This window comes from Erinaceus europaeus, chromosome 18 (genome assembly GCF_950295315.1).
Source record: "Erinaceus europaeus chromosome 18, mEriEur2.1, whole genome shotgun sequence".
Taxonomy (NCBI): Eukaryota; Metazoa; Chordata; class Mammalia; order Eulipotyphla; family Erinaceidae; genus Erinaceus; species Erinaceus europaeus.
In genome coordinates, this window is record NC_080179.1 from 19,775,022 (window position 1) to 20,063,379 (window position 288,358).

The following is a 288,358-nucleotide window of genomic DNA, read 5'->3' on the forward strand; positions in this document are numbered from 1 at the left end:
GTTAGTCCAGAGCCTAGACTGAGGTTTCCATACACCTCTGAATCTTAATTCACTACCCAGAGCCTTAAACCCCAAGCATCTTTCTAAGCCCCACCCCCACCCCCAAAGGGGAAAAAAGGTCAGGAAGAACTGAGGAAGGGCTAACCCTAAATTTTTTCCTGTCTCTAAACCCAAAACTGTTCACACTCTAGGTTAATCTTCAAAACAATACATGTCCCTGACCAAGACACCATTGTTAAAATGAAAGGGGTATCTTACCAGATGATTTCATCCACAGATGTGTTCTAAGAAACAAAGGGCAATGGAAGGTGAATCCTCGATGGACTCTTATCTATCACAGCAGATCTGGAGACTAAGAAGGGGGAAGGGAGAAACACTAAAGGGAGATCAGAGACTTAAGTCCCTGTTGTGGAATGAGATGGTTTGGGTGAGGGTGAAGTACACCTATTTGGGGAAAATCTGGAAATGTACACTTGTGACAACAGAAATCTTTTAAATCGACATTTACTAAAAAAAAAAGTGATAGTGGAATTGTGAAAGAAGAACAATTTATCCCAAGGGTATTAAGATAGGTTATTGGCAGTACAGAGTGCTCCTGGTCTATTTCCAGAAAAAGGCAAGCCCTTTCCCTTCGGCTATTTGGGTAATCTGCCTTGGAAGAGAGAGCCAGAAGATGAGCTGGGACAACTCCAGCAGTTGAGTCTTATCCAGGAGTGGGTCAAAGCAAGTGCAAATCAGTATAGACAGGAAAGCAGCATAGTAGAGGGGTAGTATGTCTTGGTTCCACCAATCGTGAGCTGCAGATCATGGCACAGATTACTAACCTTGCCAAGATTCTCTTCTTTTATCTATACAATGGAGATAATGCTAGTACCTATCTTCCAAAGGTTGTCTGGGGATTAAATGGGTCAAAATTTATAAAGAGCTTAAAATAAAACATGGCACTTACTAGTGTCTGGTACATAAATAGTGTCATGTAAGTACTTTTAGAAATAAAAACGGAAACGTAGGCGGAATGCACTCTTTGAGGTTGTAAAGTAAATTATGCCTCTTCAGAATTCAAGCAGATTCTCGTTCTAACTAGGTTGGGAAGTCATGGGACTAAGTCAAGTTTTAGAAACTATAGGTCTGACCAGAGAAATCTCTCTTCAGTTACCTATTGGTCCAGTCACTGTTTCAAAAAACTCTAGTGTAAACCCTGACATGTTGGGTCGATCTGAGTCCCGACTGAGTGGAGGACAGGTACGTTTTCTTTTGTTCCGCCATACTGTAGTCATGATATCTGGTTAGCACAAACTTTGTCGCAGATATTCATGATCCAATTCTTTTTTTTAATTTATTTTTTATTTTTTAATATTTACTTATTCCCTTTTGTTGCCCTTGTTGTTGTTATTATTGTTGTTGTCGTGGTTGTTGGATAGGACAGAGAGAAATTGAGAGAGGAGGGGAAGACAGGCGGAAAGAGAAAGACACCTGCAGACCTGCTTCACCGCCTGTGAAGCGACTCCCCTGCAGGTGGGGAACCGGGGGCTCGAACCGGGATCTTTAAGCCGGTCCTTGTGCTTTGCGCCACCTGCGCTTAACCCTCTGCGCTACCGCCGGACTCCCTCATGATCCAATTCTAAGGCTTTAGAATTGTTTCCACCTAGTTCTGATACCATTAGATTCTCAGTATTAGTAGGAAATGAACACATGACAAGGGGCCAGGGTTGCTGCTACTTTATCAAATTCAACTGACAGACACAGTTTGATCCTCTGTTCTGTGGAAGGCACCCTGTTAAATGCCTTGGTCCTGAAAAAGAGAGTGGCTCGATTTATATTGGCTGTTACTTACGTTGATCATCTCCTTTCTAATTCAGATTATTTGATAAGACTTGACCATTACAAACTCTACAAGAAATTCTAATAATTAGAATATTGATTATAATTAGAATATTGATTCTATGGAGTTCAATAATCTAATGGCTAAACTATAAAGCTAGTTTTTTGTTTGTTTGTTTGTTTGTTTAGTGAAGGTATACTGCTACATATCTACATTTTACATGGTAGATCTTTGTCCAGCATCATCAAGCATGAAGTTTCTTTTCCTTGCTGTTGCTTCACTGTTTAATTCTGAATCTGATTTGTCCACATTGCCAGAGTTCATTGCCATGGAGCCTTCCACTCCCTCTGAAGTGCCTCGATTTGGCTGAAGAAGGGCACAGTTTGGTTCTTTAGGACGTTTCCACTGGGGTCTGGTAACTATCCAAAAAATGAGGGCTCCGAACACCAGAACCAGCAGACCCAGGGTATTGACAAAAACACCTTCTGGTGGAAATGAAGAGTATGAAGAATTTTTCCTACAAAGAGAGAGAAACCATGTCCAATTACAAATAGGTTGACCCAGCCTATCAAACAATCTTTCATTTATCTGCTTAGATGTGCACTGATATAGCTACAATGTGAATCCCCTTAACTTGTGACATTAAGGAGAAATTTAAATTATGCTATAATTCACTCAAAGAAATTTGCATAAAATTGCTTAAAAATTATGAGCATGAAAGTAATGCAGCATTTGGGAGATGTATGAATCCCTTAAAATTGAAAAGAATGACAAAAAATGTATGTACACTAAAATTATGTTTAATAAAAGAAAACAGACACAGCAAAAAGAGTGAAAGGAAATGAATGACTTCATCAGTTGCTTTGTAATAATGGTACAATTTATTTTATTTTTTTAGTCATGAATTTTCTTCTTTTTTTTTTTTAAACAGAGCACTGCTCAGCTTTGGCTTATGGTGGTAACCTGGGACTCCTGAGACTTGATGGAATCTCAGGCATGAGAGTCTGTTTTCATAACCATTATGCTATCTACCCCCGTTATTTTAATTTTTTTTAAAAAAGCTACTTTTCTCACGGTGATCATGCATTTCTTTATTTAAATTTTTTTATTATTTATTTTCTCTTTTGTTGCCCTTGTTGTTTTAGTTATTATTGTTGTAGAATAGTACAATTTATTAGACTTTTAGGTCTTTCTCACTTTTAGTAATGTTATATTTGTGCATAAATTAATTTTTTAAAATAAATATATCTACTTTTTATTTTTAACATAAAGTTGAGTGCAAACTGGACATTTACATTATATTTTCCAGTGAACAAATATTAGACATACTGGAGTTTGAGTGTTACCGCTGGGAAAACTATGCAACTTACATAAAAAGTAGCTTCTCAGTCACTCCCATAAGGACTGTTGCAATCACTGTTCCAAAGATGAGAAGTCCAGAGTATACATGTATGGGCATAAGAAGTGCTCGGAGAGAAAGTGGAGCCCAAGGAAGTAGAAATATGAAAAAACCTAGAAAAAGCTAGACATGAAAAAGGTGTCAACGTTATTCTGTTTTATGTTTTAAATAAATTTAAAGTCATTACTATAAAGGTAAAATGTGCAAAGCAAGAAACCTTTTGCAAAAAAAGAAAATCTTTTGTACAAAATCAAAGGCATAAAATAAAAAGTTACCACTCCAGTTTCACTACTCAAAGGTATACGTTACTACCACTTTGTCAAGCATCTTTCCAAAAAATTCCCACTTAAGCCTATAAAGCACATGTGTTGTGTATTTGTAGATATATGTGTACATATACTATACATTATATGTGTACATATATTATTATATCTGTAGTTAGAGGAATGGAGCTTTAAAAATGCGTATGGGGTCTTACTATTCATATTTCTTCGGCATTTTGCTTTTATCCCTTAATTGTCTATCTTGGAAAATTTTTCATATCAAACGCTCATCAAGTTCATTCTTTTTCATGTCATATGTATTTTTTTAAATAAATTTATTGTTTTTTCTCTTTTTTAAAAGATTTTATTTATTAATGAGAAAGATAGGAGAAGAGAGAGAAAGAACCAGACATCACTCTGGTACATGTGCTGCCGGGGACTGAACTCAGGACCTCATGCTTGAGAGTCCAGTGCCTTATCCACTGCGCCACCTCCCAGACCACTCCATGTCTTATATTTTAAGGAAGTAAAATTAGTTTGTTTACTCAGTTCTCTGTGCATATTTCTGCTTCCAGCCTTTTGTTACCATTAACATTATCATACTTGCTTGTATTTATAATTTTTTCATGGTTGCTAAGTAGGAAATGAAGTAACTTGCAGTCACTAAAGCACATTTTTTAAGTGATCAAGACCAAATACAATAGCACATGGTTAGTCAATTCAGCCTCTAAAAACTATGTGAGAAAAAGTCAACAATTTTTGTGTGAAAGAAGTTCTGCAGAGAAGTTATCTCCACTTCTTTATAATTGCGTCTCCAGTGGCTACTTCTCCATAGAGAAGACAGCTTTCATGGTGTTGTTTTGTTGCCATAAACCACCATTGAGTATTCTCTCCATTTCAACAGAATAAAGCTAACATAGTATTTTCTGAATTGAATTTTTAAAAAATTATTTATTTATTTATTTATTTATTTATTTATTAATGAGAAAGATAGGAGGAGAGAGAGCAAGAACCAGACATCACTCTGGTACACGTGCTGCGGGGGACCAAACTCAGGACCTCATGCTTAAGACTCCAGTACTTTATCCACTGCGCCACCTCCTGGACCACTAAGTGTTTTTTTTTTGTTGTTGTTTTTTTTATGACTAAATGAGAATACACTCATGCCATTAGTTTTTTATTTATTTATTTATTTATTTTTTATTTAATTTTTTTCACCTCCCCAGTGTTTTTATTTTATTCCCTTTTGTTGCCCTTGTTGTTTTATTGTTGTCGTTATCATTGCTGTCGTTGTTGGATAGGACAGAGAGAAATGGAGAGAGGAGGGGAAGACGGAGAGGGGAAGAGAAAGATAGACACCTGCAGACCTGCTTCATTGCTTGTGAAGCGACTCCCCTGCAGGTGGGGAGTCGGGGCTCGGACCGGGATCCTTATGACGGTGCTTGTGCTTTGCGCCACCTGCACTTAACCTGTGCTACAGCCCGACTCCCTTTTTTTTTTTTTTTTTTAACCAGAGTACTATTCAGGTCTGGTTTATGGTGGTATAGGGGTTTGAACCTGGGGACTTTGGTGTCACAGGCATGAGAGTCTCTTTGCACAGCAATTATACTATCTTCCCTGCCCTGAATTAAACTTAAATTTAAAGGTACCTATTTTTAGATTCTAAGGTTCTTCCACCGCAACAACAATCATGAGGGGGGAAAAACACTAAAACTGTTGTTCATTTTGTTGACTGAGATCAAAGGATTGATGGGGAAAAATAGAGGCAGAAGGGGTCTGAGGCCCTAAAACACATTCAGAATCAGCTTAAAAACAATTACAGTAAGTGGAAAATAATCAACAAAGCATTTGTTAGGCTATTTAGCATATGTTTTTGTTCACTTAATATGACAAATGCCTGCATATGTTAGATATGGAGATTGGGTGGTGGGAATTGTGTGGAGTTGTACCCCTCCTACCCTATGGATTTGTTAATTTATCCTTTCTTAAATAAAAAAATAAATTAAAAAAAAAAAGAAATGTTAGAGGGTCCCATTTGGTGGCTCAGACTGTTCCTGAATGTCCTTGAATGAGAATCTTCCCCTCCCCTCTCAATTCCTCTCTGTTCTATCTGAAAAAATGGCCACTGGAGCAGTGGCTCTGCAGTGCAGGCACCGAGCCCCTGGGATAACCCTGAAGGCTATATATATATATATATATATATATATATATATATATAATCAGACTGAGAATCAGTGATTCTGTTAACATCAAAGGATAAACTTCCTGATGTTGAGGTTGTTTTCAGATCTGTGTATATGTTCATATGTTTTCAGATCTGTGTATATGTTCATAGCTGCACAATTTGTAATAGCCTAACCTTGGAAGCAACCTAAGTGTCCAACAACATGAGTGGCTAAGAAAGTTGTGATATATATACACAATGGAATACTACTCAGCTATAAAGAATGATGAATTCAGCAATCAGGGGATTAGGAAGGTGTGAGGGAGGGACCCTCCAAGACTTAAGAAGCTCAGGGACTTTCTTGGAGGCCTGGAGTAAGAGCTGTTTCAGATTATGCTTCTGATAAACTAGGGAGAAAAAAAAATGACCTGAAAACTCAACAAAATACAACCAGGATCTCTCCAGAAATTCACTAAGCCACAGCCACCAAGTTTCGAGTGCTACTACAATTTCATCCTGAACTCCCTGGGCAGATGGCCTCACCAGTGTGTCCAAGAACCTCACCTCCCCAGAGCCCTAGCTCATTAAGGAAAGACAGAAACAGGCTGGGGGTATGAATTGACCTGATAACATCCATGTCCAGAAGAGAAGCAATTACAGAAGCCACAACTCCCACCTTCTGCATCTCATAAAGAATTTTGACCCACGGCAAGTCCTTGCACTTGGCACTATGTGCACTTAACCCAGTGAGTGCAAAGTTCCTGGTTCCAGCCCCTGGATCCCCATCTACAGGGGGGTGACCTCATAAGCGGTAAAGCAGGTCTGCAGATCTCTCTCCCTCTCTCTCTCACTCTCTCTCTCTCTCTACCCCCCCCCCTCCTCCCTTCTCAATTTCTCTCTGTTCTATTAGTAAAAGTGGCCACAGGAGCAGTGGATCTGCAGTGCAGGCACCGAGCCCCAGGGATAACCCTGAAGCAAAAGAAAAAAAAAATCTGATCCATATTCCCAGAGGGAGAGAAATGTTAGGGGAAGATGACCAGAGGGCTCTGAACTCCAGTTCCATCAGGACCTGGAGAGAGATGGAGAAAAAAAAAAAAAGACGGGGGAGGGAAGGACACTCAAAAGTAGTAAGTGTGACTTAGAAAGGAAGAGAAGGTAGGACCATAGGGAAAAAATGGGCAAATATATATAAATAAAGACAGAGAAGCAACAGTCAAACCATATTTGTGATCTTGGGAGAATTACTGTAGCTTTGGGGGGGGGGGAGATACAGAACTCTGGTGATGGGAACAGTGTGGAATTATACCTTGTTATTTTATAATCTTGTAAATCAATATTAAATAACTAATAAAAAAGAAAGATTTTTCTCTAAAATGGAATTCTTGGTAAAGCTAAAGAATTAAAATCTCATAGAAACAATATTATTTAGATATGAAAGTAAACATATTCTGTTGTCTTAACTTTGTTTAATAATTAAATGAGTAGTTACTTATTAACTTATTTGTCATTATAAATGTAAATAAAATTATATGTATTTATTGCCAATAATAAAAGCTTAAAGGAAATGAATCAAAATATAATAATAGAGTAACTCTATAATATGAAATTTTCAGGGAGTTTTTTTTTCTTCATATTTTTCTGTACTTGGTAAATGCTTTAATGCTTTATATTACTTTTCATGTTACTCAAATTACTATTGACTTGGGGGTCGGGTGGTAGCACAGCACGTTAAGCACACGTGGCGCAAAGTGCAAGGACTGGGTAAGGATCCAGGTTCAAGCCCCTGGCTCCCCACCTGTAGGGGAGTCGCTTCACGGGCAGTGAAGAAGGTCTACTGGTATCTATCTTTCTCTCTCCTTCTGTCTTCCCCTCCTCTCGATTTCTCTCTGTCCTAGCCAACAATGACATCAACAACAACAACTACAACAACAATAAAACAGCAAGAACAACAAAATGTGAAAAAAAAAAAACTACTATTGACTTTATTCAATTCATAAATCAAACAACACTCAACTAGCAGATAGAAAAGCTCTCTTTATTAGCTTTTTTTTTTTGCGGTGTCAGGGCCTAACACATGCAGCAGCTTTTTCATTCAGAGAGAGACAGACCAGGAAAGATACCACAGTACCATAGCTTCCCCAGTGCTATGGCACCTCCCATGCAGTCCTGGGGACTGAACATGAACCTGAACCTGAACCATGCACATGGCAAGACACATCCTACCTACTCAGTGTGTTATCTCTCCAGCGCCCTCTACTACTTTTAGACTCAGAAATAAGCAATGAAAATTTACTTTTAAAGTTCCTGTCCTAAATACCTTCCCCTCCTTCCCCCACCAGTTCATCACTGTGCTTTAAAGATACAAATGTGTGAAAGGCAGGGCTAAGACAGTCAAGTAGGGAGAACCTGTGTTTACCCTCCCCATAACCTGCACTACCGCCCAGGCCCACTGAATATATATATATATTTTTTAAATTTTTTTAAAAAATTTATATTTATTTATTTCCCCTTTTGTTGCCCTTGTTGTTTTATTGTTGTAGTTATTATTGTTGTTGTTGTTGATGTCCTCGTTGTTAGATAGGACAGAGAGAAATCGAGAAAGGAGGGGAAGACAGAGAGGGGGAGAGAAATAGAGACACCTGCAGACCTGCTTCACCGCTTGTGAAGCGACTCCCCTGCAGGTGGGGAGTCAGGGGCTCTAACCGTGATCCTTACACCGGTCCTTGTGCTTCGCGCCACGTGCGCTTAACCTGCTGCGCTACCGCCTGACTCCCCTGAATTTATATTTTTATCCATTAGAATAAGCCTAGAAAATTTAAGTGACAAATGATGTGAAAAGAAATGTATAACTCTGGGGGGTCAGGAGGCGGTGCACCGGGTTAAGCGCACATAGTACGAACGAAATTCAAGGACCCGCACAAGAATCCGGGTTCGAGGCCAAGGCTCCCCTTCTGAAGGGAGGAGGCTTCATAAGCCGTGAAGCAGGTCTGCAGGTGTCTTTCTGTCTCTCTCTCTATCTCCCCATCCTCTCTCAATTTCTGTCTATCCAATAAAACAGAAAAAAAAAAAAAAAAGGTCTCCAGGATCAGTGGATTGGTAATGCAGGCACCAAGCCCCAGTGATAACCCTGGAGGCAAAAGAAAGAAAAAAAAAAAAGAATAAGAAAAAAGAAAGAAATAAAAGAAGGAAGGAAGGAAGAAAGGAAAGAAAGAAGGAAGAAAGGAATGTACAGCTCTTAGTGTGGAAGACAGCTCACCTGTAGAGCACTTGCCTTAGCAAGCACCCAATGCCTGGGGTTTAAAACCTGCCACTATCTGGGAGCACCATGTAGGACACCAAGAAAGCCATGGATGATGGAGCCATGCTGTGGTGCCTCTACAGCCCCTTTTTGTCCCTCTTCTTCTCTCTTGCTATATAGAAAAGAGTAAAAAAAAAAAAATGACCCTAACAGGCTTCACACTAATAGTATGCCTATGTGAGGCTCTTGATTCATTTCACAATGTCTAAAAATGAGAAAAAAGTAAAGGGGGCCAGAAGATAGTTAGTGATGGCTAAGAGCCTACACTTTCCCATGTGCAAGGATCTGGGTGGGAGCTCCATGCACTGGCAAAGCATCATGAGCACTGAAGCAGTGCTATAATCTCTCTTCTCTTGGTCTCTTTCTCTTCTATTTTGACCTGTGTTTGAAAGGAAAAATAGTCTACTGGGAGCAGTGGAACTTCTCAGGCACAAAGTGCAGTGAGGTCCAGCAAGCAAATAAATAAAAACAAACACAGTTGATACGATACAAGATAGTAGCTTTCCTACATAAAAGTTCTTATTTAAAATCTCCCACTCAAGCTTGCAGACTAAATTCTGCAGTCCCTCTAAGTAAGAAAATATTTGCACTGGTAATGAAGTGCAACAAGGACCAATGGTAATGAAATGGTGATATCCAAGAAAACCAACAGAAAACAGACTTATTGAGTATCTGAATAGTTTTACGTTCCGTATTTTGTTTACAAAAACAATGAGAGACTGACCTGTAGTATGTAGAGGATGACAACTGTCAGTCCAACCCAGCTGTGCAGACTGTACATGTTGGCGATATTCTTGGCATTGTGGAAATCAAAAACAGCCACCAGAGAAATAATTACAAGAATAGCAGCCACGGTGTTTAGCCCTGCATGGATGGACTTCATCAGGAGCTTGCTACATTTCCAGGTCCATGGTAGTCTGTACACGATGATCGCTAGGGAGAGATGAAAGAGGACAGAATATGTGTTTGCTTTTTTAATTAGCACAAGCTGATTAAAAGAACTGTTTAACACAGTGAGCACTCCTTTCTATGAAAGCCTCTCTCGTGGCTTTTGCATTTTCCCTCTTTGCTTCTCAGCAAGTCCATTTTCAGCTCTTTTGCTAGTTATCTTCTTTACACTCAACTTGTGAGTGAACTTTGATTCTCCACAGGCTGATCCTAGGATGTTCTCCCCAATGCACTTAGTGAATGATCTCATTCAGTCTTTTTCTAAAATACTATCTACAAAGCATAACCCCCAAATTTGTATTTCTAACTCAGAACTTTCTTTCCGACCTCAGGCTCATGTAATCTAATACTTTTTTGACGTCTGCATTTAGATCTCTTAAAAATATCTTGTTCCAGAGTACAAATGACCCCATCCAAAAATGGGGAAAGGACATGGACAGAATATTCACCACAGAAGAGATCCAAAAGGCCCAGAAACACATGAAAAAATGCTCCAAGTCTTTGATTGTCAGAGAAATGCAAATAAAGACAATAATGAGATACCACGTCATTCCTGTGAGAATGTCATACATCAGAAAAGGTAACAACAGCAAATGCAGGAGAGGTTGTGGAGTCAAAGGAACCCTCCTGCACTGCTGGTGGGAATGTCAATTGGTCCAACCTCTGTGGAGAGCAGTTTGGAGAACTCTCAGAAGGCTAGATATGGACCCACCCTATGATCCTGCAATTCCTCTCTTGGGGATAGATCCTAAGGAACCCAACACACCCCTCCAAAAAGATCTGTGTATACCTATGTTCATAGCAGCACAGTATGTAATAGCCAAAAGCTGGAAGCAACCTAGGTGTCCAACAACAGATGAGTGGCTGAGCAAGTTGTGGGACTACTCAGCTATTAAAAATGGTGACTTCACTGTTTTCAGCCAATCTTCGATGGAGCTTGAAGAAATCATGTTAAGTGGAATAAATCAGAAACAGAGGATGAATGTGGGATGATCTCACTCTCAGGCGGAAGTTGAAAAACAAGATCAGAAGAGAAAACACAAGTAGAACCTGGAGTTGGTGTATTGCACCAAAGTAAAAGACTCTGGGGTGGGTGGGTTGGGGGGAGAATACAGGTCCAAGAAGGATGACAGAGGACCTAGTGGGGATTGTATTGTTATATGGAAAACTGAGAAATGTTATGCATGTACAAACTATTGTATTTATTGTTGAATGTAAAACATTAACCCCACAATAAAGAAATTAAAAAAAAAGGGACTTCACTGTTTTCAGCCCATGTTGGATGGAGCTTGAAGAAATCATGTTAAGTGGAGTAAGTCAGAAACAGAAGGATGAATATGGAATGATCTCACTCTCAGGCAGAAGTAGAAAAACAAGATCAGAGGAGAAAACACAAGTAGAACCTGAACTGGGTTGGTGTATTGCAGCAAAGTAAAAGACTCTGGGGTGGGGGGGAGAGTACAGGTCCAAAAAGTATGACAGAGGACCTAGTGGGGGTTGAATTGTTATGTGGAAAACTGAGAAATGTTATGCATGTGCCAACTATTGTATTTACTGTCAAATGTAAAACATTAATCCCACAATAAAGAAATTAAAAAATATAACTTGTTCCATAAATTAGGGCAAAATATAGACCTGAAAGCAAAAGTGCACAATAGTCTGCAGTGAGTCAGTATATGCAGCAAGCAAGTAGAAAGACCTAAAAAGACACCATAAAGTTCCTAATGAAATAGTGTCTACTTAGATTTAGATACCCTCCTCACCTACTTCTTATTACACTTCCCTCAGTCACTCCAAAGCTAACCTTATCAAAGTAAGGACTACAAAATCTGAATAAGGGCAAGAGACTGGCATACTTTAATAATGACTCTTTAGTCACTATCAGGCCACCCCAGCAGCTGGGGCCCTAGGTGGGGAGTCCTGAGATTCCCAAAAAGACATGATGGGCCTAGACCTCGAATACATCCCTCTCTCCATTGTTACCAGTCATTCCTAACAGGAACAACACAATAGACCCCTTTGTGGGCCCCCATAGGACCTTGCCCTCAACTTGGATCAACAACAGTAGAGAATGTTCCATCCTCTGAAGGGAGGCAGGACAACATACTCTATATTTCACCTGAGGAAGATGGGTTCTGAAATTGGGGCAGCTTGGGACATTCCTACTCATGACCACAGAATGTGAGCTCAGATCTACAGGGATGCAGAGGTCACATAGGCTCTTAAGCTGAATATGGGCCCCAGATCAGATCAAATCGATGGGGTTTACAGTTAACAATACTTATACATCTTTCCCATATTTGGGAGCTACTTTCTTCCCTGATCCAAATTTCTGGTTCTTTTTCCAGTCATGACACCATCTCCCCAGACGATAACTTGGATCCACCTACATATCAGGTATCAGGCTCAGGAAAAAAAAAAAAAACACTAGTATAGTCATGGGCCCTTTGGAATATAACTAAATATAACTACTAACTACCTACAAAACAAAAAACCCCAAATCTTCATCTGCACTATTCCAGCCTTTGGGTTCATGATTAGTCAACAATTTGTTTGGCTTTATATGTTAACTCTTCTTTCAGCCGCTAGGCTGCAGATGCTACCATGATGCCAACTGGACATCCCTGGGCAGATGACCCCACCAATGTGTCCTGGAGCTCCGCTTCCCCAGAGCCCTGCCTCACTAGGGAACGAGAGAGAGAGAGAGAGAGAGAGAGAGAGAGAGAGGCTGGGAGTATGGATAGACCTGCCAATGCCCATGTTCAGTGGGGAAGCAATTCTAGAAGCCAGACCTTTTGCACCCCACAATGTCCCTTGGTCCATACTCCCAGAGAGATAAAGAATAGGAAAGCTATCAAGGGAGGGGATTGGATATGGAGTTCTGGTGGTGGGAATTGTATGGAGTTGTACCCCTCTTATCCTATGGTTTTTGTCAGTGTTTCCGTTTTATAAATAAATTTTTTTTTTTTAATCTTGTTTAAGGGGGCCAGGTGGTGGCACACCTGGTTAATCGTACACATTACTAAGGAAAAGGACCCAGGTTCAAGCTTCACGAGTGATGAAGTAGGGATGCAGATATCTCTGTCTCTTTCCCTTTCTATTTCTCCCTGCCCTCTCAATTTCCCTGTCTCTATCTAATAAATAAAGAATTTAAAATATATATATATAAGCTATCTCATTTAACACACCCCCAAATTCCATTCTCAAATTTATAATGTTCTTTCTTCATATAAGTATCTTAGTTTGATGAGAGAAAAAAAAAACTAAGAAACAGAAAATATGCCACAACATTTGAATAGTTATACAAAGAATAAAGGAAATATATTCAAGTATTTCACACAAAAAATAACCAAGTGACTAAGAAATATAAATTATCAGTTTCACCTGACCACAGAGAAATGAAAATTCAAACCAAATGGAAACCATTCTATCACATATTTAAATGGTTAAATATGAAAAAAAGAGAAAAAGTTTGAGTATGGGTAGCAGTAATCAGAACTTTTTAGTTCCACTAGTGGGAATCAAATTAGAATAAACACTTTGGAAAATGAGCAGTATATAAGGCAGCAATTCTACCCTGGGGGAGAAGCTCATAATATGTATATTATGAAATATGTATATAGGTTATACATAACCTATAAATAGGTAAATACATATTTATGTAACTAGATATTATCAGAATTTGCTTTTAGGGGCTGGGTGGTGGTGTACCTGGTTGCACGCACATGTTACACTGCGCAAGGACCCTCGTTTGAGCCCCCAGTCCCCACCTGCAAGGGGAAATGAAAGCTTTGGAGAGATGAAGCAGAGCTGCAGGTGTCTCTCTCCCTTGCTATCTCCCCCTTCCTCTCAATTTCTGGATATCTCTATCTAATAAGTAAATAAAGATAATAGCAGGTCTGCAGGCGTCTGTCTTTCTCTCCCCCTCACTGTCTTCCCCATCTCTCTCCATTTCTCTCTGTTCTATCCAACAACAATGACAACAATAATAATAACTACAACAATAAAACAACAAGGGCAACAAAAGAGAATAAATAAATATTTTTTAAAAAAATTTAAAAAGTAAAGATAATGGCACAAGGACTGTCATAAGGATCCTGGTTTGAGCCCTGGCTCCCCACCTGCAAAGGGGTCACTTTACAAGCAGTGAAGCAGGTCTGCAGGTGTCTATCTTTCTCTCCCCCTCTGTCTTCCCCCTCCTCTCTCCATTTCTCTCTGTCCTATCCAACAACAACAATAATAACTACAACAATAAAACAACAAGGGCAACAGAAGGGAATAAATAAATTAAATAAATATTTTTTAAAAAACAGTTAAAAAAAAGTACCAGGTAAACTACCTCTCTCTCACCTGGGGCTATTAAAAAATAAAGATAATAATAAAAAAGATTTATAAAGAAAATAATTTGCTTTTAATAGGAGAAAGTACTCCAAAACTCCTTCATCAATGTCCATTGTCAACAAAAGGAATATATTGTGATACATTCACACTGTGGAATAATATGTAGCAAAGAAAATGAAAAATTTTCAATATTGGGGCAACTTGGAATGTACCTACTCGTGACCACAGAATGTGAGCTCAGATCTACAGGGAGGCAGAGGTCACATAGGCTCCTAAGCTGAATATAGGCCCCAGATCACATCAAATTGATGGGGTTTACAGTCAACAATATTTATACCCCTTTCCCATATTAGGGAGATACTCTCTTCCCTGATCCAGCTTTCTGGTTCTTTTCCCAGCCATGACATCATCTCCCCAGATAATAACTTGGATCCACTGGCCTATCAGATTTCAGGCTCAGGGAAAAAAAGAAAAAGAAAGATAAAAAAAACTAGTATAGCCACAAGCCCTTTGGAATACAACTAAAATATACCCACTAGCTATCTACAAAATGGAGGACCCCCCAACTCTTCATCTGCACTATTCAAGCCCATAGGTCCATGATTGGTCAATAATTTGTTTGGCTTAGTATGTTAACTCTCTTTTCAACCACCAGATGCTAGCAGGATGCCAACCACACTTCCCTGGACAGACAACCCCACCAATGTGTCCTGGAGCTCCACTTCCCCAGAACCCCACCCTACTAGGGAAAGAGAGAGACAGGCTGGGAGTATGGATCAACCTGTCAATGCCCATGTTCAGCAGGGAAGCAATTACAGAAGCCAGACCTTCCACCTTCTGCATCCCACAATGATCTTGGGTCCATACTCCCAGAGGGTTAAAGAATAGGAAAGCTATCAGGGGAGGGGATGGGATACAGAGTTCTGGTGGTGGGAATTGTGTGAAGTTGTATCTCTCTTATCCCATGGTTTAGTCAATGTTTCCTTTTTATAAATTAAAAAAAAAGTTTAAAAAAATTAAAAACAACAAAAAAAGAAAAATATGTAATAATAACCTCACCAAAAGTAAAAACTAACCTATATTATTTCAACCCTCAAAAAAATAATAATAATAAAAAACACAGACAGGTAAATATATACATGAATAAATCTGTACAAGCAAAACTTATCTTTGCAACAAGAAAGGTGAGGGCAGTGTTTGCTCTGTGAAGAAGGGGGTGGAGTAGGAGCCAGGTGAGTGCACACCTGTTTAGCACACATTTTACCATACAAGGACCTGGGTTCTAGCCCTCTCTCCCCACCTGCTGGACAAGATGCTTCCAAGTGGTGAAACAGGTCTGCACATGTTTATCTCTTCCTCTGTCTCCCCTTCTCCTCAGTTTCCCTCTGTCCCACCCAATAAAATAGGGGAGAGAAGGAGAGAGAGAGAATTGGTGCCAGGAGTGGTGGATTCAAAGTGCAGGTACCAAGCCCCAGCGACAACCCTGGTGTCAAAAAAAAAAAAAAAAAAAAAAAAGCAAAGAAATGAAAAAGAAAAGAGAGCAGGTGGAGCAACTGGAAGTTAATACTTTAAAGCAGAGGGTTATATGACCACCTTAACCAGTATGCAACTCAATATGATCCTGAAGATAATATCTTGCCCTGTCTATGCCCATTTCCCCTTTTCAGTCCATTTAGTTATCTGGGGAAAAGGAGTACTTCTTGTAAAAGATTAAGGAATACTTCCTTGGAAGATGGATTCTGCCATATCAGCAGAATCTTTTTTTATTACGTCCATAAAAAAAGCTTCTCCCCATTTTTTAATTTGTCAAATATTTTTAAATTATTTAACAGCACATTAAAGGGCATACTTCTTATCTATTTATTTATTTATTTGCCTCCAGGGTTATTGCTGGGCTTTGGTGCCTGCACTATGAAACCACTGCTTCTAGAGGCTATTTTCCCCTTTTGTTGCCCTTGTTGTTTATCGTTGTTATTGTTATTATTATTGCTGTCACTGCTGTCATTGTATAGGACAGAGAGAAATGGAGAGAGGAGGGGAAGACAGAAATGAGAAGAAGTGCAGGTGGGGAGCTGGGGGCTTGAACCGGGATCCCTACTCCCGTCCTTGTGCTTAACCCGCTACCATCCAACCCCCAGGGCATACTTTTAAAAGTTAGTCCAAGACGACTTTTCTTTTTCTTTTTAAAAAGGAAACATTGACAAAACCATAGGATAAAAGGGGTACAACTTTGCACAATTCCTACTGCCAGACCTCTGTATCCCATCCCCTCCCCTGATAGCTTTCCTATTCTTTAACCCTCTGGGAGTATGGACCCAAGGTCATTGTGGATGCAGAAGGTGGAAGGTTTGGCTTCTGTAATTGCTTCCCCATTGAACCTGGGCATTGACAGGTTGATCCATACTCCCAGCCTGTCTCTCTCTTTTCCTAGTGGGGAAGGGCTCTGGGGAAGCAGAGCTCCAACACACATTGGTGGGGTTGTCTGTCCAGGGAAGTCTAGCAAGACCACTTTTCAACCCTTACTTCAGCAGGAATGTGTCTTACTATTTCTTCTTTTTCTTTTTTTCTCTCAGAATCCAAGGCAGCTCTGCACAGTGCTCTGGTCTCTGATTAAAATAAATAAAACAACTTTTAAAAAGGACTGGTCTATAAGTACTTTGTTAGCTCTTATTTTGAGATCATTGCAGATTTACTTACAATTTTTATTTCATTATTTTTTAAATATTTTATTTATTTATTCCTTTAGTTGCCCTAGTTGTCTTATTGTTGTAGTTATTACTGATGTTATCCATCGTTGTTGGATAGGACAGAGAGAAATGGAGAGAGGAGGGGAAGACAGAGGGGGAGAGAAAGACAGACACACCTGCAGACCTGCTTCACTGCCTGTGAAGCGACTCCCCTGCAGGTGGGGAGCTGGGGGCTCGAACTAGGATCCTTATACCGGTCCTTGTGCTTTGTGCCACGCACGATTAACCCGCTGCCTTACCTACTTGCAATTTTTAAATATAAAGAGACTGGGGAAACAATTCAGCTGCTAACCTGCAGGAACCTCACACCTGAGGCTCTCCACTCAATCCAGAGCACTGCGTGTATTTATTGTGGCTTTGGCTTCTCTCTCTGACTCTCACTCTCATGAATTTTTCTAACTCATGTGAAATAAGCATGATAAATAGACCCAAAAAAGTACTTAACTACCTGAGAATATCACACACAAGAAAGTGATTTCAATGTAATCTACTGACCTTATTCAGATTCCACCAGTTTTACTTATTTATGTGTATGGTATGTGTGGCCTTAAGTATTTTTATTTCCTTTTTGTGCCGAAACCCTGAACTAAACTACCAAGTGTGTGTGTGTGTGTGTGTGTGTGTGTGTGTGTGTGTGTAAGACAGGAATCGATAAGAGCAAGCACAGTGTTTCATACATGAAAAATATACTATACCATGGTGCTATACCTCCAACCTCTATTGAGTATTTCTTTTTTTTTGCCTCCAGGGTTTTTGCTGGGTGCCTGCACCATGAATCCACTGCTCCTGGAGGCCACCCCCCCTTTTTGTTGTAGCCTTGTCAATGGTTATTATTGTTGTTGTTGATGTCGTTCGTTGTTAGACAGGACAGAGAGAAAAATGGAGAGAGGAGGGGAAGACAGAGAGGGGGAGAGAAAGACAGACACCTGCAGACCCGCTTCACCGCCTGTGAAGTGACTCCCCTGCAGGTGGGGAGCCAGGGGCTCCAACAGGGATCCTTCCACCCGTCCTTGCACCACGTGCACTTAACCTGCTGCCCTACTGCCTGACCCCTCTATTGAGTATTTCTAAACAAACAAACAAACAAATGTGAAATGTTCTCTGTGTACTGATCAAAGCGTAGAAATCAGATTAATGTCAACTCAAACACTGGTTTTCCTCTTGCTTGTCTTTTCTTCTCTGTTGATTCACAGGTACACTCTCTGACTCAGCAATTTTCAAGGACAGTAAATATCTCTATAGGCAGTGTCTTAGGGACTTTTTATCTACAAAGAGGGCAATATACGGATCAGGTAGTATAAAAATAAAATTATGCAATTTTTTATAGCACCTGACCTGCTCTCCTAGTTTGGCCTCATTTATTACACACACACACACACACACACACACACACACACACACACACGAACCCTGCTCAGTAAAAAGCACTACCTCAGTGAGGAAGGCTTTAATTATTACTATCATCATCAAGAATAGAGAAGGAAACTACAAAACAGAGAAGTAGCTTGCTCAGTCTCAACTAGTGCTTCAAACTTTATATTGTTAGGGCCAGCAAAATAGCTCACTTGGATAGTGTGCTGCTCTGCTATGTGTGTGACTCAGGTTCCTGACCAGCCCCCACTGTACTGAAGCAAGGTTTACTGTTGTGGTCTCTCTGTCTCTGTCTCTCTCCCTTCTCTGTTTCTATCTTTAAAACAGTAATATTGTTGTCACCATAGCCACCTTCATCATCATCACCATCATTATAATATTCAAGCACTTCCCTAAGGGAAGGCAGAAGGTAGACTGGCGAATCCAAACATCTATACATACAAAGAAAACTCGAAGGGAATATTTGCTTATAAGGCAAGTTCAGAGGAAATTATAGTAGCTTTTTCTCTTTAGTATGACTCATATTATATTAAGTTATTTTTCAAAATGAAAACTATCACGTGATCCGGGAGGTGGCATAGTGGATAAAGCATTGGACTCTCAGGGATGAGGTTCCAAGGTCAATCCCCGGCAGCACAGGTATCAGAATAATGTCTGGTACTTTCCTTCTCACTGCCTATCTTTCTCATTAATAAGTAAATAAAGGAGATTTCCGGAGGTGGGGTTACAAAGCAGCAGCAGCTGTGTTTCTCTCCTCTCCTTTCCTCTCCCAGGTCAACTAGGAATATCAAAGGAGACCACCTAGGACCATAACAAGACAGGACTAGAACGACTTTAGGAACCCACCAAATCACCGGTGAGTGCAAACACCTATGGAGTGCAAACACGTGTGGCTCCTGGACAGAGAGAAGCCTAGAAAGAGATTAAGTGGTTGGTAACAGTCCGGCATTTTATCAGTTGAGACACCACCTCCAGTCTGTTTCACCAACAAAAAGACTAAAGTTAGGGCAGAAATAAATAACACTGAAAATAAGAAAACCATACAAAAGATCAAGGAAAGCAAATGTTGGTTCCTAGAAAGAGTGAACAAAATCGACAAACCTTTAGCCAGACTCACAAAACAAAAAAGGGAGAAGACCCAAATAAATCAGATCATAAATGAAAGAGAAGATATCACAGCAGACACCGTAGAAATTCAACATATCATGCGAGGCTTCTATGAACAACTATATGCCACCAAGCTAGAGAACCTGGAAGAAATGGATGATTTCCTAGATACCTACCAACTTCCAAAATTAAGTAAAGAGGAACTAGATAACATGAACAGGCCCATCATAGCTAATGGAACTGAAACAGTTATCAAAAACCTTCCCAAAAATAAAAGTCCTGGACCGGATTGTTTTACAAATGAATTCTACAAAACCTTTAAAGAAGAACTTATACCTCTACTTTTAAAAGTCTTCCAGAAGATTGAAGACACTGAAATACTCCCTTCCAGCTTCTATGAAGTCAACATCACTCTGATACCAAAAGCAGACAGGACACAACCAAAGAAGAAAACTACAGACCAATATTTCTGATGAACATACATGCTAAAATATTGAACAAAATCCTAGCCAACTGGATACAGCAGTATATTAAAAAGATTGCTCATCATGACCAAGTGGGTTTTATCCCAGGGATGCAAGGTTAGTTTAATATACAGAAATCAATCAATGTGATCCACTACATCAACAAAAGCAAGACCAAAAACCACATGGTCATATCAATAGATGCAGAGAAAGCCCTTGACAAAATACAACATCGCTTTATGATCAAAACACTACAAAAAATGGGAATAGATGGAAAATTCCTCAAGGTAGTAGAGTCTATATATAGCAAACCTACAGCCAACATCATACTCAATGTTGAAAAATTGGAAGCATTTCCCCTCATTTCAGGTACTAGACAGGGCTGCCCACTATCATCATTATTATTCAACATAGTGTTGGAAGTTCTTGCCATAGCAATCAGGCAGGATCAAGGAATTCAAGGCATACAGATTGGAAGAGAAGAAGTCAAACTCTCCCTATTTGCAGATGAATGATAGTATACAAAGAAAAACCTAAGGAATACAGCAAGAAGCTTTTGGAAATCATCAGGCAATACAGTGAGGTGTCAGGCTACAAAATTAACATTCAAAAGTCAGTGGCATTCCTCTATGCAAACACTAAGTTAGAAGAAGATGAAATCTAGAAATCAATTTCTTTTACGATAGCAACAAAGACAATCAAATATCTAGGAATAAACCTAACCAAAGAAGTGAAAGACTTGTATACTGAAAATTTTGAAATCACTACTCAAAGAACTTGAAAAAGACACAAAGAAGTGGAAAGATATTCCATGTTCATGGGTTGGAAGAAAATGAATATACAAAATGAATATACTACCCAGAGCCATCTACAAATTTAATGCTATCCCCATCAAGATCCCAACCACATTTTAAGGAGAATTTAAAAAATGCTACAAATGTTTATCTGGAACCAGAAAAGACCTAGAATTGACAAAACAATCTTGAGGAGAAAGAACAGAACTAGAGGCATCACACTTCCAGATCTCAAATTGTATTATAGGGCCATTGTCATCAAAACTGCTTGGTACTGGAACATGAATAGACACACTGACCAGTGGAATAGAACTGAGAGCCCAGAAGTAAGCCCCCACACCTATGGACATCTTATCTTTGACAAAGGTGCCCAGACTATTAAATGGGGAAAGCAGAGTCTCTTCAACAAATGGTGCTGGAAAAAATAGGTTGAAACATGCAGAAGAATGAAACTGAATCACTATATTTCACCAGATACAAAAGTAAATTCCAAGTGGACCAGGACTTGAATGTTAGACCACAAACTATCAGAGACTTAGAGGAAAATATTGGCAGAACTCTCTTCCACATAAATTTTAAAGACATCTTCAATGAAATGGATCCAATTACAAAGAAGACTAAGGCAAGCATAAACCTATGGGACTACATTAAATTAAAAAGCTTCTGCACAGCAAAAGAAATCACTACTCAAACCAAGAGACCCCTCACAGAATGGGGGAAGATCTTTACATGCCATACATCAGACAAGAGACTAATAACCAGAATATGTAAAGAGCTTGCCAAACTCAACAACAAGAAAACAAATGACCCCATTCAAAAATGGGGAGAGGACATGGACAGAATATTCACCACAGAAGAGATCCAAAAGGCCCAGAAACACATGAAAAAGTGCTCCAAGTCTTTGATTGTCAGAGAAATGCAAATGAAGACAACAGTGAGATACCACCTCACTCCTGTGAGAATGTCATACATAAGAAAAATGCTGGAAAGGTTGTGGGGTCAAAGGAACCCTCCTTCACTGCTGTTGGGAATGTAAATTGGTCCAACCTCTGTGGAGAACAGTCTGGAGAACTCTCAGAAGGCTAGAAATGGACCTAACCTATGATCCTGCAATTCCTCTCTTGGGGATATATCCTAAGGAACCCAACACACCCATACAGAAAGATCTGTGTACACACATGTTCTTAGCAGCACAATTTGTAATAGCCAAAACCTGGAAGCAACCCAGGTGTCCAACAACAGATGAGTGGCTTAGCAAGTTGTGGTCTATATACACAATGGACTACTACTCAGCTATAAAAAATGGTGACTTCACCGTTTTCAGCTGATCTTGGATGGACCTTGAAAAAATCATGTCAAGTGAAATAATTCAAAAATAGAAGGATGAATATGGGATGATCTCATTCTCAGGCAGAAGTTGAAAAACAAGATCAGAAGAGAAAACACAAGTAGAACCTGAACTGGAATTGACGTATTGCACCAAAGTAAAAGACTCTGGGGTGGGGGTGGGGGGAGAATACAGGTCCAAAAAGGATGACAGAGGACCTAGTAGGGGTTGTATTGTTATATGGAAAACTGGGAAATGTTATGCATGTACAAATTATTGTATTTACTGTCGAATGTAAAACATTAATTCCCCACCAAAGAAATTAAAAATAAATAAATAAATAAAACCTTAAATATAAAAAACTATTCTCTGATGCTAGATATCAGAAATAATTACAACATCTGAGAAAAGTTATAAGAAATAGCAGAGGGGAGGCTGGGCAGTAGCGTACCAGGTTAAGCGCGCACACATGGCAGTGAGTGCAAGGCACAGTGTAAGCCCCCAGCTCTCCACTTGCAGGGTGGGTCGCTTCACAGACAGTGAAGCAGGTCTGTAGGTGTCTATCTTTCTCTCTTCCTTTCTGTCTTCCCCTCCTCTCTAGATTTCTCTCTGTCCTATCCAACAACAGCTATAACAACAACAAGGGCGATAAGGGCAACAAAATGGGAAAAATGACCTCCAGGAGCAGTGGATTCGTAGTGCAGGCACAGAGCCCTAGTGATAACCCTGGAGGCAAAAAAAAAAAAAAAAAGAAAAGAAAAGAAAAAAGAAAAAGAAAAAAGAAAAAAAGGATTAGCAGAGAGTTCTGTGGAGTAACAGGAGTTCAGGAGCTGAGTACACAAGTGTGTGCCTGTTATGAAAACACATCATTTGACATAAGGCTCTGCATATATTTGATTCTACAATAACAAGTTTGCCTTTAAAATGTTACCAAAATTCAAAGACAGCTTTGTTCCCCATAAAGAAAGTTTACTCGTCTCAATACTACAGACTCTACATGGAAAAGTGTCAGGTTTTTCCATTCAGCTAAAATCTGTTCCCTTTAAATGACAAAACTTGGTTTTGAAACCTTTTCTGCTTACTCAAATGTTTTTCAGACTGGTTGGCCACTAACTTCCCTTCTCTGGAAGTAGCATGCATGCAACACTATGTAACCTTTTGTTGATGATTTGCGGCTATCAGAAAAACACAATGTCCTGTTACCAAGAGTAGATCCTTAGGCACTTTTGAAGCAGGAGCAATGGTTTCCTTGGATCCAAATGGACTCAGATTTAGGATTTTTCTATTTCTTAGTTTCTTGCTCACTTTATGGTTCCTACCTCCAACCTTTTCCCTCCATCATCATCATCATCATCATCTTACTTTATCATCTATTCTAACCAACTCTTAGGTCTAATTTACATTGTTTTATATTGACAAAGATCTTACTTGTGATTTTTTTTTTTTTTTACCAGAGCACTACTCAACTCTGGTTTATGGTGATGCAGGGGATTGAACCTGGGACTTCAGAGCCTCAGGCATGAGAGTCTCTTGGCATAATCATTATGCTAACTACCCCCAGCAAAGATCTTAGATCTGGGAGTCGGTTAGTAGATCACCAGGTTAAGCGCACATGGTGCAAAGTGCAAGGACCAGCATAAGGATCCCGGTTTGAGCCCCTGACTCCCCAGCTGCAGGGGAGTTGCTTCACAAGCTGTGAAGCAGGTCTGCAGGTGTCTCTCTTTCTTTCCCCCCTCTTTCCCTTCTCTCTCCATTCCTCTCTGTCCTGTCTAACAACGATGACATCAATAACAACAACAATAATAACTACAACAACAATTAAAAAACAAGGGCAAGAAAAGGGAAAATAAATAAATATTTCAAAAATATCTTAGATCTATTTATCCTAGATGGTTAGTACATGGGAATCCCAAACATTATTTTCTGTGTGGCTAGAGAACCCATAATAGTTTTTCAGTTAAGAGTATACTTTTATAAGCTTGCAAACCCATTAGCCAATTGGTTTCAACTAACTCTCACCTTATGTAAATCTGAGGGGCTCTCCTATGACTGAGCATGGAGATTTCATCACTGACTCTGATTATATAGAAACTAGTCAGTAGAACGGGATCTGGTTCAGAATGCTTTCCAAATAAAGGAAGGATAACTGCAAAATATTGCATTTGCACTACTGTTTAAATGTTTTTTAAAATGTGTAAATAACCAAAATATGGTGGAACTTAGGAGAAACGGGCAGCATTCACAAATCAAATCACACTTTTTAAACAAGAAGTTATTCTCAAACGTTGTACAAACTGCCCAGAGAGAGGCATTTAAATATTTCTTGCTTCTTTGGCTTGGCATTTACCTAGACACCATTCCTGAGGTTCAGTGAGAAGGGAGGAAAAGGTTTCCTAAATGCATGAGTAGAGGAAATGGCATCAAACAACTACTTGTGACTAAAACAAGAGCTTTCTGTTAGAGATCTTGTTGGCCAAGACCATTTACCCCCAGAAAAGTGAAGGGAAACAGGGGCATGCATATATGAATACATTTTAAATAATCTTTAAAGGAAAATTACTGACAGTAGAGAATGCTATTATAATAAAAATTATTATACCTGTGTATAACTGTTCTGTGTATAGTTTAGACAATGACGAGGAAAATACAGTTACCTGGGTTTGAATTGAATTATTAGGAAGATCAGTTCCTCACTGCATAGTCAACTCAGATATATGTGAAAATACATATTTTCCAATATGTAATCATTTTTCTTTCACAATACAATTATAAAGCTATCTAAATATATAAGCATACTTTTTAACAATGCAAATTTACAATTTTTCTAAGTGTATGTGGGGGAAGGGCATTGAAGGAACATGTTTGGGGATAGTTCCTTTTAAAAAATATTTTATTTATTTTACATTAATGAGAGAGATACAGAGAGAAAGACACAGAAATACCTAAGCACTGCTCAGCTCTGGCTTGAGATTGAACATGAGATGCTTGGGGTTGAACATGAGACCGCAGAGCCTCAGGCATGGAAATCTTGCATAATCATCATGCTGCTCTCCAGTCCTGTTCCTCCAATCCAACAAATCACCAAAGACTGAATCAATCAAAGCAAGAGATATTTATTTATTCGTTCAGTCCTAGTGGCCAGTGATCCAATAATTGAGATTTTGATAGAATTCATTCCTTCTCAAAACTGAGTAAGAACCCATTCCATAATTCTCTAGTTTCAACTGACTGATGACAATTCTTGGTGGTTTTGTGCATATAGACAAGTCACTCCTAGTTTTGCCCGTCTTCACATGACCTTCATTTCATCTCAGCGTATTTCTGTGGCTCAAATCTCTCTTTTTATATAGTCACTAGACTTAGGATTCATCCGAAATCCAGGATGATCTCCTCTTGTGATCTGTATCTTAATTACATTTGCAAAGATGCTTAGGCCATATTTGCAGGTGCATGAAACTAGGATTAAAGCATATTTTATGAGGAGTCACTATTCACTAAACTGATACGATAATCACACTAGATTTTTAGATTACTTAGAAGTCAGAAGACTGAACTTCAGACACTATAATATTAAGAGATTAGAATAAGGGGGTTGAGTGGTGGCACACTCAATTAAGCACACATTATCATGCACAAGAATCCAGGTTCGACCCCAAGTCCCCTACCTGTCTGGAGGATGCTTCATAAGCAGTGAAGCAGGTGTGCAGGTGTCTGTCTTTCCCTCTTCCTCTCTACCTCCCCTCCCCTCTCAATTTTTCTCTGTCCTGTCAAATAAAAACAAACGATAATAAAAACAAAAGAAAAAAATGGGAAAAAATGGCAGCCAGGAACCATGGATTTGTAGTGCCAACACTGAGCCCCAGCAATAACCCTGGTGGAAGTAAAAAGTAAATGAGGTGGGGGGGGGAGAGAGAGAGAGAGAGAAATGAGAACAAACTCAAAATAGGCACAGAGGAGCCAGGTGGTGGTGCACCTGGGTGAGTGCACACATTACAGTGTGCAAGGACCCAGGTTCAAACATTTGGTCCCCACATAAGCAGTGAAGCAGTGTTGCAAGTGTCTTTTTCTTTATCTCCCCCTCCCTCCTTCCCTCTCGATTTCTTGAAGGGAAGAAAGGGAAAAAGAGACACCAAAGCACTGCAACACTATCCATAGAGTTTTGTTGGTGCTATTCTTTGTGCTGGGGAATTCAACCCAGGTACCAGTGCATGGTGAAGCATGTGCGTGACCTGCCGAAATACCTCCTGGCCCCCTAAAACATTTTATTAGTTACATTATAAAGAGATCTGCATCCTCACCAAACTCAGCAACAAGAAAGCAAATGACCCTATACAAAAATGGGGAGAGGATATGAACACAATATTCACCACAGAAGAGATCCAAAAGGCCAACAAACAAATGAAAAAATGCTACGTCACTGATCATCAGAGAAATGCAAACAAAGATACCACTTCACTCCTGTGAGAATGTCATACATCAGAAAAAGTAACAGCAACAAATGCTGGAGAGGGTGTGGGGTCAAAGGAACCCTCCTGCACTGCTAGTAGGAATGCCAGTTGGTTCAACCCTGTGGAGAACAGTCTGGAGAACTCTCAAAAAGCAAGAAGTGAACCTTCCCTATGACCCTGCAATTCCTCTCCTAGGGATATATCCAAAGGAACCAAACACACCCATCCAAAAAGATTTGTGTCTACCTATGTTCATAGCAGCACAATTTGTAATAGCCAAAACCTAGAAGCAACCCAGGTGTCCAACAACAGATGAGTGGCTGAGCAAGTTGTGGTCTATATACACAATGGAATACTACTCAGCTATAAAAAAAAATAGTGATTTCACCTTCTTCACCCCATCTGCGATGGAGCTTGAAGGAATCATGTTAAGTGAGATAAGTCAGGAACAAAAAGATGAATATGGGATGATCTCATTCATAGACAGAAGTTGAAAAAAAGATCTGAAGGGAAAACTGAGGATTGAACCTGAGACCTCAGACACTCAGGCATGAAAATCTTTTGCACTAACCATTATGCTATCTCCCTAGCCCTCAGTTGCTGCTCTAATTTCCTTTTTGTTAGTTTTTCAAATGTTAAAGGTCGTTATATTCTCTCAGAAAACCAAATGAGATCATTACACTATTCAATTTCTCTTTAGTCCATGCAGTAAAGAATGCTGCAGTGGGACAGTTTTAGAATTACAGAGATCTCCTTTCACTAAATTTACATACTTGAATTTTCTACTTTTTACTGAAGGTCACATTCCACCTTGATAAACCTTTTTAAAGGTCAAGCACCACTGAGAGTATTTATTTGCTTCAGTCTTTCTGTGGCTGTCTTTTCAAGGTTTGTTTCTCTGATTTCCTAGCAGTATACCTATTTCATGGGAAACATTCCTCTTAGAAAAGCACAAAGCCTCTTCTAAAGTTTTCTTTGTAACCCTTCCTCATTCCTACTCCCTAACTTCCCAACTAAATTTTATTTCAGTTTTAGATATCTTATAGTTTGTTGTACTTTATTTTGGAATACATATATTTCTTCAATTACACTTGGTGTTTATATAATACATCATATATACACAGAGGCTTTCATTGTGTAATAATTATTACCTTGCTCTCTTCAGAGTCTTCATGGAGTGTTCGTAAAAGTTTCATTTGATCTCACATAGTTTCAAATACTATTTACTGTTGGCATATTGCATTTGCAAACCACTTTATGCTTAGAGTAATAAGTGTACTTTAGCCTTCATTTCCTTGTCTCTAATTATTTCTGTATTACAGATAAATTCAATTATATCATGTTCATTATTAGACCTCTGAAATAGCATAATCTCAAACTTTCCTCCTTGAAGCAATTACACACAAGGTTGGGGGGGGGCTTGTTATGGGCTGGAGAGATGGTACAGAGGTTTACAAAACAAACATTCATGCTTGGGGCTCAGAAGTCCCAGGTTAAATCCCTAGCACAACCTTAAGCCAGAGCTGAGTGCGCTCTGGTGAAAAACAAAACACATGGAACCTTCTTTCCCCTGGATGTAGGGGGTGTAGGTAGGCAAAATTTGTAAGAGCTAGGAAGCACATGTCTATATGTATGAAAAAGCTTAAGTTCATACTAAAGAAATATATGTGATTAAAGTGCTTTGCAAGTTTGGAGTCCAAATAGTAAACAATAAGGGCAAAATTTTCAAGACAAATATTCCAAAACTTAGACAAACACAGCAGTAACTAAGCTTAAAGGAAACACTACTTTCATAAAAGCAGAAGGTGACTATTTCCAAAATATCCATTTACACATTATCCCAAAGTGAGTATAAACAGGTGAAGAAAATCCAGGGGCTCAGTAGTGACACACTACATTGAGTGTACACAATCTAATGTACAAGGAACCGGGTTCAAATCCCTGGTCCCCATCTGCAAGCAGGAAAGCTTCATTAAGAAGTGAAGTGGTACTGCAGATGTTTCTTTCTTTTTCTTTTTTTTTATTCCCTTTTGTTGCCCTTATTCTTTTGTTGTTGTAGCCATTGTTGTTGTTGTTGGATAGGACAGAGAAATGGAGAGAGGAGGGGAAGAGAGAGAGGGGGAGAGAAAGACACCTACAGACCTGCTTCACCGCTTGTGAAGCGACTTCCCTACAGGTGGGGAGCCGGGGGCTCGAACCAGGATGCTTATGCGGGTCCTTGGGCTTTGCGCCGCTTGCGCTTAACCCGCTGCGCTAACGCCCGACTCCCACTGCAGATGTTTCTATATCTCGCTCCCTCTCTATTTCTCCCAGCTCTCTCAGCTTTTCTCTGTCCTGTCCAACAAAATAAAACAATTTAATAAATATCCTCCCATATTAAAAAAAAAAACACACACCGAAGTTCAAGAAAATAAATCCTTTTAAGAAAACTGAAATGCAAGGTCCCGGCATAAGGACCCCGGTTACAGCCCCCGGCTCCCCACTTGCCGGGGAGTCGCTTCACAGGCAGTGAAGCAGGTCTGCAGGTGTGTCTTTCTCTCCCCATCTTCCCCTCCTCTCTCTATTTCTCTCTGTCTTGTCTAGCAACAACTACATCAATAACAACAATAATAACTACAACAACAATAAAAACAACAAGGACAACAAAAGGAAAAATAAATAATATAAATAAATGAATAAAAGAAAACTGAAATGGATTCCAATATGAACGATGAGTTTCAAAGTGCATTTTGGATGGCATTTTTTGCTTTTCTAAAAAAAAAAAAAAAAGTTTACAGAAAGAAAGCATACTGACATGAAAGCAGAGAAAGGAACCTTGAAAATAAGGACACTGAAATCATCTATACGTCCTGGTGGGTATGTTACTGAAATGCTCTGTATCATTTTACTCCAGTATTACTGTGATATAATGTACTTATTAGGCACACAGAAAGACCTTGATAAATATTAACTATCAACATCTAATACTATGTGAGGTATCAATATGTTTTGGTTTGGTTATGTCTTATTATTGTCTCCTTTTTGATAAGTCAGGAAACAAGTAGTTATCACCTGTGTTTCCCTCCCCCTCAGGAGAAGATACTTTAGAACTTCCAGAATGTTTGTAGATATTAGGAGCTACTCTGAAGATCTGGAAGTGGGAGTGGAAGATCTTGTTGCTATCACTCTAGGCAAACGGAAAGTGTTGACAGCTCTGACCAAACATAAGTCTGTACCATAGAAGAAAGAACATGTCTGATGACCGCAGCTTTGGAACTTGACTGCTTTTCTAGTGTTAGTGACAAGTTACATTGTTTACAATACAACATAGCTTAGCCAGTGATACATTCCTTTTCCAATTTCAAAGCACAGGAATGCATAAACAAGGGAAGAACATTAGCAAGGTCTTCAACACCATCCCAGAGGCAGGCAATATGCCTGATCAAGGCAATAATCTTTTCTTCAGCAATGAGGTCCTGGCTTTTTGTTCAGTATATGCATGTAGAGAGTTACATACAGGAGTTGGGTGCTGGTGCACCTGGTTAAGTGCATGTATTACCAGGCACAAAGATCCAGATTCAAGCCCTCAGTCCTCACCTGCAGGGGGGGAAAGCTTCATGAGCAGTGAAGCAGTGTTGCAGGTGTCTCTCTGTTTCTCTCCCTTTCTGTCTTTTTTTTTTAATTTAAAATAATTATCTTTATTTATTTACTGGATAAAGACATCCAGAAATCAAGAGGGAAGGGGGCGATAGAGAGGGAGAGAGAGATAGAGGGACACCTGCAACACTGCTTCACCACTCACAAAGCTTTCTCCCTGCAGGTGGGGACCAGAGGCTCAAAGCTGGGTCCTTGAGCATTGTAACATGTGTGCTCAAGGAGGAGGGGGGTGTGGGGTGGGGGGGTGGCACACCTGGTTGAGTGCACACATTATCGGGCACAAGATCCAGGTTCAAACCCCGGGCCCCTACATACAGGGGGAAAGCTTCACGAGTGAAATGGGGCTGCCTCTCTCCATGCCCATCACCCCTGCTTCCCTCTTCATTTCTCTCTGTCTTTATCCAATAAATAAGTACATAAATAAAATATTAAAAAAACGTTTAAAATAAAAAACTGTTGTAATATGTGTGCTCAACTAGGAATGCCACCACCCGCCCTCCCTCTTTTTCTATCTCACTCTCAATTTCTCTCTATCAAATGAAATAAAGTTTTTTTTTTAAAAGACTCTCAAAAGAATCTTCAGCAGTGTTCCATGTTTCTTAAAAAATTAAGAGAGAGAGATATACACAGTGTGGGGGAAAGAGTCACATATGGGTGGCAGACAGCCATTGCAGAGGTAAGGCTAGAAGTTTCAGCTAGTTGTGGTTCTTTCTAAATCCTTTTCACACTTCTCAGTTATTCTCTGCAACAGAACACCAGCCCAATGTTTTCTGCATTTCTGCTAAATACTTACTCTATTGAGGCCCTAACTTCACGTTTTGGAAAGTGGTGTCAAATAAGTGGCTCTCACACTACTTTATGAGGTTTCTCCTGGGAAACAGCAGGGGGAGAAAGGAAGCTGTCAGAGATGGTAAGTACAGTTAACAGCATTGACTTGGACATCAGAAAGTTGCTCAGACATCTGAGTGGGGGAACTGAACTCTGGACCCCAGAGCTCTACCACTGTGTCACTAAAAATATGTTTAAGAAAAAAAATAATAAACCTGCCAGACTTGGTTTTCCCTCTGGCCAGACTCATTCCAGAATGCAGGCCTGGGTAGGGTTCGTGTGGATTCAGAAGTTGCCAGCACAAGTATTTGTCTGAGCTAGGTGCTTCTGGCCAGCGCCCAACAGGAAGCGCCCCTTATTCCTCACCCCCTTAGCTCACCCCACCCCGCCCCATTCCAGCCTGGAGAATTTCGCAGGTCTGCAGCCACATAAACAAGTTGGACTCGAGACTGTCCAATAACTAGGCAGGGCAGCGGAACACCCTTTGGAGTCCTGGCAGCTTCCTGACTCCACGGAGCTGAAGGTCCTCGGACCAGAGGAGCCAGGATGGATGCTTCACTCGCCCTGACGACTCCTGGCTGCCCAGCCCTTCGCTCAGGGCAGAGAAGAGGCACATTCCTACCCCTTTGGCCCTGCGTTCAGCTTCTGCAGCCTCGAGTTCGGCGAAGGCCTCGCCTAAAGAGCGTCTTTGGGCCCCTGACTGTGCAGGCTCAGTCTTCGGGGCAGTTTTTGGGAGAAGAGGGGTGGGTGGGGTGTAAGGTGCCTGGATCTGTCTACACCGTACTCCTCCGCGCCCCGGTGCCCCTCCGGTTTCCTGGCATAACCAGGATGCCTCCAGGACGTCTAAGTCACTCTGCAAAGAGTTAGCCCAAGTTGGGGCCGGGCTCCCCACCGCGCTCCCACCAGGGAGGGAGTTTGGGCCCGGCCCCGCTCCACTGCCCTGCGGGTACCCAGGACCCCCTTCCGCGGATCCCCGCCACCGCCCCGGAGGTGCCAGTACCGATGCCCTGGATGAAGACGAAGCCAGTAATGAGCAGCACCGGGTGCCAGTTAAACTCCAACTCTGTTCCGTCCCAGCCGAGCCCCTCCCGGTAGTGCAGGACCCAGATAAGGGTGAAGATCACCGACAGGAAGCCGACCAGCAACGCCGACACCAGCAGCCCCAGGAAGCCCTTGTAGCCGGCCATGGCCATGGCACCCCATTCCCCGCAGGCTGGCAGCCTCTAGGTCTCAGCGAGCCCACGGTGGTGGCAGCCTCTGACTAGTGGCCCCGCTTCTGACCCCGGGCGTCTTCTGCAGGGAACTGTCTCCGCCCTGGAGGAGGGACTTTCTTGCCCTCCTGCCAGGGACCTGGGGCCTCCTGGTGGTGGGCAGCTGGCTCTCAGATACTGGCTCCAGATACTGGCTCCACCCTCGGGATCTCAGGGCCCAGGCCCCGTCTGGCATCCAGTCTTGTACAGAACTCAGAGAAGACAGAGTTCTAAGGATTTTATACCTACCATTTTCTGTTAACTCTTGCGTGTTTCTTCTTGATTTGTGGGGAGACCGCGTAAGAGTAAGGCAGTATTGAGTTCATTGTTGGTTAACAGAAAAAAGAAAAAAAAGGAACCCATTGGGTAAGGTGTGTATATGTTTGTGACTTAACTTATGCAGCTTCCTGAGACCCAGTCCTACTGGAATGACTGTACTTGAAGCTGAGGAAAACCTGTGGAATAGTGTGTTTGACCTTGTCTTGTAAGAAAAGCTTGCAGTCAGTTTGAGAAAGAGAGAGAGAGAGAACAGCCGTCATCAATTGGACCCTGGAATTACCTGTATAATGTGCTAAGAATGACTTTTTTTTTTTTGTCTCTAGTACTTCACCACTCCTGTCTTACTTTTTCAGAGAGCTAGAGAAAGAGATGGGAAGAAACCACAGCACTGAAACTTTTTTTCTGCGCAATGGAAAGAAGCTCTCTACATGGCAAAGCAGCACTCTGTGAGCTATTATGCCAGATTTTTGAATGACTTTTAATTTTTTTTCCCTTTTGTTGCCCTTGTTTTTTATTGTTGTTGTAGTTATTGATGTCGTCATTGTTAGGACAGAGATAAATGGAGAGAGGAGGAGAAGACAAAGAGGGGGAGAGAAAGATAGACACCTGCAGACCTGCTTCACCACTTGTGAAGCGACTCCCCCGCAGGTGGGGAACCCGGATCCTTAGGCTGGTCCTTGTGCTTTGCGCCATGTGCGCTTAACCCGCTGTGCTAACGCCAGACTCCCTGAATGACTCTTTTAAAAGATGCCCACCTACTCAAACCTGTTTGGACTAAGTTCCACTTTGATAAAGTGAAAATCACTCCCTCCTTCCAACATTCGTATCATTCTTCTCCACTTGTCAAGGAAAGTGCTGGTGTGATCTATTGCTGTTTCAAACAAACAATAGCTACTCCAGGGACTGGGAGATAACTTGCCCAGCAGGCTGCACACTTTTCTATAACCGTGGACTAGGACTCAAGCTCCTGGCACCACAGAGAGCATCATGCACAGGAGGATGTACCTATATGAGCTGTTAAGTGGTGCTAGGTGTCTCTCCTTCTCTGTCTCTCCCTCTCAAGTTAAAAAAAAAATAAGTCCACTTGGAATTGTGGGACTGCACAGGCAAGTCAAAACCTTGTTTGTACCAGACAACAATGACAAATGCATGCTGCTTGGTAGGACTTCTAGAATGTATTCACCCTCACTGCTTTCCTACACCCCATCTGTAAAAGTTACCTTACCATTTTGTCTTCTGGACATTTGAAAACCCTTAAAGTGTGCTAAAGTAGATGGGAGTGATCTTCCATGGAAAAGGCAGGTTATGAGCCAAGGAAGCGGGAGTGGCAAGCTTTGGTAATGAGGCAAGGTTAAGGGCTATGAATAAGAAGCTGCAGACTTCAGTGTGTCATTATTTTTTCCTTGGCAGAGAAAGAAAAGTAAAAAAAAAAAAAAAAACCCTCTTCTACCATCCTTTTTTTTTTTTTTGTGAGTGTGGTCCTGCTATCAATAACTGTGAACTCTCAAAGCTACTGACCGCTTTCTCGACTCATGTTCTTATCTCTAAATTTACCCATCCCCACCAAGAAATAATTCTTGAGTCTGTTAATGTCTCTCATTATTCTGTTTATTTTTCTATTTATTTAATTTGCCTCCAGGGTTATCTCTGGGGCTCAGTGCCGGCACTGTGAATCCACTCCTGGTGGCCATTTCCCCCCAATTTTACCAGATAAGACACAGAGAAACTGAGAGAGGAGGGGAAGATAGAGAGGGAGAGAGAAAGACAGACACCTGCAGATCTGCTTTACCACTTGTGAAGCGCCCCTCCTGCAGGTGGGGAGCGGGGCCTCAAACCCAGATCCTTGTGTGAGTCCTTGTGCTTAGTACTATGTGTGTTTAACTGGGTGCTTCACCGCCTGGTCCCCTCCTTGATTATTTTATACCTCTACTTGTCTCTCCTTGCAGTGCTGCATATCAAAATATTATGACTCATCTGTTCCTGTGATTGTCTTCACTCCTCAGACTGCCTCCTAATGCCCTAGACAGATATCAACTGTCTGATTTATCACTTCATTCTTCCTTGGCATATAGTTACTCAGTAAATGTATGCTGGAAGATTAGTGGGGTTGGATGTCACTCAGGGCCCTGCCAGGAGACAGATGGCACATTCCAGTTGAGCAATTTAACAATGAACAGGATGTGTGCAAAACTGTGGGCAGGCTGTGGAAAACCACAAGGGTTTTGCAGTGCCTGAGCCTCACAGGGAGAGGGTGGCTGGAATTCAGAGAGAAAGAGAACTGTGTACAGTATACAGTCTGACTGGGGTTAAGTCCTTGAGTTGAGCCTCCAGGAACTCCATAGTGAAAGGGCATAGGAGGAGGGGTACATATTTCAGCTTACTTTGCTTCCCTCCTGTCCCAGCACTTGCCTGTAGTTCCTAGTGACTAAACCTAATCAGAAGCCAGAGGACAGTAGTTCATGTAAGTTAGCCTTGTTGAGCATGGGGGAGTAGAGAATGGTAAGAGTAGATCCATAGAAATAAACGGAAGGGGCCAGAAGGAAGGGGTGGAACCACGCACGCCATTGAGTGCATGTGTTACAATGTGCAAGGACCTAGGTTCAAACACTCAGCCCTCACCTGGGGAAGCTTTGCAAATGGTGAAGTAGCGCTGCAGATGTCTCTCTACCTCTTTCTATATGCCTTCTTTCTGTTTCTATCCTATTAATAAATGTTTAAAAACAATCAACAGAAACCAGGAATGAATTGCCCTGATTTATTTTTCAGAATTTCTTGGTTTCTATGTACTACAAACAGTCCCTGTTTAATTTTATGGTGTTTCTCCTCCTTTGTGACTTTTAGCTTTGTAATTCTTTTTTTTTAAATATTTTTATTTAATAAATGAGAGGGATAGAAGATAGGGAGAAAGAACCAGACATCACTCTGGCACAAGTGCTGCTGGGTATTGAACTCAGGACCTCATGCTTGAGAGGTTTATACTTTATCCACTGCACCCTCCCCCACCACTAGCTTAGTAATTCTGTAACAGCAATGTCACTTTGTTCCTATTCTTTCACCTAAATGTGTATCTAGTTCTTGTCCCCACCTAACTTCACCCTTTTGACTCAGAACTATCATGCTTTAGTGGGGTTTGCTTTAGAATTATTGTAGTTAGGTACAAGGTGAACTGAGATAACTTTACTTTTTAATAAATATTTTAAAAATTTATTTACAAAATAAAAACCAGAAAATATTGACAAAAGCATAGGATACGAGGGGTAAATTCCACACATTTCCCACCACCGGAAGTTGTCCTTTAAGGTTAGGTAGGATTTTTTTTTTTTTTTTTGCCTTCCGGGTTATCACTGGAGCTCAGTGCCTACACTACGAATCCACTGCTCCTTATGGATACATGTGTGCATGTGCTGTATCTCATGGGTCCTAGCCTACAGCTAGGTTCTGTCACTTTGTTAGGAATTGCACTACCCAAAATGGAATTAAGGAATCCTATGAGCTAGGAAAAGTCTCACCAGAGTGATAGAGCTGAAGGGATGACATCCAATGCCTGGCATCTCTGGACACCGTCTGAAGTGAAACAAAGACATAGATTCTTTATGTCCTTGACATAGAATGTAAAAGATATAGGATTTGAAATGAGTGAGGGAAAAGAAAAATCTGAATTATACCCAGGTAGTGGTATGAGGAGAGGCTGCATTTCTTTGGGTTCATATAGAAGTACAGTTTTCTTTCTTTTTTTAAAATTTTATTTATTTATTTTCCCTTTTTGTTGCCTTGTTGTCTTTTTATTGTTGTTGTAGTTATTGTTGTTATTGATGTCATCATTGTTGGATAGAACAGAGAGAAACAGAGAGAGGCGGGGAAGACAGAGAAGGTGAGAGAAAGACACCTGTAGACCTGCTTCACAGCTTGTGAAGCGACTCCCCTGCAGGTGGGGAGCTGGGGGCTCGAACCAGGATCCTTTCGCTGGTCCTTGTGCTTTGTGCCACGTGTGTTTAACCCGCTGCACTACCGCCCGACTCCCAGAAGTACAGTTTTCTTTTTTTTTCTTTTTTTTTAGAAGTACAGTTTTCTGAGTTAAAATATAATAAGTTGTACATTGTGTTTTGATTTGTCAAATAAGCAGAGTTTTTAAAATGCCATCAGGGTGATTTCTGGGGCTAGATGCATGTACAGTTCTACCATTCAGTGTGTCCATTTTTTTGTTTGTTTGTTTGTTTCTACAGAGGGTAAGAGACAGAGAAACAGGGAGAGAGAAAAATAGAGAGACACATGTAGCACTGCTCTGCATACATGAAGTTTCCTACCTGCAGGTGAGTACTGGGCATTTGAACTCAGGTCCTCATACGTGGTAATGTTTGTGCTGTACTGGGTAAGCCACCACCTGGCCCCAGCGTGGACTATTACGCTTTTTCTATTGTGTGTGGTTTCCTGTTTGCCTCTCCATCCTCCACACACCTTTGCCTTATGCCCTGGCAGGCTTCTTGCCTACTGGTTTCCAACTGAATTTGATGAATGAGCAGAGCTTGAAGGAGACTAGAGGGCAGGAAGAAAGAAATGTCGACCTATTTATTCCATAGTGTCCACCTTGGAAGGCCATGGCTTTTATAGTGATTTCATTCCTTTTTACTACAATAACTTTTGACAACTAAAGCTCTCCTGAAATCCAGAAATGTCATCTTTTCTCACTTCTACAGGCTTACATGTTGTACTGGCTGCCTGCTCTTTCCTGTGTCAACACCATTCCTTGTTGGGTTACCCTAACTCTTTTTTGTATCTCTCTGAAAAGTCTATTAATAAAATTTCTTCAGACATATCCTTTGCATAAACCAGCTATTTACGGCAGGATCCTGACAGAGATAAGTGGAAAAAATATTAATAATTCAGTCAACAGAGGCCTACCTAATATGCAGGAAGTCTATATGCATGCACATACCCTACCTGAAGAAGGGGGGATTAGTTCACACACCCATGTCCTCTCAGCTTCTAGAAAAGAGATTTAGGGATCAGAACAGTGTCTCCGTTGAGTAAAATAAAGTGACTCACAGCTTACACTGTGGCTCATGACATAAGCCATGTTCAGACCGTGATGTAAGTCTCCTTAGCAACATACAGTGAAGGTTACGATTCTGAAAAGAACACACTCAAATCATGTTAATGAAAAAAAAAAAAACAATCTTACCATAAGTAAGGCTAGATTGTGTTGTGCTGGGGGGAGAGAGAGGCAGCAGACACAAATGTCTGCTTTGCCGAAGTGTTTCTCCTATGAGAGAAATGGTGAGGAGACTGGCCAAGGAAGTGATTCTACTACCTTCCTAACTCTGGAGGCTCTCAGCGTCCATCTGCCCCAAGAGGGTCTGATTGAAGCAGCAAAAAATAAAAACAAACAAAAGCCCCCCCCCAAAAAAAAAAACACAACAAATAAAATTCATTTGTATCTAACCACAATCCAAGGAAACTCAGTTTGGGAAGAAACAGGAAGTGACTCCTTTACTGAGAAGCTGACTAATGTGCCAGATACAAGAAGAGGAAGAAGTCTGAAGGAGAACATGGGGAATGAGCACAGCACCTGGAAAGTGCTAAAGCAACAGCCTGACTCAGTAGATTCTCTTCCCTAGCTACACAGGGAAGTGGGGCTGGTAAGATGAAGGCATGACTTCCATCCCTTCCACACTATACTCTAAGATCTGCTTGACACTTTCATTTATTGTTATTGTTATTCTTTGCCTTTATTGCTGGGGCTCAGTGCCAGCACTGTAAATCCACTGCTCCTGGAGGCCAATTTTTTTCTCTTTTTGTTTGATAGGACAGAAAGAAATTGAGAGGGGAGAGGAAGATAGATAGAGAGAGAGAGAGAGAGAGAGAAAGAAAAAAGAAAAGAAAGGAAGGAAGAGAAAGGAAGAAAGAAAGAAAGAAAGAAAGAAAGAAAGAAAGAAAGAAAGAAAGAGAAAGAAAGAGATAGTCACCTGCAGACCTGCTTTACCACTTGTGCAGATGGGGAGCCAGGGACTCAGACTTGGCTCGTTTTGCGGGTTTTTGCACTTAGTGCTATGTGTGCTTAACCAGATGTGACACCGCCCACCCCACCCACCTCCTTTCATTTAATTTTAATAATTAAATGTTTTTTTTCTTTTTTTTAATATTTATTTTATTTATTTATTCCCTTTTGTTGCCCTTGTTGTTTTATTGTTGTAGTTATTGTTGTTGTCGTTGTTGGATAGGACAGAGAGAAATGGAGAGAGGAGGGGAAGACAGAGAGGAGAGAAAGACAGACACCTGCAGACCTGCTTCACTGCCTGTGAAGCGACTCCCCTGCAGGTGGGGAGCCGGGGTTCGAACCGGGGTCCTTATGCCGGTCCTTGTGCTTTGCACCACCTGCGCTTAACCCACTGTGCTACAGCCCGACTCCCTAATTAAATGTTTTTAACCAGGATACTACTAAACTCTGGATGTAGTGCTGGTAGTATGATATATATATACTCCTTCAAGGGGAAGATTTGGTCAGTCTTATGTGCTGCTATTCTTCCAGGATGTGTTTTTGGATTTTCTTTGAACAATATGACACAGAGATATGAAAATGATTGCCATTTTTTAAAATCTATTTTTCCTCCCCTCTCCCTTTCTCCCCCATTTTTAAAAAATCTTTATTTGATAGAGACAGTCAAAAATTGAGAGGAAAGAGGAGATTGAGAGGGAGAGAGAGGAGCCAGGTGTTGGTACACCTGGTTAAGCACACACATTATAGTGCACAAGGACCCAGGCTCAAGGCCCTGGTCGCCACCTGCAGGGGGAAAGCTTCATGAGTGGTGAAGCAGGGCTGTAGGTGTCTCTCTCCCTCTCTATCTCCTCCTCCTCTCCCAATCTCTCTCTGTCTCTATCCAATAAAAAAAGAGAGGGAGAGAGACAGAGAAACACCTGCAGCGCTGCTTCACCACTTGTGAAGCCTTCACCCTAGAGGTGGGGGCAGGGGACTTGAACCCAGGTCCCTGCACATTGTAATGTGCACTCAACTGGTTGCACCACCACCCAGTCTCCCAGAAGTTATTACTTTTCCATTTTTCTTCCCCCTCCCCCCCTCCTCCTCTTCTTCTTCTCCTTCCCCTTCCCCTTCCCCTCCTCCTCCTCCTCCTCTTCTTCTTCTCCTTCCCCTTCCCCTTCCCCTCCTCCTCCTCCTCCTCTCCTCTTCCTCCTCCTCCTCCTCCTCCTCCTCCTCCTCTTCTTCTTCTTCTTCTTCTTCTTCTTCTTCTTCTTCTTCTTCTTCTTCTTCTTCTTCTCCTTCTCCTTCCCCTTCCCCTCCTCCTCCTCCTCCTCCTCCTCTTCCTCCTCTTCCTTCTCCTCTCCTCTTCCTCCTCCTCCTCCTCCTTTCTTCTTCTTCCCTTCTCCTTCTCATTTTCCTTCTCCTCCTCCTTCTTCTTTTGTATCCAGGGCTCAGGGCCAGCACTATGAATCCACTGCTCCTAGAGGCCATATCCCTCATTTTATTGAATGGGGCTGAGAGAAATTGAGAGAGAACACCTGCAGACCTGCTTTGCCACTTATGATGCAACATGATACCTTCAAGTTCCTTCCCCAATGCAGCAGTGTATAAATACTCTTAATCTCCTTCTTTTTTTTTAAATTTTTTTATTTAAGAAAGGATTAATTAACAAAACCATAGGGTAGGAGGGGTACAACTCCACACAATTCCCACCGTCAAATCTCCATATCCCACCCCCTCCCCAGTAGCTTTCCCATTCTCTATCCCTCTGGGAGCATGGACCCAGGGTCATTGAGGGTTGCAGAAGGTAGAAGGTCTGGCTTCTGTAATTGCTTCCCCACTGAACATGGGCGTTGACTGGTCGGTCCATACTCCCAGTCTGCCTCTCTCTTTCCCTAGTAGGGTGGGTCTCCTTCTTTTGTCGGAAAGCAGCCTTATATTACTAGCAGTAAGACTACTTTTTATTAATGCATTCCTATTATCTGTTTTATTAATCTTGTATATATAAATTTACATATGCATTAAAATGTTATGTAGCTCAGTGATACATCTGGGTTGCTTCCAGGTTTTGGCTATTACAAATTGCGCTGCTCTAGTTTTTTCTCTCTCTCCTCCCTTTTTCATAAATAAATAAATAAATATTTCTCATTCAAATAATATGTGACTACTATGCTGGAAGATGGGTTATACAGTCATTTGTTTTATGGCTACTTGTTTGAATAATATATTTTCCAGTCTTCATGACTAAAAAAAAAAAGAAATACACAACTACTAAGAGAAATAAATTACACGAGAGTATCAGGTATGAATAAGAATATTTTGAGGGGGAAGTAGAAAATTTCAAATATGCATGGAAATTTATCATCAAATAATGGACTCTAATCAAATTTCAGCAAATTAAAAAATAATAAGATATTGAATATACTGAGTATATTCTCTGAATTCCTTACATCCTAAAAAACTAAAATCTGGGCCTGGGTTCACTCATGCTTGAGATTCTGGGTTTGAGCCCTGCCACAGCACGGGAGCTCCACAACACCAGAAGAAACTACCTCCTCGCCACTCCGTATGGAATAAAAATGAAACGGGAGCTAGAGAATAGTGGAGTCACATATGTGCAAGGCATCTCCACCACAAATAAATAAAGTGTGTAGAGCAGGAACAATTGCTTGATGAGTTGAATAAGCTTAAAGGACACTGACTTATTATTTTTCTACCAGAGCTGAGCTTGATCCCTGGCATTGCATGTGCCAGAGTGATACTCTGATTTTTTTTCCTTTCCTTTCTTTCTCATAAAACAAAAAAGCAACCCCCCCCACACACACACATTAAATTGGGGCTGGGTGGCAGCTCACCCAGCAGAGCACACGTTACCATGTGCAAAGGTTGGGGCCAGACGTTATCACAGCAGGTTAAGCATACATGGTATCCTGTGCAAGGATTCAGGTTCAGCACTTGGTTCTCAGCTGATGAGGGAAAGCAGAGTGCTACAGGTGTCTCTCCTCTCTCTCTCTCATTCTGTCTCTCACTTCCATCAACAAAGAGGGAAAGAAGGGGGGAAAATGACCACCGGGAATGATGATTTGTGTCGGCACTGAGTCTCAGCAATAACCCTAGTGGCAAAATATAAAAAAAATAAAATGCACTAATTGTGCTCCTATGCCTTAAATGACATTGTTTATTAGAGCTGTCAGTGTCTATGCATTTCTGAACTTTATCCACTGCACCACCTCCCGGACCACCCTAATACAGGATTTCTCATTCACCAGAATTTTATATTAACATCTGCAGACAGAAAAAAAAAATCCTGTTTTATGGGGTCAGGGACTAGTGCACCTGGTTGAGAGCACATGTTAGAATGCCAAAGGACGAGGGTTTGAGGATCCCCACCTGCAGGGGAAAAGCTTTGCAAGTGGTGAAGCAGTGCTGCAGGTGTCTTTCTCTCTTCCCCTTAGTTTTTGGGTATCCAATAAATAAATAAATAAAGATAATTAAAAAATTAAAAATCCCATAAAAAATTTCTTTACTGGAGTATTAATGTTTCACATTTGACAGTAAATACAATAGTTTGTACATGCATAACATTTCCCGGTTTCCCATATAACAATACAACCTCCACTAGGTCCTCTGTCATCCTTCTTGGTAAAAATCCCATTTTATTAAAATGTACATATAGTATTCATTGACTGACATAGAGGCTTTATTACTGGCTGCACCTCTTTGCTTGGCATACATTTCTCTTAGCACGTATCAATAATTTAAAATGAATCTTATTTTATTTCTCTGTCATTAAGTATGTAACTAATAATGTTGTTCCTTGTAGATAGAGCACCTAATGAGTTCAATGATCAAACTTATGACCAGCCAGAGGTTACTATGTAAATATAAGTCTCAGTAGTTATTAACAGGCCTATACCTGCAATGACTCAAAGGAATTCTTAGATACTTATCTGCAATCTACCACATTCAAAATGGGTAACAGGCATACATGACATCACATTATTGAAATTATTTTTTTAAATTTCTTTATTGGGGAATTAATGTTTTACATTCGACAGTAAATACATTACTTTATACATGCATAACACTTCCCAGTTTTCCATATAACAATAAAACCCCCACTAGGTCCTCAATCATCCTTTTTGGAATTGTATTCCCCCCACCACCCACCCCAGAGTCTTTTATTTTGGTGCAATATGCCATTTCCAGTTCAGGTTCTACTTGTGTTTTCTCTTCTCATCTTGCTTTTCAACTTCTGCCTGAGAGTGAGATCATCCCATATTCATCCTTCTGTTTCTGACTTATTTCACTTAACATGAATTTTTCAAGGTCTATCCAAGATCAGCTGAGAACGGCAAAGTCACCATTTTAAATAGCTGAGTAGTATTCCATTGTGTATATAGACCACAACTTGCTAAGCCACTCATCTATTGTTGGACACCTGGGTTACTTCCAGGTTTTGGCTATTACAAATTCTGCTGCTATGAACATATGTGTACACAGATCTTTTTGGATGGGTATGTTGGGTTCCTTTGGATATATCCCCAGGAGAGGAATTGCAGGATCATAGGTTAGGTCCATTTCTAGCCTTCTGAGAGTTCTCCAGACTGTTCTCCACAAAGGTTAGACCAATTTACATTCCCAACATCAGTGAAGGAGAATTCCTTTAACCCCACAACCTCTCCAGTATTTTCTGCTGTTATCTTTTCTGATATATGACATTCTCACAGGGGTGAAGTGATACCTCATTGTTGTCTTTATTTGCATTTCTCTGACAATCAAAGACTTGAATCATTCTTTCATGTGTTTCTCAGCCTTTTGGATCTCTTCTGTGGTGAATATTCTGTCCATGTCCTCTCCCCATTTTTGGATTGGGTTGTTGTTGAGTTTGGCAAGCTGTTTATATATTCTGTTTATTAGTCTCTAGTCTGGTGTATGGCATGTAAAGATTTTCCCCCATTCTGTGAGGGGTCTCTTGGTTTGAGTAGTGGTTTCTTTTGCTGTGCAGAAGCTTTTTAATTTAATGTAGTCCCATAGGTTTATGCTTGCCTTAGTCTTCTTTGTAATTGGATTCATTTCATTGAAGATGTCTTTAAAATTTATGTGGAAAAGAGTTCTGCCAATATTTTTCTCTAAGTCTCTGATAGTTTGTGGTCTAACATTCAAGTCCTGGTCCACTTGGAATTTACTTTTGTATCTGGTGAAATATAGTGATTCAGTTTCATTCTTCTGCATGTTTCAACCTATTTTTTCCAACACCATTTGTTGAAGAGACTCTGCTTTCCCCATTTAATAGTCTAGGCACCTTTGTCAAAGATAAGATGTCCATAGGTGTGGGGGCTTACTTTTGGGCTCTCAGTTCTATTCCACTGGTCAGTGTGTCTATTCATGTTCCAGTACCAAGCAGTTTTGATGACAATGGCCCTATAATACAATTTGAGATCTGGAAGTGTGATGCCTCCAGTTCTGTTCTTTCTCCTCAAGATTGTTTTGTCAATTCTAGGTCTTTTCTGGTTCCAGGTAAACATTTGTAGCATTTTTTTATTCTCCTTAAAAATGTGGTTGGGATCTTGATGGGGATAGCATTAAATTTGTAGATGGCTCTGGGTAGTATATTCATTTTGATGATGTTAATTCTTCTAACTCATGAACATGGAATATCTTTCCACTTCTTTGTGTCTTTTTCAATTTCCTTGTAGTGACTCATAATTTTCAGTATACAAGTCTTTCACTTCTTTGGTTAGGTTTATTCCTAGATATTTTATTGTTTTTGTTGCTATAGTAAAAGAAATTGATTTCTAGATTTCATCTTCTTAGTGTTTGCATAGAGGAATGCCACTGACTTTTGAATGTTAATTTTGTAGCCTGACACCTCACTGTATTGCCTGATGATTTCCAAAAGCTTCTTGCTGTATTCCTTAGGTTTTTCTTTGTATACTATCATTCATCTGCAAATAGGGAGAGTTTGACTTCTTCTCTTCCAATCTGTATGCCTTGAATTCCTTGATCCTGCCTGATTGCTATGGCAAGAACTTCCAACACTATGTTGACTAATAATGGTGATAGTGGGCAGCCCTGTCTAGTATCTGATCTGAGGGGAAATGCTTCCAGTTTTTCATCATTGAGTATGATGTTGGCTGTAGGTTTGCTATATATAGACTCTACTACCTTGAGGAATTTTCCATCTATTCCCATTTTTTGTTGTGTTTTGATCATAAAGGGATGTTGTATTTTGTCAAGGGCTTTCTCTGCATCTATTGATATGACCATGTGGTTTTTGGTCTTGCTTTTGTTGATGTGGTGGATCACGCTGATTGATTTAAGTATATTAAACCAACCTTGCATCCCTGGGATAAACTCCACTTGGTCATGATGAACAATCCTTTTAATATACTGCTGTATCCTGTTGGCTAGAATTTTGTTCAATATTTTAGTATGTATGTTCATTAGAGATACTGGTCTGTAGTTTTCTTTTTTGGCTGTGTCCCTGTCTTCTTTTGGTATCAGAGTGATGTTGGCTTCATAGAAGCTGGAAGGGAGTATTTCAGTGTCTTCAATCTTCTGGAAGACTTTTAAAAGTAGAGGTATTAGTTATTCTTTGAAAGTTTTATAGAATTCATTTGTAAAACCATCTGGTCCAGGACTTTTATCCTTGGGAAGGTTTTTGATAACTGTTTCAATTTAATTAGCTGTGATGGGCCTTGTTCATGTTATCCACTTCTTCTTAGTTTTGGAAGTTTGCAGGTATCTAGGAAATCATCCATTTCTTCCAGATTCTCTAGCTTGGTGGCATATAGTTGTTCATAGAAGCCTCGCATGATATGTTGAACTTCTGTGGTGTCTGTTGTGATATCTCCTCTTTCATTTATGATCTGATTTATTTGGGTCTTCTCCCTTTTTTGTTTTGTGAGTCTGGGTAAAGGTTTGTCGATTTTGTTCACTCTTTTGAAGAACCAACATTTACTTTCCTTGATTTTTTTGTATGGTTTTCTTATTTTCAATGTTACTTATTTCTGCCCTAACTGTAGTTATTTCTGTCCTTCTGGTTGCTTTAGGGTTCCTTTGGTCTTCTTCATCTTTGAAATTCTTAAGAGCCTGAGATGAAGTTAATCATGAACCAGAAATTCACCCAAGCTTTTACCATAGGCATCTTGTTGTTGTCTATTAGTCCACATGTATAGAATAACAGTGATTGATTTCACAGGAATGAGTAATATGTATTAATTTGTTATCAGTGCATGTGAAACTCATATCCATGTAAACCTTGGGGATACAGATTTAAGACCTGTGGACTAGGCAACACATCAATGGTTCTGGACTGGGATGCTGAAAGTATCTTTGTACTTCTCCCATACTCTCTCATAGGAATAAATGAAGTTTTATTTCTCCAGCTCTACATGAAGCCACTGGCTGGGGCCTGTTTCCCTCACCCACACCTACAGAGTGGGTTCCCAACAATACCCCTCCTAGCTCCTAGAGTTATCTCTTTTAAAAAAAAAAAAATCTTTATTTTTTAATTTTTATACCAGAGCACTGCTCAGCTCTGGCGTATGGTGGTACGGGACATAAACCTTGGACACCAGAGCCTCAGGCATGAGAGACTCTTTGCATAACCATTATGCTATCTATCCCACCCAGAAAATGAAGGTATTTTTGGGCGGGGGTATTATTATTATTATATACAATCCATTACATATATTATTATTATGTAGAAATGGCCAAAAATTAATAGGAATAGGGAGACAGAGAGGGAGAGAGACAGAAAGACATTTGTAGCACTGCTTCACACTCATACAATTTTCCCTAGGCAGGTGGGGACTAGGGACTTGAACCCAGGTCCTTGTACATTGTAACATGCGCACTCAACCAGGTGCACCATCCCCCAACCCCCAACCCCCTAGAGTCATCTCTTTCAGAGAAGTCCCCAGACTTGCATTTCTTTTTTAAAATTTTTATTTACTTATTCCCTTTTGTTGCCCTTGTTGTTTTATTGTTGTAATTATTGATGTTGTCATTGATGGATAGGACAGAGAGAAATGGAGAGAGGAGGGGAAGACAGAGAGGAGGAGAGAAAGACACCTGCAGACCTGCTTCATGACTTGTGAAGTGACTCCCCTGCAGGTGGAGAGACGGGGCTAGAACCGGGATCCTTACACTGGTCCTTGCGCTTTGCGCCACTGTGCTTAACCCACTGCGCTACCGCCTGACTCCCAAGACTTCCATTTCTGAATAAACTTAGACTCAAACTATAACTTGTTTTTCTGGGTATTCAAAGCTTATAGATTACAATAATAACCTTCAATATAGGAAGGATCTAATAGTCCTTATTTGATATGTATTAATCTTATTTCCACTTTGACAATTAACATTATTATTATCTTTATTTATCTATTGGATAGAGATAGCCAGAAATCAAAAGGGGGTGATAGGGAGAGAGACAGAGATATCTACAATAGTGCTTCACCACTTGCATGTGGGGACCAGGGGCTTGAACCCAGGTCCTTGTGTATTGTAACATGTGTGCTCAACCATTTGCACCACCCCCAAGTCCCCACTTGAAAATTTTAATTTTTTTTATTTATTCCCTTTTGTTGTCCTTGTTTTATTGTTGTTGTTATTGATGTCGTTGTTGTTGGATAGGACAGAAAGAAATGGAGAGAGGAAGGGAAGACAGAGAGGGGGAGAGAAAGATAGACACCTGCAGACCTGCTTCACTGCCTGTGAAGCGACTCCCCTGCAGGTGGGGAGCCGGGGGGCTTCCCCATTTGAAAATTTTTAATGATTAGCTTTAATGTCTTTCTTTTCTTTTCTTTTATTTATTCCCTTTTGTTGCCCTTGTTGTTTTATTGTTGTAGTTATTATTGATGTCGTTGTTGTTGGATAGGACAGAGAGAAATGGAGAAAGGAGGGGAAGACAGAGAGGGGGAGAGAAAGACAGACACCTGCAGACCTGCTTCACTGCCTGTGAAGGGACCTGCCTGCAGGTGGGGAGCCGGGGGCTCGAACCGGGATCCTGACACCGGTCCTTGAGTTTAGCGCCACCTGCGCTTAACCCGCTGCGCTACAGCCCAACTCCCTTTTAATGTCTTTCTAAAGCAGCTAATCATTTTTGAAATGCAAACTACTTCTTAGAATGCTATAGTCACTGGGTCAGTGTAACAAATCCTGTAACACACATAACAAGCAAAAAAGGAGTTTAGAGGCGGAGGGTAGATAGCATAATGGTTAGGCAAACAGACTCTCATGCCTGAGGCTCCAAAGTCCCAGGTTCAATCTGCCGCACCACCATAAGCCAGAGCTGAACTGTGCTCTGGTTAAAAATAAATAAATAAATAAATAAATACAAAAATAAAAGAACAAAAAAATTATTTAAAAAAATGAAAATGAACCTGTTTCCAGGAGGGAAAAAAAAATGAGTTTAGAAATAAACACAACTGAGCTTCAGTAGGTATACCCATGAATATGCTAGAAAGCAGTCATATATGTCTACAGACCAATTTTGTTTATTATTTTACCATCAGAATTAAGTGCCTTTATTTTAAAAAAAATGGAATACTGAACACAAACCAAGATCTCCACTTAAAAGCTGATAACACTAGACAGATCGGGAAGGATCCCAGAAGATAAAGTTTGGACCTGATATGGGACACGGAACACAGGAAATTGACCGTCACTGTATGTAGCCTCAGAGTAAATACTGGACAGTTCTGGGACTGCTCTTTTTTTTTTTTTAGTATTTATTTATTCCCTTTTGTTGCTCATTTTATTGTTGTAGTTACTGTTGTTGTTATTGATGTCATCATTGTTGGATAGGACAGAGAGAAATAGAGAGAGGAGGGGAAGACAGAGAGACACCTGCAGACCTGCTTCAATACTTGTGAAGCGACTCCCCTTCGGGTGGGGAGCCCGGGCTCAAACTGGAATCTTTACGCGGGTCCTTGCTCTTCATGCCACCTGCGCTTAGCCTGCTGTGCTACTGCCGGACTCCTGGGACTGCTCTTATTAGTCGCTCCTGGCTAATAGGATGCATAGTCAAGAGTCTCCAGAATCAGCAAAGTATGAAATTGCCCAGAATAAGGCAAACTCAAGCTTGAACAAAATTCACTTTGCATGAATGGTGTCAATGCTGTGTGGTTCCCCACATCCTGGGGATCATCTCTGCAAACTTTAAAGCAAATGTCCACACAAAGAATGTTCACAGTAGCTTTATTTATTTATTTATTCAATAAATGTGTAAAGTGTGATTATACACAGTCAATTACCACTTATCAATAAAAAGGAAGAAACTACTGGCATATGTAACAGGTCTTAAAATAATCTTACAAGGGGCCGGGTGGTAGTGCACCTAGTTGAGCACACATGTTGCAATGCTCAAGGACCTGGCTTTGAATGGTCCCCCAAAATGTATAAGAATGTTCATAGCCGCCCCTTTGAAATCAGACAGTATGGAGATTCCTTAAACAAATAAAAGTGATTATTACCTTATGATCCAGCAATCTCTTTTCGGCATTTATCCAAAGAACATGTAAACACTAATTTGAAGGGACATATTTGCCCCTATGTTCACAGCTATTATTTACAATAGCCAGAGTAGAAGCAGCCTTGCTCTATCTTTTTACAGCATAAACTTGAGCTATAATATTATAACCTGCCAAGCTTTGTGAGTCCTTCTAGGAAACTTGTCCACTTGAAGATGGTCTTGAGACCCCTGAAACTTTTTTTCTAACTGGAGAGTGTGAACGCAGACCCCCACTACCACACATTATGCAGTTGAGTTTCCCACATTTGGGGAAATCACAGGGGTTAGCACACCTGGAGTGCAATAGCTAAGTCTCACCCTGGGAAAACCACCTTTGCGATCATGGTATATCTTCTGCCAGTAAGTGCCTGAAACAGCTTTTCTTTTTATTTTCCCTTTTGTTGTCCTTGTTTTTTATTGTTGTTGTTATTGATGTCGTTGTTGTTAGATAGGACAGAGAGAAATGGAGAGAGGAGGGGAAGACAGAGAGAAAGATAAGATACCTGCAAACCTGTCTCACTGCCTATGACGCGACTCCCCTGCAGGTGGGGAACTGGGGCTCCAACGGGATCCTTACACGGGTCCTTGCACTTTGCGCCACGTGCGCTTAACCTGCTGCGCTACCCCCCCCTCCCTGAAACAGCTTTTCAAAAGAACCTCAGCTTTTCCAAAACCCCCAAGTTGCAGATGCTATCATGACACCAACCTGACTTCACTGGACAGACGACCTCACCAATGTACCCTGGAACGCCACCTCTCTAGAGCCTTGCCCCATTAGAGAATGATAAAAAAAGGCTGGGAGTATGGATCGACCTGCCAACACCCATGTCCAGTGGATAAACATTTATAGAAGTCAGACCTCCTACCTTCTGCTCCCCATAATGATCCTTGGTCCATGCTCCTAGAGGAATAAAGAACAGGAAAGCTTCCAATGGAGGGGACTGGATACAGAACTCTGGTGGCAGGAATTGCATGGAATTGTACCCCTCTTATCCTATGGTCTTGTTGATCAATATTAAATCAATTAAGAAAAAAGCAGCAGCCTAAATGCTCATCAACAGGTGACTGGCTAAAGGAGTTATGGGCTATATACTCCACAGAATGCCACTCTGATATAAAAAAGACAATATTGTGTCCTTTGGGACAAAATGAATGGAGCTGGAAGTGATTATGCTTAGAGAAATAATAAATGAAAGATAACTACCAGATGTTTTCACTCATGTGGAATCTAGAGAACTGATACACATGAACTTATAAAAACTAACAGCCCCCCCTTCCCCAACAACAAAAAGAAGTCAGAAGCAAACAAAATGTTGATAAGATTTTGTGAAAACTATGGTGATTATCTTTGGGAGGTGGGTGGGCTGGGTACAGCACTTTGGTGGTAGGTGCAATGTGGAACTATTCCCTGTAATCTTACAGTTTTGTAACCCACTATAAATTATAAATAAAAAATTTTAAATGATCACAGCAACACTATTTATAAAAAAGCAGAAACTTTTCTATGTGCCATCAACAAGAAAAGTGAAAACAAAAAAACTTGTGACATACTCATGCAAAAGGATAGTCAACAATAAAAATGAATGAACCAGACACATGGGTACAAATTAATTTAAACATGCTATGTTGAAAGGAGTTATGCTTTAACTGTTTATAAGACTTGTGAGAACTACTGTGGTTATCTTTGGGAAGGTAGGGATTCAGAACTTTGGTGGTGGGTGTGGTGTAGAACTATACATTGTAATCTTACAATCTATACAATTTTTTTTTAATTTTTAAAAAATTATTTTCCTTTTTTGTTGTTCTTGTTTTTTATCATTGTTGTGGTTATTATTATTGTTGTTATTGATGTTGTTATTGCCGGATAGGACAGAGAAATGGAGAAAGGAGGGGAAGACAGAGATGGGGAGAGGATAGACACCTGCAGACCTGCTTCATTGCTTGTGAAGCAACCCCCCGCAGGTGGGGAGCTGGGGGCTCGAACTGGGATCCTTGAGTTTTGCGCCATATGCGCTTAACCCGCTGCACTACAGCCTGAACCCCTATAAATTTTTTTCAAAAAAGTTATGCTTTTCATGATTTCATTTATGTGAAGTTTTCGGCCAGGGAAATTAATTAATTTAAAATTTTTTATTAGTGAGAAAGATAGGAGAGAAAGAACCAGACGTCACTTTGGTAGATGTGCTGCTGGGCTTAATAGTCCAAGAGTTTATCCACTGCGCCACTTTCCAGACAACACCAGGCAAATTTAATCTGTGAGGTAAAATGCAAGTAATATCTGAGGAGTGAGGATTGACTTGGAAGGAACATGAGGAGACTTTCTGGAATAGCTGCAATGTTCTATATTTTCAAAAGGGTTTGGGTTACAGGTGCATGCATTTGCAAAGATTCAGTAAACTTACACCAAGCATTTGCATTTCACTGCATGTAAGTACACATTAAAAAAATTAGAAAAGCTAGACAATATGAAACCTTATTTAGTGATTTGAATGTTAAAGAGGGAAGTATACCAACTCTTGAATTTTATTTGACTTTTTATTTATTTTATTTGCTTCATAAAAGTAACAGATAGGTAAGCAGTCAAACATGCAGAGTAAAATGTAGAATCCACAGTCAGCACTTGGGGATTTGCTATACATTCCCATATGGCTGCTCTATGTTGGAAAATTTCACAGTAAAATGATGAAAGTGCTCAGTTGGTCTCATCTTTTTCACCATTTGCTTCATCTTTCTTACCTGTTGTCAGAAATTCAGTTAGCAACACAGTGAAACAAGATTAGTACCTGAATTTTCCCTAGGATTCTAAAAGGCAGATGGTGTATTTAAAGATGGTAAGAAAGGCTAGAAAACATAAGAACAGTTATTGAAACGGAAGTCAGGTTACATTGAGAATTGTACCTAATACTGTTTTTTTTATTATCATCACAAACAGGATGAAAATACTGTTCTGTATACCTCTTCTAAAATGACTTTTAATCATTGAATGAAAAACTATCTTTTAAATTACATGTGTGAATATGCCCTTGATAGCTCATTCAAACACTATCCAAAATTTGAAAATCTAATCATTAAAAATGTCTACTAGGCATTTTCTATGAATCTAATATTGTAATTGTCAGTATGCTATATATGGAATAAAAATAATACTATCCTTTGCCTTGTGAGAACTGTGGAAAAAATTTGGCATAATTTTGTGTCAATAAAACTGGATTCCCACCTCTGTATTTATCAGTTGTGGGACACTGGGTAAATTAGCTTCCATATTTATAAAATGAAAGACAACAGTGGTAGTTCATACTCTATATTGTTATTTTTCTTTGCTAAATGTGATAGTTAATTTTGCATGAATTACAGTGATCCGTAGGTAGAAAATACTCAATAAATGTTATTTTTTAAAAGTGAAGAGAACATTAATTTGATAGAGAATGTGTAACTTAATTTTACTAGAACAGTATCATCTCACTAGGTAGTTTAAATAGTAATTATGATAGGATGTCTTGTGAGATATGTTTTAGAAAACTAAAGTACAATCTTGTATTGATAGTGAATATAGTTTTAGATCAAGGACTGACATGCAGAAATATCCTCAACAGCTTAACAGCTGAAAGTGCTGAAAGAAGCTGCCCAGCCCCACTCCTTCTTGAGTCAAATCTTCAGGAATGTTACCAGTGTTTTATGCCTTTCATTAGCACCAGTTAGGTAGATGGTACAAAGCTAAAGCTTCTAAGTCAACTAACTACAGATAGGGGGGCGGGGCAATTATGGGAAGGCAGGAGGATATTAACGACAAACCCCTCCTCCCCCAGAGTATGACAGTTCTGTCACCTGCCCTTGGTCAGAATGAGCCGCTGCGCCAGTGTGGGAAGCTGGGCAGCCCATACTTCTCCGGGAAGCGAGCTACATTACTGCCTGCTGTGTGTGCTATCTGTGAATTCGCCATGCTCTCCTGCGGTCTTTTCTATGTTTAGGCATATTTTCTTCCTTCCTCCCTCCTACCTTTCCTTCCCCTTCTCTCACTCTTTTCCTCTCTCTCTCTCTCTCTCTGCAATGATCTCTTAACAACATACCTCACATTTCTTATGTTACAATTTATTGACATGAAGTAGCAGGGGCCTAGTACACCTGGCAGAGAGCACATGTGCCAATGATCAAGGACCCAACTTCACTTCACTGGCTCCCACTTCCATAGGGGAAGCCTTAAGTGATGAAGCAGCGCTGTAGGTGTCTTTCTTTCTCTCCTGTCCTAATTCCCCCTCCCTCTCAGTTTCTCTTTCTCTATCCTAAATAAAGTAAATATTAAAAGAAGAAACGAAGTAGCAGATGCTTGTCCTGTTAACTGTTTGCTACAATGTCCGCAAATCTCTGTGTTTCAAGCTAGTACATATTCTACCTGGCCCATATGACTGACATGCAGATTCTGATTTAGTCTGAAATTTGGCAGTAGTGAAAGATTAAGAGTTTCTTAGTGGTCATCATATTTAAACTAGAAGTATTTCACCTACCTGCCCTAGCACAAATGCAGATAAAGAATCTCAGATGCCTTTCTGAATAGATGAGTTCATTTCTATAATTTCATCAAAAGATGGCAATGACTTAAAGGGAAACAAAGAAACAAAAAAACCTTTGAAAGAAGCTGGTGAGGTCAAGGTCTAACAACATCCTTTTCTGAAAACTCTATTAGAAATAGAGAATAACTTTTCTGCTTTTACATAGCACTACATCTGCCCTGAAGCCTATGTAATACTGACTTCTTCCTTTCCCTAGTATTTTTAATCTATCTCCTCTTACCAAGTTCATTTTCAAGATGCAGATTCATTAGTGTCTATTTGGAGTTTTGGGAAATTTTGTTTAGTAGATCATAAATATTTAAAAGCTTTGTAACCAAAATCGTGCTTCTAAAATGGCCTAAAAATGTAAAGTATTACATATTAAATCTGCATAAAATGAGAACTAGCTTTATTTTTTCAATTAGGAGATATAAAAATACTAGAATCTAATATGTTAAGATTATTTTATCTTGCTCATGAGGTAACCACTTCTACTTTCCCAGCTGGCCATTATACACAGGATCAAAATCAGAAAGATTTGTTTTTAGTTCACAAATATTTTCTTTTTAATTTTTTGGCTTTTTAAAAAAACATTTATTTATTTATTTTCCCTTTTGTTGTCCTTGTTCTTTTTTGTTGTTGTTGTAGTTATTGTTGTTATTGATGTCGTCGCTGTTAGGACAGAGAGAAATGGAGAGAGGAGGGGAAGACAGAGAGGGGGAGAGAAGGACAGATATCTGCAGACCTGCTTCACCACTTGTGAAGCAACTCCCCTGCAGGTGAGGAGCCAGGGGCTTGAACCGGGATCCTTATGCCAGTCCTTGCGCTTTGCACCACCTGCGCTTAGCCCGCTGTGCTACCGCCCGACTCCCATAATTTTTTGGTTTTATCTTTATTTATTGGACAGAGACAGCCAGAAATTGAGAGGAAAGAGGGAGAGAGAGACAGAGAGACAACTGCAGTACTGCTTCACCACTTACAAAGCTTTCCCTCTGCACCTTGGGGTTGGGAACTCAAACCCAGGTCCTTGAACATTGTAACGTGTGCTCAACCAGGTGTGCCACCACCGGCTCCCATATATTTTCCATTAATTGAAAATGTTAGCAATCTCCTTTCAAATTTTGCTCCCTTTACTTCTTTTAAATTTATAGACTCTGCTTCTTATTTAATTTTTTTCTCCTTCTTCTAACTTCGTGACTGTAGAATGACTGTTTTTTTCCTCAGCCCTGTTGAACATAAGTTTGAAATTTATCTGTGAACTTCAAGGGCAGAATTTACATCATTCTTAATATGGAATCAAGTCAAAATGAAAGGCAAAACTCAGTAATTTTAAATCATTTAAGCTAAAAATTTCTAATTTTAATCTTAAATCTGAATCAGCAAAATAAACAAACAAACAAATAAATAAATAAATAACTTGCTTCAGTCCCTTTTTAGTTTAATGTTATTCTTCTCAGGTTATACCACAGAAATGTATTGAACACTTGGATTACAAGCACCTGAATTTCTCAACTAGAAAGCATAAAAAAGCATTTTCTCCCATTTGTTTTTATATCTACTGAAGAGTGACTATCTAGTTTAAGGAATGTTTAGATGGATTTTAACAAAGAAGGAAAAAATACTCATTTTACAACTACGATAGAACCAAAAGCTTTTTCTAGCTTAACAGTCAGTTCCTAAGCTGCTAATAATTCCCAGTTGATCTATTCTTACACAGGAGCAGAGATGGGAGGACGCAAAATGCCTTTACCTTATTCTACAGATATAAAACTAACGCTAAACAGAACTGAAATATTCATTAAATAAATATAGTATTGAAATGAGAACATTTTTATATGTAAAAAATTTTCACTAAAAGTATACTTAGAATCTTTTACATTTATCTATAAAAGAAACACAACTAAATAACAGAAACATTAAGTGGACATCTAAGGGAGAAAAAGATTAATTTCTGAAATACAGCCAGTTTTTGATATTCAACACAAATACAAAGTATCTATGCACACACAAGATTAAAAGACACCTGGATGACATTTTTGGCTCAAAAGTATGCTTTCACATCACAGATACAGCTTTCATCCTTGAACAAAGTTTGGTATAGAGGATACAGAATACGTGAACATACTCTTTCTTTATAGCTTCATTTTATCTTTACCTCTCAGTCTTAGTAACTGAAATTTCAGAGTACCCTTTAAGAAGAATGCTAAACACTTCCCTACCAACTGGAACTGTACTTTCTTCTCTGCTTCCCAATATTTTATGTGTGTATTACCATCTAGGTAAGAGCTCCCAAATACTAGACTTCTTTGGTAGTCATTCTAAAACAACTTTTACATAAAACAGAATCCTCACCACCATTTGTGGCAATAGTTTAAAAAAATAAATCAGAGTCATCTAGTCAACATGAGACCTTTACTGGAAAATGCTGGAGAATATACTATTGCAGAGAATAAAAAAGAAAATTGGACATAACCGATGGGGTGAGTGGCTACAAGTCTCCTAAGCCTCATCTGATTTTTAAAAATTTGCTAAACTTCATTCTTTTTCACAACTTGTACTTGCAGTTTCTTCTCCGTCATCATCTTCTTCCCCAGGGTCGCACACCATCTGGTAAACATAGCAGTTGAAGATTCTGTTCGGTTTCTGTTCTATGTGTAGTACCAAGTCTCTGTCAAAGTAGACTTCATGGCTGTATGTCTATAAGAAAAACACAGGCAAGTGGAGTTTTCTCTTGCCATAGCCAAATTAATTAAAATGTCACACGTTTATGCTAGGGAATGTCACAGTAGTTCCCATAGTCTTGTTTGTCATTAGTTAGTTACTTATGAGAAAAGCATTAAAAAATGTTGAGAACGAAAAGAACACTGGACTTAAGAACTCAGAATCTGTTGCTAGTGTTGCTACCATTTCATTGTGTGGTTGTGGCTGAGTTGCTACGTTTTTCAGATTCTTCATCAATAAAATAAGGATTACATAAAACAAAGCCTACTTCTCTTTATAACTTTTACATTCTTTAGTAATAATTTGTTACAGTAAAAGAGAAAATGAATGCTTCCAAGAGTGTCAGGAAAATCTCTATGCGTATGTATGGTCTCTACTAAAATAACTGGGCACCAAGACAGTACATTATTCTTCAATTTTTTCCAAAATGATAAAATGTGAGAAAAACAAAATAATAATAAAGAAATAAACAATATTTATCAGGAAAAACCAAAAAGCACCATTTTTACAAATGACCACTGGTAAGGGAAACCCTTTAGCTCCTAGAGCAGGAATGCTTAAGAAGTTCTCATTCTTTCCTGAGTTTAGGACCACCGACTAATTTATGTGGTCATGTCACATATAAAGAAAGCTCTTCCATATTTCATAGGTTCTACTCACCACATCCCATGACTCCACTAGTGGAATACTTTTAAGCAGAGTTCCATATTCATTACAGTGAAAATCCAGATGAGCTTTCCCTTCAGTATCTATCTGAGTAACAGCTACCACAGAAAGCAAATCCAGCTCGTCTTCATAGTCCACAATTTTGAAAGTCTCCCGGGACAGATGGATAAGTAGAAGAAAAGGGTAAAATCTAGTTATTCAGTAAGATTATTTCTACATTTGCAATTTGCTGATCCCATTACTTATAAAAATGCATACAAAGTTCTGGAGATGGAACTTTGGTGGTGGGTATGCTATGGACCTATACACTGTATGTAATCTTACAATCTGTAGCAAACCATTAACAACCAATTAAAAATTAAAAAAAATACATAGAAAGAAAAAACAGAATGGGTAGAAATGTGTCTACTTATATGCCTCATAAAAAATCAGCTTCAGAGACCGGGTGGTAGCGCAGTGCATTAATCGCACATGGTGTGAAGCACAAGGACCGGCATAAGGATCCTGGTTCAAGCCCCCAGCTCCCCACCTGTAGGGGAGCTGCTTCACAGGCGGTGAAGCAGATCTGTAGGTGTCTATCTCTCTCTCCCCCGTCTTCCCCTCTTCTCTCTATTTCTCTCTGTCCTACCCAAAAACAACAACAATAATAATAATAACCACAACGGTAAAACAGCAAGAGCAACAAAGGGGAAATAATAGCCTCCAGGAGCAGTGGATTCATAGTGCTGGCAATGAGCCCCAGCAATAACCCTGGAGGCAAAAAAAAAAAAAAAAAAAAACCAGCTTCAACATTTTTACAATTTAAGCACTACCCTACTGATTTAACAAACAGAACCAAATCTATATAAACCTCAGCTAAAGTATACTGCAATTTTCTTTCTTTCTTTCTGAGTTCATTTTTTTTTTTTAGAAAGGTTTATTTATTTTTAATGACTTAACTTTATTTAAGGGGGTGACAGACAGGAAGAGAGAAGCCACTGTTCCACTGAATTCCAACCACAAGTTCCATGCATACAAATCCAGCATTCTACCGACTAAGATGGTTCTCTGGCATTTATTCATTTTTGGTCCTTTTTTTATTGGGGGGGGGGAGGATTAATGGCTTATAGTACATACATGGGTAAAATTTCTCAGTTTTCTGCAAAACACTCTCACTACCATCAAGCACTAGGACCTAAAAGGCCCCCATCCTAATCCCTACCCCTAGAGTCCCTTACTTTGGTGCAGTAAACTAAACACAGTTTAGTGTGTCTTCTTTCTATACTTTTTTTTTTTTTTTTTGCCTCCACAGTTATTGCTGGGGCTCGGTGTCTGCACTAAGAATCCACTACTCCTGGAGGCTATTTTTTTCCCTTTTGTTGCCCTTGTTGTTTACTATTGTTGTTCCTATTATTGTTGTCATTGTTGTTATTGTTGTTGGATAGAAATGTAATTGTTGTTGGACAGAGAGAAATGGAGAGAGGAGGGGAAGACAGAGGGGGGGGAAGAGAAAGATAGACACCTGCAGACCTGCTTCACCATCTGTGAAGTGACTCCCCTGCAGGTGGGGAGCTGGAGACTCGAACCAGTATCCTTACGCCTGTCCTTGCGCTTTGTGCGCTTAACCCACTATGCCACTGCCCAGCCCTTCTGTACTTATTTCTAAGATTTTTCTACTATGACAGAAAATGAGAGTTTCTCCAAACTCAAAAAAATAGTCAACTGCTACTCCTGAGATGACTCCCAGATAGATCAACATACATGAAGTTCAGCTTTAAATCCTGAACACTTCCTAATATGCTCAGGAGGTTCTTAAGCCAAAAAAGAAAGCCATGTCAAGAATATCTGGTAACCTGTGCACATACTATCAGCTTGTTAGAAAAATTATGATGTGTTTTCTCCATGTTTTGCTATGCAAAAATGTGCCAAGACTTTTCTAATGAAACAATATATACAGGAGTATTTGCTATCCTTCTTTTCATTCCTTCTATTTCATACAGAGAAGGGGGGAGATAGGGGAAGGTATCAAAACACTAATATCCATCAATCTTCCCTTTTCTCAATATTTATGATTCAAAAGGAAAAAAGAATTTACATGGAATACCTCAAACGTATTCTCTGGGTATAGGAACAAGACAGGGCCATGAGATAGGTCACCTGGTTGAATACACACCTTACCATGCACAAGGTCCTGGGTTCAAGTTCCAGTACCACATGGGGATGCCATGGGCCTTACCAGAGAAGATCCACTGGTGGTAGAATAGTGCTACGGGGCTTGCCCTCTCTTTGTATCTATATCTCCCCCTCTATTGCCTCTTTTTTCCTCTCCTTAAATAAAGATTGAGAAAACTGGTGATCTAGTGGATAAAGCACTAGACTCTTAAGCATGAGGTCCTGAGTTCAATCATGTACCAGAGTGATGTCTGGTTCTCTCTCTCTCTGTGTCTCCTCCTATCTTTCTCATAAATAAATGGGTCTGAGAGGTTACTCAGCAGTATTGCACATATGTGAGACCCTGAGTTCATTCCCTGGCATAAAAAATAAAATAAAATGCACAAGACAAGTACACAGTAGTTTTTTTTTTTTTTTTTTTTTTTTTTTTTTTTTTAAATCTCTGGCTAATTAAAATTGATACCTCTTGTTCTGGGTCATCATCCAAAAGGTTAAAACTTTTTTTTACTACTCGTCCAGAAGATGTAACAGTGAATAAGTTTTCATTCTATCATATGGAGAGAAATAAAAAATAAGACAATTTCTATCATATTCATTCAGTGGCACAATTGTATTTTAAAAAACTTGATAATATGATCTAACCCTTTGTCAACATTCACATTTTTTTTTCTTCAACTGAGCAAATTCTGAATCAGATTTCCAATCCTTCAACTAGTAAAAATACTTTCTTATAGCAAAGGTCTTTTTTAAACTGGAAAAAATATGAAAATAGACAAGAAAAATAAACACAAAGTTACAGATTTGTTACTTTATTCATCCCTCCAATTCTGCCTTAATATAGTATAACAAATGAAAGTAGGTCTGCATTTGGAAATTCCCTCTGCATGGTTTTCTTCATGTTCTTAATCTGTATACTAAAGGAAAAAGACCATCTGGAGTTACAGCATGGTTCATGTCTTAAAAAAAAAAAAAAAATCTACCCCAACTAGCTCTACATTAACACAATTAATGAAAGCCAAAAGTCAATTGTTCATCAATCAAAATACTAAAACAGACTCCCAGAAAGGAGACAAAGTAAAAGATTAATTCCATAATCAACTCTCTTCAAATATCATTTGTTTATCATATGCACAAGGAACTAAGACCAGTGGGCAATATTGGCAAAATGAACAGGTTTCTATAGGATTATTTATTGTTATTGTTATTTTTCTCAAGTACACTAAGAGGCAAACATATTTATATATTGTATTCTTATACATAAAGACAGTAATACACAAAGAATTTTAAAGTACTCCTGACTTACTTTGTTCTTCTCCCTGTTGGCCAAAATGACAAAATCCTCAGAGATCTGATGCTGGGCACTATTATTTTCTACTTCATTTAGCTTTAAAATTCTGTAAAGGAAAAAGGGATTCTAAGAACTTAAGACCTCAACATGCCATCAGAGCGTCAAAGTGAACTACTGATATGAAAGCCAACAAATGAGAATTATTAGAACAACTCTGAGTTAGTTCTCCTCTCCTCCTGATTAGTCTGTAATATTAACATAAGATTACTCATGTGTCCATACATCCCTTCACATTCAGAGAAGTTGTTCAATAGAAAAACACTGAACTATGATAACAGGTCCAGGCCTAAGCCATCCTCTAAACCTAATAGAAGTTCCTCAGAAGAGCCTCATTTCAGCCATCTTGGATTTTAATGTTTATACAGCATTTTAATAGTATCCTGAAGCTATCATAAGATATTAATGGACACTCAGAGTTAAAAAAAAAAAACTGAATTAGCAATTAAACTACATGTACAGTTTTTATGATATGAGTAATACTGAAAAACTGTAATTGATTTAATGTTTGAAATCCTGGGGTTTTCTGAGTGCAAACTGTCTCATGAATCAAGCTTACCAAGTGAGAGAAAGTAAAATAATTTTCTCACCACCTACACAAATCTGTTCACAGCATTAACAAGCTTCAAAAGCACAATGTTCTCAAAGTTTAAAGTCTCAAATGCAGGCAAAGAGAACAGCACATAGAAGCAGCTACAGAGGCCAGGAAGAGTTATAGAAATTAGAGTTTTCCAGAGGGCTGGGGAAGTAGCATAGTGGTTATACAAAAGATCTGCATGGCCTTGGGCGGTGGGAATTGTGTGGAGTTGTACCCCTCCTACCCTATGGTTTTGTTAATTAATCCTTTCTTAAATAAAAAAAAAAAAAAAAAAAAAAAAAGATCTGCATGGCCGAGGCCCTGTCATTCAAGGTTCAGTCTGCAGCACCGCCATAAGCTAGAGCTGAGCAGTACTCTGGCATATATCTCTGTATCTCTCTTTCACTGAAATACATAAAAGAAAAAAAGTTTGTTAGAGGTAAAAAAAAAAAAAGATTATAATTTAAACTACTATTCAATTATCTAATTTAATTATTGCCAACATTTAAAATTTTAAAAATATTTTACATTTAAAAATAGTATTTTTTCCATAGCTTTAAAGATCATATATATCAAAATTTATGTCCTAGATCAAACCTCTCATCTGAACTCACACACGAAGCTTGACTCAATCTTGACACTTTCTTTTTTTAGGTTATTATCTCTCAGTAGGATACCTATACACAAACACCCATGTACATTCTTGTTCTCTTCCATATACCCCTGCACATGCATGGGCACATCCCCACACATGTGTACACACACACACACACACACACACACCATATATTCTGTCAGTCCAGTTTATTGTGCTACTAAAAATTTCTGAAATCTGAGGGCTGGGTGGTAGCGCAGTGGGTTAAGTGCACATGGTGCAAAGCACAAAGACCTGTGTAAGGATCCTGGTTCGAGCCCCTGGCTCCTTACCTGCGGCAGGGGTCACTTCATAAGGAGTGAAGCAGGTCTGCAGGTGACTATCTCTCCCCCTCTGTCTTCCCCTCCTCTCTCAATTTTTCTGTCTAATCCAACAACAATGATAGCAACAACAATAATAATAGTAACAACAACGATAAACAACAAGGGCAACAAAAGGGAAAAAATAGCCTCCAGGAGCAGTGGATTCGTAGTGCAGGCACTGAGCCCCAGAATAACCCTGGAGGCCAAAAATAAATTAAAAATAAAATAAAATAAAATAAAATAAAAATTCTGAAATCTGCCCATTTTTGCCCTTGGCTCTATCACGATCTTGTTTGGGCCACAGATCGTGATGGAGCCAATGGCAAAAATGAACAGATTTCAGAAATTTTTCTTTGAAGCTATGGGAATAAACACAATCATGCAAGAAGGAAATGAAGAGTGAAACATTAGGTTTAAGTCCTGAGAACACTTAACAACTAAAGTCTGGGTAGAAGGAGACGATGAACACTAAGAAAGATCAGAGAAGGAGGAAAATATTAGGGAGAACTGTGGTCTCAGAAAAACCATATGAAGATTCCTTCAAGGGAGGAATGCTCAACTGTGCTAAGATAGGGAGAACAAAGGAGAAAAAAAAGATTTACTTCATGAAATCTGCAGTTTCAGCTACAGTAAGATAAAATTATCTTCTCATTAGTCCTGGAGAATTACAACCTAGTGAGAACAAGCTGATTTGTAATCATCTATCATTCATAAAGTAACCATCTTAGAAGTTACTGTAACATGATATTTAAAACAGTAAATGGTGAGTCTGGGAGATTAGTCAGGCTTTATTGATGTCAGTCTCTGAGGAAACACCTTTTAACAAGCTAATTATTTCCACATTTGGCTTAATAGTTGGCAAAAATAAAGATGCCAGTAAATGCTACTAAAAGCTACTTTTAACTTTAAAGCAAATAATGAAAATACTCACTTGACCTGATTTGGGCCAACATGTATTATTCTACCAGATGCGTCAGGATGGAAATAGATCCAGTCTGATTCTAGTGAACAACAGTCCATTTCTTGGATTCCATTTTTTGCCTAAAGTTGGAAAAAAATATTGAAAATAAGTATTAAGGGGACATAAAAATTTCAAATCTAACAGCACTGACAAATCAGTAAATCAAAAATATAGGGACAAAAAAATCAATTAGTTGAACTAGGTTATGAATAAGGGCTGAGTTATGACCCTCAGTCTTGAGAGTCAGAACATTAAAATTCAGAAGAAGACCTTTATCCTACAGTGTATGTTAAACCTCACAAATGATAATGGAACACTCCATTGTAGCTCAGGCATTTGCTTTGTGTCAAGCATTACAGTCAATATTTTATAGTTATTATTTCATTTGGTTGTAACACTCCAATCCTTAAATGTTTATCCCCACTTTACTGATGAGGAAACTAATAAAGAGCATACACCATTTGTTCTGTCTTGTAGCTCCTAAATGAAGAAGAAGAATAGCACACCTGACAGCAAAGTCCATGGACTTGCTAGTCTTCTAGCTGTGCCATAATTAAACAAACAATTGACCTCCTGTCCTTATTCTTAACAAACTGGTAATCATCAGAAGAATGGACAGAAAAAAAAGTGAATAGCTCATTAAACCTGAAATCTCAGACTAAGGTCATATAATCTCCTTGGAAAGGTCAACTATTAAAGAGTAATGCTAGGGAAATGTTGTAATACTGATTAAACATTTAAATAAGAACACTTATTTTATGGTAGTAAATTTAGACATTAAAACAAAGAAAAACATATCTATGATATATGAATGCAAATATATCCAAATTTTTTATTTTATGAACTGGAGCACTTAAAACTATCAGAAAGACACACACACACACACACACACACATATATATTTTCAGGATCATATGCATTTCATTAATGACTTAATAATGATTGATAAGATTGTGGTATAAGAGAGGTACAATTCCATACAGTTCCTACCACCAGAGTTCCATATCCACTTCCCTCTACTGAAAGTTTCCCTATTTTTTATCCCTCTGGGAATATGGACCAAAGATCTTTATGGGAGAAAGACATATTTCTTTACAATCTTTTCAAGTCACTTAATTTTTAAAAATTTCTCCAATGTAAGATGAAATGAATATTTTAGAGATTCACATTTTTAAAAATTAATTAATTAATTCTATAAGCACATAATAGCAGGGCACTATATATTTGGTATTTGAGTTCCTGACATGATCTTTGCCATTGTGAAGCTCACAATCAAGTGGGGAGGCAGTAACATATAAAGAAAATAAACCCCTGCAACACCTTAAATTCAGCAGTGCTCTGGTAAAAAAAGGAAAAGAAAGGAAGGAAGGAAGAAAGAAAGAAAGAAAATAATATGGCAATGTAGAAAACAAAGTAATTAAAACCATGCACAGAATATTATCAAGTATTGAACCAAGATAAACAGAATTTCAGAATGGAACAAAGCTTGAAGCAACCCATAAAGGATGAGCATAAAGTGGCCAGAGAGAAACAGCAAAATCAAAAACCAGCGAAGTGTTTATCAATGCAGCATGTATGTGTTATTAGCAACCAAAATTATGAGGAGCACAACATCCAGCATGATGTTGGCAAGGTAGGTAGTGGCTCTCACAAATACATTGTGTGCCATGTTAAAAACTTTGGAATTTAGCAGTGGGGGAAATGGCTCCGTGCACTGACAGCAGGATAGACCAGGTCTGATTTCTAGTATCACATATGCTGAAGTGGTACTCTCTCTCTCAATACATCTTTTTTATAATATAGATGGAATTTAATATACTTTATACACATGCATCAAATCAGTGAATGAGCTTTAATTTTTAAGATTTTCTTTTTTAGTGTCCTGATACATTTTTTTTTCCTTAATTTTTCTTTTTGCTACAAGTTATTGCTAGGGCTTGGTGCCTGAAGATTCCATTGTTACCAGAGGTCAATTTTTCCTTTTTCTTTGCTAGAGGGTGACAGAGAGAGCTAAGGCAGGGGGCCATTTTTCCCTTTTGTTACCCTGGTTGTTTTACCATTGTTGTGGTTATTATTATTGTTGTTATTGATGTCATCATTGTTGGATAGGACAGAGAGAAATGGAGAGAGGAGGGGAAGACAGAGAGGGGGAGAGAAAGATAGACACCTGCAGATCCGCTTCACTGCTTGTGAAGTGACTCCCCTGAAGGTGGGGAACTGGGTGCTCGAACCAGGATCCCTATGCCAGTCCTTGTGCTTTGCGCCATGTGCACTTAACCCACTGCACTACCGCCTGGCCCCATGACTTGTTAAAATATAAATTTATTACTGAAAAAATGTGATCACTCATGATTTACCAAGGAATTGTCTTTTAGGGCACAAATATGAAAAACTCCTTTTTGTTTCTTCTTATTAGGTGTGATGATGTAGTGCCAAGGATGACCTCCAATCTGAAAAGCATTCTCTAGCGAGGACACCTCAAAAAGCAGCGGTGGAGTGTCTGTAAAGATGGGTAAAAGAAAGTTATTAACTTCATTCTGGGAATCTTGGCACATTCATTATCTGTGCATGCATGATCTATGAGTTTCCATTACTGAAAAATTACTTGGAGGTTTAATGCTAAGAAAAGAGATAGCTGGTGGGAAACAAATGGAAGTCTTTTAAGTCAACACTCTTTTATCAATTTTTCAGGGTATATATGACATGCAGCTAAATGGAGAACTACAGATGGTTATAAGGCAAAAAAAAAAAAAAGAATAAAAGTAACTGTCAAGTACTAAGTATCTACTATATAAAAGATTCTGGGTTAGATACCGGTTCCAACTCTTTTTAAGAGTATTTATTTACTTATGAGAGAAAAAGGAAGAGGGGGAGAGAATAAGAGTATTATTCTAGTCTATGTGATGCCAGGGATCAAACTTGGGACCTCATGCTTGAGAGTTCAATGCCTTATCCACTGTGCCAACTCCCAGAATGCCCATTTCCAACTCTTAAAACAATCCTATAGTTAAGCCTCTACTTTTTAAAATATATATAATGATGTTTGATTTGTAAAATAAATTTAAAAATAAGTAAAATTTCATTAAAAAAAGAAAAAGTGGGTTCATAAACTGATGTCTTATTTTTATTTTATTTTTTTATATTGTCACCAGGGTTACTGCTGGAGCTAGGTGCCAGCATGACAAATAAACCACTCCTGGTGACATTTTTTTCCCTTTCTTTTATTTGATAGGACAGATAGAAATTGACAGGGGAGGGTAGGTAGGGAGACAGAACAAGAGAGCCTAGGCAAGGGGAGATAGCACAGTGGTTATGCAGAGACTTTCATGCCTGAGGCTCTAAAGTTCCAGGTTCAATGCTAAAACTCCTCCCCCAAACCATCAGCCAGAGCTGAGCAGTGCTCTGGTAAAAAAAAAAAGGGGGGGGGGAGGGGAAGACAGCTGAAGCTCTGCTTCACCACTCTTTATAAAATAGTCTCCCCCTACAGGTGATGGTTGGGGGCTTGAACCAGGATCTTTAACTTGAACCCAGATTCTTCTGCACTCATGTGTGCTCAGCCAGGTGAGCCACCATCCAGAAATATGTAAATAAATTATAAGTATTTAAAAAAAAATTTTATTTAGAGACAAAATTTGAGAGGGGAAGGGGAGGTAGAAAGGGGAGAGAATCAGAGAGGCACCTGCAGCCCTGCCTCACCACTCGTGAAGCTTTCCCTCTGCCCGTTTGGACCAGAGGCTTGAACCTGGGTCCTTGGGCACTGTAGTGTATGTGCTTAACCAGGTGTGCCACTGCCTGGCCCCTTGAAGTATTTTCTTTCTAAAACCTATTAAGAAAAGGGTAATAATCTTTATAATGAAGTGTTGCATACATAATAGGGACCATATATAAACATTTCAACTTAAAATTGGTAGGGACATCAGTATTTAAATCACGTAATAAATGCAAACATAATATGATAATTCTGTGGATTTCAAATGATGGTGAAAATAAAAATTATAACAAACACTAGGTGGTGTTTATATAACAAACACTAGGTGGTATAACAAACACTAGGTGGTGGCCCACCTGGTTGAGCACACATAAAACCAAGCACAAGGACCTGGGTTCAATCCCTCAGTTCCCATCTGCACAGGGAAACCTCATGAGCAGTGAAGCAGGGCTGCAAGTATCTCTCTTTCTCTCTCCCTATTTCCCCTTTCCCTCTCAATTTCTCTGTCTCTATACAAAATAAAGAAATCATTTAAAATATATATAAAAATAAAAATATAATTAGAGCTTGAATTTTGGGGTTAAGTTTTATATAGCTATATTATAGGGAATATGATATAGGGACTCAAAATTTTAAAATCAGGAAAATGATACATTAAAAAAATCAGTTTCCAGGGCCAGGTGGTGGCACACTTGGTTGAGTGCACATGTTATAATGCACAAGGACCCGGGTTCAAACCCCCAGTCTCCACCTGCAGCGGGAAAGCTTTGCGAGTAATGAAGTAGGTCTGCAGGTGTCTCTGTCTCTCCTTCTCTATCTCCCCTCCTCCTCTCAATTTCTGGCCGTCTCTATCAAATAAATAAATGAATATAATAAAATAAATAAATAAATAAAAAATTACTTTCCTCCCAAAGCTGTTAGGATGACCCCAAGGAAGTAGCCACAACCTGCTTGCTCCAAATCTGATGGGTCCACTGCTAACCCTAAGTCCAAATTTTTATCTGCAATATTATTCTCTACTAAACAAGTGAAGAAGTTCTCAGAGAATATTCTATATCTATAATTTTAGGAGAGGTCTGGACCATCCTGTTATTGCTATAAAGTAAGGTTATTTACAAAGATGCCAATATAGTGTGACAAATATAAGGAAGCCATCAAAAGGAGCATATACTGGCTAGTCTGTGAAAAGAATTATTAAAAAATAGTAAAATAGGATCTTTGCAGATGTAATGATGTTCTGAGTCTGTGACAAGTCAATCAAGAACACTTCAAAGGAGAGTTTAACATAAGGAGTATTGTTACTATGTTGTATATAAAAGAATGGCTATTCATAGGATATAATTTTTATGTAATTTTAAATGTAACAAGTAGCTAAATGTATACATTCCTTCTAATAAATGTTTACGGAAAGTCAGATACCTGTGTTAAGTGAAAACATAACATATAGAATAGACTACACAATACATTTTGTGAATGAAAATATATAATATTTAAGGGATACACATACACAGTTACTCATTTTTACAAAAAGATAATCTAAAAACTTAAAAAAAAAAGTTACTTGGGGACAATATGAGATGGGAAGAGGAAGGTGACAAGAGAAGGTGTAGGCATGGAAATTAAAATTTTCAGAACTGTGGTCCGGGAGGTGGCGCAGTGATAAAGCTTTGGACTCTCAAGCATGAGGTCCTGAGTTTAATCCCCGGCAGCACATGTGCTAGAGTGATGTCTGGTTCTTTGTCTCTCCTTCTATCTTCCTCATAAATAAATGAAATCTTTAAAAAAAAAATTTCAGAACTAAGCTAAATTTCCAAATATAATTAATTACATGGTCTAACAATGATTAAGTTATCTTACTTTTTAAACTAGTGATCTAATAGCGATTTACAAGATTATGCGATAATAGGGGTATGGCTCCAATCCACTCCCACCACGAAAGTTCTGTGCCCCCAACCCCCAATGTTAACCACCATAGCTCTCCCAAAGCCTTAAGAGATCGGCAACTGTTTTTTCTATGTGTTCAGATCTCTCTACATTGCACATATGAGTGAAACCTTATGGTAGCTATCCTTTACTTCCTTACTTACTTCGCTAAGCATAATCACCTCCAGTTCCATCCACTCTGTCCCAAAGGACACAATGTCATTTTTTTTTTTAAATTGTTGAGTAGTACTCCATTGATTATAGGTTCATAACTTCTTCATCCAGTCATCTGTCGATGGACATTTAGGTTGCTTCCACTCTTTGGCTATTGTGAATAATGCAGCTATGAACATGGAGGTGCATATGTCCCTTCAAATTAGTGTTTTCATAAATGACAAGTTATTTTATAGATCATGTTTTCAAGCATTACTAATGTTGAGAAAAATGAGATCTAGCGAGGTTAAGCAACTGGCCCACTGTCACATCAACAACTAGTCACAGAGCTTCATTTCCTTGTAGTGATCAAGCTTTGGATCCAGATTACTCTCTATAGTCAGGGACCCAGCCACAGCACAGTTTTTAGACTATATGTGCTTTGTATTTACCACCCTTTGTTCTTTGTGTTACTCACTTATTCTCTACATTCCAGCAGGACCACTGTTAACCATTTTGGGCAGTTCTTCTTAAACTCATTTTTAGTAAACACTGAAATCTGTACTTTCTTTACAGATTACTGCTAGTGTATTTGTAGTAAATAAAAATATTGTTGGGGCTGCCCAAGCCATTTAATAACTGGAGTGACTTTTCTTTAGTACTTAATCTCTTCAAAAAATATTTTTATTTATTTATTTTAAGAAAGATATAGGGAGAAAGAGAGAGAGGAAGACCTCACTACTCATGGTGGTGCTGGGACACTGTAGCCTCAGACACCAAAGTCTTTTTGTATCACCATTATGCTATCTCCTCAACCTTTAAGTAACTTTTTAAAATATTTATTTTGAAATTCCTGGACAACTTAATTGGCTGTAATTAATTCTGTTTTATAATTTGTCACCTTCTACTAAGACCATTTCTTCTAGTAATTAAGTGTCTTAATTTGATTTTTTTTTATCTGTTTCTAGTTAAATCTCCTGTTTTACTCTGCCTGCTGAACAAAACTTCTGTAGTTTCACATAAAAATATTTTTTATTGGTTGGAATAAAAGGAATTGTCCTCAACATGATAAAAAATGATTTTTTTTTTTCCCCTCCAGGGTTATTGCTGGGCCCGGTGCCTGCACCCCACCGCTCCTGGAGGCCATTTTTTCCCCCTTTTTGTTGCCCTTGTTGTTATAGCCTCATTGTGGTTATTATTATTGCCATTGTTGATGTTGTTCATTGTTGGATAGGACAGAGAGAAATGGAGAGAGGAGGGGAAGACAGAGGGGGAGAGAAAGATAGACACCTGCAGATCTGCTTCACTGCCTGTGAAGCGACTCCCCTGCAGTGGGGGAGCCGCGGGCTCGAACCGGGATCCTTATGCCAGTCCCTGCGCTTTGCGCCACATGCTTTTAACCCACTGCGCCACTGCCCCACCCCCCTAAAAAATGATTCTTATGTAACTAAGAATAAAGATTAAATGACAGCACGATAACACAAATATATGTTCTTTTAAAATTTATGGGTTTCGCAGCGAGTTAAGCGCAGGTGGCGCAAAGCGCAAGGACCGGTGTAATGACCCTGGTTCGAGGCCCCAGCTCCCCACCTGCAGGGGAGTTGCTTCACAGGCGGTGAAGCAGGTCTGCAGGTGTCTGTCTTTCTCTTCTCTCCCCCTCTCTGTCTTCCCCTCCATTTCTCTCTGCCCTATCCAACAACAACAACATCAATAACAACAATAACTACAACAATAAAACAAGGGCAACAAAAGGGAATAAATAAATAATATTTTAAAAAAAGATAAAAATAAAAATAAAATTTATGGGTTTTGTATCTATTTGCAAACATTTAGCCATCCTTGCATTCTGAATGAACCTTCATTAGTGATGGTTTATTTATTTTGATAAATACTGTGAGTTTTGAGTCTTAGTTGATATTTATTAAGTTGCTGAACACATAATTTTATTAAATTTATAGTATTGGCTTTAATTTTTTGTATCTCTACAATATTTTGGTGCGAAGTTCTAAGACTAAGATTTTGTAGGTTTAGACAGCATACATAAGTTTCTTAGAAAACACCTTTCTTTAGTTAGCTAAATTTCACAGAGCTACAAGATGCTAAGTTCTAAGGGAGCTAAGATGGTATCGCTTGCTAGATTAATATATATATAAACCAGAGCACTGATTAGCTCTGGTTTGTGGTGATTCAAGGGACTGAATCTGGGACTTCAGAGCCGCAGGTATGAGAGTCTCTTTGCATAACCATTATGTTATCTACCCCTGCCTATCTTTCAGATAAAGAAAGCATGACTATGGGTCAAAGGATAGCTACCCACACCATGTCACTGGTGTGACCTGGATAAAGCCCTAGCACCAGATGAGTCTGCCACGGGACCAGTGCAAGTCCTGCTGCTATTCTGCTATCCTTCTCTTTCTGCCTCTCTGTACTTGAAGTTAAAAAAGAATTAAAAAAAAAAAAGTCAGCTTGGGAACAGTGAAATCACACATGTGTGAGATCCTGGCACTGAGGGGGGAAAAAAAAAATGAATGAATGAAAAAAATAAAAAATAAATCAAAACCAGAAATATAAAATGATTTGCCAGACAGAAGCCACTGATGTCTGTTAAGCAAGTCCAAGCACTGATAGGTCTTTCATTTAATGACTGACAGATGTTTGTTCATGTCTATTCAATATCAAGAAATATGCTATGCAGAGGTAAACTGAATTGAGTCTACAATTAAATTATGAGAAAGACATTTGTATAACTACAATGGAAAAGTACTTATATAATAACTTATTCTTAAGGTGAAAAAACACTATATAGTAGCCATACCTGTGATTTTAATATTACAAGGAATGCCAAAAGGAGCCTCTCCCACAGTTCCAGTAGTCCCACCCCATCTGCATGCACACCCTAAGTCAAGTTTCTGTTGCATGAACTACAAACAAAACAGAACAAAAATAGTGGCTTTAGCACTTACTATTTACTGTTGGGAGAGCAAAAAAAAATCAAGTTCACATGTACATGACAGAGAAAATGTCTATTAGAGATCTGTTTATCTTCCCACCCCTTTATTAAAGATTACTTTGTCTTTCCACATTTGAACAGTTTTATAGAACCGAAATATACAAAAACCCCTTAATCGGAAAGCATCTCATTAAAATAATAGTAATTAATTTGAGTTTTTCTACCTGTTCAGTGATGATTTGGAAGCTATAGAGTCTGACCAGTCCCGAGCTGTACATCACAATCAGTATTCCGTGAGACAAAGTAGCATCTGTAACATTGCCGAAAATCTGAGGGGAAAGGTAGATATCATAACCTGAGGGAAGACCAGAAGGTCAATCCTCTGAGTGTTCACAATGGTTCATGCATTCTTAATATTCAGATCACACAGCTGAGGTTTTTCTATGTATACTATCATGTCATCTGCAAATAGGGAGAGGTTGACTTCTTCTCTTCCCATCTGTATGCCTTTAATTCCTTGCTCCTGCCTGATTGCTATGGCAAGAACTTCCAACACTATATGTTGAATAGTAATGGTGATAGTGGGCAGCCCTGTCTAGTTAGTACCTGATCTAAGAATGGGAGATCTTTAAATGCCATACATCAGACAAGAGTTTAATAACCAAAATATATAAACTCAACAACAAGAAAACAAATGACTCCATCCAAAAAATGGGGAGAGGACATGGACAGAATATTCACCACAGAAGAGATCCAAAAGGCCCAGAAACACATGAAAAAATGCTCCAAGTCTTTGATTGTCAGAGAAATGCAAATAAAGACAACAATGAGATACCACTTCACTCCTGTGAGAATGTCATACATCAGAAAAGGTAGCAGCAGCAAATGCTGGAGAGGTTGTGGGGCTAAAGGAACCTCCTGCACTGCTGGTGGGAATGTCAATTAGTCCAACCTCTGTGGAGAGCAGTCTGGAGAACTCTCATAAGGCTAGAAATGGACCTACCCTATGATCCTGCAATTCCTCTCCTAGGGATATAGCCTAAGGAACACATGCGTCCAAAAAGATTTGTGTATACCTATGTTCATAGCAGCACAATTTCTAATAGCCAAAAGCTGGAAGCAACCCGGGTGTTGCATCAACCGAGTGGTTGAGTAAGCTGTGCTATATATGCACAGTGGGATCCTACTCAGCTATTTAAAATGGTGATTTCACCATTTTCAGCCGATCTTGGATGGAGCTTGAAGAAATCATGTCAAGTGAAATAAGCCAGAAACAGAAGGATAAATGGGATAATCGCACTTACAAGCAGAAGTTGAAAAGTAAGATCAGAAGAGAAAACACAAGTAGAACCTGAACTGGAATTGGTGTATTGCATCAAAGTAAAGGACTCTGGTGTGTGTGTAGGGGAGAGTACAGGTCCTGGAAAAGGATGACAGAGGATCTACTAGGGGTTGTATTGTTATGTGGAAAACTGAGAAATGTTATGCATCTACAAACTATTGTATTTACTGTCGACTGTAAAACATTAATTCCCCAATAAAGAAATTAAAAAAAAAAAAGAAATGCTTTGTCACTTCTTAGAAGGATAATTATGGTTTACTTTGATAGTGACTAACTCATGACTTTTTACTCAGATTCTCATTTAAAGGAGTGTAATATACACATAGTTCACATAGTTTCAGATAATGAGTGCTATAATAAAACAGCCATTTTTAAGTAATAAAAAACCTGGTTTATACTTTGGAATCAAATTTAGGTTCAAATTCCATGTCCTCCATTTACCAGCTTTAGGATATGCTTAGTTGCTTTACTTCCTAGTTGAATACATTATATAATACAATGTTGCAAAATACTCAATTTGACTTGCACAAAACAACTGACAGATAAACATCTAATAGTATTCTTTAGCTGTTATATAGAGTTTAACAATACTGTGGTTATATAATATTAAAAAAATTAAAACACACTCATTTTGGAAACTCAGGCATGAGAGACTCTTCGCATAACCATTATGCTATCTACCCCTGCCCAAACACACTCAATTAGTTTGCTAATGAATATTAATGAATTCTCAAGATCTGTCCTCTATAGTACTTCAGGCAATTAAGAAAAGGCTATAGAATTATCCAGTCAACAACTATTCACCCAGAATAAATGACAATTTTTCAAAGGAGTTCACAAGACTATTAAGTATTTTACTCAGTGAAATTTGTTCTTTCTTCTCCTATAACTGCCCTACAAATGAAGGAATAATAAATAATAAAATAAAATAATAAATAAGTAATAAATAATAAAATCCAAAACTGAGAAGCTTGACATAATTATAAATTATACTTAAAAAGTTGAGTTGTTGATCTATCCTATAAAACTAGTTTTAGATTATACCTTACAATTAAAATGAGGTATTTTGTTGGCACTACACACCTTTACTTAATGATTACTTTAGTAAGTTTTAGAATACTTTTCTGAAAAAAATGTTACTCATTTTATGAGGTTTGTTGACCACAGGTATTCAACATTATGTATGTGAAAGGGATATATATAAAAGAACACGCAGAAAAGGTGAAGGGATAATTAAGGTCTCTTCCTACATCAAAAGCTCTCATGGCTTTTGATATGAAACAGACCACAACAGCAATTTTTTTTTTTTTAGTCAGCAGAACTCTTCCAATTGAGATATCTAATAAGGAAAAATTAAATGAGGAAATTTTATTTTTTGGTCAAAAGTTAATATTGCAGTTGAATCAGAAGCAAGTTCTTACCTTTTTGTTGATCTCCAAAATCCCTATGAGGGAAAAAGGGAGGACACGGAGCACAGCAAGGTACAGCAAAACAGACTGTTGAATGCCTGCCTAGAGGGAAAAACGAAAATTATAGGCAGCTCTCAAGAGTATTTCAGACATACTGTTTTCATAAATCAGAAACATCTACTTGTCTTGCCATGCAGTTATGCTGATGTTTTATGACAACATGTTTTTACTCTGTGTAGTTAAAATTTACCTAACAAGGCATACATGTTCAAAATATGTCTTCTTAACACTTCTTCAGGGGTGGGAGATAGTTCACCAAGTTGAATGCATACCCTACCACGTGAGATCACCCAGGTTCAAGTCCCAGTACTACATGGGATACCATACAAGGAACTAGAGAAAGCTCCGCAGATGGTGGAATACTGTTATACTGTTTTGGTGTTGTTCTTGGGTGCATTGGATCGACCTTCTCGTGGTGCATCCCGTGAGTACCCATTCATTGGGGAAACTGACGATCCTTCCTAGCCGACTGAATCCACATGGATCCCAGTCACTTTCAAAGCCAGCAACAAGCAGCTCAACCTGACGCTGTTGACTGGCTACGGAAGAAGGGCAAACGCTAGAAGAAGAAGGTGTTGTTCTTTATCTCTAGCTGAATAAAGAGAATGAAAAAGGTGGCGGGGGCGGGGGAGACAGTGGCAGGCGGTGGTGCACCTGGCTGAGTGCACGTTACAGTGCACAAGGACCCGGGTTCAAGACCCTGGACCCCACCTGCAGGGGGAAAGCTTCCTAAGTGATGAAGCAGTGCTGCAGGTGTCTGTCTCCTTCTCTGTCTCCCCCTTCCACTCAATTTCTGGCTGTCTCTATCAAATAAATAAAGATTAAAGAAAAAAAATTTTTTTTAAAAGGTGGCCTCGGAGTTATGGACTCATCCATGTGCAAGGTCTAGTGTCACCCACAAAGAAACCCTTCAGAAATGTATACATTACACAGAAAAAAAAATCTATACAAGTGGGCATTTCTTGGCAACAAAATATATTTTATATACTGTACGAAGATATTTTACACTGTATAACAAAATAATAATATAAATCAATACATTACATTTTAATGTTAACACATTAGTCAGCATTCCAAATTTAAATTCTAAGAGTAAACAACAATACAAAATTCAGTTATCAAGGTCATATCATTCAAAAGGAGTATATATCTTATGAAATAGAGAAAAATATGAACACTAAAAGCTTCTGTGATTTCTCTACTTGAAGTGGACTGCTCCCTTTATCTTTTCTTTTCTTTTCTTTTTTCTTTTTATTTATTTACTTTTTGCCTCCAGGGTTATTGCTGGGGCTCGGTGCCTGCTCCTGGAGGCTATTTTTCCCCCTTTTGTTGCCCTTGTTGTTTTAGCATTGTTGTGGTTATTATTATTGTTGTTGATGTTGTTGTTGGATAGGACAGAGAGAAATGGAGAGAAGAGGGAAGACAGAGGGGGGAGAGAAAGACAGACACCTGCAGACTTGCTTCACCGCTTGTGAAGCAACTCCCTTGCAGGTGAAGAGCCGGGGGCTCGAACCGGGATCCTTATGCTAGTCCTTGCACTCTGCGCCATGTGCGCTCAACCCACTGTGCTACCACCCAACCTCCTTTTCTTTCCTTTTCTTTTCTTAACCAGAGTTTTGCTAAAATATGGCATCTGGTAGTACTGGGGTTTGAACCTGGAATCTTTGGTGGCACAGGAACAAACTGCTATCTCCCATGCTCCCTTACTTTGAAGAAGATGCAGCCAATTTCTTTCCATTATGGAATATAAAATAATCTGTTTTATTTCCTTGGAATAGTTTGGAGGGAATTTATAGCATACATCAGAAAACAAAGATGCTTATTTCTTTCATGGTAAATCTGTAGACAAATTCCTATATAAGTAAATTCATTTTACTGATAAAGATGTCTACCTGCCGGGCCAAAGTTGAGCCTTTGTTCTGAGCTGACTTGACTGCGATGACTTCTTGAGGAGTGTCCCAGCTCAAGTATCTTTTAAAAAGAAAAGAATTTTATTCATTTGGGTATGTTTCTTTATATTAACCAAAAAAAAAAAAAAAACCAAAAAAACCCAAACATTTAAGAGTAAAAGTTTTTATCATTTAAATTAGAAATGCAAAGTAATTTATTTTATGGAACTGGAGTCTTAGCATGCCTGATTTTACTGCTCCAAAATGACTTTTTTTTTTTTTTTCCTCCAGGGTTATTGCTGGGCTCGGTGCCTGCACCATGAATCCACCGCTCCTGGAGGCCATTTTTCCCCCTTTTGGTTGCCCTAGTTGTTGCAGCCTTGGTGCGGTTATTATTGCCATTGTTGACGTTGCTTTTTGTTGGATAGGACAGAGAGAAATGGAGAGAGGAGGGGAAGACAGAGAGAGAGGGGAGAGAAAGATAAGACACCTGCAGACCTGCTTCACCGCCTGTGAAGCGACTCCCCTGCAGGTGGGGAGCCGGGGCCTCGAACCGGGATTCTTATGCTGGTCCCTGTGCTTTGCGCCACGTGCGCTTAACCCACTGCGCCACCGCCCGACTCCCCCCAAATGACTTTTTATTCACAGATACAGAGGGACTGAGAGAGGGAGAGACACCATACACTGGAGTTGCTTCCAGTGCTGTAGTGCTTCCCATGAGGCACTAGGGCTCAAATATGGGCTGCATGCACAGCAAAGAGGGAATTCTACCGCGTGAGCTATTGTTCCAGCCCTAAAGTAATTTATTTTAAAAATAAATATAAAATGTGGTCTGGGAGGTGGCGCAGTAGATAAAGCACTGGACTCTCAAGCATGAGGTCCTGAGTTCAATCCCCAGCAGCACATGTACCAGAGTGATGTCTGGTTCTTTCTCTATCCTATCTTTCTCATGAATAAATAAATAAATTCTTTAAAAAAAAAGTAAAATAAAATAATAAACATGAAATATATATATATACATACATACACACACACAATGACCTTGGGAGAACTATGGTGATTACTACTGGGGGTGGGGGAAGCCACAGAACTTTGGTGGTGGAGCTGGGGTGGAATTACACCCTTATTAATAGGTCACTAAACAAACAAATAAATTGTGTGCCCTAAGTAAAGGGTAAAGTGAAGGGCTTGCATGAATAAGCTCCCATATATGGTGCCCAGGACTGCATATGGTAGAAGCAATGCTCCTGACTCTCTGTCTCATTAAATATACTGTTAAAAGATAAACAGTAGGGAGTCGGGCGGTGGCGCAGTGGGTTAAGTGCACGTAGTGCAAAGCGCAGGGACCAGCATAAGAATCCCGGTTCGAGCCCCCGGCTCCACCTGCAGGGGAGTCGCTTCACAGGCGGTGAAGCAGGTCTGCAGGTGTCTATCTTTCTCTCCCCTCTCTCTCTGTCTTCCCCTCCTCTCTCCATTTCTCTCTGTCCTATCCAACAATAAAGCAACGTCAACAATGGCAATAATAACTGCAACGAGGCTGCAACAACTAGGGCAACAAAAAGGGGAAAAAATGGCCTCCAGGAGCGGTGGATTCATGGTGCAGGCACCGAGCCCAGCAATAACCCTGGAGGGAAAAAAAAAAAAAAAAGATAAACAGTAGAGACCCAATGGTGGCACACCTGGTTGAGCGCACATAATACAATACACAAGGACCTGGGTTCGAGCCCCTAGTCCCCACCTCCAGGGGGAAAGCTTTGTGAGTGGTCAAGCAGTGCTGCAGGTGTCTCTCTACCTCTCTATCACTCCCTTCTTTCTCAATTACAATAAATAAAGATAATAAAAATATTTAAAAAGATAAAGAATAAAAATAGCTAAAAATATTTTTCTAGATTCTCACATGAATATATTCCTCTAAAAACATACTTTAATCCTACTAGAATTTTGATGACTTTGTTTGAGGGGGCCGGGTGGTAGTGCAGTGGGTTAAGCGCACATAGTGCAAAGTGCTAGGCCTGACGCAAGGATCCCGATTTGAGCCCCTAGCTCCCCACTTGCATGGGAGTTACTTCACAAGTGGTTAAGCAGATCTGCAGGTGTCTATCTCTCTCTCCCCTTATACTTCCAATTTCACTCTGTCCTATCCAATAAAAAAATGGCCTGGGGAGTCAGGTGGTAGTGTAGCAGGCTAAGCGCATGTGGCGCAAAGCACAAGGACCAGCGTAAGGATCCCAGTTCGAGCCCTGGGCTCCCCTCCTGCAGGGGAGTCACTTTACAAGGGTGAAGCAGGTCTGCAGGCGTCTGTCTTTCTCTTCCCCTCTCTGTCTTCCCCTCCCCTCTCCATTTCTCTGTCCTATCCAACAACAACAATAACTACAACAATAAAACAAGGGCAACAAAAAAGGAATAAATAAATATTTAAAAAATATATAACATCTTTAAAAAAAAAAAAAGGGTGTCAGGCAATGGCGCAGTGGGTTAAGCGCACGTGGCGCAAAGCTCAAGGACTGGCGTAAGGATCCCGGTTGGAGCCCAGGCTCCCCACCTGCAGGGGAGTCGCTTCACAGGCGGTGAATCAGGTCTGCAGGTGTCTTTCTCTCCCCCTCCTCTCCATTTCTCTCTGTCCTATCCAACAATGAACAACATCAACAATGGTAATAATAATAACCACAAAGAGGCTACAAGAACAAGGGCAACAAAAAAGGGGGAAAAATGGCCTCCAGGAGCGGTGGATTCATGGTGCAGGCACCGAGCCCAGCAATAACCCTGGAGGAAAAAAAACAAAAAAAGGTCTCCAGGTGCAGTGGATTCGTAGAGCCGTCACCAAGCCCCAGAAATAATCCTGGAGGCAAAAAATAACCATTCAAGCTTTAAATAAGTTTAAACAAAATTTGAAAATTACTTTAACATTTTTGTGAGTTCATACTCATGCCAAAAAACTTATTTCCAATTTACAAAGCTGATTGTTAAAAGAACAGTTTTAGATTGTACTATGAAAGTAATTTCACTGAAATCGATATGGTCTCCATGAAAATAAAGCATACTACGTAGATTATTATTTGTAGAAAGGGAAACACAATTTTTTTTTTTAGTTTATCTGCAAACTACTGTAGGTCAGTTACCTATGAGGAATACAAAGAAAATTTGGATCTTTATCCTCAAATCTTCAAATACAGTCATGAAGGGGGAAAAAAGAGAATAGATTGATAAAATTAACATCTTGATATACGATGCAACACTGAAATTTCTTGGACCACAATTTTCTATATTTTATAATAAAATCGTAGAAGAGTCAAACTTATACCTGAATTTGCAATATGAAGCAAGATATATTTTCTCAAGGACTTTTCCCGTAGTTGTTGATATTCGGAGTAACCAATTATTAGCAGTGAGTGCTATGAGTGAGGATTTATAATCTGATGGGTTGGGCAGCATTTCCCCCTAAAAAAATTTAAGTATAAAAATGAAATTCTGCAATCATGAACAGTCTGCAGCAATCAATATCCAAAGGAAATCACTAAATACTCAGTGAAATAAGTAAATCAAACAAGAAATTAAATATACAAGTGTAGAATTAAGACATGAAAGATAAGATTGTTGGTATTTATTTTAATCTTTAAATTATTAAATGAATTTATTCATATAAAGTACTTGAGTAGCACCTGAAATAATTACTTATCATTGGTTACCAGTAAGTATTCAATACATATAATTATTGAAGTATTAATAATAACATAATAGTATTAGAAACATGGATAACTTAAGAGTGAGGAATCATTCTCATCAGATAGCACTTACATTTCTTTATTTATTTACATTTCCAATTTGTTTTCCTCTGAAGTTAAAATGGCAAAAGGAAAAAAATCATCCCATTATTCACTGTTACTACACTCTGACCCTGAATGAAAAGCTGATATTCAGAAAAACACAGACTAAGAACAGAAGCTGGATCCAGTGACCAGTGAATCCTTCCCCTAGAAGGAAGATGGCTGGGTAGACCCGTCACTATGGAGCTCCTGCATGGTAGGAATCTCAGGGGGCAAGAGAGAAAAAAGCAAAGTGTTCTACTTTGATTTGTGGAATAAAAAGGAAATTCAAAGAAGAAAGTTAAGAATAGAGAAGGTGAAATCAATCTAGTAGTTGTCCCTTTCTTTCTCTTCTCTCACTCTGCTTCTTCCTGAAATCAGAGCACAGTTTAGTTCTGGCTTATGGTTGTGCCAGATACGGCATCAGAGATCTTTCAACCTCAGGCATTAAAAGCTGTTGTATGGGAGTCGGGTGGTAGTGCAGTGGGTTAAGTGCAGGTGGCGCAAAGCGCAAGGACTGGTGTAAGGATCCCGGTTTGAGCCCCCAGCTCCTCACCTGCAGGGGAGTCGCTTCACAAGTGGTGAAGCAGATCTTCAGGTGTCTATCTTTCTCTCTCCCTCTGTCTTCCCCTCCTCTCTCCATTTCTCTCTGTCCTATCCAACAACAACGACATCAATAACTACAACAATAAAACAATGGCAACAAAAATAAATACTAAAAAAAAAAAAAAGCTGTTGTGTGCACCACTGCACTCTCTCCAGTCTCTAACCTAGTATTTCCTTAATGATCTCAAAGGAGTGAAGGCATACTTATATATGCTCTTAAAAAGTTGTTTTCTGGGAGTCGGGCTGTAGCGCAGCGGGTTAAGCGCACGTGGCGCAAAGCTCAAGGATGGGCATAAGGATGCCCCCCCCCCCCGGCTCTCCACCTGCAGGGGAGTCGCTTCACAGGTGGTGAAGCAGGTCTGCAGGTGTCTGTTTTTCTCTCCCCCTCTGTCTTCCCCTCCTCTCTCAGGTGTCTCTCTTTCTCTCTCCGTCTTCCCCTCCTGTCTCCATTTCTCTGTCCTATCCAACAATGACGACATCAATAACGATAATAACCACAACAGTGTTAAACAACAAGGGCAACAGAAGGAAAAATAAATATAATAAAAAAAAAAAGTTGTTTTCTTTCTCAAATATTAGGGAGAAACAAGGTAAGTTTTTTCTTTTTTTGGTGTTTTTTTGAGGGGTGGGGGTAAGCAGGAGACACCCTAGTGCTGCTGTACCATCCAAAGTGTCCTAGCACTGGGCATGACCCCCTCACATGGTGTGTTGGGGCTCGACCCCAGGCCACTAAAGACAGTAAGGCAGGTGTGTATTCTACCCAGTGAGTTATCTCCTAGGGCCTCAAATGCGTATTTTTTAAAACTGCTACCAGAGTTATTTTGGGGCTCAGTGCCTGCAGGATGAATCCATAGCTCCCAGGGGCTAGTTTTTCCTCCTCCCTCTCCTCTCCATCCTTTATTTGACAGGACAGAGAAAAATAGGGAGGGAAGGGGGAAACAGGTGGAGAAACAGACACTTGCAACATCGGTTCACCACTTGTGAAGCTTCCACCCTGTAGGTGGGGACTGAGAGTTTGGGCCTGGGTCCTTGTGCACATGTGCTCAATTGGGTGTGCCACCTTCTGGTCCCTTGTATGTGTGTTATTAAGGTTGATAATTGGTAAATTAATACTCAATTCATAAGCAATAGGCAAATAGTTGACTCTATGGGGTCCTGTGTAAATATCATGCTTGAGATTTTCCTATTTAAAAAATTTACTATTTATAATGTGCCTATTAAAAAAAAGTAGCATACTCTCATGCCTGAGGCTCCAAGGTCCCAGGTTCAATCCCCTGCACCACCATCATCAGAGCTGAGCAGTGCTTTGGTAAAAAAAAAAAAGGGGGGGGGGCGGTGACTGGTAGTACATCTGGTTGAGTACACATGGTACAGAGAACAAAGACCTAGGTTCAAGCCCCTAGTCCCCACCTGCAGGGGGAAAGCTTTGCAAGTGGTGAGGCAGTGTTGCAGGTGTCTCTGTCTCTTTCCCTATCATCCCCTTACTTCTCGATTTCTGGCTGTCTCTATCCAATAAATAAATAAAGGTAATAAAAAAAAATGAAAATATTTAGGAAAAGGTAGCTTATGTCTGAGCTATTTTCCTCAACTAAAAATTGTGATTCATACAGGTTTAGAGAAAAAGTGTACTAATTTAAATGCACTTCAGTGGAGGTGATTATAAGTAAGAAGAGACAAAGGATAATTACCAGATGGTTTCACTCATATGTGGAATCTAGAGAAATAACACACATCAAATTGGAAAACACACACACACACACACACACACACACACACACACACACACACACACACACCCAGAAGCAAACTGTTTCTAAGACTTTGAAAGAACTATGGTACCATAGTGGGAGGGTGGGGACACTTTGATGGTGGGTGTGGTGTGAGCTGTGTACTTCAGCATGCTTACAGTATGTCAACGGCAATATGCTCCTTCAGGTTTTTCTTAGTGAAAAATCTTGCTTTACTTCAAATAAGAACAAAATATTTAAAGAGAAATGACAATAGGAATTAGGCTAGGGCGGGGTAGACAGCATAATGGTTATGCAAACAGACTCTCATGCCTGAGGCTCCGAAGTCCCAGGTTCAATCCCCCGCACCACCATAAGCCAGAGCTGAGCAGTGTTTTGGTGTTTCTCTCTGTGTCTTTCTCTCTCTGCATCTCTCTCAAAAATAGAATACATAAAATAATTTTTTTAAAAAAGGAGTTAGGCTATGAGAAACTTTATTTTGGCAGAGTTCCCTAAATTTTTGGTGTTTTGTACTGGTATCTTCAGAACTCTTCTCAATTAACTGTCATTCTCCTGCCCCAACAATGAAAACAGATTAAGGCTTGTAGATGACAAGGTCACAACAATTATTTTCAGCCTTTAATTAGAAACTGGGAAAGAAAACACAGATTTAAAGCCATCTAGCATTAGAGTGCAACATATATATTGAATTAGATATACACCTGAAACCTATACATATTATAAACTAATCTTATCTCAATTAAAAAGGGGAGGGCGGGAGATGATGCACTTGGTTGAGTATACACATTACCATGTGCAAGGATCCTGATTTGAGTCCCCTCTCCCTACCTGCACACTCAAGCGGCGAAGCAGGTCAGCAGGTGTCTAGCTCTCCCTCTATCTCCACTCCCCTCTTAACCTCTCTGTCAAATCTTATAAAATAAAAATCACGTAAATAAAGCAACAAAAAACTGAGAAGTAGAACAAAGAAAAGACTATCAAGAAAAGTGAATTCATCATGCAGGCACTGAGCCCCAGTGATAACCCTGGTGGCAACTAAAAAAAATCAGATAAAAAAAAGCCTTGGCTGGAGGAAATACTATGAAAAACTACTAAAAATAAACCTCAAAAAGGAAGTTCTATGATCAAAAAACTTTTGGAAAAATGATTTGATAATCACCATATGCTTTAGTGTTAACTATAAGTATTTTCACTTTTAAAGGTTGTAAGAAGTAATTCCACAAATAAGTTGTTGAACGTTTTGAGCTCTGAACATCTAAGCTTAATTTTTCTACAAACCAACTCCTTTAATAACTATGAGTTCCTAACCTCTTAAAAATGTAGCATTGTTTTCTGTGAAAAATCTGTGTACTGGGTCAGAGCTAGCAGATGTTATTCCTGACACAATTCATGGAGGAAACCCCTAAGAAGCCATTTTCAAAGGTCCATGTAGCAGCTGAGGAGGTAGTTCAGTAGGTAGTTTCACAGTTTACATGCAAGAGGACTAGGGTTCAAATGACCTACTGAATTCTAGTCTCTATCATTAAAAAAAATTTTTTTTTACTTATCTTTATTTATTGTATAGAGATAACCAGAAATGGAGAAAAAGGTAGAGAGGGAGAGAGAGACAGACACAGGCAGATACCTGCAGCACGGCTTCACCACTTGTGAAGCTTTCCCACTGCAGGTGGGGTCCAGGGGCTTAAACCCAGGTCCTTGTGCATCACCATGTGCACTCAACCAGGTACACCATCACCTGGTCCCTGGTCTCTCTCATTACGATAATGTTGCCCCATATCCATATTTTGTTTCACCATGTTAAGTTGATCTTTTAAAATAGTGAGATTAACTACAAACTGACTTACATCATTTATGAAAATTTTAATCATTTAATACTTTTTCTAACTTTCAAGATTTACATGTGGTATTGAAATTAAAAATTATATGCATAATATACAAACTTTTTTTTTGCCTCCAGGGTTATTGCTGGGGCTCAGTGCCTACACTAAGAATGGCTCCTGGAGGCCATTTTTTCCCATTTTGTTCCCCTTGTTGTTATTTTTGTCACTGCTATTGTTATTGGATATGACAGAGAGAAAGAAAGAGAGGAGGGGAAGACCGGAGGGTCGGGGGGAGAGAAAGATACCTGCAGACCAGCTTAACCACTTGCAAAGTGACGCCCCTGCAGGTGGGGAGCTGGTGCTCGAACTGGGATCCTTAGGCCGGTGCACTTAACCCGCTGCGCTACCACCCAGCCCCTATATACACACTTTTTTAAAAAGACAGAGGTCATTTCATGAGTAAACTCATAATTAAAAAAGACACACCCCCTTCTTGATTCCGTCTAAGATTTAGGAGTCACTACTATATTTAACGTCTATTTTTTTGTATAATATAGTAAAAATAACCAGTTCTTTGAAAAAACAACTCTTACCACTGGACAGTCACATTCTAAAAATCAAATCTTACCACTGGACATTCCCATAATAACGCATCTTCTATTTTTTCTGTTTTGGAACATCTTGGCATTTCATAAAGTTTTCTTGGTTCTGATGCAACACTGGGAAAAAAAATAAATGATTATATCTGACAGTGTTTCTTAAATTTGAGTGGTTTTCTCCTACCTAGAGACTTGGAGTACCAAACATAATTTGCTACTTTTCTTTTAACTTAATGCTAACATTTATGATCATAAATTTCCTAATTCACATTCATAGAAAAAATATGAAAAATAAAGATTATATATTAAAAGTTTCAAAAAAATTATTAACATTTTAGTTTATTTTCTCAATTTCTTCTTTTCTCTTTCAGATTTATTCATTGATCTATTAAAAGAGGAATAATTCTTCATCTGGGGTTTTTGTTTGCTTGTGTTTTTTTAGTCTTGTTTTGTTTTACTTCATCACTGCTAAACTCTGGTTTCTAGTGTGGCCAGAAATTGAACCTGGTACCTCTGTGCCTGAGATATCGAAGGTCTTTCTGAATAATCATTATGCTAATTCCGTACTTTTTTAAAAAATATTTTATTTTATTTATTTATTCCCTTTTGTTGCCCTATTGTAGTTATTATTGTTGTTGTCGTTGTTGGATAGGACAGAGAGAAATGGAGAAAGGAGGGGAAGACAGAGAGGAGGAGAGAAAGATAGACACCTGCAGACCTGCTTCACCGCCTGTGAAGACTCCCCTGCAGGTGGGGAGCCGGGGTTCGAACCGGGATCCTTATGCCGGTCCTTGTGCTTTGCGCCACCTGCGCTTAACCCGCTGCGCTGCAGCCCGACTCCCCAATTCCGTACTTTTTAAGAAAGAGAACCAGAACTGCACCTTAGTGTCTACACAAGTGAATCTAACGCTACTGGTGGCCTTAAAAAAATTTTTTAATAGAAATTATAAATGAACAGAGAAATTAAGAGGGAAATGGGAGAGAGCCTGCAGACCTGCTTCACTGCTTGTGAAGCTTACCCCTTCAGGGAGGAGTGGGGGGGGGCAGCACAGCAGTTTAAGCGCAGGTGGTGCAAAGTTCAAGGTCTGATAGAAGGATCCTAGGGGCTCCAGTGGCACAATCGGTTAGTGTGCGGTACTTATACAGGATCCTGGTTTGAGCCCCCGGCTCCCCACCTGTAGGGGAGTTGCTTCACAAGCAGTGAAGCAGGTCTGCAGGTGTCTATCTTTCTTCCCCCCTCACCCCCCGTCTTCCCCTCCTCTCTCCATTTCTCTCTGTCCTGTCCAACAATAACGACATCGATAATAACTCTAATAATAAAAAACAAGGGCAACAAAAGGGAATAAATAAATAAATAAATAAGTCTTTGAAGCTTACCCCTTCAGGTGGGGACTAGGGGCTTGAACCCTGGTCCTTGTACATGGCAATGTGCATCTTTCACCTGATACACCACCACCCAGCCCCATGAAATATATGCTTTTATAAAAAAAAAAAAAATCTGGAGACCTACTAAGAAGCCAGTTACAAAAGAGCACTCACTATGTGACTGACTTTATACAAAATGTTCAAAATAGGTAACTCTATATACATAAAGACAAAAAGCAGACTAGCGGTGACTTAGGGCTGAAGGTAATGAAGGAATGGGGTGGCTGGCGGGTACAATGCTTCATTCTGAGGTCACGAAAATGTTCTGAAATGAACTGCAGTGACAATCACCTATATAGCTACTGACTGTTCACCAAATTCATGCTCATTGAGCTAAAAAGCATTTAACCTTGCACTTAAAATGTATGAATTGTGTGGTATGTGAATTATACCTTAAGAAAACTGTTAAAAAGAGAAAGAAAGAAAGAAAGAAAGAAAGAAAGCAAGAAGGCATCAGAAGATAGTTCACCAGATGCAGCTCACTTCTTTAACCAATATACTGCAGGCTCCAAGTTCCAGCCCAGCACCACATGGGAGCACCATGGAAGGTACCAGAGGAGCTCTATGGTTTGTGAAGTGGAGCTGATTTCTTTCTTTCTGTATGTCTCTTCACTCTTTTGTATTTCTCTCTCTATGCACGGTCTGACTTCCTCTCTCCTTTCTCTCTCTGTCTCAAAGAAATGAAGAATAAAGAACTTGGTCAGAAAGATGATGGTATCATGTATGCCCAAGGTCCTGGGTTTATTCCCTGGATGACCGCCAGCCCCTTCCCCCAACACACACTCCCAGCCCCACCCAAGAGAAAGAAAAAGACAACATTCACATTTTAAAAACACTGATGTTTGGAATATGTTTTAAATTTTTTTTTTTAGCAAAGGTAAAGGAAGTGAGGGTGTGGGATATAGGATAAAGCAAATGTGGAAAGATCTTGATAACTTTTGACATAAAATTTGAGTATATGAAGGTCACTACTTTATTCTCTAGTAGGACAAGATATTTTTTTTCTTTTAAAAAAGTCCTTCCAAAATAAAACACAGAAATTCTCCTTAAAGGAACATCTGATTATTAGGTACCTGGCTCTGATTACTAGAATACCTTGACTTTGGTATTCTTTAAGTAAAATGAACTTCTACTCAGCATTCTAAGCAATTTTCCTGTACTACAAATTCAATTTAAATTGGAACTCTTTTCTTTTCTTTTAAAATATGAACCAGGTAACTTCGATTAAACAAGGCCTTAAAATCGTTAGCACTGTCTACCTATTCTTACTTTGAAGACTATCCATTTAAAAAAAAAATTGTTTTTCTCTATGTTCTAATATAGGCATGTGGCTATATAAAAACTAGCGTTGAAATTAACAGGTGAATTACAGCAAGAGATTTCACCCAAAAAGATACCTGCTGACACAGCACCGATAATTATCAAAATATATTCTTCCTCTCTCATAGGCTATCGGTGTCTTGGAATGAGTGGTCCAAACGTTCTTGAACTTAGTGCTTTCCTGAAAGACACAAGCAAGTTTAGTTTAGAAAGTTATGCCGTCAGCCTCTCCTGTGCATCTAAGTCGGGCAGGTAAAGGTCTATTTGTCAGGGGGGAGAATCCAGGCACGTATGTGAACACACTGAGTCCAATTCTTGTCCACTCGGCCCTCACGTTCTGGATGTCGAGGGACTTTTTCAACGATTCCCTGCAGGACGACGTAGTAAGAAGCTTAAGGCGAAGGCGGCTGACAGCTCTACAAATGGCTATTTGCTACCCCGCCCCCGGGGTCAGCCTACGGATGGAAACACTGCCCGCCGCGCGTGGGCTCCTGCGCGTGAGACGGGCGCTGCGGGCCCCCAGCCCCCGGGGTCCCGCTCCCGCCGCCGCGAGGTCAGGTCACCTGGCACACCAGCGCCCGCAGGATGCCCAGATTCGTCCTCTGCACCACGCCTGCATCGCGCGAGAAGAAGCCCTGAGTCCGGCGACTCAGCCTGCGGCACACATTGGGCTTCCGGCTCGGGCCCATGGAGGTGCTGGCGGGGTGCCGCGATGGCGGGGTCGCAGGGGGCGCGCCCCTCACTCCCGCGTGGGGGGTAACGGCCGCTACTTTGGACTCCCCAAGCCCCGGATGCCCGAGAGGCACCGAAAAAGCTGATGCGGGGAGACGGGCGCGGGGCACGAGACGGCGGGGTACGGGAAAGCAGAGTCAGCCGCGCTCGAGCGGGAGGGGAGGAAAGGCTCGCCCCCTTCCAGGCCTGCCCCGCAAACCCTCTCTAGGGTCTGGACTCTGCGGCGGCGGACGGTGTGACGCCCCCGTAAGGCGCGGCCTGCAGGAGCCGCTCTCACACCGGGAAATGTAGTCCCCAGTGCGTTTTCAGGGAGGCCGGCTTGTCCCCAGAACTACAGTTCCCATCAGGCAGTGAGCCGTGAACGCGGCTCCCGGCCACGCCCCCCGGCCGCCGTGGCCCCTGCCCCCGCTGGTGCGCAGAGGTTGCGCAGAAGGGCTGGCGCGCCTTTCCGGGGCTGCCCGCGGCCGGGGAGGACGCAGGTGCTCTGGTGCTGCCGCCTTGTGGTTCCCCGTGCGCGCCCCGCATTCAGAGATTGGTCCTTTGCTCTCCTGGCACCCCCATCTCTCTCTGCACCCCCACCCCCAGCTTCTCTCTGGTAGCCTCTGGCCCGCCGCTGAGAGGGGCGCTCTGTCCAGTGCGATTCCCGCCAGAGCGACGTCCTGTGCTAAAGGTACGGCCCCAAGACCTTCCCTTCAGTAGCACGTTGGACGTTCTGCTTGAAGTTCATGATCAGACATTGTGGTCTTCAAACACTCCGCTTTTGTTCGATTCGTTAATGGTGAAAGAGTCTGGCTTGCCTACCAAACAAGGGTTGAGTTACTCTTTCCCAGAAGCACAACTTTATGTGACCTGAGAGGACACAGCCTCCCGCTGCCATTATCGTAGCATTTTTCTTCCTCATGCCGCCCCCACCCGTTCTCCTTATAAGGCTAAAACATGAAATGTTTACATTCTTCGTGGACTGCCTAAGCTATTCTACATTATATCGCTTAAGTGCAAGATAAGTCTGTTATCTAACTCTGCCTGGACACAGTACAGTCTCAGTGATCACGCACCAGGTGTGTGCCATTGCTTTGCTTGGAGGGTGGCATCTTGGCATGGCCCCTGTGGGTTTGGCTCCCTTGGGTTCAGAGGTGCTCATGTCACAGGTAGGGTCACATAGAACTGATTAAAAAAAAAAAAAGCGCAATAGGGGGTGAGTTGCTTTGGGTCACAGCGAAAGTGGTAAAAATGTGTGATGTCTGTTTTGAACCCTGCTGAATTTCCTTCAGGACCTGGGCTTTTTGCTGATTATTCATGACTTATTTTCAGCATACTGTGATGTTTTGCGTATTTTTAGTGAGCACTATAATAGTTAATTTGGTAATTCATGAATGCAGCTGTCACCGGGACCCAGAAAAGATAGCTGGATCTTCTCTTGAGATGAAATTCAAATCATCGCAGAATTTAATTCATCACCCGTCTATTCTCCTTCTTCACTGCATTTGCTTGTCTTCCTGCGGTCTTTGTCTCACCCCCAAGTTGCCCTTGGGACTGTCATCTTAGATGCCCTCTTTTCCCTCACCTGCAACCAAGTCTTTTTGATTCAGACGCTTAATCCAACACTTTCTCACACCCCTTGTGTCATGTCGGGCCTCACCATTTTACCACTTTATTATATTTAGTAGCTTCCATTTTGCCTGGAATACTTTCAATTCAAATCCTTTGCACTGCTGCCAGTGACATCTCTAATGCTCAAAACTGGCATTTCTTTATTAAAAATTTCCAGTGGCTCCCAAACACCCATAGTACAATTTTCAAGACTCTGTTGATATCCGACATCCCCTATTAATATACTCAGTGTATTACAGTGTATTAAACATATGCATTACATGAATTTCTTGTATTATATCAATTATAACACCAAATTTTATATCCTAATTAATCAAACTATCAAATCAGGGGATTTATTGTTGTTACCAATACGACTTTTTATTGGATGTGACATTTTCTAAAATAGGATGTGCACTATCTTTTATAGCTTAATCTACTTATAGAAAGGCTTGTTCATATTGCCTTTGTGTTAAGAGGGTATTCAGTACACTTAATTCATTGCAAAGGTCTTTTAACTTCCTTTGTTGGATTTACTCAGATGTGTAGTTGGTGGTCCAGTTGTGAATAGGACTGTTTTCCTGATTTCTCTTCCCTGCAACTCATCATTTGTGGATAGAATTGTAACAGATGAATATTGATTTCTGCCACTTTAGCGAATATATTAACCGATTCTAGTAGCGTGTGTGTGTGTGTGTGTGTGTGTGTGTGTGTGATCTTAAGGGTTATCTATGTATACTATTACATCATATGCAAGTGAAAATAATTTGACTTCTTTTATAATGTAGGCTCCTCCTATATCTTTTTCTTATTCAATTGCTCTGGCTAGGAGTTCTAGGACTGTGTTGGCCAGTAGTAGTAAGAATGGACATTCTTGTCTTGTTCTGGATCATAGGGAAAAAGGTTTTTTTACTGTTGAATGTACTAGTCATGGGTTTGTCATGTATGGCCTTTATTATGTTGAAATATGTTTCTACTATTTTGAATTTGTTAAAGGTTTTTTAATCATAAGTGGTTGTTGAATAATGTTCAGTGTCTACTGATATGGTTTTTAGCTTTCTTTTTGTTGATGTGGTATATTATATTGATTGATTTGTGTATATATTTCCCATTTGTTGAAGAACAATAGCATGAACAGATAGATATCTCCAACTTAGGATGCAGAAATGACTTTTCTTAGTTTGGGCCATGAATCAAACCATTTGTTGATTTTTTTTTTTCTTTTCATTCTGTGTCTGTGTGATGACTGCAGGATACTTAATTATCTTTGTAATGGTATTTTAAATACAAGGTAGAGAAGTAGGAATTCAGAATTTAATGTTTTTTATCCATATACTTTGATTAAGGAAACATAGTATATCTAAATAATATATAAAACACTCAGGTTAAGCTGGAATATTTGCTTCACAAATAAAGAAGTTTATTCACTTAGTTTATGAGAGAGACCAGAGTGCCACTCAATCACATGCAGTGCTGTGGAATCAAAATGGGAACTCCTAAGTGTGAGGAATGTGTTCTGCCGACTCAGCCACCTCTAAGCTAGAACCAGAGAAATTTGCACCAAGCTTATGAGATCATTCATTTCTATATGTAATAATTTTCATGTACAACAAGCTAGACATTATGTTAACAGAAGGAAGAGCATGAAATAGGGTGAGATTTCTACATAGACTCCAGACCCCTGCCCCACTAGGGAAAGATAGAAACAGGCTGGGGGTATGGATAGACTTGCCAGTGCCCATGTCCAATGGAGAAGCAATTACAGAAGCCAGACCTGCCACTTTCTGCACACCATAATGATCCTGGGTCCGTGCTCCTAGAGGGATAAAGAATAGGAAAGCTTCCAGTGGAGGGGATGGGATATGGAACTCTGGTGGTGGGAATTGTATGGAATTGTACCCCTCTAATCCCACAATTAAAAAAAAAGATTTCTACATAGAGAGTGTGTGTGTGTGTGTGTGTGTGTGTGGGGGGGAAGACAGTAAGATGCATTAGTGCAAGGGAGAAAGCAAAATAGGGTGATATGCTAGATGATGAATTGTTGGGGGGGCGGTAGGTAGTACAGCGGGTTAAGCGCACATGGTGTGAAGTGCAGTGACTGGCGTTAAGGATCCTGGTTTGAGCCCCAGGCTTCACACACACACACACACACACACACCCATGCAGGGGGGTCACCCCACAAGCAGCTGAAGCAGGTCTGCAGGTGTCTATCTTCCTCTCCTCCCGGAGCAGTGTGAGTCCCAGCAATATCCCTGGAGGCAAAAAAAAAAAAAAAAAGAATGGTTAGGAGGGCGGGGATAGATAGCATAATGGTTATGCAAAGAAAATCTCATGCCTGAGGCTCCATAGAAACAATTTTTGAGTTTACTCCAGAATAACGGAAATAAGCTGATAAACATTGACCAAAGGTTAAGACTAACTCAGAACCTCCAAAGCAATAACGATGTTGATTTATTTTAAAATTATCGGGATGTCATGGGACGCTTTAGTGTAATAAGATTGATTGATTTGATAGTAACAGCAGATGCTGGAGAGTTGCATGGGTAAAGGAACTCTCCTGCACTGCTGGTAGGAATGCAGATTGGCACAACAAATGTGGAGAGCAGTCTGGAGAACTCTCAGAAGGCTGGAAATGGACCTAGAAATGGCCCAGCAATTCTCCTGCGGATATATCCTAAGGAATCAGACACACTCACCCCAAAAGATATGTGTATACTTACGTTCATAGTATACTTACTTTTGTAATAACCAAACCTGGAAGCAGCCCAGGTGTCCAGCAGATGAGTGGCTAAGTTGTGTGTAGTATTTCATACACAATGAAATACTACTCAGCTATTAAGAATGATGAATTCACCTTCTTCACTTCATCTTAGATGGAGCTCGAAGGCAACATGTTAAGTGAGGTAAGCTGGAAAGAGAAGGATAAATATGGGATGATCTCACTCATGGACAGAAGTTGAGAAATAAGAACAGAAATGAGAAACACCAAGTAGAACTTGGATTGTGTTTGGTGTGTTGCACCAAAGGACTCTGGGTTATGGGGACAGAGGGCTTTCAGGTCCTGGTGCATGATAGTAGAGGAGGACCTAGGCTGAGGGTGAGAGTGTTTTGTGGAAATTGAGAATTTTTACACAATTACCAACAACTGTATCTACTGTAAGTCATTAATACCTTTCTCTCCCCCAATTAAAAAAAAGATAGATGGATTTGGAGAGATGGTCTGAGACCAAGTCATATTGGGTGCTAGAGTTTTGAATTTTGTTCCTTTATCATGAGAAGCTATAGGAGACTGAAGAATTGGGATGATATAATCTAATTTATGTTATAAGATCAGGTTAACTATAGAATGGAGAAAGTATGAAGTAAGGACAAAAAATGCAAACAAGGAAACAAGTGACTGTGGCAGTCCAGGTAAGAGGTGATGATGTCTGGGGCTGGGGCGGGGCACTTGGTTGAGCGCACGTTACAGTGCACAAGGACCTAGGGTCGACCCCCCACCCCACCCCACCTGCAGGGAGAAAGCTTTGCGAGTGATGAAGCAGGGCAGCAGGTGTCTCTTTGTCTCTCTTCTTCTCCATCTCTCCCTTCCCTCTCGATTTCTGACTATCAATAAATAAACATAATTTTTTTTTAAAAAAAGAAAGAGGTGATAGAGGTTGGGCAAAAGTGGTAGCAGGAGGGATGGAGAGAAGTAAATAGGTTTTGGAAGTAGAATTGACAAGATTTCTGATGTAGTTGATTTTTAAGCATGAAGAAAGGAAAGGGTATATATAAAATGCTAATAGAGTCAAAAATGAATCTCCCCAAAGTCCCCAGAATAGAAAACAGGAAACTACTCCTGATGCGATGTTATGAAGTAATGCCTAGATTTTGTTAAATGTGCATACTAGCGTTAAAGACATTAATATTTGAAAATATTCGAGTTTGTTCTGTGACTGGAGCTTATGAGATGATAAATAAATAAAATCAGGTTCCACTGGTAATTAGGGGTCAGAGCATAGGGAACCATGGTACTGAGATGGGGAAATTACTAGAGTGATACAACAGTCCTCTTAAGAGAGTTTGGCACAGTGTCAGGAACAAGAGTGAAACGGGCCACCTTGTAGGTAGTCACAGTAGTCCAGGTGAGAGTTACTTTTGGAAACTTATTTTGAAACTTGAAGATTTTGACCACAGGTTTGTTTGCTTCTCATCTCTCTCCATTTTAATGATATCTATACATTCATGCATATACACTATCCAGAAAGATTTAAAAGATTGATAGTAAAGTTTGCAAAGTAGTCATCTTATTCTTCAAGTGATTTTATTCAAAAGTACATATGTGAACAACATAGCAAAATAGAGAAGTACTGATCACTAAATGAATACACACATATACCTATTAGCATCTTTCAGAAAACCGAATATTAATATTTTGATATCTCCAATGTGCCTCTCCTGGTTTCTTACCTATTTTCCCTACTATAGATGTGAACTATTGTTAAATTTTGAATATTTTTAAGCATCATATAAGTTGAACCACATTGTACTTCTATGCTCTTCTACAACTTGCCTGTTTTTTTCCTTCAGCATTATACTTGGCAAAGGACCTGTGGCTTCTTTCTTTCTTTTTTGCTACTACATAGTATTGGATTTTATGAATTTACTATGTGTGTTTACTTATTTTCTACTAACTGGACATTTTTATTTAGGGGCTGAAGATTTATTCATTTACTAATTAAGAAGAGAGAAAGAAAGAACCAGAGCAGCATTCTGGTACATGTGATACCAGGATACCATGCCAGAGTCCAGTGCTCTATTGTCACTGCTCTATTGTTTTTTGATTTTTTTTGTAATTCCTAGAAAGTGCTTTTGTAGATTTTTTTTTTCTCAGTTCCATGACTTAGAGGATTTTTTTTTTCACAGGGAAAAATTCCCACATTTTACCCTCAACCAAACTATCTTACTCCACCAAAGGAATTTAGGTTTCCAACCTTCCCATAGTAATCTACCTGTCCTCCTTTGAGTGCTCCAATCTGCTGTGCTAGATTGTAGTCTATTGAGGATTCAGCCTGTCATGTCCTTTGTTTTGTTTCTTAGAGCCCTTCTGAGAGTGTGATAATTGAGTATTCAGCTTATCTCCTGCTAAAGAGTATTTGGTTTTCTATTGCTGTGTAACGAATTACCACAAATATAGCAGCTTAAACCAACATCCATTTATTAGCCCTATTTTTCCTACATGAATAACTACTTCTCCCAGAATCACTTATTGAATAATAACTTATTTTCCCACAGATCTGTGGTGCTAATTTTGTTATATATCAAGCTTACAGTTTTACTCAGGTCTATTTCTACATTTTGCTTTTTGCTTCATTTTTACTTTTTTTTTTTTTTTTTAAAAATCACTGTGCTAATAATACCTGACCACTTTTATTATTATAAGACTTGAGAACTGGTTGGGCAAGTCTTCTACCTTAACCCCCTTTATCAGAAATGCCTTCTTTCTTTCTTTTTTTTTTCTCTCCTTTTGCTGTTGGTACTTTGACATACATTTTAAAATTAGTCCAAATCACACTAAAAAAAAAAAATAAAAAAAAAACTTTCTGGAATTTTAATGACATATTAATTTGAAGAGAACTCATAACTTTATCATATCATATTATCACATCTTTGAAGATTATGTCTGTCCAGGTTAGATCTTCTTTAATGACTTTCAGTGAGATTTTAAAAAATTACATTTGTGCTACTTACTAAGTACATTTATAATTTTGTTCAGTTTTGAGAAATAGTATTTTTTTATTACTGCTATTGTTAATGATTTTTGTTTGCATGTGGAATAGGGCCCTTGTTCATGCATGATTTCATTGCTCTGGGCTACTTTTTCATTCAGAAATGTGTGGGGAGAGAGATCACAGCACCAGAGTTTCCTCTGTTGTTGCCATAGCACCTTCTATGTGCAACTAGGATTTGACTGGCAATGAAAGAATGCTGGGAGTCGGACGGTAGCGCAGCGGGTTAAGCTCACATGGTGCAAAGCACAAGGTCCAGCGTAAGAATCCCGGTTGGAGCCCCCGACTCCCCACCTGCAGGGAAGTCACTTCACAGGCGGTTAAGCAGACCTGCAGGTGTCTTTCTCTCCCCCAGTATGTCGTCCCCTCCTCTCTCCATTTCTCTCTGTCCTATCCAACAACCACGACAATAATAACTACAACAATAACAACAACAACAAAAAACAAGGGCAACAAAATGGAAAAAAATAAATATTAAAAAAAAAAGAATGTTACCTAGTGAGCTATTGCTCCAACCCTAAATGCTATATTTTAAAATCAAGTTTTCCAACTATGCTTTTGCTAGTACTTAAAAATGCAGTTGTCTTTTTGTTTATTGGTATCTTTTCTAGCAAACATTATACTGAATAATAACAATTTTCATCTGTAGAGTTTAGGGAGCTGTTCTGATAGTTAAGGCCTCAGGAAACTGTTAGTTTTGGTACTTTCACCTGAACTCGTTTTCCTTTCATTTATCTTTCTTACTAGATTACTGTGCAAGACTGGACCTTCAATGCAGCATAGACTAGAACTAATTATTGAGGACATCCTCTTCTTGTTCATATTTATAAATTAAATACTTCTGATATTTCATCTTTAAAGGGAAGACATTGTAAAAAATTTTTTTTAAAGATTAAAAAAAAGTTTTTTCAAAGCATTTATTTATTTCCCTTTGTTGTCCTTGTTGTTTTTATTGTTGTAGGATTTTGTCTCTCTGTCTTTCTGAAAAAAGTAATCCCAGAAAGGTGAAGCTCTGGTGATGACAAAACTGGGTTAGATTTGGACAAATTAGTATGTACTAATATGGTTTACCATAGATGGAAATGGAAACATAGCGAAACACTTATAAAGATATATGTACATCCATGGTTCAGTATACACACAGATACTTACTTGCTTGTTAGTTGAGAGTACCCAGAAGCAGGAAAACCTATAAAAATAAACACCCAGAAAGGGTTTCGGGAGCATGGCCATGGAGTTGCAGCTGAAAGACCACTACTGTGATCAACTAGACAAGGCAATGAAAAGACACCCGGGACCTCAGAACATTCCAAGTGTGGCGGGCCAGCATGAGGGTGTTTCTTCCCGGGCACCTGCTCTCTGGGTTGGAGAGAATTTGACTGGAGCCAATCTCAGCCGGGAGAGAGACCAGGAACTCATGGCGGAGCAGGAATGCAATGTGTCTTTATTAATCAGAGACAACGCTTTTTTTTTTTTTTAATATTTATTTATTCCCTTTTGTTGCCCTTGTTTTATTGTTGTATTTATTATTGTTAGCTATTGATGTCGTCGTCGTGGTTGGATAGGACAGAGAGAAATGGAGAGAGGAGAGGTAGACAGAGGGGGAGAGAAAGACAGACACCTGCAGACCTGCTTCACCGCCTATGAAGCGACTCCCCTGCAGGTGGGGAGCCGGGGGCTCGAACCGGGATCCTTACGCAGGTCCTGGCGATTTGCGCCACGTGTGCTTAACCCACTGAGCCACCGCCCGACTCCCAGAGACAACGCTTTTATCTATTAGAACTGGAAGCGGGAAGCGACAAGTTGGAAGAGGAAATGGCTAGGAAGGGGTGGAGAAAAGAAAAGAGCAGACTAAGGTAGAAACTCCCGTAGCAACTGTTGTGAAGGTTTTAATGGTGGGATTAATTAATACCCTGCAGGCAGGGCGGGTCTCGAGGTAGAAAGAAGATAGATCAAAGGTGGGGATCTTTCAGGCAAAGCAATGATTATGTAATTAGTATCAGCAATGGAGCAGAGGGAGGAGGAGGAGCTGGCTTAAGGCCCAACACAAGTGGAACATTTGAAGAAATTTACTGACTTATAGGTGTTTATAGGTACATGGGGAAAGGGATAAAGGAGAAACTCTCAAGACAAAAACAGATTGAACCAGATGCTGGCAGCTGGCAGCCAGCACCAATTTGGTAGCTACACAGCAAAACACAAGTGTGTCTTCCAAAAGGCAGGGAACCTATCAGAGAAAAACCTAGTTAAAAAACTAAAACTGTGTAGCCTGCACAGGCTGAGGTAGCAGGCTTCAGAGACCAGTGTACAGATTGAAACATAACAGCAAGAACCTATTTTTGTCATCATAGGCAATACATCTGCCTAAGGTCATAGGGAAGACTTTTACCCCCACCCCCGCTCCCCCCGACATACCATATATAAACAACATAACCATGATGCTACCTGCTGGCTGAATAGCAGGCCCATGCTTAACCAAAACATGGGGGGAAATATACAAGTAGTTCAAACACCTAAAGACTGGAGAAAATATCAGAGTTTGAATTAAATAAAAATTCATTATGAAGGCAATTCAAGAATCTAACATACAAAAGACAGTGGCATTCCTCTATGTAAACACTAAGTTAGCAGAAGTTCAGAAATCAAACTCTTTTACTATAACAACAAAAACAATAAAATATCTAGGAGTAAACCTAACAAAAGAAGTGAAAGACTTATATACTGAAAATTATGAGTCACTATTTAAGGAAATAGAAAAAGACACAAAGAAGTGGAAAGATATTCCATGTTCATGGAATTAGCATAATCAAAATGAATATACTACCCAGAGCCATATACAAACTTAATGCAACCCTTATCAAGATCCTATGAAGTTTTTTTTTAGAAGAATAAAACAAAAGCTACAAATGTTTATCTGGAACCAGAAAAGACCTAGAATTGCCAAAACAATCTTGAGAAGAAAGAACAGAACTGGAGGCATCACACTCCCAGATCTCAAATTGTATTATAGGGCAATCAAAACTGTTTGGTATGGAACATAAATAGACACATTGACCAGTGGAATAGAATTGACGGCCCAGAAATAAGCCCCCACACCTATGGACATCTAATCTTTGACAAGGTTGCCCAGACTATTAAAGGGGAAAGGAGAGTCTTTTCAACAAATGATGTTGGAAAAATTGGGTTGAAACATGCAGAAGAATGAAACTGAACCACAATATTTCACCAAACACAAAAGTAAATTCCAAGTGGATCAAGGACTTGGATGTTAGACCAGAAACTCAAATACTTACAGGAAAATACTGGCAGAACTCTTTTCCATCTAAATTTTAAAGGCATCTTCAATGATACAAATCCAATTAAAGAAGACTTAAGACAAAAATCAGTGGAACTATATCAAATTAAAAAGCTTCTTCACAGCAGAAGAAACCACCACCCAAAGAGACCCCTTACAGAATGAGAGAAGATATTTATATGCCATACATCAGACAAGAAGCTAATAACCAAAATATATAAAGAGCTCGTCAAACTTAGCAAAAAATAAAATAAAATAAAATAAAATAAAAATGACCCCATCCAAAAATGAGGAGAGGCTGTATGAACAGAATATTCACCATAGAAGAGATTCAAAAGGCCAACAAACATGAAAAAAAATGCTTCAAGTCATTGATTGTCAGAGAAATGCAAATAAAGACAACAATTAGATACCACTTCATTCCTGTGAGAATGTCATACATCAGAAAAGGCAGATGACATCACCAATGTGTCCTGGGACCCCACTAGAGAAAGGTATGGATTGACCTGTCAACACCCATGTTCAGCGAAGAAGCAATTACAGAAGCCAGACCTCTGACCTTCTGCATCCCATAAAAATCTTTGGTCCATACTCCCAGAGGGATAAAGAATGGGGAGCTTCCGGTAGAGAGGATGAGATACGACTCGGTGGTGGTGGGAGTTGTGCGAATTGTGCCCCTCTTATCTCACAATCTTGTTGATCAGTATTAAATCACTAATAAAAATAATAAGAAGAAAACAGAAAGCAGAACTTGATTGGGCTAGGAGTATTGCACAAAAGTAAAAGACTGGGGTGAGGGCGAGGGTTTAGGTCCTGGAACATGATGGCAGAGGAGGACCTAAAGGGGGTTGAATTGTTATGTGGAAAACTGAGAAAAGTTACAAACATACAAACTACTGTATTTTACCAATTACTATAAACCATTAATCCCCCAATAAAGAAAAAAATTAAATTATGTTTGGTGAACTAGAAATATCAATGAACAATAAACAAGAGAAAATGCAAGGTAAAAAAAAATACAATAATGAGAATTTTTCAAAAGGATATTGATACCAACTAAAAGAGCTTTTAATAGCCAAAGCAGGAATAGTTTAAGTGACAAAATAAATAAAATTGGGTTATAACCCAAAGGTTAAATATCTCTGAATGTGTATGTGTGTATATTTATATCTCAGTCTACTTATCTGTTATGTGTGTTCTTGGGTAGACAAAATGATTTAGTACATGTAAAATACTTAGAATATTGCCTGGCACATGAAACTGTTATTATTTAGTTGTATTTATCATTATTATTTTGCTCTTTAGTTTGGAGGCTGTCTGTGATGATAGCTGCATTGCCCTGAATCTCTCTTACCTTATTGATTTTCAGCATGGCACTCCAACACAACAGTATTCATAAGATATTGTTTAGAAAGAGAAATTATTGAAAGATTCTGGAGAAAGCAGGCACAAAACTTGACTCCCTGCCTGTTTCATGCAGTACTGTTGTTAATTTGTCATTATTATCTGAACAGAGATAGAGAAACATTGAGAGGGAAGAAGGTGATAGAGAGGGAGAGAAAAAGAGCGACACCTGAAACACTGCTTCTCAGCAGGTGAAGCTTTTCCCCCTGCAGGTGGGAACTACTGGCTTGAACCCAGATACTTTGGCACTGTAACACGTGTGCTCCACCACTGCATCACTTCCCAGTCCGATGTTGTTGTCATCAGTGGGGCCTAACAGCTGTAGAGAGACAAGGAGCCAGAGAGTGTGAAAGAGACCATAGCACTGAAGCTTCTTTCATTGTGGTGGGTCCCAGACTTGAACCTATGTCACACACATGGCAAAACAACACATTATGCAAGTGAGCTATTTTGGCAGCTCAGGATCTTTTTTTTTTTTTTTCCATCAGGGTTATTGCTAGGGCTTGGTGCCTGCGCTATGAATCCACTGCTTCTGGACGCTATTTTTCCTCTTGTTGTTTATCCTTGTCGTTGTTGTTGCTGTCATTGTTGTTGGATAGGACAGAGAGAAATCGAGCGAGGAGGGGAAGACAGAGAAGGGGAGAGACCTACTTGTGAAGCAACAAGCCCCTTGAAGGTGGGAAGCCAGGGGCTGGAACCAGGATCCTTACTTCGGTCCTTGTGCTTCGCGCCATGTAGACTTAACCCACTGCACTACCACCCGACCTCCAGGAGCTATTTTTTTATGGGCATGGACATGCCACACATAGAAGTTCTGAAGTTAATGCTAATGTAGTTTTCAATAGAGACCTTCTAAAACCTCTCCATTTCCCTTGCTAAATTTTGTCATTTAGGACAAAAACACTTCCTACATTGCACACCCCTCAGGTTCAGGGCTCAACACCTACATTTTTGGTGAGATTTGAAAGTGGAATAAATTTTTTGAAGCATTTGTTTTAGTCTTTCTGCCTCAATTATATACTGAGTCTTCAGAAAACTTATAGATGAGCAGCTCAGGTAGAATAATGTACTGAGTAGATGCACAATTCGGAGCATGTGCTCTTGCAACTATGTGCTCGAGACAACTCCCGTCGCTGGGAACCTCAGCTGCTATATTTGTAACTATCTATTAACAGAAATGCTTTCTGCTTTCCGTCCTCACTTACAGGATTGTTGTAAGGATTAGGTGTGAAAATGAATATGAGAGCATCTTGTGGGTTGTAAGAATCTTTACAAATATTAGTTTGTTACGGTGACTTACAGGTTTTCAACCAGAGCAAAAGTGTGATAGAGCTTTATAGTCATCATAAGTATTGTAATCATATGCAGGCCTCATTTACTATGCAATAAGGTGAAATTATTTCAATTGACAATACTTTTGCTGGTTTATTTTCTCACAGGACTGTAGTTTTTATGTTTCTCTTAAATGGAACAAAAGGAAGGTGTTGCTTTAATCTGGAATTATATCTCAGGTGGCAGGAGATTGTTTCCAAACTCTTAACTGACGTCAGGTGATAAAGAACCTGAAAGTGTTTCCATATAATTTGAGTCGTCTGTCTCCCTGGGACACAGAACCTCTGGTCCTGGTGTGGAGCTGACCAGCAGAGGGTGCACAAGCTTTCCTTGGAACTCGGCTGGGCAGACCTGATTGGTGGCCTCTGTTTGCTGCCTGATAATGAACAAATATTATAGACGGGAAGGAGCTGGTTCTTCACAAATGCAGTTACCAATGGAAAGAGAAAGCAGCTAGAGTGTTAGCCAGCCGTGTAGTATATTCTCTGCCGTAGGAGATGAGCGAATGTCTATATATAGCTGGAATTTGAGACACACAGTGAGCTGTTTGTTTAAACAACCACCTCCTTGGTTGCTTTCTCTTTTCCAATAATTTCTTTCAGAGTTCTCCGCCTCCACTTTGTGAAATTGGAGTCTTTTGAGAGTAAGCTTTTTGTGAACTTCTTTGGTTCTGTGCTATTTGAGTGCTAAATACATATAGCACTCTGTCTGGGTTCCATTAACCAGGTTCTCACAGATTCTAGTTTCTTTTCTTTTTCTTTTAGTTTTTTTTTTTTTTAAGATTTTATTTATTTATTTACTAATGAGAAAGATAGGAGGAGAGAGAGAGAAAGAACCAGACATCACTCTGGTACATGTGCTGCCGGGGATTGAACTCAGGACCTCATGCTTGAGAGTTTAGTTCCTTAGCCACTGTGCCACCTACCAGACCACTCTAGTTTCTTTTCTACCCTGTAAGTAGGTAATAATAAAAAAAAAATGTTGGGTTAAGCGCACGTGGCGCAAATCGCCAGGACCTGCGTAAGGATCCCAGTTCGAGCCCCCGGCTCCCCACCTTCAGGGGAGTCGCTTCACAAGCGGTGAAGCAGGTCTGTAGGTGTCTGTCTTTCTCTCCTCCTCTCTGTCTTCCCCTCCTCTCTCCATTTCTCTCTGTCCTATCCAACAACAACAACATTAATAACCACAACAATGTTAAACAACAAGGGCAACAAAAAGGAAAATAAATAAATAAAAACTTAATTTATTAAAAAAAAATGTTGGAACCTGTCTTGTGTTGCTGTTATAGATTCCCCTTCCAATTTTCCAAGTGTGACTCTTCTACTAATGACAACTATATAGAATTTATACAACTAAAAATAATATCTTGCTTTCTTTGTTAATTAATTTTTTATTGCCACCAGGACTATTGTTGGGGCTTGGTGTCTGCACGACAAATCCATGGCTCCTAGTGGCCATTGCTTTTTTTTTTTTTTTTTTTTGCCTTTTTTATTTTCTTCTTTACTTGAGAGGACAGAGAGCATGTGAGAGGAGAGTGGAAAATAGACAGGGAGAGAGACAGAGACTTACAGTACTTGCTTCAGAGCTCGTGAAACTTCCCCCTTACAGATGGGGAGTGGGGACTTGAACCTGGTTCCTTGTGCATGGTAATATGTGTGCTTATCCAGGTGCACCACCACTCAGCCCCCCATATATTTATTTTCATTATTACTGTTTACCAGAGCACTGCTCAGCTCTAGCTTATGGTGGTGCTGAGGAATGAACCTGGGACCTTTGGTGCCTCAGGCATAAAATTCTTTTTTCATAACCATATGCTGTCTCCCTAGGTTTTAATTTATGTATTTTGTGATTCTAAAATATTTCTAATGTATTAAGATTATAAAGGTGACTTGAGTTTACTTAAAAAGAAGGGCATTATGAAACACGTAAGGATCTACTTAAGCTTTTTTTTTCTTGCTGTGCAGACTTTTATTATGTTTATTTCTTTTTTGGCACTTAGAACAACACAAAAGTTAAAATGGATCAAAGACTAGAGTATTAGAGTCAAAACCCACAAAACCTAGGTTATACACTTCTGGACCTTGACTACTGTCTGACAAGGAATTAATATATAAAATATATCTCAACGAGAACAACAAGACCAAGAACCCACTATAACACTGGGCAAAACATCTCAATACAACACTTCTCCAAAGAATAATACGGATGATTCACAGACACGTGAAAAATGCTCCTCATCACTTATTAGAGAAATGCAAATTCAAACTCAGCGAGATACCACCTTGCGCAGGTGAGAATGGCCTACATTAAATTAAATTGGAAACTGCAAGTGCTGACAAGGATATGCAGAAAAAGGAATCTCTGATATACCGCTGGTGGGAATACAAACTGCGACAGTCTCAGTAGAAAATGGGATGAAGAGTCCTTACAAGAGAAAATGGAGATCTCTGTGATCCTGGAATGCTACTCCTAGGCATATCTCCAATGGACATGAAAACACTAAGTTGAAAGGATATGTACACCCCTATATTCTTAGCAGCACTACTAGTAGTAACCAAACTAGGGAAGCAACCTTTATGTCCATTAGTAGGTGATTGCGGATGGAAGTTACTCAGTGGGAGACTGGCCAGACAGGAAATAGTTTCTCATGCTGAGGCTATGAAAAAGAATCAGTGATTCTTGCCATGTGAACATTATTTAAAAAATGGAACTTAAGGGAGTCGGGTGGTAGCGCACTGGGTTAAACGCATGTAGCGCAAAGCATAGGGACCGGCTAAGGATCCCGGTTCGAGCCCCTGGTTCCCCACCTGCAGGGGAGTTGCTTCACAGGCGGTGAAGCAGGTCTGCAGATGTCTATCTTTCTCTCCTCTTTGTCTTCCCCTCCTCTCTCCGTTTCTCTCCGTCCTATCTAACAACGATGACATCAGTAACAACAATAATAATACCTACAACAATAAGGGCAACAAAAAGGAAAATAAATTTTTAAAAAATGGACTTAAAATTTGTTTATTATTGGAGTAAGTATTAATGTTTAAAGGTGACACATGTGGTTGAACGCTCGCATTCCTGATCAAGGACCCAGGTGTGAGTCCTTGCTCCCCACCTGCTGGGGGGATGCTTCATGAGCGGTGAAACAGGTCTGCAGTTGTTTGTCTTTTTTCCCTCTCTAGCTCCCTCTCTCCTCACAATTTTCCTTTGTTTTATCAAATAAAATATAAAGGGGGGGAAAGAAAAAGGAACAAATAACCACCTGGAGTGGTGGAATTACAGTGCCAGCACGGAGCCCAGCAATAACCCTAGTGGCAATAAAAATAAATTTAAAATATTTTTAAAAAGATGATATTGTATCACTTAAGACAAAATAGGTGGAAGTAGATATGACTGCTAAGTGAAATAAAGAAGTGAAAGACAACTAACAGATGGTTTGTTTCACTTATATGCAGAATCCATTGTTCCCAATGGCCATTTCTTTCTTTTTTTTAAAAAAAAAAAACTTAAGGTTTTCTTTCTTTTTTATTTTATTTTATTTATTTATTCCCTTTTGTTGTCCTTGTTTTATTGTTGTAGTTATTATTATTGTTGTCGTTGTTGGATAGGACAGAGAGAAATGGAGAGAGGAGGGGAAAGACAGAGAGGAGGAGAGAAAGATAGACACCGGCAGACCTGCTTCACCGCCTGTGAAGCGACTCCCCTGCAGGTGGGGAGCCGGGGTTCGAACCGGGATCCTTATGCCGGTCCTTGTGCTTTGTGCCACCTGTGCTTAACCCGCTGCGCTACAGCCCGACTCCCCATTTCTTTCTTTTTTTAAGTTTTTTTTATTATCTTAATTTTATTTACGGGATAGAGACAGCCAGAAATCGAGAGGAAAGGGGTGATAGGGTGAGACAGAGAGACACCCACAACACTGCTTAACCACTTGCCAAGCATTTCCCCTGCAGGTGGAGGCTGAGGGCTCAAACTTGGGTCCTTGTGTACTGTAACATGTGCACTCAACCAGGTGTGCCACCACCCAGCCCCCAATAGCCATTTCTTTTTCCTTTCTTACAAACTGATCAGTCTCCTAGGCCTTTGAACTTGAGGCTTATTCTGTTGTTAGTCTAGCACTTTCTACTATACTACTAATATACCTCATCGTTAAATTAGTCTTTTATTTATATGAAAAGTTATAACTAGAAAAATAAACCTGAAAAAAGAAAAGTTTTTTTACTTCAAGACTGTTTAAATTCAGAAGTATAATGGAAGAATCCTGTTTTTTTTTTTTTTTTTATGAAGCCCTATGAAAACTGTAAGAAGAGTTAGACTCTTCTTACTCAATATCAATTAAAGCTTCTTGAGCATTTATCATGCACCCAGCACCAGGCTACTTATATACTACATAAACCACTTCCTGTAAGCTTTGTCTATTTTTTTTTAAAAAATCTTATTAGCCACATCTTCTTTAGGGAACTAAGATGAACACGGTTATGTGTTATGCCCTAGGTTACACGGTCGTATGTGGTAGAGCCTGGGTTCAATTTAACTCTGGTCTTTTACTTCTTCCCTTGAAATTACTTCTCAGGGAGAATCGAGGTGATTCGGCCTTCCTTTGGGATATTTAAGCTATTAAGGAGGAATAAGATCAGAATCTTGTGATACTATATTATTCATGATTGAATCAAATACATTTTTGTTTGTTTAGGAAGAACATTCCTAGGCCTTTGGGTTGACTTAAAATGCTTTTACTTTAGTGTTACATAAATGTAGATATAAGCACCTTGTGCACAGAGCTCTTACTCAACTATCAGATCAGAATCAGTACAACTGCAGCCACAAAGCCAAAAAATGCAAATTAACACCATTGTAATATAACTGCTGGTAGTTTACCAAAATTAAATCGCAACTCATTATAAACAGAGTACTGACCACCCCCACACAGGTTCTTTTGACTTCAGTCCATCCCTACTGTTGTATTTGGTGTCTTCTCAGTTCCCTCACTAATTCTCTCAATTCAAAATACGGAAGAACCTTTTCACAGTGTGCTGTATGCCCAAATGCATCCTTTTCATGTTATATTTGTGCTGCTTGTTGCCAACAAGATCATAAATGAAAACTTAGGCATTGAAATTAAATAGCAGCTGTATGCCATATCTTCTGTGGATTTTATTTTTATTTGTTTATTTTCCCCTGTGTTGCCCTTGTTTTTTATTGTTGCTGTAGTTGTTGTTGTAATTGATGTCGTTGTTGTTAGATAAGACAGCCAGAAATGGAGAGACGAGGGGAAGACAGAGATGGGGAGAGAAAGATAGACACCTGCAGACCTGCTTCACTGTTTGTGAAGCGATTCCCCTGCAGATGGGGAGCCAGGGGCTCCAGTCGGGATCCTTATGCTGGTGCTTGGGCTTCGTGCCACGTGTGCTTAACCCGCTGAGCTACCACTGGACTCCCAGAATTTATTTTAAATTATTAAGATAGTTAACATACAGGAGTTGGGCGGTAGCGCAGCGGGTTAAACGCATGTGGCTCGAAGCACAAAGATGGAGTTCTGGTTCGAGCCCCTGGCTCCCCACCTGCAGGGGAGTTGCTTCACAGGCGGTAAAGCAGGTCTGCAGGTGTCTCTCTTTCATCTTCTCTGTCTTCCCCATTTCACTCCATTTCTCTCTGTCCTATCCAACAACAACAACAATAATAACTACAACAATAAAAAAAAACCAAGGGCAACAAAAAGGGAATAAATTTAAAAAAAAAAAAGATAGTTAACACACATTTTGAAAAATTGTCTTAAGACTTTAGTTTGAACAACCCTGTTTTAATAGTTATGTTGGTGGTGTGTGTGTGGAGGCAACATTTAGAATGATTTTCAGAAGATTAATGTGAAGCTGGGAGTTCATGTTTCCAGCTTTTGTCCATGCTGAAATGATTCATTTGCAAAGTGCTCATGACCTTGTGGCTGTAATCATACTTTGACAGGCCTTTCATTCAGAGCAGGATTTTCTTCTTAGTGTTATGGTGCTATTGCTTTTGTTTACTAGATGACATATGTTAAACTCAATAGGCCTGGTAACTAACCAGTACCTTCTGTTTGTCTTCCATTCTTGTTTTTATTTACACCAGACTTAAATAACATCAAGTCCAAGCTCAAACCCCCCCCCCCACTGCCCTTGGTATCCCCCCTCTTTTTTTTTTTTACTTGTTTGGGCTTACTTTCTGTCACCAATTATACTTTCCCTTAATTCTGCCATCTTAGACCTCACTATTTCTATACTACCAGCCTGATTAGACAGGCCTAATCTAGATAGAACCAAATATTTTGTCTCTAGACTAGCCGGTAGAGGAACTCACTTAACTGCTCTATTATTTACATTACCTTTGCTTGTAGTAAAATTAAAAAATTCAGACTAGCTTAAAAAGTTAAGACTCACTAACTGCAAAAGACAGAGGTGAAACAAGTTTCATATAAAATCTAGACCAACTACTGGAAACTGACTTCTTTTTAAGTTCTCAATTCTCATTCCTTGGCGTTGGCTTCATCTTAAAGGCCAGCCCCACTCTCCTAGGTGGCTTTTGTTCTGAACAAAATGTGTCCCCACACCTCTAAGTTACTTTGTTAAAATCCAACCCCCAATGTAACTGTGACTGTATTTGGAGATAGGGTTGCCACATAGGTACCAAGGCCATAAGGGTGTGGTCCTAATCACTTAGGAGTGTGTCCTTATCAGAAGAGGAAGAGATAGCAGATCTATGCCTCCCATCTTCTCCCCCCCACTGAGGGAACAGAAAGTGAGAATATTTTGAAGAGATCTCAACAGAAGTCAATCCTAAAAACACCCTGACCTTGAACTACTTCCTAACTTCCACAACTGGGAGAAAACAGGTTTGTTTCCAGCACCACCACAAGCCAGAGCTGAATAGTGTCTGGTTAGAAAAAAAAAAAATCTGTTGTTCAAGCCACCCAGTCTGTATGGTGTTTTGTTAAGGCAGCCTGAACTGATACTGTTTTCAATGACGTAAGGAGTTCGTGCTTCCTCTTTCATGGGTAGTAATCTTCTTTGTCTCCAAATCTCTAGCAGTAGATCTGATACATTCTGCACTGCTAGACAGGTTTAGTCAGAGGCTCATCCCTGAATCAAACACTGTACCCAAGGATTGGAATGTGCTGATTTGCTTAGCATGCTAAGGTCACACGGTTCACCTCTGGTTTCAGCCAGGGTTGTTGTAGGTTCTCTGCAAACTATAGATCCTAGGTCAATGAGCTCTTTGGGAACAGGGAGTGAGCATTGAAGAATCAACTAGTAAATGATTGCTAACTTGAGTTACAACATCAGATGGGCCAGTTACGTAGTCTGAGATTATTTTGCTGATATGTTGTTAGTTTCCTTTTCCATCTTATTCCTTTTTGTTTCTCCTTTTTCTTAGGGCCCCTGCCTCGTAGCAGGCATCTTACTTCATAGAGAGTACCAGAGGACTCTCAGCCATCTTCTACTGCAAACCTGCTTGTCCTTACGCATCTGAGATTGGTGATCTTGGCATCTTACATGCCTAACTTGTCTTCTGTGTCCTTTCTAGTCTCCCTCTCTCACTTCACTTCTTGAAACTTTTTGTCAACAATCCATTTCTTTCCAGTATATCTAATCTATTTTTTTTCCAATATTGGGCTTTCTCTTCTTCCTAAAACAATACTCATGACTGTCTGTAGCTTAATGCATACTTTTCTTTTTTAATCCAAGTGATAGCTTTAAGATACAACCAATTTTTCTCTTTTCTTCTGCATGACTTATCAGAGTTCTCAATATCATTATTTCCTCTGCCTCAGTTGACTTCGTTATTCCTCAACTCTGTATTCTGTGGGCACAGCCAGAATTCCAGTTCCTTTAATAAAGATCATCACTATTATTTTCCAAAGTATTTATTTTTAGCATCTTAGCTTTTAAAATATTTTTAGTAGTTGATTCCATAAACAGTTCCTCTTCCTTTCCCTGCCGCCTGCATGTTGCATTCCTGTGAGTTACAGCTGTTTGACATTTTTCTTTTCAGTCAGTTTACCCACCCAGCCTGGTGGTGATTTCAGCCACTCCCTATTCATCAATGACAAATCAATGACTTGTCTCTCAAATCTATATCCCTAGAACTTATGTATTACCAGAGCTCATTTCCAATTACCTACTAAGGACATCTACTAGAATATATTGTGGAATCCTTAAAATTTGACATACATTTAAAATATGAAATCAACCTAAATGCCCATTGACAGACAACTGGATAAAGAATTTGTGGGAGACGTAGTCAATAAAATATTACTCTGAAATTGAAAGAGATGATATTATTGCATTATTTGGGACAAAGTACATGAAATGAGCTGGTTATGCTAGTGTGGTAAACAAAGATTTGAAAGATAGCTATCAGATAGTTTCACTCATGTGTAGACTATTGGTAACAAAAGTAAGAAAACTTGCAAAAGAAAAAAAATAGTAACCAAACTATCTCTCTTAGACTTAGTAATCAGAAGGAAGGAGAGGAGCATAGGAACTTTGGTGGTGGTTTCAGTGAGCTGAAACCATGTATTGGTGTAAAACTATATCCATGAAATCTTGCAGTTCTGTAAACCAAGGTTAAATCACTAAAAAATAAGTAAAAAAAAAAAAAATCTGCCTTATACACAAACTGAACTTACTATCTCCCTTACTCCATCCCTCTCCACCATTATCCATCATTTTCTCTGAACATTTCCTTCACTGCTACCCAACAACTGAAACCAGAAACCTTGACTTAACATTTGACTTTTTCTTTCATACAGTTCATCACACAATGTCTTGATTCTCCCCTAAAGTTTCTTGATTCTTCTTGATTTTCATGGCTACTATCTTCTTTGACTCCCGTGATCTCTCATTGTGTGACAAAATATATTTTTTTAAATTTTTTAATATTTATCTTCCCTTTTGTTGCCCTTGTTTTTTATTATTGTTGTTATTGATGTCGTCATTGCTAGATAGGACAGAGAGAAATGGAGAGAGGAGGGCAAGACAGAGATGGGGAGAGAAAGACAGACACCTACAGACCTGCTTCACTCCCCTGCAGGTGGGGAGCCCTGAACGCAAACGACTGGGATTCTTATGCTGCTGGTCCTTGCGCTTCTTTCCACGTGCGCTTAAACCCGCTGCGCTACCGCCCGACTCCTGACAAAATCTTATCATACGTGATCTCTTACAAATTCTTTTGATCAATTCTTGTTGTCAATCATTGATGTGTATTAGAGTAATGTCAAGATTTACAAAGTTACAGGTGCCGTAGTTTCAGAGCTCAGTTTTATTAGTCTGGTGGACAGTCTAGTGATTGGGAATAGGAGAATATCATAATATTTTTACAAAATACAAATGGAATTATCATACTCATTTGCTTTAAACTATTCATTTATTTATAATACCTATAAAAATATTCAAGTTGCTTAATTGGTATACATAAAGATTTCTCACCTTTTTTTAAACTGCAGAATAATACATTTGCATTATTACTCAGAGGCAGAGGTTCAGTACAACCTAATAGGGTGCTTTGCTTAAGATCTCTCACAAAGCTTCAGTTAAGGTGTTATCCAGTAGGCCTGTCAACACCCATGTCCAGCAGAGAAGCAGTTACAGAAGCTAGACCTTCCACCTTCTGCACCCCATAAAAAATTTTAGTCTGGGAGTCGGGCAGTAGCGCAGTGGGTTAAGCGCACGTGGCGCAAAGCGCAAGGACCGGCCTAAGGATCCCAGTTTGAGCCCCGGCTCCCCACCTGCAGGGGAGTCGCTTCACAGGCAGTGAAGCAGGTCTGCAGGTGTCTGTGTTTCTCTCCCCCTCTCTGTCTTCCCCTCCTCTCTCCATTTCTCTCTGTCCTAATCTAACAACAGTGACATAAATAACAACAATAATAACTACAACACAGATGAAAAACAAGGGCAACAAAAGGGAAAATAAATAAATATATTTAAAAAATTTGGTTCATACTCCTAGAGGGATAAAGAATAGGGAACCTTCCAATGGAGGGGATGGTATCTGAAACTCTGGTGGTGGGAATTATATGGAATTGTACCCCTGTTATCCAGCGATCTTGTTAATCATTACTAAATAATAATTTTTAAATATTTATTCTTTTTTGTTGCCCTTGTTTTATTGTTGTAGTTACTATTGTTGTTATTGATGTTGTTACTGTTGGATAGGACAGAGAGAAATTGAAAGAGGAGGGGAGATGAAGAGGGGGAGAGAAAGATAAACACCTGCAGACCTGCTTCACTGCCTGTGTAGCAACTCCCTTGCAGGTGGGGAGCCGGGGGGTCGAACCGGGATCCTCATTGCTGGTCCTTGCACTTTGCGCCATGTGCGCTTAACCCGCTGCGCTACCTCCCAACTCCCATAAAATTTTTTTTTAAGTTTATTTTTTTGTGCGCAGTAAAACAAACAAACAAACAAAAAAGGTATCCAAAAACTGTTTCACATATGAAGGTTTAACTGGAGAAGGAATTACCTGCAAGATCAGTCAGGTGGTTGGCAGAATTCATTTCTTTATGGCAGTAAGATTGAAGACAGTTTGCTTCTTCAAAGCCAATCACTGAGAATAAGAGGCAGCCAGCTCGAAAGACAATCTTACATAGTGTAACATTGTAACAGAAGTGTTATCTCTTCTTCTTTGGTATTTAGCATAATCGTGGGAGTGGCATGGCATCACTGTTCCACTGATTAGAAGCAAGTCATATGTCCAGCTAAGTGAAGGTTATTCACAGTGCTGTGAGCACTAGCAGCTGGAGGTCACAGGGGACCACAGGAGATTTTCAACCATGCTCATGGTAACAGGTACAGAGAAGAGAGGAGTCTGGTTTCACATGGTATCCCCTCCGTATCACCTGCTGTCTCTAACAGAGCAAGCCCTTTGATCCGCTCCTTGGCTTAAAGTAGAACAGGTTTCAGCCAGTCTTTGGGTGGGAGGGGTGGGTAGTCAGCTCATATCTGGTAGCAGAGTTGATCATAGCCATCTTTTCAGACTTGAGACATTCTTGACAAATAAATTTTGTTCCAACTCTAGACATTCTCTGCTTCTCCTCACTCCCTCACCATGGCATAGAAACAATCCAGTTTGAGTATCTGTGGAGACCCGGGAGCACTGCCTCTGCCACATGTGTCCAGGTGTCCTTTTCTGTGCTGCACCATAATTCCCTCTGCATGCTTTATGTAGGCCTGTGTACAATTTCTGTAACAGGCCAGATGCTTCCCCAAGCTATGGTCAGAGATGCTTGTTCCTCTGCCTCCCAGGGATTGCAGGTCCCTTCATACCAGTGTGGAAACTTACAACCTCCTTACTCTAGCTGGCATTTCAGAGGAGAGGGAAAACTTAGAACCAAGCCTCTTTATTCCCTTCCCTTTGCTCTTCTTTGCATTTACCAGGACTAAAAGGGGTGAGGGTTCTCTTTCTTTTCTCCTATCCTGGGTTCTATTTTAAGGATATAGTAAACATCCATGATCTGGTCAGCCATGCCTGGTTTCTCTCAGCAGATTCAGGCTTTCAAAATAATGGCCTTTGTAAGGGCTCAAAATGAATCCTGACTTCCTGATACTTGCCTCATTATCCAGACTTATAAAAATCTATCTCATCCAACCCTCCTAATATCTTAGGCTTTGCACATACAATTACCTTTTTTTCAAGTAAATTTTTAATATTAGTACGCTTTTGATTTAAAGAAAAACTATCAAAATAGACACCATGTACTCCATACTAAATTTTATCATGAACAATTTTTAAAAATATTTTATTTACTTATTTTAATGAAAGAGATACAGAGAGAAAGATACATAAAGCTACCAGAGCACTGCTCAGTTCTGGCTTATGACGGGGTTGGGGATTGAACCTGGGACTTTGGAACCTCAGGCATGAAAGTCATTTGCATAAGCATTATGCTGTCTTCTCCGCCCCCTAATTAACAATTTACATGAATATGGCCTATTTGTCATAATGCATCAGAACTGATACATTGTTGTTAAGAAAAGTCCATAATTTATTCAGATTTGTTTGGTTTGAGTTAAATGTCTTTTTTTTTTTTTTTGCCTTCAGGGTTATCTCTAGGGCTTGGTGCCGGCACTACAAATCCACTCCTCCTGGTGTCCATTTGTTTGTTTGTTTATTTAGAACAGAGATAAACTGAGAGGGGAGGTGGAGATAGAGAGGGAGAGAGAAAGACACTTGTGAAGCATTTCCCTGCAGATGGGGACCTGGGAGCTCAAACTCAGACCCTTGCGCGGGTCCTTGTGCTTAGTAAGTACTGTGTGCACCACCACCAGGCCCTGAGTCGAATGTCTTGTTTCTGGACCATATTCTCATCCAGTATAGCACATTACACATAATTATCATTTTTCCTTACACTCCTGTTCTTGGCTCCAGCAATTTCTCAGATTTAGCTCATTTTTTTATGACTTTGGCAGTTTTAAGGAATAGTGGTCAGTGTTTCTCAGTGGAGGTTTGTCTAGTGTTTTCTCTTGTTGCCATATTGGAGTCATGGGTTTTAGAGAAGAGCACAGGCATAATGCCATTCTCATCACATCATGTGAAGAACACATACTTCATACAAGATTCCATACATAATAGTTACCGCTGCTGAGGTTAAGCTTCACCATCTGACTGAGCTAGTGCTTGTGGTTCTGTCCACTGTAGAGTTAGCTCTCCCTTTCCTCTCTGTAGTCTTGCTGGAAGAGATCACTCTGTGCGGCCCATGCTTAGGAAATGAAAAGTCATGCTTCAGCTCCTTGTTGAAGTGGTCTATCTGTATATTTTAAATTCTTGAACATAAGAGATTTAATACTATGTTTATTCAGTTACCTATGTTTATATATGTGGATATTTATTTTATATTTTGGATCATGATAATAACTACTAACTTTTCTTACTCAGTGTTTCAGCTTTGACTCTTGAAAACTCTTTCAAGTTGAATTGTGTGTCCTTTGACATATCCTTACCATTGTGAGAATGTTTTTGTTTTGTTTTAGTACTTTCTTACTTTCTGGCACCATATTATGTATTCCCAGCCCCAGTCTAACAATGAGCCCCTTTTACAAAGAGGATTGGTTTGTCTTATTGGAGAATGGTATTAGAGGGCTGGGGAAACAGCTATGTAAAAGACTTCCATGTTTGAGGCCCTGAGATCCCAGGTTCAATCCCCAACACTACCATAAGCCAGAGCTGAGCAGTGCTCTGGTCTTTCTCTCTGTTGTTTGTTTTCTTTCTCTCTCTCTCTCTCTCTGTCTCTCTCATTAAAATAAAAAAAATTCTTTAAAAGAGAATGCTATTATAAATCAAGATCTGGGTGCTTGTTGCTGGAATCTGGCTGCTTTTTGACCCTCTTAGGTGGCAGAGTAAGGAAATATATGTGTGCATACTAGTCCATGTACATACACATATCTACACATAATTCTGCATGTAACATCTTTACTGACATTGAACCAAGCATGAATCCATACTGATGATCTCCATTCTCATCCATTGTTGTGGAATTATTCTAGTTTTATTTTTCTGCTCATTGTTGATAACCTCTCACTTCCAGTGAGAAATCTAGTTACCACTAATTGTTTTTTTCTTTTTCAGTCCCCTTATATATCTCATAGCAGTTGCAAATTGATTATTTTTAATTATTTTAAATATTTATTTGTTTATTTTCCCTTTTGTTGCCCTTTTTTATTGCTGTAGCTATTATTGTTGTTGTTATTGATGTCATTGATGGATAGGACAGAGAGAAATGGAGAGAGGAGGGGGAGAGAAAGACACCTACAGACCTGTTTCACCGCCTGTGAAGCGACACCCCTGCAGGTAGAGAACTGGGGGCTCAAACTGGGATCCTTATGCTGGCCCTTGCACTTTAACCCACTGCGCTACTGCCTGACTCCCGCAAATTGATTTATTTTTTATTAGTGATGTAATAATGATTAACAAGATTGTAGGATAAGAGGGGTACAATTCCATATAATTCCCACCACCAGAGTTCCATGTCCCATCTTCTACTCTTTATCCCTCTGGGAGTATGGACCAACATTCTTTATGGGTTACAGAAAATTTATTAATCTTTGTGAGAATGATTAATCTTTATCCACAATAATACAATATTTATCACAATTCCCATTGCCATTATTCTTATAGACACTACTTATTTCCAAAGTTACTTAGGATCTTTTTTAAAAAAAAATTTTATTTATAAAAAGGAAACACTGACAAAACCACAGGATAAGAGGGGTACAGCTTCACATAGTTCCCACCATCAGACCTCTGTATACCAACCCCTCCACTCATAGGTTTCCTATTCTTTAGCCCTCTGGGAGTACGGACTCAAGATCATTGTGGGATGCAGAAGGTTGAAGGTCTGGCTTCTGTAATTGCTTCCCCACTGAACATGGGCTTTGAGAAGTTGATCCATACTCCCAGCCTGTCTCTCTCTTTCCCTAGTGGGGAAGGGCTGTAGGGAAGTGGAGCTCCAAGTCACATTGGTGGGGTTGTCTTTCCAGGGAAGTCTGGTTGCATCCTGCTAGCATCTGGAACCTGGTGGCTGAAAAAAGAGTTAATATACAAAGCCAAAAAAATTGTTGAACTATCATAGACCTAAAGGCTGGAATAGTGCAGATGAAGTATTGGGGGGTCCTCCATTTTGTAGTTAGTAGGCATATTATAGTTATATTTCAAAGTGCCTATAGCTATACTAGTGTTTTTTTTTTGTGTTTTTTTTCCCTGAGCCTCTGAAATCTGATATGCAGGTGGATCTTAATTATTGTCTGGGGAGATGATGTCATGGCTGGGAAAAAGACCAGAAAGCTGGATCAGGGAAGAGAGGAGCTCCCTAATATGGGAAAGGGCTATAAATATTACTGTAAACCCCATCAATTTGATGTGATCTGGGGACCATAATTAGCTTAGGAGCCTGTGTGACCTCTACATCCCTCTAGATCTGAGCTCACATTCTGTGGTTATGAGTAGGAACATTCCATGCTGCCCCAGTATCGACCCATCTTCCTCAGGTGTAGCATAGAGTATGTTGTCCATCCTCCCTTTGGAAGATGGAACATTCTCTACCATTGTTGATCCAAGTTGAGGGCAAAGTCATATGGGAGCCCACAAAGGGGTCTATTTTGTTGTTCCTGATAGAAATTGCTGGTAGCAATGGCGAGAGGGATTTATTTGAGTTCTAGGCCCATCATGTCTGTTTGGGAATCTCAGGACTCCCCGATTAGGGCCCCAGCTGTTACTTAGGATCTTTTCCCTTACTTAATTTTTTTTTCCTTTTTTTATTATCTTTATTTATTTATTGGATAGAGATAACCAGAAATCGAGAAGGAAGGGGGTGGGCGAGAAGGGAAAGAGATGGAGAGACACCTGCAGCATTGCTTCACCACTTGCAAAGCTTTCCCCCTGTAGGTGGGTACAGGGGGTTTGAACCCAGGTCATTGTACATTGTGACATGTGTGCTCAACCAGGTGCACCACCACCCAGCCCCTCTTTTCCCTTACTTTTTATTGTCTAGATATGTCACAGCTTTCCATACTTCTTGGTCTTTATATGTGCTAATTCCTCTGTGTGAGATGCTTTCACCTTGTAATATTACCACTCATTCTCCTAAACCCAACACAGATAGTAGGCTGCCCCAGGAAACTTGACTAGTCACTAATGATAGACTTAACCGCCATTCCTCGCATAACAGTAACACCTTATTTACCTCTGCTGCCTATTGTATAAGGACTATATATATAATTTTTTTTATATATATATAATTTGATAGTAAGGTTCTTGAGGGCAGAGTCAAGTGGAGTTTTCCTTGGATCACAGGCTATAACAATAATGGATGCTATATATTATAATATCATTTAGATGAAAATAACAGATAACCTGAAAGTGGCTAATGTATATATTTATTTTTCTCATCTACCTAGAAGATGAGAGGTAGGTAGTTTCTATCATTGATTTAGCTGTTCAGTGATGGTATCAAGAACCAAGCCCTTTCCTGGTACATATGGTCTCTAAAGAGGCAGGTAAGTTGCTGTTAACAAGCTCTATCTTCTGGCCCCTTTTCCTTCTCTGTAGGAAAGTAAAACCTTTCGCCCATCGCAGACTTTTATTACCCAGAATATGGGCACTTGTCTTTTCCAGCTGCAGGAGAGTATGATGAGGATTAGAAAGATTAATCACTTGAGTGAGATGAAGTTGTTGGACTTAGATTCCATGCATTCTTGAGACCACACAGAAGTCAGAAATCTGTCTGCTATTGTACCAAATGAAGAATATACTTCAAGACAAGAAGTAAAAGGGAGTGATTCCCCTGGAAGGAATCTCCTGACTGACAGACAGAAAGTACAGGTGCAGCTCTTGAGGAGCTGACTACCAAAGTCGAGAATTCTTTAGTGATCCTTGAAACTCTTGTGTCTTCTCATATGAAAATTAGAATATTCCTACATTTTTAAAAAATTTTTTTATTTAAGAAAGGATTAATGAACAAAAACATAAGGTAGGAGGGTTACAACTCCACACAATTCCCACCACCCAGTCTCCATAACCCACCCCCTCCCATGATAGCTTTCCCATTCTCTAGCCCTCTGGGAGCATGGACCCAGGGTCGTTGAGGGTTGCAGAAGGTAGAAGGTCTGGCTTCTGTAATTGCTTCCCCGCTGAACATGGGCGTTGACTGGTCGGTCCATACTCCCAGTCTGCCTCTCTCTTTCCCTAGTAAGGTGTGTCTCTGGGGAAGCTGAGCTCCAGGACACCTTGGTGGGGTCTTCAATCCAGGGAAGCCTGGCCAGCATCCTGGTGGCATCTGGAACCTGATGATTGAAAAGAGAGTTAACATACGAAGCCAAACAATTTGTTGAGCAGTCATGGATCCCAAGCTTGGAATAGTGGAGAGGAAGTGTTAGGGAGGTACTCACTGCAAACTCTAGTGTACTACTGCTTTCAGGTATATATTTTGCAGTAGTTTATGGATACGTGTGCACATAAGCTCTCTCTCACAGAAACTGGTGTATATCTAGGTTATGGGACTTTGTTAGAAAGCGAACCACCTGAGATGAAATTAGAGTGTACTATAAAAGGAAAGGTCTCACCCGAGTAATGAAGCTGAAGGGTCGTCATTCCACACGTGAAGTCTCTGGACACAGTCTGAGGTGAAGCATGTTGAGGTGGCAATCGTTGCTTTGGTTAGGTTGTGATCGGCGGATGCAATATTATTTGGTTTGGATTGGGAGATGCATACAGGAAAGTGGGCCCTATCCAAGGGTTCCAGGACTGGGGGAAGTAGGGGCTCTATAGTGGAGATGTGAGGTTCCTGCTGTCTTAGGGTTCAAAAAGATAATCGATAGTTAATGTTATCATCACATTATTTATTAATTGGGTTAACTTTGAAAAGTCCTTTTGTTATGGTTTGCTGTACAGTATCCAGTATCTTGTATATAGCTGTGCTATTGGATGCTTCTAATCTACTTGTTCTAGGCTTTTGAGAGAGTCCGCATATCAAATACACAGCCTATATATTAAAAGGATTCAGTTTGTGTTTTGAGAAACTTTGAGACATACAGTTGATTTTCCCCCTCTCATATTAATTAACTACTGATTTATATGTCTACATTTTGCTAGGAGTGTATATAAACACCATTCCCACCACCAAAGGACTGTGACCCATCCCTCCCGCTCACTCCCACCCCCCACTGGCCCAGGAAGCTGCATGTCTACCCCTCACCACTGGGTTTTTACTTTGGTGCCCTACTTACAATTTGATCAGGTCCTGCTTTTAGTTTCCCTTTCAGATCTTCTTAATCAACTTCTGTTGATGAGTGGGATCATCCCATACTCATCTTTATCTTTCTGACTTAGTTCACTTAACATAATTCCTTCTAGCTCTGTCCAAGATGGGTCAGAGAAGGTGGGTTCATTGTTTTTGATAGCTGCATAGTATTCCATTGTGTATATATACCACAGCTTTCTCAGCCACTCATCTGTTGTTGGGCACCTGGGTTGCTTCCAGGTTTTAGCTATTATGAATTGTGCTGCTATGAACATAGGAGTACACACCTCTTTTTGGTTGGGTGTTATGGAGTCCTTGGGGTATAACCCCAGGAGAGGAATTACTGGATCATATGGAAGGTCCATGTCTAGCCTTCTGAGAGTTTTCCAGACTGCTCTCCACAGAGGCTGTACCAATTTACATTCCCACCAGCAATGTAAAAGGGTTCCTCTGTCCCCACATCCTCTCCAGCATTTGTTGCTGCTGTCCTTTTTGATGTATGCCATTCTTACAGGAGTGAGGTGGTATCTTAGTGTTGTCTTAATTTGCATTTCTCTGACAAATCAGTGACCTAGAGCAGTTTTTCATATGTTTGTTAGCCTTTTGGATCTCCTCTGAGGTGAATGTTTTGTTCATATCCTCTGCCCATTTTTGGATGGGGTCATTTGCTTTTTTGGTGCTAAGTTTGCTGAGCTCTTTATATATTTTGGTGATTAGTTTCTTGTCTGATGTCTGGCATGTGAAGATCTTCTCCCATTCTGTGAGGGGTCTCTCTGTTTGTTTAATCGTTTCTTTGGATGTGCAGAAGCTTTTCAATTTGATGTAGTCCCATTGGTTTGTTTCTGCTTTAGTCTTCCTTGCAATTGGGTTTGATTCATCAAAGATGTCCTTGAAGTGTAGGTGGGAAAGTGTTTTACCAATGTTTTCCTCTAAGTATTTGATTGTTTCTGGTCTGACATCTAGGGCTTTGATCCATTTGGAGTTGATTTTTGTTTCTGGTGAGATAAAGTGGTTTAATTTCATTCTTCTGCATGTTTCAACCCAGTTTTCCCAGCACCATTTATTGAAGAGAGCCTCCTTTTTCCATTTAATCCTTTGAGCCCCCTTATCAAAGATTAGATGCCCATAGGTGTTGGGTATTCCTACATTTTTACTTTGACTTTTCCAGACCCTTTCCTGAATATGTTTTGCCTCTAGTAGCATGACAGAAAAAAATTTTCTAGATATTCCATGGTGTAATTTGCCTTGTATTTTTCCAAATTGGAACTGATTGTAGGTATTTAAGATTAAATTCACAATAAATAAATAAATAGATTAGATTTACACATTGTTGTAATCTCTGCCTACAGTTATGGAAATACATTCATTTGACACTTTTTATTTTCTGTTAAGCTCACAGTTTTCATATCTAACATTCATCTATAAAATTATTTTTTATAGTGTTCCATTTTGTCTTAGGGCAGCCTTATTGACACCCTAATCAAAACATGACATGGTAAATCCCACAGACAGGTCCAATTGTCTCCTGTCATCTAGTATGAGAACTTTGCAATGAATAAAGCAGAACGCTCTTTTAAGAACAGAAGTCTATAAATCTTATTCATGTAAATTTTGTTTTTCTCCTCTTTCCTTTCTCTCCTCTCCTTTCCCCTCACCTCCCCCCTCCTCCCCTCCCCCCTCTCCTCTCCCCTCCTCTCCTCTGCTCTAACCTCTCCCCCTTCCTGTCTCCCTTCCCTTCCCTTCCCTTCCCTTCCCTCCCCTCCCCTCCCCTCCCCTCCCCTCCCCTCCCCTCCCCTCCCTTTCCTTCCTTCCTTCCTTCCTTCCTTCCTTCCTTCCTTCCTTCCTTCCTTCCTTCCTTTCTTTCCATCTTTCTTTTTTTCTTTCTCTTTCTTCCTTTCTTTCTTGTTTTTGGGGCTTCTAGGAGTGGGGTGGGGTGGGGGCTTGGCTCCATACTTGCTCCCAGTGAACTTTCCCCCCTTTCACTCACAGATAGAAAGTGAAGAGGAGAGTGACAGAGACAAGAAAGGTACTGTGGCACCATGCTACACCTGTGAAGTTTCTCGTTGTGCCTGGTGCTTCAGTGGAATGCTGGGTCCTCACTCCTGACTCGCACTACCAGGTGAGCTATCTCCCGGTCCCTACATGAGGTTTTCTTTTTCCTCTCCTCCTCTTCCTCTTTTCTTTTTAACTATAGCTAGTAAGGATTGGTAGCATCTTAATAGCCTTAATTAGCCCACACATCTCATTAATGCCTTAGAATTTACACTGTCACACACAAATATGAAATGCTAGATGAATCAATCAAAGTAGCTTTCATTCTGGCCCAGAGTGATGTTTTTGAGACAACTTTCAGAGTAATTACAATAGAATACCTTCTAGATACATTGGGTTGAGGCAACTTTGTATAAGTTTACACTGAATCTTTTAAAGAAGTAACTTGTGAGCCCCAGTAGCCTTTTTCTATGTGAGTAAGCACATGTGTGAGTGGCTGCTGTTAAGGGTGGTCATGGAGAGCAAACACTGAGCATGAGATTCTCATTTCGAAGCTGCAGGGTGACTGACGTCATAGTATGATCAAAGGGTTCTGCAAATACTTACTGTAATTATTGTTGTTGTTCTGTTCTTGCTAATAACCTTATTTATACCCTGAAATTATAATCATCCAAAGAAAGATTAAAACAAGATGTATGAGTTGCCTGAGCTGTTTGCCTCACAGATGGTCACCCTCAGATTTCTCTGAAATTGCCAGGGTTAATTGAAGCTTCAATTTTCACTGCAGTTTAGTTGATACTTACGTGTTTCTTACCTGTCTGCTTTCACTATTCAAACAGTACAACAATAGTACTTTAATTTGCTCTCATTAATGCTAGCTTCTCAGGTAATGTTTAGTGCAGCTTTATCTAGATGATGTTTGTGCCTCTGAATAAAACCTTTGTACCAGCTTCCCAGCTGAGAAGAAAAGCTAAATAGTTACAAAGGTGAAAACATGAATATCTCACTAATTTATTTATTTAAAAGATGCTCAAAACTCAGGAAACATGAACAGGAAGTTAACTTTTAAATGGAAGGTGGCAGGCTTTTTAGTGTATGATTAACAGCAGTTTCTTTCCAAGATTTTAGTGATGTGAGACAACTGGGAATCATTGTTAGGTAACCTTACAAACAGTTTTTGTTCAGACCCAGCTAAATGCTCCAGGGATAATCACTATAGATTCACACAAGAAGCAGTACTGTTTGCTCTAGATCTTTGGTATTCCTCTAGTAGTATTAAGGTGTAAAAAAGGAAGTTTAGGATTGATTTTTTTTGGCAGACAATTTTCACTTTATTTTACTCATCAAAATTTCAATTCTAAACCAAATTTGTAGGTTATCTCTGTTGTTAGACTAAAATATTTCAATGATTCCAATACAGTTTTTCTAACAGGAAGTGGTTTTGAAACAAGAAGTAGTTAATTCTAATTCCTTCGATACTTTCCTCTTTTTTTTTTTTAAATTTCTTTATTGGGGAATTAATGTTTTACGTTCAACAGTAAATACAATAGTTTGTACATGCATAACATCCCCCAGCTTCGCATATAACAATACAACCCCCAGTAGGTCCTCTGTCCTCCTTCTTGCACCTATATTCTCCCCACCCACCCACCCCAGAGTCTTTTACTTTGGTGTGATATGCCAATTCCATTTCAGGTTCTACTTGTGTTTGCTTTTTTTTTTTTTATCTTTTCTGATCTTGTTTTTCAACTTCTGCCTGAGAGTGAGATCATCCCATATTCATCCTTCTGTTTCTCATTTATTTCACTTAACATGAATTTTTCAAGGTCCATCCAAGATCGGCTGAAAACAGTGAAGTCACCATTTTTTACAGCTGAGTAGTATTCCATTGTGTATATAGACCACAACTTGCTCAGCCACTCATCTGTTGTTGGACACCTGGGTTGCTTCTAGGTTTTGGCTATTGCAAATTGTGCTGCCAAGAACATATGTGTACACAGATCTTTTTGGATGGATATGTTGGGTTCCTTAGGATATATCCCCAGGAGAGGAATTGCAGGATCATAGGATAGGTCCATTTCTAGCCTTCTGAGAGTTCTCCAGACTGTTCCCCACAGAGGTTGGACCAATTGACATTCCCACCAGCAGTGCAGGAGGGTTCCTTTGACCCCACACCCTCTCCAGCATTTGCTGCTGTTACTTTTTCTGATGTATGACATTCTCACAGGAGTGAAGTGGTATCGTGTTGTTGTCTTTATTTGCATTTCTCTGACAATCAGAGACTTGGAGCATTTTTCATGTGTTTCTGGGCCTTTTGGATCTCTTCTGTGGTGAATATTCTGTCCATGTCCTCTCCCTGTTTTTGGATGGGGTTATTTGTTGTCTTGTTGAGTTTGGCAAGCTCTTTATATATGTTAGTTATTAAACTCTTGTCTGATGTATGGAATGTAAAGATCTTCTCCCATTCTATGAGGGGTGTCTTGGTTTGGGTATTGGTTTCTTTTGCTGTGAAGAAGCTTTTTAATTTGATGTAGTCCCATAGGTTTATACTTGCCTTAGTCTTCTTTGTAATTGGATTAATTTCATTGAAGATGTCTTTAAAATTTATACGGAAAAGAGTTCTGCCAAAATTTTCCTCTAAGTATCTGATAGTTTGTTTCAACCCATTGTTTCCAACACCATTTGTTGAAGAGACTCTGCTTTCCCCATTTAATAGTCTGGGCCCCATTCTCAAAGATTAGATGTCCATAGGCGTGGGGGATTTTTTTTTTTTTTTTGCCTCCAGGATTATCATGGGGCTCGGTGCACGCACTACGAATCCACTGCAATTTCCCCATTTTGTTGCCCTTGTTGTTGCCCTTGATCTTGTTCTTATTGTTGCCATTGCTGTTGTTATTGTTGGATAGGACAGAGAGAAATTGAGAGAGGAGGGGAAGACAGAGAGGGAGAAAGATAGCTAAAATAAGATAATGTATGTACAGTACATTGAGCTCTCTTCATCTGGGTCTAGGTGTCAGTCTCCTTTTCAGGTTTGAGAAAGTTCTTAGCTATTATTTCTAACGTTGAAAATCTTGCCCCCTTCTCTCTTTTGTCTTTCTGGAATCCTGTTAGTGTATTTTTTTCCCCTTACTATTATCCCATAAAACTCTTATATTGTCTTCATTTGTTTCAATTCTTTTATTTTCTTGTCTTGTTTGTTGATTACTTCTGCTTTATCCTTTAGTGCACTGATATGATCTTTGACTTCTACCATTCTACAGTTGAGCCCTTCCTTTTTAATTTTTAGTTACATTACTGTATTCTTGAGTTTTATGTTATGTTTGGACTTTTTGTACTTTTATCTTACCCTGTTGATTTTTTTTTTCTTTCATTGACACTTCATTTCATCATTAGGATTGTTGTTTTGATGCCACTATTAGTTTATATAGCTGTTGTATTGGGGTCTTGTTTTGGATTGGTTGTGTAGGCCTAAGGAAACCAGGGTTTTGTGGTTGTACCCAGTAGCAACTACACCCCAGTGTCCAATGGGCATAGGTGACCAGGACTTCAGGGTAATAAAAATGTTCTTGGCAGTGAGTTTGAGCAAACCTAGGCAAAGCAAGGGGTTTGCTGTTGTGAGTAGCCCAGGGGACCTGTCCACTAAGTTTGGGTAATCTGGAGAGCTGGACACCAGTGTGGGGTGGTTCTATAAGGAGACTTGGAACTTAGAGGTAGTAGGTTTAGGGGTGTGAGAGCTTACATGCTTCATTCTTAATTTGACTCAGCATTTAGTTGGAAGTAGGTGGAGCACTCCTTGGGGATTTGCTCTCGGTCTGTTACTGTGAAAATTGAGATCCAATATGGCATCTCTGAAACACTGCCAGTCACTGTAGTGCTTTTTTCTGTATGTCTACTTGGCCTATTATTTTTCCAGCAGTTACTTAATGCAGTGTTTATGTTTTCTCTCTCTCTCAAGAAAATCTATTTGTACATTTATATTTAAAGCACTGCTTTTTTAAATACTATATTGTTGAGTATTGCTTTTTCATATAAACTGACAATCTGTCTTTTAATTGGAGTCATTTATAATTAATGTAATTATTGATATGGTTGGGCTTAAAATACCATCTTGTTGTTCTAATTGTCCCAGCTGTTTAAGTTCCTTTGTCCTTTCTTTCCTGACTTATTTTGGGTGATTAAAGTATTTTTAGTTATACTTTGTTATTTCAAATAAAAATGCTACTTATCCATACAGTTTCATTATACAGATAATATTTTAGTTAAATGTTCAAATTATGATATGGTGAAACAGAGCTAGAAGAGGATATGTAAGGAGATAGACCACTCTGAGGCAGAGTTTCTCTACCAGAATTCTGGTTTTTTTGTTTTTTTTTTAAACCTGAACCCTAATCCTGGTCTTTAACCACAGACCTGTCCCCTACTTCTTACCTTAGCCCTAACCCTAATTTATTAGAATTCTGTTTGGGACTGACTCTAACCTTCTGTTCTTGTCCCATCACAAAGCAGAGCCATAACTTAGTAAACATTAGGCTAGCATGATAGCCCTAATATCAAGTATATTTATTAATCATTGTTGTCAAGAAAACTAGACAACTGTCTGTTTATTGTCATATTCTGTGTTATTTTCTTCTTCCACTCTGCAAGGATCTTTGAAGCCACTGGAAAATATGAAATAATTCCCTTCCAATTAAATTTATGGCAGACAATTATGATTTTTGTGTAACTAGTCAATTAACTCACAAGTAGGTTGCTGCTGCCCTTAAAAGCTTGCATTTTAGTCACGAGGGCATTTGTAATTATACTGTGTATTTACCCCATCTTTACAAATTTATTATATTTTATGTAATAAGAAAGATAAAGAGCATTGCAAGTCTTTGTATGACCATTGTAGGTAATTGATAATGAAATAAGTAAAGATGTTTGTGGGCTTAATTAGAAAAACAACTGCCTAACCAGGGCAAATTGCTATATGTTTGGACCCTGGCCACACCATGCCCTCTCTTCGGGTTAGCAGCATATAAGGCACACACATCTCTGACATTTTCCTGAATTGCCTAATATCCTGTCTGGTTATGACTTTTTTGTGTCTCACTGTCTCTAGAGGTTGTTGGTCATTTAGAGTGAGAGAAACGCTTATCTTTTTTTCTCCTTCTCTTCCTTATTGTATGGAGATAAGTATCACATGATTATTTGAAGGACTGAAATTTCATTTGATTTGGCTTTCCTGGGTGGAAAACGTTTATATCATTTTACACTTTTAAGTTGAAATTGCCTCCTTTTCTAGATGTAATCAGTTTCTACTCTCCAGCATACAGATTTTATGAATAATATACAGTGCAGGAGAGTTCTAAAAATAACCGTGCAGGTAGGGCTTTACTGGAACACCGGCAGAAGAGAACAAAGGCGCATCAGAGAAGTCATGGTAGGCGGAGCCTTTAGTTTCATCTGCCTCCGCTGAAGAGATTGCATTTAGTGAAGAAGAAAAAACAAACAAGAAGCAAGAGAGCTGCACTAGGTGTTGAATATTTCATTTCTCATCACCATTAGCCACATTTTAATGGAACTGGAACAATTTTTGGTGTGTCCCACTGAACCTTTCTATTTTCAAGAGAAATTTTTTATTATTATTAAGAGCACAATGGGATGTTTTTGACATTGTGCAGGTTGTTGGGGATTCATAGTCTTAAAATGCATTGATTTTCTGTGAGGTGGTAAAGGGTGTATAAGGTGTGTCATTTTTATTCCTAATAGTACCTTGGCTAGTCTCTAATGTGTATTGTATGCACACACCTCTTAGCATCTGTTTCTACCTGACAGCTTACACATTAGGCTGAATGTTGTGATGAATAACTGAATGAGGGTAGAATGCCAAGCAGTGCTATAATAGGTTCTTACTGCAACAAGTAAGCTCTATAGTGATTCTTTTTCACACTTAAATATTTAAAATCAACATATGTAATAACACAAGTAAAATGACATACTCTCTAAGTGTTTACGTGATTCTTCCTTAAGTGGGGATAGACTTGGCTAATTAGTGGGTATTGTTCTTCATGTGCTAGGATTTAAGCATGTGCTTTGTATAAGAAAATCTATTTTTCAAAAATATTTTATTTATTTTGTAAAGAGACTGAGAATTTGAGAGGGAAGGGGAGCTAGAAAGAGACACTCACTGCCCTTTCTCCCCTGTCTAGAATGTAGGCATTTTATTATTAACATAGAGTGAAAGAAAGAGGACTGACATTTACAGATTTCTAGTGAAAAAAGGAATTTGGTGTTTCCCATTTTGCAATAAGAGAACAAAAATTCAGAAATGTATTAGTCTTCATATAATCATGCTTCTACAATGGTATCAAATTCTCATTAAACTTTGTATATAGTTGAAATGGTCTAATTGCAAAGTCTGTGATTCTCCTCCTTCTTCTTCTCCAATATCCTGACTTTCCTGTCAAAGTTTTGTTTACTTGTGGCTTCAAGTATGAAGAAAATGAGAAAATGTACGACAAAGAAAAGAGAGGTAAACATACCCACTCCAGAATAACCAGTAGTAATTGACAGATGAGTTCCAGCCTGTGTTCTGTACATACACTGGGAAGCACTTGCATTGTATTAACTCTGTTCATTTTACTTTCCTTCTTTTTTGATGGAATCATAATATGTAGCTTTATGACTTTTGCCTTTTTGTTTGACTATTCCCGTGAGATTTAAACTACTTTTCTCACCCTTTTTTTTTTTTTTAGTGATTTAACAGAATTTACAAAATTGTAAGATTTCAGGGTTATAATTTCCCACTAACACATGGTGTGTATGAGTGAAGCTTTGAGCCTCCCCTTCCCCAATAGCCACCATATTTTTCACAGGATCCAAGAGACAGTTTGGTTTTTTTTTTTTTTTTTGCAAGTTCATTTGTTTAGTCACCTTTATTCCACATGTGAGCAAAATCATCCAGTAGTTGTTCTTTGTCTTTTACTTATTTCACTTAGCATATCACCTCCCATTCCATGTATTTTGTTCTTTTTTTTTTTAATAAATCAGACAAGTCACAACTTAGGGAATCTATGTATAGTTTCAATGACCAGGGAGATATTGAGGCCTGTTTTTTTTTTTTTTTTAAGTGGGCAGGGATTAATGATTTACACTAAATACAGTTGTTGATACATGGTGAAATTTCTCAGTTTTCTACAAAGCACTCTCACCATCCACCTGACTCCTCCCTCCACCAACAACAAGACTTGAAAGCCTCCCTTCTCCCTGCCCCTGAGTCCTTTACTTTGGTGCAATACACCAAACCCAGTCAAATTTCTATTTTGTGTTTCTCATTTCTATTCTTATTTCTCAATTTCTGTCTATGAGTGAGATCACCCCATATTCATCTTTCTCTTTCTGGCTTATTTCTCTTCACATGATTCCAGCTGTATCCAAGATGAAGGTGAATCCACCATTTTTAATAGCTGACTAATATTCCATTGTGTATATATACCACAACTTTCTCAGCCACTCATTTGTTGTTGGATACCTAGGTTGCTTCTAGGTTTTGGCTATGAATCTTTTTGGATAAGTGTGTTTGGTTCCTTAGAATATATCCACAGGAGAGGAATTGCTGGGTAATAGGGTAGGTCAATTCCTTTTCTTTTTTTAATTTTTAGTTGTTTTATTTACTTTATTTTAATGAGAGAGATCCAGAGAGAGCATTGCTCAGTTCTAGCTTATGGTGGTGCTGGGGATTGAACCAGGGACCTCAGAGCTTTGGACATAAGTCTTTTGCATAATCATTATGCTATCTCTCCAGCCTGGTGGATTTCTAGCTCTCTGAGAGTTCTCCACATAGGTTGGACCAATTTACACGTCCACCACCAGTACAGAAGGACTCCTTTAACTCCCCCACCCCTGCTCCTACAGCCCCCTAACACACACCTCTCCAGCATTTGTTGTTACTATCTTGACTTGGAGCATTTTTTCATGTCTGCTGGCCTTTTGGATCTCTTCTTTGGTGAATATTCTGTTCATCTCCTCTTCCCAATATTGTCTGGGGTCCCTTTTTTTGTTATTGTTGTTGTTATTATGAGTTTGGTGAGCTCTTTATATATTTTTGTTATTAGCTTTTTGTCTGGCATGTAAAGATGTCCCATGTTAAAGATCTCCTTACAAGAGTCTGTTTGGGTGGTGGTTTCTTTTCAGTTTGATATAGTCTCTTGTTTATTTTTGTTTTTGTCTTCCTTACAATTGGATTTGAGTTATTGAAGATATCTATAAAACTTTGATGGAAAAGAACTCTGCCAATATTTTCTTCTAAGTATCTGATACTTTCTGGTCTAACATCCAAGTCCTTGATCCATTTGGAGTTTACCTTTGTGTGTGGTGAAATGGAGTGGTTCATTTTCATTCTTCTGTACATTTCAATTCAATTTTCCCAATACCATTTGTTGAAGAGACTCCTTCTCCATTTAATAATTTGGGCCCTTTTGTCAATAATTGGATGCCCAGTGGTCTGGGAGTGGCGCAGTGGATAAAGTGTTGGACTCTCAAGCATGAGGTCCTAAGGTCAATCCCCAGCAGCACAGGTCCCAGAGTGATGTCTGGTGCTTTCTCTCTCTCTCCTATCCCTGTCATTAATAAACAATTAAAATATTTAAAAAATAGATGTCCATAGGTGTGGGTGTACATATTTCTTTAAAAGTCCTAGGAACTCTTTCTTCTCTACAGACAGTATGGAGACAAGCAGGAGCCATGGCGTTCGTCACTTGTTCTTCCCTTTCAGCTCTTGTGTTCATGTACTTGCTTGAATAAATTATTTGTTCAGTTGATTATATTTCAAGGAAGGTTGATTCTGCCTGCCATGGTAGTGATTTCCTTGAATGCATTCATCATTGCTTGATCAGAACTACTCATAATTCTTCAATGTTGGTACTTAGAATTGCCAAACTCATCGAAACTTGACGCTCCTTTAGCCTAGCCAATCATGGTAGACAAATATCTATCACTTAGAAAAAGATTCTGAGCATCTCCAACTCAAGATGAATATTTAGCTGCTTTATCATTACTAAACCTGACTCCATTCTTAGAAGTACACTTTTTCTGGTTTGTTAGAATTAAAAAATTGCTGGGATCACGTATTAGTATAATAATTATTTATTTAATTGATTTTCAATTTCAGCTCAGTCCTTGGAATGACATTTAGTTTGTTTTCTTAATTTGCTACTATGCTTGGGTCTAGTGGCCATAAAATATTCCCTAGAGAAAGAGAGAGACAGGCTAGGATATGGATTGACCTGCCAGTGCCCATGTTCAGCAGAGAAGCAATTATAGAACCCAGCCAGACCTTCCACCTTCTGCATCCCATAATGATGCTGGGTCCATGCTCCCAGAGAGATAAAGAATAGGAAAGCTATCAAGGGAGGGGATGAGATGCGGAGTTCTGGTGGTGGGAATTGTGTAGAATTGTACCCCTCTGATCCTCTGGTCTTGTCAAGTGTTTCCTTTCATAAATAAAAATTATTTAAAAAATATTCCCTAGAAATATGTTTGGCTAGAATTTCTAATACAAAATAACTTTAAAAGGTTATAAAAAAGACTTTTTGAGTACAGTATTCAGATTCTGGGCTTACATGCTTTGGCCATGTGCTACAATTAGTCGAAACCAAACCAAACAAAGTTGGTTAGAGCTTTGACTTACAGAAAATGTCTGCCACGGCTGCACATTCAAAATATTATTTTTCATTCTCTTGGCCTAAAAATACTATAGAAGAGAAACTATCACAATTATTATTATTACTAGTTTCTGTGTCCTTTCTCAGGTTGTAGGTCATTTGAACCAGCTTTTGGCCATTAGACAACAGCATACTGTTTAGTTCATATTGTCTGATTCATTCTCTATAACTTTCCAGGTACTGACTGGGATGAATGTGACTTGGAGGCATTCTATATCCTGTATAAGGATAAGAATGGTGCTACACAGACACCAAAGTGGTTTCCATCCTGTCGCCCCTCTGGGATCAAGAATTTTAACTGATCCAGCTAAAGTTTTTGAACACAACATGTGGTGAGCTACCTTTTTGTCTCTGATAATATTTATGTATTAAGCTTCACTGGTGATGTTATTTTTACTTACTGCCAAGAAAGGACTTTTATGTTATAGAGTTTTAAAAGCCAGGGCAACTTATCCTAACTTAAACTTTGCCAATTCTGAATTTCTTTGCAAATAGAATTAGAACCATGAAATGTCTCAAATGCTTTCCTCACTTTGGGACTTCTGTCAGACACTCCTGGCTCATCTCTGATACTGATTTATCAGTTTTATGGAAAGTGTGGTTGTCACTTTTCTAGGTACAGCCCTGCTCCTTACCCCATCGATCTTTGTTTTCGTCTTAGTCATAGATACGTCTTCAGTATCTGATACTAACTATGTGCACCGTGGAGAATGCACTGGTATAGACCCTACTCTGTGCTTTCAGATAATCCAGACTATATTTGGGTTGGTAGGTATTTATGGGGAGAAATTGATAATTTGCAATACAGTGCAGTTTTAAGGCAGAGAGGGAGAGAATGAGAATACAGGTGTTTTACCCAGAATGAGTCAAGAACTTCACTCATATGCAACCTCTTCAGTCCAATTTTTATTCTTGGAGAGACAGAGAATGAGGGGGTGGGGGAGACATGAATGCCAGTGAATGGGAGGTAGAAAGAGGTTGCAGGAGAAAACAAAAATTGCTTCACCAACCATGAAGTTTCCTTAGTGTTGTTCACAGTGTTCCCATGTGGTACCTAGCATTGAACTTGGGGCCTCACACATGGTAAGATAGGTAAGACATGTGCTTTACCTGCTAAGCCGTCTCCCAGACCCTCCCTAGTGAAGTTTTTATAAGGTATGTTGACCTATTAGAACAACTAAGTCATGCAAGACCACTTATTTTGTTACATTGTACAATTCTTTTAAATGTTTGGTTTATTATAGCATTATTTGAAATATAAAGAAATATTTCTTAGAGAAAATTGATACTAGGGTATTTTTATTTTTGCCTTCAGGCCCCTGTTCAATGCCTACAGCATACATATTTCTGCAATGATGACTTGGAGAGATCTAAGTAAAGTAAGGACATTCTAGGTGTGTAGGAACAGAGATGAACAGGAGAAGTCATACTTAGGAGACTATATACAGAATAGTTTGCCTAAATAATGGCTGTTCTTAGAGAATGGTGAACAATAATTTTGGACTGATACAGGCAAAGCGTGGGGCTGAGAACAAGATTGTACTTCAGAATTCATACTTACAGGGTAAGGCCTTCCAGAGCCACTGGAGAGAAATGGCATTATAAATAGTGTGCTAAGCATATTACTAACTGTACCACATATAGTAGCGTGTAGAACTAGAAGTTAAAAAAAGAAGAAGCTAATGAGAGTACAAAGGAAGAATAAACAGTATTCAGCACTTTTGTAGAATAAAAGGGAAAGGAAGGATTTGACTGAAATTTTGATGTAGATGATGGATAACAATAAGAAAATCAAGAGGTTAACTGATTTTTTATTTTGGAAGAAAATTGGTGGATTAGTTTTAGTTGTTTTGAATACAACTTGACTTGTGAGAGGGATATTCTATCAAAATATCCCAAACACAGACTTAACTACTGCATAGATGGAGTGGGGTTAGGGTCGAAGTTGTGAAGTTGGGTACTATATATATTCAGACAAAGCTATTATCTATTTTTTTAATGTTTATTTATTTATTCCCTTTTGTTGCCCTCATTTTATTGTTGTAGTTATTGACATCATTGTTATTGGATAGGACAGAGAGAAATGGAGAGAGGAGGGGAAGACAGAGAGAGGGAGAGAAAGATAGACACCTGCAGACCTGCTTTACCGCTTGTGACGCGACTCCCCTGCAGGTGGGGAGCCGGGGGCTCGAACTGGGATCGTTGTGCTGGTCCTTGCGCTTCTTGCCACCTGCACTTAACCTGCTGTGCTACTGCCCGACTCCCACAAAGCTATTATCTTAATAGCCTTGTGAGCAGGATCTCTAGGATTGGAGTGTGACTCATGGAGCTTCTATTGCAACCAAATACTAATTTTAAAAGGAATAGTTATGTTCTACATAATATGATAGCACCTAGCCACATGTGGTCATTAAAAACTTGAAACCTGGTAGTCTAAATCAAGTTGTGTGCAGACTGGGAGTATGGATTAACCAGTCAACGCCCATGGTCAGCGGTGAAGCAATTACAGAAGCCAGACCTTCCACCTTCTGCAACCCACAACGACCCTGGGTCCATGCTCCCAGAGGGATAGAGAATGGGAAAGCTCTCAGGGGAGGGGGTGGGATATGGAGATTGGGCGGTGGGAATTGTGTGGAGTTGTACCCCTCCTACCCTATGGTTTTGTTAATTAATCCTTTCTTAAATAAAAAAAAAAAAGAAAGAAAGAAAGAAAGAGAAAACAAGTAACCACTGTAAAACGACAAGCCTGAGGGGGCTGGGTGATGTCACACCTGGTTGAGTGCACATGTTACAATGTGAAAGGACACAGCTTCCAGCCCCCATCCCCCACATGCAGGGGGAAAGCTTTGCAAGTGATGAAGCAGTGCAGCAGGTGTCTCTCTGTCTCTCTCCCTCTCTATCATGCCCTTCCCTCTCAATTTATGGCTTTCTTTATCCAATAAATAAATAAAGATATTTATGGGCCACGCAGTGGTGCACCTCGTGAAGCGCACACATTACAGTGCTCAAGGGCCGGTTCAAGGCCGTGTCCACACCTGCAGGCAGAAAGCTTCACAAGTGGTGAAGCAGGTCTACAGGTATCTCGCACTCTCCCTCTCTATCACCCCTTCACTCTCAATTTCTGGCTATTTTTATCCAACAAATAAAGAGAATAAAAACAAATAAAAATAAAGATTAAAAAAAAAGTCCTTTAAAAAACCCAAAAATTCTAAGCCTGGATACAATTGCTCTTAAAGAACACATATACAGAGTGTGAAATATTGGAGTTTACATCTTTGTTCCAGTCACTGTTGCAGAAGGAATGAAAAGAATATCTTTTATTTCTAATGTAGTACTAAGGATTAAACTTGGAACCTGGAAAAAAAAACATTTCAAAACTTACTACAAAGTGCACTAGGGAGATAGCGCAGCAAATTATGCAACAGACTTTCATTAATGAGGCTCAGAGGGCTCAGGTTTAATCAACAGCACCACTGTAAGCTAGAGCTGAGCAGTGTCTTCATGTAAAGGGGGAAAAATACAACTTGCTGTAACATAACAAGGTAAATATATCATGAAAAAATTACCATGAATTACATGTTAATATCATATTTTGTGCTATACTGTTATGTAAAATATATCAATGAAATCCCACCTCTTTTCACTTATTTTATTTTTTTGTTGCCTCTGAGGCATCACTATTCTGGGCTGAGTTTTTTTTAGATAGAAAGGGAGAGACAAAGAGAGTGAGGGAAAGATACCACAGTACCAAAACTTCCTACAGTGTAGTGAAGGACGAACCCAGATGTGGGCATTTGGCAGATCAGGCACATTCTTGCTGACCTCACTTTGATTTTTTTTTTTTTTTTTTGAGCCAGAGCTTTGTGTAAGTGTGATTCGTTCAGACAGACAGAGGAGAGTCACACAGCTCAGAAAAGTCCTCCAGTAGCAGAGCAGGTCCTGTGTGGTTCTGTGACTCCAGGCCGGGCCATAACCAAAGTGAGGCACATCCCATATCTAGTAAGATATCTCTTCAGTCCGTTTTCTCCTTTTAAAAAATGTAGTCACTAGAAATTCTTTAATTTCTCATGTGGCTCACAGCATATGTTTTCAGAAAGTGGCTACATTTAACCATTTTTACTACCATCACCAACATGGGCAGTTATGGCAGCAATTAGACCTTGAAAGGAACTTCTGTTTCTAGGCAAGCTTCTCAATTGCCAGTTTTTCCCCTTTGTTGGATACTAGTGATTGATTTCAGCTGTATACATTCTGTTCTTCTATCTGCTACCATCTGCTCTTTTGCCTGAGGTTCCTACCTACCCATTTAAGTTCTGTTTTGTCATAGGCTGTCCAGGAAGCAAGGGTCATCTGGTTCAGTGCATCTCAAACACCGTGGACTAGTTTTGATCTGCGGCACAAGGGAATTCCTTGAGTAGTTACTATTTCACCAGGCCCTAGAGGTGTGACCCAGGAATCTGTAATTTTAAAAAACTCTTTTAGTATTCCTGTTGAGCAGTCAAGTTTAGGAACCATTGATCCAGTCCAGTGGTTTTCAAATGTTTCTTTAGCAGCAGAATTTTCCCCCAAGTGGCCTTAAGATGGAATCCCAATGTTGAAGAGGTAAAAACAACCTGCTCTGAAAGAGGCCTGGGGTATCTAACCTTCCTTTTTCTCTCCTGCTCCATCTCCCACATTCAAATGGCCTCCAGGACCTTCAGGGTTCTGTCAATCAAAATTTGATCCTCTTCCATAACATAACCCCAAGGGGCTATCCACTGTGCTGGAATTCCTCTAGGGAATTTTCTGCAAAGGCAGATACTACAGTAACAATAAAACCCATTTCATTCAAGTGAAGAGGTCATCAGTTACTTTACTTATCTCATATACCTCCGTCCCTTTTTTTCCTTATGGAGCCAAAGCCTTATGTATACTTGGAGCTGCTTTTTCATACATATGCACATACACATACACATACACATACACATACACATACACATACACATACACATACATATACATATATGTGAGATATGCCATAGTATCTCCAGCACCATAGTGGTTCCCATGTAGTGTCAGGGTTGAGTTCAGGGCTGCACACATGGCAAGGTCCATTCTCTGCCCGGTAAATTATCTTTATGTCCCTCCTCTGTTTGTTTTTTAGCCAGATCTCTGCTCAGCCCTGGATTCTGGTGGTGCTGGGGACTGAAGCTATGACCTTGGAGCACAAAGGAAGAAAGTCTTTTTGCATCACTACTGTGCTATCTCTCCTGCCTGCCTGTTCCCTTTTTAAATAGAAAGATAACAAGCTAAAATGAAGCCCAGAAAGGTGATTTATTTTCCCTTTTCCTTAAAGTTCAAAATCTGTGCAAAAGTTCACCTAGTTATAAGAGTTTTGTATTTTTTTTTTTTTAACAGGGTAAGTGGTGTGACAAAATAAATATTGTTTTGGGAGTGGGGTGGTAGCGCGGCGAGTTTAAGCGCACATGGCACAAAGCGCAAGGACCTGTGAAAGGATCCTGGTTCGAGCCTCCGGCTCCCTACCTGCAGGGGAGTCGCTTCACAGGCGGTGAAGCAGGTCTGCAGGTGTCTTTCTCTTCCTCTCTCTGTCTTCCCCATCTCTTTCCATTTCTCTCTGTCCTATCTAACAATGACGACATCTGTCCTATCTAACAATGACGACAACAACAATAATAACTACAACAATAAAAAAAAAGGGCAACAAAAGGGAAAATAAATAAAAAGAAATTTTTAAAAAGTATTGTTTTAGGAAAATTAATTTGACTGTCGTCAAGCTTGTTGGAGCTAGACATTATAGGAGAGATCTTATTTTTAATATTTTTTAAAAATATTTATTTTTGTTGTAGATATTGTTGTAGTTTTTGGTGTAGTTGTTGGATAAGATAGAGAGAAATGGAGAGAGAAGGGGAAGATGGGGAGAGAAAGACACCTGCAGACCTGCTTCACGGCTTGTGAAGCGACCCCCTGCGGGGCAGGTGGGGAGCCAGGGCCTCCAACCAGATTCCTTACACCTGTCCTTGTGCTTCGCGCTACGAGCGCTTAACCTGCTGTACTACCGCCCGACTCCCTATAAGAGAGCTCTTTTTTAGTGCCAGAAATCAAACCCAGGACCTAGCACATGAAAGGCCTGAACTCTGCCTGCTGAGCTACCTTCCTGCTACAAAAAGTCTTTATTTTTTAATAACAAATTACAGCTCCTTGTCTTCACAGCAATTCTGAGTTGGCTCAATCTTTTTTCATGTGATAGAGATTCTCAATAAATGTTTAATGAGAAAATTGAGTATTAATTTCTTGCAGCATCTGTGACCTCGATTTCATTTTGTGCCCAAATGGGAAAGCAATAGTTTTCTCTGTATTTGTAGAAACTGATTTACTAATAAAAAATAATCAACTGAAACATTTGTTACAACCTTAAAGAGAAGAGGAGGTAACTGGGAGTCAGACTTGTTTATTAGTGTCAGTAGCAGAAGCAATTTAATTGAAGTTATTTCAGTTATTAGCTGACATGTCAATAGCTATCACAACTATATTTCATCCATTTTAAAACTCACTTTTTTACCACTGATTAACATTTCTGTAATCATGATGTCTTACAATTGGTGACATCTTGGTTTTTTTTTTTTTTTTTGACATTTTGTAATTGGAGGTTTGCTTTTCTTTTTTACTGGTGCAAAACATAATGATAGGCTGGATAAAATAGAATATTTAGATTATATATTATGTAATATATAATATAAATCTATATAAGTATTATATATAATACTTTCAAATTACTTCATCTTATTGTACAGTGTTTTTGTTTTATTAATACAAAACTCGAAAGACAGAAAAAAATTAAATGACTTCCATTGACATACATCTATGTTCACCAGATAAAGTATTTTGCTATATAGAAAAGTGTTACGATTTTTTGAGTAGATGGGCAACAGCTATAGATAGGAAGTTGATTCACAATGAATTACATGCTCACATGTGGAAAAATATACCATATTAAAAAAAAACAAATTGGGGGCCGGGTGATAGCGCAGGGATTAAGCGCACATGGCATGAAGTGCAAGGGCATCCCACCTCCCAGTGTAACCACCATAGTTCTAACAAGTTTTAGAAATAGTTTGCGGGAGTCGGGCGGTAGCGCAGTGGGTTAAGTGCACATGGTGTAAAGCGCAAGGACCGGCATAAGGATCCCAGTTCAAGCCCCCAGCTCCCCACCTGCAGGGGAGTCGCTTCACAGGCGGTGAAACAGGTCTGCAGGTGTCTATCTTTCTCTCCCCTTCTCTGTCTTCCCCTCCTCTCTCCATTTCTCTCTGTCCTATCTAACAACGACGACGACGACAGCAATAAAAACAATAACAACAACAATAAAAACAAGGGCAACAAAAGGGAAAAAATAGCCCCCAGAAGCAGTGGATTTGTAGTGCAGGCACTGAGCCCCAGCAATAACCCTGGAAGCAAAAACAAACAAATAAATAAATAAAGCTTTTTTAAAAAAGAAAAAAAAAGATACAAATTAGGAGCGTGGCAGTGGTGCACCCAGTAAAGCATGTACCATGTGAAAGGACTCAAGTTCAAGGCCCTAGTCCACACCTGTAAGGGAGAAACTTCACAGGCAGTGGAGCAGTGCAGCAAGTGTTTCTCTCTCTGTCTCTGTCTCTCTCTCCTTATCTATCTCCCCCTTTTCTGTCATGTAAAAAAGAAAGGAGAAAAGATAAAAGAAAAAGAAAAGAAAAGAAAAGAACATTGGCCACCAGGACCAAGAGATTCATGGTACTGAACCCCAGAAATAACACTGGTGGCAAAAAATTAAAAAAAAAAAAAAGAAAGAAAAGAAAAAGAAAGACTACTAATTTAAAGAAGATACCTCTAGAGAGAGAGAGAAAAAAATCAAGACAATACATGATCCTGATAGGATTATGATTAGTACTACCTTATTATCTTTCTGGTAACTTTACATATATGATATGTTCTTTTATTTTCTCTACTGACTTTAACTATAATATATATGTAACTTATTTATATATAATTAAATAATAACAATTAAATGTATAATTATTAAGTATATATAACTTATTTTTAAGATGTTCTAGAGTAATGTTTTAAAACTATTTTGGTCCCAGACCCTTTTATACTCTTAAATCATTGAAGGTCCAATAAACCTTTTATGTGGATTAGATCTATTGATATTTTCTTTTATCTTTTATTTTTTTTTAATATTTATTTTTCCTTTTGTTGCCCTTTTTTATTGTTGTTGTAGTTATAACTGTTGTTGTTATTGATGTCGTTGTTAGCTAGGACAGAGAGAAATGGAGAGGGGAGAGGAAGACAGAGGGGGAGAGAAAGATAGACACCTGCAGACCTGCTTCACCGCCTTTGGAGTGACTCCCCTGCAGGTGGGGAGCAGGGAGCTCGAACCAGGATCCTTAAGCCAGTCCTTGCACTTCATGCCATATGCACTTAACCCTCTCGCTACCACCCTACTCCGGATCTGTTGGTATTTTCCATACTGGAAATAAAACGAGTTATTAAAATATTTATCAAGTCATTTAAAACAATAGTAATAAGTTATCACATAATAAAATTAATTGTAAATTTTACTGTAAATATATCTGCTCCCCCAAAATGTAGTGCAAAAGTGTCATTGTTTTAAAGGCTTATGAACCTCTTTGATGTCTGTCTTAATAGGGGAAAAAAAAAAAGCTGACTTCTTACAGTAATGAAATCTAATACAGTTATTTCTTCACTCTATTATTTCAATATCATTTTTATATTATCAATATGAATGTAGTCTTCTAGTTAGAATCCTTTCACAGTTTTAGGATCTGTTTTTTTTTTTTTTTTTCCCTCCAGGGTTATTGCCGGGCTCGGTGCCTGCACCGTGAATCCACCACTCCTGGAGGCCATTTTTTCCCCTTTTTGTTGCAGCCTCGTTGCGGTTATTATTGCCATTGTTGACGTTGCTTTGTTGTTGGATAGGACAGAGAGAAATGGAGAGAGGAGGGGAAGACAGAGAGGAGGAGAGAAAGATAGACACCTGCAGACCTGCTTCACCGCCTGTGAAGCGACTCCCCTGCAGGTGGGGAGCTGGGGTTCGAACCGGGATCCTTACGCCGCTCCCTGCGCTTTGCGCCACGTGCGCTTAACCCACTGCGCCACCGCCCGACTCGCCAGGGTCTGTTTTTTATGAGAAGAATGACTCTTAGTTCTGGCTGTTGGGGGTATTAAGAACGGAACCTAGGGCTTCTACTTTCAAATTCTATGTGCTATCTCCTTGGCCGAATATCTGATTTTTAAAAAGTTATTTATTTAGTAATGAGGGGAGAGAGAAAAGTAGAGCATCACTCTACATATTCAATGCTTGTGACCAAACTCAGGACCTCATACTTTTTTTTTTTTTTTTTCATTTTAGTGGTGGGTTACTGGCTTACATCACAGTGTGGTTGTTGACACATGGGTGTATTTTCTCAGCTTCCTGTGGTAGGTGTCTGTAGAGTAATATTACCCTCCAGCTTAGGTCTTTCTCCATCATCATACACCAAGACCCCCCAACACCCTCTTCATCTCTGTACATCCTATTTAGAGTCTTTCACTTTGGTGCAGTACACCCTACTCAGTACAAATTTTCTGTTCTTTCTTTCTTTCTTTCTTTCTTTTTCCTCCTTCCTTCCTTCCTTCCTTCCATTCTTTCTCTCTCTCTCTCTTTCTCTCTTTCTTTCTTTCATTCTTTTTTTTTTTTTTCTACCATAAAGTAGCAGGTCTGGTGGAAGTTTCCATAAATGCAACATGAGTATTTTATGTTTCTTTGGGGATTTTGAAATTCTACACTGGAAAAGTCTGTTCTATAAGGGCATAGAGCATAATAGTCCCCTTACTTGGTTAAGAAAATTAAGCAACTTAAATAATAATATAAGGAAGTTACAACAATTGAAGAAATAACTAAAACTAATAAGTATTCAGGAAGAAGCAAGTTGAACTAATTAATAGTTTAGAAGAAGTGCTTTAAGAAAAAGACCACTTATATTCCCATTGTCCCACACCTTGGATCTCTTTAAGAAAGTGGTTTTTTTTTCTTACAGATTGTAGTTATTCATAGATGAGAAATGTGTCACCAGCTTTTGTAATACTAATTTTTCAGTAAATGATTTACTGCCTTTAATATAACAGTCTTGTAATAATATTCTGTTTAAATGTATATAACTTGTATTTGTGCATACAGTATAAAAAGTATAGTTCCCAGTTCTAAATTATAAAGTTAAAAATAAAAAAAACCTTTACTAATCTCTATACTAAAGCAAGGAATAAAGCTGTTTAATGACTATTTGGATTTTAAATGATTGGGTTTTATTTGAAATGATGCTGGTTAATTTTTTTTAATCTAAAAAATCTAACTTTTATATATCATTTGCTTTTCCTGTGACTTTGGTATACCAGTTTTAATCCTTCCTAAAAGAAAGCTGCCTCTCACCTTTCAATGTTGTATTTATAGCCAAGTCACAGTATACCCTCTTATATCTGATTGCACAAACATGGCTTAAAATAGTAGCACGCTTATCATACTTTCACCCGAGGCAACTCCTTGTTCTATCACTGATACCCCCCTCTTTCCTCCATACTTGGTTTTGTTTTGAGAACCTGGATCCATTTATCACGTGAGCTTGCTCCTCTTTCTCCTAGATCTAGTTAATTTCTAGGACCCGCCTATAGTTACAGCGTCCCTCTTTCTTTTTCTTCCTTTCTGTTTTCCAGTGTTAGCACTTTGATTTTGGTACTCGTTACTGCTAGAGTCTTCTAGTTGCTCTCCTACCCCATCTGTACATGAGAGTGTCTTTCACACCACAAAGCTGCCAATATCTGAAATCCACCTCATTTCCTAGCCCGCAACGTCATCTGCTGTTACCTAGAGAACGAATCTAAATGAACTTCTTCCTTATTTCTTATGTAAGCTGTCCATATTCTCAGTTTCATGCACATCTCTGTCAACATCAGTCATCATGATGCACCTCAAGTTTTTTTTTCCTTATTTACTCATATCACATCAGTGAAAAAGCTACAAATATATAAATAAAGTTAGGGATTTTCCTAGTTACCAAGAGAGAATGTGGAACTTGAATTTTGGATGTGTGATTTCTTTTTATTGTTTAGAAAAATGTTTACCACATGATTCTATCAATACACATGGAAAAAACATTTGCCAAGATTTAACACCCATTTAAAGATGCTTAAGAAACTGGGAAGAAAAGGAACATTCTTCAACATAACAAAGCCAGTACACTAAACCCACAACCAGTATTTTTCTCAATGGAGAAAAAAATGAAAGCCTTTTCCCTAACATGCAGAAATAAACAAGGTTGTCTGGTCACACCACTACAGTTCAATGTAGTTTTGTTTTCCAGAACAATTTGTTAAGAAAAGGATATTAGGGGGCTGGGCACTAGCACAACGGGTTAAGTGCACATGGTGCAAAGCTCAAGGACCCGCATAAGGATCCCGGTTCTAGCCCCCAGCTCCTCACCTGCAGAGGGGTTGCTTCACAGGCAGTGAAACAGGTCTGCAGGTGTCTATCTTTCTCTCCTCTTCTATGTCTTCCCTTCTCTCAATTTCTCTCTGGGCTATCCAACAGCAACAACAGCTATAACAACAATAACAATAACAACCACAAGGGCAACAAAAATGGGAAAAATAGCCTCCAGCAGTGGATTCATAGTGCTGGCACCGAGCCCCAGTGATAACCCTGGAGGCGAAAGAAAGAAAGAAAGAAAGGGAGGGAGGAAGGGAGAGAGAGAGAAAGAAAAGGATATTAAAGAATCCAAATTGAAAAAGCAAGAAGCTAAACTATCACTATTTGCAGATGACATGACACTTACATAGAAAGTCTCCACCAAAAGCTATTAGAAACTCAATTCAGGGCCAGCAAAAAACTCACTTGGATAGTGTGCTGCATTGCCATGTGGGTCCCATGTCTGAGCCCAGCTCCCACCACAATGAAGGAAACTTGGGTTCTATGTCTTCTTTCACCCTCCCTCTCCCCCACCCCTACTCCTGCCTCTGTCTCTCTTTAAAAAAATAATCAGTGCATTCAGTAAAATAGCAGGATACAAAATCAATATACATAAAACTGGCATCTTTGCAAATGCCACAAATCATGAGTCAGAAGAAAAGAAAATGAAGTAAGCAATCCACTTCACAACTGAACCCCCTCCCCCCCCAAAAAAAAGACAGAATACCCTGGAGTAAGAGTTAAAAGACTTCTGCAGTGAAAATTATAAGATGCTATTAAGGGGCTGGGCAGTGGCGCACCTGGTTGAGTGCACGTGTTACAGCGCACAAGGACCTAGGTTCGAGCCCCGGTCCCCACATTCAGGTGGAAAGCCTTGCAAGTGGTAAAGCAGCATTGCAGGTGTGTCTCTGTCTCTTTCCCTCCCTATCTTCCCTACCCTCTCAATTTCTGACAGTCTCTATCCAATAAATAAATAAATAAATAAATAAAATGAAGAATATAGAAGTTTAAAAAATAAGATGCTACTAAAAAAAAGAGACACACAAAAAGAAATGGGGGGTACCTCCTGTTCATTGATTGGAAGAAGAATATTTTTTTTCCCCCAGAGCACTTTTCAGCTGCTTTTTTTTTCAATCTGATTGCCAATTTGAAGTCATTTTATTTTATTTTGTTTTGTTTTATTTTATTATAAAAAGGAAACACTGACAAAACCATAGGACAAGAGGGATACAACTCCACACAATTCCCACCACCAGAACTCCATATCCCATCCCCTCCCTAGTGGTGCTGGGGATTAAACCTAGGACCTTAGGCATGAAAGTTTTTTGCATAACCATTATACTATCTCCCAGACTTGAAGAATAAATAGTTTATGTTTTCTTTAAGGAAATAATGATTTAAAAGACAGTCATTGTCATAATCTCATTCTTCTGTGATGGTGTCTGCTCACCATTCCTACTGCTAACTCAGGTCCTCCCCCTCCATTGTGTATTGGGTCACTGGGGCCCTCTCACCTCTCACCTCTTCTCTGCCCATCCTTGGCCTTGCCACAATAGACCGTATATTGTCCAGTTTTCACCCTGAATTTATACCTTTACCTCCTTGTTTCTTAAATTCTACCTGCAAGTGAGAGATCATCTGGTATCTGTCCTTGTCCTCTTGACTGATATCACTTAACATGTTTCCTTCAAATTCTGTCCATGATGAGGCAAAGGAGATGATTTCAATGTCTTTTTTGAATTGAAAGTTAACTATTTATAGTGCAGTCAATAGCACACAGGCACAACACTTCATCTACTCATAATTGGTTTCTAGGTGTCTGAGAGTCACTCCCCCAGCCTAGGGCACCTCCTCCTATGTCATCATTTTGAATAGTTGAGTAGTTATTTCATTGTTTATTTATACAACAACTTTCTTAGCCATTCATCTGTTGTTGGGAATCTGAGTTATTTCCATGTTTGGCTTGTTATAAATAGCACTGACATGAACATAGTGTACAGAGATCTCTTTGAATAGATTTTCTTTTCTCTTTGGATAAATACCGAGGGGAGAATGTTGTTAAGGTAACCATTATACCTAAAACTACTTATGGATTCAGTGCAATCCCTATCAAAATTGCAATTATTTGCTTCAAGGAAATAGGACAAACAATTGTAAAATTTGTGTGAAGTCACAAAGAACCATGAATAGACAAACCAATTCTGAGAGAAAAGGAAAAAAAAAAAAAAAAAAAAAAGCAAAAACCAGTCAAGGTATTATACTTCCTGTCTTCCAAGTATAATTCAAATAGTAGCAATTAAAACAGAGTGAACAAAAAACAGGTACTCACATTGATGGGCCATAACAGAGGGCCTAGAAATAAAACCACCTATCTATGAAAATTTAATAGATGACAAAGAAGCCAAAATCATTTAATGGGGAAAATAAAGGAAAGTGAACAAAAGATGTTGGGCAAACTCGATAGCCACATAAGAAGTTTGAAAGTAGACCATAACTTACCACCACATACCAAAAATATTTTTTAAAATCATCTTACTGGGGAGGATAGTATTTCTAGTACATTTGTCCCAGGTGGGTACAGTTTCTCCTATCTCCATGATAGCAGTCTGCAGAGCACTCCCACACCCAACTTTGATCCTTTTTCATGACTTGCACCAGGACTCCAACAATTTCTCCAGACCCTTTCATTCTTCCCTTTCCCAGAGTCCTTGTAGGGTACAGTATGCCACACTCAACCCACATTTTATTGTGTTTTCCCCTTTCTTCTTTCTTAAGTTCTACCTGTCTGCAAGCCCATTCAGTACTCATCCTTCTCCTTTTGGCTAATGACATTTAACATGATTTCATCAAGTTCATTCCAAGATAAGGCAAAGGAGATGCCCATATCATTTATTTATTTTTATTTTTTAAAGTTATTTAATAATGATCAACAAGACTGTGGGATAAGAGGGGTACAATTCCATACATTTCTCACCACCAAAATCCTCTCCCCTCCATTGTAAGGTTCCATATTCTTTATCCCTCTAGAAGTATGGACCAAAGATTTGTACGGGGTGCACAAGGTGGGAGGTCTGGCTTCTGTACTGAGAGAGATCGAGGTGGGAGGGGAGATACAGTGGAAGAGAGAAACTTAGACACCTGCAGACCTGCTTCACTACTTGTGAAGCATTCCTCCTGCAGGTGGTAACTTTATCATTTTTTTAAAAATACTTATTTATATATTTTGGATAGGGACAGAGAGAAATCATGAGGGAACAGAAATAGGGAGAGAGAAGGAGAGACATCTTCAGCCCTGCTTCACCAATAATGAAGCTTCCTTCCTGCAGGTAGGGACTGAGGCCTTGAATCCTGGTCCTTACGCACTATAATAAGAGCATTCAACCAGGTGCACCACCACCAGACCCTGACCTTATCTGAGAAGTAGTACGTTGTATATAAGAACCACAGCTTTCAAAAATAAAGAAAGAAACAAAAATAAATAAAGGGGAAAAAATAAAGAAGAACCCCAACTGTCTCAGCCACTTATCCGTTGTTGGGCATCCAGGTTGCTTCCAAGTTTGAGGTATTACAAATTGTGCTGTGAACATAAGTATACTTAGATCTCTTCAGATCTATGCACTTTCAGTCTTTGTTCCCTTTGCATAAATTCACTGGAGAGAAATTACTAGGAATCATATACCAAGGTTAACTCAAAGTAGATTCAAGACTTTGATATTAAACCTGAAACTATAAAATGCATAGAAAAAAAAATCATTGGTAAAACACCTTAGGACCTTAGTATCAAAGATGTATTTGGGCATCCAACCTCATGGACAAGAGAAATTAACGAAAGAATAAGCAAATATGACTACTTAAGATAAAAAAGCTTTCACACATCAGGAGCTGGGTGGTGGCACAGTTGGTACATACATTATCATGAGCAATGCCCTGGGTTCAAGTAGCGGAAGCTTCACAACTGTGAAGCAGTGTTTCATGTGTCTTTCCTTCTCTCTGTCTCTCTCCCTTGCTCTCTCATCCTTTATAAAAACAGAAAGAAAAAGAAAAAATGGCTGTGTGAAGTTGTTTAGGCATCAAGCTCCAGTAATAATCTTGACGGAGGAAAACAGAACAAAGCAGAATACCTTTCACATATTGGAAGCAACTTCCACAAAGTATTTTAATACAAGTAATACAAAATAGTACATTGTACCTTTAATATATATGTGTATATTAAAGGTTTCATTTATCTATTAATGAGGAAGATAGGAGGAGAGAGAAAGAACCAGACATCACTCTGGCACATGTGCTGTCGGGGATCGAACTCAGGACTGAGAGTCCAAAGCTCTATCACTGCGCTACCTCCTGGTCCACTATTAATATATTTTTATAGAGTGCCATTAAAAACACTGCTAAAGAATTCTCCTCAGGCCCCTGGAAAATGGCTCAAGTTGGTGGAGTGCAAGAATTGCCTGCCCAAGACTTCTGGTTTGATCCAAGTATTGCATATACCAGAGTGGTACTCTGGTTTCCCTGTCTTTCTTTCTCATGGGAAACTTTCCCTATCCCATATGAAGTAAGTAAATTTTTTATTAAAAAATAATATTCTCCCTAAATTAACCAAAAGGCAAATAAATTTAGCCTTAGTGTGAACACAGTAAACCGTACAACATCCAAATAAATATTCACCATACAACTCCTGGAACATTACTCTCCCAGTCATTTCCAAAAGGTGACTGGGACTACAGTATACCCAGATTTTACCAGAGAACCGTGATATTTCTGTTGTTGTCCCCGCACTATCAGAAGGCACATCTGACACATTTGACATGGCATCGATTTGCATCCCATGTCTAAGGTAGATAAAAACCGTGTACCTTGCCATTCTTTTTCTACCACCTCCAACCATGCGGCCTGTTTATTATTTTTATTCTTTGATAGGGATCATATGCAGTGGTCTAAGGAAGAAGAAGAAGAAGCCAGGAAAAATGTAATGGAAAACTCAGCTGTGCAAGTCACTCTAGAAGAGCAAGGTAGGCACTAATTTTTTTTTCTTATTTATTTTACCTTTTGCTGCCCTTGTTTTTCATTGTTGTGGTTATTATTGTTGTTGTTATTGCTGTTGTCGTTATTGTATAGGACAGAGAGAAATGGAGAGAAGAGGGGGAGACAGGGGGAGAAAAAGATAGACACCTACAAACTGCTTCACCACCTGTGAAGTGATTCCCCCACAGGTGGGGAGCCGGGGGCTTGAACCAGGATCCTTAGGCTGGTCCTTGCACTTTGCACCACCTGCGCTGAACCCGCTGTGCTACCGCCTGACTCTCTAATTTTTTTTTATTAGTGATTTAATAATGACCAACAAGATTGTGGGATAAGAGGGGTACGATTGCACACAATTCCCACCACCAGAATTCACATCCCTCCTGTTGGATGGAAGATTCCCTATTCTTTAACCCTCTGGGACTGTCGACCCAGGATCATTATGGGGTGCAGGAAGTGGAAGCTTCTGACTTCTGTAATTGCTTCTCTGCTGGACATGAGCATTGGTAGGTTGATCCATACCCCCAGCCTGTTTCTATCTCCAGAGCCCTAGTCGGGCACAGATGGTTTAATAATCAGGAACCTAAAGATAAGAATATCCAGATGAGATTAGAGGTCTTCATGTTGGAAGACGCTAGGAAGTCTATTTGACGTATAGTCCAAGGGGCCCATAACTTTACTAATTTACCTGAGCCAGATAGCTAGCATGCAAGTGGGCTGAACATATTGTCTGGGGAGATGGTGTTGGGTTGGAAATAGGGCTAGAAAACTGGATCAGGCCAGAGAGTAGCTCCTGAATATGGGAAAAGTATATAAGTACTGTTAACTGTAAACCCCATTGATCTGACCTAGAGCCCATGTCTATCCATGGTAGGCACTAATTTTATAGCTTCGAGAACCTGACTTTTGATTGTCCTTGCATTGGTTCACTCTACACTTTAATTTCTTTTCTTCATAATTTTGTTACTACTTTGAAAAGTGTCGTGCTGCGACGTGGAGGAGAGAGAGAGAGGAGAGCCGCAGCGGAGAGGGAGCACAATTCTTTATTAGCACCGGCACCTCAGAGTTGGGTGAGAGTGCAGCAGTTCGGGCCACATGGAGCTAGCCAAAATGGCCGCCTCGTGCTGCACCCTTCCCTGAGTCTAATCACAGAAGTGAAAAGCAGGCAAGAGAGCGAGGGGCGGAAGAAGAGGGCTTTATAGGGCAAAAAACCGGGAGTGATGAGCTGGGACAGGATTGGTTGGGAAAGGCACTCCGAGAATGTCCCAACTCTCATGGGAACTGGCAATAGCTTGAGGGGACAACATGGCAGATGTGACTGCATCTGCACAATTTCCCCGCAGAAAAGTCTTTAGCTTCTACAACTATGCCAATCCACATGCACCATGTAGGTAAATTTCCAGTTATTCCACAGTACAGTCTGACCTACATTAATGAAATAAACCATATATTCATTTGCTTTTTCTTATTCTTTTGGTAGTAGAATCATTATTTTTTCTTTCTGGCAGATTCACATGGGTGGCTTCTCATATCGTTAAAATAAGAAACTGAGGGAGTCTGGCAGTAGCATAGCAGGTTAAGTACATGTGGCGTGAAGCACAAGGATGGCATAAGGATTCCAGTTTAAGCCCCTGGCTCCCCCCCCCCCCCCCCCCCCCCCCCCCGTGCAAGGGAGTCACTTGACAGGTGGTGAAGCAGGTCTGCAGGTGTCTTATCTTTCTCTTCCCCTCTGTCTTTCCCTCCTCTCTCCATTTCTCTCTGTCCTAACAATGACGACATCATCAACAATAATAACTACAACAACAATAAAAAACAAGGGCAATAAAAAGGGAAAAATAAATATAAATAAATATAAAAAATAAGAAATTGAAACATAACTTTTAAATTTCTTTGCACTATGCATCATATACCATTATGCATCTCATTTCAACAATTTAAAAACTTTGAGTGAAGATGATAAAATCATATCAAAATGTTGGTCTTTTAAGATAAACCAAACATACATTTCAATAAAGATTAAGATATTTCTTTTGGAGGTCTTTAATATTTAGGATTCAATTTAGGATAAAATCTTTCTAACCTTCAAAAGTAACTTCCAGAAAAATTCATTACATCTGTAACTTATATAGTATTGTGATGCATTGTATTTACATTTAAAAGAATTTATGAAGAAAAGAAGTTGATCTATGCTAATATTACAAAACCAGAAAATATCAGGCATTGGTGAGGATATGATATCGATAAATAAAATTCTTATGCAGTGTTGGAATCATAAGATAATACAACCTCTATGGAAAAGAGGGTTCCTCAAATAATTAATAATGAAACTACCATATGATCTAGTATTCCTCCAGGTAGATAAGCAAAAGAATCGAAAGCAGGAAAGAGTGGAACCAGGGTAACTGAATAGAGAGGACCTGTGCCTTCCTCTGCCAACGGTAGTAGCAAAACTACAGCAATACAAGGAAAACCTACATAGAAAAAGACCTGAATTTCAAACAAGCCACCATAGTGTAGGACAAAAGGTGAGCATCCAGGCAGTAGGTTCACAGAGATATCTTCCCTCGGGGGGGGGGGGGGGGAAGCCCCTCACCATTACAACAAACTATAATCAGGAAGAGATCTCAGTTGTACAGGACTGTAATTGATTTGCAGGGGACAGGTTGTATCAAAGTCTCAGCACCCCATACCCCGATCTGATTATGGTTTTGTGCCTACAACTTTACAACAGTGGGGAACTGAAAGTTGTAAACTAGGTGGGACATATCGGCATCCTTATTTAAGACTTCTGTAGAGATGGAAACCGTAACGCATTTCAGTTTTCATAAGAGAAGAACCTGGAGGTGGATTCTAGTAGGAGCCTCCATTTCAAATCCACCACCTCACAGGTTCTGTTCCCCACAGTCTGCTGAGCACTTGGAACTTCAGAATTCTGACCAGTACCCAGATTGGCTCAACCTTAGGTTAGGAATGTAGCCTCTGTTAAGCACTGTGACTGTGAAGCGCTGGTCATTGCCCAGACTTAATGTAAACACAGACCCCTGCAGGTTCAGGTCCTTATAGCGCACCAAACATAATGAGAAAGCAGGGGGAATTACCATGGACCAAGACGGCAACTTGAAGAAAACCCCAACTCAACAGAGCCATGTTAGCTTCTTTTTTTATTTTTTTAAATATATATTTATGTATTCTTTTTTGTTGCCCTTGTGGTAGTTATTATTGTTGTTATTGATGTTGTCCTTGTTGGGTAGGACAGAGAGAAATGTAGAGGAGGGGAAGACAGAGAAGGGAAGAGAAAGATAGACACCTGCAGACCTGCTTTACCACCTGTGAAGCGACTCCCCTGCAGGTGGGGAGCCTGGGGCTTGAACTCAGATTCTTACACTGGTCCTTGCACTTTGCACCACCTGCGCTTAACCCGCTGCACTACCATGCGACTCCCTGCCATATCAGCTTCTTCTTTTTTTAAATATATATATATATATTTATTTATTTTCCTTTTTGTTGCCCTTGTTTTATTGTTGTAGTTATTGATGTAGTCGTTATTGGATAGGACAGAGAGAAATAGAGAGAGGAGGGGAAGACAGAGGGGGAGAGAAAGATAGACACCTGCAGACCTGCTTCACTGCCTGTTAAGCGACTCCCCTGCAGGTGGGGTGCCGGGGCTCGAACCCAGATCCTCACTCAGGTCCTTGTACTTCGTGCCACATGCGTTTAACCCACTGCACTACCGCCCGACTCCCCCAAGCTTCTTAAAAGAGAACTTTAAAGCTATAGTCCTGATGGTGCTCACTAAAACGAAAAGTTCACTGAAAGAAAGTTTCCATAAAGTCAGAAATTATGAGGGGAAAGTATGAGAAATCACAACACATTTCAGAAAGAGAAAGAATACAATAAGAATCCACCAGGAGAAAGACAAAAGTCAAAGTTCAAAGGGATAAGCAGAACGATGGGTAGAGGAAACCAGAAAAATGTACGTAAAAAGAAAAATAGAACTAAAACTAATAAAGATAATATAAAAACGCTATGAGACAACAATAAACAGGAACAACATTGACATCACAGGTGTGCCAGAAAAAAGGAGAAAGTAACAGAATGTTTATTGGAAGAAGCAAGGGCGCAGCGGGTTAAGCGCACGTGGCGCAAAGCGCAAGGACAGTCGTAGGGATCCCGGTTGGAGCCCCGGCTCCCCACCTGCAGGGGGGTCGCTTCACAGGCGGTGAAGCAGGTCTGCAGGTGTCTGTCTTTCTCTCCCCGTCTCTGTCTTCCCCTCCTCTCTCCATTTCTCTCTGTCCTATCCAACAACAACGACAGCAGCAACAACAATAATAACAACAACAACAACGGCAACAAAAGGGGAAAATGGCCTCCAGGAGCAGTAGATTTCTAGCGCAGGCTCCGAACCCCAGCAATAATCCTGGAGACAAAAAATAAAAAGTAATGACTGAGAAGCCTAGGAAATAGTTCACCTGGTAGAGCACACACTTTACCATGCAAGATGACCCAGGTTTGAGACCCTGGCCACCACAAAGGAGCACATTCATGGGTAAAGCCTTGTGAGTGGTAGAGTGTTGCTGAGATGTCTCTCTTCACTGTCTCTCTATCTTTTTTCTCTCTCATTCCCCTTCTACCTTAAAAAAAAAAAAGTCCACTTAGAGCTATGAACCAATGCAGGCATGGGGCCCCAGCAATAACTCTGGTAAAAGAAGAAAAAAAAAAAAGGTTGAGAATTTCCCCTAAGAGTTTCAAACAAACAAAATAAACCCAAACTGAAACACAGCATAACATACAATAATTAAAACAGTAAAGGAAAAAAAATTTAAAATACAGAAGGAATTTTAAAAACAAGAAGAGCCCAGAGTCATTTATAAGAGAACCCCAGCAGGATTCTCAGATGGTTTTTCTTTTTTTTAAATATTCATTCATTCATTCATTCATTTAATGGATAGAGACAAACTGAGAGGGAAGGGGGTTATAAAGAGGGACAAAGAAAGAGAGAAACCTGCAACACTGCTTCACTGCTCACATGGAAGGTTCAGCCTGGGAATCTTGTTTGAGGAGTTTGATTCCAAGCAGGGTGAGGTGGGGGCTCTTTTGGGCTGTTCCTATTTCCCAAATAAGCCACCTCTGGCCTGGGGGATGGTTTTGGGGGGTTCAGTGGGATACTCACCACCCAGCTCTCCTTTGTCCTTTTCAGCACCCTTTTGGCAATTTTCATAGATGGGTTGTAATTTCCCACCATGGTTTCTCTTTGTCCTCTCTTCTATGGCTTCTCTCCTACTGGCCTGGACATCATGCTTCCATGTAGAATTGCCAGAATTTGAAGCGATTATTTTGAGGAGAATCAACCAAGATGTTGTCTTCAAGCAGCCATCTTGACTCTACCTCTCACTTTCCCTCCTCCAGGCAAGGGCACGGGGTTTGAGCCCAGGTCTTTGCATATTGTAATACGTGCACCACTGTCTAGCTCCTCTCAAATGATTTTTCTTTTAAAATATTTATTTATTTATTATTGAATAGAGACAGAAAAATTGAGAGAGAAGGGGGAAGTGGGGTGGGTGGCAGTACCACAGCGGGTTCAGCGTACATGGCACAAAGCGCAAGGACTGACTTAAATATCCCAGTTGGAGAACCCGGTTCCCCACCTGCAGGGGGGTCACTTCACAAGCAGTGAAGCAGGTCTACAGGTGTCTATCTCTTTTGCTCTCTTTTTTCCCCTCCTCTCTCGATTTCTCTCTGTCCTATCCAACAATGATACAATGACAATAACAATCACAACTACAATAAACAAAAGGGCAACAAAAGGGAAAAAATAGCCTCCAGGAGCAGTGGATTTGTGGTATAGGCACTGAGCCCCAGCGATAACCCTGGAGGCAGAAGAAAAGAGAGAGAGAGACAGAGAGAGGGAGAGAGGAGGGAGAGAGATAGCTGCAGCCCTGCTTCACTGCTCCTGAAGCTTTCCTCTTACATGTGGGGACCAAGGGCTTGAGCCCAGATCCTTGTGCATTGTAACATGCACTCAACTGGGTGCACCAGTGTTCAGCACCCCTACTCACAATAGGCAAAAGAAAGAAGGAAGCCACATATCCATTGGCATTTAGTTAAACAGAATATAAGGACCTGGAGCTTGAACCTGGGTCCCTGTGCATTGTAACATGTATACTCTACCACGGTGTTCTACCACTCGATCCCTTATTTTACTTAATTTTAAAAATAAATTTCTTTAAAGTGAGTCAGTTCTTTTAAAAAATAGTTTATTGAACTACCAAATACACACAGAAATGTATAGAACTCATAAAAGAAGTTTCACAAAGCTCAACAAATTTTCCCAGCATCTACATCATGAAGCAGAATGTGACCAGTAACCCAGAAGTTTCTTCATGCTCTGTCTCAAATATAATACTGTTTCCAAGCTTTCAGATTCTGCAAAGAGCAACCACTGCTATGGCTTCCAGCAGTACAGATTGCTTTGACAGGACAATTTGAGGGTCATCTTTTCTCAGTCATTGTCAGAGTAGTAAAGCCAGTATCAGCAAATGACACTAATTGACCAAATCTACTCACTGCCTGTTTTTGTAAACGAAGGGTTTATTGGAGCACAGACACAACTTTTGCTAACACACTGTCTATGACTACTTTGGAGCTTTTCTGCAATGCTGATTAGTTGCAGCAGAGATCACATGTAGCCCACAAAGACTATGTACTGTGTGGTTCTCCTTAGACACATTTTGCCAACCCTTAAGATATAATTTTGCTTTCAGATTGATCAGCTGTCTTGGAACTCCCCAGAGGAAGATATTTGCATTCTTCCATGAAGCATAGTGAAAAAAAAAAACATCAATTCTATTAGTAGTTAGCTATTGCTCCAGTGGCTTTAGTCTACAATGGAGGCTACAATTTGAAGTGAAAGTAGCTATGGAAACTGAGTTAATGAGATAGCCCTTGTCATTTGCCCTCAGCCAGTAAAGGGGACAGACTGCTTTATCGTATCCTCTGGCATCATTTGCTAATCCTGAGAGCTAGTTCTCTTCCATTCTTAAAGCATGCATATATCTTGGAGGGTGGACAGGGGAGAAGACCACCTGATCTACAGCAGTGCCATTCTATTTTTATGAGCTCTGACCATGCAATCCCTGAGTGGGATACGGCCAGGGAGTGATGGGACTGGATTTGAGGGCGCATACCAGTGGCAATTTTGCTTACAAAACCAGCCAACATTTTGCATTCCTTTGCAGAAACTCTTGTTACACTGTTTCCGAGGAAGTATAATTTTGCTTCTTTGCCAACAGCTGCACAGACATATTTTCCACATTACTCAAGCTTCTGCTAGTGACCACCTGGATTTGGCAGCCTAAACTGAATTAAAAGTTATCAGTCATCTTAATTTGTTTCCAGGAAGTTAAAAATTATCCACAATATATTTCCTGATAATATGAAAAACCAGGACTTTTGATGGTGCTTTTTAAAAATATATATATATTTTCTGTTTAGAACATAAATAGTTGAGCAGTGATGCTAATGTTCCTGTAAAGTGTGCTGTACATGGCTGCCTACTTTGACCTATTTATGTTAACAATGAACTTGAGTGAAGCTAATGAGAAGGTTATTTTGGGGCCTTGGAAACCGCAGTAAAGGAAAATGACAGTTCCCACAGAACCATAGTGTGACTGAAATAGAAAGGTGGTGACTGGCCTCTCTCTATAGAAGCAGGAAAGGCAGGCTGGAGAGGACTGAAGTTATTGCTTTGAAGCATTTGGTTTGCTTATTAGCATGTCCAGTCTCTTTCTGAGCGAGTTTTCCAGCTGCTGTGGAGACACAGAACAAAAGATTCCATTTTGAAATGACTCAAAGTTACTGAGGTTTCTGCTCAATCTCTCTGCCCCCTCTCTAACACTGCTCATTGCCTAGGATGTCAGACATGGTCAGATCTGCAACAGAGAGAGAAACACACAAGGAAGGTGACCATTTCATTACACTGAAGCAGGAAAGCACAGAGCAACAACTGAGGCAGCGGTGAAGGAAGCCAGAAGGAAGACTTTCATTCTGAGCAACATGTTAGTGACAGGACATGACAACACTAGGGAGAAATACCTATCCAGCAGCCCAGTCCAGCATCTGCCAAGGGATCATTGACCTACTAATCTGCAGAAGCACATGATGAGGCTTCTGATTTGATATTTAATGTCTCCAACGAATATGGGTCAAAGTGTAATAGATCCATTTAAAAGTTCTAACCTCAAACTTTGTGGTAACCCACAGAAAGCTCAAATCTGGTTCTCTGCCCAGTGCCAGTTAAATGCCATTATTCTCTTTGAACGAGCTCCTCCCCCCCCAGTCACAAAGTTCTCTCTTACACAGGCTATTATAAGGCATGAGCACTGTTTATTGATCTTATCTCACTTATTGTAATGCCACCAGAAGGAAATACTGGCTGTTCTCTGAGGCTGACCAACTCTTGGGCACATTTCTTGTGGTCTCTGTTTATGGCAGTCTCTCATGCCACTCCCACTTCCCATTTCTCATTGTCTGAGCTGCTTGTGACAAGTGAAGCCAGGAAACATCCTTACAATTCTGAAAATAAAAACTTATCCTACACAAATAATAGTTTTTGCTGGAGGGAGCTTTGCATTTCATTTCTGTAATTAAAATGCACAACATCCAGACTCTCATTAGCAGTATTTCTTTCAGTTAGATGCCCAGATTATTTTTTAATTCCACATTTCCTGTTGGTAATTTATTTTAATTTTTATTATAGTTCATATTTCCTTTAAAATCAGTTTGATTCAGAGAAAAGGGAGAGGCACATTGGCAGGTTTTTGAGTTAACATGATTATATTTTATAATTTCCTAAAACATCTCCAGTATGGATTACATCTCAGCTGATTATCTAGCAAATATGATGAGTTTAAAACTCGGTAATGAAAGTAGCTGTTTTTGCCTTAAAACTTATTTGTAAGTAACTGCCTACCTAGAGTGAGTTGTCTATGTCAAACAAAATAGTGACAAGAAAATCTCAATATACTGCAAGTACCTAACCACTGGAGAATGTGTTATGTAAAGTAATAATAAAGTAACTGCTTAATAATAATAAAGGAAAGAAAGAGTAGCTAAAGATTTGTGTGTTGATAATTTTCAGGCACTTGTTTATAAGCTGGCTTAAAGTGTTTAAAATATCACACAATGCTCTTAGAGATAAATTTCCTTATTTTCATTTTTTGTGTGTCTATGTCCAAACCCAGGGCCTCATACATGTGAAATGTGATCCACCCTGAGTTATATCCCTGACACAAGAAAGACGCTTTTCATTTCGTAACTTTTCATTTTCCTTTATAAAACAATGAGCTTTACTAGTGACATGTGGAAATTTTAATCTTGATAACTCAAGTATTTTGCATAATTGATGTACAAAAATAACTTTAAGTTGCTTTTTGTTACATTGCAACTTGGAATAAATTTTCATAATTCTTATTAATCATCATATATGTCAGATACATAAGCGTTCTAATTCAGTTTCTTAGTTGCGACATTCAGTATGATTCAGAGTGAATTCTGAATATTTAAGTAGGTTGGTGTGTCATAGTCTTTGTCCCCCTCAGCAGTATTGAATTTAATAAGTGAATAATTGAGAAGTAGCTGCATCTGGCTTTGTTTCAGCAGATCACTACATCTCTTTTACTGCCACTGGCATAGAGCAATTAACTCGTGTTCTTTAACCTTGGAAAGTTAAAGGGGAAAAAAAAGTGTCCCTCCAAGAAAAATTGATCTCTACTCTCCCCGTTTAGCAGCTCAGCTGGACTAGACAGACAGGACCGACTTCTTCACACTATACTCTTTATCATTACAGACCTGGACTTGAGATGAGTAAACCACAGGTTGAAACTAAAATTCTCACTCATGAAAAGAAAGTACCTCTTCCAGCTCCCCTGTTATCTTGCAGTTCAGGAAATTCAATCTGCCGGGCAGTGGCAAACTCTGTTAAGAGCACATAGTCATGATTAAGGACTTGGGTTGGAGCCCCAGCTCCCCACCTGCAGAAGGGATGCTTCACAAGTGGTGAAGCAGGTCTGCAGGCGTCAGTCTTTCTCACACCCTGTCTCCCCCTACTCTCAATTTCTCTGTCCTATTGAATAAAATAGGAAAAAAAGGAAAAAATGGCCAGTGGGAGTGGTGGTTTCATAGTACTGGCGTCAGCCCCAGTGATAACCCAGGTGGCAATAACAACAAAAAGATTAAATCATAACCTGAAGCTGTTTTACTTTATTCCATAACTGTAATTATGGGTTTGATTGAATTCTCTGTGGGGTCTAAGGAACTGCCATACACTGCTGGAGCTTCAGAGTTGCTAGTAGTGATTGGAGACATCGTTGAAAGCCTAACTTGAAAAAGTACCAGTTTTTAAAAGTTCCAACGCATTAACCTTTATCCTAGTCCATCTTAACTACTGTTTGGTTTTGTTTGTACACTACAAACCATTTATATTTGGGTAGCATTTTGTGCTCTCATTTCTCATCCTAATCTCATCATATAACCTTGCACAGATTATATTTTATTTAATTCAAGAATGGGATTTATCAATAATTAATCCTGTATTTCTGTTGGTTTATGAAGGTTCACTCAAACATTATTTTTGCAAGTTGCTTATACTGACTATGAGTCATGCTAACATTTTAATTTCAACCTGATGCTTCATAAAGAAGGTGCAGAATCAGAAAATTGGAGATTATTTTCAGAGATATTTTGGAGGGGGTTAATACTGATTTTGTGTGAGGAAGCAATGTGCTGTAATGATTAAAAGTATGAGCCAAACTGGGAAGGTAGCTTCATGGGTTGTACAATAGACTTTCATGCCTGAGGCACTGAAGTCCCAGATTCAACCTCCAACTTCACCATAAACCAGAGTGACTATGGTTTTAAAATAAATAAATAAATAAATAGGAGGAAGTAGAAAAAGACACAAAGAAGTGGAAAGATATTCCATGTTCATGGGTTGGAAGAATTGACATCATCAAAATGAATATACTACCCAGAGCCATCTACAAATTTAATGCTATCCCCATCAAGATCCCACCCAATTTTTTTTAGGAGACTAGAACAAAAGCTACAAATGTTTATCTGGAACCAGAAGAGACCTAGAATTGCCAAAACTATCTTGAGAAGAAAGAACAGAATTGGAGACATCACACTCCCAGATCTCAAATTGTATTATAGGGCCATTGTCATCAAAACTGCTTGGTGCTGGAACATGAATAGATACACTGACCAGTGGAATAGAATTGAGAGCCCAGCAGTAAGCCCCCACACCTATGGACATTTAATCGTTTTTTAAAATTGATTTAATAAAGATCAACAAGACCATGGGATAAGAAGGGTACATTTCCACACAATTCCCACACCAGAGTTCTGTATCCCTGATCTGTATCTAGGTTCTGTGGCTTTGTTAGGAGTTGCACCACCTGATATGGAGTTGAGGAGTCCTATGAGTCTGAAACAGATTCTAATCTCCTCACTTCAGATTCATTTTCTTGAATTATAGAAATTGTAATTCTGTCTATATATACACATAGTTTTAGAATTATAGAAATTGAAACAGTAATACAGGCTCATATTTGTGACAGCAGTCTGATTCAAGATTTTATAGTTTGTAGAACTGATAACATTTAATATTATATATATATTTGTGGATTTAGTAGAAAAATATATAGACTTTTTGAAGCCTGGGCAGGCTTTAGAGATAACCCTTATTTTTTTTAAATTTTAGTACTATAGTCTAGTTATTGATAAACCCAAACTCATTCACAAGTAGCTTGATATTGGAAATTCAGATACTTGAGATTTCATTACGTGTAAGTCTTCCTTAGGTGGTTGATTTTTATTAGGCAGAAGAGTTTTTTACTAGCATAGTATGTTACAAATAGAGTTTTAATAGGAAGGGAGAAAGTTTAAAGACCCTGGGGAAATTTGACAGTTCCCTAATTCCTCTTGAGTGTGATTTTTCAGAATGTTATTTTGTTTTCTTACACAGGTATATCAGGTATGGTCCCCTCTTTTAAAGTAGAGATAGAACTGTTTTAAACATAAAAATGCAACATTTGTAGATTAATCAGAAATAGGCTTCCTTCCATTGTTGCAGATGTGAGCAGGATTTGGACTTCCATACCACATAATTCTCTTAGACCTTAAATATAGCAGGGAGTTTCTTTCTTTATAGCAGTCCTGCTGCCAGAGAGTTTTGCCTTGATGGGAAGGAAGTTTTGTGGCCAGATGGGTGGAGATCCATGGTACAAGGCCATAAACATAAAAATGGCAAGAAAAGGAAAACTCTAGACTTTACGACAGGACTCTAACCTGGCTTTGTGACCCAAACATGGTCCTGACTGTAGGCAACTGCTTTTCCTAAGAGTGGGGGGGCTAATGAAAACAGTGAGTCTACTAGATTTGATTTGATTTGATTTATTTGGGGGACAGATAAAAATTCAGCTGGAAAAATTTTCCTTCAAAGTTGTTCACCAGTCATTCTGTCTGCTCTTTAAAGGCAACTAGTATTTCTGATTGTGGGATTATCTTTCCAGAAGTTGTGTGTGTGTGTAAAATCTAAATATATGTCTCCACATACGTTTGTGTTTCTTTGTACGCATGCATGTATTCTTGGCCCTCCTGGAAAAAAGTTGTGTTGTACATACAGTGTTCTATACTACTAATATTAAATCATATAATTATACACAGAAAGGGCTTATTATTTGAATGCACTGTTAAAAAGTCATATGTCTATAATGAGTGAAAATAATTATTCTCCTAGGGGCCAGCTGGTGGCATACCTGATTGAGCGCACATGTTACAATGTGCAAGGACCCAGGTTCATGCCCCTGGTCCCCACCTGCAGGGGGAAAGCTTCATGAGTGGTGAAGCAGGGCTGCAGGTGTTTCACTTTTCTCTCCCTCTTTATATTTCCCTTCCCTCTCAGTTTCTCGATATCTCTATCCAAATAAAATAAAATAAAATAAAAATAAATAAATTATTAAAAATAATTGGGTCTGGCACATATTAGTGTCCAGTAAATGTTTATAGAATGACTGATGGAGGAAGGGAATGCATGCATTATTTTAAAATTTAAGATATGGGGGAAAAAGAGAAAGAAAGCAGAGAATTGCTAATAGTTCTGAAATTGTTGAAACCATGGAACTCTTAAAGAATATCATAAATTAACAGCTCTTTTAAAATGGCACCATAAATTACCCTTAGAGTTTCACATTGGGAGATGTCAGTTGAAAGAGAAACTTGTGGAGTGAGGGCAGAATGATGTAGCATCAGACTCTAGAAATAAAAAGATGTGACACTGGTCCTCTTGTGACAGACTTACAGGCCTGGGGCAAGGAAGTTGATGCAGATGATTTCCGTGCACTATTCTTGCTCTAAAACCATGTCATTTATAATTCCACATTTTCCTTTCTTATTATTGACTTGCATAGACACTTTTCTTGTTGAAATTGCATTTGCAGAGACATAGAAAGTGAGATGTTCTTTCTTTAAGATAGTAAAAATCCCTATAGTTTATTGGTAGAAATGTGATTATTAAGATTCCAAGATTAGACTGTAAAGTTGTATGCAGTGATTATAGTCCTTACAAAAATGTATTGGCCAGACTAATATAGAAGCTGATTTATGGAGTTAAAAAAAAAAAAAACCCACACAGTGATCCACTTCAAGAGAAAACTGTAGTTTTAACCTTCAGAGGTGAAAAAGAAATCCAGATGAATAAAAATTATCATAATATAAACTTTAAACTTTTTTTTTTAACCAGTGCACTTTCACTGCTCAGCTTTGGCTTAAGTGGAATATTATAATATATACACAGTGATAAATATAATTTATTTGTAAGTGAATATATAATATATGTATATATTATATATGAATATATAATATATATTTTATATACAATATATGTATTTTACTTATTTATTGGATTAAAAAATCAGAAATTGAGAAGAAGAGGGAGGTAGAGGGGGAGAGAGACAGACAGACACCTGCAGCCCTGCTTCACCATTTGTGAAGCTTTCCCTCTGCAGGTGGGGACCAGGGGATTGAACCTGAGTCCTTGTGCATTGCAACATGCACTCAACCAGGTGCTCCACCTCCCAGCCCCCAAACTCAATATATTTAACAGTAATTACTGAATATATTTAGCAGTTGAAAACTAGTATGTTGGCTCATGGGACTGAGTGCATGCTTTACCATGTATGAACCTCTGGGTCCCATCCCCGGTACCAAAGGACTACACCATGAAGAACACCACAGAAATTCCAAGAATGATGGGATGTACTTTAATTTCTCTCTCATCCTTCCTCTCTCTCTTTCTCTTTCTCTTTCTCGTTCTCAAGAAATGGAGTAAAAAAAAAAATGGGTCAGGGAGATGACTCAGCTTTGCACTATCATACATGTATGAAACTCTAGGCTCCTTCTCTGGCATGTCATTAAAGCAAAAACAGTAAATAAATTTTATTATCCAAATGGTAACATAGTAATTTCAATTCATAGTCTGATAAATCTTTTTTTTTTCTCTCTCTCTTTCAGTTAAGTATGAGAGTGAAGCTAATAGATATTGGGACATGTTTTATAAGATTCATAAAAATAAATTTTTCAAAGATCGGAACTGGCTATTGAGGGAATTTCCTGAAATTCTTCCCAGTGATCAGAAAACTGAAGAGAAGACAAAAGAATTATCATGGAGTCGTCCAAAGACCAGTGTTGCAGATCATTTCTCAAGAACCTACTGCCATACTATGCCTGAAGAAAAAAGTCATGAAAAAAGTGCTGAATCCTCAGGCGATCCAACTCAAGCAAGATCCGATTTTCCCAACCTTGACTCAAAAGAACACAGACAAGGATCTCTGAAGATGGACTTGTTCCCTGGTAGCCAGGCCACATTCAGAATTCTAGAGGTACTGAATTACAGAGCCAAAGATGGGAGGTGGCATACAATTTTAAGCTGTGCATTCTGTGTTACTTTATTAACCATCCCAAACTGGAGGGAGGTGGGAATGACCAGCTCTAAATTAAGATTCCATATACTTTGTGCCTAAAAACACTTAAAGTCCTCATATCTTCCCCCCCCCCCAATCACTTTAAGGGGGGAAGTTAATGGTTTACAGTACAGTTGTTGGCACGTGGGTACAATATCTCATCTGTAAAACACTCTCACCCCCCAGTGTGTGTCTTTTTTCACCATCATATATCTATACCCCAGAGTATTCAGATCTTTAGTCAATTAGATTTTAAGTTTGTGGTTTTAATTTATTTGTGTTAATTTCAAAACTGTTTCAAATCTTAAATGGCAATAAAGTTTAGGAGTTCATTTCTATCTTTTATCTCTGTCTTACATGAAGTGTAAGTGAGATCGTTTGCTGAAATCTAGTGTTGACTTTTTTCTTTTTTGAGAGGGCAGAGGTTCTGTTTATTTTATTTACCTCCAGGGTTATCGCTGGGGCTTGGTACCTGCACTATAAATCCACTGCTCCTGTGGCCACTGTTCCCATTTTTTTGGATAGGTTAGAGAGAAATTGAGGGGGCATAGGAGATAGAGAGGGAGAGAGAGACAGAAAGACACCTGTAGGCCTGTTTTGGACAGAATTGACCCCCCTGAAGTTGGGGGGGTCTGGAGCTCAAACCAGGGTCCTTGCATTTGGTACTATGTGAGCTTAACCTGGTGTGCCACCACTCAGTCCCCAACTTTCTATATTTCAAAACAATACTACAAATGAGAAATTTTAAAACTACTAACATTTTACTGACTTTTTTCTCCTTCAGTCTGTGCTATTTTAAATAAGTCACTGAGCTATGCTGAACTTGTTTTTTGGGAGGTTTCTTTGTTTAAAGTTTAGCATATCATAAGCAGTTTTCCATATCTTTAAAAATTATAAACATTTTCACGGCTGTAAAATATTTAACTGTGCAGAGCACAATAATTTTACTTCTCTAGTTTAACACTGCTGGCCATTTACATTGTTTTCAGGTTTTCTACAACAAACTTCTTTGGATATACATTTTAATGTCTTTTCTTTGGTCAAGTTTACTAGTTCATTATTTTATAAAATTTTAACACTCTTAAGATATACCGCCAAATTGCTTTCTAAGAAATTGTATTAATATCAGTTAACAACTAGTATCTATCTCTTTCACCACACCTTCATTTATTTGTTGGAATACTTTTATTTTATTGCTTTCTGTTTCACTGCTCAAAATTCTGCATTTTTAAATTTTATATTTCCTTGATTATTAAATAAATTAAATAAATGGTTCTTCAGATGTTTAAAAGTCACTTGTACTTTTGTGTTTTATTTATTTATTTTTGCTTATTATTCTTTTTTCCAGTAAAATTTTCCCTTTACCATTTGTAATACAAATTATTATTATTATTATTTTTAAAATATTTTATTTATTCCCTTTTGTTGCCCTTGTTGTTTTATTGTTGTAGTTATTATTGTTGTTGTCGTCGTTGTTGGATAGGACAGAGAGAAATGGAGAGCGGAGGGGAAGATAGAGAGGAGGAGAGAAAGACACCTGCAGACCTGCTTCACCGCCTGTGAAGCGACTCCCCTGCAGGTGGGGAGCCGGGGTTCGAACCGGGATCCTTATGCCGGTCCTTGTGCTTTGCGCCACCTGCGCTTAACCCGCTGCGCTACAGCCCGACTCCCAATACAAATTATTATTTTTTTTAACTTTTTTTTTAATATTTTATTTTATTTATTTATTCCCTTTTGTTGCCCTTGTTGTTTTATTGTTGTAGTTATTATTATTGTTGTCGTCGTTGTTGGATAGGACAGAGAGAAATGGAGAGAGGAGGGGAAGACAGAGAGAGGGAGAGAAAGATAGACACCTGCAGACCTGCTTCACCGCCTGTGAAGCGACTCCCCTGCAGGTGGGGAGCCGGAGTTCGAACCGGGATCCTTATGCCCGTCCTTGTGCTTTGCGCCACCTGCGCTTAACCCGCTGCGCTACAGCCCGACTCCCACAAATTATTTTTTAAAGCAGACATTTTAGGGGGAAAAAAGTGGTCACTTTTTATTATTTACTTATTTTTAAACTGCCCTTTTTAAAAAATATATTTATTTATTTATTTATTTATTTATTTATTTATTTATTTATTACCTCCAGGGTTATTCCTAGGGCTCGGTGCCTGCACCACTAATCCCATTGCTCCTGGAGGCTATTTTTCCCCTTTGTTGCCCTTGTTGTTTATCATTGCTGCTGTTATTATTGTTGTTGTTATTGCTGTCGTTGTTGTGGATAAGACACAGAGAAATGGAGAGAGGTGGGGAAGACAGAGGGGGGAAGAAAGATAGGCACACCTGCAGACCTGCTTCACCTGCTTGTGAAGCGACCCCCCTGCAGGTGGGGAGTCAGGGGCTCCAACTGGTATCCTTATGCCGGTCCTTGCGCTTAGCACCATGTGCGCTTAACCGCTGTGCTACTGCCCGACCCCCCAGGTCACTTTTTTTAACTTGATTTATTTGGAGTTTTGATGTGGTGATTTTAAAACATTTTTCATAGTCAGATTTCTCAATATTCTTTTGGTTTATTGCATTGTGTTTAACTTTAGAAACCACCTTCATATGCAGTTGGCTTTTAATTCTTATCTTAATATAACATCTAGCATAGGTGAAGAAAAATTTAACCTAGGTAGTCAGTGTGGTAGCGCAGCAGGTTAAGCTCACGTGGCGCAAAGCGCAAAGACCGGCGTGAGAATCCCCGTTCGAACTCCGGCTCCCCACCTGCAGGGGAGTCGCTTCACAAGGCGGTGAAGCAGGTCTGCAGGTGTCTATCTCTCCCCCTCTGTGTCTTTCCCTCCTCTCTCCATTTCTCTCTGTCCTCTCCAACAACGACGACATCAACAACAATAATAACTACTACAACAATAAAAACAACAAAGGCAACTAAAAGGAAATAAATATTTTTTTAAAAAAGAAAAGAAAAATTTAACCTTTTCATATTTTTTTCTTTTGGTTTTAGGTCGGCTGTGGAGCTGGAAATAGTGTTTTTCCAATTCTGAACACTTTGCAGTGAGTTTCAGAGCTTTCTAAAACCACAAAATGTTATATACGTATGTAATGTTGAGAAATTATGGAGAAATGTTGTACATATATGCCAACAGTGATCATGTTTCTACATAGGAAGTGACTAAAGTAAATTTCAAAGGAGTATTTTCGTATCTAATTTCATATGATCTGGGAATTACTCGGAATACTACAGTTCACAGACGTGAGTTGTCAACCTTAGGTGGAAGTAGCATGTGAGTTAACGTTTATGTGGGTCAGAGGGAAAGGAAAGACTGAGATTTAATCCTTCCACTAAACTGTGCCTCAGAGGGCTTTTTAACTATATGTAGGTTTTTCACGTAATCACTCACTTGTGATTGAGGAGACAGATAAAGATAACAAAGAAAAGAAAAGAGAGACATGAGAAGAGTGTAAACAGTGACTCAGAAAGGAAAAATGTTTTAATCCCAGAATAGCAGAATAGGAAGCAGCAGGTTGGGAGTAGACCCCCAAATTCTGTCTCCTGATGTCCAGTAGCTAAATGCTGATTCTGCCAAGCACTGGACTGACAGCGAGAATGCTATCCTTGGTACTCTCCTGCTCCAGGTAATGCGCGCAGCTGCTTTACTTCTGGTTTAGAGCCAAGTTGGGAGAATTTCTTCTTCACCCCTTTTCCACTCACTGACCACATTATGTTTTTACTCACCTGTGGCTTAGTGAGTTTTTGGAGAGAGCCTGGTTGTGTTTTGCTGAGTTATCAGTTGATTTTAATTTATTGATTTCAGTTTATGAGGCACGGAGTCTGAAAAGGCCCCTACTCCGTAGCCACACCTCTGGAAGTTGCTGAGCATGACTTTTTAAGTCTTGGAGGACGAGTCCCTCGCACCTTTTCAGTCCCCTGATTACGCTTGCCTAGATTCTCTTGTGAGTTACTTAAGTGTTCACAGTTAGAAAGTTTAACGGGTATTCTTTGCAAGTTTGCAGTTCTTTGCTCATTTTACCCTAATTGAATGTTCCAAGTAACCTAATAGTGTAATATGGTTCAGTATATATTGACTTATTAGTAATTCTAATTCCCACTTAATCATGTTTCTCTCTTCTTCATCCTTCAACTAGTAATTAAAAGCTCTTTCTCCTACCCTGACTCTTTCATGATTATGTCTTGTTTTTACTTCACTCCTTCCTTCTTTCCCTTTTTCCTTCCTTTTTTCCTTTCTTTTTTCTTATACTCATATTTTAGAAATTATTGTAGCTCAATAACCTGAATAATTAATTCACCTTTAAAAGGTAATTATCCTTCCAAAGGGAGGATTCAACCTTTTTTCCCCACCTAAGAACTTTACGTTTTTATTACTTTTGGAGAGTATGGGATTAGTGTTTTACATTTTCAGAATATTTTACCATAATTAGACTTCTGGAACTGAGAAAAATTATCATTCTCCAAGGATCATTTAATTCTTAAACCCCCTGCCAAGAGAGTGCTTGGTGAGATGGTGGTAGTGGTGATATTTACACCTGCTTGCTGGGAGGAGGGCCAAGGCAGTCAGCTGATTTTACAGAAAAGCTCTGGAAAGTCATTGAGTAGTCACGAGATTTCAACTTGTGCTGCTGATGCAGTGGGAATTTGGTCTCAGAGGTCATGCTGCCATTCTGGTAGGACTTGTGGCATTTGGCACATGTTTCCTTTGGCTGCTAGACTGGTCTATATTTTATGAGTGTTTAGTAACCACTACCCCAAAGTAGGCTGCATACTTTTTATAATGGACCAGGTATGTTAGTGTCTAAGCTGAGTTGTATGGAAGTTTTTACTAGAACCTTATTAAACTGTTGCCTTTAAAAAAAAATGTGAGGGGCCTGGGCAGTAACACAGCGGGTTAAGCGCACATAGTGCAAAGCCAAAGGACAGGCTTAAGGATCCTGGTTCGAGCCTCTGGATCCCCATTTGTAAGCAGGGGTTGCTTCACAGGCAGTGAAGCAGGTCTGCAGGTGTCTATCTATCTCTCCCTCTCTCTGTCTTCCCCTCCTCTCTTGATTTCTCTCTGTCCTTTCCAACAATGACAGCAGTAACAACAATAACAACAACAATAATGATAACAAGGGCAACAAAAGGAAAAAAATAGCCTCCAGGAGAGTGGATTCATAGTGCAGTGATAACCCTGGAGGCAATAAATAAATAAATATTTTTTTAAAATCTGATAGAGATGGGGAGAAGAAAAGTGAGGAGAAGAGAGGAGAAGAGGTCAGGGGAGGAGAGAGGAGGGTAGGAACAGACCTGCAGCTTTGTTCAACCACTGATGAAGTTTGCTCCAAATGCAAACAGGGAGTAGGGACTTGAACCCAGGTCCCTGCACGTGGTAACATGTGTGTACCACTGCCCGGTCCTAAATTATTTTCTTTTACGTTCCTGAGAGGCATATCTTTTTTGGATGATGATGATGATGATGACAATGATGATGATGATTATAATAGAAAAACAAATAATAATAATATCTAACATTTCTTAGTTAGGTACCTTTCTAGAAAAACTGCTTGTATGAATCCATTCCCTCCTCACAGTCATATTAGATGCCATTATTTATCTGTTTTAAAGAGGAGAAAGCAGATTCACAAAGAGATTAAGTAGTGGATGAGATAGCATAATGGTTAGGCAGAAGACTTTCATTGAACTTGAGGCTCTGAACTTGAGAGAGAGAAAGAGAGAGAGAGAGAGACTGAGATTGAGTATTCCAGGGTTACACCACTAAATAGAAGTGTCAGGATTCACACCTTAGGGAGTCTGGTTTCAGAGCCCTCACCCTTAGCCACCAGTTCACATAGTGTAGAAGCCCAGTGGTGGCCACCTGGTTAAGCACACGTTACCATGCGCAAGGACCTGGGTTTGAGGCCCTGCTCCCCACCTGCAGGGGGTAAATTTCACAAGTCATGAAGCAGGGCTGCAGGTGTCTGTTTCTCTCCTTTATCTCCACCTCCCCTCTCAATTTTTCTCTGTCCTATCAAATAAAAATAGAAAGAAAAAAAAAACTGGCTGTTGGGAGCAGTGGATTCGTAGTGCTGGCACCAAGCCCCAACGATAACCCTGGTGGCAATAAAAAAAAAAAATACTGCTTAAAATAATCACATAATGCTCTGCATTTGAGTGTTTATTGAAAATATTTCATACATGTGTGACCACCAGCAAATTAGAGTCACTAATGTCTGGGTTTCCTAGGAAGTTAAGACAATGTTTTTATATAGAACAGATGAAAAATGACAGGCAGAGCAAATTCTAACTTGTTCAGTTCTGGCTAACATTTCATAACCAGATTCTACTTTAATTTACTTGGGCAAATCTTAAGTTGATTGTAAATCCCTAGTGCCACAGATTAAAATGAGTTATACATGAGCATAATATCCATCAGTGAATAGCATTAAAATGTACAATCTAAGTTTCGGTAAGATTCTACCCAGTACATATTTGTGTTTGTATTGCCTTTTTATTTAGAAGTCCTCCTTACTAAAAACGCCACCTGAGCCAAATTATAAGTTCAAATTGTGTGTTTCATGACCAATATATACTGTCCCATAACAATCCAGGCTCTTGGTTCAACTGTGCTTCTTACCCCTGGCATGAGACTTCCATTCCTAAACCCTAACGCCCTTTCTGCTTCTCCTCACTTAATAATGCCAGCTCCCTCCTTCAGAATTCTTGAGACGTATATTTTAGGGTGCCTCTCCTTTCTCCTATCAGAAGTTTTATAGAACCTACCATATCCCAAACTAGACTATAAAATCCACAGGAGTCAGAGCCATCCTTCCATTCACTATGTAATAACATACTGATCTCTTTCTGTGATTTGGATGTGCTGCTAAGTAGTATAATGCAGGATGATTTGATACCAGCATAAAAGGGGAGGTCAGCAAAGTTACTCACCCCCTAAATTCAGAGTATACATCAGTCCACATTAATAATCATGGTCCAGCTTTGTTACGAAATTCCAGATCAAAACATAATAAATTCTGTCTTAAGTTCGGTGGAGGATAATGAAAATGGGTCAGGTATTTCATATGAATAGACACTACCCTCACAAAGAAAAAGGCAAGGCATTTACTAACTAAGCTCATAAGTGGCAAATCCAGGATTAAGATATAGGTCTATTTGGCTGTAAAATATCTACTATTTAATTAGATCATTTCATATGTGGCTTTGAATTCTAATACTTAATATGTGAAGCTTAATAAATATTTTACTATATTGGAGACAATTAAGAATTAATATATTAGAGGTTTATTCTTTTTAGAAATTGTACTCACATGGTATTAAATATTTGTATGTGTGTATTTGCATAAGCATGCATAAATGTGTGTGTGTGTCTATGCATGTGTGTGTGTGTGTGTGCGTGCACGCATTTGTATTTGTGCCACATAAGGGCATCAGAGCCTCTTTGAAGGGCCAAAACTGAAATGAGTTATATACACAGGATGAAGTATGAAATACCAACAGATACTGTATCTGAGGAATACTGTGCTTTGAGAAAAGTAGAACTTGACCAAGCTAAAGAGAGATACACGCTATGCTAGCTGGAAGCTGAGAAAAAAAGAGTGCCTGTGAGAGCCAGAGCATGAAGTAGGATATGGATGGCCTTGGACATTTCCAATGAAACTGGTTTCCCAGGCAGAGTATGATGAGAAGCAAGGCAGATAGGCCCGAGTAATGGAAGGCCTGAAAAGCAGAACAGGAATTTTAAAGTTACTCGGTAATTAATGGTAAGTATTTGAGGCAGTGCTGTTTCAGAAGTAACTTGATGACACTGTAACACTACAAATAACAAAAAATACCGCCCTAAAAAGAAGAAGTGATAAGCCAATTATCTTCCAAAATCCTGCTAAAGAAATACTTATTAACAAGTTCAAACCTACAGGGGTTTTGTTGTTGTTGTGTGAGCGTTTCTGTACTCTAGATTTAGCTGTTTCTTCTGCTTTCATAGGAATGCTCCAGAGACCTTTATTTATTGCTGTGATTTTGCTTCCAGTGCTGTGGAGTTAGTAAAGGTATGTTTTTATTTTTTTTAAGAGAAATCCATATATTATTTGTATATAAACATGTATCTTATTTGTTAATTAGCTATCTTTAAAAATATTTTCTCCTTCAAATGTGATCTGTGACCATTTTTAGTTTCTAGCAGTTCTGGGAATCTTAATATCTCCTAATGCCTAGGTGATATCAACTTGATATTGCTTTAATGAATAGCAGTTACTTTGAATTTAAAATAGAGTCAAGGGGTTTATATACATAGAAATGCCAACAGTTTCTGGAAATTCATATTTATGCCTCTAGAGCCTTACACATAGTCTAGACCAGACAAGCATTCATTAATTTTTAAAAGTCTACAGTGTCCAAAACTATAAAGAAAACATTGGAGAACCTGAACTTGTTTGTCCAATCCTCAAGTGCTAGTAAACATTAACTTAACTAGAAGAGTTTACTTGGGAAATAGAAAAGGAAAGGATATTCTGTTAACACAAATTTATGATAAATACCTGAGATTTAATTTTTGACAATAAAAGTAATAATTATTCATTGTAGACATTTTCTAAAATACTGAAAAAATTAACCACACTTCCTGAGGTCATAGGGTAAATCAATGTTAATCTGTTCATAAATATTCTTCTAGTACTCTTTTGGTAGACTGACTTGGCATGTGTGTGTACTATAGTATAATTTTTAACTCATAGCTTTATTGAGATAGAGCTCACATACCACAAAACTGACTATTTTAAAGTATACAGTTGAGTGATTACTAGTATATTCACTGAGTTGTACATCATCACTATGTAATGCTGAGTGTGTAGGAATGGAATATTTACATTTTAACCCAATGCAGAAATGTAACAAGCAGTGCGAGAGAGAATTGAGGAACATTTCTGCACCTCTTAAATAATATAGGCATAATAACACTAAAGGAAATATTGGCAGAATAAAAAAACAGCCTACTTAAAGGGAAAAATATCTGTACATCATATAACTGATAAGGGCTTAATATTCAAGATATATAAAGAATGTAAGAAACTCAAAATACACATACACAGGAGAGAAAAAAGTGGGGGTAGAATATGTAAATAGACATTACTCCAAAGAAATATACAGATGGCCAACACACACATGTAAAGATGCTATTAAAAATATTATTAGGAAAATGCATGTCAAAACCACAGTAAAGATCATTGCATACCTGTGAGAATGGCTGATGAGGATGTGGAAAAAAATGTGGGAGAATATAATGTGATACAGTTGTTTTAGAAAAAAAGTATGAAGCTTCCTTAAGAAGCTAAAAATAAAGCTACTTATATGATCCAGTGTGCTCACTTCTAGGTTTATGTTCAACGGATATGAAAACATCAGCTTGAAAAATTAAATCCACCCCTGTGTTTATTACAGTGATATTTACAGTAGCTAAGATATAGAAACAACGGCGCCCCCTTGGATAAATTTTACTGAGTGAAGAAGGGATGGTGTCTATGTAAAAACAATGGAGCACTATTCAGAGATACTTATGTATCACACTCAAGCAAAATGGAAGGAGTTGGAGGGGATGATGTGAAGCAAAATAAGTCTGGAGGAGAAAGAACAATGATATCTGTGTGTCCACTAAAAGAGATAAAAGGCAATAGACAAAGCAAAATAAAAATAAAGCAGTAGACATTGTGTTTAATTAATTAATTAATTTAAAAGATAATATTGTCTTCCAATATTGCTGCTTATTGACTCATAAATTCTTACCTACTCCACTTTTAAAACTAAAGAGGGAGGTTCAATTCCCAACATCACCGTAAACCAGAGCTCTGGTCTCTCTCTCCTTTTCTCATAACAATAAATAAATTAAAGAGGGATTATAAAGAGTAGTTGTTACCAAATCTGTACAAGACTTGATTTTTTTTCTGGCAGCTTGAAATAAGTAAAGAGTACACTGAATCAGAAAGAAAAGTTTATTCAGATTTATAGAGGAAAGGCACTTGGAAGTAGAAAACTTGACCTTTCAATTTTAAGAAAACTAGAAATCTGTGAAGTACATTTTTTTCCCCTTTTCATTCCTTTTCATGATAGTCGCACTCATCCTACAGAGCAACCCAGTGCTGTGCGTTCGTTCATGATGTTTGTGATGATGGCTTACCCTACCCTTTTCCAGATGGAATCCTGGATGTCATTCTCCTTGTCTTTGTGCTCTCGTCTATTCATCCTGACAGGTAAATGAAGACAAAAGGGCAAAGCAAAAGTGTACAGCTCCTTTATCAGTAGCGGTTTTCAGAACCATCAAAGCAAAGATGACAATTCTTGAATTTATTATTTAGTGAACTACATTATGTATAATATACAGCCTTTTAAATAGTTTTTTCCTTTCTTCAGATTTCTAAGAAAGAAACTGGTCAAACTACTTCATTTAGTGAGATTTCTGTCACTGTCAGAATGCAGTGTGCATATTCTGGCAAGGCACATACCTATTAAAAGTGACAGTACTTCAAGGAAATTACAAATTCAGAACAGCCTGATAGACTCCCAAGAGGGAAATTGTACTTGATGGTAAGAAACAAACATCTTTGATGTAGCATCTTACAGAATACTCGTGAAAAGATTGGCTGTATCTTTCTTTCTTTCTTTTTTTTTTTTTTTTTTACCAGAGCACTGCTCAGCTCAGGTTTAACGTGGTTCAGGGGCTTGAACCTGGGACTTTGAAGCCTCAGGCATGAGAGTGTCTTTGCATAGCCATTGTGCTATCTACCCCTGTCCTGGCTGTATCTTTCTGACTTTACACAGGTTTGTCAGTGTGCTTTAAAAATTCTTTGTTTTAAAAGTGCCCACTACCAAATTAATGGTTATCAAGACTTGCCAGATTAACCTTGGATCTTTTTAATGAAAGATTGGCCTAGTGCCATCATTTAAATTTTTATGAATTAAAGTTTTAAAGAAATTCACAGTGTTTGGAAATAAACACAGCTTCTCTTCAGAGGAAGCATAAAGAGATACTTACAATTAAAATCACTTTTAAAAAGTTTGTTTTTTTTTAATTTTGTTTTGTCTGCTATACTATCTGTGTTAAGGCACATGTGGCAAGTACCAAGGATTGTCAGAGGTTGTACCTTTTCCACAAAGTTCCTTAAAAATGAATTTCTGTGAATCTTCTTGAGCATCAACTCCTTTTTTGTTTGTTTGTTTAATGTGTATAAACCTTTTCTAGAGAAACTGGATGCCTTGTACTTTTTTTTTTTTTGTAATTACAAGGTCACTAGGATCCCTTTCAGTCATTTTATTTTTCTTTACAGATAAGTATGTTGATTATTTATGGAAAACAAATTAAACTTCCAAATAAATCGAAATGAAAGATCTGTTTACACCTAGTGAGATATATTGGGTTCCACGAAGCTGCTTTCTCCTCCTAGTTTCTGTAACCTGTTCTTCTCTGCTAATCTGTTTAGACTACTGACATTATTCAGGTACTGGTAGAAAGATGTCATCTCTAAGTACTTTGTTCCAGAGTTAAGAGGATGGAGTAGGTGGATCGAGAACAAGATTTTCTATCTGACACCCATAACAGGAAATGTTTGAATTCCAAATGAGACCACAAAAAGACTATTTGAAATTAGTTTAGATAGTGTAGTTTCTCATGATTTGAACTGAATGTTACAGAGATGGGAAAGCAGGTGTCTTGGAAAGACTGCTTTTATAAGTACAGTATGTTCATTCTGTTTATTATAAAATAAATTCAGATGTATCATGCCAGTAGCCACTTTCTTACATACACAGAAATGATCTGTAAATGAAGAAAATGAGTAGAAGGAGAACAATAGTAAATAAAAAAGACGAGGCAGTGTCTTTAGGGTCACTTAGAACTAGAAATAGTAGTAGATTAAGCCTGAGTGAAGTTAGAGAAATGTGACTTCTTGACAGCTTGTAAAATCCATACACAAGTGTTCAACAAGCATTCAGCTAGTCCTCAAGTCTGGGAATTGCAGCTTAAATGGGAATAATTCATAGGAAGGTACAAAGGAAGAGGTAAGTGTTCTTGTCATTAAAATTAAAGGAAGTATTTTTACCACAGACCCAAGCATGGAGTAGGCAGTCAATAAATATTCATTTTTTAATCTCTTCTTTTAATTCTTCTTCCACCCAGAGATAGATGAGGAAAATAAATGTGAATGTGAGATGAAGAAAGGGCTGTTCAGGGGGCCGGGTGCATAAAGCACACATGGCACGAAGTGCAAGGATTGGAGCAAGGATCCTGGTTCTAAACCCCAGCTCCCCACCTGCAGGGGGCTCACTTCACAAGTGGTAAAGCAGGTCTGCAGGTGTCTGTCTTTCTCTCCCCCTCTCTGTCTTCCCTCCTCTCTCCATTTCTCTCTGTCCTATACAACAACAACAACAGCAACAACAACAACAAGAATAACAAAAAATGGAAAAAATGGCCACTAGGAGCAGTGGACTCATAGTACAGGTACCAAGCCCCAGAGATAACCCTGGAGGCAAAAAAAAAAATTAGTTAATTAATTAACTGATTTATTTAAAAATAAAAAAGAAAGAAAAGGCCTTTCTCTCATTTTGTCTTGCTAATCCCAGTTCAGTCACACATACAAATCTCAGGAATTGACTCTAGAGCTGAAGTGATCAGAAAGAGAAGCTCCCCACCCCATGAGTTTAACTATGACCCCAGACATTGAAGGATAATTGGGGGGAAAGGATTTATAAAAAGAAGTTATGTTTTTGAAGTATCTGGTTCTTTGTTTTTCTACATTTTCACTTCATACTTATTTCACTAGTAATTGTAGCAAAAGGGGTTTCCTCTGTACATGGAGCCTTTATCTTGCAAATGGTTATTTAAGGTTCAGTATATGGTCTGCTTTAATTGTAAGTACAATGTGAAAATAACCTGCAATAAAATAAACAAAGAGGAATGCTTTTCTTCTCCCTTTTCATGTGTTTATATTCCACTTTTTTTTTAAAGAGCTTCTCATCCAATCATGTACCTATTATATCTCTCGTTTTATACTTACTTTCATTTTTTCACTGTCCGCTTCCTTCATGGCTTGACATAATTTAACTTTAACCCCATTATTCCACTGAACAGTGTTTTAATTGGAACAAATTTGCAAGTTACCTAACCCAAACCCCTCATTTCTAAAATAGGGAAAGCTTAGCAGCTTGAAGTAGCTTGAGTAAAGCAGAAATGGCAAGGACTTGGCATACAGACTGCCCTTTACCACCCTTCTGCACTCTGCCCCGGTAGTGGACATTGATGACTGATTGTGTAACCCGACTGCCATTCCCAATGATCCCTGAGTCCTTCTCAATAGAACTCTATAGAAAAGCATATCAGGGGGAGTCGGGCAGTAGCACAGCGGGTTAAATGCAGGTGGCGCAAAGCACAAGGACCGGTGTAAGGATCCTGGTTGGAGCCCTCGGTCCCCACCTGCAGGGGGAAAGCTTCACAAGTGGTGAAGGAGGTCTGCAGGTGTCTCTCTGTCTCCTCCTCTGTCACCCCCTTCCCTCTCCATTTCTGGCTGTCTTTATCTAATAAATAAAGATTTAAAAAATAAAAAAAAGAAAGTTACACTTAAAAAAAAGAATTTAAGTAGGGAGAGATTAAGAAGAGAATTCTTTAAGGGAATCCATATGAGAAGGGTATGGACTACTTAGACCCAGGTGTGTAACTGTTTAGTTAGAGGAGATGCTAGTAAAAGGATGTTGAAGTCTAATTAAGGCCAGCTATAGATCTTAAGGACTCAACTAAAAAATTAAGATATTTATCCCATGGATGAAAATTTGAGGTAAACAATAGCTTCATAAAACATTATTTCAAAAAGAATAGTTCACCAATCATATACAGGAAGAATTGACAAGGAAAATAACAAAATATGTTAGGAAGTTAATCTGTCTCATGGTTTGAGGAGGTAGAAGTTTACACTAAGGGGTTATCAATGAGATACAAAAAGGGGAGAGAAAATACCAGTGATGACAATAGAAAGAAAAAAGAAAGAAAGAAATAGAATTTGAGGATAGTGAAAGGAAAAGAAAAGGAGTCGGTGATTTATTTGAGGTCCTATATTTTGGTGAAATGATGGTTGGTACCTAGAATTAAACAAAGAAGGCAAGAGGTAAAGGAACCAGCTTGGGAGGTATGATAATTCTGTTTGAATACGCAGTTTGGGATGGCTCTGAAAATGAAATTACTCCATTTTTATCTGTCACAAAGCTACCTTAATTTTCTATATACATGAGAAAATTCTGTGTGGTTTCCAGTTTAGCTTTGACATTGTATATCAAACTCTTCAAACTTACCACCATTGATCTTTGAATAATTGCTTAATAACCTAGGCCTTTTTAATTTGATCACTTAGCAAGTTGATGCTCTTTTTTTTTTTTTCCCACACAAACAGTAATTTTCAATGCCCTTATATGTGTTATTTCAATTTGTTTGACCTTATGCAGCCTTGCATATCTTTTTTCTTTTTTACTTCCTGGACTTTGTTGGGGCTTCATGCCTACTCAATCCACCACTTCAGTGGATCTCCACCCCCTCACAGATAAAAACAGGGAGGGGGGGAGAGGGAGAGAGAGAGAGAAGGAAAGGACACCACAGCACTACTGTTCCACTTATGAAGCTGCTGTTCCTCGTACATGGTACTTACTCCCATGTGGTTCTGGAGGCTTGAACTCGGGTTCTTGCCCATGGCAAAATGTGAACACCAGGGGAATCTCTAGTGTTGTGCTATCTCCTTGTCTCTCTCCTTCTCTCCCTGTCCCTTAAAGTTAAGTGAAGCTTATAAACTAAGAATTTTGTAAGTACACGATCTGTCATTGTTTTCAAAGGATGCAAGGTGTTGTAAACCAAATGTGCAAGTTACTAAAACCTGGAGGGATGTTGTTGTTTCGGGACTATGGAAGATATGATAAGACTCAGCTTCGTTTTAAAAGGGGTAAGAGTACATTCAGTTTGGAGCAATTTTCTTGTGTCATAAAGAATACTTTGTTTTTATTTCATATCAACATTTGAGTTTGCTTTAAAAAAATACTGTTTCTGTTATGATTTTTTAGGGCATTGTTTATCTGAAAACTTCTATGTTCGAGGAGATGGTACCAGGGCATATTTCTTTACCAAAGGTATGCTTATCTATAAGAAGAAGCAAGTATCTGTAAACACTCTTGTCTCTTTGATTATTTCAGAGATAAAGTAAAACAACCTGAAAATTAGATGTCACTAGTTGATTAAATATTGAATATCTTCATATTTTGGTAACTCTTAACCATTCTTTGTAAAAGCTTAAAAATTAACTTTTGGGGGCCGGGTGGTGGCACACCAGACTAAGCATACATAGTGTGAAGCGCTATCCAACACAATGACATCAATAACAACAACAATAATAGCTAGAACAATAAAACCACAAGGGCAACAGAAGGGAATAAATAAACAAGTAAATATTTTTTAAAAAATAAATAAACTTAGGATAAGTTGAAATGGCATATTTGTGAAGCCCCAGCACTGCCCCCACCCCAAAGGAAACTGTAGCTACTGATGCCTATTATAAGTATTACTTATTTATGTCTCCTGGCTTAACTTGTTAATCAAGTAGGTCATTCTTCTTTACTCCAATAGGCTTGATTTCATAGGTTTCCTTTACCAGTTTGTACTTGAGAATATTTCTTGGAATAAATGAAATTTAGTCAGTCACTATATCTGAATGCCTCCCTTTTGACATATACATTTGATTACCATTTCTGTCTCACAGGGGAAGTCCACAATATATTCTACAAGGCTGGTTTAAATGAAAAGCAAAATCTGGTTGATCGTCGATTGCAAGTTAATAGGAAAAAGCAAGTGAAAATGCACCGAGTGTGGGTTCAAGGCAAATTCCAGAAACCACTATAATTGCTTACAAGTTGAAAAGAAAAAAACAAGTGAAAATTCACTGAGTGTGGGTTCAAGGCAAATTCCAGAAGCCATTTTATGTGACTCAAAAACAGCAAATTGGCATTTTTCACTTTTCTCATATCTGAACTATGTACCATGTTATGGTGCAAGCTTGAGGACTACACTATTGAAATAATTGTGTAAATCATTTCTGAAAGACAATCAGAAGAAGAGAATCTATATCTCCTGCTATTTGTCATAGGTGAGCTCTTTTTTGCTTTTTAAGCAGATTGAAGTGATTAGGAAGAGTGTGACATATTCTAGATTTTAAAACTTAGTATGTTCAGACTTTTTTAGATTTATGATGTCTAGCTGTTGTTTTTGTTGTTTTTTTTTTTCCTTGAGTTTTATAAACATCTAGTATGTCACTCTGGCAAAAATATTTTGATGAACTCTAAGCTGCTGTGTTTTAGAAGTAGAAAAGAGTTGCTTGCTTTATTTATTACATTAGTTAGACACAGTTGGACCATTTTTTTATTGTCTGATATTAGAGAAGCAAATCTTTGTTTGATTCCAGGGCAAGTCACAAGAGTAAGAAATGTGTCATATTTGTGTTTTTTTGTTGTCACCTGTTTTCTCCAAAACTTTTCTAATGCAAAGACTAATGCCTGAAGTAGAATTTTAGTTTCTCTTTCCTGTTCTAAGATTAGGGAAGTACAGCCCCATGCTAACATTATTTTCAAGTTATTAGATATACAGGTAGTTGTAAGAGCTCTTTTAAATAACTAGTATGCCCAAGAAAACTCCTAAATTATAGCAATTAAAATTTAGTTACCACCTTGCCTGAAAAAAAAAAGATATAATTTGTTTTCTAAATTACACTTTATAAAAGTGGAGTTTTTTTTTAAATACCGTATTTATTTTTTATTGGATAGAGACAGAAATTGAGAAGGGGGAGAGGAGATAAAGAGGGAGAGAGACAGAGAGACACCAGCAGCCCTGCTTCACCACTTGTAAAGCTTTCCTCCTGCAGGTGAGGACAGGAGGCTTGAACCTGGGTCCTTGCACACTGTAATGTGAGCGCTTAACCCAGTGTGCCATCGCCTGGCCCCAAAAGTGGAGTTTTTAAGATTGGTCTTTCATTTGTTATACATGTACTGAGTACTAACATTTTGCTGAATTCTTGAAATAAATACACAGTTCTGTCTGCTGAGACATTCTGAGAAATGGACTATAGCTGGCAAAGCAAAATAATTAACATCTCTAACCTCTACATCATGGTCTAAGCTAGTGTATGAAAAATGTATCAAATAGGGAGCTTATCCGGTAACAGACTTTGATTATGAGCCACAGAAATGTGGAAGAATTGAATAATCTCTTGAGAAAAATATTAGGGTAATTACTTCCAACTGGTTTTTTTATTATTATTATTTCCTTTTTAAGTTCAACTTTCCAGAAGAATATGATACTTTCATCTGGGTTCATGGATTCATCTTTTGACAAGTTGGGTAGGAAGGTGCAGTTTAGTTGAGAGTGCCATCAGAAAGAATAGGACAGAGCAGAGTTCCTCAAAACAAAATCAACAGAAGCAGAGAAGGATGTTGCCCTGTCACAGGTATATCATGCAGTGATGGTAGCCATGGGGATAGTAGTTCTGAAGAGAGAGAAAGAGCATCTGGGAGAAGAAATGAGGAAGACTCAGGTCTCTTCTCTTCCCTGTATCCCTCCCATTAAGAGGAAGTAGTCCTCAAGCTCTTCCTTGAGTGTACCTTCTCGGATGAGAATTCTAGAGAGAAGATAACTGGGCATGGGACATTGATGAGGAGGAATAGTAGCAAAAAGATGGTTGTGTGTCAGCTCATAGACAGTCCTGAGGAAAGGTCATGTTTCTTTTTTTTTAATATTTATTTTATTTACTTATTCCCTTTTGTTGCCCTTGTTGTTTTATTGTTGTAGTTATTATTGTTGTTGTCGTTGTTGGATAGGACAGAGAGAAATGGAGAGAGGAGGGGAAGACAGAGAGGAGGAGAGAAAGATAGACACCTGCAGACCTGCTTCACCGCCTGTGAAGCGACTCCCCTGCAGGTGGGGAGCCGGGGTTCGAACCAGGATCCTTATGCCGGTCCTTGTGCTTTGCGCCACCTGTGCGTAACCCGCTGCGCTACAGCCCGACTCCCGAAAGGTCATGTTTCTAACCTCTGAATAAGAGCCATCTGAGACTTGTTTGCTCGTTCTCTATCTTAGCCTATCTGTGACATGTTATACATGTACTTAGCGCCACGATTAAGGAATCATCTATAGAATGGAATGCAGTGAGATCAGAGGTTGGGGCAAGGCAGACCATATAAAGTTTCTTACACATATTTCTTTGGTAGTAATTCTCATCCATACAGTACTAAAGTTTCCATTTAAATGTGCAACACTCTCTAAATATAAGAACTAAAATGTGCCTGAGACTCTTAACTCAGTTGTAGTTCATACTTAAGATACACATTTAAAAGCCAAGCTAGTGATGAAAGTATTGCATGCAGCAAGGGCAGTTAGATAAGTTAATGTTGCTATGGGAACTCCAGCTGATCTTCTTGTGTCTCATTTAAAAATCATGGCCCAAGGTGGTTTAAAAAACAACAGAAGGTAAAATTATTCTCACAGTCTCACCAATATAAATTCTGCTGTCTCTCTTAGTCTTAAATAACAGATTAAAACCAACCTCTTGACTGGCACAGTAAAATACAGGCTTTGTATCTTTCTGTAGTGTATTACAGCATGTAGTTAACCTTTAAAACTTCAAAAATACATCAGCCAAATTTGGGCTGTGAGAGACACAAACTGGGCTCTTTTGGGCACTGTCTAGCAGAGACCTGCTCTTCCACATGGCTGTTCAGCAAAGCTATTTCTACCAGTTTCTTCTGTTTGTTTGATCAGTGTTTTTCTCAGCCTACCTAAATCAACCTTTTTTGGAATTTACTACTAAACAGAAAAGTAGATTTTAGCTGAGTAAAAAAAAAAAAAAAAAAAAAGACCAGATTTGGAAGTGAATGTGTGTGCGTGTATGTCTGTACACGCACGCGTGTGCATGCAAATATATCAGTAAGTGTGGCAAATGTACCTGCTTGTGTGTTAAACTACCTAATTATTGCATGAAATTGTAAATTTCTCCTTATCCATAAAACTAGGACCAGCAAAGTAGGCAGAGTTTTATATTTTAAAAATTCCTTTCCCAAGGAAGCTAAATTTCAAAAGGACTGTTTTTTTCTTTAACAGAAATATATATATGTATATATATTCCTTCATTGTCTTGCAGAAACAATGAATTATGCCATATTAAAAATGCATCTTCCAGGGTCAGGTGGTGGCGCACCTGGTTGAGCGCACATGTTACAGTGCACAAGGACCCAGGTTCGAGCCCCCAGTCCCCACCTGCAGGGGGAAAGCTGCAGGTGTTTCTCCTGTCTCTTTCCCCCTCTGTTGCCCCCTTCCCTCTCCATTTCTGGCTGTCTCTATCTAATAAATAAAAATATTTTAAAAATTAAAAAAAAAGCATCTTCCACTACTAAAAATGTACTTTTGCACCTTTTGCAAATGTAAAAATCCTCATATGAAAGAATTATTTCAAAAGTTCATGAGAAAGCCATGGTAACAGTTTCTATTATTAAAAGTTTTGCATTCAGTATGACACATTTGTTGTATTAAAACACCCAGTAAATGGTCACTTCTACTTACCTACTTTGCTTGTCTCAGTTCCATAAGCTTGGTCTCTACATTATGGCCACATTGAGATTTCTATCAGTAAGCAGTCTAAATCTTTGTGATATTCTAGTTTGGACACAAGAATTCACTCACATGCAAATAACTTCCCTCCTGAGCATCTAAGTCATTTAAATGTTCAATTTCAGGTAACTGAGATTCTTGCCCCCCAAGCTCCTATGTTACATTCCTCTGGTTTTTCTGCTCATCAGAACCAGGTTCAGAAACCCGAGTATATCATGCTTTATTTCTCTCATTTGGTCTTAATGTTTGTTGTGTTTTTCACAAGTGCAGGTAACTTCTCATCTGCATCACTAGTAGATGTCTTTCAGAGCAGAAACTCCTACTTCCTGCTTCTGTTAGTCATCAGGAGATGGCATGTTGGGGTGGGTATTTCCCACACTTGTCAAAGTGCATTGTAAATTCTAAAACACTGACTGTATGTGAGGTATTGTTATTAATAACAAATTCAATTTACAGTGCAGCACACAGAACTCTTCAGCAACAGAAACTTTTCATTGTTTTTGTGAAACCTTGTGAGAAAGTAAGTTGCTGTGGAAAAGTGTTACTTACACATCAGACAGGGAGCACAGGTCCTAGTTCCTATTAAACCTCTCAGCTACCCTTAATTTAGTTCCGAGTGCTAAGTCACTTATATACTAAACTTCTACATACTATCTTGTTCTTTCATTTAATTCTCAGACTCCAGTGAGTTTTTTTTTACAGATGAGACTGGTTATGAGATGTTGAGTAGCATGCCCAGGGTTTCACAGGTATGTCAATAGCAGATCTGCAGTTTGGACCTAGATGTGTAGTTCCTCTGCTCTTCTTTGGTGCAGTTTTCATTGGTGGGTTCAAGTATTACTCAGAGCGGTGCTGGGGAGATAAAGGACAGCTCCTAACACAAGCAGGGAGTTACCTCAGTAGGCGAGAGTTTGGCTCACAGGGCTTTCAGTGCTTCGCCTCATTCGAGACTCAGCAATTCGCCAAAATAAGTTGGCTACACTTGCCCATGGTTACACGTCAGAAAGGAAGAGAATGAAAGGAAAGGAACCTAGAGGAATGTCAGCACAAAAGCTTCCTATCACTTCTTTTCGGCACTTTGCACAAATTTAGTTCTCTCGCCCCACCCTCTTCAGGCTTCAGCTCTTCAGCTTTTCATGTTGCTCTTCTGTGAGCAGGCAAACCATCCATCACTTGCCTCCTCTCTTAAAAAAAAAAAAAAAAAGGAAAAGAAAAAGTCATCTTCACTGCAAAGGGGAGGAGGGAAGCCCTTAAAATATCTTCAAAGACATTCATCTCAAACATAATCTAAAATATGTGAATTTAGGGAATGTCAATAAAATGTGAGTGAAAACATCTTTATTTAAAATGTTGTCTGTACATTAACACCAATCCAAGCATGAAATGTTGAGCATTTCTTGGAATATGGTTTGGGATTTCAGAGGCACAAAAGTACCTGCAAGATGGCTTTGGTGTAGTTAGGATTATAAATAGAAAGAAAGTAACAGTTGCATCTTCATTTATAATGAATCTGTATTGTGGCCACAAAGCTACAGAGGAGAGTGGATGCTAAAGTCTGTCTTTCATTAGCATATGCCCTAAGGACAGGGAAGAGGTGTTGAAGACAAAATGACTTTTTCCTCTTAAGTATGAATCAGCAACATGCAGTAACAAGGAAGTAGTAATAGTTATGAGTGTCTACAGAGGATAAGAAAAAGAGCAACACATTTAAAAAAGCAAGTGCACCTGCAGGAGAGGGCCAAGAGGCTGCAGAACACAGCTCTCAGGAACAACACCCTGGAGTGTGTCAGAGCACAGTGACCCTAACTCCGGCCGGTAAGCCGAGTTGGCGTGAGATGGATGGAGCACATTAAAATCTCCAGATGGTCAAGGAGCCCACATCTAGCTTACCCCCCGGAGTTTGTTGGAGGAAAGCTGAAAGGTGCCACTACTTATCCGATCCAAGAGTTTAAAAACTTTGCTTTGGATTCTATAGTGCGTGTGGTAGCACAAACATTTAACCTTTAATAAGGGACAATAAGGCAGGGGATTGTATAAATACACATTCACATTGCATAACAAGAAAAAAAATCAATACTTTGGGATCACGTAGGCTTCAAATAGTCGCAGATAGTGTCCAGCATCCTGTGCCCTTGGGGTCCCAGTGATTTCTGTCTTTATCTTTGCTTCTTTTTTTTTTTTCCTCCAGCAGATAGGCACTAAGTGAAGCCTGGACCACCACCCAGTTATCTGATTTTTCTGTCATATGTTACCAACCAAATTAAGTGATTCTCTAACTGCCTCCTAAACTCGAATCATAATCTCTGTCACTTGAGCTGATGGAACTTGTTCAGGAAAAAAAGAAAAGAAAAAAAAAGGATGCATTCATTTTACTCTTCTCATCAAAATACTTAAGTGATGACAGCTCCACTACTCCCTTTGTGCTACTTGCAAACCTGTAGAAAAAGTGATAATAATAGCTTTTTTCTCAGCTGTTCTTGATATATCAGTTATTAGGTATTTAAGAAAAAACAGTGGAGAATGGCACTCACCTTTCAGTTCTTTAAGCTTTTTCCACTGGAGGATTAAAAAAAAAAGCCTTTAAACTATGTAACTTCCTATAGTAGGGTGCTATTGATTCAACTACATTTTTAAAAATATTGTGTACTTAGCACAAGCAGTACTGTGCAGTTGCTCTACCTCATTTCTCTCACCGCCTGCCTCCCAAGAGCAACTTGTCTTTCTCCTGATGCTGTCCTGCTGAACAGAATATTTGACATAAAGAATGTGATAGCTCTTCATATGTCTTTAGTTACGTCCCACTCCTCCGGGGGAGCTGTCCTAGCTCGCCTGAAGCAGCATCTGAAATTCACACAGAAAATCACCTGAAAGAGAATGGCTGAAATTACCAGTGTTGTATGCTGCATCGAAGCAAGGAAATTTCTGTCTCCAAGGATAATTGCTTTTCTCGTCGCTCATACTTCTTCCTTCACAGCCCTCATTTATGTTAATGTATATATCCACTTTGACTCCCTAGAAGACATTTTAATAGGCTTATTAAAAAATCCAAATGAAAGATGAAATTCCAAATCCAGAAAAGTATTTATTCTATTTATCGTATCAATGAATGGATTCTTAATCAACCAGTCTTTCTGAGTGTCTCTTCATTTGCAGCTTTGTTTCCTAATAGAATACTTGGGCTCTGGAGAGTAGTGAGACAAAGCTTCATTATAACCATCCTTGTTTTACTCTCATTTCTTATATGCTTTCTCTTCCTAACTCACTCTCCAGGTGCTTCTTTCTCTTGCCAAATAGTGCAAGGAAATACTTCTGCAGATCTTTTGTTTACTTTAGAAAAAAAAACAACAACACTGCTCCAGCCTTTCCCATTTGCTGACGAGTGCTGCTCATTTCCTGACTGCCCTTTAAAGTTTGGCTCCATTGCAACTTGGGGACTTTTTTTTCTTTCTGTCCAGAGTGAGAAGAGCTGGGTGCCCTGCAGCCCCATGCTGGAATGAGAGTTAAGTGGTACTCATTCCCTACATAAGCTACCCACCATCTTCCTCATATATTTCCCCCGATTCTTCAGTGGTGTTTTTTTGTTTTTTAAGGTTTATTTATTTATTTCTATGAGATAGAGGACAGAGCACTTGCTGCTCAGCTCTGGCTCATGTGATACCTGGGGCCTCCCGTTCCTCACTGTTTTAATGTTTAGTCTGGAGTTTCAAGGCATTTTTTTTCTTTTTTTTAATATTTATTTTATTTATTTATTCCCTTTTGTTGCCCTTGTTGTTTTATTGTTGTAGTTATTATTGTTGTTGTCGTTGTTGGACAGGACAGAGAGAAATGAAGAGAGGAGGGGAAGACAGAGAGGGGGAGAGAAAGATAGACACCTGCAGACCTGCTTCACCGCCTGTGAAGCGACTCCCCTGCAGGTGGGGAGCCGGGGTTCGAACCGGGATCCTTATGCCCGTCCTTGTGCTTTGCGCCACCTGCGCTTAACCCGCTGCACTACAGCCCGACTCCCTCAAGGCATTTTAATAAGGCTGTTTCTCTTTCAAGTGCATTGCTGTTTTCCACCTACAATATGATGTGCTACACAACACATGCAGGACTTAGCCCAGCTCCATTCTTCACCATTCCATTCCAATTCCATGGTCCATGCCTGGCCTGATGGAGGAGGAACCATACCCCTAAAAGAGCTTGCCATGGGCTACCTCATTTTCTAGGTCCCTAAGATGGTTTGAGTTAGTGAAATATTGGTTGTTCCTCAGTTTTATTTAAGTCTTGAAATCTTTCGTACTTTCATCTTTTGGGTATGTTCATATTGCCATTCTGGTTCTACAGCTGTATGCATGTATACTATTTTCTATGTGTAGGTTAACTATAAATCACATTTGTTTCATCCTACCTCAAGGAATATATTATGGTGTATAAGATCAGTAACATTCCAAAGAGACAGATTTTTCTAAGTCTGGAACCTATACTTTTATATATTAATACATTTTTACATTAAAACATGTAAAATCTGAATGACAAAAATAAACTGGCAGCTACATCAGCAGTGGGTATTGTCTTTCCTTGAGAACTTAATCTGTAACGTAAAATAAAATGGTAAATGAAATACCATATGGCAGGGGTAGGGTGTAGGGGTGCAGACAAAACTAGAGACTTGGACAAGATCCACTCAAGGAAGCTTTTACCATGTCACTGTGAGGAGAAGCAACCCAGGGGGAATCATTCCTCTGATGCTCAGCCTTGCTACAACAGTCACTGCTAAGAGAAGTTACCAGGCGAAGCAAGCCACATTCAGGCCTGGAGAAAGTCGGCAGTATTCACAGACATACTAGCCAAATACTGTTCCAGTGACCCAAAAAATATGCAAAGTCATCTCAAGAGTGAATTGTAACTAAATCTCTGACATCTTGGTTGTAAGCTTAAATGCCACTGTCACCAATCCTGCCCTGGCTCAGAAAAGGTGAGCCTTGGAAGTAGGGAGGCTGCAAAAGTCTTGAGATTTTTTTTTTCACTTTTTTTTTTCTTTTCTGTTTATCTAAATACTACCATGGAAATGGCAAATAAGATATTGTGTTCATGATACTTTTTTGAAGAGCAAAAACTCACCTTTATCTGATTATTCTTTTTTAGACCAGATCTCTTGTGTTTGCTTTTCACCATGCCCTGTCACAAAGTATGAGTTCATTGGTTTTCAAAAACCAGGTAAGATGGGGTCCGGCTCCATCTGAAAAAACACCATCAGAGAGGTGCATGTAGACAGATCGGGAGTCGGGCGGTGGCGCAGCGGGTTAAGCGCACATGGCGCAAAGTGCAAAGACTGGCCTAAGGATCCTGGTTCAAGCCCCCAGTTCCCCACCTTCAGGGCAGTCGCTTCACAGGCAGTGCAGCAGGTCTGTAGGTGTCTGTCTTTCTCTCCCCCTCTCTGTCTTCCCCTCCTCTCTCCATTTCTCTCTGTCCAACAACAACAACATCAATAATAACAACAATAATAACTACAACAATAAAACAAGGGCAACAAAAGGGAATAAATAAATATTAAAAAAAAAAAAGGGACAAGATCTCTCTCATTCCTCTGTAGATGGAGAGGTAGCTCCAACTTTGTGGAAGGAAACAGATTAGGTATTAGTATGATGTGTTACCAAGTAATTCAAGTCCTGTTGATCCTTTGTGCAGAAGTAAATGAAGGGAAACTAAGGGACTAGCCTACTGGATGAGACCACAGTGTGCAGTTATTACCATCTGACTAGGTTTGTGAGAAGCGTGGTAAGTAGTATTCCAATGTTCTCAGCCCAAATTTTAAAACAACTGAGAGGGACTTATTGTGTCAACAGATGATGATTAAAATGTCAGCTTAACTGCTGATGCAGTTGATACTGAAGAAAATGGTTTGGAGGGGGTCGGGCGGTGGCGCAGTGGGTTAAGCGCACGTGGCGCAAAGCGCAGGGACCGGCGTAATGATCCCGGTTCAAGCCCCCGGTTCCCCACCTTCAGGGCAGTCGCTTCACAGGCAGTGCAGCAGGTCTGTAGGTGTCTGTCTTTCTCTCCCCCTCTCTGTCTTCCCCTTCTCTCTCCATTTCTCTCTGTCCTATTCATGAACAAAGCAACGTCAACAATGGCAATAATAACCGCAACGAGGCTGCAACAACTAGGGCAACAAAAAGGGGGAAAAATGGCCTCCAGGAGCGGTGGATTCATGGTGCAGGCACCGAGCCCAGCAATAACCCTGGGGGGCGGGGGGGAAGAAAATGGTTTGGAGCACTTGGGAGGAATTGCATCTAAGACTGAACCCATACATCAAGGCCCACAGCTGGGTAGCCACAAGGCCCTATTCATGGGAGTTTGCTTCTGTGCAACTTTTCACAAAGTAGCCAGCTTCTGAGCAAATGAAGAATTAAGTTAAATATGCCTAATTCATCTCTGAAAATCAGTGAACTCATTCCATCTCCCCAAGGAATTAAGGAGGGTAGGCTTAACGAGGCCAGGCCACGAACCATGCTAGTTGCTATCCATCTACATGAAAAGAAAACGAGCCAGGTCAGGTGGTCGTGCACCTGGTTAAGCACAGGTGTTACAGTGCTCTAGGACCAGGGTTTGAGCCCCCGGTCCCCACATGCAGGGGGGAAGCTTTATGAGTGGTGAGGCCTGTTGTAGATGTCTGTCTCTCTCCTCCTCTACCATCCCCTTCCATTTCTGTTTCTGGCTGTCTCTATCCAATAAATAAATAAAGATAATACCATTTTTAAAAAAAGAAACAACAGCTAGTGGCTACATAAACTTTTTTTTAAGGGTTTATTAATTTTACAAGAATGAGAGACGAGAATCAGAGAACCTGTCCTGCATATGCTATACAGGGAACTGAACCTCATGCATGTAAGTCCTGTCCTCCACCTGGTAAGCCACATCCTTGGCCATGATCCTAAATTTCATATAAGGCTGAGGCACTGCAGAGTGGACTCTGTCCCTTTGTTACTTGCTGAATATTTTATTAAGAGAGATATGTCAGCTGTGTTTCTCAAGATTTACCTATAAGCCTGTGACAGCTTGCCTGATCTGTAAACACTGGCCTTGGTGAGGTGCAGGCATGTCGATGGTTGAAATCCTAGGAACTGCATGAAAAATGGATTTCCAATGTTAAAAAAAAAAAATCAATGACTAATTCTAGGAACCTTACTACACTTAAGTCTATGCTAGACTATTAAATAAACTACCAGAATAAAAAAAAAGAAAAAGAACTGGAAAAAATAAATAAATAAATAAACTACCAGGAGGTCTAACAACTGCCAACCATCATCTCTCCATTGAGTTACTGAACAACTGGCTCTAGACCAAACTATCTCTAAGGACCATTTGCTTTCTGTTCTGTCTTGTTCAGTGCCAGGCTGTCATACAAGAGTATTCTTGTAAAGCACATTAAAGATGAACTAGTGATGTATTACAGCAAAGTAAAGGACTCTAGGGGGCGGGGAGCATTCAAGTTCTGGAACATGATAGCGGAGGAGGACCTAGGTGTGTGTGTGTGTGGGGGGGGGTCGGTTAGAGTGTTATATGGAAAGCAGAAATGTTACACGTGTGCCCACTACTGTATTTTACTATTGACTGTAAACCTTTAATCCTCCCAATAAAGGGAGAAAAATAGATGAATTACTAAGGACTGGATGGTGCTGCACCTGATTAAGTGCATACATTATCATGCACAAGGACCCAGGTTCAGCCCCTGCTTGCTCCCCACCTGCAGGGCGATGCTTCATGAGCAGTCATGACTACTGTGAGTGGTGTGTTCATAGCACCAGCACCAAGCCCCTGAAGGTGAGTGACAGCCCTGGTGGCAATGAAAAATAAAAAAGATAAATTACTAGAAAAAAGATGAACACAGATATAATGCCAGTACCTGGCATTATACTTTCCTACTCCCTGCCCCTTCCCCAATCATCCCTCCTCTCCGCCCCTCCCCCAATCTTTCCTCTCCCCATCCATACAGCTAGTATATAGCTGCTGTTCAGCAGGTGTGAAGAGTGAAGGGGGAAAGTGAAGACAGACAATAGGAAAGCCCAAGGTTTTTGTTAGTTGAACAGCTGTAGATTTACTCAGTTTCTCTCATTATTTCATCACAGGTAGAAAGCAATAGTTGACAGGCCAGCACCCACCTCCCAATCCTTGCCTTGAGTTGCTCTGCTTTAGGATCCAGAGAGGCGCAAAACAACAACAACAACAACAACCCACACAACAGTACCTAACTTGCATCCAACAACAACAACCCACACAACAGTACCTAACTTGCATCGCCACCTGTTGTCTCTCTGTCTCTCTCTACCTGTGGTAAACTACCATGATCTGGGCTCTCATGTAGAAATCATTTAGTCCAAATGCTCAAGTGTTTTTGCCTGATAGCTTTTTTCACACCTCAACCATGCGGCCCTCACTAGAGTTTGTGGTGTTAACGTTCTAGTTTTGAATTTTTTGTGACTATGTGAACAGATGCAAAATAGTTTTTGTGCTAACTTAAAATGGAAAGGGAGATGATTCTATTATTTCGCTGAAGTCAAGAACTGTGTCTTTCCCCCCACTGAATGGTATTTTAAAGGCTGGGTTCATGCCAAAATCAAGGAACATGGAGAACTTGGGGAAAGGCCAGAGACAAATAGAAGATTATTAATAGTTTGTTTATAAGAACTGAAGAAAATGTGTTCATCTACCCTAGAAAAAGAGCATTCCAGAAGGTGATAATGATAGCTTCCAGGTAGAAATAAGTAAACAGGTTCTCAGAAAAAAAAAAAAAAAAAAAAAAATATATATATATATATATATATATATATGGTCCTTTTGGATATAATTCCTAGCTTTAAGGCTGCTGGTTATATAACTATAAGCATGTTTAACGTCTCTGAATCTCATTGTCCCTGACTATAAGCTGAAATTATTTATTTAGAGATTGTTGTACAGTGGTTGTGCAGAAAACTTACATGTGAGAGAGAGGTTCAATCCCAGCATCACCGATAGTGAGTTGAACACTACTCTGGTTAAACAGACATACATACAGGGGGACAAGTAGTGGTGCACCTGGTTAAGCGCAAGGACCCAGATTCAAGCCACTGGCTCCCCACCTGCAGAGGAGAATGCTTTACAAGCAGTGAAGCCAGTCAGCGGGTGTCTGTCTTTTTCCCACTCTGTCTCCCCTGCCCCTCTCAATTTCTCTTCTGTCCTATCCAATGAAATGGAAAAAATTGCCCCTAGGAGCTGTGGATTTGTAGTGCCAACAAGGAGCTCCAGCAATAACCCTGGAGGCAAAAAAAAAATGAAAACCAGGGCGGGGGTAGACAGCATAATGGTTATGCAAACAGACTCTCAAGCCTGAGGCTCCTAAGTCCCAGGTTCAATCCCCCGCACCACCATAAGCCTGAGCTGAGCAGTGCTCTGGTGTTTCTCTCTCTCTCTCTCTCTCTGCATCTCTCTCAAAAATAAAATTAATAAAAAAAAAATTTTTTTAAAAAAATGAAAACCAAACAAACAAAAAACACACAGAATGAGAGAGACTAAATACATAGGTGTCAATTGCAAGGCATAATGTCTGGAGATGATTGGTATTTAGTAAGTGTTAACAGCATTCAAACGCTTTTTTCACAATCGACAGTGAAGTCTTCATTTTCTTTTTTCTTTTTCTCCATTAAAAGACAGTTCTACTTTATTTTGGCATGGCATGAGGATGCATTTGTTCCACAAAAGAAATTTTCCGGTGACACAAATATAGATGCATAATATAAACACAGTGTGTTTTATACACTACCACAATGACACTAATGTACATTTTTATTTTTTTAAATTTTTATTTATAAAAAGGAAACACTGGCAAAAACCATGGGCTAAGAGGGGTACAACTCATACAATTCCCATCACCAGAACTTTGTATCCCATCCCCTCCCCTGATAGCTTTCCTATTCTTTATCCCCCTGGGTCATTATGGGGTGCAGAAGGTGGAAGGTCTGGCTTCTGTAATTGCTTCCCCGCTGCACTTGGGCGTTGGCAGGTCAATCCATACTCTGAGCCTGTCTCTCTCTCCTTCCCCAGTGGGGCGGGGCTCTGGGGAAGCAGGTTATTCCAGGACATATTGGTGGGGTTGTCTGCCCAGGGAAGTCCAGTTGGCATCATGTTAGCATCTGGAATCTGGTGGCTGAAAAAAGAGTTAACATATAGAGCCAAAAAAATTGTCGACCAATCATGAACCTAAAGGCTGGTAAAGTTCATATGAAGAGTTGGGGGTCTCCGTTTTGTAGATAGTTAGTAGTCCTATTTTAGTTGTATTCCAAAGAGCCCATGACTGTCCCCTTCCTCCCTCACCGCTCCATGTGCGTCCCTCCGTCAAAGAGGACGGCCTTCCCCGAATAGAGACAGACCAGTCTTTGGTCGAGGGTATATGAGTAGCTGCACTCCCCTGCTAGAACCTAGAACCTCCAAACAAGCTTTCAAGGTCCAAAGAGCCCATGACTATACTAGTCTTTTTTTTTTTTTTTTTTTTTCCTGAGCCTGACATCTGATATACAGGTGGATCTAATTTATTGTCTGGGGAGATGATGTCATGGCTGGAAAAAGGACCAAAAAGCTGGATCAGGGAAGAGAGTAGCTCCCAAATATGGGAAAGGTGTATAAATATTGTTGACTATAAACCCATCCATTTGATCTGATCTGGGGCCCATATTTAGCTTAGGAGCCTATGTGACCTCTGCATCCCTGTAGATCTGACTTCACATTCTGTGGTCCAAGCTGCCCCAATTTCAGGACCCATCTTCCTCAGGTGGAGCATAGAGTATGATGTCCATCCTACCTTCGGAGGATGGAACATTCTCTACCATTGTTGATCCACGTTGAGGGCAAGGTTAAATGGGGGCCCACAAAGGGGTCTGTTGTGTTGTTCCTAATAGAGATGACCAGTAACAATGGAGAGGGGGATCTATTCAAGGTCTAGGCCCGTCATGTCTGTTTGGGAATCTCAGGACTCCCCGACTAGGGCTCCAGCTCATGGGGTGTACTGATAGTGACTAAAGAGTCATCATTAAAGTATGCCAGTCTCTTGCCCTTGGATTCAGCTTTTGCAGTCCTTACTTTGATACGGTTAGCTTTGGAGTGATTGAGGGAAGTATAATAGGAAGTAGGTGAGGAGGGTATCTAAGTCTAATTAGACACTATTTCATTAGGAACTTTATGGTGTCTTTTTAGGTCTTTCTACTTGCTTACTGCATATACTGACTGACTCACTGCAGACTATTGTGCACTTTTGCTTGCAAGTATATATTTTGCCCTAATTTATGGATACATGTGAACATATGCTCTATCTTACAGGATCTGGTCTATATCTAGGTTTTGGGACTTAGTTAGGAAGTGAACCACTTGAAATGGAATTAGAGAACCCTTTGAAAAGAAAGGTCTCTCCCGAGTAATGAGGCTGAAGGGTTGACATTCCATGCCTGACATCTCTGGACACAGTCTGAAGTGAAGCATGCTGAGGTGGTACCTATTGCGTTAGTTAGGTTGGCATCAGCAGATGCAGTATCATTTATTATGGATTGAGAGAGACATGCAGGAAAGTGAGCCCTACCCTAGAGGTTCTAGGATTGGGGGAAATATAGACTCTATAGAGGAAGCAGGAGGTTTCTGCTATCTTAGGGTTTCTAGGAATCATTCTTAAGTGTTACACTGCATGTGTGTCTCACAATTTTCTTTTCATTTATTGGAGGATTAGTGGTTTATAGTAGAGGTGTTGACATATGGGTACTATTATTCATCTCCCTGTACATTGTGCAACAGGACCTCAACATTCTCTACCTCTTCCCTCTCTCTCCAAGAGTCCTTTGCTTTGGTACATTACACTACATCCAGTCCACTTTGTGATTTCCCTGTGTATATATATATGTGTATATATATATATATATATATATATATATATATATATATCCTTTTATTGCCCTCGTCTTTTTATTGTTGTTGTAGTTATTATTGATATCATTGTTGTTAGAAAGAACAGAGAGAAATGGAGAGAGGAGGGGAACATAGAGAGGGGGAGAGAAAGATAGACATCTGCAGACCTGTTTCACCACCTATAAAGTGACTCCCCTGCAGGTGGGGAGCCAGGGGCTCAAACTGGGATCCTTAAGCCGGTCCTTGCGCTTCTTGCCACGTGTGGTTAATCTACTGCACTACTGCTGGACTCCCTCCCTGTCTGTATTTCTTTAGTTTCTACCTATAAGAGAAGTCATTTGGTACTTGTCCTTCTCTTTTTGACTTGTCTCACTAAACATGATTCTTGAAGTTCTATCTAAGATGATGAAAAAGAAATGACTTCATCAATTTTAATAACTGAGTAGTCGTCCAAAATAACTAATAACTGAAAACAGATACAAAGGAGATACTTGTACATCCATATCCATAGTAGAATTGTTCACAACTAAAAGGTGAAAGCAATTTAGTGTTTAGTGTTCATCCACAGAAGAATGGGTTAACAGACAAGCAACCAAAACACCCAGAAAAGAACATTATTCAGCCCTAAGAAAATACTGACCATTTTACACTCCATGTTATAAACCCTGAAGATGTTATGCTGAGTGAAATAAGTCAGTCCCCAAAGAGCAAACACAGTCTGATTCCACTCATAGGCAGTACCTAAAGTTATAACATAGACCTGTACTAATGCTGAATGCTGCTGCAAGGCAGAAAATAAAACAGATGATGACTGTTAAGGATTGGGAGGAACAGGGAATTATTGTTTAAAGGTTATAGAGCTAGTTGTGCAAGATGAAAACTTCTGTGGATGGTAGTGACTGTACTTGCTGCTGCTGGACTGTATGCTAATATTGGTTAAGATGGTAATTTTTCCTTCAGTTTTATTGAGATATAATTAACATACAACATTGTACTAATTTAAGTCATGAAATATAATGATTCGATATGTGCCCCCAATAGCTTTATCAGAAATGGTAAATTTTATGTTACATGTAGTTGACCACAATTTTATAAGAAATCCACCAGACTACACCTGTGTTCAACCTTGACTTCCAAAATTAGGACTTTACTGCTTTCTGCCCTTTCCACTGACTTTGCATACCCACCTCCCACCTCCACCCTTCCTTACTATACCCAGCCCACTTGGACTCTGCCTGGCAGTCTGTTGTTGCAGACACTCTTATTACCCAGCCCAAGTTGAGAGAGAGGACTTAAGATCCCCTGATCTCCCACCAATACAGTACCTTCTCATTACCACCAGCCCTAAAAGCAGATTGTTACGACCCTTTGTCAAGCAAATATGGAAGGGTTTCAGCCCTTTTTCCAGGTCTCATGGCTGAGAGTGATGGGTATAGATGACCTGAAGCAAGAGTGTTACACTTGAGGCCCCACACAAAGCATGCTGGTTCTATATAGAAAAAGAACCCTAGGGACCAGGCGGCGGCTCACCTGGTTAAGCGTTCACATTACAGTGCACAAGGACCTGGGTTTAAGCCCCTGATACCCACCTATGGGAGGAGAGCTTCACAAGTGGTGAAGCAGGGCTGCAGGTGTCTCTCTGTCCCTCTTCTTTATCTCCTCCTCTCTCCATTTCTCTCTGTCTATATCCAATAATAAATATTTTTAAAAATTGAAAAATAACTCTAGGGTTAGGGATCTCGAGCACAGGATGCATGCCCGAGGCCCCAGGTTCAAGCCCAAGGCATTGCATATGCCAGAGTTGAGTAATACTCAGATATCTCTGTCTCTCATTAATACCCCTCATCAACACCTCTTTTTTTTTTTTTTTTTTTTTTTGCCAGAGCACTACTTAGCTCTGGTTTATGGTGGCGCATGGGATTAAACCTGGGTCTTTGGAGCCCCAGGCATGAGAGTCTTTTTACATAACTATTATACTATATACCCCCTACCCCAGGACTTTGGCTTAAAATTTTAGCTTCCTATCTCTGACTAAAATGTTTGTTTCCTCCACCCTTTTTTTTTTTAAGATTTCAAAATTTGATTTCACATGAGATAGAGATTCATATGAGAGCAAATCCACGGAGTACCACTTTAGTACATGTAGCACCAAGCAGGAGATTCAAGCATGAAGATTCTGTACTGTGCCAGTGGACCTATTTCCCCAGCTTTGCCTTGCTTTTCTCTGATCTCGCACTGCTCTTCTGTGCTCATATGCATCTTCTACTGATCATCTCTAGTCCCCTGATACTTTGATTCAAATGTCCCCTTCAGCTGTGCTTCCTAAAGCATGAGCCTAAAAGTGTGTACTCCCAGCAAGTCCTTCTGCATGAATATGGCATAATTATGAGTCCCAGATGGCAAATCCAAGGAGTAAGAGGCCATATGAAACATGCTACCAAGTTTAATCTTTGAAGACTAGGGAGTGTTAAGATTAGATGCCACATACACTTTCTATTGTCCCCTTTTCATTAAAGGATTCATTGTTTTATTACTTGGTTATCTCTGTCCACTCTATTCTGGAACTAAACACCTGTCTTAATTTACCTAGATACATTCTTAACTTGGAGATGGTTTGCAGACTGTCATGGTCACTAGAGAATGTTTTTGGAAATTTGGAATCTCGAGTACCCACCCAAACCTGTCTGTATTTTAACAAGTTCAGCTGCACACTCAATTTATATGCGCATTAAAACTAGCATTGTTCTAAAGTTTCTAACTGCTCCTGTTGGAGCAATGGGCCTCTGCCTTGGCTATTCATTAGACATACCTGGGAAGCTCTTAAGACACAGTGATGCCTGGTTCCCATGTCAGATTCTGATTTCATCTATTTGAAGAGGCACTGGGCATGGGTTTCTAGTTTTCTGTTACTGTTTTTCTCGGAGAGTTTGCTTGGAGATTACCAGGGTTGGTAACCATTGTGTGGTTTATAGGATTCCATGAATTATGAACTGGTTTAGAATAATAAAAGCAGCATGAGGTTGATTAGTTTAAATTGGTCTTGACCTATGTGTATGAACATTAACTAGAAACTATAGATTGCACATATAAGCAAGTTGAGAGTCTTTCATATGTTTTCTCTCTTTTTGTTTCTTCGGTCCTTCAAGCATTTCAGTGTTTTTCTTAACCTCTGTTACATAGATAACCAGGCTTTTCTACTGAACCCAGTGAAAAGGCCATGCTCCTGTTCCAGTGCTGAAGCTGGTGCTGCATCCTGCTGCTGCCGATGGCTCAGGTAAAGGAGACTGATGGGAGCAGCCATCACTGTCACCTTGGCTGCTGGGGCTGTAGTCAGTGCCACCAGAAATTCACTGTGTTACAACTACTCTACCGAGGGGTGTTTGGATGCCTTACAGAACACACTGTCCCTATGTTGTCTTTTTAGACACTCTTTGCAAGTCAGTCCTGCTGACTTGGCACATTCACTTCCCCCAAACTAGAACAAATACAGAATTCCTACTATTTTGCAGCTGCATTGTTTTTGTTTTACATCTGTCCTTTCAGAGAACCCACCCAAATTCTATCATGACCCAAGTGCATTAAAGAGTAGAGAGAGCTGCATGTCCCTTTTCGTGTGGTCAGAGGTGAGTAGACAATCCTCTCTGAGGATTATGTGAACATGTATGCATCTATCTTTATTCTATGTGTCTGTCCAAGAAACTAGTTCTTAAGAAGTTCACATTGATTTGTTTTTCTTTTTTCCTTCCTTCCTTTCCTTTCTCTCTGGCCTTGAGGGTTATCACTGGGGCTCCGTGCCGGCACTAAGAATCAATCCACTGCTCACCGCAGCTATTTTTTTTTTCCTCTTTTTGTTTTTCCTATTTTATTTGATAGGACAGAGAAATTTGAAGGAAGGGGAGACAGAGAGGTAGAAAAAGGTAGACACCTGCCGACCTGAGTCACTACCTGTGAAGCGTGCCCCCTTGAAGATAGGGAGCGTGGGCTCAAACGTGGAGCCTTGCTCGCGGGTCCTTGCACTTGGTATTACGTGCGCCTAACTGGGTGCGCCACCACTTGGCCCCCTAAACTGATTTTTCAGTCAGTGTTAGGAAACATTTTTAAATGCTTCAAAGTGAAACTCAATTAAATTGATTTATCAACTCTTAATTGAGTTCCTGCTGTTATAATTGCGGGAAAATGATTAGCATTTTCCTTTGTTATTGAAATACTCATCTTCTTTATAAATATTTTGACATTTTTTGGAATACCGTAAATGTGCATGATGTGTACTGTACAGTCTAGAACTAGACAGGGCTTTTGCATTGGCACAAAGCCTATTTCAGGTGGCGAAAGGAGACAATTGATGGTACCAATAAGAAAGGAAAATTGGCTAGTAATAGTCGTTTTTATTGGCATAATATATTATTTTTAAAGTAGGGTCTTAACAACTTAATTTCTTTGCAAGAAATATACCTAAGTGACTGTGGATTATTTGGAGGTAGTAAGGTCTGCCTCATAAATAAATATGTGTCTTTTTTTTCCTTACCCAGAGTACTTATCTGTAAAATTATATGAAAAGTTCAGTAAAATCCCTTCCAGTTCTAAAAGTCAATAATTCTATGAACTTTCAGATAATTTGGTTAAAATATTCAGACAAACCAAGTAGAAAACTACAAAACTCAAAGCAATTAAAAATAGAAGGGAAAAAAAGACATAATTATGCCATCTTAACTTCCCAAGGTGTTTCCTTTAAGTTCCATTCTAGTCCTTGAAGATACATGTACATAACTATGCTTACCTGCAGTATAAAAATAAACAGGCATTGTATATTTGGTTTACTTTACTTGATCTCACATTTGCATATTACTGTTGCTACTCATAGTTTAAATGATATATAATGTTTCATTTTGGTGATGTGCCATAATTCAATTAAGTAGTCCCTATACTAGAAATATAGTTTGCTTTCAACATGCAGTAGCAAAGGTTTCTGCAGCAAACATCTTATTCATGGCTCTTGAATAGTTTTTGAAGAATGAATTTCTAGAAGTGTGATTACTGAGTTAATGGGAGTTCCTTTATGGTTGTTAAGTATTGACAAGTAACTTTCCTGAAGGCTTACACTGATTTACATGGTTGCTACTACATCAGAAACTGACAGTTTAACCACAGCCAACAGTATTAAATGATAATCAGTGTCTTACTGTGTGTTTCTTTGATTACTGGCAGCCTTGAAGTGTGTGTGTGTATGTGTGTGTGTGTGTGTGTGTGGTTGCATTTTATCTTCTGTAAATTATCTCGTTGTGCCCTTTTCCACCCATCTGATTATGAATTACATAATCAACTGTGGATGGATTACATAATCTTTCCCTCTCTCTCTCTCTCTCTCTCCACTACCTACCTCTCTCTGCAGTACCAGATTTTGTGCATGCATTTTCCCATCTGCAGGAAAGAAGCATCATAAGTGGTGAAGCAGTGTTGCAGGTCTCTCTGTCTCACTCTAACTCCCTCACTATCTCCCTATTTCCTCTCAACTTCACTCTGTCTTCATTCCAAAATAAACAAATAAATAAAAGAATAAAACACCCAGCTCTATTGAAAAATGGCTCAGACAAGTCATTTAGAAAGTAGAAAATAAGGGGCCGGGTGGTGGCACACCTGGTTGAGTGCACATGTTACAGTGCACAAGGACCCAGGTTCGAGCCCCCAGTCCCCACCTGCAGTGGGAAAGCTTCATGAGTCGTGAAACAGGGCTGCAGATGTCTCTCTCCCTCTCGATCCCTCCCTTCCCTCTTGTTTCTGACTGTCTCTATCCAGTAAATAAAGATAATAAATTTAAAAAAAAAGAAAGAAAGAAAGTAGAAAATAGGGCCAGGAGAGATGACCCTGTAGGCCACACATTTTACCAAGCCCTGGGTTCAACTCCAGTTATCACATAGGAGGAGCATCATAGCACCAGGGGAGGCATCTTGGATGGTGAAGCAGTGTTGTGTCTGCCTTTCTTTCTCTGTGCCTCTGTCTCTCACTCTCACTCTCACTCTCACTCTTTTTTTCCTTCCCATATCTATCTAAAATATAAAGAATGAAAAACTTAGCCTAGGAATGGTTGCATAATACACATGGTGCAAAGGGCAAGGACCAGCGTAAAGATCCCAGTTCGAGACCCTGGTTCCTCACTTGCAGGGGGGTGAGAGGATTGCTTCACAAGTGGTGAAGCAGGTGTCTATCTTTCTCTTTCCCTCCTCTCTCAATTTCTCTCTGTCCTATCCAACAACAACAGCAATAACAACAATAACAATAACAACAACAAGGGCAGCAAAATGGGGGAGAAAGTGGCATCCAGGAACAGTGGATTCATAGTGCAGGCACAGAGCCCCAGCGATAATCCTGGATATAGAAGAGGTCCTTGAGGAGGGAATGAAGCATAGCTCAAAATAGCAGAGCTAGAGAAGTTCAAGAGCAAAGTTCAGCACCTATCTAGTGAGTGAACTGTAAGAAAAGGGTATGAGTAGTGGGAAGAAGCCCACTGCCCAGATGAGGATTGAAACTATTTAAACCGGATAATACTGTGTGCATTTTGGCTCTGAGAAAACAGAAGTTGAACTTTTGAGTAGTAATCAAGGACTTGGTCTGAAAGTATTTGCAAATAGTGTGGGTATGGAGAACAGATGCTGACATTATTGCCAATGGGAATCACAATGTGGTTATTGAAGAGACTGAAAGAAACCACAGGGTGTGTGTGTGTGTGTGTGTGTGTGTGTGTGTGTGTGTGTGTAGCCCAGCACTGAAAATGATTTATGAGTGATTTAAGAAGAAGAGGATGAAAATAAAGCTACAGTATATATATCATCTGACTCCTGCAGACAAAAGATGTAAACAGCTACCGCTCTCAGCCTCCTGGAGATCAGATCCCTGCTCATATAAAAAGGCGCCAGAATGTTTGTCTGAGTTAAGTGCAAACTCCTTTCGTAGTATCTAAGAATAGTTATCCTCCTTTTCCTTCCCTTTACTGCTTGTGTATCCTTAAAAGTTCTTACCAGCTTCTGAGTACTGTGGAGTACACCTAAAGAGCTCTGTAGGGAGCTTTATCAGTTCCTAAAAAGTATCAGGGGAACCCCTGCAGGACTCCAAGCTTGAAAGGTGGGCAGCTCTCTTCATTTATTGTTAAATGTGTGAACCACTTTCATACTAGAAAACAGAAGATGGGGAAACTCAGGAAAGTCAAGGGAGTCTTACAAAAATATCTACCCAAATGTCCTAAGAAGGTAAGTAAGCTGAGGCAAGAAAGATGTGACTACTCCTTATATATAACCACTGAAGTTCTATTCTCCTTTCAAAGGGCAGAGAACCAAAAATGCTTTGCAGACAGGAAATGAGAATTCCAGTGGTCCTGTAGGGAGTCTGCATTTTTGAAATGGGAGAAGACAGGCATATTTGGCTAAACTCAGTAGGATTTTTATGAAACACTTGAGCTTCAGAGATAGTGATTCTGGCCCTCAATTCCTCAAAACTACTAGAGAAATAAGACTCATGTAAGAACAAAAGTAATACACTGCCACCACCACCAACAGAAAACATCTCTAAAGGATAAGAACAATGAGTCTTAATATCTGTTCAGTAACAATGCTACTAAATAGCAGAGGAAACAGATGAGATGAGGAAAATAAAGCGGGGATTTGCACTGGGGAACCTGAGCCAACTGAGTCAGTCAGTCAGTGACCAAACTGGCATTACCTTTGGAAAGTGGGCCCAACTGTTCTCAAGGGGTCTGTTTGTAGGCATTCTCCACACACATGTTTCTTCCCCAAATCTGCCTCATTATTTCCTGCTTGAATTTTCTTTGAAAATGTTCCATCCCAGGTGGCCCTCTAGACAGGGTAATATCTCCTCAGGATATTTCCCTTCATGATGCAGTTGTGGGGCCTATCTGTTAAGGGTTTGGCTTGTCATAGGGCTGTATCAAGATTGGATTTGTGCAAGAACAGTAAACTTCCTTCATATAAACGTGAAGACAGTTGGAGTAGACCCTGTTTCCTGCTGCAGCCTGGGAGCCCTCTTTCTGGTGGAGCATCCAAAAAGAGATGGGATGTGCCTGATTCCACAGGTTTTTCCCTCTTGATTTTTGGCTGTCTCTATCCAATAAATAAAGATTTAAAAAATAAATAATAAAAGAATGGAGTCAACAAATACCTTTCTGAGGAAGCACAGTGTAAGACCCCCAGTCCCCCACCCCCAATATACACACAATTGGAAACTAGTTTATAGAGCTCAGGACAAACATAGGTGAGATCCTTCTCATCAGACATGGCCTAGGAAGCCTGAGGTGAGCAGGAAATTGAGTTAATTTAGTAATTTGGACCGTTGCTGGGTTAATCTCTGTCACAGCTTCCCCCCCCCTTTTTTTTTTTTAAATATAGGAGAAAAGTCCTGTGACATTGGTGGGGGTTTCTATTATACTATTGTGATATAATTTTTAAAATTTTTTATTATCTTTATTTATTGGATACAGACATCCAGAAATTGAGAGGGAAGGGGGTTAGGGGTGACAGAGAGGGAAAGAGACACAGATACTTTCAACATTGCTTCATCACTTCAAAGCTTTCCCCTTGCAGGTGAGGACCAGAGGCTCGAACCCAGGTGCTTGTGCATTGTAATATATATGCTCAACTAGGTGCACCACCACCCAGCCCCTTTATTTTTTTCTAAAATAAAATTTCCCACACCAGAGCCTGTGCTAAGATTGTAGGGAACTAGCCAGACTTGAATCAGAACAGCTAGAGAGACTGGAGAGAACCAATTGGATGCTGGAAGCCCATTTCAGTAGGATGATGGGGTGGGAGTAGATAGCATAATGGTTATGCAAAGTGACTCTCATGCCTGAGGCTCCAAAGTCCCAGGTTCAATTCCCCACACCATCATAAACCAGAGCTGAGCAGTGCTCTGGTAATAAAATGAGAGAGAGAGAAGGGATGATGAAGTGAAGGCAGGTGGAAAGGTGAAGACGCTAGTTGTTTGCATGTCCTGTCCATTCTTCTTTTCTTGGCAGAAGACTAATAAGAACTCAGGGTTCACTCAGGTATAACCCATTATCTCGTCTCTCTCAACTGTACTAGTAGAAAGGACTCTACTTCTATTGCATCTTGTTCTCTCTCTCTCTCTCTCTCTCTTTCTCTCTCTCCATATATATAGCATTATTCTAAGTGCTTCACTTGTCTGCCTTTCTTAAAAGACCACCAGCTCCTTGATAGTAGGGACAGTAGCTTTCATCTCCATATTTTGAGCCCTAACAGAATATTTCACTCTATTCTATCCAGTAGGGTAGTCACTAGCCACATGTTACTAGTGAGTGTTTGAAATGTGACTAGCTCAAACTGAGACATGCTGCAAGTTTAAAATACACACCAGACTTTGTTCTATGAAATTAAAAATGTAGAATATCTCATAAATGTATTTTTATTGATTATATATTAAAATGGTAATGTGTTTTATATATTGAACTAAATCAAATGAGTTATTAAAATTAACTTAAACGATTTGTTTTACTACTAAAAAGTTTTAAATTATATGCAACTCCCATTCTATTTTTATTGAGCAGAACTGGTTTTAATGAGCAGAGCTCATTCAAGTCAAAGTCTTAGCAGAAAAGAAGATGTACTTGCTTTGGATTTTGAAGAGAATAATTTTTTCTCTTAATGAGGGAGAGGTTACAGAAGGGTGGAAGGGTTAGGGGATTTATAGAGGATGTCAAAACAGCAGGATAGAGCAGTTAACAACAAAGTCTAATACGGATGAGGAAGAAATTATGTTACTGGAGTTGTGAACACCAGAGATGCCTTAGAGATGAAGCTAGAAGGAGCTAGAGTTATAGGATCCAGTTACCCAGCACCGTGATACCCAATCTGGAAGAGAACTCATCTTTAGTCTCCTGTTGCACTTCTACTGGCTGTAGGGAAATAAAATCCAGGCGGGAGAGAGGATCCTGAATGATATAGCCTTTCCAGGTCATTTCTTGCCCTTCAGAATACGTGGCTGTGCAGAGAAGAGTGTAGAATAGATCATCTGAGCAGGAAAGGGACAAGGGAGAAAAGATAATCTACACAGGACTCAATAGATGTGTTAAATGGAGAGTAAAGGATAATGGTAAATTATTTCTTCCACATGGGATAGTTTTTTTTGCAGTAGTACTTTTCAAGCTGTTCTGTGAAACTACAAGTTTAGTAAGATTGCTTTAGTGTTTCCACAGACATTTCTTCTTGTATTTTTACACACATACACACACACACACACACACACACACACACACACACACACACACACACGCTTACACATATATCTATCTATTTATTTATTTTGCTGCTAGAACTTCACTGGAGATTCATGCCTGTATAATTTCACCATTCTTGTGGACACTCCCCATATAAAGACAGAGAGGCTAAGAGAGACAGGAAGAAGGAGGAGAGATGCCATAGCACGGCTTCATTGCTCAAAGAGCATTCCCTTTCTGTGTAGTATTTCCATGTGATGATGGGGGGTGGATTTGAACCCAGGTTCTTACACATAGTAAAATGTGTCTTCTACCAGGTCAACTATCACCAACCTCTATTTCTATTTAAAGTACTCTTCTAAAGCATGTACACCCAAGTGAGTTATGCATCAGAATTTTTATTACACCACAATCAAGTCAACATTAACTTGTACTTCTAGGTAAATCTACTTCTAGGTAAATCTGCTTATGTGCAAGCCAGAATTACAAGTCCCTTCTGCCTCTTCATATTTTTGACTATCTTACATGGATCTATAATTTTTTTTTTGCCTCCAGGGTTATCTCTGGGGCTGGATGCCTGCACTATGAATCCATTGCTCCCTTCTCCACTGTTGTTGTTGCTAGATAGGACAAAGAGAAGCTAAGAGAGGACTGGAAGACAGAAAGGGGAGAGGAAGACACCTGCAGACCTGCTTCACTGCCTGCGAAGCAAACCCCCTGCAGGTGGGGAGCTGGGGGCTCGAACTGGGATCGTTGTGCCGGTCCTTGCACCTCACACCATGTGTGCTCAACCTGATCCACTAATGCCCAGCCCCCTGTAATTAGGGTATTTAAGTCTACATTAGTCTTGCATAAAAATCCTGATCTACACATATACATTTATATAAAATTATATCCATTAGCATAGCACTGGAGCATATGTACGTAGCTCAAGTAAATATCAGTCAAGGTTCAGGAATGCATATTTGGAATCTGTTCTCATGTCTAATCATGTTATATAATTTTTATCATGTTTATATAAACATGACATATTTATGTTAAGGAATATTACAATTGGAAATACCATTAAGAGTTGAATTTGAAATACTTTCTGGCCACTTACATCTACTGTTCCCTATACCTGGAAGGTTTTTACCTCAGTGTTTTTGTAAAGAATAAACTTAAATTGTTCTTCAGTCCTTTTCAGTCTTTTTTTCCTTTTGCCTTCAACTCAGATGTTCCCTCTTCAAGAAATTCTTCATCTTTGTTTTTATACCATGATTGAGAGGGAAGAGAATCTGGAAGACTGTAGAGGAAATCACGTACTGTTTCTTAGATATGAGAGGGAAGAGGAGAAAGGGAGGACACCCAGACGTAGTAATAGGTGTAGGTATGGTTTAGAAAGGAAGTAAAGACAGGGTCATAGAACTGAATAAAAGTGGAATATATATATGAATATACATTCAAATCATATCTATGATCTTGGAAGAGCAATGGCAGTTTTCTCTGGGCAGGGAATAAAGGGCAAAGAATTCTGGTGAGAATGATTTGGAATTATACCCTATTATTTTATGGTATTTAATATCACTATTAAATCACTAGTACAAATAAAATAAGAAAATAAAAATAACAGCAAAAAGAAAAGAAAGTTTTTCTCATTTATTTTATTTATTATTAGAGACAGAGAGAAATTGAGAGGGGAGGATATATATATATATATATATATATATATATAGAGAGAGAGAGAGAGAGAGGGACCACTTGTGAAGATTTTCCCCTTGTAGACGGGGGCCAGGGGCTTAAACCTGGGTCCTTGAGCACTGTAACATGAGCACTTAACCAGGTGTATCACTGCCTGGCCCCCAGAAGTCTTTCTCATCTACAGAATACCTTAATTAGGTTCCTTTCCCCATACTCTATTTCAGTCTTTTTTTTTCCTTCCTTGAACTTACCAGAATTTGCAGCTGATTTGATTAATTTAAAAATTATTGGTGATTTAATAATGTTTTACAAGATGATAAGATTCCACTGCATCCACCACTGCACCCACTATCACAGCTCTGCGCCCTCCTCCCCACCTGGCTCTTCCCCTTTCCTTGTAAGGATAACCACCATAGTTTTCACAAAGGCTTAGCAACAGTTTGCTGCTTTTTTTTTTTTTTCTTTTAAACGAGTTCATGTGTTTCAGTTCTTTTATTTATTTTTTTTTATTGGGGGATTAATGGTTTACAGTCAACAATAAAATACAGTAACAAAAAATAAAACACAGTAGTTTGTAAATGTATACTATTTCTCAGTTTTCCACAAAACAATTCAACCTCCTCTAGGTCCTCCTCTGCCATCATGTTCCAGGACCTGGACCCTCCCCACCATCCCAGAGTCCTTTACTTTGGTGCAGTACACCAAACCCAATCTAAGTTCTGCTTTGTGTTTTCTTGTTTTTCAGCCTCTTTTTAAAATTTATTATTGGTGATTGAATATTGATCGACAAGATTGTGGGATAATAGGGGTGCAATTCATACAATTCCCATCACCAGTGTGCCATATGCCATCCCCTCCATTGTCTCTTAAGGGGCACAGATGGAGATCTAGCTTCGGTAATTGCTTCTCCACTGGACATAGGCATTGTCCGGTTGATCCATACCACCAGCCTGTTTCTATCTTTCCCAACTAGGATAGGGTTCTGGTGAGGTGTGGTTCCAGGACACATTGGTAAAGTTGTCTGCCCAGGGAAGTCAGGGTAATGTCATGGTAGCACCTGCAACTTGGTGGCTGAAAAGCATTAAGATACAAAGCAGAACAAATTGTTTAATAATCAGGAACCTAAAGGTAAGAGTATAGCAGATGATATTTGAGATCTTTATGTTGGTAGAAGCTAGGAAGCCTATTTTAGGTATATTCTAAGGGGCCCATGACTTTACTAATTTTTGCCCGAGCCTCACAGATAACATGCAAGTAGGTTAAAAGTATTGTCCGGGAAGATAGTGTCAGAGTTGGGAATAGGACTAGACAGTGTTATTCTTTTGATTTTTTCACTGTTTGGTTTGGTCTTTTATTTTATTCTCCTGCAGTTTTTCTTTTCTTTTCTCTCAGATCTCCCTATTCTGGCTATCTTATGTCTTCTTTCTTTCCCTACTTTTTATTGTTTATACAGCCAATTCCAGATGCTGTCTATTGAGATTTTTTTATATGTATAATTAATGTTTGAACCCTGTCTACTGCAGTCTGGAGTTAATCTTCCCCTATCAGCCCTTCACCTCCCAGATGATGAATGCCAAGGGAACAGGGATTAGCTGTAACATTAGCCTCAGGAAAGTTGAATTAGATAGTCATTATTTCTTCACCACTCCCTGTTTCCCTGCTCGCCACAAAATTCAGGACCCCTTCCAAAGCCACATAGAAATATTTTTTTCCCCTTGGTATTTTCTGACTGCTCTGCTTCCCCTCCACTGGCATAGATACTGCAAATAGATGTCTTCTGACTTCTTTTTTGCTGTCTCTAGAATTGTGGAATGTTGTTTTGAAATTTTTATTTGGCTTTTTGTATCCAACCTTACCTCCCCAATTCCTAGCATACCACTTGGCATGCAATAGATATTCAGTATATATATATATATATGTAAAAGTCCAAAAGAGATTTTTTTTTAAGGCAGTGTTTTTTTTTTTTTTTTGCATGAACTATGTTGGTATATTTAAGTTAGAGGCTTACCTGTCAGTTTTATCCCTAAAATATGTGATGTTCAAGAATAGGGACTAGTTGTTCTTTGTTTCATACTCTCTGCTATTGCTAACACAATCCCTAGTATAGAAAAACTTCAGAATTCATATTTGTTGAGTCAAGAATGAATAACTATCATTCAACAAATGCCAGTAAATATCTGTGGTTGGTGTGGGCAAGGATTTATATTAGTAATGTTACTTTAATTATTGTATGAAACAAGGTGTAAGTAACCTAGGTAAATAACCAGAAGAACTTCTGTGGATAAAAAGAGCCTACACTGGTGTTTCAACTCTTGCTGTGGGAAACTAGCCTTAAAATGGGTGTGCCCACCTCTGTTTTATTTCCTTAGAGAGAAACTGGAACCAAACTTTGGATATTTTTTTTCACATGAAATGGAAATGCAAGAGTGTGAACATGTGGCTGTGGGATTTTTGTTAATGTAGTCATTTCATTCCAAACATTTGAAAAATATATTTTCATATTCTCCATCCTATTGCCATTGCCTGTGTGCTTTCTCCTCATTTAACATGTAAATTCTATAAACTGTCCAGTTAATGTGGACATGCATAATAAGTGGACCCCGATCTTAACTCTAAATGGGAGCCAGAGTCAGTGTCCAGACAGTAGGAGAGCATAATTGCCTTGAGAACAGTTGTATTTTCTGGAAAGGATTTTATCAGTGTCTGTGGAAACCCACATTTATCTTTTAGCATTAAACAAGATTTATGAAATGTGTAGTTCCTCTTTCCTGGGGGTGAAGGGGGGAACAAAGCTTCTCCTTTGCAAAAAGACTTTGTGTGTGAGTTTATCTCTACCCTTGAGGGGAGGGTAGAAAATTGTGTCAGAAATCTACACATGCTAAAATAATATTCAGTTAAAATGGGGACTGATTGATTCCTTCCATATGTTCTTATCTTATTTCAGTTGAGATTAATTTTGTAGGAGTCATTAACTGTCTCCACGAAATTTGCTGGGTTTGCTCCCAGTGTTGGCTTTGGCACACCTGCAGCCAAGCATGTCTTTATGGTTAATCTGTAGGAACCAAAATTAATTTCAGTAAAACAGCCAAATGGTCCTCAGGAGTCCTTACTCATGTGTCTGGTTAGCATCTATTGGGTGAGGGGAACGCTGATGATAAGAATGACAAAGCTGTTTCAAAGAAGCTTTTCAAAGTTTTCTCACTATTTTCTTTTTCTTTCCTTTTTTTAATTTTCAGGTGCAAAAATTCCATTTGTAATTCTTAATTCCAAGGGCAACGGGCACCTTAGGGGCTCAGAATTCAGAATAAGTGGCCATCTGAGACACGATATTTTGCTTGTAAGTCAATGGCAGGTGCAGAAGGGGAGCAAGCAGTTAAAAGTTTGGCCTGCTCTCCCTTTCTATCTGTTTCTGCTTCCTTTTGCTCTTCTAGATGAGTGCAGAATTACACAAGCTGAATTGGTTATCTCCCAAAGTTGTGCTGTTGTACATCCAGGAAAAGGACTTGATTACTCAACCCATGTTTCCAGGAGCCTTATTTGGGCTCTTTTGTGTAATAGAAGCAAAAGTGCTGAGTGCACCCTCTGTTTGTTTTTGTGATTTGCCTGCTGGGCACATTACTTGTTATCACTCTGATTTCAATAGAAGTCTTCTCACTGAGGTTTTTGCATGTCTATATTTAGAAAACAATGAAATATGTATAAGGTGGAAAAATTATGGGAGGGCAAAAGTGCTCTGAGAAGGAGAGAGAAGGGCAAAAGACAATTACAAATCCCTTCCAGTACAGGAGCCACCCCTGGTTTTCAGGCTGGATTTCTTTCTTACCTCACCCAGTATTTCATTGTACAGTGTCAGGTTATTAAGTGTGAAGATGAGAGGAGGAACAATAGCATAGAAAAACATGACTCTAGAATCCCATGGCATCCTCAGAATGAGTTTTGCCAGCGTATACTCTAGACACCGTGTGAGAATCCAGAGAGCAGTATGTCAGCAGCAAAAGGCATGCCCACGTGGCTGTTATGACCACATTTACTCTCCTTTGTTGGGCTTTGTCAGCACATGAGCTGCTGGTGAGGTCGATGATTTCTTTCCCCACCAAGTGTAGTTTGTACAGCTTTCCTGTAAGCTGTTACCAAGGCGTGGGTTTGGGAATTCTTAAAGTGAATGGATTCTGATTTGTCTCCACTGATTTTGATTAAAAAAATTAACAGACAAAATACTCAGAGATTTAAAAAGGAGGAAGAGGAGCAAAGCAATAAAATAATGATATTGAAGTGGGCTATCCTCTTGACCTATATATCTCTAAAAACTTCATTAGTTATTTTATAAATGAATAATAGGTTTCTGTGATTGCCTCTGGGTTTAGCATATGTCTGTTTACATGATCTCTTTTCATACTGTTTGGAATACTATGGACTTTAATTTATTTATTTATGTACACATTTACTGACGTATTTACAGTGTCCTTAAGGACAGCATAGAGACATATCTGACTGGTTACTTAGCAAATAGATGTAGGAGTTGTCATAGCTACTCACTTATATTAACAGTAGGATATGCATAGACACTTTCGTGTTAAAAATAAAGGGGAAATTCTGGCAAAAGAAACACATATAAAATGTTCATATAGACAAAGTAAGGACTACAAAAGCTGAATTATGGCAAGAGACCGGCACACTTTAATGATGACTCTTTAGTCACTACCAGGCCACCCCATCACCTGCAGCCCTAGTCAGGGAGTACTAGGATTCCCACACAGACATGCTGGGCCTAGACCTCTAACAGATCCCTCTTGCCACTATCACTGGTGGTGCACCAGGTTAAGCACACATAATGCAAAACATAATGGACCCCTCTGTGTGCCCTCAATGTGGATCAACAAGGGTAGGGAATGTTCTGTTCTCTGAAGGGAGGTTGGACAACATATTCTACCTATCACCTGAGGATGATGGGTCCTGAAATTAGTGCTTTATCCAGTGAGCCATCTCCCAGACCACACAACTCTGGGTCATGAAATTTGTGCAGCCTCAAATGTTCCTAGCCATGACCACAGAATGTGAGCTCAGACCTACAGGGATGCAGAGGTTACATAGATTCCTATGCTGAATATGAGCCTCAGATCAAACTGATGGGGTTTACAGTTAACAATATTTATATACTTTCCCCATATCTGGGAACTACTCTCTTCTCTGTCCAGCTTTCTAGTCCTTGTTTTTTTCTTTTTAAAAATTTTTTTTCAAATTTATTTTTCCTTTTGTTGCCCTCGTTTTTAATTGTTGTTGTTATTGTTGTTGTTATTGATGTCATAGTTGTTAGGACAGAGAGAAATGGAGAGAGGAGGGGAAGACAGAGAGGGAGAGAAAGATAGACACCTGCAGACCTGCTTCACCGCCTGTGAAGCTACTCCCCTGTAGGTGCGGAGCTGGGGCCTTGAACCGGGATTCTTAAGCTGATCCTTGTGCTTCTTGTCATGTGCGTTTAACCCGATGCGCTGCGCTACTGCGTGACTCCCTCTAGTCCTTATTCCAACTATGACACCATCTCCCCAGACAATAACCTGGGTCCACCTGCATTTAGATGACAGGCACAGGCAAATACTAGTAAAGTCATGGGCCCCTTGAATATACCTAAATTAGGCCTACTGGCTTTTTCCAAAACAGAGACCCCAAATCTTCATCTGCAATATTTTTGGCTATAGGTTCATGATTAGTCAACAATTTGTTCTGCTTTATATGTTAACTCTTTTTTTTTCAGCCACCAGGTTCCAGATGCCAACCTGACTTTCCTGGACAGACCACTCCACTATGTGTCCTGGAGCCCTGTCTCCCCAGAGCCCTACCCTACTAGGGAAAGAGAGAGACTGGGAGCCATGTGGTGGCACACCTTGTTAAGTGCACACATTACAGTGCACAAGGACCCTGGTTCAAGTCCCTGGTCCCCACCTATAGGGGGAAAGCTTCACAAGTGATAAAGCAGAGCTGCAGGTGTCTCTCTGTCTCTCTCCCTCTCTAACCACCTTCCCCTCTCTCTGTCACTATTCAGTAAATAAATAAAAGGAAAAAAAGAAAGAAGGAGACAGGCTGGGAGTATGGATTGACTTGTCAACGCCCATGTTCAGTGGGGAAGCAAATACAGAAGCCAGACCAGACCTTCCACCTTCTGCACCCCACAATGATCCTGTGTCCATACTCCCAGAAGGATAAAGAATAGAGAAGCTATCAAGGGAAGGGATTGGATATGGAATTCTGGGATTCTGGGGTTGGGAATTGTGTGGAAATGTACTCCTCTTATCCTATAGTCTTGTCAATATTTCCATTTTATAAATAAAAAATTTTAAATGTCTGTATAATCCTTTTTTCTTTCCTTTTTTTTTTTTTTTTTTTGATAGAGAAAGCAGAAAGTAGGTAGAGAGAGAGTGAAAGAGACTATAGTATTTCAGTGTGGTGGGGACCAGGTTTGAACTTGGGTTATCCAAGTGTACTAGCCCTGTATAATCTTAAAATGTACAGTTGGGGGGGGCAGGTGGTGGTGCACCAGGTTAAACACACATAATACTACGCACAAGGACCCAGGTTCAAGCCCCTGGCTCCCCACCTGCAGGGGCGTCACTTCACAAGCAACGAAACAGGTCTACAGGTATCTATCTTTCTCTCTCCCTCTCTATCTCCCCCCCTCTCTCAATTTCTCTTTGGCATATCCAGTTTTAAAAAGAAAAGAAAAAAATGGCCTCCAGGAGCAGTGGATTCATAGTGCAGGCACCCAGCCCCAGCAATAACCCTGGAGGCAAAAAAATTAAAAAATAAAAAGTACAGTTGAACACCTATTACATTTTTCATACTTGAAAAGTTCAAGGATAATGACCATTTGTAGTGCTGTGGTTAGGAGAGAAACAACTGTGTAATGTAGCAGCTACTGTCAGTTTGTAGCTGCCTGGTTATTCTTCATCCTAGGACTAGCCCTACCTCAAAATAGAAGATTCTCTATTTTAAATTAGAATATAACCCCAAAATGTCCACCCATATATATAGGGACATAACTTTATTTCAACATCAGATTACCTTTTGGTCTTTAGACAGTCACAGAATTGCTTGGGCAAAGGAAGTGGACCACTCTTTTCTCTGCCTTGTGGCTTTCATGCTGACTAGCTAAAAGAAAATACTTCTATGAATCTTGAGCCTTCTTATCCTAATCCAGCTGCTCTTTCTTATCAGCTGTAGGTAAATTGACTTTATCTCCTTGGACTTCATTTCCTTGTAGGTGTAAAGAAATGTACTGTTTTCTCTGGTTAATTTAAAAGGTCTTTCAAAGACTAGCAGGTGACGTCATGGAAAGAATCAAGTAGTTAAGCTTGGAGTCAGCTTAACCTGGTAAATTCTTCAGCAAATATTTGTTTAGTATCTTCTACATGCCAGGTATTATTCTAGGAGCCAAGATACCGCCTTTCTGAAGCTCACATTGTAATGGAGGTGATCAGTATTAGTCTTTGGCCTTGGCAAGTCATTTAGCCTCTCTAAGCTTGTTTTTTTTATAACTGTTAAATGGGCACATTTTTCCATGTATCATTTCAAGACTGGTTGTTAGGAACATTGGTAGTAGAGGTGGTGTGCAACTATGCCCCTGTTATCATATAGTCTTGTAAATTACTATTAAGTCACTAATAAAGATGTTTTAAAAATAAAGTTATTTGTAGCCAGACCTCTGACCTTCTGTGCTCCCTAGACATCTTTGGTCCGTACTCCCTGAGGGATAAAGAATAGGGAAGCTTCCAACGGAGGGGGTGGGATATAGCACGCTGGTGGTAGGAGATTTGTGAATTGTGCCCCTCTTACCTCCCAATCTTGCCAATCATTATCAAATCACTAGTAATAATAAAAAGAGAGAAGCTGAAAAATAAGAAAACACAAAGCAGAACATGGACTGGGTGTGATGTATGGCACTAAAGTAAAAGACTCTGAGGTAGGGGGAGGGCTCAGGTCCTGGGACATGATGGCAGAGGAGGACCTAGAGAGGGTAGGATTGTTATGTGGAAAACTGAGAAATGTTACACATGTACAAACTAGTGTATTTTACTGTTGACTTTAAGCCATTAATCCCCCCAATAAAGAAAACAACTTTAAAGTAAAGTTATTTGTATGCAGAAAAAAATTAACTAGTGGTCTGGGAAGTGGTGCAGTGGACAAGGCTTTGGTCTCTCACACATGAGGTCCTGAGTTCAATCTCTGGCAGCACATGTAACAGAGTAATGGCTGGTTCTTTCTCTCTCTCCTATCATTTCTCATGACTACATAAATAAAATCTTTAAAAAAAAGAAAAAAATTAACTATTAGGACTACACAGAAATGCAGTATTTAAACTACCTATTATACAGTAGAGAGCCAGCTAATGCTATGTAAGTAATACCATGTAACGTGGAAAAATTCTTTTTAAATTGTATAATGCTTCAGATATGCAAATTATTACTTTTCATCTTTTTTTGTATGGCTTTATAGCCACAGACCATCACAGAGTTAGCCAGCCAGAGTTAACCAAATTCATTCTCTTTATTACCACAAGATCATTTTCTATATTAAAAAATACTTTTTTTCCCCTTTTTAACCAGAGCACTGTTCAGCTCAGGCTTATGGTGGTTCAGGGGATTGAACCTGGGACTTTGGAACCTCAGGCATGAGAGTATCTTTGCATAACCATTACACTATCTACCCCCTCAACATAATACCTTTTTGAGTGCTTCTGTACATTAAATACTAGGCTGGCATTGGGGAAAATGGAAACCCTACCATAGTTGGATTATGCCAGGATCCTCATTTCTGGAGGACTTATTCTCTTAGAATTTATATTGATTATTCATATGGAAGAAAGAATGAAGGGAGGAGAGAAGAAAGGGAGGGAATGAGAGAGGAATGAATGGAGAAAAGAGGAGGAAGCTCAGCCAGTAAAGCCCATATCTCACAGTTCAAGATGTCCTGGGTTTCTCCCCAGTACCACATGAGAACACCATAGGTGGCAGCTGAGGGACTCTATGGAGGGTGATGTTATTCTGTGGTGTCTCTCCTCTTTCTATGGATATCTATCCCTGTATCTCTCTCAAAAATAATCAAGAATAGAAAGTTGTGCAAAAAAGCTACTCAGCAATAGCTTACATGCTCAAGGCCCTGAGTTCATTTCTTTTTTAAAAAACTTTTTTTAAATCTTTATTTGTTTATTAGATAGAGACAGCCAGAAATTGAGAGGAAGGAGGAGATAGAGATGAAGAGAGAGAGACACCTGAGCCCTGCTTCACCACTTGTGAAGCTTTCCCCCTGCAGGTGGGGACCAGGGGCTTGAAAACGGGTCCTTGTGCGCTGTAACATGTGCGCTCAGCCAGGTGCGCCACCACCGGCCCCCGAGTTCAATTCTTAATGCTGCACTAAGCCAGACCTTCCACCTTCTGCATTCCATAATGATCCTGGATCTATTCTCCCAGAGGGATAAAGAATAAGAAAGCTCTCAATGGAGGGGATGAGATATGGAGTTGTGGTGGTGAGGACTGTGTGGGATTGTACCCCTCTTATCCTATGGTCTTGCCACTATTTCCATTTTATAAATAAAAATTAAAAGAGAGAGAGAGAAGGGGGAGGAGAGGGACAGAAGGAAAGAAAGAAGAAAAATAACTTCCTGCTTGACAAGTGGGTTGTGGTCTTATTAAGGGAACTGAAATCTCTATCTATAAGATCTCAGTCAACTCAAGATGAAACAGACAATTGAAGGCAAGTTTCTCTTGGCAATCACAGAGATCATTATTCAAAGCTTTGCAACAAGCGAAAGTCCATTTATTTACCATGTTGTGACAAGTGTTGTTGGAGATATTTCAGAGGGTATAAACAAAAATAAAATACTCCAAGAGATCAATATACAATGTAATATCTGTCCGATAGGTAGTTAGTGGGATGCATTTGTTAAATTACTCATTCATGGACTAGGGAAATAGCTCAGTGTGTTAGAGAATAGAATTTTCATGTCTGAGGCCCTGCAAGTCCCACATTCAATCCCCAGCAATACCAGAGCAAAGTGGTGCACTGGTTTCTTTGTCTCTCATAAAAAATTAATTAAATTAATTAATTAATTAAAGAAAAATCTGTGGGGCTCGGCGGTGGTGGTACGACCAGTTAGGCAAGGACTAGGGTTCAAGTTCCTGATCCCCACCTGCATGGGGGAAGCTTCCTGAGCTGTGAAGCAAGTACTGCAGGTATCATCTATCTCTTTCCCTCTCGCTTTTTCTCTGTCCTATCAAATAAAGGAGAGAAAAAAAAAAAAAGGCCACTGGATTCATCATGGAGGCACTGAGCCCCAGTGATAACTCTAGTGGCTGTTAATATATTGCTGTAGCTCTTTCAGTATATGGTTGATGTATTTAGATGGCCTCTCCTTGGGTGTATAGATGTTAATAATTGTCAAATCATCTTGACTGAATGATCTGCTGAGCATTAAGTAATGTCTATCCCTGTCTTTTTTATTTTATTTATTTTAAGATCTGTTGTGTCAGATTGAGAATAGCGATTCCTGCCCTTTTTATTGACTTGTATGGTAGTTTTCCATCCTTTCACTTTGAGTCTGTGTTTCTCTTGTTGGGTTAGGTGGGATTCCTGCAGACAATATATAGTTGGGTTGTGTTTTTCTGATCCATCATCCTATTCTGTGCCTTTTAATAGGTGAATTCAGGCCATTGACATTTATTGATTTTATAGAATGAAGATATTTTAATGCCATTATTATAGATTTTTTAGAGTGTTCTGATATATGGCATGTTTATGATGTGATTGTAAGAGACCTTTCAGAACTTCTTGCAGGGCAGGTAATAAAGAAAAAAAGAAAAAAAAAAAAAAAAAACACCGGTTCAGTACTCAAGGCTTTGGAGGGACTGACTGAATATTGGACCTAGCAATGAAAGAACCAACAATATGGGAGACCAGTTATTGAACATCAGACACTATCTATCACTCTATTTCCAATCTCTCAATTATCATCCCATTAGCCCTTATAGAACTTTGTAAGCTTTGACGTCAAAGAGCTCCTTAGTATATGATAGGATAGAGAACAACACTTCATAGTATGAAAAAATATATATCATGAAGAGCGTTGGCCCAGAGTTTAGTAGATGAGGGACCAGTTTATTGTTCCTGGAAATGAGAGGCAAGCTTCACTGTAGCTTTTAAACTGAACAGTATGCAAAAGAGCAGTACAAGGCAGTCAGAGACACAGGTGACCGACAGACAGAAACAGATCATGTAGGATAACTCCAGCCTCTCAGAAGCACTAGGTTACTCCTCTTTTTGTAAGCATTCACCTGGAGTTATGTCTCAATTGAGGTGGCTGATTTCCCTGAGATAATACAGGGGCACAGATGGTTAGCCCAGTTCTAACTTCTTTTCTAATTCGCTTTTTATTTTATGAGAAAAGTCAGTCCTTTCTGCTTTCAGCTCTCTTTTAGACTCAGCTGATCTTTGCACTAATGATACATTCACTGCATTTTGATTTGTTTTATGCTAATGACAAAAAAGAATAAGGAATGGGAAACAAACTGATCTGCTCAGTGTCACACTATTGTGCTTTGATGGATAAAGTAATCTTCAATCTGTTTGTCTTTTGGGTGAAAAAGATTATAACATATACATTAAACACCTAAGTTCAAATCCAAAATCTGCTAAATATTCGTTGGGAGAACTTGGGCATTGAATCTCTGTATCCAAACTTAGGTTATACTATTGAACACAACTCTGGAAACTGAAGATAACAATTTTAAATTGGGGGTCTAAGTAGTGGCGCACCTGGTTGAGTGCACATGTTATAGTGCACAAGGACCCACGTTCAAGCCTCTAGTCCCTGCCTACAAGGGAAAAGCTTCACAAGTGGTGAAGCAGTGCTGCAGGTGTCTCTCTGTCTCTGTCTCCCCCTTTCTCTCAATTTCTGGTTGTCTTTATCCAATAAATAAATAAAGATAATAAAAAAATTTTAAAAGATATTTTATTTATAAAATGGAAATATTGACAAGACCATAGGATAAGAGGGGTACAATTCTATACAATTCCCACCACCAGGGCTCTTTATCCCATCTTCTCCATTGGAAGTTTCCCTACTTTTTAATCCCTCTGGGAGCATGGACCTGGGATCATTATGGGACACAGAAAATGGAAGGTCTGGCTTCTATAATTGCTTCTCCACTGAACATGGGCATTGGCAGGTCAATACATACTTCCAGCTTGTCCCTATTTTTCCCTAGTGGGGCAGAGCTCTGGAGAGGTGGGGTTCCAGGACATATTGGTAAGGTCATCTGCCCAGGGAAGTCAGGTTAGTGTCATAGTAGCATCTGCAACTTGTTGGCTGAAAAAGCATTAAGATATAAAGCAGAACAAATTGTTTAATAGTCAAGAACCTAAAAGCAGGGATGTGGCAGATGAGTTTTGGAGTTTCCATTTTGGAAAAATCTATAGCTATATTTTAGGTATATTCCAAGGGGCCCATGATGACTAATTTTTGCCCAAGCCCGACAGCTAACATGTAGGTGGACAAAGGTATTGTCTGGGGAAAGGGTGTCAGAGTTGAACATATGACTAGAAATCTGGATCAGGACAGACAGTAGCTCCCAAATATGGGAAAAGTATATAAATATTGTTAACTGAAAACCCCATTGATTTGATCTACAGCCCATAGTGCAGGAGCCTGTGTAACCTCTGCATCTCTATAGATCTAAGCTCGTATTCTGTAGTCATAGCTAGGAACATTCTAGGCTGCACTCATTGCTGGACCCATCTTCCTCCAGCGGTAGAGTATTTTGACCCAGCCTCCCATCAAGAGAAGGGGCAGTCCCTAGCATTGTTGATCCATATTGAGGGCAAGGTTCTGTAGGGGCCCACCAAGGAGTCCATTATGTTGTTCCTGATGACCAGTGACAATGGAGAGAGGGATCTTAGAGGTCTAGGTCCATCATGTCTGTGTGGGTTTAAATGAATTTTAATATGAAAAACTTCTTTTAGGGATGGGGAGATAGCATAATGGTTATGCAAAAGACTCATGGGAGTTGGGCGGTAGCACAGTGTGCTAAGTGCAGGTGGCGCAAAGCGCAAGGACTGGCATAAGGATCCTGGTTCGAGCCCCCAGCTCCCCACCTGCAGGGGAGTCGCTTCACAAGTGGTGAAGCAGGTCTGCAGGTGTCTCTCTTTCTCTCCCCCTCTCTGTCTTCCCCTCCTCTCTCCATTTCTCTCTGTCCTGTCCAACAACAATGACATCAATCATAACTACAACAATAAAACAACAATGGCAACAAAAGGAAATAAATAATAAATAAATATTTTTTAAAAAGACTCTTATGCCTGAGACTCTGAAGTCCTAGGTTCAATCCCTAGCACCTCCAAAAACCAGAGTTGGGCTGTCAGTGCTCTGGCTTCTCTCTCTCCCCTCGAAAATATATCACTCTCGTTCTGGTTCTCTCTCTCTCTGGCTCTCTCCCTCTATATCTCTCATTGAAATAAAAAATTTTAGTTGTATTATTTCTATAGAGAGTTATCATTTCTTATGTTATTCTTTCTTTTGAATAATTCCATATTTCTCTCTGTTATCATATTTCCCCTGCTGGAATGTCTTATCTAATACTTTTATAGTACAGATGTGCTGGTAAAAATCTTTTCTACTTTTGTATGTCTGGAGAACACTTTTTAAAATGTTTTAATTTGTGATTATTATAAGATTGCAAGATTATAGTATATAGTTCCAAATTAAATCCACTACTGAAGTTCTGTATCCTCACGCTCCCTTCTCCCAAAGATAACCACCATAGTTCTCACAAGTCTTTGCTTGCTTCTAGCTATTTTTGTTTTTTTTTTGTTTTTTTTTCTCCAAATCTATGTGTATCAGATCTCTAAATTCCACATATGAATGAAATCATCTGGCAGTTGTCTTTCACCTCTTTACTCATTTTGCTAAGCATAGTCACCTCCAGTTCCACCTATTTTGTCCCAAAGGACATAATATCAACTTTTTTTTTTTTGCAGAGTAGTATTCCATGGAGTATATATCTCATAACTTCTTTAGCCAGTCATCTGTTGATGGGCATTTAGGCTGCTTCCAGTCTTTGGCCACTGTGAATAATGCAGCTATGAATATGCATGTACTTATGTCCTTTTGGGTAAGTGTTTGCAATTCCTTTGGGTAAATGCCTAAGAGTGGTATTGCCAGGTCATAAAGTACTCCTATTCTTTGCTTAAGGGCTCTTCCAAAGGGGCTAAAGCAATTTGTATTCCCACCAGCAGTGCAGAAGAGTCTCCCCTTTTCTCCTTGAGCTCGCCAACACCTGTTGCTTTCTCTTTTGTTGATACAGGCCATTTTCACAGGTGTAAGATGGACTCTCAGTGTAGTTTAATTTGCATTTCTCTAATGATAAGTGGAGTATTTCTCCATGAGTCTATGGGCTATGTGTATCTCTTCTTTAGAAAACTGTCTAGTTCTTTGGCCAATTTTGTTATTGGGTTACTGTGTATTGTTTTGTTTTTTCTTTTGTAGAGTTGTACCAGTTCTTTATAGATGTTTGGTATCAGTCATTTGCCTGGCAAACACTAGAAGAAGAAGTCATTTGCTTGATGTGTGATGTGTAAATATCTTCTCCCACTTACTGGTCACCTGGTTATCCTTGTGTAGTTTGCTTTTGATGTAGAGAAGCTTTTTAGTTTGATATAGTTTCATTTGTTTACTTTTGTTTTCATTTCACATACTCATGGACTTGAGTCTCCAAATGTCTCTGGTATTAAGATCCTGCTATGTTTTGCTCTCTTCTACATATTCTAGAGTTTCTGATCTAATACCTATATCTTCGATCCATTTTGATCTGATTTTTGTGCATGATGTTAGATGATGATATAGTTTTATTTTTCTATATGTGGTTGATCAGCTGTTCCAGCACTATTTGTTGAAGACGTCTTCTCCCCACTGAATGGTTTTAGCCCCTCTGTCATCTGTTAGTTGATTATATATGTGTTATTTATACACACACATATACATAAATGAATGTTTTCTATATATCTATGTGTGTGTATTCTTTCTGAGCTTCAATTCTTACTTCTATTCCATTGATTCCCAGTGTCCATTTTTATTCCAGTACCATGCTGTTTTAATTATCATTGCTTTGTAATATAAATTAAAGTTGGAGAACATGGTAACTCCATTTTTATTCTTTTTTTCTCAGAAGTTCTTTAAATTTCATGTTTTTTTTGATACCATACAAATTTTTGGAAAAGTTATTTGATTTCATTGAAGAATGTCACTAGGATCTTGGTAGGTATTATCTTAAACTGTAGATTGCTTTTGGTAGGTTGGCCATTTTAATAATGCTTACTTTTCTAGTTCATGAACAAGGAATATTCCTCTGTTTCTTTGTGCCATTTTCCATTTATTTTAACAATGTCTTATAGTTTTCATTGTAGAGATCCTAAACCTCCTTTGTGAAATTGACTCTGAAGTATTTTATTTATTTTTTATATAGTGTATTTTTAATATCTATTTTATTTTAAATTTTATTAGTGACTTAATACTGATTTACAAAATTATAAGGTAACGGGTATAATTCTATACCGTTCCCACCACCAGAGTTCTGTATCCCCATTCCCTCCAGTGGAAGCTATAATCATTCTCCCTAGGTTGCAGATATGAGTTGACTATTATTTCTATAACTATATGCCTATATTTGCATATATTTGCCCCCCTTTTGTGGTCCTGCTTTCCCTTCCTTTGTAAGTCACATCTACATCTATGACTACTTCTGAATATTCTTCCTTTTTTCTTTTTCTTTTTCTGGGTCCTGATGGAATTGGAGTCATCTTCCCCTATCATTTCTCCCCTGCTGGGAGTATGAACTAAAATTCATTTTGGGGAGCAGAAGGTGAAATTACTGGCTTCTGTAATTGCTTCTCCAGTATTTGTTTAAGGATTCTCCCCACTGTTCTCCATAGTAGTCGTACCAGTTTGCATTCCCACCAACAGTGTAGTAGGGTTCCTCTATCTCTATCTCATATCCTTTCCAGCACTTTTCCTCTCCTATTTTGTTGATGAAGGCCATTCTTCCAGGTGTGAGATGGTATCTCAGTGTGGTTTTAATTTGCATTTCTCTGGTGATGAGTGCATTAGAGCATTTTCACATCTGTCTGTGAGTCATTTGTATCTCTTCTTTAGATACAAACTGTCTATACATACCTTCTTCCCACTTTTTTACACAAATTTACTCAGTGTTGCTGTTTATATATGGTGTGATATTTCTGGTCAGTTGGTTCCTAGATCCCTGAAGCTGGTCACCCTTGGCCTTTGGTGTGTTTCAGGAATGGTGGAGCTGTTATTCTAATGTTGACACAGCTGCTTTTGGAAGATGGAAGGTAGGGTCTCTGTATTCAAATTGAAGAGAGAAAGTGGATGATTGGAACAGCTAGATGGCATCTTCTTATGCATAGTACAGCTTCTACAGTCTTGAAGGGTCCCTCCCTCACTACTTTTCAATCCACTGGTCATACTTGACTGGATTGATTTTTGTCTAAGTAAGGTACAGTTGCCAATCTTTTTTAAATTTTTCTTTACTTAGTTATTGGATAGAAACAGCCAGAAATTGAGAGGAAGTGGTAGACAAAGAGAGAGCCAGAGAGACACCTGCAGACCTGCTTCACCACTCGTGAATCTTCCCCCTGTAGGTGGGGACTGGAGACTTAAATCTAGGTCCTTGTGCACTGTAAAGTGCATTCAACCAGGTGCATTACCACCTGGCCCATTCAGTTGGAAATTTTAACAGTTGATTTTGTTTTATCTCAATCCCTGAAGTGAACACAGTGGTTGTTAAACCTTTGTTATGTTAACAGTGATTTGTCTGTGATTTATCTTCCCGGTGGGCCATGTGAGCCTGAGTCAATCAGAGGGCTTTATCTTGAGGGTCTTTATCATAAATGGATGTTGGTTCTTGTCAAATGCCTTCTCTGAATCAATTGATATGGTCTATGGTTTTTATCTTTCTTTGTGTTTATATGGTGGATCACATTGATTTGACTTGTGAATCCTGAAATTTCCCTGCTTCCCAGAGATGAATCCCACTTGGCCCTAGTGAATTATTTTTCTTGATAGCACTTCATTTGATTTTCTTCTCTGACAGATTTTTTTTTTAAATTTTAAGTTGATATGTTTATTAAACAGTGCTCTGAAAATATTGCTTTACTAACACAATTTGTAGTAGCCAAAACCTGGAAGCAGACCACCTGTCCAATGACAGATAAGTGGCTAAAAAAAACTGTAGTAATATTACTTACCTGTTCAAAATAACAAGGTGCCTTTGTGTCATCTTAGGTGGAATTAAGAGGACATCACGTTAAGTAAGATAAGCCAAAAAGAGAAGGGTAAATACTAAATAAATAATCTCACTTATAAGTGGGAGTTGGTAAATAGGAACAAGGAGGGAGAACACAGAATGAACTGTGGACTGGGCATGGTGCATAGCATCACGGCAAAGAATTAGGAAAAAGAGTGGGATGGATGGAAGAGTACTGTGGATTCTTGGTTCATAATAAAATTGTACTCATGTATCAGTGATCACGGTGTAAAGCATTAATTAATCTCCTCAGAAAATGTTCCCATAGACCATTATTTCCCCCCAATAAAGAAAATAATAATGCTTTACTCCCTTCTCTGGCCTGTGTTGTTTCTTACAAGAAGTTTACTTGTCTACTATCTTTCTCCTTTAGTTCACTCTATGTAATGTATCTTTTATCTGACTGCTTCTAATGGTTATCTATTTACACTGGCTTTGGAAAATCTGATAAGGGGAGTCAGGCGGTGGTAGCTCAGCAGGTTAAGTGCACATGGTGCAAAATGCAAGGGCTGGCGTTAGGATCCCAGTTCAAGCCCTGGCTCCCCACCTGCAGGGGAGTCGCTTCACAGGTGGTGAAGCAGGTCTGCAGGTGTCTATCTTTCTCTCCCCCTCTTTGTCTTCCCCTCGTCTCTCCATTTCTCTCTGTCCTATCCAACAACGACATCATCAATAACAACAACAATAATAACTACAACAATTAAACAACAAAGGCATCAAAAGGGAATAAATAAATATTTAAAAAACAAAAAGAAAATCTGACAAGGATAGGCTTTGATATATTTTATCAGATCCACCCCAGATTATTAAGTATCCTAACTTTGCAGCCTACTCGAAGTCAGTACAAAGATGGCCTGGGGCACTCACTTCATACACCTATCTTATACAAGCTTGCTCAAAGTCACCTGCAGCCACTTGAAACAAGAGCACTTGGTCACCACCCATGTCCTTTGGAACTCAGGAGTTTAGCAACTGCTGGATACATCCACAAAACTCTGGTCTCTCCAGGGTTCCTGAGAACAAGGCACATAGGTGCTGCAAGGCCTTTACAACTGTGAGTCCCTATGACTACCCACAGATGCAGGCTTGGCCCTCACACAGAATTAGATGTAATGAAATAGACAGAGACCCATACCAACTGCACAAATTGATTAAAACAAAGCCTGACAAATACAACAAACAAGATATTTACATATCCTACTAACAAGGACTTCAAAGCAACAATCCTCGTGATACTTACTGAAATAGGGAAATTAATAGAAAAAAAGAAAATCAACAAGGTCAGTGAAAGTAGAAGATATAGTGGTTGAACCAAAAAAAAATACAATTTAGGGGCTCAACAGCAGAATGGTAGATGTCACAGGGCCAATCATTGCACTAGCAGATAAAGCAGTAACAATCAATAAAAAGATGAGAAGGTGGAGAAATATTGGAACAAATGAAAATAGCTTAAGAGTTTTATGGGCCAATGTCCAGACAAATAGTATTTGCATTATCGGAATATCAGAGGAAGAGAATCAAAATTAGTGGTGATGTGAGGGAGAAGCAAAACTTTTCTTTGAAGAAATAATAATCAATAAATTTCCCAAACTGGGAAAGGCAACTAATATCCAGACCCGGATCCAGGAAGTTTAATGAAATTCAAACAAAATATACGCAAACAGGTACATAGCAAGACACGCTATTACAGGAATCACAGGGAATTCTGAAAGCAGCAAAACCAAGAGTCACATAAAGGGGAACCCCCACTTGATTACCATCAAACTTCTCAACTGTTAGAAGTTATTGGCAGGATATATTCAAAGTGTTGAATGGGCAAGATCTCCAGCCAAGAATACTCACCTGTTGCTCACTTCAGCAGCACACATACTAAAATTGGAACGACACAGAGAAGGTTAGCATGGCCCCTGCACAAGGATGACACACAAATTGGTAAAGTGTTCCATACTTTTAATAAAGGGGGGGGGGGAAGTATGCCAGTCTCTTGCCTTTATTCAGCTTTTGCAGTCCTTGCTTTGATAAAGTTAGCTTTGGAGTGAGTGAGGGAACTGTAATAGGAAGTAGGTGAGGAGGGTATCTAAGTCTAAGTAGACACTATTTCACTATGAAATTTATACTTTATACAATAGTCACTGCAGACTATTGTGTGCTTTTGTTTTCAAGTATATATTTGGCCCTAATTTATGTATACATGTGAACATATGCTTTCTCTCACGGGACCTGGTCTATATCTAGGTTTTGGGACTTTGTTAGGAAATGAACCACCTGGAATGGAATTAGAGAATCCTATGAAAGGAAAGGTCTCACCCGAGTAATGAGGGTGAAGGGTTGACATTCCACGCCTGATGTCTCTGGACACAGTCTGAAGGGAAGCATGCTGAGGTGATACTCGCATTGATCAGGTTGGGATCAGTGGCTACAATATCATTTGGTATGAATTGAGAGAAACATGCAGGAAAGTGAGTCCCATCCTAGAGGTTCCAGGACTAGGGGAAATATAAGCTCTATAGAGGCATACTTTAAGGATTACTCTTTAGTCTTCTTCTTCTAGCGTTTGCCCTTCTTCCGTAGCCAGTTAACAGCGTCAGGTTGAGCCTGATGTAAAGTTTCGAGACCTCCTTTGAATCTGGAGAGGTGGCAGTCGTTGCCTATGTGGGTCATAGTCTGTCTGTAAGTCACTAACAGGCCACTCCATCAGCTGGGGCCCTAGTACAGGAGTCCAGAGATTCCCAAACAGACATGATGGATAAATCCCTCTCTCCATTGTTACTGGTCATCTCTATCAGGAACAACACAATAGACCTCTTTGTGGGCCTCCATAGGACCTTGCCCTCAACTTGGATCAACAACGGTAGAGAATGTTATCCTCCAAGGAGGCTGGACAACATACTCTGTGCTCCACCTGAGGAAGATGGGTCGATATTGGGGCAGCTTGGAATGTTCCTACTCATGACCACAGAATGTGAGCTCAGATCTACAGGGATGCAGAGGTCACATAGGCTCCTAAGCTGAATATGGGCCCCAGATCACATCAAATTGATGGGGTTTACAGCCAACAATATTTATACACCTTTCCCATATTTGAGAGCTTCTCTTTTCCCTGATCCAGCTTTTTTTTTTTCTAGCCATGACATCATCTCCCCAGACAATAACTTGGATCCACCTGCATATCAGATTTCAGGCTCAGAGGAAAAGAGAAAAAAAAAAAGAAAGAAAGAAAGAAAGAAAGAAAGAAGAAAGCTGCTATAGCCACAGGCCCTTTGGGATGTAACTAAAACATGCCTACTAGCTGTCTACAAAATGGAGGCCCCCAACTCTTCATCTGCACTACTCCAGCCTTTAGGTTCATGATTAGTCAACAATTTGTTTGGCTTTATCTGTTAACTCTTTTTTCAGCCACCAGGTTCCAGATGCTAGCGTGATGCCAACCAGACAACCCCACCAATGTGTCCTGGAGTCCTGCTTCCCCAGAACCCATCCCACTAGGGAAAGAGAGAGACAGGCTGGGAGTATGGATTGACTTGTCAACGCCCATGTTCAGCAGGGGAAGCAATTATAGAAGCCAGACCTTCCACCTTCTGCATCCCACAATGACCTTGGGTCCATGCTCCCAGAGGGATAAAGAATAGGAAAGCTATCAGGGAAGGGGATGGGATACGGAGTTCTGGTGGTGGAAATTGTGTGAAGTTGTACCCCTCTTATCCTATGGTTTTGTCAGTGTTTCCTTTTTATAAATAAAATAAAATAAAATAAAATAAAAAAAGAAAAATGCTCACCTGGCTATATTATCACTCAGCCTACAAGGAGAGAGAAAGATTTTTCTCAAACAGGAGTAGAAGAAATGCATCACCATCAAACTGGTCCTGCAAGAATTACTAAAGGGAGTTCTTTGCATTAAAAAGAGACCCCAGGGTATGGAGAGACCTAATAATGATTATGCAAAAGCCTTTCATGCCTCAGGCTCAATCCCCAGCATCACAATAAACTAGAGTTCAGCATTGTTCTGGACATTCTCTCTGTATCTCTCTTTTTCTGTGTGTCTGTCTCTCCCACAAATAAAATAAAATAAAATAAAATAAAATAAAATAAAATAAAATAAAATATTGGGTGGTACACTCAGCTAAGTCATGCACAAGGATTCAGGTTCAAGACCTTAGTGCCCATCTGCCAGGGGAAAGCTTCACCAGTGGTGAAGCCGAAGGGTTTACCCTTTAAAGCCAAAGGCCCCACCTACACTGGTAACCACTCCCATTTCTGGGTGGTGCCTTCTCTCCCTCAACCAGTAGGCAGCCCTGAGAACTAGTGCCAACACCGCATGGCAGCACCAGAAGGCAGAAGAAACTTACATGGATGTAAGTTACATGATGTCTCTTCCTCTCTGTTTCTTGTTGAGATTGAAAAATGTCAGCATGGGAGCAGCAAGTTTAGGCATGAGACCCAAGTACCACTGAAAGTAAAGGAGATTCAGCTCAGTAGAAGTATCAAGATATCTGAAAAATTTCATAAAATGGCAAGAAATTATTTTATTTATTTAGAAAAAATTTCCCTTTTGTTGCCCTTGTTGTTTATCGTTGTTGTTATTGCTGTTGTTTTTGGACAGGACAGAGAGGATATCGGGAGAGAAGGAGAGACAGAGAGGGGGAGAGAAAGACATCTGCAGACCTGCTTCACCGCCTGTGAAGCGACTCCCCTGTAGGTGGGGAGCCGGGAGCTTGAACTGGGATCCTGATGTCAGTCCGTGAGCTTCGCGCCATGTGTGCTTAACCCACTGTACCACCACCTGGCTCCCAGAAATTATTTTATATCAGTAGTTAGGTATAACAATAGGTTATGGTTGCTTATCTCTTCAAGACAATGAATGTATACTTCCTTCCTTTCTTTCTTTCTTTCTTTCTTTCTTTCTTTCTTTCTTTCTTTCTTTCTTTATTTTATTTTTGGGAGATGCAGAGAGAGACACAGAGAGAAACACCAGAGCACTGCTCAGCTCTGGCTTATGGTGGTGTGGGGGATTGAACCTGGGACTTAGAAGCCTCAAGCATGAGAGTCTGTTTGCCTAACCATTATGCTCTCTTCCCCGCCCAAATGCGTACTTTCTAAGTTTGCTTTCTTACTGATGCAAGATCACTCATATTCTAAGGATACTAATAAGTTTTTTATATATATACATTTTTAGATATAACAAAAACAAACTAAATTTTTATTTAAATAGCATGCATTATTAGCAACCTAAATAACACATAGCCAACTTATTTTTTTATTATTTTTTTTTGTAAAAAGGAAGCACTGACAAAACCATAGGATAAGAGGGGTACAACTCCACACAATTCCCACCCCCAGAACTCCCTATCCCACCCTGATAGCATTCCTAATCTTTAGCCCTCTGGGAGTATGGACCCAAGGTCATTGTGGGATGCAGAAGGTTGAAGGTCTGGCTTCTATAATTCCTTCCCTGCTGAACATTGGCGTTGACAGGTCGATCCATACTCCCAGCCTGTCTCTCTCTTTCCCTAGTAGGTTGGGGCCCTAGGGAAGTGGAGCTCCAGGACATATTGGTGGGTTTGTCTGTCCAGGGAAGTCTGGTCGGAATTATGCTAGCATCTGGAACCTGGTGGTTGACAAGAGAATTAACGTACAAAGCCAAACAAATTGTTGACCAATCATGAACCTAAAGGCTGGAATAGTGCAGATGAAGAGTTGGGGGGGGGGTCCCCCATTTTGTAGATAGCTAGTAGGCATATTTTAGTTATATTCCAAAGGGCCTGTGGCTATACCAGGTTGGTTTTTGTTTGTTTGTTTTATTTTTTTTCCATGAACCTGAAATCTGATATGCAGGTGGATCCAAGTTATTGTCTGGGGAGATGATGTCATGGCTGGAAAAAGGACCAGAAAGCTGGATCAAGGAAGAGAGTAGCTCCCAAATATGGGAATGGTGTATAAATATTGTTGACTGTAAACCCCATCAATTTGATGTGATCTGGGGCTCATATTTAGCTTAGGAGCCTATGTGACCTCTGCATCCCTGTAGATCTGAGCTCACATTCTGTGGTCATGAGTAGGAACATTCCATGCTGCCCCAATATCGACCCATCTTCCTCAGGTGTAGCATAAAGTATGCTGTCTATCCTCCCTTCAGAGGATGGGGCATTCTCTGCCATTGTTGATCCAAGTTGAGGGCAAGGTCCTATGGGGAGCCAACTTCTTTTTTAATTTGAGTGATTTTCATTTTTATGTTTATTTTGTATTACAATCTTCATTTTTGTTTTTATTAATGAAAGAAAGAAACATAAAGAAAAAAAAGGGTACTGCCCACCTCTAAGGTAACGTGGTGCTGGAGGGAGAACTTGGGGCCTCAGAGCCTCAGGCATGAAAGTCCTTTCCCTATAATTATGCTGTCTCCACAGCCCCCAACATATTTTTAACATTTTTCTAAGTATTTACTTAAGCAGGAAAGAGGGAGATAGGGAGAGAAATAGAACTACTGAGAAAGTGAATAAGTGACAGAGAGAGAGAGCTAGCATCACTCTGACACATGGGATACTGGGAATCAAACTCAGGACCCTCATGCTTCCAAGTCCAGCACAGTACTCACTGTACCACCTCCAGGTCACACAACTTATTTTTTTAAGGCTTCAATTTCAAGGTATGCATATATATTTTTTAAAGCAAACCCATGAGTTAAAAAAAATGGTAATGATTTTCAGCCTTGGGTTTCCACTGTGTATTTCAACCTGTTCAGGTTGCCTTTGGGCCATGCTGTAGCCCTGGCTCATCTATAAATAATGGATTCTACCTTGGACAAAGGAGCAAGCAAGCCAGAGACCTAAAATAGATCCTTTAGGGCCAGGAAAAAAAATACTGTAGCTGCTTGGTCAGGTGTACCACTCAGATCCCGCCCAGCCCCCTCTGCACTGAAAGAAGATTTGATCTTGGTCTCTCCTCTCCCTCTCCCTCTCTCTCTCTCTGCCTAGATGCCTTGTCAGTATTTTTATGTTATTATTTTTAATATTTACTTATTTATTTAATAATATTTACTTATTTATTTTATTATTTTATATATTATTATATTATATTATTATATTATTATATTTACTTATTTATTTAATAATATTTACTTATTTATTTAATATTTACTTATTTATTTTTTAATATTTACTTATTTAATATTTACTTATTTATTTTTTAATATTTACTTATTTATTTTCCCTTTTGTTGCCCTTTTGTTGTAGTTATTATTATTGTTATTGTTGTTATTGATGTCATCGTTGTTGGATAGGACAGAGAGAAATGGAGAGAGGAGGGGGAGACATAGAGGGGGAGAGAAAGATAGACACCTACAGACCTGCTTCACCACCTGTGAGGCAACTCCTCTGCAGGTGGGGAGCCGGGGCCTCGAAGGGGATCCTTCCACCAGTCCTTGCACTTCTTGCCACCTGTGCTTAACCCACTGCATTACCACCCGATTCCCATGCTATTTTATTTTATTGCTACCAGGATTATCGCTGGGGCTCTGTGCCTGTATTAAGAATCCACTGTTCCCAATGGCAAGTTTTTCCTTATTTTATTTTATTGATAGAACAGAAAAAATGGAGCATAACCTCACTGCTTGTAAAGCTTTCCCTCTGCAGGTAGGAACTGAGGGCTTGAACTTGGATCCTTGCACAGGGCAACTCATTTGCTTTTATTTTCTCAGCTGACTTTAATTTTATTATGTATTTTTAACATTATTAATTTTTAAAGATTTATGCATACTTTAATGGCAGAGAGAACCAGAGCATTGCTCTGGCATAAGCAGTGCCCGAGACTGAATCTGGGTCCTGATGATTGAGAGTCATAGTTACCAACTATACCATTTTCTGGGCTGTTTAGTATATATTTTTTCACACAGAAATGTTTGCAATTTTCTAGGACCAGAGAGCTAGTTCAGTTGTTATAAAAAATAGGTCCCTGGCTCAACCCCCAGCATCACTATTAAGTCAAAGGTGAGCAGTGCTCTAGTTATTAAAAAATTGGGGGTGGGGCAGATATATCCTAAGGAGCGAAACGCAACCATTCAAAAATATTTGTGTATACCTATGTTCATAGCAGCACAATTTGTAATAGCCAAAACCTGAAGCTACCCAAATGTCCAACAACAGATGAGTGGCTGAGAAAATTGTGGTCTATATACATAATAGAATACTACTCAGCTATTTAAAATGGTGATTTCACCATTTTTAGCCCCTCTTGGATGGAGCTTGAAGAAATCATGTTAAGTGAAATAAGTCAGAAACAGAAGGATGAATATGGGATGATCTCACTCAGAGGCAGAAGCTGAAAAACAAGATCAGAAGAGAAAACACTAAGCAGAATCTGGATTGGAGTTGGTGTATTTCACCAAAGTGAGACTCTGGGGTAGGTGAGGGTGGGGGAGTACAGGTTCTGGAATAGGATGACAGAGGACCTAGAGGGGATTGTATTGTTATGTGGAAAACTGAGAAATGTTATGCATGTACAAGCTGTTGTATTTTCTATCAACTGTAAAACATTAATCCCCCAATAAAGGGGAAAAAATCATGAATTCACCTTTTTCACATCATCTTAGATGGAGCTTGAAGGAATCATGTTAAATGAGATAAGTCGGAAAGAGAAGGATGAATAAGGGATGAGCTCAGAAGTTGAAAAACAAGAACAGAAGGGAAAATACAAAGCAGAAGCCCAGTTGGACTCTGGGTTGGGAGTGGGGGGTGGGGGAGGGTTCAGGTCCTGGAACAGGATGGCAGAGGAGGACCTAGTGGGGGTTGTATTGTTACGTGGAAAACTGAGAAATGTTACCCGTGTACAAGCTATTGTATTTCACTGTTGACTGTAAACCATTAATCCCCCAATAAAGAAATTTAAAAAAAAGTTTTGCAATTTTCAGGTAATCAATTGCCTTCTTGTAGTCAGTCTTCATGTTACTATTAGTATATTCTCTTTCCTAGGATTACATATGATTAGTTCATGTTTTTTACCCACAGCATAATTTAAATTCTTTGCTACTGTAGCCAGTTTGCTTAGATTCAAAGTCAGGCCAGCCATGTACTAATAATTCAATTAAACCCTTTTTTTCTTAATATTTATTTCAGTTAGAATCCATAACATTTGACTATTCCTTTAGTACTTTTATTACATATTTTATAGGCAAAGTTTCAGTTCATTTGGATTTAGTTGGCACACAATAAACTCAGAGAGTTATCTTTTTATGTCAAATTCCTAGCCAATTATCTCAAAACCATTTTAATCAAGTGAATATTTCTCTGCTGCTTCCAAATGTGACCTTTATCATAATCACATTCCTTATCTGGTTTCTATATTTGTGAATTCCACTTTTGTTATATTTTCTATTTCCCAGGACTCTTATGTTAATCTGATACTTCCTCCCCCTCCCCCTCCCCTCCCCCTCCTCCTGCAGGATTATTGCTGGGGCTTGGTGCCTATGCTGCTGCTCCACTGGTCCTGGTGGGGTTTTGTTTTTTTCTTTTTTTTCTGATAGAAATATAAATAGAGGGAAAGAGGATCGAGAAAGGGAGATGCCTGCAGCACTGCTTCACTGCTTGTGAAGCTTTACACCTGCAGATGGGAACCAGATGGGGATACTTAAACCTAGGTCCTCACTCATGGTAATGTGTGTGCTCTGCTATGTGCATCATCGCCTAGCACCAATACTGTAGTGTGTGTGTGTGTGTGTGTGTGTGTGTGTGCATGCAAAGTAAGTAAATAAGCATCAACAAAAAAGAAAGCTCATTGATTTTTCAGTTAAATTTTGCTAATTTTTATTGTACATCAATTATACTTCAATAAAACTGATTTTTGTAAAATCCCTGAGATTAAGTAATCTTTATCACCCCAATATATTTTTTTTTTATCCCAGTGGACATATGGTGTTTGGGCCACAGTAACTGTAATTGTAAAGTAAGTAAATTGCATGAACTGACAGATGTTTGACACGGGATACTCAGAATGAAACTATTGGGGGAGGGGATGGGATACGGAGATCTGGTGGTGGGAATTGTGTGGAGGTGTACTCCTCTTATCCTATGGTTTTGTCAGTGTTTCCTTTTTATAAATAAAAAAATTTTAAAAAATAAAAAAGAATGCCTCAAATTGCCAAATTCACTTTTTTTTTCTACTCAAATTAAAAATAATAGTGAAGGAGTAGTTGACATAATGGAGCTTGTTTCAGCAGAAGGCTGCTCAGGAGTTACATTTGATCTGAAATTGAAAGGTGATAAACATGAGAATCACTTTAGTTCAGAGGTTTCAAATCTCCTTATGATTCTTGAGCAAATATTAATGGGTTGAATGAATCTCAAGCTGTAGACATTTCTCTGGTCTATTTTTAGATTCAAACTGGCTCTTTCCCAGAAAGAAAAGAAACAAAAATTTACTGGCAGTAAAGCCTTTACCTTTTCTTACTGAATTCTCTGATTTTTTTTTTTTTGTAAAACACACACACATACACACACACACGACTGGAAAATCATAACAGATGGAACATTATGAAGAGCATTGCAAAATAGAACACTTTTCAGAGTACTTAGGAGAAAATAAAGTGCTCAAAAAGACCTTATCTTTTAGAAGAAAAGTCAGTTGACTATTGACAACACAACAACAGTATCACATGTAGTAAATATTTGCCTTTTTTTCAATGGAACTCAAAACAATAAAAATCCACTAATGTCAAATTGTTCTCAAGGTTTGTGTGTGAGGAACCAGTACAAGAAATGTTCATCTCAAGAGACTTTGAGGCATTCTTCTTAGCAATAAGATAGTTGACTGGTTTGAATAAAGCTTAAGGCAACCGTTAAAGTATTACTTATTCTATCTCCCTTCCTATCTTTTTCCATTAATAAATAAACAAAATATATTTAAAAATAAATAATAAAGTGGTCTGGGAGGTGGCACAGTGGATAAAGCATTGAACTCTCAAGTATGAGGTTCTGAGTTCAGTCCCTGGCAGCACCAGAGTGATGTCTGGTTCTCTCTGGTTCTCTCTCTATCTCTCTGTCTCTCTCCTCCTGTCTTTCTCATTAATAAATAAAATATTTTAAAAAACAGTGGTACAGGAGGTGGCACAGTGGATAGGGCATCGGACTCTCAAGCGTGAGGTCCTGAGTTCAGTCCCTGGCAGCACATGTACCAAGGTGATGTCTGGTTCTTTCTCTCTCTCCTCCTATCTTTCACATTAATAAATAAATAAATAAAATCTTTTAAAAGTAAAGTAAATACAATAAAAAATTACTTATTAACACTGACTTTTACTCCTAACCAATAAACAGTTCATAAGCTATCAGAATATTGCAGCTAAGAAAGTGGCTTCACATGCATAAGAGTGATGCCATTTTGTGTTCTCTCTCTAAATAAAAAAAAAAAATCTTTTTTAAAAAAGTTAATTTTTAAAAAATGTAGATTCTCCAAGGGGAAGGAGGTAGCTGAGAAGATGTCAGACATAGAAGCCATGTTTTGCAGTCCAAGAAATTTCATAACTATTGTAGACAGACAACTAGAAATTAGGGGAAGTTACTTGGCTCTTTGCAACAGATAAGGGATATGAGGTGGCCAGGGCCCAGTGAAAGTGTAGAGGGAAACAAGTGTTGCCTCTGATTTTCTCTACACAATGAATGACTCATTCATTGCCCCCAAATTAGTGAGAATGAGATACTGTAAGGGAACAAGTTAAAGCAGCCAGTGAAATAGTCCAAAAAACTGTCAACCACAGGAAAAGACCTGTAGGGGAGAATCAAAACTGCAGCAGTGAATCTTTGCCAAACAGATACAGTTGGTGTGTTGGATTTTGTTATTGTTGTTTGTTTACATCACACTTGACAAAAGCCTTCCTGAGTTTCAAATGGAAGAAACAAATAAGCTTCCACCTTGCTATCAGTAAAAGTATCAAGTAGTAAAGGATTTAAACATGCCTGGGAATAAAATGTCCAGGAGACAGGGCAAACTATCATAAGGCAGGAATTTTTTTTTTTTTTGCCTCCAAGCTTATTGCTGGGGTTGGGTGCCTGCCTTACAATCCACTGCTCCTGGAGGCTTTTTTTTTTCCTTTTGCTGCCCTTGTTTATCGTAGTTGTTGCTGAAATTGTTGTTAGATAGGACTGAGAAAAATGGAGAAAGGAGGGGAAGACAAAGAGGGTGAGAGAAAGATAGCTGCAGACCTACTTCACCGCCTGTGAAGCGACCCCCGCTGCAGTGGGGAGCCAGGGGTTCGAACCCGGATGCTAACGCGGGTCCTTGCGCTTTGGGCCATGAGCACTTAACCCACTGCGCTACCGCCCGGCCCCCAGGCAGGATTTTTTTTTTTAAAGAAATTTTATTTGATTTGATAGAACAGAGTGAAATTGAGAGGGAGGAGAGATAAAGAGGGAGAGATAGAGAGACACCTTTCACACTGCTTCATGACTCCTCAAGTTTTCACCCTGCAGGTGGGGATAGGGGGCTTGAACCTGGGTCCTTGTGCATGGCAATACGTGCACTTAACTAGGTGTGCCACCACCCATCCCCTAGGAAAAATCTTTTTAAGGAGCAGTAAAAACAACAAAAGCAATTTGTCTTGGAAGGGAAGCTGGAAGTAATTTCCTTGGTCAAAGATCTGGTGAATTAAGGGGTGGAGTGAGGGTGGGGACACAGCATTTTGATAAAGGAAATGAAATGGTAAACCAACTTTCAGTATTAATGGATTTGTCAAGAGAAATTTAGATGGATAATTTGGAGCACTGGTAATTTAACATATGAGGTGTTTTTTTGTTGTTTTTTTTTTTAACTAAGCTTGAAAGAGCTGGCAAAAATCTCAAAAAAAAAAAACTTTCAAAAATCACTTCATTGAAATTCTTTTAGATTTGAGCAAATTCTTTTAGGTTTGAGCAAATGCTATAGCTCTCAGATAAGGGACCAAGAAGCATAATGCAGTCTGTCATGCATCCCAAGTATTTGGAAACCAGTGTGCCTGAATCTTCAAATGTTGCAAGATATTTGTAGAGAGGGTGACTTAAAAATAGATGTTCAGACTTGTCTACAAATGGCTACCTGATGAAAAGTAAAGATTCCAGGAAAACTGTAACAGTCTGCTTTGAGCTCCAGAAACTGCCATGGTTTAATGATGTTACCACCTTCAAGAAAGTGCAGGTGATACAATGCTTTCATACTTTGACAAGCATGGCTCCTGGAGAGACAGAATGTGATCCAAGATGCTAGATCCAGTCTAGTACCTGAATCTGATGTTTGGAATCTCAAAAAGGTTGATAAGTGGACCTGGGTTTTCATAGGGCAGGGTTTATTATGGGCATTACCCATACTTTTCCTTCTTAACTAAAAACAATCTCAGGTGAGAATATCTCTCTTTTTATTTTTCTCATGAGGTGCCCAGAATCGCATAGTTAGTGGCTGAGTAAGCCTTTATTACTTTTAGGTGAATGACTCATCTGACTATCATATTCAACAAATATTTTCACAGTATCTATGTGTGAGGCACACGTGTGGGTACTGAGGATAGTTAGTGAAACTTTCTTATATTAGTTGGGGTTCCCAGAATATAAAAGCATACAAATTAATAAATATGGGAGATTGTACATGAGCCCTGAGGAAACAAACAAGGAGAAGTGAATGGAGACCTCCCTTAAGTGTAGTCACGAGACCTAAGTTGTCATGAATGAGAAAAACAAAACAAAACAAAACCTAGCCATATGGAAGGAAAAAAAAAAAGCAAGGAAGAATATTTTAGACATGGGAGTCGGGTGGTAGTACAGCAGGTTAAGCGCATGTGGTGCAAAGCACAAGGACCGGCATAAGGACCCTGGTTTGAGCCCCCGGCTCCCCACCTGCAGGGGAGTCACTTCACAGGCAGTGAAGCAGGTCGCAGGTATTTGTCTTTCTCTCCCCCTCTCTGTCTTTCCCTCCTTTCTCCATTTCTCTGTCCTATCCAACAACGATGACATCAATAACAACAATAATAACTACAACAATAAAAAAGAACAAGGGCAACAAATGGGAAAATAAATAAATATAAAAATATTAAAATAAAAAAGAATATTTTAGGCAATGGAAACAGCAATGCAAATGCATGAAAAAGGCACATGCATTTAGTGTTGTTCTATAAATCAAGGGGAAAGCTGTATTTGATGGAGATAGAGGGACAAACAATTAAGATTTGGGGGCCAGGGTTAACTTAGTGTTTGAGTACATACAGGAGTGGTATGCCAGTGGCCCTAAGTTTAATCACTGACACTGCTGTATGTTAAGCTGAACAGTGCCCTGGTATCTCTCCCCTATCTCATAAGAGTAAAAAATTAAATCCACTTTAAAATTAGAATTTTAAATACTCCCAGCCTGTCTCTCTCTTTCCCTAGTGGGGCAGGGTTCTGGGGAAGCAGGGCTCCATGACACATTGGTGGGGTCATCTGCCCAGGGAAGTCAAGCTGGCATCATGTTAGCATCTGGAACCTGGTGGCTGAAATCATGAACCTAAAGACTGGAAAAGTTCAGATGAAGAGTTGGGGGGGGGGGGTTCTGTTTTTTAGATAGTTAGTAGGCCTATTTTAGTTAATGACTATACAGAGAGTCCATGACTATACTAGTTCCTCTCTTTCTTTCTCTCTCTCTCTCTCTCTCTCTCTCTTTTTCTCTCACTTTCCTGAGCCTGACATCTGATATGCAGCTGGATCCAAGTTATGGATCGACCTGCTAACGCCCATGTTCAGCGGGGAAGCAATTACAGACGACAGACCTTCCACCTTCTGCACCCCATAATGAGCCTAGGTCCATACTCCCAGAAGGATAAAGAATAGGAAAGCTATCAGAGGAGGGGATGGGATACGGAGTTCTGGTGGTGGGAATTGTGTGGAGTTGTACCCCTCTTATCCTATAGTTTTTGTCAGTGTTTCCCTTTTAGAAATAAAAATTATATATATATATAATTAGAATTTTATTCTGTGTTCATTGGAAAATCGTTGGTGACTTAAAAGTATAAAAATAATTTTTATATTTACCTGAAATGATTGTTTTACATATATATGTATATATATTTTAAATAGAGAGAAAGAAACCAGGGCACTGATTAGGTCTAAATTAGAGGGGTGCAGGGGATTGGACCTAGCACATCTGGGGCCTCAGAAATCAAAGTCATATATGCTACCAATGTGCTATCTACCCACCCTGGTAAGATCACTTTGAATGATATAAGGAAGAAGTATTTAAAAGGATTAATAGGGAGTCGGGCTGTAGCGCAGGTGGCGCAAAGCACAAGGACCGGCATAAGGATCCCGGTTCAAACCCCGGCTCCCCACCTGCAGGGGAGTCGCTTCACAGGCGGTGAAGCAGGTCTGCAGGTGTCTATCTTTCTCTCCTCCTCTCTGTCTTCCCCTCCTCTCTCCATTTCTCTCTGTCCTATCCAACAACGACAACAACAATAATAACTACAACAATAAAACAACAAGGGCAACAAAAGGGAATAAATAAAATAAATATTAAAAAAATTTTTTAAAAATGAATAATAATGGAAGCAGTGAGACCAATTAGGAGGTACATTTTTTTTTTCAAAAAATGTATTGATTTATCATTGGCATACAGTACTATAAGATTTGGGAGATACAGCTTCCCACGTGTATGTGCACAAGGTTTACCGTACCCATGTCCAAAATAAAAGTGATAAAAGAAATGATAACTTGTACCTGTGCTATCTGTTTATCCAGAAGTAGGATCTATGTCCCTTCCTCTTGAATTGGAGCAGATTACTAAAGCCGAGTCAGATTGTGACTCCTTTCACTGATAGAGTTACAGTGGGAATGGCCCTGGGACTTCTGGATTTTTAAACCAAAAAAAAAAAAAAAAAAAGATGACCATGGAGCGTCTGCATTTCTCCTGGGCCATTGTCTAATCCTATACATAGGAAGCTCGCCTACATTGAGGATGCTGGCTTGCTGTGAAAGAGCCTAGGCCACAGCATGTGTCTGTTGATGTTCCAGACCAAGCTGAGGGTCCAGTTAAAAGCTACTATCAATCTTCAGACACGAGCAGCAATGTGTCCCAATAATCTTATGCCCTGGTGCTTAGTAACCTTCAGTCTTAGAATCTTTCCAGCAAAAAAACTCAGATAAATTGGAGCAGAAGTAAATCCTGCCCACTGTTTCCCTTACTGCATTCCTAATCTACTCAAATTTGAGTAGTTTGTCACACAGCAAAAGAGATTAAGGCACTGGGAGAGGAACACCTTTGGGGTGGAGGGTGGGAGGGGATTGAGTGGTAGAAATGAAAATTAAAGGCATAGCTATTGAAACACTCAAGCAGATAAATCAAGGGGAGAAATGAAATTGTCAAACAACCCAAGAGCCTATTTAATTTCACTGGACTTGGTGAGTTCACTTGGGGTCAGAGGTGGGGCAGAAAAAAATAAAGCTAGTTCAAGACTTCTTTTTTTTTTTTCCTACTATGGTTAGCACTGGGGTTCAGTGCCTGCATTATGACTATATTGCTCCCAGCAGCCTTTATTTTTCTTTATCTTTTCTTTTTCCGATAGAAGGAGAGAGATATTTGCAGCACTGCTTCACTTTTCATGAAGACTTACTCTTACAGGTAGAGACTGGGGGCTTGAACCTGGATCCTTGCTCATAGTAATATGTGCGCTCTACAGGTGTGGCATTACCCAGCCCCTAGAGATATCATTCTAAGGAAATCCAGTGTTTCTAGATAGGAAAGAAAGAAAGAGTAAGGAAAGGAAAAGGAATTGAGACAGAGTGCCCTGGGAGACAAGGGGGGAAAAAAAAGCCTGTGAGAACGGTTTGTTACAAAAGCTGAGAGAGAAAATCATTTCCAGAATGATTGGAACCGTCAGCTTTGTGGAAAACTATTGAGAACCAAAAAATAAAATAAATAAAATAAAATAAAATAAAATAAAATGAGAAAAGCGACTGTTAGATTTGGCAGCAAAGAGATCACTTGTTACCTTAAACAGAACAGTTGCAGTGAGAGTAGATGGGGCAGGAACACAGTAGCAGTTTGTTCTCTCAGAGAATGAAGACAGTACATTATTTCAGAAAAAGAAAATTGGTTTAGCCATGGCATAGGGGGCTAGTTTAAGTGCTACTGAAGCTGCATAGCTTATCTGCTAGAGGAACAGCAACCTGTAGTAAGCAACACAAATCTGAGGCATGAGAACTGGATTAAAATAGTATGGACAAGTTATTTAAACTAACTGAACTTCAGTTTCTTTATGTATAAAGTAAAAGTAATACTATTTCATAGGAACTCTGTCATGCATGCAGCCCAGGTTCAAGTTTGGCACCTTTCAATGCTCTGAAGGAATCTTCAGTTCTGTGATATCTCTCTCTCTCTCTCTCTGCCTCTGTCTCTGTCTCTATCTGATAAAATAGATCTGGAGCAGTGGAGACCCAGCGACCACCAAAAATACTATTACTTCTGCTGCTTCTGCTGTTATGGCTATTACTACTTCCACAACAACAAATAGTAGTAATAATAATATTTCATAGGGTTGCTATTAAAACATAAAGAGAACATTATAGTATAGTGCTAAATATATGTTTGCTTAATGCTCATTCATTAAAAACACACGAGTGTCTACTATGTTTCAGACCCTGGGATACAGCAATGAGGAGTCTCAATTTGTGATTTCTAGAAGGGTACAGACTTCCCTATTCTACTAGGGAAAGATAGAAACAGGCTGGGGCTATGGATTGACCTGCTACACCCATGTCCAGCAGAGAAGCACTTATAGAAGCCAGAACTCCAACCTTCTGCACCTCCAAAAGAATTTTGGTCCATGCTCCCAGAAGGAGAGCAATGTTAAGGGAAGATGACCAGAGGGCTCTGAACTGCAATTCTATCAAGAACCCAAGACTCGGAGAATGACGAGGAAAGGAAGGACATTCAGGAGTAGCAATAAGTGCGTGACTTAGAAAGGAAAGGAAGGAGGGGCCAGGCAGTGGCACAGTTGGTTAATCACAAGTGCACACGGACTCATGTTCAAGGCTCTAGTCCCCACCTGCAGGGAGAAAGCTTCACAAGTGGTGAAGCAGGGCTGCAGGTGTCTTTCTCTGCCTCTTTCTCTCTCTGTCTCCTCCCTCTCAAATCCTGTCACTACCCAATAATAAATAAATAAACAAAATATTTAAGAAGGAAGGGAAGACAGGACTGTATTAAAATGTACATATATAATATATATAAACATAGAGTTATAGAAATAATATTCCACCCATATCTGGGACCTTGGCAGAACTGTTGCAGTTTCCAGTGGAAGGAATGGGGACAGAAAACTGGGGGTCGGAATGGTGTAGAATCATACCTCTGTTATCCATAACATTGTAAGTCAATATGAAATCACTAATAAGAAAAAAAAGAAAGAAAGTAAGAAAGCTATAGATTTGTGAGGCGATCCACCTGCAAACAGTTGTCTTGAAGCTGGACATTGTGACAAGGAAGAAAACCTGAGGTGTGTCTGGGGAATCAAGAACAAGTCTGCAGAAGGAGTAGCATTTCCTCTTCCACTTGTGCTGAGTTTGCCAGATGCTCAAGCTGAAGAGGGTATTCCAAGTAGAGAGAACATAGTGTACAAAGGCAAAAGATGGGACTGAGCTTTACTGATATAGAACTAGTGCAAAACAGGCAGCAATGCTGAGGAGGTAAGGCCAGGCTGCAAAGAAGGAGTACAAAGATGAAGAGCATCACTTTTCATGCAGAGTTTTATCCTGAAGAAATAAGGAGCCACTGAAGTATTTGACACAAGGCAACGAAAAAAAGCTTTTTTTTTTTCCCCATCAGGGTTATTACTGGGGCTTAGTGCCACCACTATAAATCCACTGTTCCTGGTGTCCATTTTTTCCTTTTTTTTTTTTTAAAAATTCTTCTTTCTATTTTTATAGAAAGGACAGAGAGAAACTGGGGGAGGGAGGTAGAAAGGGAGAGACAAATAGAGACACCTGCAGACCTGCTTCACCAGGGGTATGAGAAGCATACCCCCTGTAGGCAGGGAGCAGAGGCTCAATCGTGCATGGTAATATGTGGGACTAACCAGGTGCACCACTGCCCCCCCCCCCAGAAAAAAAATTCTTATGCTCGAAGATAGACCAAGAGTTTTCTTAGCTTTGTAAACTGCCTTGACCTTTCTACTTCAAAAAAATGGTGCTTCTGCAATGCTTAGTGGAATGTATGCAAAGTAGTGCATCCAAGTGAGCTCCCCTTCCCCATTTTTTTGATTAAAAAAATTTTAGTGAGTTAGTAATTATTAACAAGATTGTAAGATAACAGTGGTACAATTCCATGCAGTTCTCACCACTAGAGTTCTATATCCCATCCCTTCCATTGGAAACTTCCCTATTCTTTATCCCTCAGGGAGTGTAGACCCAAATTCTTTTTAAGGTGCAGAAGGTACAAGGTCTGGTTTCTGTAATTGCTTCTCTGCAGGACATGGATGTTGGCAAATCAATCCATACCCCCAGCCTACTTCTAGCTTTTCCTAGTGGGGTAGGGCTCTGAGCGGTGAGACTTCGGGACACATTGTTGAGGTCATCTGCCTAGGGAAGTCAGGATGATATCATAGTAGCATCTGCAACTTGGTGGATAAAAGGCAGTAAGATATAAATCAAGGAGGTCAGGTGGTAGCGCAGCTGGTTAAGCACACATGGTGCAAGGCACAAGGACCGGCAAAGGATTCTGGTTCAAGTCCCCGGCTCCTCACCTGCAGGGGAGTTGATTCACAAGTGGTGAAGCAGGTCTGCAGGTGTCTATCTTTCTCTCCCCCTCTGTCTTCCCCTCCTCTCTCTTTCTTTCTGTCCTCTCCAACAACAGTGACTGCAATAATAACAATAACAATGATAAACAACAAAGGCAACAAAAGGGGGGAAAATAGCAAAAATAGCCTCCAGGAGCAGCGGATTTGTAGTGCAGGCACTGAGCCCCAGTGATCACCCTGGAGGCAAAAAAAAAAAAAAAGATATAAACCAAGACAAATTGTTTAATAAAAAGGAACCCAAAAGTAGGAATAGAACAGATGAAATTAGGGGTCTTTGGGTGAAAAGAAGCTAGGAAGTCTATTTTAGGTATGTTCCATGGGGCCCACGACTTTAATAATTTTTGCCTGAGCCTGATAGCTAACATGCAGGTAGATTTAAAGTATTGTCTGGGAAGATGGTGTCAGAGCTGAGAATAGGGCTAGAAAGCTGGATTAAGGTAGAGAGTAGCTCCCATACACGAGGAAAGTATATAAATACCATTAATGGTTTACCACATCAATCTGACGTAAGTCCCATATATATTCCTATTTAGCACAGGTTCCTGTGTAACCTCTGAATCCCTGTTAGTCTGAGTTCATGGTCCATGGTCACAGGTAGAAACATTCTAGGCTGCACTCATTACAAGACCAGTCTTCCTCAAGTGACAGAGTAGGCTGACCCAGCCTCCCTTCAGAGAGTGGGGCAGTGTCTACCATTGCTGCTCTACCCTGAGGACAAGGTACTCGAGAAGCCAGAAGAGCCTTCCCCCATGTTTGAAAGATTCATTTTATTTTATTGATTACGTATAAGAAAGAGAAAGTCTTACACAAGACAGCAAGTGTGAGAAAGAAATTGGAGTACCGCTCTGGTGCATACAGTGCTGGGGATTGAACTGGAAACCTCAAGCACAGAAGCTGGGCCCACCAGTTGAGACATTTCCCAGTTATACTCAGTAGAATATATACTACGATTGTTTTTCCAGTTGTGACCCGGGATACTCTTGTTTTCTTATAAGGAGCAGCTCATGGGCAAGAATAGAAATGGAATTTATGAATAGAAAAGATAATTCACACTAGAGGAAAGATTAAATCATCTTTCTATTCCTTGTATAAAGGATGATGTCAGTGTCATGTGAAACAATGATCAAAGAACACATAGCAAAAATAAAAAGCAGCATTGAGGGAAAAATATTAAACAGATGAGGTCTGAGAAATAGTAGGGCACACCCCTTGCTATATGTGAGGACCCCAATTTGATCTCTAGCACCATATGAGTACTATGGACAGCAGCGGTGGGAATGCTCTATCAATAATAGAGTAGTGCTGTGGTATCTCTCCTTCAGTCCCTGTATCTCTGTCTCCTATCTGAAGCATTAAAGAACTGAAGTCATCTGGGAGCACTGGAATCAGGCATGTGAGCCTTTGAAGCTACCAAGAAGACTTTGCCATTTATAATAATAGTAATACTGAAAATTCTTGGTCAGGGAGTCTGGCGGTAGTGCAGCGGGTTAAGCACATGTGGCACAAAACGCAAGGACCAGCAGTAAGGATCCCAGTTCAAGGCCTGGGCTCTCCACCTGCAGGAGAGTCGCTTCACAGGCGGTGAAGCAGGTCTGCAGGTGTCTGTCTTTCTCTCCCCCTCTCTGTCTTCTCCTCCTCTCTCCATTTCTCTCTGTCCTATCCAACAATGACGACATCAATAATAGCTACAACAACAGTGAAAAACAACAAGGGCAACAAAAGGGAAAATAAATAAGTAAATTTTAAAAAAAGTCTTGGTCAGAGAGATTTCACCTGGTAGGGTATGTGTCTTGCCATGAACATGACCTACATTCAAGCCTGAGTATCACATAGAGGGTCTTATGTCAGTGGGATAAGCTGTGGTGCTATTATCTCTCCTTAATGAAAATGCAAGACAGGAACAGCATAATCACACATAAGTGAAGCACCAACTCCACAATAAATAAACAAGTAAATAAATACAGAAAACTTTTGAAAAGAAATGTGACAGAGTTATTGATATAATTTTCACCTATCTAGATTTTGTGACATTGGATTTGTAGTATAAATCAGTGGTTTGGTATGTTTTCTTTCTCATTCTGAATTCGCTTTTATCTATGTTTGTATCAGTGTTTGCTTTTAAAGTCTCTAGAAATTGAGTGTGCTTTAGACTACACAAAAACTAGGTAAATCATTGATTATTGCTTTAACCTTTACTGGATTCCTTAAACCCGCCTACAGCTTTGTAAATAACCATGTTAATAAATTCTTCTCAGTTTCCCAGTGAAACAAGCCATCTGTTTCAGGACCATTATGGGTTCAATAGTGTTCATATTATTCTTAATCATTCATCACTCATGCATTATATTCTTTTTGTATATGTGAAGGAATTGACAGTAATAGAAAGGACATACAACATATCTGGATATCTGTCTACTTACATATCTGCTGTATAGGTTACATATATGTATTTCCATATTTTTATATTAAAGTGCATGCCAATATATACATATTCTGTATAGATCAAATAATTACTAACAGTTCTCAATGGGAGGGGATAGGAGAACAAGGAATAATGATTATATAAAGAACTAACTTCATAATAGTCCCCTTTCTGTTAAATTTTTTTTCACATTTATCAATTCAATTAAATTTTGATTTCTTCTTTGATTGTTGCCTGCTGAAGTCTCGTGCATGTGTGATTCCACTGTTTCAGGCAGACTTATTTTTTCCTGTTTAATCTCACATAGATTATGATATGAGAAGAAGAGAGAGACAGAGAAAGAGAAACACTACAGCTCTGCTCTACTCTACGTAATGCTTCCACTGTTATTCTACATGTCGCTCCCCTATGGTTCCGGAGGTGCTAACCCTGATCTTCTTGCATGACCAAATGAACTGTCTTCCATCCCTGCTTTTATTTGTATTCAAACTAATTTAGTAGACATTTTTTTGGAGGGGGATACAGCAAATTTGAATTTCACTCAAGATTAATCTATATGGTTTATTTCCACTCTCAGTTCTCTGTACAAAGAAGATTGCTGGGACTGATGACTAAGTCCTAAGGACTAAATTAGTCGATGTGACTGTCAAATAATAGGGGCGGGGGAGTTAAGTCTCTTCACTTTATTGTAATCTTACCATTATTTGTAAATGCCCTCCAAGATGTTTCCTTTGAGGAGATATTGTATTACTAGACTATTATTTCTATTCACTTTTAGGCTTTTCCAAGAGTTTCACAGTAGTTTTCAGTCATAAGGCAAAATGCTCATACATTTTTTCATACATCTCCCTTACTATACAGCTGACTCTTAGTTTTACACTCTCATGGAAGAGGAACACAAATTCTGGAAACCTGAAAATGCAAAATGTATCCCAGCCTCATCTAACAGACTGAGGAGGCTAAAGCCAAATTTCCTGTCAGGGAAAGTTGCCAGGAGTAGGGTCTACATCCTGAGTAATTCTCCTGAGAGGAATCCCCTCACACACTGCATGTGTGTGAGAGAGGGGATTAGAATTACTGTAAAGGAGAACATATGGAAAACCGTAGCATGAGAACCCTTTGAATACCCACAAACTTATGTATTGCATTGTGGGGCAGTCTCTTTCTTCTCTGCTAGGAGAGAAGCCTTGGAACCAAGGAACTAACTGAAGTCTAGGAAGATCTACTAGGGGAGGACTGTGGCACCCCTTAATTATGCAAATATATCCCTACAAAATTAGGAAGGGTGAGGCACAGAGAAAGATGACCTCCAAGTTTGAACTTCTTTGCTTTTGGCCCTTACTACCTTTTACCAGCAATTAATCTATTCTAGTCATTAAGTGCCTCAGGAAAGCTGGTAATTTCTGGAATACTGAAAGCTGACAGTACTCAAGATGACCCTTATACAAATGATTTCATCATGGTCAGGGAACTGTGCAACTAGATGACTTCACCTCCTAGCAACCAAATTGCTTTCCTTTCTCCCTATGCCTCAAGTTATCTTAAAAGGAAAAGCCTTTTAATTCCATAACTAGAGTTAAGGTGTACTCATCTAAGAGGTGCAGCATATAGTTGTGTAAACACACAGGAAAGTAGTTATGAGGTCCCCTCAGAAAAGTCCCCTCAATAGGCCTGAAGATTCTCTGACATCTCATTGCAAAATTCTTAATGGAAACAGATGGAATTAACAGACATGAACATTTTATTGTTCTTAAGCAGACCTCTTGTCCTTTCTCAGTAGGCTTTAGGAGGCCAGGTGAGCGCTCACCTCGTAGTGAGAACTTTGAGCCCCAACACCATAATCAAACACCGTGGACTACACCAAGGCAAGCTCCACAGATGGTAGTGCTTTTCTTTCTGTCAGTTAATTTGAAATTTTAAAAAAATGAGTATGTCGGGGCTGGGTGGTAGCGCAGCGTGTTAAACGCACATGGTGCAAAGTGCAAGGACTGGTATAAGAATCCCAGTTCAAGACCCTGGCTTCCTACCTGCAGGGGGTTGCTTCACAACCGCTTTCCAGTGATAGTGTATCACTTCATATGTGGCATAAGGATCTTATAATGGCATATTTTCATATAGCCACCCCTTATCTATACATATATTATAATCCTCACAAACATTATTGGTTTGTGTGTGTGCATGACATCACTAGGGATTCAGTACACCATTTTTTTCAGATAGAAAAAGAGTGGTAGAGGGAGTCGGGCCGTAGCGCAGCGGGTTAAGCGCACGTGGTGCAAAGTGCAAGGACCGGCGTAAGGATCCCGGTTCAAGCCCCAGGCTCCCCACCTGCAGGGGAATCACTTCAAGTGGTGAAGCAGGTCTGCAGGTGTCTGTCTTTCTCTCCTCCTCTCTGTCTTCCCCTCCTCTCTCCATTTCTCTCTGTCCTATCCAACAATGACAATAACTACAACAATAAAACAACAAGGGCAACAAAAGGGAATAAATAAATAATAAATAGAATTCTTTAAAAAAAAAAAAGACTTTTAAAAAAAAGAAAAAGAAAAAGAGTGGTGGAAAGAGAGAAGAAAAGATAACATCGCACTGAAGCATCCCTCAGCATAGTGGGGAGTGGATTCAAGCCTAGGTCATGGACATGAAAACCAACTGAGCTATGTTTCTGGTCCTAGTTTGTTAGTTTTTGTTTAAACCACCATTAACACACTCTCTCTCTCTCTCTGCCTCCAAAGGCATAGTGCTCACACATCTCCACTGCTCCTGGTAGCCACTTTTTTCCCCCTCCTCTCCTTCTTCTCTTCCTCCTTCTTCTTCTCTTTCTTCCTCTTTTTTTCTTTGATAGAAGATGAGTGAGAAAGAGAGAGAGAGAGAAAAAATAAGAGAGCCAGAGAAGGTTTACAAAGGGTGAACCTGTAAGTTGGGACCAGGAGGCTTGAACCTGGGTTCTTGTGCATGGTGATATGTGCACTCTACTGCGTGAGACACCACCTGGCCTCAACCCCAAATTATTTTTTTTTTAATTTTTTAAATTACATTTATTTACTTGTTGGATAAAGACAACCAGAAATTGAGAGGAAGAGGGAGAGAGAGAGAGAGAGAGAGAGAGACACCTGCAGGTGTGACTATGCAGATATCTAGGTTCTCTGTCTCTACATCTCCTTCTTTCCTGAAATGCTAGACTATTTGACTGCCTAAGATGTTCAGATTACTCTCCTTTATTTAGATGCTCTGTTTATTTCATCCTAGATTTTTCTTCCCTACTTTGTTACCTATATCTCGCTCTAGACAATAGGTGGGTAAGTGATAGGACATATTTTCTATTTTTCAATGTTTGATGATCAATATTTTCAAACTTATTAATTTATGTGTTCCATATATGCCCCCCCTCTCTCTGTCTGTCTGTCTTTCTCTCTTTCTTTCTTTTGTGTGTGTGGGTGCTTAGAGTTTTATTGAGGGGATACTCCGTTGCTCTAGCTAGAAAAATAATTTGTTCTCTCTATCATCTTGATTGAAAGTAGAAGTTGTGTTGACATGGAATTTTAAAGAGACTAAAGGGAATGTGAAATCTTTTCTTTTGGAGGAGGCCAGATGGTTGCACACCAGGTTGAATACACATCACCTCTTTTTCTTTTTTCTTTTTTTTCCTAGTTATTCCAAAATTCCTAGTTGAATTCCAAAGAATTAGAGTAAATTCTGGCCCCAGAGAAAAATAAGCCAATTCTAAATTCCCACGTCTAAAAGACTAATTGCAGGTTATCTCTGATGTAGGAAATGTAGCAAAAAAAAAAAAAAAAAAGAGCCGGAGACAAAATCATATCATACTACTGCAGACGTTTTCCTAATTTCTGAGCCCTACCCTTGCTCATTTTGTATTTCATCAAGTTTAAGATTTCTTCATCTAGAATGTTTTGTCAAACAAACATTAGGGAGCTACATAGGCATCCCATGTGTATTTGGACACTTTCCAGAGAAAATAGGTTTTATTCAAGAACTATCAATTCTCAATTGACATCAAGGTTACTAAACCTCAGTTGATCAATTTATCAATCTCAGTTGCTCTCAATCAATCTCAACTGATTAAATTTATCAGTTGATGTAAAGAGTTATCAAAATAGTTAATAGAGAAACAGTGCAGAAACAAGTCACTTAAACACTGTGACTTGATATTAGATAATGCCTTTAGATAGTGAGGGAGTTCCCCACATTAAGGCATCCATACATCATCACTGAAGCAAACAGACACTCATTTTCCACTCTCCTTTGCTGTTATGAGTAGCAGACATGTGATCTGGAATCTACCAATAAGATCTACCAGATATAATCCCAATCAGATGCAGGAGACTTTTAAACAAAAGTTTATATGCAAGTACTGACTGACTCTATTCTGGCGGCGTACAAAGAACAACAGTGCTAAGACTCCTAGTAGTCCTCTCCAGTGTTTGATATTAAGAGTATTAGCAGTACCTTCTTCTTCTTCTAGCGTTTGCCCTTCTTCCGTAGCCAGTCAACAGCGTCAGGTTGAGAGACCTCCTTTGAATCTGGAGAGGTGGCAGTCGTTGACTATGTGGGTCATAGTCTGTCTGTAGCCGCAGGGGCAGTTCGGGTCGTCTCTGGCTCCCCAGCGATGGAACATAGCAGCGCACCGGCCATGGCCTGTTCGATAGCGATTGAGGAGGGCCCAATCATAACGTGCTAGGTCAAAGCCGGGTTGACGCTTGCAGGGGTCTGTGATGAGGTGTTTGTTCTTGACCTCAGCTGACTGCCAACTCTGTTTCCAAGAGACTGGAACAGAGAAGGTCAGTGTAGGCGTAGGGGACCAGATTGGGTGACGAGACGTCAAGCGTTGGACAGGGTGGGCGAAGATATCCGCGTATATTGGCAGGTCCGGTCGAGCATAGACGTGGGAAATGAACTTAGATGATGCCGCATCCCGACGAATATCTGGCGGGGCAATGTTGCTAAGAACTGGCAGCCATGGAACCGGGGTGGGGGGGAACGGATGGTTCCAGAAATTATCCTCATGGAGGCATATAATTTGGAATCGACCAAGTGGACATGGGGACTGCGGAACCATACTGGGGCACAGTATTCTGCAGTGGAATAGCATAATGCCAGAGAGGATGATCGCAGTGTGGAAGCGCTCGCGCCCCATGAGGAGCTGGCCAGTCTTGCAATGATGTGATTCCTCGCGCCCACCTTTGCTGCAGTTTTTATTAGATGCTCGTGAAATGACAGAGTGCGATCAAGAGTAACGCCAAGATAGACTGGCTGGGCTTCATGCCGGATTCTCGTATTGCCAAGCTGCACATTAAGCTCACGCGAGGCCGAGGCATGGTGTAGATGGAAAACAAATGATACCGTTTGAATGTACCTTTGAATGGTGGAAGTGGAATCTCCTTGAGACTGTTCATGGTATGAGTCTGTGAACTTCCTGTGTTACCTCCAATATAGCATGCAGTATGATTCTCTGCCCTGTTGAGTAATCTGTGTGTGTCCTAATATCCTCTCAGGTAGGGATTGGCAAACTTTTCTGTAAAGAGATAATTACTCACTGTAGATATAAATGTGAAACCACCACCACCACCACCCACCCCAATTAATACATTAAAACCCTGCTCCCCAGTGGGATATTCAGAAATAGGGCTCTCATAGATAATTAATCATATATATTGTTTATTTTTATTTTTATGGGAAAGAGAGAGAGAGCAGGTACTGCTCAGTCTGATTTAAGGTGGTGCTAGGAATTAAACCTGGGATTTTGGAGTCTCAAGTTTGAAAGTGTTTTGCATAACCATTATGCTGTCTCTCCAGCCCAGTCATTAGGTCATGAGGGAGGCCTGGATTAGCATCCTTGTAGATGAGAGCTTGCTAAATCCCTCTCTTTGTTGTGTGAAGACACAGCAAGAGGCAGCCATTTACAACCCAAAAGCCCACCTTGAGTTAAGACATCTAGTCTCCAGAATTTTTAAAAAACAAATTTCTCTTGTTTAAATCATTCAGTCTATGGAATCTTGTCCTGGAAGCCTGAGCTGAGTAAGTGAACATTCATTAGTGAATATTTCAGGCTCTGTGGACGATATAGTCTTTGTCACAACTATTTAATTCTGACATTGTAGCTGACAACAGTCACAGACAATATGTAAGCAAGTTATTGTAACTGTGCTACAACAACATTTTATTTATTGGTACTGAAATTCAAGTTTCACCTAATTAATGAGCCATAAAATATTATTTAAAAACTTTTGTCCAGGGCCCGGGCAATGGTGCACTTGGTAGAACACACATGATAATATGCCCAAGGATCCAGGCCCATGTCACTGTTCCCCAGCTGCAGTGGGGGAAACTTTACAAGTGGTGGAGTAGTGCTGCGCTGCAGTTGTCTCTCTTTCTCTTCCTCTCTTTCTCTCCCCCTCTGTTTCTCTGTCTCTATCAAAAAAGACAAAAGGGAAAAAATGGCTGTTGGGAAGAGCCAATGTGCAGGCACCAAGCACTAGCAATAACCCTAGTAGTAATAAAGAATAGGATAGGATAGGATAGAAAAAAGCCCAACCATTTTCATACTTTAAAACTATTTTTAACTTGCAGGTTCTACAAGAAATAAGTGACAGGTCACATTTCCTGACCTATGTAAAAGAACATTATTTTGCAGCTTAAACAATTTACTGTTGGTTTTTAACTTACAACTAAGAATCCTGACTAATATACTTATAGTCTGTGCCTGTTTCAAGAGATGCTTATTCTAAAGTCACAAAGACAGACAAACACCCATTCTGCTTTTCTTCAACTGTCAGAGAGGAATTTTCTATATAAACCTCTATGGCCACCTGCTGCAATTTTTAGCAACTCCTTGCGCTGTGTAATACAGTCTGAGTCCCCTTGTGAGAGGATTTAAATAGATTTATTTATTTATTTAGTTAGTTAGTTAGTTTCCCTCACCTATAGATTATCCTGCTCTGCTGTTCTTGCTCATCTCGGTTGTTTGTTTTCTTGTCACCTGAACCACATAGCTATGGATAGACCCAGTCCAGTAGTTGTAGTGATAGTTCAGCCTTTCTGAGCTGACAAGAAAGATAGGTGAAACTAGACATATGCAGATAGCAATAAAATAAAATAGGTTTCAAGATAAAAGCAGGTCATTCCCTGGACTCATTTGGAAGGTGGATTTAGGAAAACTGTACTACACAGTTCTGAGTTGTTCACCTGACCACAGTCATTGACATTTAGCATCTGTTCCTTTTTTTTTTTAAGTGCTTTGTTATAAGACCCAGACTCTGTTTGCATTTTCAGATAGACTCTTTGCCTAATAAAAATATGATGCTTAGCAACAGAAATGGATGGCAGCTATATTTAGCCCAACTAAATCTGGATAAAAATGTACTGGACAATTGATTGACACAATTGGCCATTTTTCTTATCCTTTACTGACAGTTATCACCTGGTTTATATTCTGACCTGTGAAGAGCTTCTTCAGTCTAACGTGATTTGATTTGTCTGAAGAATAATGAGAAAGCAGAGGCTTCAACTAGAAGACCTTTCACCTTCTTCTTGGTTACTGGTCTAGAATAAATAGAACTCCTACTTGCATTAGAAACTTGCTCCATCTTTGAATGTTAGATCTTCATTAGTACTTCTAAAGCAATAATGACTGTGTACTCATAAGAAAAATTCAGTACTATTTGAAGATCTAGAAGAAAACATTTAAGTTTGGTGGTGGGAATGGTGTGGAGCTATATCCCTACTACCTTCTAATTTTGTAAATTACTATCAAATCACTAATAAGAAAAAAGAAAAGTACTTAAGAGTCATGAAGGAAGTCCGGCGGTAGCACAGCGGGTTAAGCGCACGTGGCACCAAGTGAAAGGACCGGTGTAAGGATCCCGGTTTGAGCCCCTGGCTCCCCATCTGCAGGGGAGTCGCTTCATAGGTGGTGAAGCAGGTCTGCAGGTATCTGTCTTTCTCTCCTTCTCTCTGTCTTCCCTTCCTCTCTCCATTTCTCTCTGCCCTATCTAACAATGACAACATCAGTAACAACAGTAATAAATACAAAAACAATGAAAAACAACAAGGGCAACAGAAGGGAAAGTAAATAAATATAAATAAATAAAACAAAAAAGACAAATAAAAAAACCTGAAATTTATAAAAAAAACAAAGAGTCATGAAAAAAGGTAGAATTTACAAACATCAACAACGAAAAGTAATATTTATATACCCTTGATATGTTATGATGAGAATGGTGCTTAACCCCTGTGGTCATCATCCTCAAATTCCGTAATTCCAGGCTAGTCATGAGGGGAAATATCAGACAAATCTCAGTCGAGAAACATCCTACAAGATATTTTAATCATTGCTCTTCAAAAAAATCATCAAAAACTAAGAAAGTCTGACAAACTTAGTGTGGTGCCCTAGATGGATTCCTGAAATAGAGAAAAGGACATTAAGGAAAAACTGAAGAAATCTAAATAAGATAGGAACTTTAATCTACAATCCCGAATCAACATTGGTTTATGCATGGTAGCAAATTTAATAATACCAATGTAAGATACTAACAAATGAGGAAACAGGATGTGGGCTGTATAGGAGCTCTGTACTTTCTTTGCAGTACTTCACAAATATAAAAGTTTTTTTTTAATGTTACAGCTCTGGCTTTTTTTTAACTTTATTTATCTTTCCCTTTTGTTGCCCTTATTGTTTATCATCATTGTTGTTATTATTGTTGCTGTTGGCTAGGACAGAGAGAAATGGAGAGCAGAGGGGAAGACAGAAAGGGGAAGAGAAAGACAGACACCGGCAGACCTGCTTCACCGCCTGTGAAGCGACTCCCCTGCAGGTGGGGAGCCATGGGCTCGAGCTGCACCACCGCCCAGCTCCACAAATATAACACTTTTAAAATAAAAGGCTTAAATTGACAAAGAAGAAGTTGACTTCCCTTTTGCTACGCATATTCCTCAGTCCTCTGAAAGAGACAATTTTCTGTACTGAGCTGAATTTTCGATTTAGTACCTATGGCTGGGAAACAGGATATACATGATCGGCCAAACATTTTTAACTGAATCTAGACAAAAACCAGGATTAAAGCAGTGTACACAAAAGAATAACTTCCCCAAGCATTTTGTTTTTGTCACTGTGGATGGCACATCATCTGTGAGAAACTCCAAAATGGAATCCAACCTTTTATTTTTCTTTTAACCCAACAGCTGAACTCTCAGTAGTTGCCTGCAATAACTACAATTATTGCCCATAGACTTCACCTCTTCTAAATTAAGGAATATTCCTTGAAGTTCTCATTAAATGTGCATTACTGTTTGGGGGTTGATATCCTGGGAGCTATGATTGTTCAAGCTACTCTTTACAGAGTTGAGCTCCTATATAAAGCAGAAAAGCATTATGGGGAATGTGAAATGTATCCTGCAGAATAGGTTTGTTTTAAGTGTGTTATTCAGTACGGATATCTCCTTTGGGGATTGTAGCAGATAAAACCTTTCAGATTACTGCTTCATGACTGTGTTTTTAGCAGTAATTGCTCCTGTTATGATAACCTTACAGAGGTCATTCTCAAACAGAGAGAATTGATGATTGATTTTCTTGTCACTGCCCTTCACAATTGGTCATAGTGTAAGCTGGCCGTGGAAAGTGGAAGACTACCTTGATTTGTCTTTATTAGCAAATGAGACATTCTTGGGATCCTGCCCACTACTCTCAGGGTTTCTTTTCAGAGTCTGAAGGAGGCCCTGACAGAAGCAGCTGCCTCCAGTAATTTCCATGCTGGTCTTTACCTATCTGCTCTTTTTATAAAACTACATCTTGATACTACACCCCTGCTTTTCCCTTGTTCTCATATTAAAAATACAATAAAGGTAGTTGAGAGAGACTTAGGTTTGGGTTTCAACATTCTTTTTTTTTTAGTAGTTTTGTAAAAAATATTATTTATATATATATATTTATTTATTTATTCCTTTTGTTGCCCTTGTTTTATTGCTGTAGTTATTATTGATGTCGTCATTGTTGGATAGGACAGAGAGAAGTGGAGAGAGGAGGGGAAGACAGAGAGGGGGAGAGAAATATAAATACCTGCAGACCTGCTTCACTGCTTGTGAAGCGACTCCCCTGCAGGTGGGGAGCCGGGGGCTTGAACCAGGATCCTTTTGCTGGTCCTTGCGCTTAGTGCTACGTGGGCTTAACCTGCTGTGCTACCGCCCGACTCCCTCTTTTTTAAAAATTTTTATTAATTTTATTTTTGAGATATATATATATATATATATATAGAGAGAGAGAGAGAGAGAGAGAGAAACACCAGAGCACTGCTCAGCTCAGGCTTATGGTGGTGCAGGGGATTGAACCTGGGACTTAGGAGCTTCGGGCATGAGAGTCTGTTTGCATAACCATTATGCTGTCTCCCCCGCCCCTCTTTTTTTTTTTTTTTAACTTTATAAACAGAGAAATTGAGAAAGGGGGGAAGAGAGACAGAGAGACACCAGCAGCCTCGCTTCACTGCTTGTGAAGTTTTACCCCCTGGTAGTGGGGACCAGGGGCTTAAACTAGGTCCTTGTGTATGGTGATACATGCACTTAATGAAGCATGGCACCACCACCCAGCCTCAGTTTCAATATTACTGACTTTGCCGTTCACAGGCTTGCTAATGGGCAAAGCACTTTGGCTCTGTGTGACTATTCCTGAAGCTGAAAAATGGACTCATAGTACTTATTTCAGTTTAACTCTGAGGATAGATGATCATAGTATATAACAGTATTTCTTTATATGTTAAAATTTTAGGATAGTGACACAGCAGATAGAGGGTGAGGCCTTGCATGAGTAAGGCCTCAGGTTCAATCCCAACACTGCATATGTCAAAGTTGTGTTCCACTTTCTGCCTTATTTTTTGCTACCACCATTAAACAACTGTCACATCTCGCTGACCAGAGGCATCATGCCATCAAGTGTTTTGTTAATAGATAGGCAGGGGCTAGTTTTCTGGGATGACCAGATAGTACTTTGAATCTCCATTGTGGCCTGGGGCCTTGCTGGGGCCTTCTCTTTGTCGTCCCTCAGTCCTTGGGCTCTAAGACACTCTTTGCAGTGGCTTCTTCTGTGTACCTCACAGCTTTCCCCTGGACCTTTCCAATAGCCAGTCACCCTAGGGCATTCTTTCTGTTATAGTTTTCAAGCATAAATTGCTGGTGGGGTTTCTGTGCCCTCAAGGCACCATCACAGAAGTGAATAAATAAATATTTGGTTCTTGGGGAGGGGGAACTTAAAGGAAGTGTTCTGGCCTCTCATTAAATAAAGAAATCTAAAATTCATCAGTTATTATAAAAATAAAATACAGGACAAAGTCATACTTTAAAAGAACTACTCAATATTGCAAAGTGCCCATCATATCCCCTAAAATAGCAATTCACTTGTGACCAAGGTGTCGGAACTATAATTTTGTTCACAAGTTTCACACAAGAAAAGCTAATTCTAGCAGATGTAAAATAAATAAATAAATGCATGTGAAAGAAATGCTGGAGTGATTTTGAGTAATCCTTGACAACTATTAATCTTGAAAAACTAGTAAAAGGGGGCCAGGTAGTGGCGTACCTGGTTAAACACTCACATTACAGTGCACAAGGACCCAGGCTCAAGGCCCTGGTCTCCACCTGCAGGGGGAAAGCTTCATGAGTGGTGAAGTGGGGCTGCAGGTATCTCTCTGTATCTTTCCCTCTCTATCCCCCTCCCCTCAATTTCTGTCTCATTTATCCAGTGATAAATAAATTAAAAAAGACAAAGAAAAACTAGTAATGAAGAGAGCAGGAAACAGTTAGAACCTTGGCCAAAAACATGTCACCAAACATTGCTTCTCCTTGCTATTGCTGCTAATATCTGTCTATCTAGCACCTCTAGAGTGAAAGATAGATTTTCTGTGGTATCATTGCCTTTGGGTTACTGACTCAAAGTTTAAGGCAGAGATTTCTCACTGGCTTTGCCCTCATTGTGACCCCACCTTTCAGTAACAGAGTTGGGAAATGAGCACCTGACACTTTCTGCTGCTAAAGTGAGGAGGAGGCACCATATCCCGCTAAGACTCATCAAGTAGCGTTTTCCAGTTAGAGGATTGAGGTTCAGATGCTGAGTAACACACCAATGATAATAAATATCTATGCAGGTGGCTTTTTTTTTCTTTCAGGGAAGCAGGGAGAGATGTCTACCTAACTCTGAGGAAACTACAAATTAGTCTCTATCCTGGGTGTGTTTGCAGAGTTCATAACTGACCCGTTATCTTTTATGGAACAGATTTAAAAACAAACATTTTTTCCTTTATTGGGGGACTAATGTTTTACAGTTGCCAGTAAATAATCCAGTAGTTTGTGCATGCATAACATTTGTTAATTTTCCACATAATAATACAACCCCCACTAGGTCCTTGGCTATCCTGTTCCAGAACCCGAATTCGCCCCCCACACACACACACCCACCCTAGAGTCTTTTACCTTGGTGCAATACAGCAACTCCAGTCCAGGTTCTACTTAGTGTTTTCTCTTCTGACCTTGTTTTTCAACTTCTGCCCGTGAATGAGATCATCCCATATTAATCCTTCTGTTTCTGACTTATTTCTCTTAACAAGACTTCTTCAAGCTATGGAGCAGATTTTTATTATCTTTAGTGCTCCCCAAAGTTGGACCTGTTCTTGCTAGCAAACTCTGATACCAACTTCTTTTTTTTTAATATTTATTTTATTTATTTTTTTCCCTTTTGTTGCCCTTGTTGTTTTATTGTTGTATTTATTATTGTTGTTGTTGTTGTTGGGTAGGACAGAGAGAAATGGAGAGAGGGAGGGGAAGACAGAGAGGAGGAGAGAAAGATAGACACCTGCAGACCTGCTTCACCGCCTGTGAAGCGACTCCCCTGCAGGTGGGGAGCCGGGGTTCGAACCGGGATCCTTATGCTGGTCTTTGTGCTTTGCGCCACCTGCACTTAGCCCACTGTACTACAGCCCGACTCCCCCAACTTCTAACTTTTATCTAGGTCACAAGACTATTCTCTGTTACTTACAATTTTAGGCTGAACCCACAATGGAGACTTTAAGAGAAAAAAATAAGTCACACAGCAGTGGAGGCCTCTTTCATATACCACAATTTTAGCAAATAGCCTGCTTTTTTTTTTTCCAGCTAGGATATAATTTCCTCAAGTTATTAGTATTGTTTCTTTTAAATGTTTTATTATCTTTATTTGTTGGATAGAGACAATCATAAATCAAGAGGGAAGAGGGACAGAGAGACACTTGCAGCACTACTTCATACTCACAAAGCTTTCCCCCTGCAGGTGAGGACTGGAGGCTCAAACCCAGGTCCTTGTTCAGTGAAACATATCCGCTCAACCAAGTGCACCACCACCTGGCCCAGTTTTTGTTGTTGTTGATGTAGTTCTAGGAAATGAACCTGGGGTCTCGCGTGTACATAATATCTCTGCTGAGTGGCCTACCCAGTCCGACTTCTTCATATTTTATTTTATTTTATTTTATTTTATTTTATTTTATTTTATTTTATGGGAGAGACAGACAGAGAAGAGAGATACCACATCACTGCTCCACCATCTATAGAGTTCTCCAGTGAAATGCTGGGGTTTGAAACCAAGGCTACACACAGCAAAGAGTGCTCTATTGAGTGAACTAAATCCTGGCCACTGTGTTATGTTTTCATACATACACTTAACATTATTCTTTCACATTTTTGGATTATTTTCATGATCAGAAATGTCCTGTAAACACTTTGTGAAGGCCTGCTCTCCTGATATTGCCAATTCTTTTTTTAAAGCTTCTTTTCCACATTTGTATTTGGCAAATGTAGCATTAAAGTCCTGCTCTAAAGTGAGAGGGATCTGATCATATAAAAGTCTTTGTTTATTGCTCTGAGTTATGGAAATACCAGGGTGAAGGAGCTAAGTATCTAGGGGGATGTTGAGAATCAGAGCAGCAGGGAATCAGAAGACCTCTTTACCACCCAGTTGACTTGCCAGTCCATCTTTACTTTCACACAAGAAGAAGAACTATGATGTATGTGACACAAGAGTTATTTTCAGAGCTGTTAGAATTTAATCATTTCACAATTTTTAACCAGAGGAAACTTTTATTTCTTTTACTATAGTGAAACAATTACAAAGAAAGGAAGGAAGGAAGGAAAGAAAGAAAGAAAGAAAGAAAGAAAGAAAGAAAGAGAGAAAAAAAAAGAAAGAGAGAACAATTAGCTCCAGGTTCTTATTTCCCCGTTCCCTTTCCCTGCACACAGATGAGTTTTCTCATTCATGTACTTTTTTCCCCCCACAGTCCTGCCTTCACTTCCTTTTTCTTAATAAAGAAACATTTTATTTTATCTTTATATGTTTTAATTATCTTTATCTATTGGATAGAGACAGCCAGAAACTGAGAAAGTAGGGGGAGATAGGGAGAAAGAGATACCTGCAGCACTGCTTCACCACTTGCAAAGCTTTCCCTCTGCAGGTGGGGAATGGGGTCTTGATCTGGGGTCCTTGCTCATTATAACATGTGTACTCAACCAGGTACACCACCACCTAGCCCCTTGTGTACTCTTTTTTAAAAAATATTTTGTTTATTTATTAATGAGAAACATAGGAGGAGAGAGAAAGAACCAGACATCATTCTGGTACATGTGCTGCTGGGGACCGAACTCAGGACCTCATGCTTGAGAGTCCAGTACCCCATCCACTGTGCCACCTCCCGGACCACCTCTTTATGCACTTATTAGGCATCTATTTTGTACCTGACACTGTGTTAGGGAGAGGGGAATTTGATATGGGTTTAGTAAAAGCTTGATCTTCAAGAACTTACAATTGCATGGCCCTCTTCTGTGAAGACACCTAGCAATATAATCTGTTCATGTGACTGACTTTGCAAAATGTGCAAAAGTGATTTCACCACAATTGGTCAATATTTTTACTGATATCCCCTCTACCTTAAATGTCCTCATGTACAATTTCATTGGAGGCTCCCTGGTCATTTGGGATATTCACCTAGGGAAGAGCTGAGGCTTAGTGGCATCAGTTTATGTGTTTGGCAGTCATTTCTGTGAATAGTTATGTCATCGCTGGTCATCCCACCCTCTAGTGTGCCAGTTTACTTGAGTGTGTGACCTGAAGGTGCAGAGCCATTGAACATATGCCTGCTTTCTTAGTGTGTTCAAATAAAAAGAATATTTAAGATTGCTCACTACATAGTTTGAAATACCCTGGCATGTTAAAGCCTAGATAGGAAATTTTCCCAAACGGGATAATATTCCTAGAAATGTATATTGTGAGTTGAAGAACTATGAGAAGCTTTTTTAAAATTATATATTATGGGTCTGGGAGATAGTTCAGTGGGTAGAGTCCATATCATGCATAGGACACTGGGCCCCAGTTGCCAGCACCACATAAGAGGGAGCACTATGGACAGCATCAAGGGAGTCTAATGAAATGACATAGTGCTTTGGTGTCTCCCTCACTCTCCTTTCTGTGTGTGTCTGTATATATATATATAGCAATACAACCCCCACTGTCCTCTGTCATCCTGTTCCAGGACCTGTACTCTCCCCTCACCACCCACCCCAGAGTCTTTTACTTTAGTGAAATACACCAACTCCAATCCAGATTCTGCTTAGTGTTTTCTGTTCTGATTTTGTTTTTCAACTTCTGCCTGAGAGTGAGATCACTCCATATTCATCCTTCTGTTTCTGAATTATTTCACTTAACATGATTTCTTCAAGCTCCATCCAATAGGGGTTGAAAATGGTGAAATCACCATTTTAAGTAGCTGAGTAGTATTCCATTGTGTATATTGACCACAACTTACTCAGCCACTCATCTGTTCATAGACACCTGGGTTGCTTCCAGGTTTTGGCTATTAAACAAATTGTGCTGTTCTGAACATGGGTATACACAAATCTTTTTGGATGGGTGTTAGATTCCTTAGGATATATCGCCAGGAGAGGAATTGCAGGGTCATAGGTCATTTCTAGCCTTCTGAGAGTTCTCCAGACTGCTCTTCACAGGTGTTGGACCAATTGATATTCCCACCAGCAGTGCAGGAGGGTTCCTTTGTCTGACAACCTCTCCAGAGAATTAAAAAAAAAAAAAGACTGGGAAGACTTCTCCAAAATGGGACGCATGTATGAAGTTCCCTGGTGTCACATTAAAAATGATCAATAATAAAAAAATATATTGTGTTGGGAAATTGTGAGGATGTGGTAGAGCCTGGCAGGGTTTGACCTGAGGAGTGCATCTATCCTGTCAGTCTCTCTCTCTACCGGTGAGCAAGGAGGCACAGGAGTAACCCCAAAGGTTTACCCCATCTTATCAGACTCCTTGTCTTACAAAGCACCCCACATTCCTGATACTATGGCCTGCTCCCTTATTATCTACATAATCATTGTTTTGCCTGAAAGATCCCCACCCATTCCATTCCTTTGACCTATCTTCTTTCTACCCTTAAGACCCTCCCTGCCTGCAGGGTATTATTATTTATCCTACCAGTTAAAACCCTCACAACAGTTGCTAAGGAAGTTACCTTTCCCAGCCCCCTTTTGCCTTTCTCTACCTCTTTCCAAACCATGTCAAGCCATTTACATTTCCAGCTTGCCACTTCCGGGTCCGACCTTTAAAAGTCTGGGCTCCCTGATCAATAAAGAATCGAATTGCCTCTTGCCTCGCCACCACGAGCTCTGTTCATGAGTCATCTCCCTTACGTCCCTGAGTGAGTACCAGCCTAGTCTGGCTCTGGTAGTGTTCTCTCCAACCCAGAGAGTATGTGCCCAGGAAGAGGCACCCCCACACTAGCCCGGCAATATTGTTCAACCACACTTGAGAAAAGCATCAATTGTCTTTCTAATCTATAGAAAATATAATTGTTGTGATCCAGGAGGTGGCGCAGTGGATAAAGCATCGAACTCTCAAGTATGAGGTCCAGAGTTCAATCCCTGGCAGCACATGTACCAGAGTGATGTCTGGTTCTTTCTCTCTCCTCCTGTCTTCCTCATGAATAAATAAAATCTTAAAGAAAAACAAAACCTGCAGGGGAGTTGCTTCACAGGCGGTGAAGCAGGTCTGCAGGTGTCTATCTTTCTCTCCCCCTCTCTGTCCTCCCCTCCTCTCTTGATTTCTCTGTCCTATCCAACAACAATGACATTAATAACAACAACAATAATAACTACAACAATAAAAAAACAAGGGCAACAAAAGAGAAAATTAAAAATATATATATATAACTGTCACAAGACACAGGTTATCAAAGAGTATGAGTCCAAAAGGTAAATAATTTTTTTTATTTTTGCCACTGAAGTTCTATGCCTGAGCAGTTCCACCGCTCCTGGGAAACTCAGCAGTTTCACAGGCTCTGGTGCTAAATATAGGCCCTGGGTCAGGTGGATCAAAGTACAATAGTTAATTGTGGCCACAGAATTTTTTTTTTTCAAGAATAGGAGCTACTCACTGCCCTAATCGAATTTTCTAATCCTTCTCTCTATTCTGACACCATTTTCCCAGACAATATTTTTAATCTAACTTCAGGCTAGCTATCAAACTCAAGCAAAGTTACCATAATTATGTGCCCCCCAGGCACATGCCTAAAATGGACTTCCTAGCTTCCTTCCACCCTAAGATCCCTAATCTCATCTGCTCTATTGCTACTTTTTGGTTCCTGTTCATTAACCATTTTGTCTCTTTATATACATATATATCCCATCTTTTCTATGGTCCTGTTTTTCTTCCTAAGTCACACCTATACCTATTACTACTTCCTTTTTTCATCTTCTATTTCAGGGTTCTGATAGAATTGGAGTTCAGAGCCCTCTAGTCATCTTCCCCTAACAGTTCTCCCTCTCTGGGAGTATAGACCAAAATTCTGTTTGAGGTCCAGAAGGTAGGAATTTTGGTTTCTGTAATTGCATCTCTACTAGACATGGACAGTGACAGGTCGATCCATACCCCTGGCCTGTTTCTATATTTCCCTAGTGGGGTAGGGCTATGGAGAGTTGAGGTTCCAGGACACACTGATGAGGTCATCTGCCCAGGGAGTTCAGGATGGAATCATAATAGCATCTACAACTAGGTGACAGATTATTGGAGCTGCAAAGTTGACTTCTCAGGCTTGTCATCTCTGGATACAATCTGAAGCAAAAAGGCAGTGACAGCCTAACAGTGTCATGGTGGCACTAGTTGCATTGATGAAAGATATTTTACATAACCACTGCACTTTCTCTCCCCAGCCCTGTTATTTCTTTATACCTAGTCATTGTTGTTGTTGTTGTTGTTGTTATTACTATTTTCAAGAATTCTCCCCTTGACAAATTTTATAAGCTTTGGGGCTGCAGAACTTAGATTTGCCCCTCACGTGTGCCTTCTGAAGGCCCAGCTTGTTCTTCCAAGTGCTCACACTCTAGCAGATCAGACAAAGCAGTAAGTGACTCAGTGCAGCACTATCAGTGGTATAATGTGTCATCATCTGACCAATGGAGTAGTGGGATGGATCCTGCCTTAGTTTTACAATAAAGTGCCAAATACTGGGTGTCTTATGAGCAGTAGGACTTAATTTCTTCCTTCCTTCTTTCCTTCCTTCCTTTCTTCCTTTCTTTCTTTCTTTCTTTCTTTCTTTCTTTCTTTCTTTCTTTCTTTCTTTGCCTCCAGGGTTATTGCTGGGGCTCAGTGCCTACACTATGAAACCACTGTTCCTGGAGGCTATTTTTTCCCCTTTTGTTACCCTCATTGTTTATCATTGTTGTTATTGTTGTTGTTATTGCTGTCGTTGTTGGATAAGACACAGAGAAATTAAGAGAGGAGGGGAAGACAGAGGGGGAGAGAAAGATGTACACCTGCAGACCTGCCTCACTGCCTGTGAAGTGACCCTCCTGCAGGTGGGGAGCCGGGGGGGCTCAAGCACGGATCCTTATGCTGGTCCTTGCCCTTTTGCACCATGTGCGCTTAACCCGTTGCGCTACTGCCAGGCTCCCAGGCCTTAATTTCCTAAAGGCTGGAAGTCTGAGATCAAGGTGTTAGGGTTGTCAGATTCTCTGAAGAACCTCTTCCAAATTACAGATTGATGACTTCCCATTGTATATCTTCACCTGGTAAAAGAGAGAGATGGAACTCTGACCTCTCCTTCTTTATAAGGGTACTAACTCATTTTTTAAATTGTCTCCATCTCACCTAATTGCCTCTCAGAGAATTGACCTGAATCTGTCACATTTAGGATAAGATCAGAACATGTGAAATTTGAAGGACACAAATTGTTATTCCATAACAGGTCCTAATCTTACAAAGATTGCTTTTTGTTTCTTTCTGACACCAAAAATATGGTTTCTTTCCAACCACAAATATTCCAACACTGTTTCTCCAATTGTCCCTCACCAACTGAACATTAATTCCAATCTATTCTGGCGTGAGCTACCCAGACTTATTACAGGTCTTGTAGTCTAGGGGTTCAGTGCCACAAGACTACCCCAGTTCACATGCCAGTCACAAGTCCCAGGATGCCAAGCTATCTGTACTTCTCTCTGATTTAGGGACTCCAGTGACTCACCCTCAAATATGAGAAATAGATAGAAGAACTGATAGAACTTAGGAAAGTGCTTTACTGGTTTAGTATAAAGAATATAACTCAGGAATAGTCAAATGTAAGAGAAACATAAAAAAGAGTATTGAAGGTGGGGTTGTGGGTCAGTACAAAGCTTCAGGCACTCTTGGAATGCACTATCTTCTATCTTCCCAGAACATTGTTGTCACCAACCCAGAAGTTTTTTTTTTTTTTTTTTCGCCTCCAGTTGCTGGGGTTCGGTGCCAGCACTATGAATCCACTGCTCCTGGCAGCCATTTTTTCCACCCTCTCTCCATTTTATTTTTTAGCAAAGAGAGAAATCAAGAGAGGAGGGGGAGAGAGAGAGGGAGAAAGAAAGACACATGCAGACCTACTTCACCACTTGTGAGGTGGACCCCTTGCACGTGGGGCTTGTGAGAGGCCTTGCACTTAGTACTATGCACACTTAACTGGATGAGCCACTGCCTGCTTCCTCCCCCACCCGCAGAAGTTTTCTTTATTATTATTATTATTTATTTATTTATTTTTAAGAACACTGCTCAGCTCTGGTTTATGGTGTTACAGGGATTGAACCTGGGACTTAAGAGCCTCAGGCATGAGAGTCTCTTTGCATAACCATTATGTTATCTACCCATGACGCCCCCCAATCTTTCTAAATCTTATTACTCAAGTGTTTTAATTGAAATGTCACTGTGTATGTATGACTCATTAAATCATTGTCCAACCCTTGTGCTTTTGTATAGAGAGTCAAGTACTGAAAGTTGCAATCCTCTGATCATGTACTTGGTTTTTCTGGTGACTAACCTCCATCCTAAAATTACTTGTGGGTTCCATTCTGAGGCATTTCATTAGTTTAGATTCTGATATGAATGAAAATAGTTCCTCATAAGTAACAGAAGACATTCCTATCACTCAGGAAATTCCAAAAGTTTTAGGAATTCTTTGTCAGGAATGGGAGGAAATATATATTTCCACTACATCATAATCCAACCCCATTAATTTCATTTATAAAACTAGAAGGTTAGACAATGAAACAAACTTTCCTGAGTCATGAGACCAAAAACTATCTCCAAAATGTCCCTCAAGTTACTTTTCCAATAAGTTTTCCCAGTATTTCTTTTAAGAATTATTTTCAATTCCCTGGCCTATATAGTATTATGATCCTTCACACTATCAAAAATACTTTTAAAAGACCTGTATATTCATATACTGATATGAAAATTAAAGCTTTGGGATATATTACTTTTTGGAATATATATATATATATATACATATATATTAATACTACACACTACTAACTCAAAGAACAGACAATAAATGTTGAACTGAAAAAAAGACACTGCTCAGAATTAAATATATAATTTATTGACTGTGAGGTGTAAGGTCACTGTTCCATATTTGTAAAATAGGAGAATTAGAGGCTTTGAATGGTCTTTAAGGCTTCTTCCAATTTCTGCAATCTTGGGTCTACCATTCATTGGACTTCAGGCCCTTACAGAAGTTCATCTGTTTCCTGTGAATCCCAAGGAAAAATCAAATTCAATCTGCAACAGAGTTCTACCCCACTAGAGAAAAACAGAAACAATCGGGGGGTATGGAGTGACATATCAGCACCCATGTCCAGCGGAGAAGCAATTAGAGAAGCCAGAACTTGCTCCCCATAAAAATCTTTGGTGGGAGTCAGCAGTAGTGCAGCGGGTTAAGCGTAGGTGGCACAAAGCGCAAGGACTGGCGTAAGGATCCCAGTTCGAGCCCCCGGCTCCCCACCTGCAGGGGAGCCACTTCACAGGCGTTAAGTAGGTCTGCAGGTGTCTATCTTTCTCTCCTCCTCTCTGTCTTCCCCGCCTCTCTCCATTTCTCTCTGTCCTATCTAACAACGATGACATCAATAATGACAACAATCATAACTACAACAATAAAACAACAAGGGCAACAAAAGAGAAAATAAATAAATATTTTAAAAATTTTTAAAATCTTCGGTGCATAATTCCAGGCAGGTAAAGAATAGGGAAACTTCCAATGGAAGGGAGGAAATATGAAACTCTGGTGGTGGCAATTGTATGAATTGTACCCCTTTTATCCCACAATCTTGTCAATCATTATTAAACCACTAATTAAAACAAAAATAATAAAAACCAATTGAGGTATACAGATTACTATACTCATACCTTTATCATGGTGTAACTTAACTTTTTAAGTGTTTCTGTTTTAAGTTTTTCTCTTTCTGTCAAGAAATGCGTAGAGTGTTGTCATTTTAAGTAAACATGAAAGTATCTTTGATGATGTAGACTACCCAGAGCAAACTGTAAAATACTGGGTTCTTTAAGTCACTTAAGTTCATTGAGAACTAATGAAGGAAGAAGTTAACTAACTGAAGTAACATCGTTTCTACAGTAAATTCTTTCTCCCGAAAGAAAGTGGTTAGACTTTGGATAGTGGCAAAAGATAAAAAGGAAATGAGTGAATAAAATATGACACCCCCCAAATATGTCATTTTGATATGAATTATTTTGAGCTGAAGGCAATCAAGACTCAGCAGTCTTAAGCATATTTTTTAACTTCCCCTTAATATCCTAAAATAAAGTACAGATTTCCCCATGTATGGAGGAAATCTATAATTATAAAGGAAATTTCTATTAGAAAGGTGCCTGGTACCAGCAAGATAGATTACTTAGGCAAGTTCCTGCTTTAACATATAGGCAGCCCAGGCTTTATTTAGTTCAGTGACCCATCGCACCCGGGGGAAACATTGGTGCTGTGGTAGCTTTCCATCTCTCTTTTTTTCTGAAAAACTCTATTGGAGCAGTTAAGTCCTAGCAACTCCCTGGTCTCTTGGCCTTAATACTATATTCTTAGAAGTCTCTGAATTATGAGTGTCAGATGAAAGAATAAGCTAATACAAAGGTTGAAATGCAAAAAAAAAAAAAAAAAAAAAAGAAGAAGAAAGAGGAGGAGGAGGAGGAGAAGATATCTAAATAAACTATTAGCTAGTGTACCTGTGGAAACCATGAGAGCAAAAACAAGGAATGCTGGCAGCCAGGGTCACTGATACTAATTGTTAGGCACCTACTTCTTTCTAGATCTTGTCTCAATAGATATAGAACTCATCACTATTTAGTTATCTCTACATCCCTTAATATACTTACCTTGCTCACACTAAAACAGTCCCTTTTTGTCCTTGCTCTGGACCTGTTACATTCTAGAGTAGTTTTTTTTCTCCATTGCAACTGAATATAAAACACAATAATATACACTAATAATTAGAATAATAACTCAAAAAATAGAAAGAAATATATCGGTACCAGAAAGAAAGTTATTGGCAAAGGTAACTTTTTGTTCCTTTGAAAGATTTACCTGTGTACCAAACTATCCTTTACTTAATGTACGTTCTTTTATTTCACCTTGCCATATACCATATGATCCAATACACATCCACCAAGAAGTCCAAGCCTTATACACTCCCTTAAGACAAGGCAGTATGTGAATCTTAATCCTCTAGCACCCTTTTAAATCTCAAATCTTTGCAAGTTTTTTGTATATACATCTGGAATTTAAGTTAGTTTCTCCTGCTAATATTTTTATGGCAATTTAATTCTTAGTCACAGAACTTTGAAGGACAGAATGGGACATTTCTCCTTCCCCTATAAGAGGATTTTTTTTTTTTTTAAAGAAGAAAAAGCAATGAGAGAAGATGTTATAGAAAAATCAACAGAGGACTTCTGGGGTGGAGCTACAATGACCAAGCCTTGGAAAGTTGGCTCTACCCCCAGAAAACAAATATTAAAGTGAAATATTTTAACAAATTTCATCAGAACACAGAAATAAAGAACATTACTTTTTTTTTAATATTAATTTTATTTATTTATTCCCTTTTGTTGCCCTTGCTGTTTTTTATTGTTGTAGTTATTATTGTTGTTGTTGTTGGATAGGACAGAGAGAAATGGAGAGAGGAGGGGAAGACAGAAAGAAGGAGAGAAAGATAGACACCTGCAGACCTGCTTCACCACCTGTGAAGCGACTCCCCTGCAGGTGGGGAGCCGGGGTTCGGACCGGGATCCTTATGCCGGTGCTTTGCGCCACCTGCGCTTAACCCGCTGTGCTACAGCCCGACTCCCAAAAAAAGAACATTTCTAACTGAAGGTTGGTGATTGTGGGATGCAGCAACAGGAGAGCAGGGAAAGAAAGGTTGAAGTGGAGACACTGCACTGCATTGCCAGCATCATATTTGCAATTGCTTCAAATCTATGAAGTGAATATAAATGGCCCGAGTGGAAGCACTTAGGAACTGCGTGACTTAAGAAAAGGAACTCAAACTTTTATTTAGAAATATAAAAGCCGGGCTGGAGAGACAGCATAATGGTTATGCAAAAGCCTTTCAAGCCTGAGGTTCTGAGGTCCCAGGTTCAATCCCCAGCACCACCATAAGCCAGAGTCGAGCAGTGTTCTGGTTAATAAATAAATAAATAAATAAATAAACAAATAAATAAATAAATGAGATATAGAAGCCATAATTTCTTGAGTGATCCCAGAAGGTCATTAGGGGGACCAGGGAACTGAACTTTGTGCTCTTGTAACAGCAAGGAAGCTAAAACCTTAAGGTGTCCCAGTTGACATAAAAACCATGGTGAGGGCAGTAGTGCCGCGGGTTAAGCGCACATGGCGCAAAGTGCAAGGATACCGGTTCGAGCCCTGGCTCTCCACCTGCAGGGGAGTCATTTCACAGGCGGTGAAGCAGGTCTGCAGGTGTCTGTCTTTCTCTCCCCCTCTGTCTTCCCCTCCTCTCTCCACTTCTGTCTGTTCTATCCAACAACGACGACATCAATAACAACAACAATAATAACCACAAGAGCAACAAAAGGGAATAAATATTAAAAAAAAAAAAAAAACTGAAAGGGGGAAAGTTTTTTCTGAAAACTAAATGAGAAAAAGTGATTCTTCTAAAAGGTAAATTTTCATGTTCTGGGAGGTGGCGTAGTGGATAAAGTGTTAGACTCTCAAGCATGAGGTCCTGAGTTTGATACCTGGCAGCACATATACCAGAGTGATGTCTGGTTCTCTCTCTCTCTCTCTCTCTCTCTCTCTCTCTTCTTATCTTTCTCATAAATAAATAAAAAATCTTTAAAAAGAAAGAGAAAAATCAAGATTTTCTTAAAAGGTGACTCTCACTGTGATAGATACCAAAGCACCTATCTTAATCTGTTTGACAATCTTTAAAGTTTGCTCATCTCTGGATGGCCCCTAAAAAATGTAAACACATTACAAAAAATGTAAACACATTTGTAATGATTTTTCTCTTCAGTGAAGTGTTTAATGATACAGTATTCTAAGAGATGGAACTTAAGTTCTTTGAACCTCAATTTCTTCCTTTGCAAAAGTGTAGTAACTCATACTGATGAGTATGGTAAAGACTGTGGCAATTTCTAGAAAGTCAAGATACTCAAGAATTGTTTTATGCCTGATTCTTTGAATAAGTTACTGTTATCAGATAGTTCTCTGTAAGAGTAATTGTTAGAGTGTAGTTGTTCCTTTGTCCCATCGAATGCAATGGAACTATAGGATGTCTAGAGGTCACCTTGTCCATTCTCTCAACCTTGAGGGGAATCTGACTTGCAATACCCATTACTGCTGCCTAAATCCACCTCAGAGAAATCCCAAGTTAGCCTGTCTTGTTTGATAATAACTCAAAAGGAGATTTTACCTTATAAAAGCCAGCATCTGTCCCTCATTTCTACTATTGGGTCTTTCTTTTGCTGCCTTGTTACCATAATCACTTTTGTTATTTGGGGTCATTAAATGGATCTTGTCCTCACTATCACAGGCTTTTCCTTTCCCAGATTTCCCGCTCACATACACACTTAGCCGTCCCACCGATGCATGTGGGGGCCATGAATAGAAGGAAAAGCCTCATGGAGAGTTTACTTCTGAGCACATAAATATGAAGAGAAGATCTCTTGCAAATTTTGGCTGTCGTCAAGATAGAGGGCTTAATTTAAACCGACAACAATGACTATTCACCATATCAGTCATCTGCTGTCTAATAAAGTTAGAATAGAGCTTCTCCCGAGTCGGGCGGTAGCGCATCGGGTTAAGCACACATGGCTCAAAGCTCAAGGGCTCACCCAGTCGAGCCTCCGGCTCCCCACCTACAGGAAGTCACTTTGCAAGCAGTGAAGCAGGCCTGCAGGTGTCTGTCTTTCTCTCCTCCTCTCTGTCTTCCTCTCCTCTCTCCATTTCTCTCTGTCCTATCCAACAAGAGCAATAGTTATGACAACAATAACAACTACAACAAGCACAACAATAAGGGCAACAAAATGGGAAAAATAGCCTCTAGGAGTAGTGGATTTGTGGTGCAGGCACCGAGCCCCCGCAATAAACCTAGAGGCAAATAATAATAATAATAATAATAATAGAGTTTCTCCTCTGGTACTGAGCCAACCAGAAATAATGTAATGCACACATTACCATGTTTGAGAACCTGGGTTCAAGCCCCCCCCCACCACCACCTACGGGGGGAAGGGAATGAGCAGTAAAGCAGACCTGCAAGTGTCTCTCTTTCTCTCTCCATGTCTATCTCCCCATCCCTCTCAATTTTTCTGTCCTATCAAAGAAGAAATTAAAAAAAAAAAAAAAAAAACAGGGAAAATGGCCACCCGGAGCAGTGGATTCATCATGCAGGCACCAATCCTCAGCAGTAATCCTGGTGGCAATAAAACAACAACAATAAAACAATAACAAAAGTGATGTAGACTTCTCTTGTTACTGGCCTAGTCTTCACTATAGAGATTGAAGAATGTTGGGTTCTTCAGTCAAATAGAACCTACTCAGAAATGTGGCAAAATTTACACAAAAGTAGATGACTTATTTACAAAAGGACTGAGAAAATATTTGATGACTGGGGTCTGTGGTCTTCCTCTTTTTCTCTTTCTACCTCCCCCTCCCCAATCTTCTCTCCACTTTACCGACTTATAAAAAGTCTTTTGAAAGAGAAAATTATCCAGAATTAGAGCACATGAGGGTTTGGGGCTTGCAAATAATTTAACCTTTTCTTCATTGATAGCCCTCTGGTGGTTGCATTTTCCAGGCTCTGATTTTAATAATAATAGCTACCATTTATCAGCCACTTACTATGAGACATAGAATTGCACTAAGCAATTGAGCATATTAACTCACTCAATCCCCGAAGTAACCACTGGAGAAGAGACTATCATTATCATCAGTTTATAAATGAAGGGAATGGTTAAGTGTTTGCACAAGAATGTATAGCTAGAGAGTGGACAAATGAAGTATCATAATTCAGGTCATCTAGCTCCAGAATCTGTACCCTGTGGATTTTATAGTATTGTCTTCCCTGTAAACGAGACACATTTTCCCTGAGACTATTGTCTAACAATAGTACCATGTGATTGTGGCAAGTCCCACAACCTTTCTGACAGGGGGAAGGCTAACCTCCTTTGCTTTGCTAAGGCAGGATCTACTATTAGATGTGGATTTGTTTATTAAACTCCATAAAGAAGCTGAATAACCTTGGACCTACTTTTTTTTCACTGCTGAGATAAACTGCTTGAAGAGCAATTACTCTGCAACACCTCTAAAGCTGTATGTTTCTTCAGGGTTAAGTTAGGCACCCTCCACTCAGGCACATTATGAGGTTCTTCAGACTTCCTATGCAATACCTTTGCCGGTTCTCAACGTATTACCTCTCAGCTCCAAATTCACTATTCATTCCCTGTACTGACAAAACAGCGGAGCTTTTTAGTATTTTTCCTTTGTCAACCGATACCATATTAGTAAGCTTTGTCCATAGGAGTTGGTAGACAGACATTGCAAGGAGTTATTTCATGATTCCTGTGTGTCTGCCCTCAACTGATATTTCTATTGTACTTGGAATATTTGAGCCTCCCTAACTGTATCTGGTTTTTTTTAGATCTTTATTTATTGAATAGAGACAGCCAGAAAATAAGAGGAAAGGGAGTGATAGACAGTGAGAGATAAAGAGAGACACCTGCAGCATTGCTTCACCACTCACAAAGCTTTTCCCTGCAGGTGGAGACTGGGGACTAGAACCCGGATCCTTGTGCATTGTAACATGTGTGCTCAACCACTGTATCTGTTTAGTCAGGAATCTTTTTTATTGCAATTAATGTCAAATTACCTCGAACAATAATAAAAAAATTGTTGGTTCAAAATGTTAGATTTCAAAAAAGGTGGAAATGAAGGACTTTATACTTTACCATGCTCAAGGACTCAGGTTCAAATCCCTGGTCCCCACCTGTAGTAAGAAAGCTTCACAACATATGAAGCAGTGCTTCAGTTCTGTCTTTCTCAACTTCCCTTTCAATTTATCTATCTCTATCAACAGAAGAACAGGAGGAGGAGGAGGAGGAGGAAAGGAAAAATGGCCACTGAGTGCAGTGGAGTCCTTGTGCAAGAACCAAGCCCCAGTGACAACCTTGGCAGCAATCAGAAAGGAAGAAAGAAAGGAATGAGGGGCTCAGGGAATCCTGACTTAACCATGTCTCTGCTCTTCCACCCCCACCTGCCACTACTCAATCTTGTTTCTGTTTTTTTCAACAAGTTGACTTCATGGTTTCAGGTCAGTTATAACAATGCATCTAGGGGCAAACAGCTTTGCATGCCCAAGACTCTGAGGTCCCACCATAAGCCAGAGATGAGCAGTACCCTGGTTTAAAAAAAAAAAAAAAGGTACATCTAGAATTGAGGTAGAATACAAAAGCCCCGCCATCTGATACCATAGAAAGCCAAATGTTGTCACACCAGCTTTTGCATGAATGGACTTGCTTGCACAATCTGAAGTTGGAGTTTATTAACTCCTTTTCCAAGGAGCTTCAGCTTTTTATACATTCAGAGTTAGGAGAGGGCAGGTGCTGGGAAATTGTGCCAATGCAGTCACATCTGCCATGTTGTCCCCTCAGGCTACTGCTAGTTCCCTGGAGAGTTGGGACATTCTCGGAGTGCCTGTTCAGCCATGTTGTGCCCTCAGGACATTGTCTATATCCCCGAGATGTCTGGAGTGCTCTGGTTACTCCTCCCCCCTCCCATTCTCACGAGAATTATTATCTTATCCTGGAGTGCTATGGTTACTCCTGCCCCTTCCCATTCTCGCGAAAGCTGCTCCTATAAAAACCCTTCGTTTTCCGCACCTCGCTCTCTTGCCGGCGCTCCACCCTGGTGTTCAGACGCAGGGAAGGTTACTGCGTGAGGCGGCCATTTTCTCTACCTCCACGTGGCCCAACCAGCTTCTCTAACACCCAACTCTGAGGTGCCAGCGTGAATAAAGATTTGTGTTTCCTCTTCGCTCCGGACCCCCTCTCTCTCTTCTCTGCAGCCCGCGCACTACAACATCTGGCTCTACAACAGGCAGGAAACTCAGGGGTCATTCAAGAGTAGTCAAAGACCTCCAGATCTTCCCACTTCAAGGACATAGCCCCTCCCAGCAGAGCAAAGTTTCATTTACTCTGCAGGTAACAACAGAAGAGCAAGAAAGGCAGTAGAGATGAGTTCTTGTTTCAGACTCACTCTTAACATATCAATTACAAGAGTTAAACTTAACCTCTGCCCACCTCCCACAGCTACTCCAGGCAGTACAAACTCAGACCTTTTGATTTCAGAATCACCGCTACATGTGTGACCAGGCTTCATCATTTTATTTGCATCCACACTAACTCTCAAAACGTTATTTTCTTTCATCTCTTTTCTTTGATTTGTATTATTATTATTTTTATTGTCACCAATATTATTATTACTGGGACTTGATGCCTGTACTATAAATCCACCACTCCTGACAGCCATTTTTTTCCATGATTTTTTTTTCTTTATCTTTTACTTTTATTTGACAGGACCGAGAGAAATGTAGAGGGAAAGTGAGATAGACAGGGAGAGAGTGAGAAAGACACCTACAGACCTCCTTCACTGCTTGTGAAGTGTTCCCACTGCAGGTGGACTTGAATTCAGATCTTTGCACAGGGTGATATGTGTGTTTAACGGAGTGCGCCACCGCCAGAGCCCCTTTTCTCTCATCTCCAATTAGAAAAATCTTTTTCAAAAAACATTTATTTATTTATTATTTTGTTGCTATTGTTGTTGTTACTGATGTCATCATTGTTGGATAGGACAGAGATAAATGGAGAAAAGAGGGGAAGACAAAGAAGGGGAGAGAAAGATAGATACCTGCAGACCTGCTTCACCGCTTGTGAAGCGACTCCCCTGCAGGTGGGGAGCCAGGGTCCTTGTGCTTTGTGCCACCTGCGCTTAACCTGCTGTGCTACCACCTGACTCCCCAATTAGAAAAATCTTGACAAAGACTACTAACCTTGACTGGACCATCTTCCCATCTCATTCATTACTTTGGCCAGAGAGGTAGAGTATATTTGACCTTTCCTGGATCACATGCTCACTGCTGTGACCTGGAAAACAGATACAGTGATTAATAGTACTCCGAAGATTCACTTATTGAGAGTGGTAAATTTTTCTGAATATTTTACTTATCTATCTATTTCTTTGTTTTGGATAGAGACAGAGAGACATTAAGAAGGAAAGGGGAGAAAAAAAGGGGGGAGAAAAGCACCTGCATCACTGCTTCACCATTCATGAAGCTTCCCCCTTGCAAGTGGGGACCAGAGGCTCGAACTTGGTTCCTTGCGCACACTAAAGGATGCACTCAGTCAGATGTGCCATCACTCATCTCCCACCCCCTTTTTAAAAGGGATACTACTCGAAACAGATGAAGGTAACTATTTCAGATATAGGGGGTATGGGATAAATTACCCAGAAGGGTGCATACTAGTCATGCACATAGCCTGAATTCACTTCCCGATACTAGGGAAGCTCTGATACTATAATGTCTCTCCCTCTTTGTCCCTCTCTCTATTCCTATCTGAAATAAAATAATTGAAGAAAAAAAATAGTTGGCCCAGGAGCAGTGAAATTGAGCAAGTGCAAGGCCCTGGCACCACCAAAAAAAAAAAAAAAAAAAAAGGAAAGAAGAAAGGTTAGAAATGTTATAAAAACACATTTCATGAACTGAAAAATGTAATGGATAACACTGTGGTGGTTAAATAAGGGTATTCTCTCTCCTACCAACTGACCAAAGTTACTCAGGCTAGCACATTTTCCAGTCCAACAGGACTTGGAATAGTAAGAATTGCCAGTTTCCTATGGACTGTGAGTGCTTCCATGTTGCTTACCAATGCACTCTGATTTGGTTCACCATCATATTGGCCATGTGCTCAGTGAAGGAGCCCCTCCCTGGTCCCAAAGAAGTCTCTGTTAGCAAAGCCCATTATGGAAATTCCATCTTCAATGTCATTCCTTATTTTGATTAGGTGTATGAGCTAATTATGGCAAACAAGACTTGAAAGAAATGTTTTTGGGATGTGCAATAGCTTCTAGGACAGATTTTACTCCAATTGAGATGAAAAGCTGCCATTTATTTTGATGTTTCAACCTTGCGTAGGAAAGATGTCTAGAGATCAAGCAGTCATCTTGGGACAAGATGGTGAGACAAGAAAAGAGACAACAATCACTACACTAGATGGGAGCAGGAAAACATGGAAAGAGATAGCATATGTTATGACTCTGTTGTGCTATTAAATTAACCAGCCTGAAAGCCATTATATCTCTAAAATTCCTGTGGAAAAAGAATCCCCTCGCTCTGGAAGCCACTGCAGTTGAATTTTCCGTTACACACAGCCAAAAACATTGTAATTAGCACATGGGGCCACACGTATCATTAGCTTTACTTCAAAAGCTAGTTTATCTACTTGGAAAGCCAGACCTTTTTACCTTATGAAGAAATTTTTAAAAAAAAATAAAGAAGAAGAAAGAAAATCTGCTAGAACACCTCTCATCTCAGAATCACCCAGTGCCTTTGGGTCAACTGCCATATATAATCTGATGCCTACACAGATTTTGATTCAGTCTATATAAGGCAGATGTGCCTCTCTGAATACAGCTGCAAAAGACAAGAAAATAAAATAAACAGAAGTTGAGAAAGAAGAACAGAAAGAGAAACTCATAGCAGAATCTGACTGAGTTTGGAGTAGGGCACCAAAGTAAAAAATCTCTGGGTGGAGGGTGAGGGTAGATGGTCAGTTTCACTGGGGGGAGGGGGGGGTGAGGGTAGATGGTCAGCTTCACTGGGGGCGGGGGGGGGGGAGACGGACAGACCTTTAATGGTGGGAATGGTATTAATATACACTCCTATTAACTTATAGTCTCATAAATCACTGTTTAATTAATATGAGAGGGGAAAATGGATCGAATGTCTCAAACTAATAAAAGAAAAGAAAAGGAAAAGAAGAGAAAAGAAATGAAAAGAGAAAAATTTAAGTTCACCTTTTCAAAACAATGTCATTTGCCAGAGAAACAGACACAGACATTTGCAATCCATTACAGCCCACGTGGGCATCTCTCATTTGGAAAGCCATCTGCTAAGCTCTTCCAAAACTGTACTCAACCAGTAATTCTGTGGTGTGAGGAGATCATTCAACTGACACACAGGTATTTGCTTTCTATCAACAGGAATGAAGATATATATATTTATCTCCCATATCGATGTCTTCCTTTCATAGTTTTTTTTCCTTCTACAACACAGTATAGCCTTTAGTTATATTTTGTTCATTAGTTTTTACTTATTAAAATGTCCATTTCTGTTATAATGATAACAATTTCCCAATTGCAACAAGGTAGGGAAAGTATATGCTTTGGCCTCAGAATTGTAACTTAAAATCTTATTTCTCAGGCCCTTCTCTTTTATTTTTATTTTATCTTATTAGTGATTTAATAGTGATTTAAAAAGTGACAAGGTAACAGGGGTATAACTCTGCACCGTTCCCACTACCAAAGTCTGAATCTCCAGTCCCTCCATTGTAGGCTGCAGCAGTTCTAAGGTTGCAGGTATGGGTTAACTATTATTTCTACAACTGTCTATATTTGTATATATTTACCTCCCCCCCCGTGGTCTTATCTTCTCTTCCTTTCCAAGTCACACATACACCTATTACTACATCCAAATGTCCCTCCATTTTTCCTCTTCTCTCTCCATGTCCTGATGGAGTTGGAGTTCTGAGCCCTCTGGTGATCTTCCCCATCAAATCTCCCCCACTGGAAGTATAAACCAAAATTCTTTTGGGGGTGTAGAGAGGGCCTTCTGGCTTCTATAATTGCTTCTTCTCTGGGCACAGGCATTGACAGGTCAATCCATACCCTCAGGCCCTTATTCTATGAAATGTGAACAATAATATGTCTTTTTTTATATAATGACAGCACTCACTTTTATACAACATCTAAATCTTTAAGTTGTCCTTTTTTATTTTTTTTCTTTACTATAAAGATTATCATCGGGCCTTCATACCTACACAGTTCCAATGATCCCAGTAGACTCTTTTTTTGTAATCAGTAAAGGGTGAGAGACAGAGAGAGACAGAGAGAAGCAGAGACACCACAGCACTGTTCCACCACTCATGAAGTTTCCCCCTTTGCTTTGGTGTTCCTATGTGGTGGCTAGAAGCTTGAACCCAGGTTCTCACACAGGATGAAGTATGCATTCTACCAGGTGAGCTATTCAAGTCTCTGATTGTCACATTCTTTAATTATAATAGTCTTAAGTCATGCAAAGTTACAACTCAAAAGAATATTCTCCCTTTATCATTTTTTCTTTTTCTTTCTATTTCTTTCTTTCTTTCTTTCTTTCTTTCTTTCTTTCTTTCTTTCTTTCTTTCTTTCTTTCTTTTGCCTCCAGGGTTATTTCTGGGGCTCAGTGCCTGCGCTATGAACTCACTGCTCCTAGAGGCCATTTTTTCCCATTTTGTTGTGCTGTTGTCATTATTATTATTGTTGCATTGATGTTGTTGTTGGATAGGACAGGGAGAAATTGAGAGAAATGGGGAAGACAGAGAGGGAGAGAGAAAGACCTGCAAACCTGCTTCACCACTGGTGAAGTGACCCCCTCCCCCGCAGGTGAGGAGCCAGGGACTCAAACCGGGATCCTTAAGCAGTCCTTGCGCTTCATGCCATGTGCACTTAACCTGCTGCACTAAAGACCCCCTCTCCCTTTATTCTTAATGTTAAATTCTTAGTAATAAGAGTTGACTATTTGTCCTTCCTGATTTCATAAGAGAGTAAAAGAGATTCCCTTTGATTCATTAGTATGGACAACAGGTCTGTCACTGTCTTCTGTTATATTCATATAGAAATGCTGGGTAAAATATAACTAAATTGGTTTCAGTGGAGAAAATTAGCAAAAAAGAGGTGGGGAGGAGAAGTGAAACAATCATTTCCAAAAATAAGCAGAAAATCAAAACTAGAGTAAGAAGATTCAGAAATTGCCAACAACTCAGGATAAGACCAAACCAGAATATAGGCCCTTTTATGGGTTTGGTATTCTATAATAATTCCAAATAGCATAACACAAATCTATTTAGAAATAAATATTTGTAATGGAAGAGCAGAACATTAAAAGAAAAGAGGGAATATTTAAAACAAACATAGAGGAAAAACAAATTGCCCAGACTCCAAAAACATAATACTAGCTTGGATACAACAAATGGCATTCAATGCTTTAACAACTGGGAGAAGGTAACTTGTCAGACGAAGAAGAGACTACAAAAACTGGAAAAGGGCGAGAGGTTGGCTCATTTAATGATGGCCATTTTGGCCAATACCAGCCCACCTTAGCACCTGGGGATCCTAATCAGGGAATCCTTGGATTCTTTCCATTAATACTTTGGGCCTAGACCTCTAATAAATCCCTCTCTTTACAATCACTGGTCACTTCCATCAGGAATGTTATCAAAAGTCCTTTGGTGGGCCTGTCCAGGACCTTAATGTTACTATAAACTAGAAATGGTAATGACTGCCCCACTCTCCAAAGGGAGGCTGGGTCATTCTACTCTGCCACTCGAGGAAGACTATTCCTATAATGAATGCAACTCTGAATGTTCTTAGCTGTGACCATAGATATTGAGTTCAGACTGACAAGGACACAGAGGTTATATAGAATCCTATGCTAACTGTGAATATAAATGGGCCCCGGGCCAGATCAGTGTGGTAAACAGTTAAATATACATATATATTGGGGGCTGGGCAGTAGCACACCCGGTTAAGCATACACAGTACAAAGCACAAGGACCTGTGCAAGGATGCTGGCTCGAACCCTGGTTCCCCACCTACAGCAGGGACGCTTCACAAGCGGTGAAGCAGGTCTGCAGGTGTCTATCTTTCTCTCCCCCTCTATCTTCCTCTCCTCTCTCAATTTCTCTCTGTCTTAACCTTAAAAAAAAAAAATAGAAAAAGATGACCTCCAGGAGCAGGGGATTTGTAGTGCTGGCACCAAGCCCCAGTGATAACCCTAGAGGGAAAAAAAAAAACATATTTACAGTTTTGTTGGGTTTTTTTACAGTTTTTTTTTTTTTTTTTTTTTAAGTTTGAGAGCTACTCTCTGACCTAATCTGGCTTTCAGGTTCTATTCTCTACTTGACAAAATCCTCCTAGTCAATATTTTTAGTCCACCTTCATGTTAGCTGTCAAGTTCAAGCAAAGATAACTAAATTTATGGACTCCTAGGAACAAACCTAGAATAGACATCCTAGCTTTATTCTGCCCTAGGGTCCCTGTTCTCATCTGCTTTTTAAAAAAATATTTATTTATTTATTTATTTATTTATTTATTCCCTTTTGTTGCCCTTGTTGTTTTATAGTTCTAGTTATTATTGATGTTGTTGTTGGATAGGACAGAGAGAAATGGAGAGAGGCGGGGAAGATAGAGGGGGAGAGAAAGATAGACACCTGCAGACCTGCTTCACCTCTTGTAAAGCAACTCCCCTGCAGATGGGGAGCCGGGAGTTCAAACTGGGATCCTTAAGCCTGTCCTTGCTTTGCACTCTCATCTGCTTTATTCCTACTCTTTAGTTTCTGTTGTTTAAACATTTTATCTTGCTTTATATCTTATTACATTTTAACCACCAAGTTACAGATGCTACTACGATTCCATCCTGATCTCCCAGGGAAGAGGACCTCACCAGTGCTTCTTGGAACCTCTCTAGAGCCTTACCCCCTAGTGAAAGATAAAGACAGGCTGGGAGTATGGACTGACCTGCCAACATCCGTGTCCAGTGGAGAAGCAATCACAAAAACCAGAATTCCCACCTTCTGCACCTCAAAAAGAATTTTGGTCCATATTCCCAGAGGGGCAAATGATAGGGGAGGTAAACCAAAGGGCTGTCTGTGTACCCCTATTCCACCAGGATTGTTTGTCACCAGGATTTGTTTTTGCCTCCAGGATTGTGGCTGGGGCTCGGTGCCTGCACTACGAATCCACTGCTCCTGGAGGCCATTTTTCCCTTTTGTTGCCCTTGTTATTATTGTTGCCATTGCTGTTGTTGTTTGATAGGACAGAGAGAAATCATTGTGCTTTGCAGGGATTTTTTTTTTTTTTTTTTGCCTACAGGGTTACTGCTGGGACAGGATAGAACAGAGAAATGGAGAGAAGAGGGGTAGACAGAGAGGGGGAGAGAAAGACAGACACCTGCTGATCTGCTTCACCACTTCACCACTTGTGAAGTGACCTCCCCTGCAGGTGGGGAGCTGGGGGCTCAAACTGGGATCCTTATGCCAGTCCTTGCACTTCGCGCCATGTGCGCTTAACCCACTGCACTACCGCCCAACCCCCAGAATCTTCTTTTTATACCATCAATGAAAGGAAAACAGATCTGGAAAGCACCAGAGGAAGCCAAGTACTGTTTGTCTTATTTGAGAGAGAAGAGAAAAAAAAGGAAAGACACTTGGAAGTAGGAATAGGTATAAGGGTGACTTAGAAAGAAAGTAAAGACAAGACCATTGGAAAAAATATATATACACATAGATATAGCTATATAGTTACAGAACCAGCCCATATCTGTGACCTTGAGAGAACCACTGCATTTTCCAGTGGAAGAGATGGGGACAGAGAACTCCAGTAGTGAGAGATGTATGGAATTATACCCTTATTAACTTACAATTTTGTAAATCAATATTAAATTACTAATAAAAAAAGCGAGTGAAGGCAGAACCATAGAGAATGAGTTAAAAATAGATATGGATATAGATAGATAGATAGATAGATAGATAGATTGCCAATCCATATCTATGTATGACCATGGGAGAACTATTGCAGTTTCTGCTGGAGGGGGATAGGAACACAGAACTCTGTTGGTGGGAATTGTGTGAACTTATACCCCTATTAGCTTATAATTTGGAAATCATTATTAAATAACTGGTTAAAAAATTGCCCACAGTATATCAATAATTGAATAGACAACAAAATAATGGTGAGATGCAAAAGAAATTAAGGTCTTAAAAGTTCTAAGAGAGGGAGTCGGGCGGTAGCGCAGCAGATTAAGCGCATGTGGCGCCAAGTGCAAGGAACAGCATAAGGATCCCGGTTCCAGCCCCCGGTTCCAGCCACCTGCTCCTCACCTGCAGGAGAGTCACTTCACTAGCGGTGAAGCAGGTCTGCAGGTGTCTTCCTTTCTCTCCCCCTCTCTTCCCCACTCTCTTCATTTCTCTCTGTACTATCCAACAACGACAGCATCAACAACAATAATAATAACTACAATAATAATAACAAGGGCAACAAAAGAGAATAAATATATTTTTTAAAAAGTTCTAAGAGAAAACAACTACCGTTCTTGCCTGTGTCTAAATAATCAGAACTCTATATGAGCAGGATCATAAGATATTATTGGGAGTTTGACTCCCAGTAGAAAAACAAAAGGGACTACATTAAACTGAAAAACTTCTGCATAGCAAAAGAAACCATCATCAAAGTAGCTAAGGAGCTTACTGTATATTTACTCAGTGGAATACTATACAGCTATAAGAAATCATGACAGCTTATCTCAGGGCTAGGGAGACAGTATAATGTTTATGCAGAAGACTTTCATGTGTGAAGATATGAGTTCCCGGGTTCAAACCTTGGCACTACCGTAAGACAGCTAAAGCGTGCTTCTCTCTCTCTCTTTCCCCTATCCCTCTCATTAATAAATAAATAAATAAATAAATAAATAAAATATTAAAAAAAAGAACAGTGAGGCTTTATACATAGTAAAATCAAGAACTTTAGGTTCACTTCTTTCTGGATCTCATATGTAACTTTACATGTGAATGAACTTAGTTGCTTGCCTAGGTGAGATATCTATTTCGGGACCATGCAGCTAGGTCTCTGGAGGAAGGAGACTGATTAGCATGGGTGACTAGGAAAGCATTGACAGAAAGGTCAGCAATGACATAATGCTTATATTAAGAAAAGAAAAAGATCACATTGCTTAGAGGAACACAGATTTGAAACCAGAAAGATATAGGTTTAATGTTGGGACAGTCCTATATAAACTGGATATCTCAGGAAAGTTAATCCAACTGAGCCTCTTATTAGGTTGAGGAGACAATATAATGGTTATGCAAAAGATTTTCATGCCTGAAGCTCCAAAGTCCCAGATTCAGTCCCTAGTCCACCATAAACTAAAAACTGAACATTGAGTGTTCTGGTTTAGAAAGGAAGAAAGAAAGAAAGAAAGAAAGAAAGAAAGAAAGAAAGAAAGAAAGAAAGAAAGTCGAAAGTCTAGCCGAGCCTCAGATCTGTAAAGTAGGCACAGGAATATCAATCGAATAAAAGAACTGAATATTATATAAAGAAAAGCTAGAAAATGCAATGTACAGTTGTTGGAATATAGCCTATTCTCGGGAAAAGGTCAGTATTATTTTTAACTCTACTAACAAGAGTTATTTATTCTTGCAAGGTGCCTCATATCCTACAGGGCTGTGTTTTCTGAAGTCTAGAAATGTTTAGGTTCATTAGGAAACTTGTACTATATTGGAAAGAAATGTTATTTGTGTTGTGTTTCTAGTTCAATGTCTAATTTACAAAGATAAAACCAGGAAGGACAGTAATCTGTTTCTGGCATTTTGCCCTGTGGTAGTGAGTGCACTAGTCAGCATCCTTGTGGTTGAAAATTTAAGTAATACAACTGCTTTTATTTAAAAAATAATAATAATAAGGAGGAGGGTGTGACAGTGGCACATCCGATTAATCATACATAGTACCAAGCACCCGGACTTGGGTTATAGCCCCGATCCCCACCTGCAGGACATCTGCTTCACAAGCAGTGAAGCAGGTCTGCAGCTTTCTATCTCTTTCTCTCTCTCTATCTCCCTGTCCTCTTCCAATTTCTCTCTGTCCTATCTAATAAAAAAATTTTTTAAAGTCAAATCACTGACTCACGTAAATAGAAAAGTCCCATATATGGTGACTATAAGATTCTTTGGATGCAAAGATACAAAAGATGAAGCCAGGAAACTCTTGATTCTACTTATTCTGTATTTTTGCCTCATCGTGCAAGCTCTCCTGAAGGGGTAACATTTCAAAAGCAACTCCATGCTTGAATTTCATCCACGGAAGAGAGATGATCGCTTTTTAACAGTTTCAGCACAAAACTGAAGGAAGCTCTCACTGGCCCAAGATGGCTCACCTGCTCACCTCTGAACCACTCTTGAGGACAGGAGACATATTTCCTAATTGAACAGTTTTCCTCATGTACTCATCACTAGAGGACAGAGAGCATTGTAGGGATCTTCACAATATTACTGGTGCATTTTTTTTTACTAAAATGTAAGAGGATGGGGGTATTGTTGTAGAAAAGTAAACAGTCCCTGAAAGGATGAACTACAGTTATAGGAAAGAAGATGAAACAAAATGACTATTCTCTGGTGATTTGGGGTTTTTTTGTTATTGTTTCTGAAAAGTGATCGTGTATCTACTTCATGGTGGCCAGGGAGATATATTTTCTAATTCTATTTAAATAAATTATGTAATCTTGTCAAATTATATATTCTTGGGTGATAAAAATGATGCCAACCACATACACAAAGACTGACTTATTTTAAAAAATGGCAAATAAATTATATAAAAGTATTTTCATTTTTAAATGGGTGGTGTGGTGGTGGTGGTGGTGGTGGTGGTGGTGTGTGTGTGTGTGTGTGTGTGTCCATTACCCTGGTCAGCTCATCCTATAACAAATTACCATCTGCCGCTTTGCTTTTATGAAATACTTCTGGAGGTGGCTTGCCAACTTCAGCCAGAATTACGGAACTGAAGAGTTTTTAGCTACCATATGCACTGAATGTAATAATAGCAGGTTCTCGGCAAATGTCTACTTAGTTCTGGGAGTGCTTTCCCTCTATGATAGGAGCAGATGCCCAAAGCTCTACTAACAAATCTTTTTTCTTTTTCTTTTTTTTTTTCCCCACTGCTCCTGGTGGCCATTTTTTCCTTTTTTTTTTTTTTTTTTTGTTTCCTTATTTTTTATTTGACAGGTCAGAGAGAAATTGAGAGGGTTGGAGAGATAGAGAAGGAGAGAGAAAGAGGGACACCTGCAGACCTCCTTCACCGCTTGTGAAATGTCTCCCCTGCAGGTGGGGAAAAATCTTTTTTCTTCATAAGTCGATATGGAGTCACCATGTTCTAGTAAAGCGATTTTATACAAGAAGCATGCCCTTGCTACTCTGTTTTCAATCTCTATTATATATGATCTAGGCCCTTTAATATATCAGAATTGAACATCAAATGCTTTTGGGGATGTCTGATCAGCTTAAAATTTCTGATAGATTTTCCTGTTGTTTTGTTGACATACTAATTTATGTAAAAACAAACAAAATTTTAATTGCCCAATATTTCTTACTACTTGTATCATTGATACAATTACCATTTGTACCTAGCCTAAGGTTGTGCATAATTACTGTAATAGAACTAGTTAGATTATGTGATTGTAAAAAAATGAACGCAAATTTCAGGAATAAGAGGTTTAACTGCATGAGAAAGAGAGAGGCAAACAGGTCAGACCATCCATTCCAGAATATGTGCTTCCCGGGTTGAATCCCAGTCATCACATATACAAGTCCCGTGCGCTACTACTAAGCCAACCTTAGCTGTATCCTGCTCAGTGACTTTTTAAAAATGTATTATCTTTATTTATTAGATAGAGACAGCCAGAAATTGAGAGGGGAGGGTGAAATAGAGAGGGAGAGAAGCAGAGAGACCTGCAGCACTGCTTCATCACTTGTGAAGCTTTCCCCCTACAGGTGGGGATCAGTGACTTTTTTAACAACAACAACAACAAAAATTTCTCATGCTGACCATTTCTCATAGATGATTACATCCAATTTTCTTGATGTTGTAGTATGTAGGACTCCACCTAGGAAAATCTGCAAGTACTGAAAGAATTACAATATGAGGCTGGGTGGATGAATCTCTTATAGGTTTATAAAAATGCCATTTGAAAACACTAATACTGAAAATTCTGTTTTGTTCCACTGATAGTGCCTAGAAGCAATTGTGATTTAGCCATGAGCACATCTAGTGCCCTGATCTTGGTTTCTAAATTCTGTTCTCCAAGAATGAAAGAAACTAGGGCTCTTTGGAGGAGTGGATGATTCTAGGTTTGGGTCGATTAGGAACATACATGTATACACTCAATAATGAACTAATATTTAGATGGTTTCCACTTTGGAGCTCTTATCAGTTGCAATGCGTGAGCATCCATCTTCATGGTTTTCATGGATATTTCTTTTCAGTTCTGTTAGGTACATACAGCTGATCTTTGAGAAGCATGAGTTTGAACTGCTCAGGTTTACTTACACGCAGATTCACAGAAGTTTGTTTTATCTAGTTTTGTTGTGCCATAACCTCAAGCCAACACAATTCCACTGCTCCAGATTTCCTTTTTGGTGAAAATTCTATTCATGTCCTCTCCATATTTTTTATCCGGAGATGAGTTTTTACACTTTTTATTTCGGAGAGAGGGAGAGGGAGAGACTGGAAAGTCAGGGTAAAATGGAGAGCGCCGCAGTGCCCCCCCCCCCCCATTTGTGGAGCTTCCTCTGGTTGTTTGGTGTTACCCTGAGATACTGAGGTTAGAACCCCACATCCTCAGATTTTGTTTCTTCAAGGGTGGTGTTGAGGTTCTCGAAATCAGTCCCATGAGGATATCACAAGACAACTCTACGTAAGCTTTGGGGGATGTGTCAAAATTTATACTCAGATAATTGACTATGTACATGGTGGGCATTCTAGTCTTCATGTTGTTTGAGGGTCAGATGTACATGGAAAGTCATGGGCACAGTCATTTTTTTTTTTAATTTAAAGGGATATTATTGACTGTTTTCCAATGCTAACTGCACCATTTTACATTCCTAGTAACAATGTACAAAATCCCAATTTCTCCACATCGTCTCCAACACTAGTTATTTTCTTGAGTTTTTTTCCTAATAGCCATCCTGGTGAGTGTGAAGTGGTATCTCACTGTGCTTTTGATTTGCATTTATCTAATAAGTAATCATGTTAAGCATCTTTGATTTGCACCTTGGAGGGTCAGTGAAATAGCTCACTTGGATAGTGTACTACTTTGCCATGTGCTTGATCCAGGTTCAAGCCTTGTCCCCACAACCCCTATATTTTCTAACTATGACATTTTCATCAGGTCTGCAGGTGTCTTTCTCTCTCCTTCTCTGTCTTCCCCTCCTCTCTCCATTTCTCTCTGTCCTATACAACAATGACAGCAACAATAACTACAACAATAAAACAATAAGGGCAACAAAAAGGAATAAATAAAAAAATATTTTCTTTAAAGAATCAGCCATAAAACAGTACTTTGGATTGTGAGTACTATACACAAACAGTAAAACTATGCTGCTAAAATCTTAAAATATTTAAGTCAATGTTAAATCAAAACCTTTTCAAATTAGTCAGGAAATTCAAGGTTTTGATTAATTACAAGTTTACCCTGAAATGTCAAAGACCCATAACATCACAAAGATTTACTGATAATTTATGATACATATCCAGTGTGAGTAGACTAGTGATTGTGCTCTGATGTAGCGATTCAAAGATGTCATCTCAGAGCTGCATTATCTGGAATACATGACTTCTAAGTCATCAAGAGAAAAGTCAGAGGAACTAAAATGTATTATAATCAGCTTTTAAAATATT

General features: G+C 39.5%; 3 protein-coding genes and 2 non-coding genes across 7 annotated transcripts; 2 read left to right on the forward strand and 3 right to left on the reverse strand.

The window, feature by feature from the left end:
* Window positions 1-1,704: 1,704 nt before the first annotated feature.
* On the reverse strand, window positions 1,705-32,293 carry LOC103123861 (plasma membrane ascorbate-dependent reductase CYBRD1). Its single transcript, XM_007534539.3, has 4 exons — window positions 31,958-32,293; window positions 9,671-9,879; window positions 3,193-3,344; window positions 1,705-2,339 (listed from the first exon to the last, which is right to left on the reverse strand). Exons 1-4 carry the CDS (start codon window positions 32,148-32,150, stop codon window positions 2,039-2,041), a joined length of 855 nt encoding a protein of 284 aa, XP_007534601.1. The 5' UTR covers window positions 32,151-32,293; the 3' UTR covers window positions 1,705-2,038.
* Window positions 32,294-49,186: 16,893 nt separating this feature from the next.
* LOC132534455 (U1 spliceosomal RNA) lies at window positions 49,187-49,347 on the reverse strand. Its single transcript, XR_009546180.1, has one exon. It is a non-coding gene; the product is annotated as a U1 spliceosomal RNA (small nuclear RNA).
* A 3,663-nt stretch (window positions 49,348-53,010) lies between these two features.
* Window positions 53,011-88,725, reverse strand: DCAF17 (DDB1 and CUL4 associated factor 17). Its single transcript, XM_007534543.3, has 14 exons — window positions 88,224-88,725; window positions 87,738-87,841; window positions 84,945-85,035; window positions 79,641-79,777; window positions 76,343-76,421; window positions 74,403-74,492; window positions 71,864-71,968; window positions 71,505-71,610; window positions 65,262-65,404; window positions 62,875-62,984; window positions 60,368-60,458; window positions 59,528-59,611; window positions 56,908-57,063; window positions 53,011-56,223 (listed from the first exon to the last, which is right to left on the reverse strand). The coding sequence occupies exons 1-14, from the start codon at window positions 88,347-88,349 to the stop codon at window positions 56,062-56,064; spliced, it is 1,584 nt and encodes a 527-aa protein (XP_007534605.1). The 5' UTR covers window positions 88,350-88,725; the 3' UTR covers window positions 53,011-56,061.
* Window positions 88,726-89,465: 740 nt separating this feature from the next.
* Window positions 89,466-183,620, forward strand: METTL8 (methyltransferase 8, tRNA N3-cytidine). Of its 3 annotated transcripts, none has more exons than XM_060177720.1 (11): window positions 89,475-89,540; window positions 131,396-131,550; window positions 147,627-147,718; window positions 162,297-162,664; window positions 165,732-165,781; window positions 170,722-170,785; window positions 172,839-172,978; window positions 177,594-177,700; window positions 177,819-177,884; window positions 178,511-180,512; window positions 180,815-183,620. In XM_060177720.1, exons 1-10 carry the CDS (start codon window positions 89,490-89,492, stop codon window positions 178,648-178,650), a joined length of 1,233 nt encoding a protein of 410 aa, XP_060033703.1. In that variant the 5' UTR covers window positions 89,475-89,489; the 3' UTR covers window positions 178,651-180,512; window positions 180,815-183,620. The 3 variants fall into 3 exon arrangements, with proteins under 3 accessions (XP_060033705.1, XP_060033703.1, XP_060033706.1); XM_060177723.1 differs by lacking the exon at window positions 89,475-89,540 and adding an exon at window positions 136,362-136,526 and having other exon boundaries at window positions 131,414-131,550; XM_060177722.1 differs by lacking the exons at window positions 177,819-177,884; window positions 178,511-180,512; window positions 180,815-183,620 and adding an exon at window positions 173,139-173,312 and having other exon boundaries at window positions 89,466-89,540.
* Window positions 183,621-225,432: 41,812 nt separating this feature from the next.
* On the forward strand, window positions 225,433-225,539 carry LOC132534492 (U6 spliceosomal RNA). The gene has a single exon (XR_009546202.1). It is a non-coding gene; the product is annotated as a U6 spliceosomal RNA (small nuclear RNA).
* Window positions 225,540-288,358: the final 62,819 nt, after the last annotated feature.

Coding starts and splice junctions, on each gene's coding strand:
- METTL8 (XM_060177720.1), top strand. CDS start 89,490: ATGGCCCCTGTGGGTTTGGCTCCCTTGGGTTCAGAGGTGCTCATGTCA. Junction 162,665..165,731: donor CCACATTCAGAATTCTAGAG/GTACTGAATTAC, acceptor TTTTGGTTTTAG/GTCGGCTGTGGAGCTGGAAA. Junction 177,701..177,818: donor TCAGCTTCGTTTTAAAAGGG/GTAAGAGTACAT, acceptor ATGATTTTTTAG/GGCATTGTTTATCTGAAAAC.
- DCAF17 (XM_007534543.3), bottom strand. CDS start 88,349: ATGGGCCCGAGCCGGAAGCCCAATGTGTGCCGCAGGCTGAGTCGCCGG. Junction 71,611..71,863: donor TCCAAATCATCACTGAACAG/GTAGAAAAACTC, acceptor TTTTGTTTGTAG/TTCATGCAACAGAAACTTGA. Junction 56,224..56,907: donor TAGTGGAGTCATGGGATGTG/GTGAGTAGAACC, acceptor TTTTTCTTATAG/ACATACAGCCATGAAGTCTA.
- LOC103123861 (XM_007534539.3), bottom strand. CDS start 32,150: ATGGCCATGGCCGGCTACAAGGGCTTCCTGGGGCTGCTGGTGTCGGCG. Junction 9,880..31,957: donor CGTCTTCATCCAGGGCATCG/GTACTGGCACCT, acceptor ATCTCTCCCTAG/CGATCATCGTGTACAGACTA. Junction 3,345..9,670: donor TCATCCTCTACATACTACAG/GTCAGTCTCTCA, acceptor TTTCATGTCTAG/CTTTTTCTAGGTTTTTTCAT.